The 282,631-nt window shown below is 36.5% G+C and overlaps 1 protein-coding gene and 2 pseudogenes across 4 annotated transcripts; all 3 read left to right on the top strand.

The window, feature by feature from the left end:
* Positions 1 to 50,769: 50,769 nt before the first annotated feature.
* On the top strand, positions 50,770 to 282,136 carry LOC150109845 (uncharacterized protein C12orf56-like). 4 transcript variants are annotated; one of them, XM_090415353.1, is made up of 14 exons: positions 50,770 to 51,225; positions 89,120 to 89,143; positions 97,798 to 98,471; positions 101,076 to 101,312; positions 118,498 to 118,615; positions 128,441 to 128,493; positions 129,733 to 129,877; positions 135,323 to 135,426; positions 168,523 to 168,612; positions 200,242 to 200,383; positions 203,161 to 203,235; positions 218,736 to 218,813; positions 235,203 to 235,384; positions 281,887 to 282,136. In XM_090415353.1, the coding sequence occupies exons 1-14, from the start codon at positions 50,986 to 50,988 to the stop codon at positions 282,047 to 282,049; spliced, it is 2,325 nt and encodes a 774-aa protein (XP_090271479.1). In that variant the 5' UTR covers positions 50,770 to 50,985; the 3' UTR covers positions 282,050 to 282,136. The 4 variants fall into 4 exon arrangements, with proteins under 4 accessions (XP_090271479.1, XP_090271481.1, XP_090271480.1 ...); XM_090415355.1 differs by lacking the exon at positions 281,887 to 282,136 and adding an exon at positions 236,303 to 236,366; XM_090415354.1 differs by lacking the exon at positions 89,120 to 89,143.
* Positions 187,590 to 187,707, top strand: LOC150109847 (5S ribosomal RNA; annotated as a pseudogene).
* On the top strand, positions 194,832 to 194,949 carry LOC150109846 (5S ribosomal RNA; annotated as a pseudogene).
* Positions 282,137 to 282,631: the final 495 nt, after the last annotated feature.

Genomic DNA, 282,631 nt, shown 5'->3' with positions numbered 1-282,631 from the left:
CAGAGCAAACTGTTCTTTTCACATTTGAAGCAGAAAAGAAAATATTCCTTTTGATTTTTTTTCCCAGAGTAAATTAATCTGGGGCATAGACTTTTTGTTAGAAAGAGTTGTAATTCTTGATCTGTTTGTCATCAGCATAATAGATCCAAAGGGCTAGTTTGGGATGTATAGTTAAGATTTTTTTCATCTAGTTTTTACAAATTTAATTGTTTTCTAAAATTAGGACCGAAGGGAAAGAACCTGTGGAATTTTCTGCTATTTATTGAAAGAGTTTGTTTTTCTAGGTAAAATATCGAACATATATAGTGAACCTGAACCAAGGTTATGTTGTTGAATTAAGATTTAGCAGTTCTCCTTACAACTGGGTAAGCTACATGCAAGAATCTCTTAAAAGCAGAAGTGATAAACTGATTCTCACTTTTGCATAGTATATATTTCAAAGCAAACTATTCTCTTGTTCTCAATCAGCTACAAAATTCAGAAAAAAAATTAATTAAAAATTAGCTCATAACATTCTTGATAACACAGAACTAGGAGCTGATCTTTCCTTTGCAACATTGAACTTTTACATCTTATCATATATTGAAAATGCTAGTACCTGTGCATGAAGCAATCTTAATCTAAACCAGAATATGAAACAAATTTTGTAAATTACAGAATGAGTTTCACAAAATTCATATAAACTCTATCTAATGATAAAATGGGTCATTAATCTTTCAGGTAGGCTATTAACAGAAGGAACTAACTATAGGTCATACATTTGCTATTGCTCAAAATGCTTTCCATTTCTGAATTTTCTCCATGATATGAATTGTAATAAGAATGTAATCAGTTGTCTGACAACAAAACTAATGAATTATGCTTTGAAGTTGCAAAAGTTATCTATGGTTTAAAACCACTGAATTAAATATTTCCTTTTCAAAATTGAATGTCCTGTGTTTTTAATAAAATGGCAAAAACATTATCATTAATAGAGTTGATAAAAGCAACATCATAATTTTTTGTAATCTAAAGCTTATATTGGAAAATGAATTTACTTCTATGTGATCATAATGCTTAAAATACTCATCAGCAGTAACAAAAAAGCTGGCTAAATAAACTCATTAAACTTTTAGATAATACAAATTCATTAGATTCAAAAACTTCTGTAACTTCTTGCACTAGCTTGCCCATGTTTTTATGGTCTATTGAAGCATAAAGTTAACTGTCCTATAAAATATCCAAATTCTTATCCAACTTATTCCATCCTTTCTTAAGTTATTCAAGCTAATCTGTATCAAGAATTCTGCAAAGGTTTTCTTTAAAATCAAAGTTGGTCAACTTAATCCGACTGATGTCATGTTTTATTGCTAATGGTAGAATTTTTCTCTCTCATATTTCCACTATACATCATAAATCTTTTCACATTCAAATGAGTTCTGAATGAACCTGGGAAAAAAAAAATTCTTTAAATAAATATTATCCTAGATTTTAATAAACTTTTACTTGGAAAATTAGAAGAAAAAATTTTGACTAAAAATACCAAACCATCTTCCTGAATCTGTTATGTTGGTTGATATTTTTGCATCTAAGAATATACTATAATTCTTCTTATCAGCTTGGATGACATTTCTGAATAGGAATTAAGAATCAAGATTAAGAATTATATCCTTTATGCAAAAAAGCAACTGTCTACACTCTAGAATAAAGTTTATTTTGAAAAAAAGAATCACACGAACATTCTTTCTAGATCTGCCTCAAACATGAAAAGGGAAGCTCTCTCTCTCTCCTACACACACACATTGAATCAGCTTTCACTAGATGGTACATACATCATTGTCATCATTACTCCCAAAAAACAAAAAATTATACAGGTTATAATCCAAAAATAACTAACATTTTGACTGTTTCTTTCTACACTCTAAATAAAAATGAATTTATGAATTTTAGAAAATTCTGATTCCTTATATAACAGGCACAATTTCAAACCTATCACTCAAATCTCTCAGCTACTGCTAAAGATAAACTCTCTCTTTCTCTTTTTGATATACACTACTGTCTGGTGTATATCAAGTCCCATGTTCCTGCAACTAATCTTACTTTGATCAAACAGGCAAATTAGCTGAAAATAATGTATTTCTGGACATCAGTTTCATTCGATCAATTAATACAATTAAGCCAATTATTACATTGCCCCAAACTTCAATGTCAATGATGGTTTAGCCATTCCCAAAATTTGGGAAATTGGGATCTGTATTTTAAATCTAGGATACATGTGATTGCATAAAAAATATTTCCATTGTTCATATTTCTTGTAATCTGTTCAAATTTTTGTTGTTCTTCACACTAAGGATATTTTCTGAGCACATAAAATTTTCTCAAGAAGATTATCAGGGAGATAATCTTCTTGAATAAAATTTTACCATTCATTTTATGTTTCTTTACAATGATGGTTATAATCCATATATAACAAACTGTCATGTAGGATAGGATAGAAGTCATACAGGAACATTCTAATGTGATGACACTAATAATAGCATATACACTTCTCTCCTATCTCTTTCCCATACAAATAATTTTGTCCTTATTGTTTTATGTCAGTCACTGTTACAGAAATGCAAATTAATATGTCCTATTAATTTGTTCCTTCTGCTGCTATCCTGTGGAATAGTCATGTTTCCAAGAACAAGAGACTGTTCAACCCTCATGTATAGAGCCACCAATTCTTTAAAAAATAATGTGTGTGTTCTTTTTGTGAATAGCCATAATCAATAGCTTTTTTGACAGAAGCAAAAAAAAAGTAAATCTGAAGAGCTACATGTATTAAATAGTTGAACAATCAAATCAAAATCAAGAAAATATAATTACTTTTATTGCTCAGTTTCAATTTTTGTATTTTAATATGTAGCATTTGAACATTGTTGATCATATTTCTTAGCTATTATGTACACTCTCTATAACCATAGGATTTTTTTTTAATGTATATATTTTATCTGGAAAATAAATTTCACCTCTTAACTGAAGATGTTCAATAAGTAAATCGTATCATTTTAATATTGAGAACTAGATCATATGATGCTGTTTTACTTTTTTATTAAAAAAAAAACCAATATGCTGAATGTTAGTCACTATACAGGATATTTAAGATTGTTTTCAAGATTCCAAAACACTCAAACTTGACATCAACAGAAAAGAAGGAAAAACTGATAGCAGTATCAGAAAAAAGCACCATCATAATTGGTGTTACTTGGGGATGGGAATATGTGAAATTCTTCTAAATAACAACTATATGTTCAGTCAATAATGATCAGAGAAAGAAAGGAAGAAAGCAACTATAGTATTCAATGCTAAACAGGAAGATAATCTTCTTGAATAGCAGGCAGTTTGAAGTAGAGTGACATGGACAAACATCAAAATGGGAAATTGAACATTGAGACTTATTCGTGAATTTGGTCCCACAGAAGACTCTACTAAGAAAGAGGTGGAGAAATTTCAAATTAGAGAAAGGCAACTGACTTAGAGGGGAAAAGTTGGTCCCCCATTGAATTTGTCAAAACCTGGGGTGAATAGTTGAGACTAAATAGCAGAGTACAAAATGAATATGGGCCATATACAAATGTTTGGAAAATTTGGAGAAATGAGAAAAGCTAATAATTGTATATACTGGATTTTTGATCAAGACATAAAAAAGGTTTCATTGCCTATTTATTGTTGTTGATAGCTATACCTTCAAGCTGGTGCATAATCCATGAGCATACAGAAGATTTAAAATAGGAAGCGATCACCATTTAGTTTTTAGCTGGGTAAAAACAAATATCATATCAAAAAGAAAAATATAAAAAGAATCGGAGCAGAGCAGTTTTTTGAAATATGAAGATCACCATTTACTTTTGAGCTTGATGAAAACAAATGTGATGTTGGAAAGAAAAAAGAAATATATATAAATATTATTGGATTTGAAAGGAAAGAGTTTGAAAACAAGAACCAAACTTTGGAGGCTCTTGAAGTTAATACAAGGATAGAAAAATCAGAATTCAATAATAGACTTGGGAAATTGAAGATGCAGTTATGGAGAAGATGAAACCATTAAATTCTTATCAAGTAAGCCAACATGTGCTCTGAGGTAAAACAGAAAAATGTGAGGTAGTGGGGGAAAGTGGTTAAACAAAAATCATGGAAGGATTTTCTAAGAAATAGAAGATAAATATCAAAAAGATAGCAAAATGTTATGGAGGCTATTTAAAAAAAATGAAAAATAAATAAAAAAACTTGATGGAAAAGTACTGTAAAAGCAATTAGATGATAATTCATTTTTTAGCTATGTGGCCAGTAAGAGGAGAAATGACTGTGGAAGAATGATATTGTGGGATAAAAATGGGAATAGAGTGACTGATGCAGAAAACATAGTGGAATTGTTCAATGAACACTTTATTGGAGTATTTCATCCTAGAGGAGTCAGTTTTAATGCTAGAGGGATAGGGCTGGTTCGAGGTTTAGAGGTACAGGAGATGAGTGTGTTTCAGATACTGAGTACTCTGGATGTCAGTAAAGATTTGGGACTGGATGGTATTTCACCACGAGTTTTGAGAGAATGTGCTAGGGAACTGACAGTGCCTTTGGACATTAGGTCAGAAGCCCTGGTCGGTTCTCCACGTTCCTTTAAAGGCTATGTGGAGGTCTGCTCTCAATTATACAGCTTTGATGCTTAAGCACCCCATATATATATATATTTTTTTTCTTCCTATATATATATTTTTTTTTTCCCCCCTTCCTATTTTTTCCTCCTACATATTCTTCATATATCTCTCCATATAAAACATCAGTAATGCCCTAGAATTTGAGTAAAAAGCCAATGACATTATAAAAAAGGGGTACTACTAAACAAAAATTGGCTAAATAGCCATAAAAATAATATTTTACTCTTACTGGTAATGTGGTGAAAACGATAGAATCATTGGAACATTTGAAGAAACAATTTCAAAACTAGTATTACATGTTCTGCTTTGTCTGATATTTAACCAATAAAAGACCCATCACCTTGGTCAATATGATATTTATTATTATATGACACCAACAAGGATTCATCATAGGAGGGCATACCTATCTAAAAAAAGGTACAATTACAAAGCATTCCTTTTTGATTGTTGGATAAGATTTATGTAAGCATATTTGAAGAGGATCAGAAAAATTGATACAAAGCTGGTTCAGATCAAATAAGGACAGATTTTCATTTCAAAACAAATGGTTGAGAAAACATGGAAATATAAGGATCTGTATTTAAGTTTTATTGATCTAGAATTGGCATTAACAAGATGCCAGTAGAGAAGCTGTTTGAAATAAAAAGTTATATGGTGTAAATGGCAAGTTGAGCAATACATAGTCTATATTAAGTTGTAAGTCAGCATTTAGAATTGAAGGAGATGCAAGACAGACAATACAGTATGCTATCTCTGCTCTTATTCATCAACATGGATGGTGATGTGACTCATTTAAATGATAATAGCATGATATCTAAAACCTGATATCAAAATGCTAAGCTCTTTACTTTATGCAGATGATGTTATACCCTAAATAAATCTAATACAAATATGTATGATTCCTTAAATAATTACTATAATTACTAAAACAAATTTTTCTCAAAAATAGTGACATAAAGCCAATGATGAATATTCTGTATTCGGATTTTTTTAAAATTTTTGTTGAGCCCATATACAGAGGTTATTAGATCAACCTCTAGTACATTAGTACCGTGTATGGGTTGGGAAAGAAGGTACTTGTTCACATTTGATTTGAATGACTGTATATTGTATTCCTTAGGGAACACAACAAGAGGAAGACTGTTCCATAGTATAATACAGCAGTTGCAGGGATGAAGGAGGAAGAGAAGAAACTTGTTCTATGGGTTTTGAGGTGCACTGTGTAGGAGTGTTGAGCAGCAGCTGCACGTGTTCCGAGTACTAAGTGGGGAAATTATTGATGCTATTTCAGATTAACATTTTCCAGGGAAATATTTGTAGAATACACATAGTGTGGAGACAATCATTTGTGCGAAAGTGGGTAAGAGATTAATAAGTCTGATTGCTCTCTGTATTGAGGGAGCTTTTGGGGACCCCACCCCATATGTGAAAGCAGTATTCGATGGTTGGGTGTATTTGTGATTTGTATAAGTTTAACAGCTGTTCAAGGGTGATGTAATGTCTTGAGCGAAAGAGAAATCCTAGTTTTTTAGAAGCTGAGGATGCAATGGCTATGTTTTTATGCCAGGAGAGACTCGATGTCAGGATAATTCCTAGAAGGGAAATCTCAAATTGTCTGGAAATTTGGGTGTTGTCAAAAATAATACTGGGAGAAAATGGTTCTTTTTTATGAGAAATAATACAGTACTGAGTTTTACTGGCATTGAAATTGACTAGGCTATCTGAACCCCATTAGAGGATGGCTTGGAGATCAGAATTGAGAGCATTGGTGGTTGATGTTCTGTAGGTTGAGGTGAGTTGTGCGGAGTAAGGTTTATCATAAGAAAGAGAGGAGTGCAATGTGCTGTCATCTGCAAAACTGTGTATTAGGTTGGAGGTATGCTGAAGTAGGTCATTGATATATAGTAGGAAGAGGGTTGGTGGGAGGTTTCTGCTAATATCCTGCTTTTTGCTCTTTCGAACTCTGTTTTGGAAGCATTAATTAATTAATTTTTTTTTTTTTTTTGCATTTATTTCGGTTTAGGTATAAGCTCTAAAGGAGGATGGAGTTCTTGATTTGAGCTTGGAGGTGTCTGAATTGAGGGCAGTGGTGGTTGCTGTTCTGTAGGTTGAGGTGAGTTGTGTGGAGTAAGGTTTCTCAGAAGAAGGGGAAGAGTGCAATGTGGAGTGTAAAAGAACCCAGAGAAACAATAGCTTGACTGCAACAAATCCTCAACAAACTTCATGTACAACAGCCCTCTATGGGTGCTGTTGCACAGAAGGCCTAAGAATTAGTTTCTCAAATCTTGTGAAGTTTAATGCAACCATATTTATTAAGATTAGGCTGGTTTAACAAATCTGCTGCTTATTTCAAGTTTATATTTGTTGCAGTGAAGTATAGTTTTTTTTTTTTTTTTAAATTCTGTGTGTGGGGGGGGGGGGATACTTCATATCAACAAATATAAACTTTTTTTTTTTTTTACATTTTTAATTCCCTCCCACAAAAGGGTTTTCTGTAAAGTATGGGAAAATCCTTTTCCCATCTATTGTACATCTGTACCATAGGTGTCTATTTTTTATGTTTATTATTAATTAATTAAAAATTAATTTTTATTTTATTAATCTCTATTTTATTAATGTTATATATATATATATATATATATATATATATATATATAACACATTTTCATTAGCATGAAAACTACAACGTTTTTATGCTAATTATGTATAGAGACTCTCTATGTTGTTCATAGTCTTTTAACCTTCAGTGTTTAGTGTTTTTTCTTTCTTTTATAATGTCACCTGATGAAGGCTGTTACAAGCCGAAACTAGTCGTGTTTTTATATTAAAACCTTTTTACTTAAATCTCGGTTCTAGTCATCCAATTCTTTATATATATATATATATATATATATATATATATATAGTACATTTGTACTGTGGGTGTACTAAAGATGTTTTTTCTATTTTTTTATTAATGTTATATTTTTATTGATTCTTTTACATGGTCCAGAAACTGCATATTTATTTAATCAACCTAATTTTAATAAATATGCTTATGTTAAACTTCACAAGATTTGGGAAACTTTAATTGAGTTTCCTATCTACCCATATAGGACTTGAGACTTTTTAGTCTAATTTTTTTCCCACCTATTGTTTGGAGTGTTTTTTTTTTTTTTTTTTTTTGCAATTTTGAGATTGTATCCCTGACAATGTATTTGTGATAGACAAAACACAAGATCCATTAAACTTATATTTTATTGTTCCTCTGTGCTATATTCATTCCATTAAACTTGGTAATGAGTTTAAACCAAGCAGTACTAACCAACAGGAAGACCCGGATCTAGGTGGGTTGATGCAGTTGCAAGTGCATAAGGTGACTGTGAGATATACAATTCGACAATATTGGAATTTTACAAATAACAGGCTAATTTGGAAGAAAATTTGATTTTATAATGTAAACGTTTTACATAGTGTCTGGTACACTCCTTGAAGGTACATATCATAAATTTGATAATGAAATATTACTCTTAAAGTTCACCTTTGGTAGAAGGCTTGTGGAATCTCACTATTGCTCATCTTTTATATAAGCATGGGTAAAAAAAAAACACCTGGTTAAAGACATTGGATGTTGCCATCACTGCTTGTAGAATATGTGTGTAATATTTTTTAATAACTTTGTGCTTGTAAAGGTAGGTATGGAAGACTGATTGATTATCTGGTTTATAACCTGATGAACCACACCCATGAATATTGCTAGAAGTATTAATAGATGTAATTTGGTGAAGAATAGTGAGATGTAATTGTTGATTACTGACAGATCAATTTGAGAAAAGAATGACTTAGTGATAGTAAATAACAGTAAACTTGTCTTTAGCTATTGGAAATGTAATTTTGTACATGACTTATATAGACACACAGTTGATCCAACATCAGGAAGGCAGTTTGCCATTCTGATAACTGAAGGGTTAGATTGAAGTACACAAGTTGAATTGCATGGTACAGAAGTCAAGTGACATGCAAGGGTCATTATTTTGAAGATCAGATAAATGATAGATTAGTGTGTGTATAGCATCTCAATAGTGCAACTGGAAGAACAATGGAACATTATGTCCTTTGGACATGAAGTTTGATTCTCATCATGATGAGATGAATTTTCTATATGTTTTTTTGTGTAGTTGAATTAAGTAGAAGTGGAGTAGTGTGCCCTCCTATGATGAATCCTTGTTGGTGTCATATAATAATAAATATCAAATTGACCAAGGTGATGGGTCTTTTATTGGTTAAATATCAGACAAAGCAGAACATGTAATACTAGTTTAGAAATTGTTTCTTCAAATGTTCCAATGATTCTATCGTTTTCACCACATTACCAGTAAGAGTAAAATATTATTTTTATGGCTATTTAGCCAATTTTTGTTTAGTAGTACCCCTTTTTTATAATGTCATTGGCTTTTTACTCAAATTCTAGGGCATTACTGATGTTTTATATGGAGAGATATATGAAGAATATGTAGGAGGAAAAAATAGGAAGGGAGAAAAAAATATATATATATATTTTTTTTTTTCTCCCTTCCTATTTTTTCGACCAGCCGGCAAAGGCTGGTCGATTGGCAGAGCCTCTGCTACTAATGGCTCAGTTAAGTAAGTTTGAGCGCGGTTAGTAGTTGGAAGGGGGACAATCGTTCGATGCTGTCGGCACACTCTCCCTCGATGAGTCTTTGGACTCCCTGGAGGTGTCAAAATAATAATAATAATAATAATATATATAGGAAGAAAAAAATATATATGTGGTGCTTAAGCGTCAAAGCTGTATAATTGAGAGCAGACCTCCACATAGCCTTTAAAGGAATGCGGAGAACCGACCAGGGCTTCTGACCTAATGTCCAATCCTCGCCTTCTCGTGGTGCACCCTGTTGGGTATCTACTTGGATACTGAACGAACGAGGATGGGCTGGCAATTTGGGATTTAGCCAACCAAATTGTATTCTTATTGGTTAAACCAAAATAAAAATTATGGTACGACATGACAAAATTTCATGCCGGCTGGGGCATCGCCCGGTTAAAAAGGCCCCCTTTGTTTTCGCCAGGGCAAACAGCGAAAAGTCAGCTACTGGAACAAATCTGAAAACAAACCCCAACTCAACATCACCAGAGTTAAAGATCGGTACTATCAACATAAGAAGCCTGAATGGCAAAGAAAAAGAGCTAGCTGAGGAATTAGATAAGTACCAGATCGACATAATAGGGGTGACTGAAACAAAAAAGACCAAAACTGGTGAGATCTTTCTGAGCAATAACTACGAAATGATATACACAGGCAATGACAATCAAGGAAAACGAGGGGTAGCCATAATATTCAACACTAAATACGAGGCTAATCTTTTACAATGGCAGACAGTCTCAAATAGAGTGATGTGGGCAAATATGAGAATGGGGGAACTGGACAATGAGACTCATTTATGCCTATGTTCCCACAGAAAGTTCTACTAAGGTAGAAGTGGAGGAATTTTTTGAGGCTTTAGAAAAAGCAACTGACACAATGAAAAAGGAAAAGTTGGTCCTTGTTGGGGATCTAAATAGAGTAGGAAATGATTGTGAGATATACAAAAATATTTTGGAAAAACCAAACGAGGCACCACCTCTAAAAGGCATGGTAAACTATTCCAATCACGCACGATGCTATGATGGAAAAAAATTAGGCTCGCCCCTTTCTTGATTGTATTTATTCTCAACTGCCATGATGCTCGCTCGTTCTGTTTCCCCCCCGAAAAATTTCACCTACTGGTATCATATCTATATCTGCTTACCAAAAGATGCCCTCTGCTACTTACGTCATCCTGACATGCCCATCTACAGCAGCTTTTCCCAAACTTTAACACTTTCTCATCTCACAATATATATTTATGGAGCATACTTGTAATTAATGCTCAAATGCATTTTATTTTTGAAAACTTAAAAATATAAATATAAAAATGATCAGCTGAAAATTAAAGCCGTATTCTGTATTCATATCAGAACAATACGTTTATTATTTTAAAAGGAAAAAAATTAATTGCATTTTAATGGGATTGGTGTTTATTACTAAAAGTACTTCATTTTTTAAATGATTATGATTTTTCACGGAACACAATTTTGGAAACGATGATCTACAGTATCCTCGATACGCATGCAAACTTGCATATCGTGATCAAATGGCGGAGCTGTCAATGTCCTTCTTGATGAGCATATAAAATGCATCCAGGGTCTATATTACAGCTGTTCTGGAATATGCAGACCGTGACTTAATTCAGATAACGGGGATGGGGGGACGAACCACTTTATTATACAGATGTACAAATTAAACTGGAGTGTTTTTGAGATCTACCAAAATCGCTACAATCCCATCTAGTGCTAAGGGTTGTAGGATTACGTGATTTAGTACTCTGTTGTTTACAAGCTCCAATTTGCTTGTGTACACGCGCATATTCTTATCAGTATTTCTGTTTGGTCGCCAAGGCATCTTCAGAAACATTTTTGTTTCTATTTTATAAAGCCAGTATTTCGCTTGGTGATCGAAGCGAAATACTGGCTTAATAATTAAAATAAACTTAGTGACTTATAATCCCTAGAAGTCTGTTTCTGTTATTAAACAAAACAATGATAAAGCAATTATTGTCCAAAAGAGCGTTAGAAGGAATTGCATTTTTCGAAAATAATTCATGTATTGATTATCTTTTCCGTAAATGAATTCAGTTAGAACTTAAGCAGAGATACAAATATGCTTAGATGTTTATATTCGGTTTCTCCTAGTTTTAGTGTTTATTCAGACTTGGTGCTTGGCTGAATGGACAGCATCTCCAAACACCAGGTTGCTGGTTCAAATCCTGCTGCAGTATGAATCTTTGTACATTCTTTTAGTTGGCAGATAAATTTCCTCTCCCAGTATGAGATCACCACTCTGCGTATTGAAAGCCTGAACTTACTTGAAAATGTTCCATGTTCGATCTCAAGACTAGTATCCCTAATTATCTAACCTTAACCACCCACTGCACCGCTTTACGATATGTTTAAAATCTTTCGTGGATAGGATTGACATAAAAAGGAACATAATATCTAAATTATCTCTAATGCGGGTTGAAATTAATTGTACTTGCACTTGCATATGAGTTGAGGAACGACAATGATGATCTTTTTAAAATGAAAATATAGTTTATGTACATGGTGGCCCATAAGTCAAGATAGAAATGGCCGCAACTGTGAAGCAATTGCATAAGTTTTTTAACATCAGATTTTTTTATTAGATATGAAAAAAATCGAACCACCTAAATACCTTCCATTTTCAGCTTTATAAAGGCCGACTCTTTCTACGGAATGTTCCGCGACTTATAGGCCACCCTGTATTTGTATTACATCGATATTTCTCTCTCTCTGATACAATATTTTTAAATAAAGAGTGTAGTCATGCTATTCAAAACTGTAAAATATACACATATATATAGGTTAAAAATGATAACTGTCTCAAGTACATAAACCAATTCGGTTGCTATTGCAAAACGCACTTATTATTATTATTTAAATAATTGTTTCCATCATTCTCATGCATGGGCTTTCATTGGTGAGCGCGTCGGAAACGTACAAAAAATCCGTGAAAATGCATTTCTTAGTTTTAACACGTCTCTGTAGATTTCGTGTTGGTTGAAGAGATGATATATAGTATTCGTTTCTATGGCACAGAAAGTTAGGTCAAGAACAGATTGGCTAGCTGTTTATAGCTCAGTGAGTACTTACTGTTCGTATTCAGTTGTTTAGGTCCAGCTCACCCCCACAAATTCGTGGACCGCTTTCAACCAGTGAGTAAATCATAAGACTAATTACAAGGGGGGAAAATGCACAAGAGCTTGTGAAATTGTAATTGTTTTGATTTTTTTTTTCCCGTTTTAAGAAAAATAACACCTCTTCATGCGCTGAAGCTCTAATAATACAATAAACATCCTAACACTTATTTGCAGATCTCAAAATGCGCCACCTAATTATTTCGTTCTTAAATTTAGACGGGTTTTGCAAAGTCATATACCAGATATATAGTACACCCACAGATTCGAGACCCTTCGACACTTCTGAGCATGTCAACAGAAGGAGAATCCCTTCCGATAATAGGGTAATCAATCCGTATTGCGGGATGAGTTGTTTATTATTACACGCCAGGAAATTAACTTCTCTTTTATGATCATTGTAGTTTTTAAAGTGTTAACTATGTTGCTATAGCAGTTGGAAAATTTTATCTATAAATGACGTGATTTTGCGTGTTGGCAACCAATTCGTACGTCCCTCATTTCTTTCTCCCCTTCAGCATGAATCGACTATTCTTGGCACAAAGCCGAGCGGAGCTGTCGAAAGTGTGGGCGTACTATACCTTCTGCGAGTGTTTAACCAGTGGTGTGCTGGAGCCGGTAAACTGACAATGGCTCTAAACTCTAGGGTAAGATACACCTTTCAACCAGAAAGGTGTATTTTCAACCAAAAAGGAATTATTTCAACCCACAAGTCTAGCAAGATTAGGATTAGCCTAAGACCTCATGGAATCAAACATTCATTTGGTTTCTTTGTCCTATAAACACAGCTCATCATACCTTGCTTTAAACACATTCAAATTCTCTGCAGACACCACACTCTCAAACAATGCATTCTAATCGTTCACAACTCCCCATGCAAAAAATCCTGCTTCTCATTCCCTTGCTCACATCCTTCTTATACAGCTTCCAGGGATGACCTCTTGCTCTGCCCCAATTTCCCACCATTATGAAAAACTTCTTCAATGTTAATCCTATAGGCACTCCTTACCAACTCTACGTCTCTATCATATCACCCTCTTCTTCCTGTCCACCAGACTCTGCAAGTTGCATCTTTTTAACCTTCCTTCATATTCAATTTCCTGGCGCGTAATAATAAACAACTCATCCCGCAATACGGATTGATTACCCTATTATCGGAAGGTATTCTCCTTCTGTTGACATGCGCAGAAGTGTCGAAGGGTCTCGAATCTGTGGGTGTACTATATATCTGGTATATGACTTTGTGAAAAAAAATTAGAACTCCCTGGTGGACACAGGAAGTTAAAGAGGCAGTGAAGGAAAAGAAGAAAGCATATCAAAAGTTCCTGGCAAATAAGTCAGCTTTTACTCTTACAGAATACAGAGACAAATGTAAGAAAGCTAAACAGTGTGTAAAATTAGCTAAACAAAAGTCATGGGAGGACTTTGGCAAGAATATAGAAAATAAATATCAAGAAGGTGGCAAAATATTCTGGAGGTTGAAGAAGCTTAGGAATGGAGGAAAGAGTGCTATAAAAGGAGTTAGAGATGATAAAGGTGACATGAAAACAGGAGAAAAAGATATCCTTGAAGTATGGAGTAATTACTTTGAAAGACTGCTAAATGAAACAAGCAGTGATGACAGCACAGTGATAAAAAACACTGACCAGGCATGCAGTCAGGAATACATATCCATACTTGAAGTAAAAAAAGCCATCAAAGGCTTGAAATGTGGAAAGGCAGCAGGAGTAGATGATATTCGACCAGAAATGCTGAAGTATGGTGGTATAAGAGTATTACAGTGGCTGCACTGCATAGTTCAGAAAGCCTGGACAGAGGGGCGAATTCCGATGATTGGAGTAGAGCTCTCATAGTACCCATATATAAAAAGGGAAATAAAACTGAATGTGAGAATTACAGAGGTATTTCCGTACTAAGTGTTCCTGGCAAGATCTATGCAAGTATACTTGAGAAACGGTTGAGAAGAATTGTGGAAGAAAAGCTTGGTGAAGAACAAGCTGGATTCAGGCCAAATAGAGGCTGTCAGAATCAGATCTTCACTTTACGACAAATAGTCGAGAAAGCATGGGAATATAACAAAGATCTGTATTTAAGTTTTGTCGATTTGGAAAAGGCATATGACAAGGTGCCAAGAGAGAAGCTATTCAATACGCTGCAGTTATATGGTGTCAATGGGGCATTATATCAAGCAATACTTAGTCTTTATTTGAGTTGTGAGTCAGCAGTTAGAATTGAAGGAAGTACAGGAAGATGGTTTAATATTAAATCTGGTGTGAGACAAGGATGTACATTATCCCCTCTGTTATTCATTATCTATATGGATCACATTATGAAGGAAAGTGGTATTAAACCTGATATCAAAATTGGAGATGTTAATGTCAGCTCTTTGCTTTATGCGGATGATGTTATACTTCTAAATAAATCCGCTACAAGTCTGCAAGATTCTCTGACTAAATTGAATAGCTGTTGTAATAGATATGGTATGAAGGTCAGCAATAAAAAGACAAAGACAATGAAAATAGGCAGAATCATTGAAAATGTCAACTGTGTTGTGAATGGAGAACCTGTGGAACAAGTAAAACATTTCAGCTACTTAGGCACGATTTTTACTGAAGATGGTAAATTAAATATAGAAATAGACAACAGAATCAGCAAAGCTGGTATGGTGGGAAGTCAATTGAATAAATTCATATGGAATAAGAAAGAAATTAGTCGGAACACTAAATTAGCTGTATACAAGACAGTGTTCAAACCAGTTTTAACTTATGGATCTGAGAGCTGGGTCAAAAGTAAAACACTTGACCAAAGACTAGGGACCGCAGATATGAGAGTCCTGAGAAAGATTAGAGGCGTGAACAGATGGCATCAATGGCAATATCATATTAAAAATGAGGATATTAGGTAAGAACTTGACATTGTCAGCATCCAGGAATGCGTTAGCAGAGCTAATCTCAGGTGGTATGGTCACTTAAATAGAATGGGAGAGGAAAGATTAGCAAAACAAGTGTTCTCTGCCAGGTTGGCAGGAAAATGACCCAGAGGAAGACCAAGATATAGGTGGATTGATATGGTACAAAGTGCCTTAGACGATAGAAATATAAGATCTGAAAATGTTGGAGTCTTGACAAGTAACAGACTGATTTGGAGGAAAATTGTAGATAGGAAGTTAGTAATGATGTAATTTTTTTCATGTAGTACTGTCATATCCTGTACACCCCTTGAGGGTACATGGCAGGAATTTGATAATAATGATGATGAATGATGATGATGAGAGATCAGAAACTACCTTAATCACCCCCCTCCTGTGGACTCGTTTCAACATATCTTCATCCCTTTGAAAACTAGGTAACAAAATAGGTAGTCCATATGTGGCCTGTTTAGAGCCTTATACAATGGAACTAGAATCTCCTTAATTCTACAAATCAGTGTCCTTCACATCATTGCCAGAATTCATTGTGCTGTATTCACAATTCGGCAATGGGTCCTCTAAATTTTAGATCCTTATCCACCATTACCCCTTGATCTCTTATTTCCTAGATCTCCACAATATATCTACACCAAGAGTGAATTCTACATCCCATCTTTGCTGTCCGAATTTTAAAACATTACATTTTGCAACACCGAACTGGTATTCCTACTTCCGTGCCCATTCACTTAATGTATTCAAGTCTTCTTGTAAGGCCACAACATCTTCTATACTCTTCATAGTTCGTCCCAACATTGCACCATCTGCAAACAATTGAATATCCGCTTCCAAATCTTCACCAATATTATTAACATACAGGTTAAGCAGCAATAGCCCTAAAACGGATCCCTTAGCACACCACTAGTGACTTTCCTCTTCTGGGATACTTCTTTCTTTACACAACTTGTTGATACCTATCAGACACCCAATCCCGAATCCAACGCATTAGTCTAATTTCCACTGAAAACGATCCAGTTTGACTCTCAACTTAATTATGAGGTCATATTGAAAGTTTTTGCAAAATTTAATTATAGTACTGTATGTGTATTTATTTCTCAGGCCCAACAAAGCTGTCACCTTATTGTAATAAGTAAGTAAATTACTAAAACCTGACCTTCCTTTAGCAAATCCGTGCTGCCCATCAAAGATAATAACTGTTGTAAACCCGATGCTGATTCTCACCATTCTTTCTAACACTTTAACCACAACACCTGACACACACTATATAATTTCTATAATTTCATGCTTGAGTTCTATCACCTCATTTATAAATCAGTACAATCTTGCCTTCCTCCCGCTCATTTGAAACTTCAACCAATATATGTCACTCCATGGCATAATCCTTCAAAATACGTGGTGATATATTATAAAGTCCCACAGCCTTATTAACATCAAGTGTGCTCAATTCCCTATATATCTAATACGCTGTCAGTCTCTCCCCTCTTCATCCACTGCTCTCAAACTCTCTATGATGTCACATTCACAAGGATGAATGACCTTTATGAACCGCTAATTAAATATCTCAACTCTGCAGCATACCATTTTCACTAATGTCATCCTACAATAATTTTATTTCTGGCTATATATCGAAAGAACTCCCTGGGATTTTTTTTTGGTTTCATTAGCAAACTGCTGTCATACTGCACTTTTTTTATCCTTACTAACCGAGTCACCCTTCTTGCTGTTCTTTGTACTCTTCATGAAAATGATTATTACCACTCCTCTTGTGCTGCCTTCATAATGCCCTTTTTCTCTGTATCGCATGCTTAATTTCTTTATTCATGTATTTCACACCTACCTCATTTAACCTTCTGACCCTTGGAATACATTTAGACATTTACTTCTGCTAGAGAGTTCTTAAATATCACTAAAGCAGCACTGATCGAATTTCCACCCAACGCCTCGTTACATGCTACAGCTCCAAGCTGTCTCCTCATTTATCACCTCATTTATAATAATCCTATGAAGATGATAAAATCCAAGACCCTCAATCCTCTGTTACATACTGCCTAAGGTAGTTGTCCCTCGAAAAAAAAAACAAGACACTATTTTTTTTTTTTTACTTCCAGTTGCCATCTTGTCATCCCAATCTATTATTATTATTACTATTAAGAGAGATCTCCAGGGAAGTCAGAGACCACACATACCAGCTGTCATACTTATTCTTGAATTCATTCACACTGCCTGCACTCACAACATCCAATGGTAATCCATTCCAATGACGCACTAACCTCTGAGAGAAAAATCTAGTCCTCACCCCTTTTTAGTTGCCTTCATTCTCAGCGTCCTTCTTCCACCCTCCATAAATTTTTCAATTTATGGAGGGTGGAGGAAGACCCCTGAACTTAAACTTCCTATCTGTTAACACTCAAGACCCCTAGCCTCATCAGTTTCTTCTAGCCTAATACCACCATATAATACGACACTGGATATCTAATCACGCCGTAGTGAATGACTTTACAATTGAAATCCTGTATGACCCTTTCAGAAGTTTGTAAGTCTCAGTCATACCTCCCCTCTTTCTCCTGTTTGCTAGTGTCTGCAGTCTACACATTCTCAATCTGTCTTCTAATCAGTATTCCACAATCCTGATATCATTTTTAACACTCACCTTTGTACTCTCTCCAATACATAAGAATCACAACGGAAATCAGGAGACCAGACCTGTGCACAATACTTCAAGTGAGGGCTTATCAAAGCCTTGTAAAGAGGCAAAATAACATCCTTTACATGTGAACGTTCGTTTCCGCATTGCAATTATCTTTTGAGTTGTGTTTGCAATCTTTGCCACATGACCCCTGAACTTAAACTTCCTATCTATTAACACTCCAAGACCCCTAGCCTCATCAATTTCTTCTAGCCTAATCCGACCATATAATATGACATTGGATATCTAATCACGACGTTGTGACTTTACATTTACTGAACTGATACCCATTTTCCCATATCCACAATTCCAGTCTATTCAAATCATTCTGCAAATACTGCATATCAGTAGCATTCCTGATTACCCTACCTTTCTTTGCATCATCAGGAAATAACTGTATGTTGCTCGTCAAATCCTTCCCAATATCATTAATGTATCAGATTGAATAACAGTGGACCAAGCACTGATCCTTGTGGTACACCACTTGTTACCTTAAATCTTGCAGACTCACATCCCCCTGATACCACTTTTTGATATCTGCCAGTCAGCCATCCTCTTATCCATGCTAATATTCTATAACCTAAACTCATTTTCTCCAATTTATGCAGCAGTCTGCCATGTCGTATTCTGTCAAAAGCCTTAGCAAAATCGAAAAGTATCATGGTGTATCCAATTCCCCTTGTCTAGTTCAATGGTAACATTATTATTATATAATGTGAGCAAGTTGCTAAACCCATGTTGTTCATTGCAGAGTAGAGATTCACTGTCAACCCATTTCTGAATGCGATCCCTAACCAATTTTTCCAAAATCTTCACCACCACTCCAGAGATACTAATTGGTCGATAGTTGGATACATCGATCATTGCACTACCCTTGTGGAATGGAATTACCATATATTCCTTCCATTCCTGGGGAATCGTCCCTGTTCTGAGACTTATATTAAAGAGCCTGGTCAAAGGAATGATCAATTCAGCTGAACTGAACACTCTGTTGCAATAATTACAATCACCCATTTACTTTTGTTCGGCTAATTTGCTTATACATTTCCTGATGACTACTCTCTCTACATTACCAAGTCTATAGCGACATCAAACAAAGTGTTTCATTCTATTCACCTCTATTTCACACCATACTGCCTCAAAACTATTACTACTATTTCCCACTTGCATCTCCGCCTTCTATGGACATTATTGTTTTTCTATCATTCAATAGCACTCCACCTCTCTTTATATCCTTCCTGTCTCCAAGAAACACATCCTACCCTTCTACTCTATTCCTCTCAGCATGTCATCCTCATCCAACCATGTCTCACTTGTTCCAACAATATTTGGTGAACAGACTTTTGGTCAACCATTTCATTTGCCTTGTTTCTTACACCTCTAGCATTTGTATACAAACAGCAGCTCATTCCTGGACCTATAAAAAGTTTCACTGATACCACTTATTAGACGTTACTTCTCCATGCATAACTCGAGCCATTTCTTTTTCTCCTTAACCCTCTTCAAATCCAACTGTTTTTCCTTGATCCTAGGTCATCCTCTTTCCTTTCTACACACGCATTCACATCCTCTTGGAACATCGACCTGTGTTTCCCTGTCCGCCATGAGCTCCCCATTTCCCTGTTTGTCTTGCATACTTGTTCTCTCATTCTCTATACTTACCCAATTCAATCTCTCCTTCCTTACTCTCCCGCTCTTTCACATCACTTCTTATTTGCTCCGATTTATTCTCTGCGCTCATTACTCTCTTCCAGCAGCAACAACAGTCTCTCCTAATGACTCACACCACCATTCAAATGCAGTCCATCACTCTTATGCAGTTCAATGCACCCTTCAAACTCATTCCACACAACAAACAGCACTCCTTTGCCTGTACATATTTCTGCTAATATACCATTAATTGCTCTTTGCCTCATTTCATCCCTGTCATACCTAGGCAACACGTTTGTCACACTCTTATCTTTAATCTTTTTCAACAACCTCCTGATATCCAATCGTACGTGTTCCGTGTTCCCAGCCAAGTTATTTTTCCCTATTACCACTACCAACTCTTTTGCTCCTTTAGTCCTCGTGTTCAACTCCTCAATCACTCTCAGGGGTGGCTCGTGCATAGGCACTATGGAACTGCAGCACCCCCAATTTTTCTCGATATATAAATATATTTATTTATTTATTTATATTTGCTTCTAATATTTAATTTTATCATCAATAATCCTATACAATTCTCTTATTTTGCACAAAAATAAATAAATAAATAAATAAAAATCCATCTTGTAACACTTAGGAGGGCGAAGGACGCTAGCAGCACTGTTTATCACAGTATCATATTGCTAGTATTTGCTACGCCCGCAAGCATATACACGTCATAGTGAGATGCGAGCTATTAGCGTAATGCGGCACTGTCCGTTGCGCAGTTCCACTGTTGTTTATATGCAGTTTGCGCCAGTAGTACAGTGTTCGTAGTGCTTATCGTGTTTACTCCGTCTCTTTAAATATTTGGACATTACAATTAAAGACATAACATTTGTTATAGTTTTTATTTTAGAACATTATTGGGGTTATGATAATGGATTTTATTTTTAAGTAATTTTGAATTATACCAAACTGTATAATTTTATCGATAATAAACAATATTTTTTCATGTTTAATTTTTTTTAAATGTTTACCATAATTTTGATATTTTATCCAAGCACGTATACACTGTACTTACAGTGTGTATGTATATTTCGAAAGTTGCAGCACTCCCATGATTTCAAGCCACGAGCCACCACTGATCACTCTATTCATTTTTCCTCCTGGAAAACGAACCTTGTGCATCTTCTCGTTTCACACACCTCTAATAATCGAACTGCCATACAACGCCACTAGAGGGCCTTTGGTGTTACCTTTTATATGCGAATATCATTCGTTTTCGTCTTCTCTCTTCCACACGTATCTATACTTCTCTTCATTTCACTCCTCATCTTCACCAAGTCAGCTTTCAAGTGTTGCATCATTTTTTCGTTGTTTTATCACCTGTCACACACGCTTGTTCGCCGTCAGTCCCGCTCGCCACCGCCTTACCGTTAATTGCACTGTTTCCTAACTTCCGCTACATTCTTACTACCATCGATTGTTTCGTTCAGCATTCGCTCGTTGACTTTTTCAAAACTTTTTTATTACTCTTCCGCTGCTATTTTACAGCGTCTTTCTTTGTTAGCAGACGAGCTCTAAGCCGTCTCGCTGCTATCGCCTTCAGTTACCGGCCATCAAGTCCACATTCAAATCACACTTTGCACACACACACCCTCCTTCCATCCGCCTTAAAAATCCATAATTTATCGACATAATCTAACGAATGCATATAGCGCACCTCACATTTCACGAGACTACTAAAATAAAAATTTAATTCTTGTAAAGACAAAGCCCCCGTCATCTTTTCTTCGCCGATTTCTATACTCTGTTCTACATTTAACGACTCAAACAAGCACACACTACAAAAACAGCAAGCGCACTTTCTACCGCAACTCTTACAAATAAACACACAATTGTCCGTAATTAATTAGTCAAAAAACTTATCTAAACCGGGAGCCTTATTTTCATAAACCTACAGCCAAATGCCACCTGGCAAAAATTTAAGGTAATAAACATTCCAATGCTCGACATCTGTCAAAAGTTTCACGTTTCTAAAATTATAACGCACCTAATAAAGTCACCACATAAGAAAAAGGGGCCCAGGTAAAAATCAAGCGTATGTTTGTTGATACATTTATACTTTTGGGCGGTTGTAATACTCACAGATGTGAGATGGAGGCTTTTTTTTTTTTTTTTTTTTTTTTTTTTAACGCGAGTTGGTTGTTAAAAAAATTACCAGCACAACCTTGGTTTTAATGCAAGTCGCTTGTCTTACACGAGTTATTTAAGTATTCTTCCTGGGCGAATTTGATTAAAATTTGCTATTTGGAATTTTTGAGCAATTTCCATTTTTTGTTTCAATAGCACCATTTGTTAGCGGCACAAAAAATGTAACCGCAATAACTGTGCTCTGGCTTCGTGGAATTTAGGATATACACAAGAAGACACGGTTCGGTTTTGATTTTATTTAGATTGTTGTTATTAGCAAAAGTATACGAATATTTACTCAATACGAATTAATATTAATAATTCCGCACTAGCTGGAAAGAGAAGTTTGGTATTCACTATCTTTATTAAAGTATATCAGATGTTTTAATATCAAAACAAAGGTTTCAGCACGTGTGCGAATAATGACTCGAGGCTCAGTCGTTTTCTGACAATGAATAGTGTCGTTATACAATAATGCTACTGCAATAACCTCCTTTGTTTTTGTTGTTATTTCTTCAGTGATTTTTTTTTTTTTTTTTTGATGAATTGAAGAAATTCCCAAACTGTTATGATCTTCTAGGAAACCCTGCGCATAGTAATTTGCATGAAGGCCGAGATTTTTTACTATTTCGGCTGCGTTATGCAATACATTACATTACTGAAATCTGTTTCATGGTAAATTATATCCTTTTCAATAGGTGTTAACTGAAGTCCGGATTTTAAATCAGCATCATAAGTGTCTTTTCTCTGTTGAGATGAAAGAGATATTTGTGGAATCACTTCTGAAGTTAATTTACATCTTCTTGTGTTTATTCTACTGCTTTATAAAAGTTGGTCTGTGCTACAATCTGTGCAGTTTCACTTGCAAGCTGAAGTAAGCAGCTATTTATGGGCAGTGCATGGATATCATTCGTGTGAATATTAAATAGTGTAAGAGACAAAATAGCTCCTTGTAGTAAGCCACAGCATGTTTCTATTAGTGCACCGAGTTCTCTGTCTACGCTTGTGCATTAATTTCGCCTTGACAGATGGTAATTGAATCGCTTAATAATTTGCCATTGCCTCCTGTTTGTTTTCTAATTACAATGGTGTATACTGACTGTATTAAATCTTAGTTAAGTTCATAAAGATAAGTATTACGTAATACACTTGCTAAGAGATTTTTTTTTTTCCTGCCAATTTCTCAAATAAATCAGTTGCACTTTCCCCTTTCTGGAAGCCATTTTCTCTTTCGTTCTTATAATTTAATTATTTTGAAGTTCGTCCTTTAAGATATTCTTGACGATTCTTTCCATTATTTTTTTTCCAATGCAGGGAAAGAGAGAGAGAAATTAATCGCGTCTTGCTTGCTTCCACTTTTTATAACTAGAGCGATGATAGCTGTAATTGAAGATGAATATTTTCTGTTTCAAGTCCTGGGATGGTTTGTTTTTTGAGCATCTTAGTTATTAAAACTATTTCTTCCATTCTCGCTAAAGAAAAAGCCATTCAATTGTCCTGCTGTGGAAGACAGACACAGATGAGGGATATCAAGGTTGATTCTGTTTTAGTTTTGCAATATTATTAATAAAGGTTTTGTTGAAGTTATTAATGATTTGTACGTTTGAATGTTTTGAATGAAATATGTTTAATAATATAGTGGGTTACGACGGTCCTATCGTAGTAGAAATCATTATGCTTTTCTTACTTCACTTGTTAATAAATTCCGCACTCTTTTATAATCATCTCAAGATATCGGGGGGGAGGGATTTTTGAATTTTTTTTTTCTTCTTTTTCGAAAGTGCGTCTTTCTGTTTAAAAGAAGAATTTCATTGTTCATTCATGGTGAATGTCTCATTTTTCTTTTATTTTGTGAATGGTGTGGTTAATATCTTGTGTGTGTATATATATATATATATATATATATAAAACCAAGGCTGTATTCATGGGTGTGCGAACTGTGCGGTGGCACAGGGCCCCGCAAAGCGCAAAAAATTGAAAAACGAAAATCAATTAATTTTTTTAATTATTATATAATTAATATTGTAATTATTATATGAAAAAAATTATTATATAGAAAAATATATGTATATAATTTTACAACCAACTATTGTTATTATAGTAAGCGAAATAAGATCGTAGCGCTAGAGCGGTAGTATTTGAAACTACTCTAAGATATATAACAATATCGCACAACATAGTGTTAAATAGGGAAAAGTGTATTTAAAACAGGTGCTTTTAATCATTTTAAGGAGTTTTTTGATTTCACTTTATGATTTTTATGGCAATTGTTTTATGTGACATTACTTGCAAAACATCTTAAAAAATATATTTTGTAAACTGGTTTTACATCAGAATTTTTCTTCAATAGCAGTTTTCAATCTATATTAGATTTATTTATTTTCTAATATTATTTATTTTAGATATATTTTATTTATCAGGTAAGTAATTTTGTTTTAATTTATTAACTTATTTTATAATTAAATCTATCCTATTTAATTCTAGAGTATGACTAGTCGTTAGAGAGATTATTATGGAAGAAAATACCCAAGTGGGCATGAAAAACGAAAGCGAAAACAAGAAAAAGAAGCGGCTGAGGAACGTCAAAGAAATTCACTTTTTAAATTTATGAAGTTGAACTCATATATTTGTTCAGATATACCAGTTGATAACGGGAGTTCTGAAATAACTACAAACAGTTCTTCGGCTTCAACATTAATTAATAATGAGAGTTCTGAAATACTCAGACACGTTTGGTCTAACAATGAGTATTGAAGATCCTAAAACTGAGACACCGGAGGAAGGTGAACTATTTACTATTAATGATCCAGCAACATGGCCCAAAATTTTGAACAACGCAACACTAACACAAATTGTACAACGTGGTCCACCTTCTCCTCCGACTGAAAATGATTTTCCAAAAGATGACAACAAGAAGTGTTTTTCCACAGCTCACTATGTTAGGACAATTACAAACGGAAAGAAGCAAAACAGAAGATGTCTTGTATATTCAAACTCTTCCAACTCTATTTTTTGTTTTTGTTGCAAATTATTTTCTTCTGATGATAATTTTTTATCTAATAATGGCTTTTCTGACTGGCGACATGTAAGTGAAAGATTAAAGTCGCACGAACGAAATCCAGTGCACATGAAATGCATGTATTCATGGACACAAATGGAATGGAATTTAAAAAATCACAATACAATTGATCAGGCAAATCAAAATGTCATAAAATTTGAAGGAGAACGGTTAAGAAATGTTTTAAGACGAATAGTAGCAGCAATTCTTTATTTATCCGAATATAATTTAGCTTTTAGAGGTAATTTGATACACAGCCCATAATGGTAATTTTTTTGGAATCATAGAATTAATTGCAGAATTTGATTCACTTTTAAAAGATCGTTTAATGTGATGTTTGGGGAAAAAATTATAGGTAAGAAACAAAATTCGTATCTATCACCCATTGTGCAAAATGGATTAATTGTTGATATGGGAACCAAAATTCAACAAAATATTGTAAATATGATACGACAGGCAAATACTATTCAATAATTCTCGATTGTACTCCTGGTGTTAGTCATCAGGAGCACATTTGAGTAATTTTTAGATTTTTACATATATTTGAAGCAGATATTGAAATTCGCGAACACTTTTTGACGTTTTTAACAACTAATGACACTACTGGTAAAGGTATATATGAAAATATAAAATCACTTTTGAATAAATTAAATCTTAAATTGTCAGATTGTAGAGGGTTGTATGAAAACGGAGCGAATATGAAAGGACTAAGTTTAACACACGTGAACCACAGTAGTAGGTTTTTTATTACGTAAATATTTCGTCCTAGGTATCTTAGGACATCATCAGTACAGTAAGGCAATACTAGAGAGAGAAAGGGTGCGTACGTACAAAGGAATCCAAATTGCGTGCAGTGGCGCGTTGCGGCCTGAACTTAAATTACATTAAATTGAACTCAATTACTTAAATTAAATTAAAATTAATTACAGTTAAGTTATTATTTTACACAATTTTGTATGACAATTTCCCATACTTTAGGGACGGCAAGGACATCATTGCGGTTTAGATTTGGTCTGTGGAGTAGGGCTTCAGCACTTTCTTTATATAAACGTTTATATTTATATGAAGATCTGTATAGAAGTTTTGTCTTTTTCCAATGGATCTTGTGGTTTGGGTTTTCAACTCCATGTTGGGCGAGGCCTGATTTATGCGGCTTGATGAGGCGGATATGGTCTTGATGTTCCGAAATGCGTTTAAAAACTGATCTGCCTGTCTGTCCAAAATAAGAGAGTTTAGGAGCATGGAACCTCGTATACACCAGGTAGTATACACCAGGTAGCCTTACTGTACTGATGATGTCCTAAGATACCTAGGACGAAATATTTACGTAATAAAAAACCTACTACTGTGGTTCACGTGTGTTAAACTTAGTCATGAATTCTCCACAGGTTTCTCTATATAATCAATATGAAAGGAGTATATAAGGGAGTCCGTGCTTACATTTTAAATGAAAACGAAAAGGCGTTTTATACTCCTTGCGCCTGTCATAATTTAAATTTGATTTTAGGGGATGTCGCAAAATCATCAATTATAGCACTAATTTTTTTTAATGTTATACAAAAAATATATACATTATTTGCTGTCTCAACTTCACGTTGGGACATATTAAAGAAATTTGTTAAACAATTAAACTCCAAAACCGTTATGTGATACAAGATGAGAATGTAGAATAGAATCAGTTAGAGCTGTACGTTTACAAATTCCAGAATTTTTAAATGCACTAAAAGAATTATTTAAAACTGCATCAGATAATACTATCAAAGTAGAAGTGGTTTCAATATATGAAAGAATAGATTCATTTGACTTTATACTAATGCTTGTAATTTGGTATGAGCTTTTTTTCAAAAGTTAATTTAGTAAGTAAAGTATTACGAAATGCAAAAATTCCCATAAACGTAGCAACTAAGCATATTAAAGAGTTACTGCAGTACTTTGAAGAGTAGAGAATATCAGGATTTGATAGCTGTTTTCAGATTGCTAAAGAACTGTCAAATCTATTAGAAATAGAAATTAAATTTAAAGAGAGTCGAGTACGTCGAAGAAAAGTATTTTTGATTACGAAACACCAGATGAATCACACATAGGTGATAACAAAGATAATTTTAGGATAAATTTCTTTTTTGTAATTTTAGATACTGCTCTACAATCTGTCAAAAAAAGATTTGAATTGTATGAAATTCACCAAAAATCATTTGGATTTCTTTATGATATGAAATTAATAAGAAAAATGACAGAAAATGAATTAAAATTTTGCTGCAAACAGCTGTATCAAAAATTAAATACAGATATTGATGAATCTGAATTTTACAATGAATTAATTATTTCTAGAAATGTTGTTCCAGAAGATGCACCCATTAATATTTTAAAATTCATAATTGCAAATAATTTGTCGGATATTTAACCAAATATTACTACGACATTTAAAATATTATTGACCAGTCCAGTTACGGTCGTATCAGCAGAAAGGTCATTTTCCAAACAAATTAAAATTAATAAAAACCTATTTGCGATTTTCTAATGTCTCAAGAACGTTTGTCGTCCCTGGCAATAATATCTATAGAGCATGAAATTGCAAAACATTTGAATTTTGATAGCGTTATAAATGATTTTATTGATAAGCGCATTAGGTTAAATAAAATTTAATATATTAAGATATTTTTAAAATCTTATAAGTTGTTATACATATATTTCATTCTTTATAATAAAAATCGATATGTTTTCATATTTTTATATTAATATTTATATTATTAAATAAATCATTATTCTGGCGTATTTATATGATGATGTGTACTTACATAATAAAATAACATATCATGTACATACAAACACATTTATTTTTTAACTGATTTTTTTCCCTTTACTTAAATTGATGCTAGAGAGCATACTTGTTTATTTATGTACATAAATATTTTTCATATTTGGTTTAATTAATTAATTAACAAGATATTCTTCCATTTAAAATTTCCATAAATGTTACTAAATTTCAGGGGCCCCGCTTTTCCATTTCGCACAGGGCCCCGCAAAATGTAGAAACGGGCCTGTATATAACAAACTTTCTTTGTTTCTTTACTTTAAAACCGACTTCAAACTTTCTCAAATTTATTTTGGAACTTATTTCTAATTCAACTTCTTGCTTGAAGTTTAATTCGAACTTATTATAGCTAGTTTAGTCTCACGCCTGTCAATTATTCTTACACACGAACAGCAATCCTCAGAAGGACTGTTTGCTGAAAGAGCGAACAAACTCGCTCAAGTTTAACTTTTCTTTGCTGTCAGGTGAACGTGAAGGACTCCAAACTTTTCTCATTTTCAATTTCACGCTCCTAACCCTATTTAACATCTCAGTGTCTTGGCACGGAAGCCGATTTCAATGAAAGCTACTTACCATTATCCGTTAAAAGTACAATTTCCTGGTAGAATTAAAAATCCTTCCTCGCACTCGCTGAAATGGAACGCGAGCAAAGGCCACAGTTAGTTCTTGATGATGCACGGCATTTCCGTGTTATGAGACACACCCTTTGTGGCCTTCAAGGTTACCCCGTAAACACAAGAATGTCAAAATATGACTCCATTAAGATCAGTGAGGGATGGCTTAGAGTCACGACTACATCACCTTTAAGAGACGGGTGACAGCCCAATTTCCATAGCTTTGAAATATTTAATATCTAATTTCAAGTTGAAAACTTTTTAATGGCTACAAGGAACACAAGTTTTTAAAGAACATTATGCCAATAAAATGTTCTATTGAACAGTCTTAATGTAAGTTCTCTATATCATTGTTAGAGGGCATCACAGTTTATTATTATTCTTACCTGGCATTCACAGGTTGTCATCTTTTTTTTTTTTTCCCAGAAACAACATTTATGAATATTCGCAAAAACTCCGACGATTTCAAGATTTTCTGCTTTTCCTAAGAATATCTGTCCGAAAGAGTTTCAGTTTAGCGGAAATCAGAGTCATGAAGAAGGGATATAAAGTGAAGAGTTCACTGTTTTCCATTTAAACTGGCTCAGAATTGGCATGAATTGACATGCGACAACTTATATTGTCATTCAGCACAATGGTCAGAATGGCATTTTATCATGATCCACGCGACTTCAGTTTTGATGTATGCGGATCTAGTTTTATGAACACGTTCTTGACCACTGAACCAGCCATGTACACGATAAACTTTATCTGTGAGAAATATAAATGGCAAGTAGAATGACTGATACAAATTTACACTACTTGAAAAGAAGTCAACGGATACCGTAGTGTAAGGAACAAAGCCATGACGACCGCCCTAGTAAGATGAGTAAGATGTAAGTCTTATTGCGACTATATCACATCATGCGATCCCCAAGCCCGTGTAAATAGGTGAGGTTGAGCGAAGGGCTAGCTATCCATTCTCTTAAAAAAGTGCTTTGCTATGAAAACCAGGGACCACAGAAAAATCTGACGAAAATGTAATACTAAATGAAGACAAACTGTTGAGAATCACATCTCCTAGAGGAAGCTCTTATGGAGAAACTAGGGAATTGAAGAATACAACAGAAAATTCGGACAAGACACAAAACCAAAAGAAGCATACCAATTATTTAGAGCCAAAAACAATAAGAATTGGATGTTGGAATATGAGGTCTGTGTATGAAACATCAAAAGCAGCCAATATAGCCAAAGAAATGAAAGACTACAAAATTGAAATATTGGGAATAAGCGAGACAAGATGGAATGAACGAGGATTGATCCAGTTGAGTTCAGGAGAAAGAATAATATATGCTGGAAACAAAGATGAGGATGGTACGCATGCAAAAGGAGTGGCAATAACGATGTCCAGTAAAGCAAGCGCTGCAAAGAAATGGAAAATCAGTTACAGAAAGATGCATAACAACAAGATTTAACACAAGATTCTATCAAGTGATAATTATAAATGTATATGCACCAACTAATAATGCAGAATGAAAAAAAAGGGGGGGATGAATTTTATGATATATAGCAAAAAAAAAAAAAATGACACAAATCCTAGAGATATAATTATAGTAATGGGGGATCTAAATGCTAAAATAGGAAATGATAATAGGAAAAGAAGGTATAGGAAATGAAAATTGAGAGTTACTGGATTTCTACATGGCGAGTGAATTAGTAATTGGAAGATCCATCTTTAAGCATAAAAAATACATAAAATGACGTGGATAATACCAGATGAAAAAATCATATAACCAAATTTATCATATAATGATACAAAGAAAATGGAGAGGATCTTTTGAATAAGATCAATGAGAGGAGCAGATGCTTATATAAATATTACACCATTTTTAAGTAATAGTAGAAACTAGAATAAGATTAATGACCATAATGAAACGAACTAAAAAATATGAAACTAAAAGAAAATATGCAATAGAGGTTAAAAATAGATATGAACTTATTCACACTAGACAGAACGAGCATGAAGAATTCAGAAGCATTAAAGAAATATGGAGCTGCAGGGGGAAAAAATACTTCGAGCGAATAAAAGAAAAGACAAAGAATGGATATCTTCACACACAAAACTCAAAATTGAAGAAAGAAAATAAATTAAGAAAAAATAATACAAGATATTATTTTTTTCGTCATTTCGTATTATAACGTCAGATTACAAGAGAAACATAAAGAAATACATAAAGAGATTAAGAAAAATGCAGAAAAGAGAGAGAGAGAAAAATGCAAGAAAAGAAAGATTGAGAGAGAAAGAGAACGTTTATTGAAAACCTGCTAAATGAGGCAGAAATTGCATCTAATAGAGATGATACTAAAACTTTTTATAATATACAAGAACAATGACAGGCAAGGAAAGAAGAGGAGTATTATTAAAGACAAACAAGGAAATAAAATAAACAATAAAAAAAAAGAAAATAGAAAGATGGATAGAATACTTCAAAGAGATAATGAATAGAAAAAAACCTGAAAAAGAAATTCAAATACCAGAAAGAAAAGACACCAATGAAAAAAAAAAAAAAAACACTATAAGAATGTAAAAGCAGCTGGTATAGACGGTAAACCAAATGAACGATTTTAATAGTTCATTTGGTATACCGTTAAATCTATATTAACGGTGAATATACTCGATCCATTGCTTAACCAAATATGGTTGCAGGAAGAATGGCCAGATGAATGGAATATTGGTTTAGTTACTGATCAAAATAACAAAAAATGGGATTTAACTGATTGGAGAGGAATATTATTATTTAAACACAAGTAAAATACTAACAAGAATAATGTTAGAAAGAATAAAAAAAAAAAAAAGAGAGAGAAAAAAATAGACCAAAAGCTAACAGTATTTCTTATTGTTGTAGAGTGGGTTATGAGAAATGCCATGAAAAATGCAAAAGAAATACAGTGGAATTTACGAGAACATCTACATGACCTGGATTTTGCAGATGATATATGTCTATTGGCAACTGCACAACAACATATGAAGACAAAAACAATAAAACTCAGTGAAGAAACCTTGACTGTTGGATTAAGAATAAATAAAATTTTTAAAAAATAATGAAAATAAATAATAAACAAGAAGAAGACATAGTACTAGATGATCAAATTTTAGAAACAGTGGAGGACATTAATTACCCAGGATCAATAATAAATAAACAGCGAGGAGCAGAGGAAGATATAAAATCTAAGATACAGAGAGCGCAGATAATGCGTGAGAATAATAAGAGAAATGTATAAAGAATAAACGTGTTGTTTCATTCCGAAAACAATATCAGAATGGTTTGAGATTAACTGTGTGATGATTGGTGTGAGGTTACGTAATGATAATTTTCTTAATCGTTCGGACTGAGTGGATTATTAAAACTTCCAAGAATAAGGAAGATCTTATACAATATTTTTAATTTTGCTAGTTATAAGTACTGTACACTAGAAAAATCAGAAACATTGTATAAGATAGCTGAAAAAGTTGGACATACGCTCTTAAATTGAGTAGAAAATGCAGAAAGAAATAAAATCGGTCAACACAGCAGAAAAAGTGGAGAATTTTATATACTTGGAAGCTAATGTTGATATTTAAGGTGAAACTGAAAGGGTATAACAAAGATTGACAAAATCAAATACTGCTTTCAGAAGATTGAATAATAGTAATACAGTGGTATCTCGCTAATCCGAACCTCTTTAGTCCGAACCATCCAGTAATCCGAATTGCGGTTTGAAAGAAAAAAAATTTATTTATTACGTATTATTATTTTGTGTACTATTATTTTTATTTAATAATTATTATTTTAACTATTATTTATTTTATTATTATTACAGTACAGTATAACTACGGTGATACACAAAAAGAGGACATTCAAAACGTGCATAATTTGGTTAAAAATATAAATTCAGATGTTGAAATTTCACAAACAGATGTTACGGAATGGATTACAGGTAGAACCGAAAGTGAATTCGAAATCAAATCAGATGCTGAAATTATAAATATGATACTACACAATGAATTAGAAGACGATGATGAAGAACTCGAAGAAAAAAAAGTAAAACATGAAGAGGTAGTTGACAGTTTTAATATGTGTATAGAATGTGATAAGCAGAATGATACGCCATTCCACAAAATGTTATTGCTAATGCAGCTCCGAAAAGAAGCATTCGAAAAACAGTTTAGCTTCCAAGAAGCAAAAGAAAATCAGTGACTTTTTTACAAAGAAATAAAAAAAAGTTTTTTTTTGTATTATTTTGTGAAACTTTTTTTGTGTTATCTACAAGAAAGTGATATTTTTACGCAAATTAATTTATGTACTGAAGTATGCAATTTTATTAAATCAGAATCCTAAGCAATACAGGTACATACAAACTAAATTTTTTACTAAAACAAACTTGTGTACTTTATTATTTTTTAAGTTTAACATTACAGTGAAGTAGCTTTTTTTCTATCAGTTACTTCATTTATTTACAGAATTAAATTGATGTACCATTAGAATCTGATTATTGTTGTCTCTTGGGGGGATATTCGCTAATTCGAACGAGCACGGTTTTTATAAGGTCGGATTAGCGAGATACTACTGTACTCCACTTTTACGACGATCCATACGTACGCCTTCTAATTATGACCGATGCCCGTTTATATTTTCAAACAACACTGCATTCGTTCATACAACGGTTTAGCCTGAACGGCCAGGGAATCAACCGATGAGTAGTCGTGAACCGTTTGTTTACGACGTCGTTGCGTTTTGGTGTTTCGCTATGAATTATAAATTGTTATGAATTATACAACTATTATTTTATCTTGCAAAAATTCAATATAAGGGTGCTGGTGTTCCATTGAAGAGAAGACACATACACCTGTTACATTACATACTAATATTAAAATAATTAAATTTAGGGACGATGCTGTATCGAACACTGAGTCGCAGGCTAACCTTATTCGCACTACTGTTACAGTTGTTCAAACAATGATAAAGTTCACAGTGAACTGAAAAGTGCTATACTAATTGATACTACAGTTATGAGTGGCAATTTCTGAAGTGTAAAAACTTTTAATGGTGTAGAATGATGACCAAACTGGTTGATGTGTTCCTTTGAGAGAAGTTATTCAGAATAATTGCAAATTTTTGAGAAAATTATTCTATTTTCGTTTGTATGTCTGACGTAAATAAATTTTATTACCACCATTTACGCACATATATGACTGTTAAAAAGCATTACCAAACCGCTTCATGCATCTACAAGTAAAAAATAATGATAAATAATAAAAATAAAATAAATAAAGGCAGTGATTCGCTAAACGACGAAATTCGCTATATGACAGTGGTCTGAAACCTAACGTGTAGTATGACTGGGGTATGACTGTTTATGGGATCATCCAAATATCATACTAAAAACGAAGATATCTTCAATAGCAATGTGAAGACCATATTATTATATGAATCGGAAGTCAAATTAAATAGTTTTCAAAAGCATTTGCATAAAATATTAAAAATATTTTGATTCGAAAGTATGACAAACGATGTGTTATAAAAAGGGTTGCCAATGCAGACGTGGAATGGAAAGAGAAGAAATTCCAGTGTCAATATGGATCCGGGAAGGAAAAAGGAAAAGGACGAAAACAAAGAATGACAGGAAAAGAAAGAAAGATAGTTGAAGAAAAAACTTCTCCAGTTAATCCTGTTACAAATGACAGGACCAGCTGGAGAAGATGGTCTTGTCCATAATTATGTGCCACGGAAAAGAAAAATGATAGGTAAGCAGGTAGGAAAGGAAAGAATACAAAAAAAAAAAAAAAAAAGATTCACTTGATGAGTTATAAGTCAGTTAGAAAGAAATCACAACGTGTAATAATCGTGAGATGAGATATCATAGCAATCAAAATGGAGTGATAATAGCTAAGGAGCATTATATAATTGAAAAGCGTATATCAAGATCATAACAAGATAAATCTGGTATTATTGTGCATTGCAAAATAATTGAACTTATTATGCAATATGCATTGAACAATAAGTTAATTTATAGCTCATTTCATGTAAAAGGTAGGTAAATATGAGTTAAAAATAAAATTTAAAAAATGAAAGAAAGTAGTAGTACTGAGCAACTAAAATGCGTTTCACATTTTACTCGCTTTCAAACGTTATGGTTTCAATTCGGAATGTTTTGCATTGCCTCAGAGTGGACTTTTTTGAATCGTCTTTCGAATTTGCAGTTCACTCTGTGGATGACTAATGTTTTACGGTACATAAAGAAGACTACAGATCTTCCTTATGTGCCGCAACATCAGAAATCTTTTCTCTGAATTCTTCAGAACAAGCTTCCTTCATCGGCATTTTTGATTCCCACCTACAGAAAGTGTATAACTTACATGTGTGGTTGTTTGGAATTACGAAGGAAGTAACTATGACTACAAGGCCAGTATTATGTCGGTAAAATGACTAGTCTTCTGGCTGGTTTACCTATTTCGCGGTTTGCCTTATAAAAACCCAAGTTTTCATAAGGAAAAACCTCCTTAACCTCCACATGAGAATGTAGGTTAAGGAAATAATTCAGACGAAAAAAATCATTTTAGCATCTAAAAGGTGCAACTGCTACTCACATTACTTAAGAGTTTTATGTTTCTTTTCCCTAAAATAAGTGCAACATGTGCATTACCTCATATAATAAGTGTGCAGAACTTTAAACTCGGATTTTTCATTCCTCAAAACAGTAAACCCGCCACAAGAACATACAAATTTACAGACAGTAGAATGCAGGTAGGATTAACAACTCTATGAAGGCAATAATCAGATAGCTAAGATGCTAAATTACTTGGCAGTGAATAGCCATTTGATTTGATTCGATTGTTTTGAAACGTGAAAGGAAGATTGGGTGGTAATGAGAATGAAAAGTTTCACGAGAACGGATTGGTTGTTCCATTACTTTAGTTTCCTTTAAAAGGCTGGCGTGAAAAAAAAAAAGGAGGGGGGTTCTCAGAAGCTATGAAAACGATCCGATTGAAAAATGCATTATGGACCTGGAATATATTCATTGAAAACGGTCATACACAAAGAGAGTTCCGTGCGTTATGTTTGTGTGTAGCCAGGTTACTAAGCAGAGGGTGATCAAGAAAACTTTTGTTTCTTTATTCGCCTGTTATGCAGTTAACATTTCTGTGTATTAAATCGATGTACCAGGGAGGAGCTACCATGGCAGATAAAGATTATTTTATCGCACGATCAGCATGTCATTTACCTTTTCCAGTTTTGAAATCATCAAGAACAGTGTTATTCACAATTTTCGCGATCTTTTTTTGTTGTTGTTGTGGCGATGGTGGTAGTTGTGAAAAGCCTCTTGCCGAGCAAGAGTAATTGTTTTTATTTTAGCAAATTACTCTTGCATTGATATATTAGAAAAACCACTGCCCGAATATAAATAAAAATCTACTGAAAGTTTATTTAAATTTCTTTACTAATACTCCAAACAAAACCGAAGAATACATGACAAACAAAGATTAAAAAAAAGGGTGAAAAAATCTGATTAGAATTTAAAAGTTACATTTAGATACACTGTCCCTTGACTCAGTATTCCAAACCTCCTTTTAAATATATGTACAAGAAAATAAAAGATATATATATATATGGGGGGAACGAATAAACGAGCCCTATATTTGCTAGAGAACAATAAAAAATTTTCACTACGTTACTTAAACGAATGATGACGTCATTGTTACAAACATTTATTCAGCTGGTCTTTCCAAGTGGCCTTCAAAGACCGTGTATGCTGTTCACGTATATATGCGACAAGACAGCTTTCAATTCAAGAATTCATTAGAAGTCAAGTCGTAAGAAAAAGATGAACAATACTTGTTTTGAACCACAAACTTTCTCACTAACAATGTGGTTTAAACAGGCACCAAAATGACCTTGCTGACGACTTATCTAACTTTAATTCTTTGGCCATTAATCGTGTGGTTCGTTGTCTATCTGAACGAAACAATTTGCTACCTTTTCATTATTTTCATTGATCCTGAGTGCTATTTGGTGATCACTTTATCATCACTGACGCTTTTCTAGCTTTCATTTATTTATTTATTTTACTTTATTTTTGCTCGCTAATTACGCATTACTCATAACTTGTTTTAACATTTCAAGTTGCTCACTTAGACTTCTCCAGCACAAAAGAAATTCAATGTTTATTCTTTGTTCTAAATAATAATCTTCTCTCTCTCTCTCTCTCTCTCTCTCTCTCTTATGAGCTTCTTTCAGGGAGAAGACAGAAAAACTGGTAACAACATTTAAATTCTGATTACAAGAAAAGATTCATACATGCAGCATAGGTATAATATCACGTGTCTCATCATAGCTGTACATGTACGAGGAAAGACTATTAGAATTCAAAGACGTAAGAATATATGCATAATTAATTAATTTATTTATTTAAAAATAATAAAGAAATAAAAATATTAAAACTTATAAACAATTAACAGCAGTCACTTTCTAAAACTTAGAAATCAGCATGCAGTGTTATTAAGATTAGGACAGTAGCGTCCTAATCTTAACACAATTCAAACGATTCAAAAAATAGAAGATCAAATGTGAACCAACTGTAGTGTTAGCATCTTGGTACGGTTCCAGTGAACTATGTCTAGTGTCGATGGCATGGGAAGCAAGGCCTGAACCTTCAGAATCTAAAAATCTTATAAAACTTGATGTACTTTGATTCTAACAGTAGCAGAATGGCCACTCTGTCTAAAGAAGCAAAGATGACAAGAACAGGGTATTTGATAAACACCAGTCAAGGATAAAGAGATAATGTATCTTTGACAGGTGGTAAAAAAGATGACAACTTCCTGGCCAATTTGAAGGTGTACAAATTATATCTAAGAAGGGTCCTTGCTATTTGTTCAGATGTTCCTTTAAGGTATGGTATGCTGATCCTTTCAACATCAGATTGCAATCTGGAAGAGGGACGATAATTATCAAATATTATCGGCATCAAGATCTCGCTGTATCCATTAAGTCACAGCTTTATTTTATTTAGTTCTTCTAATAAAAGAGACTCAGAGGAACAAATTGTGTGTGCTCGGTGTATAAGGCTTTTGATAATACCTGTTTTGTGAAGGATAACGATGCGAAGATGCGTGAATATATCTGCCTGTCAAGGACGGCTTCCTGTAAACAGAAAATTCAATATCACCAGCAGAGTTACGACGCATTCAAGTATCCTAAAAGGGGAGACTGTTGTATCCAGGTTCAACAGTGAACTTTATGCGAGTATATAAGGAGTTAATTTTATCCAGACTCTGAAGTAGTTCTGTTTCAGACTGCGACCAGATTACAAAGATGTCGTCCACAGAACGTAACCAAATGCGAGATCGAGGAGAAATGGTGTTAGAAATCCGAAATTAACTCCTTATATACCAATTTTTTCTGTCTTCTTCTCATGATATATTGAAAGAAATACAGTACATAAGAGTAATAACTGATATTTGTTTTTTTTTTCTTCTCGTACATGTGTGAAGACTTTATTCAAAAAATGTAGTATGCCTAACACGCATGTCTCTATTAAACAGCTCGTCTCATGCCACCCTCCGTACCAGCGAGGAATTAGTCTTGTTGGAGCTTCATTCTTGAGTAAACATTCTTTTTCTGAATTTTGAAACATTTTTCACGGTGAGTTTTTCAACTCTGATATTCAAGACACACATTCTCATCGCTCTTGGCTATCTATGGAACAAAGACTGCATTTCAATTTGCACGTTTCTTTTGTCTCTCAATTCCTGGCAACGCCACGCGTAATTTCAAAACGGGAATGTCAGGTTAATGTTGCGGAATAGTAGGTAGTAGATTTAATGCTACAGTGCAAGTGTGGGCCCGTAGTGCGCGTGCTGGTGTAGAAAAACTTGTTCACGTGTGTAACTTTTGCTTGTAAGCTTTAGTTATTTTTTCTACGATTACTTTTTTTTTTTTGTCAATTGATCAGAACATCAAAACAAAACTTTGGATGGAAAGTGTTTTCATCAAAATACTTTCCATCCCAAACGCTCATTGTTTTGGATGGAAAGTTATGTAATGCATCATCATTATATACACATATGTAAATCTATATACTATACATATTATGTATTATTATATTAATATAATAAAATTGATCATTAATTTGATTGTTAATTATGATTAAGCTATTAATATTATTAATCTTATTAGCAATCATATTATTAGCATTCTTTTCATTTCTATTACTAAGCTCTCGTTTCTAAACTAACAATACTTAGATCAATTCATTTATCTTATTCATTCTTAAAACTGCCTAAATTATCTGCATTCATACGCTTCTGCTGAAGGAGTAAAAATTACTATTTTCTATTCATTCTAACTTTTCTTTTCGCTAACTTATAATATTTTTAATATTATAATAAGTTTGGAAAGGTTTTTCATAAACCTATTATTCGTATCCTAGGAGGACTAAGGATTGTATTTTTATATTATTTATTTTTACATAGTCCAGAAACCCTGCTCTAGAGACAAAACATGGAAGTTTTTCAAGCCACTTCAGGCCGCCAGTAAGCAGGAGATGGTCTCACACCGGGTGATGAAACTGATCTCCCACCTAAAGACAATCATGAACATCCATGCCCACGGTGGGATTCGAACCCGTAGTCTATTGGTTGGAAAGCAAATACGCTAATCAACACATCCTAACACAGCCAAGAACATTGCCAACATTTAATCAGCAAACTAACTTATAAAAACTTAAAACAATGAAATCTCCTCGCAATCGTATGTTATATAAATTTAATAGATTATAAATAATTCTCCTCTCTATCATGATACAATTACCTTTTTATAGCCAGTCTTCTCGGAGTATCTTCAATTATTTTAATATTCATTAAAAAATGGATAAGTAAAGACGTGAGTTATAATCCAATATTAGCTTCACTACAGATTTATATAACGGTATCGAAACTTTTATTCTACTATGATTCAGGTTTATTTTAATTAAACTTGCAATCTTTGGACGTTCACTAATTGTAATATGATTCTGAAATCTGACGTCATTTAATACTGGAATGTCTTTCGAGATGAAATATGTATTAGCAGGTTTTCCTATTCACAGCGTAGTTTTTTTTTTTCTCCTTTGATCTTCTTGAATGTGTCATATGAATTTCCTTTTCATTTGTTGAGTCTCAAGCTTCGCTCTCTCTCAACACCCACCCACAAGGGGTTTTAATTCGATTCTATTCTCTGACAAGAAATCTGTTTTTGCGTTATTTTAATTGAGATTTTAATTTCAATGCGATATCAGTGGACAGAAAACATACTGTACTGTACAGTTCTATTGCTGAATGTTTTTTCTGCCTCTGTAGCTTCTGTGCGTATTTCTCTTCGCCCTTTTGGTTCGGTAGTATCATCACGTGACGTGATGACGCCCAAACAACCGTTTGAAGCAGACTCGTTAGTATACAAATATGGAAAAACGCAAAACGAAACTTTGTGGCATATTTTCGTGATGCACTTTCTGTGAAATCATAAAAACGGTTATTTTTGTTATCGAATTTCATCGGAAATGTTCAAAATAAATGGAGCGTAAGAGAACGGCGCGTGTTAATGATGACAGCAGAACACGACAGGGCACTTAAACGTTTCCGTTTGGAAATGACCATCGTATGGGGAAACCGTCAGTTTTCATAGCGTGAAATGTTTCTGTAAGAATACGATTCTGTGAGCAGCGTAATGGATAACAGGCTGGTCGAGATACTTAGACATTATCTTCTCCATTTTCGTTCTCCAACACTTAAATAATTTATTTGTCGAGTTAAAATTGCAGATAAGGCATGCTTTCTTTGCAGGGACTGCGCACAATGAATGTGGGTCGTTTTATCCTTGTCCTTGACCTACTTTTCAGAGTTCTTAAAAAGACATTTCTTTAAAACTTGGTTTCTGAGATTTCGTAATGATCCCCAGTATCACCCCCCCCTCTTTTCCCCCTCGGTTCTCTTCGAATATACAGCTTCCTTACATCTTTTCGACAATTGCGCAATGATTACTAGCAGAATCTATGTAAGGTTTCTAGAGAAAAGATAAAGTTTCACTGTGCTCAGTGCTTGCCTTTATCGGCATTTGGACAGCTAATTCAATATTGGTTTCTATAAATATAGAACTGAAATAGTGGCTAACGAAGGGCATTATGGGAGGAAAATCAAAGGAGATACAAAGCGTCTGTTTGTGCTAATGCATTAATTTTATTTTCGTCAAAATTCCTCACGAAAAGTGCAGAGTGGAAGAGAATACACTTTGCTGCAGGACTTGCAATTACGCAGATGTTTAAAAAAAAAAAAAAAAAAAAAAACAGTTTGCCAAAAGTTTTAGGGAGTTTCTCTTCTTCTTTTTCAATATAAATTAATCGGGATAGCTTAAAGGTCAAGGATGTGTGCTGGTTTTCTCAAGGATAGTCCAGAGAAAACCAGCACACAGTTTTAGAATGCATAGAACTGGGTGTTTTTAACAGTGTCCAATTCTCATCGGTTCTTATTAGATATTCATCTTGGATGCTGCACGGAACAAGGAGGAGCTGGCAATTCGAAACTTAACCGACCAAATTATATTTCATATAAGCAAAAACTACATAAACAAGGGTGGTCGTCAAAGTTATCGGCCTAACAATGAAACAACGAATTTATAATTTCAAAATTATTTTTATTTTTCAACATAATCTCCTTTAAGATAAATACATTTATTCCAGCGATGATCCAGCACCATTATACCGTCCCTGTAGTGGTTCTCAGTAAAATCTGCAAAATACCCCTCCACAGTACAATCACCTCTTGGTTCGATGAAAAACACTGACTAGCGAGGAAGAGTTTTAGTTTGGGGAAGAGATAGAAATCAGAGGGAGCCAAATCTGAGGAATAGGGTGGATGTTCCAACAATTCATAGTGCAGATCCCATAATTTTCCCATTGCCAAAATACGTTTGTGGGCAAGTGCATTGTCCTGATGAAAGATGATTTTTTTCTTCTGCAAACCAGGTCTTTCTCACGAATTTTTTCGTCTAGTCTGGTTAAAAGATCGGAATAACATTCCCCGGTTATTGTTTTACCCTTTTCAAGATAATTAATAAACAAATACCTTTAGTATCCCAGAACACCGACGCCATGACCAGCAGCGCACTCAGGGTTTAATCTTGGGGGGGGGGAGGGCTACCGAGTTGAGTAGACGATTTGAGAATACGACACGACACAACATGAATAAAAAAAATGAATTTTATTAATTAGGAAAAGATTTTTTGAAAATTTTCTAGAATTTTTTCATTTTTCTTTGGGAAGCAGGGCACCTTCCCCCCCCCCCCCCCCTCTGGGTGCGCCACTGGTGCTGATAGAACCAACTTTGTCTTCTTCGGCGCTGAACAACGGGCTGTTTTGACTGCTGTTTGGATTCTGGTGTGTACTGATGAATCCAAGTCTCATCCATAGTAATAAATCGACGCACAAAATCAGTTTTATTCTTGTTAAAACGGTCCAAACGCTGTTCAGAGATTTTCATGCGAGTGCGTTTTTGATCTGCTGTGAGGAAGCGAGGCACTCATCTTGTTAAAGCTTTTTCATATGCAATTCTTCATGCAAAATATATCCTACACGTTCTTTTGAAATGCCTATAGTCTCAGCAATTTCATGCACTTTAACTCGTCGGTCATCCAATACCATATCGTGCACTTGATCAATGATTTCTGGTGTTGTTACACGTTTTGGGCGTCCTTCACGTGGATCATCTTCAAGACTTGTACGGCCACGTTTAAAATAGGCAGCCCATTGCTTAATTGTCGAAAACGGAGGAGAAGAGTGCCCATAAACTTTTATGAACTTCGAGTGAATTTCTTTTGGCGTTAAACCTTCTTTTACAAAGAATTTTATAACCGCACGATACTCAGTTTTATCCATTTCAAATGATACAGACAACACTTTTGCTTCAGACAGCTGTATAAAACAAACTACTTGATAGAATGACTTGCAATTTCATGGATTCTTATGACAGATGTACCAACTTAGAAAAAAAAATCTTGTCAATAGTATTGCCATCTATGGTGTTGAGGCCGAGAACGTTTCAGACCACCTCGTTTGTTATGATGATTTTGCTCTAGCGACAATCATTTTTGAAACTTCCCTTTGACTTTCATGCATGTTTTCCAACACAAGTAGAATCTATCTCGAAGCAAATGTAGTAGCTACTTTTTGTTGGAAAGTCTTATTATTAAATAACATGTGAAAAGCAGACGTTGCCGATCTAAAGTGACATCACTCTGCCCCCTCTTTTCTTTTTTTATTTCACCGTTTGGTAATCTGATCATTTACCAAGTTTAAACATTTTATTCTGCGATATTTATATCTCTCAGAATAAAACATCACTAAGAGGATACTTCTACACTTAAGGGAAATGAAAATTTCTACAATCGTTCTGAAAAACAAATATTAGAATATCGAGATTTTTTGAAAGTGTAACGAGCAGTCTTGAGCTACTCCACCATCACAACAACAGTTTTGATGAAATCTAAGTTAAATGTTTAAGAACAGTTCCACGCCATAATAATGTCTCCAGAAATATAATTTTCATTATACCTCTACCACACTGAATTTCGAAGATCTGAAACATCAAAGAAAAAAAAAAGACAATAATAAGAAGAAAACACTTTAACTGTGGATCTTTCAGTGGTTCATACAGAATGGATGGATAGTTATACATTATACTAATCAATCATCATATCGATGTCCTGTTTTAACAAATTGATGCCACAATCCGCTGCTTTCACATTTTGCACCATGTGTGAATTATTGTAAGCTTTTTTACTTCGTCATTCGTATACTCCTGGGTACTTTACATGACAAAATAAGCTTTACCAGCTCAATCGGTAGTTATTTTTCTATATCGCTTGCTAACTAACTTCTTGGAGCGTTTCAAACAACGCCTGATAATATCTCTCCTAAACCCACCTTATGATATAGGTATGTGGATAATATCCTTGCTGCCTTGGATGGGTCCCTTATGAAACTTCAAGATTTCGTCAAGAAGATCATCAGTCTACCATCGTATCCAGTTCTCTCGATGTAAAAGAAGAAGTTCATCGCATTATCTTCCTATACCTTCTTTTTCTTCAACAAACATATGCTAGCCTTCACTTCTTCGTTTATAGGAAGAAAAACCGTTAAGATTCCAGGACATCGCTCTCATTCTTTCTGCTCCATTGAAGAGCTGCTTTCTCAAGAAATTAATTATACCAAGTCCACTTTCTTCCTAATAACGTCAACGAGTCTTATATCAGCAAAGTTTTTAATAGCTATAGAGTTTCTTTGTCATCTTCCTCCGAAGAAATGGTCCGTCGTATTATAATTTCTTTTGTTATCATTGTCTCTGAAAGAAATTGCATAGACTGGTTGGCCTACAGAGGGTCTATTCGCTCTGTTAACAATATTTGCGCATTTTTGGGCTCTGCAAAGGACAATCTTGCACTTTTTAGCGTCTATGAAATTACATGCCAGTGTGGGTTATCATATTTTGGTCAAATATGAAACCCGCAGATCAGCGGCGGTTCGTCGTGATAAACACCTGGATATATGTTACATGTGTCCGGATAGTCAGAACAAATAATCTCCACCAAACATCGAGTCCTTTTGAAGAAAATTTAAGTCCTTCACAAAAGTGGTTGTCTTGTGAATATTTACACAACGAGAGTTGTATGAACTTGCTTCACTGTAGAAATCTGAACAGAAATGATTGTCTGAATTTTCTCCCTCTTATGGAAATAGTTCTCCCTGTTTTCCGTGGTCAATAGTTTTTTAATTAATTAATTGATACTTTGTCTCTTGTTTAAATTTGTACAGTTAAGATCGGTATATTTAAACTGTGCCACTCTATATCATAAATAATAGCTCATTTTCACTGTTGGTTTTCCTGTTTTCTCTTCTGTTTCTTTAATTTGAAAGTCATACTGAACATACTTTAGATACTAGAGTGAAAATTCTATATTACATAAAGTAATAAATCCATACTTTGTCGTTATTTGTTTAGTTTCGTTTGACACGACGAATATGGCGTAATATTACCGTGGTTCCACGACAACATTTTCTGAGGTTCGGCTTGGAGTATATTTACGTCGATGAGAATCAGCTGGTAGGCGAAATATTGGAGTGGGTGAGGGATACAGAAATTGAAAACACACTGAAGCACTGTAAAATTTCGATTATTTTGAAAAAGAGAACTAGAATTAGTCTTTAATAACAAATTGCATCCGACCAGAAACATGGATACTCAGCTAAAAGTGTCCACGTTTTTGCAACCTTCCTCCATCCCCTTCATGTGCAATAATCGCCAGTAAAAATATTCAGTAGGTCTCATAGTCACACTACTAAAAAATAAATGCTCATATTCTTTGTACACGCTACGTACGTACGCATATCTGCATATTAGAGTATGCTAGAATACTGGAATCTAACTGCGAACTAAATGTATGAACTACACGGATTTATTCCTATAACTCGTGACACACCTGGAAGTTGTGACGTCACCAGATATTCACTAACAAACTCTGGTTGCCTGATGTGTACACCCAAACAACATTTGCAAGTGACGATGATGTAACCATATTCTCCTGATATTTATCTTTACAGTGACGTATTTTCTTACGTCAAACTCTAAATGCAATCTGTGCTAATGTATTATGCATTTTGCAAGTGTAGAACTGACGCAAATTCTTTATGCACACACATTACTTACTACTGGCATAAGTTCAACTACCAATATGAATAGGTGTTGACCTTCGTTTCCTGTTACTCCACCCTTACTTCTTTTGTTAATTCTTCATATTTTTGTACAATCACGCAGAGAGTAGTGTGGCGAACGTGGCGGCTTATCCAGTGAAGGTTGAGAAATGAGTTATACAATTAAGACGCCATTAGTGCAGATCGTCGGCATTTCTGTTTGGTAACCTGCATGGAACATTCACTGTTCCACGTTAGTGCAGTTGAATGGAATGTAGTTAATGAATAGTCATAAACTCGTAACTGAAACTAAATAATATCGCAAGCTTAGAACTCCTGAGAAATTACAAGGCTAGATGATAAACGAGGCTGATTTCTTTACGAATCAAGTGGAAACACTGGGATCTTGTATACTGCAAAACCGATACCCCAGAGATTATCACACGATTAAAACTAATTCTGCACATAACAGAGATTTATTTAAATCGCCTTCTTAACCAAGATCCTCCAAGTAAACTTGCGGTATTCGAGCCGCATTTTGTAATTCTACGCCATTTTCCTATTTTGCTCAGCGCTATTCGGCATTTTAGAAATATTTTTTTTTTATGTGGATCTATCCGTGAAAAAGTGGAATCTATTGCACAAGTTAGTGCAATGGGAATGCCTGGCTAGATATTCTGGACACTTTACTCTAAATAACAAAATAAAATAAAATCTGTTCAACCTATTTCAGGGACAACCTTCAACGGTGTAGTGTATATAAAATCGTTTACTACGATATTTATAAACATACACGCCTCAGTGGAATCCGAACTGAAAATGGCTGTATGCGATGATTTGTATCGACGGTATTACACCATATCCACCACACTGCTTATTAGAAGCCCGAGTGGTTTGACTATGTCTAGTCTCCAGAGCAGGATTTCTAATCCCAACCCCAACAATACTAATGTAATACAGATATCCAACCTGTTGCGCGTGAAACTGACATTTGAAAAAAGAGCAAAGATTACGAACCCTACAATTTGTAGATGATGATTTCCATAGGAAAAATATCACTTCAAAACTCGAAGATCATTTTAAGAAACTGATTCAAAGTCGAAGTCATTCCCCCTCCCCAAAAACTCCATGTTCTCTCTCTCTCTCTCTCTCTCATAATTTATCTCAACACATTTCCAGACATGACTGACCGAGCATTGTAATTGATTGAATATGAAAAAGAATGAACTTTGCTTGAATAATGCCATTTTAATTTATTTTTCCTCTCGAGCGCAAGTGCAGTTAGTTTATAGAGATCATAGTGAAGGCTGCGTTGAAAACCAGCTACCGCCTAAACACTTTCACCAATCCTATTCCACAGCTGAATTCAATCTATTAATGGACTGTTGCCAAGCAGAAACGTTATCTACTCGGCCATCCAGACTGGATGGCCGAGTACACACACACACACACACACACACACACACACACACACACACACACACACACACACACACACACACACACACACACACACAGGATGGCCCATTAGTCACGAAGGGGTTTAAAATGTGAATAACTTTATTATTTTTTTTTCTGGTATTCTAAGGAACGTTTGAGAAATTAATCATGGAAAAGATCACAACCCAAACGAACCAAAATCGTGGAAGTTTTTGAAAATCGGTATTCGATTATTTTTTTAACGCAAAAAGCGAATAATTTCGCGAAGATCTGAAGTTAATCGGCCATCACGATCTCCAGATCTAACGACTCCCAACTTCTTATGCGCATAAGCCGCAGACAATCCAACAGGCAGCTAAGGAGAACATTCGTGCAGAAACTGGGCCGCAGCATCCAGAAACACTAACAGCTGTCATGCAACATGCCGTAGAATGACCCGTCTCTGAAGCCGAAATTGTAATCATTTACATGATGTGATTTCTGTTAACTAATAAAAGAAACCCCTCCAGGTTCGGTATTTCATTATAACAAAAATAAAAAGTAATTAATAAAATAGTTATTAAATGTTTAAAACTGCAAAGAGCGTTTCGTGACTTATGGGCCACCGTGTGTGTGTGTGTGTGTGTGTGTGTGTGTGTGTGTGTGTGTGTAGATGGAGAGAGAGGAACTTTTCTATCCCTGGAAAAATGGCTTTTGCATCCACGTGATCTGGCGCCATGGCTGCAAATGCCATTTCTACAGGCCTCGGCTTTTTTTTAATTTATAGCCCTTTGGTTGGTGAGCTGATACGCCACTTGGGCTGGAATGTATCAAGTGAACTCCGTGCTAATACATGAACACCATTATGAACACAATGAAGAAAATATTGCCTTTGATTTCAAAACACCTATTCATAATTATGGAGTGAATGCGTTCTAGCTATTCTCATTGTCTGTTCAGCACACATTAGCAGGGCTGCGCCAACCCGAGGGTGCACCCGGGCGACAACATTGATATTTTATTTATTGTAGTAAATGCTACATGCAATTTCTTTTAGTTATTTTTTTAAAGGGCGGCCGATAAAAGTTTGCACCCGAGCGGCAAATACCCTTGGCACGCTCCTGCGACATTAGTATCCATTACTTCAAGTTTGGAGTTATCACGTTTCAAGATGTAAAGTAAAATTCTCACTGCTTGCTGTGATAAAAGATTTGCATCTCAGACATTCCCACCCTCCCGAAACTTTGTTTTTTTTTGCTCTCAAACAAGAAATGACAAACAACTTTAAACTTTTTCGTTAGAAACATGCTGTTTATTTATTTATTTATATTTTTTTGTGAATCCCACCACACACGAAAGGGCACAGACCTCTAATATATTAGTATTATTGTTAATATCAGTATCGTGGGCTAATGATTCCATAATCCAAAAAGTCTGGTCTAAAAACTAAACTTTTTCAAGCCATTTCAGTCCTCTGATAAACAAGGTCGGGGTGGTGGCCTCATACGAAGCGATGAAATTTATCTGCAACTTAAAATTGGTAGAATGTTAATGGCAGTGTTCACCCTTTGTTCGGTCATGCTTAATTTAGATGTATTCCACCGAATAGATCTCATACAATTTTGTGTACTATAGTTTTATACGATGAGAATACTCTACAGAATATAAACACATGCAGCGGTCATGGTAATTTTAAAAGTTGGATAAGCTATACGTATTACGTCATAACTTGTGATTCGATATGCTCCTGTTATAATTCAAATTCCATGAAATTTTGCACAGTGCATTTCTGTGTCACGGACACGCTATATACAAAATTTAGTTTGTTTGGATCAATAGTTCTACAAACACTGTATGCAAGCCGCATATATAGGCCGATGACGCCATGACAGATACAGCAGCAAACCGTAATGGTCGCTACTTGCGAATGTTGAAAATGCGTCAACTTACCAGCGATGAATGTTGAAAATGCTGAAAGCACACTCCAGAAATCTTTTTGAGAGCTATGAAGGAGCAATAAAAGAAAGATAAGATAAAGCTGAAGTCAGTTATTAGTTACAACGTCAAACACTTTTGCTAGTAGGAATGAATAATGGGATTCTTTACCAAATCTTTTTGCTGGATCTATTTTCCAGGAAGAAAGACTTTATTCCATTCTTGCTTTTGATAATATTCTGGTTTCCAGTCAAGACCAGTTCTTCCTTCTCGGGCTGACTTTTACATCGAACTTATTCCGGTATAAATATATTACACCCACAGACACTCTTTTTAATGTTTTCGGTCAAAACAATACTCTCCTCCTACTCCTCCTCAACTTCTATCACTTTATCCGATTCAATTATATAAACGACTAGAACGGTTTAAACTAAATATTACTTCTACATGTTTGCTTTCGCTGACGGTATCTTCAGGAAGATTAACGCGCTTTAAACAGCGTTATTTTACAAATTGAAAGATATCGAGCAGTCAGTTACGCGTATCATAAGACACATTACGTGCAGTCTGTACATTGTTATGTAGAAACTGTGACTGATGTCATAAAAGAGATCTTAAACGACATATATACGAATTAAAAGACTTCCAGACGTTATGAAGTATAATTCTTTAGTTTCTGTTAATGTGCCATGGAAGCGAATGATGTATTTGAAAATTCTAGCGAAAATGTTTTCCTCTAAGTAAGGCATGAGAGAGAGAGAGAGAGAGACTTCCTCTAGTCACTTTGTCACAGAAGCTCTGCTGCTGTATTATAAGTGCTTTTATGACCTACACCGAACTGGCTAACATACCTAGTCACATTCTCCTTTTCTTCCTGTATTCCATCTACCTCTTTTCTTTGGAATAGGCTTCCCCATACTGTTTTGCAGAATGAATACAATCCCATTTTTCAAGATTTCTTATTTTTTCTTAACCACTTACAACACACATGGCCACTACCGTGTTATAGGTTTTGTGACTTCTCGTATGCGATTGATATAAAAAATAAATAAAAAAAAAGATCGAAGGACGAAAGTGGAATGAATCATGTTTTTCATGTTTTCCAAATGACTTTTATATTAAATAAAGTAAACATAAAAATAATTTTGTTTCAGCTGTTGTCATTTTTGTATGGGGTTTCATTTATTCTGAATAAAATTAGTTTAGTTTCTTCCGTTACAAGCCAAGTTGGAAACGTAGATTGTGTGGATTGCGAATTATGCAAATCACTTATGGCCTTGCTCCTCGACTGTCGTATGCAGTGATAAACGACAAATATGTTGCTTTCTGAAATGGTTTTCAAAATTAGTCACATAATAAAGTTAATCGTTTTTAAATCTTTACGAAATCAGAGCTTTGTATGGAGACGAGAGAGAGAGAGAGAGAGAGAGAGAGAGAGAGAGAGAGAGAGAGAGAGAGAGAGAGAGAGAGAGAGAGGAAATGTTTATATTAACTTTATTGGTACAAACAGCGGATTTGGAGTTCTTATTGCTCATATTTGTTCACTGCTTTTATACATCAGGATTAAAATAGGTTTAATTTTATTCAAGAAAAAAGAAATTTATACTGAAGATGAGCAGAAATTTAAAATCAAGATTTGAATGGGAAATTCGAAATAAAGTAAAAAAGTGTTAATTTTTAAGAGTACCAACAGAAGTTTTAGACATTAAAAGCACCAATACCTGGGTTACTCCGATACCGAGATATGTGTTCTAATAAGCTCCAAGGTCAACTATGAAACTTAAATGTCGAATTAATTATTTGGCTATGAAATGGTCAAAGAATTATTTCATAAAAATCAATTTTTATGTGTGAGAGAGAGAGAGAGAGAGAGTACGATCATTTTAATGATGATCATGACATGTTTAAGCTCCTAATACAATCAGAGGTTACTCTTAAATTAGTGGCGACCTGATTTGTGCTCTCTTTAGCGACTAATCCGTGACTAGTCGTTTCCCCCATTCCTTGCCATGTTTCCCTGAAGGCCCTGTCGTCCGTCGGTGTCCTCCAATTAGTAAGTGTGACACTACACTTTCCTCTATTAACCTAAATCATCAGCGCGTCTTCTTCGAGTGATGTTGCTATGGTAACATCGGCCTACATAAGGACCACATGTCGAGGCTGTTCGTACCACGTGCATTACGAGGACAAGGCAACGTGTTGGATGCCTTCTGTTTTCCTGGCACGGAGCTACAAAAGCTGTAGTTGTATTGCTGGACGTGGCAGCCGAGAACACGCTGTTTTTGCTGAAATGCTCCGTCATCGTGTTTGAGCAGCGTCTGGGGGTCATTCCAGTCAGGTGTCGAGAAAATGTCACGCAAGCTCGTGCAGCTACTCTCGCTGCCAGAGGCGAATGTCGTGACCGTACGATATCGATCAGCATTACCGGTAGAGTTCGTTTTTGTTGTTCGTCGAAGGAGCAATCACTACGGTAGCAGTCGAAGCAACTGAGTTCGGGCCGTACGGCCATGGCCACGGCCCAGGGATGGATCCGAAAGAATGGGCGACTGGAAAGTTTCGTCCAGAGGCATCTGCCCGACGAATGGTGCCGGGTGTCGTGGTATGAACCGTGCATTGTAGCTTCCTCCCACGATAAACCCACCTACAAGTTTGCCGTGCTGACGGACAAACACCTCTACATCATTGACAATCCTCCACGGCAGCTGCTGGCCGTCGTTCGGCTCGGAGATGTGGTCGACGTGGAATTGGTGAGTATTTCTTTATTACAATTAACTTTCCTACAAGCGACATATTTCAGACGGAAACAGAGAGAAACAGTGGATGGAAAATCAAGCAAAGCAGCTAAGTCCGATTGTCAAAAAGTTACAAAAAATAAACCTCTTTAATCTCATCTGTCAAAACGTTGACATCCTTTGTGTGTAAATAAGAGATGGGATACGGAAATTAAAGAATGCTAGTATTTTTTATTCTAATAAATGTTATGATTATAACTCATTTTTTCAGCTGAACATTTGGCTATAATTGTAAAAACCAAATTATCACCAGGCATCGTTTTCTTTTTAATTACAGTTTTTCATACGCAATCATATAATCATTCCCTAACGTGTGAATGAGTATATGTTAGATGTTTTAATCATTGAGAGATCAGCATTACTAATGGGATGGGATGTTGAAACTGACATTCATTCACACACACATAGGTCAATCAGTCGCTAAGAGATAACTACTTTTTAGTGAGTTAAGAATTCAGTGTTAAAAATTATATAATTCTGAACATTGGGATTTTAATACTAAAAGCGACTTAAAACTAAAAACTCGTTATTATTGTTATTTAGAAGAAGGCATAGAATGACAGAGACCAGAATGTGGGAGACATCTAGAAATTCTACTTTAGAAAGTAGTAATTTTGCCGAGTGGCATACTCTACTCTCATCAAGTTGTCAGTTCAAATCCACGGATATTTATGAAAGTTTACGCAGATCATGGAATTCATCAGCTGAACATTTGATCCCAAAGTAGCTTGAAGTACCATGTTGATCTCTATTGCAGGATTTTGGGATTATGTAATCCTAGCCCGTCTACGATACTGATCTGTTTTAGGTTTCTAACCTTTCGAAAGTAAGTGTTATTCACATAAAAAAGAATGACTCTGGCTGCTTACTCGCTAAAGCTCTCTCCTTGGCTTTCAAACTTCCATCTTGAGCCATACGCAGTATCACCATAAGGATGAACGATTTTCACCATTAGAAAATCTGGGTAAGCGCTATTTAAAAAGTAGTCAAATATTTAAAAAATGCTTCCGAGAGTTTCTGAATCAGAATAAATCTGTACGTTGAGAAGAAGCATCTACTGTACACTCATCCTCTCACGGGTATCACAGCGTATGAAAATTGCAACGCGGATACAGAGCATTATTTACGCAGCATTTCAAATGGAAATGGTTAAAACCCATTTTCATTTAAGATTGAGAAATTTTGAACACGGATACTTACGTTCGCAGAAGCGTGGATATCGCTGTTTCACAAATAATAGCCTTGGTTAAGTATTAGTGAACGAGTGTTAATAATGTTCCAAGAACGGTTAATTGGCAACAGAGAAATGTCACCGGAAAACAGTTCACGTGAGACGCCACAGAAACTTTTCATTGTGGTCCACAGAGCATCTCAGTATAACTGAGGATAGTAGTACGCACCTCTGTTCGTTTGTGTTACAGCAATAGATCCTTCTCCCCCCACATACACATTCTACAGTACTTCTGTTTTGTTTTTCAATGAATCCTTTTTTCTAAAAAAAAAGGGGGGGGGGGGAAGACAAGCCTTATAAACTCAGGAAGTTATCAAGCTCGTCCAGAGCTTGTATAGCTCCTTGAGCTTTAACACACATGATGCCCAGTTGGATTCGCCCACAACTTGTTGGTTGGAGAATGGGCATGCTATCCACTCGGCCAACCAGGCACTGATGGAATGACAATTACAGTAGCGGTCTTCAGCTTATCTTCAACAAACTTACTATTTGTAAAATCCTTTATTCTGTAATGGTCCCGAATGACTGACTAATTCTAAAGATAGCAGACAAGAGTGCAACAATTTTTATCAGCATTCTGAAAAATCTAATAACCAGAATATACAAATAATCCAATAGAGAGGAAAGAGCTAGATTTAGGGGGAGGGGAAAGAGATCTATTATTCGCCCAGTCTTAACCCTATGCAGAAATAGAGAAATAGCCTAGGGAAAAGACTTTGATCTTTATTGATTTCAAACATTCTACTCTGTTAGTAGAAAAAAATATTTTATTTATTTGTTTAAAACTTCGTTTATAATAGAAATACTTAGAGTATTAACTACATATTATCAGACGCCAATGCAGTGGTAAAATATGCTAATATCAATCTACATGTATTCAGCAAGAGAGAGAGGAGTGATGCAATATTACCATTCTTATCCTTACTTTTAAACTACTTCATAAAAGATCTTATTAATAATGCGGAAAAGAGACAATTAATGATAAGCGGAAGACATATCACGCTTATAAAATATGCAGATGAGAGTGTCATATTTGCAGATACTAAACCTCGGCTACGTTATCAAATAACAATTGGAAGAAAGCTGTAAATAATATATGATGTCAGTTAACATCAACAAAACAAAAACAATGAAGATAGGATGAAAGGCAGAGAAAGTAACAATAATTTTAAGCAATCAAGTAACAGAAGAGAAATAGTTTTAACTAACACATTGATCACGTGTAATTTAAATGATAAAACAGCAATTAAAACGCAGAATCTTAATAGGAGATCGATTATGATAATTAAATTACAAAAAATATGGAAAAGTAATAAAAACATCGCCTGGGCATGGATGTTTATGACTGTCTTTAGGTGGGAGACGAATTTCATCGCCACTTCAGACCAAACACAGAGGTCTGAAGTGCTCTAGAGACCAAACATGGAAATTTTTATTTCCATGTTTGGTCTCTAGAGCAGGGTTTCCGACTGTGAAAAAATAAATAAAAATATATAAAATTAATAGAAAAATCCTTAGTCCACCCACAGCACGAATGCTATAGGTTTACAAATAAACCTTTCTTGTGCGCGAGCCACATAAAAACAAATAGAAAACATGCAATTATGGATAACATCAAACGGCAATATCGTTTGGTCACAAAGTCAAATTTTCAAGACAACTGTTCAGGTGCTTGATGGACAGTCTGTAAAGGAAGACCACAGTAAACATAGCTCTAGTTATTACAGCAAGCAAAGACTTAGTAAGCCAAAAGATGATGAGAAATCTTGTACAAAACAGGAGAAATTCCAGGAATCACCATCCATGAGAGGCACAACCTGTCCTAAGACAGAAGAGACAAGAAAAAGAGTGTGTGTGTCTGCTTTTCTTCCTGTGGCTTGAAAAACACTGCCCCAATTTGTAATGCATTGTTGATCTGTTCATTAATCTGGTCCTGCTTTTAGGAATTAAATGACTCTCTCTCTCTCTCTCTCTCTCTCTCTCTCTCTCTCTCTCTCTCTCTCTCTCTCTCTCTCTCTCCTTCTCCGATACATAAACCTGCTACCAACAAAATTGAATTATGTTGAGAATGATATTTTTAATTACATTGCCTACATATTCAGAAGTATGTGGATGTGTAAAAAAAATAATTTACTAAATTATCCAAGCTACAAAAATCCTTCTTTTGAAATATTACATTTGAAAAATATATATATTTAAAAATACATTAACCTTAACAAATTCTATTTTGATTTTTAAAAAAATTTAAAAAAATTTGAAAAAGATTATTTAGATTTAGAAAATTTAGATGCATTTGTAAATACACAAAAAAAGATGGGACAGTTCGTGAATATATACGAATGAAGTGTCTCTCATCTGTCAACAGCACACCAAGTGACCAATAGTTGATTTGCTAAGAGCAAATCAACAGCAATTCACTTTATCGATAATCACTGAATAATAAATCCAACTTGAATATTCTTTTTTTAATTTCTGTAATTGCCCGAAAAGGGTGTGAAAAATGTAGAAGCCGAAGAAGTGCTGATTATTTCTTTGCGTGGATATGCATAGGGTCAATAACTTTATTTCTCCAACAACTACTGCTAACGCATTAATAAAAATAAATAAATAAATAAATTCGGTTTGTTATTCTGTTCGGTGATCACGCTGAAACATGTCTCCGAATCATTGGCATGCGGACCCATTTGTTCGAGTGCGCACCAACTTAAAAGGTTTCATATTTCCGTCGACAACGAAGGTGGCACGTGTATATAAGTGCTCCTGGGCAGGTGCGTTGAGCCGAGAGCATTGATCGAACACAGCCGAAAGTTGTTGCCGTGGCTGTTAAAGTAAGGAATTCCGGAGGAAGTTGTACAGTATGCGCTTCCGATGTGGTCATGGCATTAAGAAAGCAGTTCCTTCGCTCCTGGAAAACGGAAAAGAAAAAAAAACCTCCAACGTAGTGAAAGAATTGAGAAAAAGTGGGTGGACAGATCTGGTAATTGCGTGATAGAGCTAATGGAACTTCCATTAATATTAGCACGGGGATTCTGCATAATGATTGCAGAAAGAGAGAGAGAGAGAGAGAGAGAGAGAATGCTTATAAAAGCAGAATTCAAGTTGCCATCTCAGTTATAAACCGCAGGGTATTCCCAAAACAACAGGAATTGATATATCAAGCAAAAAATTTGTCCGTCTGCTGGGCCGAGTGATTATAGTGATCATTTTTTTAACTTACAGGCTGATCGAATTTTGCCCGTAGGTGAATATCTTTAAGTGGTAGATGAATTTCATCGCCTAGTGCGAGGCCGCCCCTCTGCTAATTGAAGATTTATTTTGTTTTACTAACTTCCCACTGAAAACAGTGCGAAGTCACAAGAAAAGGCCCCTAACAATATCCTCTGCTATTCAACCCCAGACCTGGGAGTTAGAGAAGCCATTCTCCGGTAAATCCTCCATCCCGCCAGTGTGCCCTGTAAGGAACGCAAAGAGAGTATCTTAAAACCAGCCCGAGAGAAAATCCAAGGCTTAGCAAGTTCATATAACATTGCTGACACCACACATCTTTAAGGGATACAACTGAAGAGATAAATTTTGATACAATGTGGTGTTCTTCTTAAGTAGCTGCATCAGGTCTTGATTTTCAGTATAGTAGGCAGCGTTCTCATGACAGAGGGTAGTAAGTGGTCGCCAGCACCCACAACTTTTACGTCGACAACGACTAATTCATCTCCTGTCTTTATTACAAGGTCAGGCTTCTTCGATCCAATGTTAGTCCTATAGTGGGGACCTACTGCTCTTATTCAACCTTTGTTCTTCAGCCTATTCTCTATAACTCTCAATATTGCATGATGTTTTCTGACACGTACTCCACGTGTGCAATAACAATATTGACCGACATGAGCTAAAGTTTCTATACTCTGATAGCTCTGCATTTCTTGTCATCACCTCTTCCCCGAATGTTAGAGGGGGGGGGGGGGCTCAGTAGGCAGAGCACTGATTCTTGTCCTAATTAATTCAAACTCAGGTAGGAAGCTAATTCCATCCTTGATGAGAGACAGACAGAGAGAGAGAGAGGGGGGGGAAGGATAAAGGAGACGAGGAGGACGATTCCTAGTACAGAAGATTTCATGTAGAACTTCATGTTAATGCAATTACTGGTGGACATATGAGGAAAGCATCTAAGAAATTAATAGAAATACGAATTTTGATAATAAAAGCGAAAACGAAACCCTGTTTATACTTTCTAAATTATATTTTTTCTAAAAAACAAATTGAAATAACTGTAATCGTTGTCCTACCCAATGCTTCTATCTCTCCACCGTTTGCTCCCTTATCTGAAATTAAACTTTGCATCCTTCCATGAATAACTTAAAAATAAATATTTCATCCAAGAAAAAAAAAAGTTGTGGGGGAAAAACATTGTTATTATCTGAGGATTCCTCCCATGGGGTCTCAAACATCGACGAGATGAGTATATCCCATACAAGCCAAGCAGCATATGTCACTTGACACTGACAAATTCGTATGAGACCATTAATGATCCAATGAATGACAAAGAAATATACAGCTAAGAATAATTAATCACGATTGAATAAATGCTGGAAAATAGTCCAACTATTCCCCAAATAGCAATTAGATAAATGTTTCAAAATTTCACTTTGCAACATTTATCAGTTTTCATTTATGTCTACTATTTTCGACAGAGCACTATGCTTTACTGAATTCAAATATTTTTATGTTGACCGAACATATGAAAGGTCAGGTGACCTATAACACCACAGTGCCTTGTGTAGGAAAATGTAGCCTGTTGATATGTTTCTTAAAGAATGAGTAGGAAGTGGGAAGTGGGAAGATTGTTTCAAAGAATAGAGGAATGAAGGAAGTTGATGAGAAGTTAGTTCGATGTGTTCGAATCTGGGCAGTATATGGATGTTGGCCAGTGGCTGCTGTAGTTCTTACATGTTAGAAGAAATGGGAGGGGGGAATGGTAGCAGCCAATTCAGAGGAGCATTGCCCATGAAAGCACCTGTAGAAAAGGAATAGCGTTGAAAAAGAGCACCTATAAGAAAGTGACTGAAGGGAGTCTGTGAGAAGGGGGGGTCATCTATGAAGTGAATTGCCCTCTTCTAAGTATCATCAAGAATTCTTAGAGCGATCATGGGTGCTCCAACCAAATGTGGGAACAGTACTCCAAAGTTGGAAGGATCTGAGACTAACTTAGAGAGTGTTAGGAATAATTGAGGTAATGTTTAGAACAGAAAAGAACATCAAGCTTTTAGGGGCTAAGGAGGCTATTTAAGTGATATGTTTGTGCCAAGATAAACTGGATGTGACAGTCAACCAAAGAAGAGAAAGGTGATCTTGAGGAAACTGGAAAAATGAAAAAAAATGAGGGGCTTGAAGTTTTTTTTTTTTTTGCATTGAAATTTATTAAGCTGTCTTCATCCCATTTCAGGATGCTGAGGAAGTCAGTGTTACATTATGGAAGATCTTGAGGTATATAACATTAGGGTATTATCGAATGACGAAGAGGAATCAAGAGTACTGTCATTGGCAAAGCTGTGAATATGGTTTGAAGAGAGAGAAAGGAGGTCATTCGATATGTTTTTTAAGTTGATATAAAGGAGAAAGAGCGTGTGTTAGAGCATAGGTGGAGAGCCCTGAGGCATTCACCATTGATGGAGAAATCTGATGAGAGGAAGTCATCCACTGTGACACACACACACAACGACCAGCGAGGAAGCTGGCCATTCAATGACACTGTAAGATGGCAGCTTGTTCAAGAGGCATTGGTGTCAGACACGATCAAATGCCTTAGAAATATCGAGAGCAATAACATGAGTTTCTCAAAATCTTTCCATGGCCGAGTCCAAAGGTGGGTGAGATTAGCTAGGTTGTTTGTTTGCACACCAGAGAGCCGTCTTTCTAAAATGCACGCTGTGTAATAGGAATTTATATGTTATGGTAATTTTATATTCTTATGAGGCTTTGATTATTTAAATAAAGATGTAAATTGCGATAATGTATGACGTCATTTATGAAAATACTACTACACTGTTGTTAACTTTGTAGTTTCATAGCAGTATTAAAAAGAATGCTGATAATCAATAACACTGTGTGGCAAGCAGTTTCACTAGTATGGCCATGAGGTGTTTTTATCATGGTGGCATGTCAATATGGGAGAAGCGTAATCACAACGTTTCAACGCGCCGAATCAATGGCACAGCCCCACCATTCTTAGTCTAAATTCTGACTCATGATAGCGAAAAAATTATATAGGCGCGATGCGATATCAGCAAAGGTAGCTCAAACGTACTCAGAAACATATCCGTCACACCCACTATGAGTGTGTGTGTGTGGGGGGGGGGGAGACTCTCGTGCGTGCCACAAGGTGATAAATATCTGGAAGAGATGATATCGCTCCTCTGTGATTTTGTAATCCAAATGCCCGAAGACGTGTTTGGGCATAATCAAAACTTCACTACATTACTTTCGATTCGTGTACAACATTGCGAAGGAATAAAGAGATCAGTCTTGAAATTAATAATTAATGGTTTCAGGTTACCATCTCGTGTCAATGAATGCGTCCCTCAAATTCTCTGTGGCTCATCAGAACGCTTTTGCTAAGGAAAGAAACGCGTCAACTACATGAAAAATAAATAAATAAATACTACTTCACAGTTTACTTATATTTTGTTCATAACCTTGATTTATTTCATGATTCTCTCCTTCCCTTCCTTTCCTTCCCCATTTCTCCTTCTGTATCTCCTTTTCTCTCTCTCTCTCTCTCTGTCCTTCCATTCTTTTCTTTTTCTTTCCCCCCCCCTCTCTCTCTCTCTCTCTCGTCTTTTTCATTCCTCTTTCTCCCCCCACCCGCATTCCTTCTCTTTCTCCTTTTGTCTATTTCGTTTGATTCTTTCCTTCCCTGCTGAATTTTGGGTACTCAACTTCTTTGGCCGTGGAGAACCTTTCTGGCTTCACTCCACTGACTGTTGTATGTTCTCTGGGTCATAGTGATGAAGCCATGTTTCATCAACAGTCACAATACGAGCCAAAATATTTGCACCTGATTTGCACCCTCAAAAATGACCCAAAAGCCCCTCAGATGACAACACATGTTCTCTCTTTTGGTCGGCATTCAAATATTTGGGGGCATATTTTGCTGAGGAGCTTCTGCATTTCCAGATGTTGATGGATAATGATCCCAGCTCGTTCTCTGGATATCACCAGAGTCTTTCCAATGTTTTTGGATGGTATTCGTCTATCATCGAGGATCATGGCATGCACTGCATCGATGTTTTGATGTGATCGCTGTGGATCCTGACCTGGGGGACTCAGGACGCTCAGTTTTAAACTTGGCCACCCATCCGGCAACTGTTGGGTATGCTGAGTGCAGTCCCCTAAAGCAGGGGTCGACAACCTGCGGCCCAAACTTGCATTTTTTGGCGGTCCATAAAAGGTTGACCATACTTGCATGACATGTGGCCCGTATGTTGAAGTATTTAAATAATAAATTTTATAATAGGAATAATAAATTAAAAATAATTTTATACTTCGTGATATCACCTGTGGAACTTGGAAATACAAACAAAAGGAAACTTTTGTTGGTATTATTGAAGATTTACAAACGGAAGTTTCAACAAGATTTGTTGATTTTCATAAAAATAGCATCGAAATGCAATTATTTTTGAACCCTTTTAATGTCGACATTGATGATGTACCAAACCACTACAGATGGAAATTTTGAAATTACAGCACAAGGAAACATTAAAGAACGCATTTTCGTTAGAAAATGTCCAAAACTTTTATCGATGCTTACCAAAAAATTTGAAGGATTAATCAGATTCGCAAAGAAGATGATAGTCGCATTTGGAAGCGCATATATTTGCGAACAAGCATTTTCTGCCATGAATTTAAAAAAAAAAAAATTTCTTCTCAACTGACTGATGAACATTTGCATGCTTGGATTCGAATTTACACCTCAGGTTGCAAAGTGGATCTAGATAATTTGGCTAAGGGAAAATAATCACAAAAGTCACATTAAGCAGGGAGACACACACATATTGGGATGCATAAACTATATTACTTTGTTTTTATGTGATAATTTTTCATTGAGTTTCAGTTTCATGATTGTTTCATATCTCGTACTTAAATATTTCTGTGTTTTTTTTTAATTGATATAATAAAAATTCATAACTTAAGTATTTTTTCACTCACTATTTTCTCTTAATTAAATAGACTGCTTGATGACGGCCAGCACTTCTGTGTCTTCGAATTTCTTCAATACCTCTGACATGTATTCTTATATAATCTAAAAGATAAAGAACGAATTATTACAATTTGATGAAACATGGGGGTTCAAGGGTTTTAAAATATGTTCTTTCTTGTGGATATATCAGTTGCTTTAATGTCATTTTTGTTCTAGGTGTTTATAATAACTTTTCAGTCCCTCCCCTCGTATGAGGGACGGTACCGCAATGACTTTTTTCGCTTTTTTTATATTCATTTCTTCTTCAAGACTAAAGGAACACTTAACGTTTCTTTTCAAAGACCAGCACTCCGAACATCCTTTCTCAACTGGTGTGCATTCGTAGTCAAACGGTATTCTATTTCCTGTCGTGATATTGAAATCCGACAACGAACAAGTTTCCAAGTGCAGTAACCAGAAAAGATGACTGAAAGGGAGGATCGGGAACTCTGCTTCATAAAACTCACATGACAGTTTCCTCTAACAAGAGACAAGCACACATGCACACAGTGTATAAAGAAAAGTCAAGCGGGATAAGAAGAAGAAAAGAAAGAGAGAAAGAAAATTGTATTTAAAAATAAATATTGTTTAGTCTATGATTATTTGTGAGTTTAGAAATCAATTCAATCGTGCTGTATTTCAAATAATAATAAAAAATAAGATAAAATAACATTTCAGCATAGTGACGTAATTCATTCAAGTGAAGTACTAAAGTAGTTCACTTGAAAAACCAAATTGGAGATTATCGTAGATGATATCAAATTTCATTACAATATTCTTCCAGTACATGCATGCGTGCGTTCAGTCTCCGTAGCTCAGGCGGTATAGACCAAGCCCTTTGTTCAGGAAGCACTGGGTTCGATACCCGTCCATGACATGAGGAACCTTTATCTGGTCTCTTTCAATTAAAGGTGAGTTAGCCAGTCTCATACGGCGGTAGAGGATTTTTTTTTCACCTAGAGACTCGAGTTTTTGGTCCCTCAGAACAGGCAACCGGCCCCAGACTGATTTACAGCCATGAAACCTTACGACAATACGTGGAAGAAATAGGGTCTTCATCACATGTCGTTACGCCCGTAATCAACCATGATTCACATCATGACAATCAACCTCCTAGATAGGAGACGATACAAGAACGGGATAGGGTATGCATTCATATTATATATATATATATATATATATATATATATATATAATATGAATATATTATATATATATATATTCATTATATATATTATATTATACAGGGTGTTCGGGATAAATTTGACATATTTATAATTAATTATATTTTTCCGTAAGTTACATGTATTAACACACACTTCTCTTCATTTAAAAGTTTGGACCCTTCTTCATTCATATACAAGATGTCAGAAAGGATGGATAGCTGGAACCCACCTGAATCATGGAAGAGAATAACTTGTATCATGATGATTCGTGCCCGCCATCAAAATAAGGATATTACGACTGCTGCCCAATGCTCCCTGAATACAGTAAAAACAATCAGGCATGAACTAGAGACTTGCAATGGTGACTACGAGGATGTAGCAAGAAGAAAGATCCCTAGCAGACGATCTGATTGCGTTCGTACAGCAGAATTCCTCGCAAAGCTGCAGGAACAGGTGTTGAAGAACCCTGGCATTGGAATTCGGGCTTTGTTCGTGGAGTTGCTAACTGTAGTCAAGCCCTGGATAACAAGGGTAGCCAATGGTAGGCCGTATGTATGGCAGCAGGATTCGGCCCCTTGCCACACCTCTGGGAAAAGTCAAAAATGGTTGTCTGAAAATTTCTACGACTTCACCAGTCCAAATGTTTGGCCTCCAAACTCCCCAGACCTTAACCCCATGGATTATTTTGTATGGGGCGCAGTTGAAAAAGACACCAATCGCACTTTCAGTAATACAAAAGCCCAGTTAATGGATAAAATTAAAACAGTTTTTGCGGCCCTTCCCAGGGAGACTGTAGCATCAGCTTGTTCGAGGTTCCGAAGCAGAATTGAAGCTGTGATCGATGCTAATGGTGGTTATTTTGAGTAAATCTTGTTGATAGTATTGTAATTAACTTTGCCTGTAATGTTTTTTTGTCAATTCATTAAATTTAATAGATACAAAGAAGATTTTCTTTTTCCTTACGAAACTGTCAAATTTATCCCGAACACCCTGTATATAATGATATATTATATATATCCAGACCATATATATATATATATATATATATCAGAATTTTTATCAAGAAATATTCATTTCGAAATGCTGCTCAATATTACGCTGAAATATTCGACTGTGAAAATGTTTCGTTTCTCGAATACTTAGAACTTGATTTGTAGTCCTAATCTCCTAAATGAACCTCGCTGAGGATCCAATTAGTAAAGTTTAATTCGATTCAGGATCACTTTGTCTGACACACCCACTACGAATATAATAGTACAGAATATAATAAATTTAGTTTAATCCTTTATCCAAGTGTAAGCAAATAAAGTTTGCGTCTGAAGTATCTTCAGGACTGAGGCAACTCGTGGTAAAGGTGAACCAAGCTCTCATCACTCCTTGTCTTAGTATCTCCCATAATGCAAAGCACATCTCCTTGCGGACATGTATAATGCTATGCATTAAGGGTAAGGGCCGCTACTCAGACCGGTTTCGACCTTTATTGAGGTCTCGTCAGTGGGAGCCAGATCCAGAGGTGGTGATACCAAGGTGGAAGCAATGGAGAAGTCATCTTCTCTATTATATATATTACAATATATTGTATATTATATTATATATTGTAATATATATAATGTATAATGTATATATATATACATTATATATTATAATATAATATTATATTATATATTATAATAATATAATATATAATATTATATTATTATAATATATAATAATAAATACATAATATATAATATATAATAATATAATATATTATATATAATATATAATACCCGGATATATTATATATATCCAGACCATATATATATTATATATATATATATGGTCCGGATACCCTGCTCTAGAGACGAAACATGGAACTTTTTCAAGCCACTTTAGGCCTCTAATAAGAGGGGTGGTGGTCTCACACCGGGACATAAAATTCATCTTCCACCTAAAGACAATCTCCTGTATATATGAGTATATACAGTACAGAAAAAAAATCTTAACGAATATGATTTCGCATTCTGCGAAACACACCTAAAATGAATGAAGCGGACAATTCTAGATCAGCGCACATGAAACGATCAAATGAAGCCTTAAAAAATCAACGAGAAATTAGTGAAGATCAGAAATAAAACTAAACAAACAAAAAAACTTTAAAAAAATGACTAAGGAATATTATCATAAAATGACGGTTATGCGTTTTGTTAACAAATAAAACAAAAATCATATAGGTAAATATGACTTTTCCATTGCTTCCATTTTAGTATCACTCCCTATTCTGTGTGTGTGTGTGTGTGTGTGTGTGTGTGTGTGTGTGTGTGTGTGTGTGTGTGTGTGTGTGTGTGCGCGCGCGCGCGCGCGCGCTTCGGTCAGCATTTTTAGAGGTGTAATATTTTGCCCATTGTTTCCCTTAAGAAAGAGGCTTAAATTCAAATACACTCAGTGATAGGATTTTCAGGGTTTTTTTTACAAAAAAAAACAAAAACGAAATAATCCTTTTTTTTTTTTACAAAAAAAAAAGGGTTATTTCGTTAATATAAATAGATATTTTTCACCCCATAACAGACATAGAAAATACAGTATACATAATACATTGCTTCTTCTAGGGTAAATTACTGTAAACAACACCTTATTTCCCTTGTGTTTTTTTCCGTTTAGACCTAATTAATTTCAGCATGGGCCTAATGAATTTTTGGAATCACAACAAGATGGAGGTCCGATAATCTAAAAATATTTAAAAAAATCGTGACTTTTTTCCTTCCCATTATGAGGATAAAAATGTCCATCTTAACAGATTAGGTTTAATTTTGGATTGTATAACTCTTCTAGATTGTTGCCAGCTCTCTGAATACAAACTTTTCTGTCTTGATTAGAATGCTAGCTAGAAGGAGAAGATCGTTATACGCTAGACAACAGCAGCTCTGTTTTCCTTGACAACGTCACGTGCAGTTGGTGTGGCAATAGATACGAAACTCGTAAACATTGTCAAAATGCATATTCAGTAACCCGAAGAACGCTTCGGTAAAAGCCTCACCGTAATGCCCCCCCCCCCTTCCTTCCTCACCGTTATCGCTTGAAATCAGGAAAGTATTTTTGGCATAGGGATGCGGTCGTGGCCAATGGTAGTGTAGCAGTGCCCTTTATATCATGGGAGGTCACAGGCTGAGAACATCTGGAGTGGAACCGTTGAGCGGATTGCCGCTTTCATGTGGGTGTGTGCACGGTCGCGAGCGTGTTGCAAATCAACTTGAGAAGATATGAAGGTGAATCCAAATAGCTTAATTAGCGTTTTTGTCCGTGACTTGAGCCACAATAGCGTTTCTTCTTTGTTTTCTGATTCAGACATTCGTTCTGTTTTAGTCGGTGAACAGCTTGAATCATTCAACTTTATTTTTGACCATAGTGTCAGTGGGCTAACACGGCGATCGCCAGATGAACTTGACACAATGGCCCATTTGATTGGTAACCGACTATTTTTGTTGATGTTTGCACGTTGCTATAGTGCTGGTTGCCGCACATGCTAAGGTGCAACAGAGCCACTAGGCAGTGGCAGGGAAAATATTGATCTCGAAGGTGGGGTTATACAGGGCATTCGGATGTTGCGTGACACACCGGCGATCGGGAGGGAAACAAAATTCGAGTGAACGATACAGCCTGCTACACAAATTGTCGGAACTTCGTACTTTGCCCGGAATAATAAAAGGGCTTCGTTTGGCAACGATTCCATGCTTATTGTCTGTTTCTTTACAAGAATGAAACGGGTGAAGTTACAAAAAGCAATCCGAGCCATAAAGTTGTTTATTACATCTTTTCAAGTCCTATCTTTCTATTTTTAGTAAAGCGATAAAAGCCGTATATGCTGCTCTTTGATGACCACTCAAAATTCGGCATCTGTGGAGACCATTCAACTGGAAAACTCACGAGCTCGGTTTAATTTCTCTTCTTTCTTCCTCTTTGTTCTTTGAAACAATTCCTTTATTTTTATTTTTGAAAACTCTTTATTGTAATACCATTGGGGAAAATCTATAGCTGTTTTTTTTTTTTTTAAATTCAAAGTTCTATATCTGTTATTAATGTACCCTGGATGCTAGCAGGGTTTTGTTTTGCAACTTTTCATTTGTCGGATTTTTTAAAAAATTTAAAAATAGCCCTGCGAATGATCAAACTCTTCATTACACTAATAAACTATCATATTATTTCCAACTAGTGTATTTCTAGTGCAGTGAAAAAGTCAGACAAAAACTATTTGTAACTGTTAATTAAGAACGTGTATCATCATCAATGTCATATTCTAGCTATAACTTTTTCAATCAGCGGAAACTGAAACCACTTTTGAACATCCTAATTGCACGTAAAAGAATGAAAATATACCTAATTCTTCTCCAGCATCTCACAACGTCCCACGATCTAGATTTGCCTCGTTCTCTTCAAACTACTTTGCACAGTTACATCTGGTTCATTATGAAGGATGTGTGCATGCGTAGTGTGATGTTAACTGTCAACGTTAACTGGCCTTCTATCAATAAGTTCTTCTTGATTCATAGTATTCATTGTAAAGTGAACAATCGAATGAAGGGTGGGGAGAATCAAAAGAATAAAATCCTTTATCTTCGTGCATAAATAAAACTAACGTCCACATGCTCACGTACGTGTAACCAGACAGAAGTTTGTATAAAAACTTGCTCGCCCACTGCTTCTAAACGTTCAGTTCGAGTCCAACTTTTCAAATACCTGTACAGTGTTTTTAACCAGTGAATGATTTATAAGAATGGATGGATGAAACAGAAATTGAACAATACAGGACTTGTCTAATTTCATTCTTTTTTATTGGGAGAAAAAGGATGGGAAGGCCAGGAATTAGGCAATATTTTAGAAATGCGCCGAGGTTTTCCTACAGAATGCAGTCCAATAACAAATATTGACTGCCGTACACAGTCTTTTCTCTGACATTTGCAAACAGAGTAAAGAAAATGCAAACAATTGTTTGTATAACTCTTATTGTGTGAGCCATGAACGATGTGGTTATTTATCAGTCAATTGCTTGACCGATAAATAATTTGTCTTGTGTGAAACGAAAATCAGTTTTTTTTTCACAAAATCAAAGGGATTTTGTGAAATGTAATGCACAAATCATAGAAGTTCTTTGCTAGCAAAGCAAGTGGCAGAAACATCTTGGTACTGCACCTTGTCTGACGACGTTTTTTTTTTCTTCTTAATATTATACTAATATACAACTTTCATCATTCTGATTTTCTATTTTAAAGAAACTTAAAAAGTGGTTTTAGTACAAGTGTGTATTATAAAATTTTATGTAATAACCACTTAGATAGTTCTATATTAGCCATGCCGGCCTGGTTGGCCGAGTGGTTAACGTATCCGTTCTCCAGCCAAGAGGTTGCGGATTCGAATCCCACATAGGCATGGATGTTTGTGATTGTCTTTCACATTCATTTATCCAAGTATATAAATACTCTCCCAAGATGGACTGGGTCACCATGAGAGAAGTAGACCCAACCCTCCTGTAATGGGAGAGACCTTCACCCTAGAGTGGGTTGAAAAGACAGGCTGATCATCATCATCATATTAGCCATAGGCAAACCCGATTCCTAGCCAAACGGTGGCCTACTTACTCTTTCTGAGTGGCTTGAAAAGAGTCGTGTAAAGAAGAATTCCATTATTTTGATTTTTTTTAAAACATAAAAATGGAAGAAAGGAGTTCATTTATGTATATGTGCGTTAACAATATGTCGTTACAAGAGAAGCGTTTTTATACAAAAAAAATTAATTAAATATCCTTTTTTTATCGTACTAAGCTAGAAAATCCTGTCGTGCGATGAGGAGTAAGTTAGTACGAGCAGCACAGATCCGCGATCATTTTGTGGTGTGCACAGGGCGTGTCAAGCGATGCGTGCTCACGAGGACAGTCGTGTTTGTAGGATGATTATATGTTTGGTGCATTTCTTCCAATAATACGTGCATACATATTTACTTGCCTTTTCAAAATATTTTTATACCATAATGACATCAGTGAAAGCAAAGTGGACGATAACGGTAGATTGTTTCAAGAAAGGTGGCGCGCGGAATATTTTTTTATATAATATATTCTAGAAAGAAAACCGTATACAGTGGTACCTTGAGATACGAGTTTAATTCATTCCATGACCGAGCTCGTAAGTCAAAATGCTCGTATCTCAAATCAATTTTCCCCATTGAAATTAATTAAAATGAGATTAATTCGTACCATCCCCAAAAAAAACACTCAAATTTTTTTATAATAATGTATTTATAATGAACAAATATTGTATACAAACAAATTAAAACCAAATATTGTAAATACATATACATGTAAGAGAGAATCTAAAGAAATAAACAGATGTTGGTGAAGCCGATTAGCGTATGGTATTAATTTTTTCTTTCACTTCACTTTTGCTTAACTTAATTTTCTTCTTCACTAGTTTTTTTCTTTTTTGCCACGCATTCGTCACTTTCATCCGCAGGGCGTTTCAATAGAAACCTGTCCAAGGAGCTTTGTTTCTTCCTCCCTTTTAGAATGTTTCTGAAATGAGTTAGGCAAGTGTCATTAAATAGCGCCGCTGCAGGACCAGTTGCAACTTTTTCAGAGTGTTTCTTTTCAATAAAGTCCGAAACTTTTTCCCACATTGCCAACTTTCTTTATCTCACTTGTAGAGATAACCTCCTCTGCATCTGCGGTTGTACCAATCTCCTGCAGAATCTCCGTATGTTGCTGCGTGTGTAGTTCCGTCAACTCCTCCGTCGTCAGTTCCTCGGAATGTGCGGCGACAAGGTATTTGATGTCTCTCTCATCCACCTCCAGGCCCATGGACTTTCCGAGGGACACAATCTCCTCCAGCACTTCCTGTTCAGGTCTAAATCCTTCAAAGTCCTCCCTTTCAGCCACAGCCTCAGACCACAAATTTTTCCATGCAGAGGTCAACGTCCTTTTTGTAACACCCTGCCAGGCCATATCAATAACTTTGAGGCATATGGCAATGTTGTAGATGTCCCACTAGAACTCTCGAAAGTGAGGTTTGTGCTCTCCGTAACCCCAAAGCAGCGTCGGAACATGTGTTTGGTAAAACGTTTCTTGAAATTGGAGATCACCTGTTGGTCCATGGGCTGTAGGATAGGGGTGGTGTTGGGTGGAAAGTAGAGAACCTTTATAAAGCTGAACTCCTCGAGGATGTCGTCCACAAGGTTTGGTGGGTGTGCAGGAGCATTGTTAAGGACGAGAAGGGCTTGCAGGTGTAAGTCATTGACCCCGAGGTATTCCTTAACGGCAGGCCAAAGGCCAAGTTGATCCACTGCACAAAAAACTGCCTGGTGACCCACGCCTTTGGGTTTGCCCTCCACATAACCTGCAGATTTTCTTTTAAAACCTTATGTGGCTTGACGGCTCTGGGGTTTTCTGAGTGGTATACGAGCAGCGGCTTGATCTTGCAGGCGCTACTCGCATTTGCACACAGTGCGAGGATCAACCTATCCTTCATGGGCTTGTGACCTGGCATCTTCTTTTCTTCTACCGTTATGTAAGTTTTGCTTGGCATCTTCTTCCAGAAGAACCCTGTCTCGTCACAATTGAAAACTTGTTGGGGGATGTATACTTTGCTTCAATTAATTCAGCAAAGGTTTTTACAAATTCCTCAGCTGCCTTAGAATCAGAGCTCGCCGCCTCACCATGCCTGACAACGGAGTGAATGCCAGTCCTTTTTCGAAAATTTTCGAACCACCCACGACTGGCTTTAAACTGCTCTTGTGAAGCCTCCTGTGCTGGGGTATATGGGGTCTGTTACAGCAAATCTGCGTAAATGGCTCATGCCTTCTCCCAAATTATAGGCTCTGTCACAGTGTTTCCTGCTTCCCTGTCAACCAAAAAATCAGCAGGTTTTCCATCTTTTCATCGACAGAGTTGCGTAGCTTTGAAATAATTTTAACGCCCTTAGCTGGAGTTATAGCCTTTATCGAGTCCTTCTGCTTCAGAATAGTACATATCGTAGAAGTAGTGCGATCGTACTGCGTTGCCAAGTCTATTACTCTTATGCCTTGCTCATGTTTGTCTATTATCTCACGCTTTAATTCCATGGATATCACCTTTTTTCCTTTTCTCACCACTGTTCTTTACACTCACCTTCTTTGGACTCATAGATATACGAAAAAAAGTAGCTAAATAACTGTACATACAAAAAAAAAAAAAACACAAAATTAAAACTCAATACGACAGAAATGCTTCTGCGGTGAGGTAAACATGTGAACTGAACGACGCGCAAGACTCGGGAATCTGGGCAGAGTGGTGGTTGTGACGTCACCGAAGCAGGCTCGTATCTCAAATTCTGGCTCGTAACTCAAGGCAAAAAATCGACCTAGTGACGGCTGGTATCTCAAAAAAGTCGTATGTTGTGGCACTCGTATCTCAAGGAACCACTGTATGTCATAAATTTGGAGTAAGGTACTGTCACTAAAGTATATAATCTTCAATACCATTACCTTTCCAAGTAAATTCCAAATGTGGGAAACTTAAATCAGCCTGTAGGAGTTTGAAAAGAAGCCCATCGAATGCTTTGGCAATGTCCATGAATACCGCTCCTGTGTGCTGCTTCCAGATGAACCCTACGATGATGTTTTCCACCACTCTGAGAACTTGTTCTGTGGAATGGTTCTTCCGGAATCCAAATTGTTCCTCGGGGATGATATTTATTTCTTCCACGACTTTCTGCAGTCATTACTATTACCATCTCAGCTATTGTTCCTAGGTAAGAAAGTATGCTGATTGGGAGATGGTTTTTGGGGAAGGTGTGTAGTGTTTTTTACTGGTTTTGGAATTAAGATCGCATCTGCTACTTTTCATTGTGCAAGAAAGTAATGATCTCTTAATATTGCATTTTAATGAAAGCAACAAGGTACATAACGTAAGGCTTTATGCAGCAGACATGTCACGATGTTATTAGAAATCCCATCTGGACTAGTGCTTTCCCATTCTTAAGTTTGGTAATGGTTTTGCGTACCTCAGCAAGTGATGTCAGTTGGATGGGGCTTTATGTACTCTGTGCGCGTTTTAGCGTACCCAGGTGTGTACTTTACTGATGGAATCGAGATTCGCATGGGTGTGGTTCGGACTACACTACTTCTCTAGGCTGTCGACAAAGGCTTCAACTTTGTCTACGTCAAGATATACCAGACCGCGTTCACCATGAATTAGTGGGAGACGGGTTAAGGTCTGTGCGTAGAGCTCTGATCGTCTTCCAAAGCGTCTAGTCCTCTGTGTTTTTAAGAACTGAAATTTTTTCTTCCACTGTTGATTTCGATAGTTTGTAAGCGCATATCAAACTTTCTTTTTAGCCGTATTGAGCACTTGTCGGTGTTCTGGTGCCAATACTTGTGATATTGGCGTCTGGTTCTGTTCCTTTCACGGATCAGATTTTTAATCTCATCCAGAAGTCAGCCAGAGTTTGTGATTGGCGCATCTACGGGAGCAACTGTTAATGTAGTTGTTATCTAATTTTCTATGCTCGAAATTCATCGTCGATTTTTTTTCCTTTGAGTCGATGACTGGAACTGGGTCAGCAGATTCGTATAGATCAGTCTTTAGTTTTTTCTAGTTGACAGTTGGGATCCCATCTGGGATATTTTCATGTTGTAAAAAGCTCAGTTGGAGTAAAACTGGATTTTGGTCATAGCTGAGGTCGTCAATTGCATTTATTTGGTATAGATGCGTGATATTTTGTAGTATCGCTTTGTCGAGGACATTAGGAAGTCCTACCATATTGTAGTATGTGGGTTCAGGTGGTCCTGTGATCACTGTGTTCTTGGCAGCAGCATCAGTGAGGGTTCCGCCTTTTCGATTTATAGTTCTGTTGCAGGATATGTGCTTAATATTTAGGTCTCCTCCCACTAGCACTGCTTCCAATAACCATTTGTTTGGAGAGTTATATACGGAATATATTTTCAAGGAACCTGCATTTGTAGTCTGGACCTCCATTCCCGTGATTTCTATGTCGATAGTGGTAAGATTTAGGATTTTAATCTCAATTAAAATTACAGTTATGAAAAGATCAGATTTAAACAAAAGGAAATGCTTGTCAGTTTCCAACATTAGCAAGTCATGGTGGATCTTAATTGGATTACTGTCTGGAAATAAAAACGAATGCTATGGAGATTAATAAGAGGTTTTAAGTGTCAAATCTCAAGAAGACATGCAAGAATTCTTGCTGCATCTCTATTTGAAGTCAGTGTTGAAAATGTCTCAGAAGAGTTAAAAATGGAATTAACTGAGCTTCAATGTAACCGAGAACTTAACACGAACGATGGCTTATTGTTTGTAGCTTAATTTTTACATGCATTTGTCCAGATATATTTCCACGAATATCAAATTTTGAATGGAAAAAGGTTTATTATTTAAAAGTATATATTATAATTGTGAGCAGTTTTTTTTTTCAAAATTATCGTATACTAAATTCAAAACAAAATAATAATAATAATAATAATAAAACAGATCGAAGTTAGAGGACAAACCTCTGGAAAATGGTTTAAGACTTGACTAAAATTAACCAATAAAACTGTTTTGTTTAATAAACCTAAATATTGTTCTTCATAAGGAGTGTTTTATTTTATGGTTAGTTATTAGTCCAACCTTATTAAGTAAAGATATACACATTTTGTCTATTCAAAATATTACTGAATATTTCAAAGGTGACGAAAAGGATTACTGCTATCGAAGTTTTGTGAAAAATAAAATTATCTGGCTAGTGGATCCGAAAAGGTTGTCCTTCCCTTCTCTATATCATAGCCTATTTAAAATGTTGGAAAATAATTCTTTTTTATGTATTTTGTCGTTGCTTATCATCGATGATAAGCAACGACGAGTTATTGCGGTCTTAGTTAATAAAGAAGTTGTCTGATAACGCTTTTCATTTCTCGATGTCGTTTTTTTTTTTTTTTTTTTTCCCCGAGAGAGAGAGAGAGAAAAATAATTTAAAGATTTTAATTAGCATCTTACTATAACAAATATGGTTATGAGATTGATCAACAACATTTTAACAGTGAGTGAACCCTTGATAAGACTGCCATTAGTTTGCTACTCTGAGATGGAACTGCCAATTAAATTCTTAATTAAAATAATAATAAAAAAAACTCTGAAAGCGCGATAAAGAATTTAACGCCTTGTATTTCATTTAGGAACAGGCAGGATTTCGAAAAGGCAGAGGAACAAGAGATCAGATCAGCAATGTGAGATGGATAATAGAAAGAGCACAGGAATATCACAAGAATGTCTACCTTTGTTTCCTTGACTATAGCAAGGCTTTTGACTCTATAGAGCTTGTGAAACTGTGGAATGTGTTAAGAACAATGGGAGTAGACCATTGTTCTTAATTACCCTTCTGAGGATAATTAAGAGACCATTATCCTTCTGAGGAATCTTTATTATGAACAAGAAGCTACTGTCCGAACAGATCTTGGAGAAACTGAATATTTCACAATAGGCAAAGGGGTGCGACAAGGATGTATTTTATCTCCGTACCTGTTCATACGTAACTTGTACAGCGAATACATTTTAAGACTGGCAGCGCTGGAGGAGTCTTCAGTTGGAATTAAAATTGGTGAAAGAAATATTAATAATTTGAGGTATGCAGATGATACCACCTTGCTAGCAGAATGCAAAGAAGATTTGGAGGAACTTATTGTAAAAGTTAAAGAAGAAGTGCTAAATATGGCCTTAAACTTAACCTCAAAAAGACAAAAATTATGGCAGCATATGAACTTAATGATTTTGAAGTAGATGGGGAGAAAATGAAAGTAGTTAAAAATGTTGTGCTCCTAGGATCCCGAATTGATAAAGATAGGTATTATACTGAAGAAGTAAGAAGAAGATTATTACTCGGAAAGAAAGCGATGACAAATTTAAGCAAGATCTTTAAAGATAAAGATATTAGCCTCGCAACAAAAATCATAATCGTGAAAGCAATGGTATTCCCTGTGGTACTGTATGGATGTGAAAGTTGGACCTGAGAAAGGGTGAAAGAAGGAAGATAGATGCATTTGAATTATGTGTTTGGAGACGCTTACTAAGAATACCATGGACTGCAAAGCAAACCAATAAACCAGATTGCAATCAGATAAATAAAGCCAAATTGCTCCCTCGAAGCTATGATCATCAAGCAAAATTTGTCATACTTCGGACATATTATGCGAGCAAATGACGGTCTGTAAAATGATGATGATGCTTGCTAAAGTTGATGAAAGCAGCAGAAGAGGAAGACCAAGAATTAGACGAGTGGATGGAGTTAAAGAAGCAACTGGAATACCGCTGGAAATTCTGAAAGATATGGCCAGGGACAGATCTGAATTGAGAGAGTAGAATTACCAGGAGTCGAAAACGACTCGATGGAACATAACAGCAACAAATTCCATTTATGAAGTACACTTTGATATTTCTTTCTGCGTTCAGTTCAGACTTTGATTTATGCCAGATTTTGACACCAAAATAAATTGGATTAACTGAAAGTATCTCACCTCGTGTGACTTCATTTTATTTGTTCATCATTGCGTAATAACCTCTTGTAACAGTTATTTGGGGATACTTTTGTTAGTAAGCGTGAAAGTTTCGACTTTATGACTTTGCCGGATTATAAGCTTGACTGGGAAAAAAAATCGGTTAACACAACAGTGGAATAAAATCACGATTATCAGATATAAAATGCAATTTGCTTAACAGTAAAAGCTGATTTTAAATTTAGCAGTATTATTTTATTTATATAACATATCCAAATAATACATATAACAAAATATTAATTATTTATTATGTCAAGAGGGATAATAATTCGTTTTTATTAAACAGCTTTATAAAACAGCAGTTTTTATTAAACATTTTATTGAACGCACTACGCACTAGTTGAATGCTAATGAATACCATATATGAATCGTGATAATTAGATGTCATGCGCTTGATTTTATTATATTTCCAAATGCAATACGCAAATGCAAACTTATGTTAAACTTAAGTTTAACATGAGTTAAATATAAGTCTGTACAACCGTTTAAGTTCGAGCGGTTTAAGAATTTTCAAGGAGTCCTAGAACGCGCTGAAGACGATATTAGAAATATTAGAATAGCATGCATATGTCTGTGCATTCATACTGAAGATATTAATCACACAAAAAAAAAAAAATGAAATCTCACCAAGAATTTTTTTTTTAATTTAAATAAAATGCAAGTGTTCGCTTTCTTCCTTTACATCTCCCATTTTTCAAATAAATTCAGATTTGGACTTTTTAATAATCTCGTCATCAAAAACCTATCTCTCGGGTCAAAACGACCGAATTGCCCTTGTAAATGCGTCTTCCCTTCATCATGCAGAAGTGGTGAAAGGAAACAGCTGTGTACGTCATACCTCGCTTGAATGATAGATGGGAGTAGAAAAATACCACGAACATCTTAATAAAACACACCTCTCATGAAAATACTTGCAAAGATGATATAACATTCTTCTTAATGGACCTTCTGATAATGACGTAGTTATGTAAGGTTAGCAAAATAATGTTTCTTATCTGTCAAATGCTGAGGGCAAAAGAATGACGTAGCGAAAGAGAAATGCACTTAAAAAACTCTGGTGAGCGCGGAACGATGGAGTTAGATAAGGGGTGTAATGAGTTTTTCCAGTGAGAGATAAGTTTAAGAAATAAAAGGAAATTATGGACGATAACAGGAGGGAAATAAGGGAAGTTACCCACTTTCGGTATACAAGAAGTTAAATCAGATTATTACATCCAAGTCAAGAATGAAACTTTACGTTTGATTTGTTGAAATACGCGATCTTAAGTTAGATTAAAATTCAATGCCAGAGATGTGTCGCTCGCGCAGTATGCAGCTGACATTAACTTCTGGACTAATATTAGCTTAGAATTTATTCCGTGTTGGTCGTGTAAATGCATGCACCGCTGCTAACGAGTGGGCATGTGGAGATTGTAAAACCAAAGCACATTAATAACACAGCAGGTAGAAGATAGATCTAATTTTGAACAATGGAAAACACTGGTCTTTTGCTTTTAATGGAAATGTAGGATTTTGCGATTCGGTGGTATTAAAATTTACAGCAACTAAAACAAAAGCACATCTCAGTCTCAGTGCTAAGGTGCATTGTTATTTACGCAGACAACTGTTTGCGTAAATAACTTGCTGTTCCTTATATGCAAGTTCCCAGATGATACAAGTCTATGCTAAACACTTCAATGTTTCTCGCAACAGTAACACATCCAAAAGAAAATTAATTTTGTTAATTTACTCCAATTAGTACTGCTTCCGGAGAGGGAAATGCTGCTAGAGAGTGATTGTATATATACATTGTATTGTATATATACATGATTGTATGTATAGAGAGAGATATACAGCTCCCCAGCCAGAAAAAATATATCTCATGATAAACAAAACTTTCTTTGCCTTTCATTCTTTCTTCTTACCTATGCAAATTGTAACGAAGCCTTTCAGGAGAAAGATTACGGCAGACAGCTCGATATTTTTATATGCTGGGTTTTAAAAACCCAAGTTTAAGGGAAGGGAGGAACTTTGCTGGTATGTGCCCAAGTTCGATTAGTGATTAGCTGAGGAGCTGGCTTATTAGTTATTGGTTTAATCACAGATTAATCAATCTCTGGTTCACTTGATTGTGGCCTTTTTTATTTATTTATTTTTAATTTCATCATTGAATTAGTTGGTTTCAGACTGCGCTTTATATGCTGCAATCGCTTCCCTGAAAGTAAAGTTGATTTATTGATAGCCGTAAACTAAACTAAATCTGTCAATGACTGCTGAAGGATAGAGACTGGCTGCCTAGTGATCTTCAAAACGTTAAGGCTAAAGAAGCTCCACCTACTTCCTCTGCGAATAAAAGCATTAGTGGGGTTATTTATTTATGTTAATCTGTAAGTACCTAAAAACGAATAAACATGTATTGTTTTTGGCAGATACTTTGACTACCAAACGTGATATGTATTTAGAAAACTGGAATAAAAATACTCTTTCTCAAAAATGAGGTTGATGGGAGAAAAACGGTAATTTTCATCATTAGTTTTCAACTCTAATATAGTTGTTTGTGCAGCGTTTATCACTTTTACAGTTAAGAAATAGTATTTAATTTTCCTCCAGGTGCTCTGGTTTATCTTCGTAACATAAAACCAACTTTAAACTCATTTGATGGTAGTCGTATGTAAATCCCGCTATAAATATGAATTTGGATAATTCATATTTATAGCAAGAGTTCATGCCGTTCCACTCTACACTGACTTTTGTTTCTGATAGAAGTCTAAAAATATTAGTAAATGTTAGTTAATTAATATATAATCATCATCATCATCATCATCAAATTCCTGCCATGTACCCTCAAGGGGTGTACAGGATATGATAGTACTACATGAAAAAAAAAATTACATCATTATTAATTTCCTATCTACAATTTTCCTCCAAATCAGCCTGTTACTTGTCATCACTCCAACATTATCAGATCTTATATTTCTATCGTCTCAGGCACTTTGTACCGTATCAATCCACCTATATCTTGGTCTTCCTCTGGGTCGTTTTGCTGCCAACCTGGCAGAGAACACTTGTTTTGCTAATCTTTCCTCGCCCATTCTGTTTAAGTGACCATACCACCTGAGATTAGCTCTGCTAACGCATTCCTGGATGCTGACAATGCCAAGTTCTTTCCTAATATCCTCGTTTTTAATATGATACTGCCATTGATGCCATCTGTTCACGCCTATAATCTTTCTCAGGACTCTCATATCTGTGGTCTCTAGTCTTTGGTCAAGTGTTTTACTTCTGACCCAGCTCTCGGATCCATAAGTTAAAACTGGTTTGAACACTGTCTTGTATACAGCTAATTTAGTGTTCCGACTAATTTCTCTCTTATTCCATATGAATTTATTCAATTGACTTCCCACCATACCAGCTTTGCTGATTCTGTTGTCTATTTCTATATTTAATTTACCATCTTCACTAAAAATCGTGCCTAAATAGCTGAAATGTTTTACTTGTTCCAAAGGTTCTCCATTCACAACACAGTTGACATTTTCAATGATTCTGCCTATTTTCATTGTCTTTGTCTTTTTATTGCTGACCTTCATACCATATCTATTACAACAGCTGTTCAATTTAGTCAGAGAAATTCTTCGCCATTAAAAGATTTTAATGGCGAAGCTATTTTAAACTTTCAACTAATTTTTGATAATAACCATCTGTAAGAGAAATTTATTCAGGATAATGAAGATTAACGTAAACAAATCAAACTTAGTTAATTTAAGACTAACTTTAAAATATTCAAATCATTTACCAAAAAGTGAACTCACACGGGAATAGACTAAAAACTCTTTTATTTTTCAAATAGCTAATGATTGTTCTCGCATGCAAAATAGTTTATTGCAGTGATTGATAAACAGAAACAGTACGCTTGTTTATCGGTCATATGCACTATGAAATGTGTGAGCAGTCAGGACATCATTCAGGCGGGGAAGGGAAGTTATGGTTGAAATAACGAGCTTGTGACAGACTTGTCCTTCTGAGAAGTATCAGTGCATGTAGCTGACAAATTGTGCAAGATCTAATTTTTTTTTCTCTCTATGTGAATTTCAATCAGGAAAGGATGAAAATCTATCCTACATTACTATTCTTGTGAATGAGCTAATCTTGCTTTAGAGATCAAGCGTGGAAGTTTTCTACACCACTACAAACTTCCAATAAGCAGAATGGTGGTTTCATCAATGATAACATTTAACTACCGCCTAAGCACAGACTGGTTGGAGAAAGATAGACATACGCTAACTACTCGACCAAATAGGCTGGTATTTCTTTCTTTCTTGATTGTTTAGTGGCCCTTCTACCAATCATTTTATCGAATAAAGTAAAGCTACTCGCCTAATTTGCAACTGGGACGGGAAAAATATGATTTAAGAAGTCGATTTTGTCGTTTGCTTTATTATTATTTTGAATAACATAATGAATAGCATTAAATAAGCAAGGATTTCGCCACATGTATGTGGCAGGAAAAAGATGTTTGCAACATCCATCATGAGTAACATAGATTTAATTCTGTTATTCAGTTACTTTAGAATTCGATGCTGAATTTTTTTAATTCGCTTCCCCTTTCAAACATGCTCAGGAAAACTAGGGCATAAAGATTTACAAAAATCTTCTTCTTCTATGCGTTATTCCCGCTTCCTATGCAGGGTCCGCGTCTTATTTAGATGCGACTTCTTGTTAGTACTACTCCCAACCGACCCGTCGCCTGGCCTGCCGCTGGAATGAATATATTTTTGACTGTAGAGGCGTATGTTCACGGGGCCGGTTTGTCTGTTTGCGGGATGAAAAACGCCAGATAAACTAGCGGAAAAAACCCTACTGACCGCGCCCAAGACCAGCTAACTTGGCTATGCCTGAGGAAGATCCTCAAATTCCTCACGTCTACAACGGGAATCGAACCTGGGACACTCCTTCCCCAGGCATATGGTTGCGAAGCGCAAAGCCACTAGGCTAACCGCGCGGAATAAAGATTTACAAAAATAAATAAAATATATGTTTTACTTGTTTAACTAATCCCATTTCTGGTAATCCATATTTTTGTATTATGATGTTTACTAAAACCTTAATAATAAGCCCATAGAACTGACAAGCATCCATGGAGAACATACATTTCACAAACACCAAACATCGATGTCATGTAACCAGCCTACTGTGACAACACAGCAACCCTTTGTCATCTGCTAAGTTGCTAAATTTTTTGCAGTGTGTTTTGGTAATGAAAACTTTCTTGTATTTTGATTAACAGAGAATTAAGTACGTACAGTTCTGCGGAATACAGATGGCATAGTAGCGTAGTCACAAGGACGATGTGACATCTTCCTCTTGTGTAAGCCACGAAAAACCATTATAAGAAATTTTCACGTGAAAGCGAGTTAGTCAATAGCGAGGTACTAGAATTTTTACTCTTACAAAACAGGCAAACAAGAGAGAAAACACACACAATTGACAGTTGAAGATTCCCATAATTCCAACTAACACACCGCAACTTCGTAAGGCATCAAAAGCTATCACACATAGACTAAACTTAAAAAAAAGTTCGTCTGAATTTTAGAAAAGTCTCCAAATTTAATTGAAATTTGGAATTCTTTCTAACTGATATTGTTATGCTCGTAGTCTACAATGAAAAGAGACTGAAAGATACATTTGAAACATACGAAACATTAAAAACACATTGAAGGAATGATAAACAAAAAAGGAAGAAAATGTATTAGCAAACAGGCCCGTTTCTACATTTTGGGGCCCTGTGCGAAATGGAAAAGTGGGGCCCCTGAAAGTTAGTAACCTGTATGGAAATTTTAAATGAAAGAATATCTTGTTAATTAATTAATTAAATCAAATATGAAAAATATTTATGCCCATAAATAAACAAGTATGCTCTCTTGCATCAATTTAAGTAAAGGGAAAAAATTAGTTAAAAAATAAATGTGTTTGTATGTACATGACATGTTATTTTATTATGTAAGTATACATTATCATATAAATACGCCAGAACAATGATTTATTTAATAATATAAATAATAATATAAAAATATTTTAAAAAATCCGTTTTTACTATAAAGAATGAAATATATAAGGTTTAAAAAAAAATCTTAATATATTAAATTTTATTTAACCTAATGCGCTTATCAATAAAATCATTTATAACGCTATCAAAATTCAATTTTTTTGCAATTTCATGCTCTATAGATATTATTGCCAGGGATGACAAACGTTCTTGAGACATAGAAGATCGCAAATAGGTTTTTATTAATTTTAATTTGTTTGGAAAATGACCTTTCTGCTGATGCGACCGTAACTGGACTGGTCAATAATATTTTAAATGTCGTAGTAATATTTTGATAAATATCCGACAAATTATTTGCAATTATGAATTTAAAATATTAATGGGTGCATCTTCTGGAACAATATTTCTAAAAATAATTAATTCATTATAAAATTCAAATTCATCAATATCTGTATTTAATTTTTGATGCAGCTATGTGCAGCAAAATTTTAATTCAGTTTCTGTCCTTTTTCTTATTAATTTCATATCATAAACAAATCTAAATGATTTTTCGTGTATTTCATACAATTCAAATATTTTTTGACAGATTGTAGAGCAGTATCTAAAATTACAAAAAAGAAATTTATCCTAAAATTAGCTTCCTTATCATCTATATGTGATTCAACAGGCGTTTCATAATCAAAAAATACTTTTCTTCGACGTACTCGACTTTCTTTAAATTTAATTTCTATTTCTAATAGATTTGACAGTTCTTTAGCAATCTCAAAACAGCTATCAAATCCTGATATTCTCTGCTCTTCAAAGTACTGCACTAACTCTTTAATATGCTTAGTTGCTACGTCTATGGGAATTTTTGCATTTTGTAATACTTACTAAATTAACTTTCGACAAAACCTCATACCAAATTACAAGGCTTAGTATAAACTCAAATGAATCTATTTGTTCATATATTGAAACCACTTCTACTATGATAGTATTATCTGGTTCAGTTTTAAATAATTCTTTCAGTGCATTTAAAAATGTTATACGATATTGTTATATATCTTAGAGCAGTTTCAAATACTACCACTCTAGCGCTACGATCTTAAAATTTATTCCCTATACCAATTACTGTTTATCCTAATGTTATTTCATCGAACAATAGAACGGCCCCGCGCCGTTCATCGAACGGCGCGGGGCCCTGTGCCACCGCACAGTTCGCACACCCATGAATACGGCTCTGTTAGCAAATGTTGAAAAATTCTGATATAAGATTTTTTTTCTTAGGCAATATAATATAACTCCTACAATCTTTGGAGCTACTCAGGAGAATGCGATTGTTATTTTCAGCTCTGCTGAAGGTTATATATTGTTATTTTTAGAGTACGTCCACCAGAAATAGAAATTCTAGAAGTCCTAAATTATTAGAATCTGAGTTGGATTATTGCCAAGTTATTGGTCAAGTGCCCGTTCTCTGGGAAGAGCGGATTCTAGCTAATATTTCAAGAACGAAGCTATGCAACTAGAGCCAGGAGGAAAGTCTCATTTCCTACTAGCTTTATACTTAAATTTTATACAGTATTTAGCAATCCTTTATAAAGTTTCTTAAACTTTATAAAGGATTGTCACCTACAGTTGACAATTCCATATAGAGATTCACCTCCCAAATAGGATTCAAATCCAGGTATTTCGCCAGCCGAAGGACACGGTCGTTCCTCGTTAAGGAGGCAGCACAGGGAAAAGTTTCCAGAAGGAAAACACCCCTTGTCATTCTTCCACCTGAAACTAGCTACAAAATTTCAATGCTAAGAAGGTTATGATGCAAATTGCATGACTTTCTGGTTTTCTTCTTTTAGTTATAAGTTTTTATTGAGCAAGCTCCATTTTTCATTCCATAAATCGGAGCGGTGTAGCATATTTCTCTCTTAGAGGCGTATAAAACGCGAACCTCGTAACCTTGGTTACGGCAGATTATCCATCGTTGTCAGACATATTGAGCAGTGAATAATGGGAATCAATGGGAGTGACTGACTACCGAACAATGGCAATTTCTTTTCTTTCCTTTTCGGTTGTCAGATATTAGTCCCTTAACACGGTCTCTGAACGCGAATTTAGAAATTCGCAGTTCTCTTCAAATGCCAGCAATGCGGAATTCACAATTGTGCGGAGCAGCCACATGATTTTACTTGAAATTTATGGCCTTTAGAACCTTATATTTAGTTATAATGTTAGGCTAATTCACAGAAAGGTCAATCAAAAAACGTCCATAGATTAATATTATTTTATTTTACTTCCATGATAATGATTAATGTTTGAATTTCAACCGTGGCGCTGATTTACCGGTCTGACATAATGCGGAAGTTGAAGTTTGATATTTCTGTGACTCAATAACTGTTCTATTCCGGCAGTGCAGTGAGCAATCGTTTTTAGTCAAGAAATAGTAGTAACAACAACAACAACAACAACAACAACAATAATAATAATAATAATAATAATAATAATAAAGGCCTGTGTAGCTCAGTGGAAGTGGCTTATGCTTGTTCGTCAAAAATCAAGCAGATCGTACAAGACTGGAGACCTTCCTTCCGTAAAATACAAATATTTCTGTAATCGTGAAAGACTGACAAATATTTCTGTTCTTTCATGACTGCAAAAAAGCTTTAAAGAGCTTTAAAAATTTCTTTAGATAACTTGCAAAAATTCTGTTATCGTAACGATATTTGTATAGAATTAAATTACAATTACAGAGGTTTGGGGAATATATTTTTTACTTCCAGTGCTATGCAGTTCATATAAAGGAATTATATTCTGTACTGTTGGAAGTTTATTTTGCACTTGGTTAGGCAATAATAAATTTAGTTTAATCCTTTATCCAAGTGCAGCAAACAAAGTTTGCGCCTGAAGTATCTTCAGGACTGAGGCAACTCGTGGTAAAGGTGGACCAAGCTCTCATCACTCCTTGTCTTACTACCTCCCATAATTCAAAGCACATCTCCTTGCGGACATGTATAATGCTATGCATTAAGGAGAAGGGCCACTACTCAGACCGGTTTCGACCTTTATTGAGGTCTCATCAGTGGGAGCCAGATCCAGAGGTGGTGATACCAAGGCGGAAGCAATGGAGAAGTCATCTTTACCTAGTAATGAAATCTTAATTTGTTCATTCACCTGGGAATATTGTAACTCACCCACCCTGGTTACGGCAGATTATCCATCGTTGTCAGACATATTGAGCAGTGAGTAATGGAAATCAATGGGAGTGACTGGCTGAGTAGTAACCAAAAAAAAAAAAAAAAAAAAATAATAATAATAATATTTCCAACATTTTTCTCTAAATCCAGAGTAATTTAATAATAAGGTGAGACACTTTTGGCAACTCGTGTAGGTAAATATGACTTCTCCATTACTTCCACCACCTCTGGGTCTGGCTCCCACCGACCTCAATAAAGATCGAAACTGGTCTGGGTAGTGGCCCTTCCCTTAATGCATAGCATTAAACATATTCTCAAGGAGATGTTCATTGAATTATGGGAGATACTAAGACAAGGAGTGATGAGAGCTTGGTCCACCTTTATCACGAGTTGCCTCAGTCCTGAAGATACTTCAGGCACAAACTTTATTTGCTTACACTTGGATAAAGGATTAAACTAAATTTATTATATTCTGTACTATTATATTCGTAGTGGGTGTGCCAGACAAAGTGATCCTGAATCGAATTAAACTTTACTAATTGGGTCCTCAATGAGGTTCATTTAGGAGATTAGAACTACAAATCAAGTTCTAAGTATTAGAGAAACGAAACATTTTCACAGTCGAATATTTCAGCGTAATATTGAGCAGCATTTCGAAATGAATATTGCTTGATAAACATTCTGCGAAATGGTCATGTTTATCGCCTGAAAGCGATTAGGTAGATGATTTCTTTTATGGTCAAGGTGTTGTCATTATCTTTACTATGATGGATGGATGCATGCAGTCATACTGAGTGAAGATGAATGCCTTGATGAACGACGCGAACACTGACGACGAAACTGAAAAAGTTACACATTTTTACCAAATTTGAGACAATGTTCAAGACAACGACATTTGTAATGGGTACGTATGTGTACGAAGCTGTATTCGCTGGCAGGACAAAATAAAAGGGGAGTGGGAGGGAGAGGTTGGCGAGCATCAGCATAAAGTGGGAAATATGGAATTTTTCCCTCTTTATGCTGATGGAAGAGTAAAAATATGGAATTTCGCAAAAGTAAATACTGCAATATGACGCTTCCAGTTTGAATAACAATTGGTTATTATGATCTATTTTCAGCTGGAAAAGTTCTATCCTCGTCTCGTCGTGATGCAAGGAATTGTTTTCAGTTGAAAAAGGCCCACTTTATATCACCACTACATGCAATGATATGTAGTATATAATAACCTCCAGAGATGAGTCCTGAGACTCCATGGATATCATAAAATAATGTAAAGTTGAGAAATACAAATTAACAAATACGTGAAATTTTAGTCATAAGTTTCTCTTGAGTTGCAACTATCACAAAATATCACTTTATTCTCTGAGAAGAGATTAGTAAAGCAAAATCTCATTATGAGGGTTTTTTTAAGCCTCTTCATTGCAGTTCTCAGTCGTGCATGAAAAGATAGTCCCTGTTCGTCTTATTAATCTACACTGACGAATTTCAAAATATTTCAGCAATAATGCTATATTCAAAATATTCCAATTTTTATTAGACGTTTTGCAATGGTGCGTTAACTACATATTATTATGCGCACAGCAGCGCACTATTGAAGTTTAGGATACGGTGAAATCTGAGAAGGTTTGTTAAAAGTTTGTTGAGACATTTTAATTTAGCTTCAGCGCGTGGTACTTAATTTAGGTAAAATAATAAAATAACTGAGCTTTAAGAGTTTAGTTAATACTTTATATAAGTACTGCACAATGGCTACTAAATTGGATTGTTATTCGCTGAATGGTAACCACATTAACCCAAAGATTTCTCTGTATTTCTGAGAGGTAAACTCCATTAAATTTGCAATCACCGGATAATGTTGAAATTCGGTAGGAATGAATCTCATTGAAACTATCCCTCCTCTTATTAGAGGCCTGAAATGGCTTGTAAAATGTTTGGTCTCTAGAGCTGGGTTTCCGGACTATGTAAAAATAAAATAAATAAATATATATATATATATATATATAATATCAATAAAAATAGGAAAATTTCTTAGTCCACTCATGGTACTAATGAACTACTGTAAATTTACAACCTTTTGTGGAGTGAGAGAGAAATAAAAAAAAAAATGTATCAGCAACGATCTTTGACCAAAATATCTTAGATTATGTGATGCGTAATTCAGGACTTTTTAAAATCTTACAGTTTTTGGATAAATTCGTTCTTCATGGATAAAATCTTTGCTTTTCGTCTTTGAATATTTCTTGTATTTAAAAAATGATCGTCTTTCCTCAAGTGCGTACTTTTTTTGGACGTCAGTTAATCGTTCTTGTTTTTCTTTCCCCCACCATTATTCTTTGTTAATGCCATAATGTGTGGTGTGTTCTGCTATGTTGTCTTGCTTAATGGACGATCATTCACGTGTAATACATTGTCTTTTCCGTGATAGAAGACCCATTTTTGGAACAGGAAATCGATCTTCGATGTCTGGTGAGCGAGTGGATGTTCTTTATGATTAATCATGCAAACGTTTGCCAACAGCAATTATCACTAATTTTGAAAACGATCAAGTTGCTCTCTTTGAATGTTTATAATTATTTGGTTTATTAAAAATAAATAAATTAATAAAATATTTTTGTTATTTTTTTGTGTATTAAATGATAAAAAAATAAGACTCATCAAATGTTAGGAGATGTCTTTTTCTTTTTCTTTTTTTTTTTTTTCAAGCGAAAGTTTTTCGTCTAAGAACGCATAAACTGCTGATTTCGAACTGACTTAGCACATTTGAAATTTTTATATTAAACTCAAAGCATTTAAAAAACAAAATAGGAAAGCAATATGTCTCAATATATCATTTTAAATTAACTGTTTTCAAATGGATTTAATTAACTTAAATTGATTTAAAAATTTGTATTAATTATTGATGTTTTATTATACATATGGACATAAAACAATAACTGTCTGTCAAATAATAGGGTGGTGCGTGATTGGAATGGATTGCAATTGGATGTTGTGAGTGTAGACAGTGAATGAATACAAGAATAAGTCATTGCTTGTGCGTGTAGTATGTGGCCTCCCTTGATGAGTCCCTGACTCCCTGGAGGTCTCTCTTAATAATAATAATAATAATGATAATAAATCAATCAATAAATAAAACTGATAAAAAATGGTCTGCGACCAAAAATGGAACACCCACGATTGAAGGTTTATCGGTTGATTTTACTCCATGTGGATCGTTAAAACACAAAAGCAAACTGAAGACAAGATATCAAATCATTTTGCCTAAAAACTATTAAAAACATTATTGTTTTTAATAGTTTTAATTTCAGAGTTTTGACAACTCTGAACTGCAAAAAAAGTCAGTGGAGAAGTGATACAAAATTAAGTCGGGAAAAACATTGTGAACCAAAATTGCAGAACTTTCTTTAACCCTGGAAAATTATTGCACACTCGAATAAGGGACAGGCAGAATAGTTGGAATAATTTATTTAGAATTGCATTCAAGTTTTCAGAACTGCACAGAAGCAATCAGAGTTCCGAAGAAGTTGGAAAGGAGGAAGTGCATGGCACTGAGCGTCATTGCTAAGGTGATAATATTTTATCATCTTAGCGATGATTGGAAGTGTCATGAACACTACACCGAAGTTAATATTGCGCATGTTCTGTGATCGGGTAAAGGAACGCTAAAATGAAAACTAAGCTCCAGAACTGAGTGCTGCATAAAAGAAGTCGAAAGAGAGAGAGAGACTCCCTTCTTAGACTTCACGGCCGAATTCAACTTCTGTTTGTTCACAAAAGAAGTAATCACGTTGTGTAGCAGCAATAATACTCATTCCGTGTTTGCTACTACACATTTAGCCAGCGCTTTCAAGACATAACATACATCGCTTAAGCATGTTGCAAACATGAAAAACAATTCAAAGAAACAACATGCAAACAAATTTGGAGGAAGATGACTAATGTACTAGTTTGTCTAATTAAATTTGTCTAATTAAGTACTAATTAAATTAAATTATGTCATAATTTAGTTTAATAATCCAATATAATACAAGTAAAGTATATCTTTTTCGAATACATGTACAGTATATATAAAATCAGTGTCCAGCATGTCTTCTCCACTTCTCAGTAATTCAATTCGATCGATCCCACGGATTAAACCGCACATGGAGGTCATTCGAGGTTATGCTAAATTCGCATGCATTCCATTTCCAAAAACATGAAACAATTTGACAGCCCCGAGTCATTAGAATGTAATGACTCGGGCTGTCAAATATCCGTTTAAACTGTGTTGCTTCAGTGTTAATAGAACTGCTCTGTCCGCCAAGCGCACGAACAACTCATGCATAGTGCATTAACCTAGTTAGATGTTGACTTTTCTATTCAAGTCTCCCCAGAGCCATTTGAATGACCTATGGTAGAGTCCGGCTATTAATCGAAAGTGCAACAGTGGAGTAATTCATTTTTCGTTCGCTGCAAGCGAGAAATATATTATGAGAATTTGTACGCCTGACACATAAATATCCCGTAGTTTGAGGGAATTCTGAAGAAATATGTTCATACGATTTAAATAACAAACAGCGAAGAACAACTCTTATTTTAATGAAAAACATTCTCTATAAAGCTCATCATGCTGGTTGTAATATGAAAAGCGTACTTGGTAGAATAGGCAAGGGGTGGGAGACAACTTATGATGTGCGAATCTAACTAATGTAAGAAGAATTGAATTCTGCTCTGGAGGTCAGGTCATGAGGAACACGATCGTGATCATTACCTCTAAAGTGTACAACACCGTTAAATCTTGGACGGTTGCCTACAATAGCATCCACCGAGGGCTTTAGACTTACAGTCTACTAGTCCAGCGCTTCCCAAACTGTAGGACGCGGCCCACTTGGGGGCCGTAGGTTTTGTTGAGGGGGGCCGTGAAATAATGAAAACAAATTTAAAATGTTTTAAGACTAAGTAGATTTTTTTTTTATCTTAAGAGAAACGTATTTCATTTTCATTATTTATTAAAATCGCACATTGGTGCTGGTTCACAAATTTTGCTTCCTGTGTATTTCGGCGTTTAATGAATATTTGTAAATATATGCTTATTCATATAAGTTTCATTTCAAATCAGAAATAATTGCTGTTTCAAATATTTCACCTGATATTGACTTCTTGTGTAACAGTATTGAAACACATCCATCACATTAAATTGTCATTAAACTTCTTTTATGTTTTTAATTCTTTCTTTATTACTAATCGTTTTATGTTTCATGTGCTTGTACTACAAATGTACAATAACAATATTTCTATTGTATCTATATAAAAATACGAGATAATGTGCCATGTCAAATGTGTATGTAAGATGCTAAAAATGTAATATTTGCATTTGATTTCTGCAATATTCGCTGTGTATGTTTTGTATTGAATATAAATACAATAAATATTATAATAATATACTGTATGTCTATATTACGATTTTTATTTCGAGGGGGACCGTGAAATAATTTAATTTTTCCAAAGGGGGCCCTGGAATCCAGAAGTTTGGTAAGCACTGTACTAGTATACTATCTTCCACTTATTTATGAGTGTGTTTGTGTTTTCCTCCCAATAGTAATCCTATCAGAGGTAATTTATTTCCTGCATGCTCCATTGCATACAATGCATATATTACGTGTAGCTTACAAGTACTAATTAACATTTCTATTTATATTTTTGTATCAATATTCATATTTACATTTATATTTTTACATCGATATGTACATATTCCTACCTTTACATCCCTATTTATACTGTATTTTTATATATACATATATTTACACTATATAATTCATATAATATCCGTAATTTATGTTACATTACAACGACTGGAAGTCGATCTTATTGGCAAATTCTGAGTAATACTTTTGGATAAGTCTCTGTTTTAACACTGTGCACTTGTCTCTAGAAGTGATGACGTGTTGCATTAAGGGCATCCGGATGGAGTCCAGTAGCTGGCAGTCGTCAAGTTTGTGGTCAACAATCTGTTGAAGGTGCGGAAAACAAATGCATGATGGGGATTCCAGGATATGGAATCTGCGCAGGTAGTGTCTTAGTTTTCCCTGTCCCGTTAGTAGCGTAGTAAAACCTGGAGAGTAGGTGTGTTTAATCAGTCGGAGTTTGCTTCTGCAATAATTCTTTTGTTGTTGATCCGTTTTTTGATGTTGTGTGTGTGTTCTCAAGGGGACAAAGAAAAATTCCCGTTAAAAATACTGTTCTACCTAACTTAGCTTTCTCTTGTAAAGGATCTAAAAAAGTTCTTCGATCACAGACAGGATTTGAACTAAATTCTTTCTTCAAATGACACAGCTGAGTCAGCTACTCGGCCAAGGAAACGTCAATAATCTTCATAAAATGTTTCGAGGAACCAGTCTTATTTTTCCTTTCTTTCTTTCTTTTAAAGAATTGATATTGAAACATGAGTATTATATTTACTAACATGACTCTAATAGCGAATGTAATATCACTAACAAAAAGAATTCTCCCCCTCTCACAGGTAAGTATCCAAGGAATGCTATCCTAATTTACCGTGTGGGTATTCGGAACCGAAATCCTACGGTTCCGAATACACGCTTCTACATAGGATACCTCCTTATTCCTGGAGGTATCCTATGTAGAAGCGTGTGTTCACGGGGCCGGTTTGCTTGTTCTGGAGTATGAAAAACCCGAGTTTCCGGGTAAAAAAAAATCCCCTATCTCCGTATGAAACTGCCTAACTTACCTTTAGTCGAAAGAGAGCAGATAAAGCTTCCTCACGTCACTGACGGGAATCGACCCCACCAAGTCTTTCCGATCAAAGGACTTTGTCTATACTGACTGAGCTACGGAGGCTCATCCAAGCAGTAGTCTATATTAATGACTAATACATTGCAACGTTGTTATCTAGTTTAAGTATTTTCTGTCAATAAACTTGAATTTCCGTTACGCATACGCATACCTTCCGCAACGTTTCTGAGTATCATTCATTGCTAATATGACCAAGGCGGTTGAGGACAAACTAATGTCAGCATAAAGAAAGTTAGTCATCAACATCTTCCACTTTTGATGCTATACCAGCAGTTTAGATTGCTGTCCTCTTATTTCAGTTATAGCCTTTCAAGATATTCCATGCAACACATTGAAGTTCATCATGAATATTATGGTTCTTAGATTCTCTGATATGTGATCATCATAAATACTCTACCCACCTCCTTTTTTCTTTTTTGACATCTCTAATGTTCTTGTAACTTTTGTTCACACTCTCTTCATGACTTTTCAGGTTGCAGAATATTTTCCACACAATGCAGAATAAAATCAATCTTACATATGATGGACTATTTGGAAAGCTAAGGAAAGTCTAACCCTTCATGATAAGTGGGAAGAGGTATATCTGAATCAATTCGATACAAAGGCGAAGCATTTTGCCAATCCCAAATATATTAAAAAGGTGAAAATAATTTAGCAAGCTATGTAAAGTTCTTAAAATAATTAAAAATATTAAAAACTAATTAACAGAAATAGAATCTGCTGGTTTATCGTTTGATTGGATAACGACTCCAGCCAACAAGCTGTGGGTTTTACGGGATTATCATTTTAACTTTTTATAATAAACAGGGCTTGAAGTGACTTGAAAAAATTCGTGTTTAACCTGCAGGACAGAATTTCCAGATTATCTAACCCTTACAGGAGGATGAAAAGAGGGGGGGGAGAGATCCGAAGTTTTATGACAGAAGGGAGAGAAGTTAAAATAATTCCCAACAAGTGTAACATCGTATTCAGACGACCCTTACGATATCATATAAAATGATTTGTTTCTGATATGCTTTCTTCTATTAGAATACACACTGTTTGGAAAGAAGTCAAATGACACCATAATGTGAGGAACAAACTGCCGTGGCTTCCACCTTAATAAGATTCAGGACCTCCTTTCATTGCGATGCCTACAGCAATCCTACGGGGCATACTTTCTACAAAAGTTCGATGAGGTCCTGAACTGTTGGGGAACGGATGTCCTTTGACCTCACACGACGTCCAGTTCTTCCCACAGATGTTCAATAAGGTTAATATCAAGGCTCTGTGGGGGGGCCAGTCAAGTATGGTGACGTTCAGTAAAAGTTCAGTAATTGTATTGCTGAAAGAGACAACAGTCAGTTCCGTAAAATCGCCACAAAGTAGGAAGCACTGATTGTCCAGAATGTTCAGATGCTACTCACTGCACTTCCATCTGAGTGTGGTATCACAGAGCAGTGGGGGACTGACCAGGGTGTCAGCTAGCCCGATGGCAAGTGAGCCCCTTAAACATTAGACAATATGTTTAAAATGTTAATGACCTTTTAGTAGCTTGAAAATATAATAGAAGTTCCAATATTATTACTGTATGCAACTAAAATTTACGTTGTATTACTATTTTAATAAAAAAATAATAATAAAATCATTTTTCGAGGATTCTTTATATTTAAGAATATAATAAATAACACTGGAAAAAAAAATGCTGATTCGAGTTATGTAAGGCCGATGCATACGTTATATAGGCTCGGATCTTTAATATTGCGACTGCGCAATGAAGCTTAGCTGGGAATCCCAGCCTGGGATCGTGACGTGCAACCGGAGTCAATTTTGTACCGAGCATGCATTGCAAAGACAGCAAATATTTTTCAATGCGTCGGCTTCAGTTTGAGTGTGTTTCGTCAGCTCTTCACCTCGTGCTTGCTGTGTTTTATAAAAGGTATATACTTAATTAATCATTTTTATATACTGTGGCCCTAAGCTCTTTAATTTAAATATAATGTATTTTCTTTCATTGTATAAAATCAGTATAAAAATACTAGATAGTAAATATATTTAAACTGTAGTCTCAAATAATAATAATATATATGCATAATGCAAGTTCAATAAATAATACCTTTTATTTACTCTACAGTTAAAATTACTCTGATTATTAAAATTGTTGTTAATAGTAGATGCATCTATAAAGCATATTTCCATTGATGTGTTCTTGCGGCGTAATTGTAATTGTAGATGTTAATTTTTCCCAATTAAGATTATTTTTAATTAAGTTTTAATTTCAGGAATATTACCCCTACCAGCATGGAAAAGAAAACGCATAAATATTGATCACTGAAATGCAAAGAGCAACAAGAAGCAGAAAGGCAGGAATCAGTCAAGCGATGCCGGTCTATTACAGATTTTATAATACCACAACCACCATCCACATCAATATACAGTTCTGCAACAAATAATCAAGAAGCAAGAAAGAATACTCATGGTGATGATGCAATGACTTATGAGTTACAAGAACAGGAAAGAGATATTTTTAATGTAGAGACAAATACAATAGCATTTACTCAACAACCAAGGCCCAGTACTTATTCTGTCTTCATTGTTCCGGTATCCTTACTACCTGTAGTTGCAACATCTGACTACGTAGCTTCAACTAGTTACAGGGAATCAGATACACCTTAAGGCATAAATGACTTGGTTTCTGAAGCACATCCTATAAATAAACCTACACAAGAAAATGAAAGATCAACTGCTGTAATCTTTTAATATCCATCACGAGAATCTGAAAGTGTTTTGCTGAACATCTATTTCAGCCACTTGACGATCTGCCATTTGATGCTCTTTTCGTTTGTATGAGAGGAAAATTATGAATGACTCAGTCCCAAGAAAATGGCTAACATATAACAAAGAAAATAGGTGCTTATATTGTTCATACTGCTTGGCCTTTGAGTCTACCAACACTTGTAACCCATCACCCTTTGTACGTGCTTTAGTGACTACAGGCGTATTAGCCAGATCTTGGTTTTACACGAATTGACAACAACACATGTCAAAAATTACTATTATTATTATTATTATTAGACACCTCCAGGCAGTCCAAAAACTCATCGAGGGAGGGCACATGTTCAACAACTCTGTCTCAGCCACTCAATCCACCAACTGACCGCATCTAACCAACGCCATCTACTGCCGACTACCACCACCACTAGTATTTCCAAAGACAACCACAAACATCCATGCCCACGGCGGGATTCGAACCCGCAGCCTTTTGGCTGGAGAGCGGATATGCTAACTACTTGGCCAGCCTGGCTGGCCGAGTTCAGCTGAAAATGTTCAGCAATTTATCAGTGTGGTTAGTGATGGCACCTTAGATAATTTTTTGCATCTTCACTAATTAAAAAAAAGAATTGTTGAAGCAGAAGAGTATTGTCATGAGGATTATAGACATCATAAAGATGTTAGGCAGCAAGCAATTCCTTTTCGAGGTCACAGAAATGAATCTGCTTACACTCTGGATAATGAGGTTCTGAATCATGGCAATTTTTTAGCTACAGTGCAGTTGATGGCAAAAAATGACCCCATTATGGCAACTCACATTTCTGCAGAACAAAACAAGTCTACACAAAGAATCAAACGATTAGAACAAGGAAAGGCTCAACGTAAAGGCCGTGGTAGACTTGTTAGATACTTGAGTAAAACAACTATTAACATGTTAATCCAAATTATGGAGAATATGATAATAGAAAGAACTAGTCATGAAGTTTCTCACGCAAAATATTATTCTATTCAAGTTGATTCAACACAAGGCAATTCATCCATCAATCAGTTTAGCAATATTATTCGGTATGTACTTAAAGGTGTTATCTGTGAGCGACTACTTTCAGTTGTGCCAAGTAATGATGGTACAGGACAGGGAGTTTTTGATCTATTGATTGAAACATTACAGCATCTTAAAATTGATCCCAAAAAATGTTCATCTGATAGTACAGATGGAGCTGCAAGCTACCATGGCCAGTATAATGATTTACAAATAAAATTACTGATGTGGCTGATCAACATGTTTTGGGATCAACATGTTTTTTTAGTTTGCTCCAAGATTTAGCAACTTTTGTGAAACATCATATAGGGGAATGGCTGTTTGGATAGAACTTGTTGGAAAACATCTAGAACAAGAAAAAATGAAATGATTAAAGCTAATTGGTGAGACAAGATGATCAGGAAACTCCAATGCAGTAACAACTATATTTGGACATTTTGATGATGTCGCTGTCAGTACTTTTGCAAATCTATTGACATGCTTATCAATGATACAAAATTCAGACAAGTTTCATGCAAAAACAAAACAAGAAGCAAATGTTTTACTTCAAAGTCTTCTAAAGTTTGAAACAATATTGACAGCATTTACTTATTTGTATATATTTGAAACTATAGCCCCGTTATCAATTTATTTACAGACAAGTCGTTTAGATATATTTACTGCATGGAGTTTAATAGATTCCATGCAGTAAACATATCTAAACCACTTGTCTATAAATAAATTGATAACGGGACTGCAACAAAGTGAAGGAACAGACAAAAACATTTGATAACGTTCACAGCAAGGCATTGGAATTTGTAAATAAATCCAGTAACAAGATTTCACAGTTGAATATGGATGAAAATCAAACATTGGAAATTGACTCTTTGGAAACAGCATTGTCAGTTGAGAGGCAGAGGAAGAAGAAAAGAATGGCAGATGAGCTTATATATAGATGATGAAGGACATTCCTCAGATTCTCTAGCTGATTTTCGAATAAATGTGTTTAATTTCGAGTAAATGGACCCGCATTATTCTAATAATGGACCGCATTGTCAAGTCACTAGATTCACACTTTGTACAACATAAAAAGTTGTATAAATATTTATCCTGCTTGGACCCAGCAAAGTTAAACTTTGCTGAGAAGGGCCTTGAACATGAAGCATTGGAAGACATTATTAAGCTGTCTCCACAAATCAGCAATGATCAAGTAACATTGGAATTGTTTTCTTTTGCTTCGAACTTTGATGTATTAAAGCTATTGCTTAATGATGGTGAGAATATGGATTCCAGTTGTCACAGGTGTGAAATTTGTAGCCATCGTGTGTACTAAAAATTCTTGCATCCAACAGACTTCATGAAAAGGCATATGATAACCTTTATAACCTCATCTGCACATTATCAGTTACTCAAGTCCAATGTGAGAGGACATTTCCAAAGCTAAAGATCATAAAGACAAGGCTAAGACATTCACTGTCTGAGGAGAACTTGGAATCATGCATGTTGCTATCCACTGAAAAGGAATTGTTAGATGAATTGGATGCAGAAGCAATTATTGACAGATTCGTACAATCATCTAGTGAATTCAAATGACTGCTCTTAATATAGTGGACTGCATGAAATATGCTTCTGAACTACCTGTTAATGTGTAAAATGTTCACTACAAGCAAATTATTTAAAAATATCCACCATTTATTTAAAATTTTAAAAAAATCAAAATACAATCTGTATTTACATTTAGTATCTACTGTATACTGCCAGTAATATGTACAATATGTGTACACTGTAATTACTAAAAAATATACATTTATTTCGCAAAAATTTTAATTGTACCTTTTTTTCCACATGTGTATTTTTTGAAAATTTTATTTATTTTTTATAAAAATTAAATGATAGCCTTATAGTTGTAGGCGGGCCCACATTGTCTCCTGGCAACCAATATTTTTAGACCTAGTGCGCCCCTCTATCACAGAATATTGACCTGGGATGGCCCAATTTGTCGACAATTACGGCATCCTATTACAACGCCTCTTTCAAACTCCGTCATATCCCTTCTCGCAGCCATTTCATCCGGAGATAGTTGCAATGACTTGGGAGCATCATATTCCTCCAATTTATACCGATTACAAACGCCTGACTCGTTACACGGCACGTTGCCCATAGGGATGTCTTTTTTTTCCCCAAGCAGTGTGCATAGAAGCCATGTATATTCGGAAACGGTACTACAGAAACCAAATATGAAACTTTTTCAAAAAAACTGTGAGTTCTAATAAGCAGAATGTCAGACTTGGTGACAAACCTGTTCACCACTTAAACACAGATCCAATCGTCCATTGATACTTTACAACCTTTCGTGGATGGGATTCACATTAAAAAAATCCTTACTCGCGACGATGAACTCGGTCCAGGTCGTTCAAGTATGAAATCGATGATATGGGGATGTTTTCTACAAACTGTATGGATAGTAAAAAAAAGTCCAATTTCTACAAGATGGAAAGAAAGTGTTTCAAATGTAACCATGCCGACAGGGATTAAGGATTAATTTATATTGGTAATAAAAAAATTGTAACAATATCATTTGATTAGTTTAATCACCTACACCGTTATGAAGCACTACTGATATTCATAATTTCAAACAATGATGTCGCAATCGCTACAAACTTCGAAAACTTTATTACTGTGGGCAAATGAATGAGTAAATAAACCCAATAGCAATTTTTCTCAAATTTACGTCACACGAAATCTTGTAGATACACATCTCTTTAGAGTAATAAAACTTGCTAAACACAGTAATATGGTACGTTAAGGATTTCTGAAATATCAGCATTTCGTTTAAATCTGTTGACTTCACGAGTGACACTAAAGTAGCTCTGTTGCATTAGTTCGCTACCTTGTAAGGTATCACAGGAAGTCTTTTAATATCGTTTACTGGCGTGACCTTGAGCTACGACATCGTAGTTGACCGTTAGTAGAAATAATGTAATGGACTTGAGAATCGCACTGTGTAGTACTGACATAGAGGTTATTATATCGTCCTCCTTGCTGGGAACTCCTTCGTCTCTGGTGATCGTCACATGTAGGAGCAATTTGCTAAAAATAAAGTTCCATATGCCATCACAGCAGTTCTTTATGCGGAAAGAAAGCAGTGCACGGTTCTAAGCCAACCTTTGCTCTTTCGGGCGAAAGCTTGTTGTTGTTCGATTTTTATGACTTCTACTTTTATATGGCTTCTTAGGAACCCTGCAGCAATTGTATCAGACGTGCGATGGGTTACCATGGTGCTGTAAGACTTCTGATGTTCATAATAACAAACATTTGTCAAAATGAAGGGTAAAAAAATAAAATAATAAAAAAATGACATCGATTTTATCCATTGGTGTGTGTGGTGTGTATATTACATCTAAGTCATTCCTGTTTAGGAATGACTTAGATGGCAAGCACCCACAGAAATCCTGTATTATTATTATTATTATTATTATTATTATTATTTGCATGCTAAATGTTTGTTTGATTATTCTTTTCTTGATGCTCAGAAATAGTTGGTAAACAATTTGTCCTTTTACGTATTATATAATACACATTTTTTACGACTTTCTTTCTTTTTAAGGTCAATGAATACCCAATGTTTCTGAAGAGTCCGGAGAGGGAGAACACGCAGCACATCAAAGTGTGCCACAGGGGATGCATTCGTAAAGGTGACCGAAGACGAAACCGTCCATTTTCGCCGCTGGACGAAGTTTCATCCATGATCAGCGAGAGGTCGGAGTCAAGGGCTACTTCCTTCCCTGAGTCATGCGCATCCGCTACTTTTTCGGAGGCAGTGTCGATATGTTCCGATCCTGGAATAGCGGAGAATGCCGAACCAGAAACGAAACAACGAAACTGGAGGAAGTTTTTGCCTTCTTTACCTTGGCCGAGGAACAAAAATGTCCGTTGTCCATTAACAAGTTTCAATTCAGAAACAGAAGTGTCTGACGGGATGAGGAGATCGATATCCGCGGAAGATGGAGCTTTACCGAATGGCTTTGTTCGCACATCGTTCTGCAGTCCGCTACCCGAAGACGATGACTGCGAGCAGGGAAAGCCGACAAGGAAACAGTATTTCTCCAAATTGTGGCCCTTCAATCGACACAAAGTGGTGAAGATAGGAAGAGTTTTAACTCCTGATCCAGTCATTTGCAGATCGCCTTCGGTTGAGCCGGTGTCGCCTTCGCAAGGAAGATCTAGTCCGGTATCGTTTCTCACAGTAGACAGTACGATGTCATGGTTGTCTTTCTCTAGGTAAGAATAGGAAGATAATTTCTCCCGCTCTGTGTGTGTGTGTGTGTGTGTGTGTGTGTGTGTGTGTGTGTGTGTGTGTGTGTGTGTGTGTGTGTGTGTGTGTGTGTGTGTGTGTGTGTGTGTGTGTGTGTGTGTGTGTGTGTGTGTGTGTGTGTGTGTGTTAAGAATTGTATTATGATGACACCGTCAACTTGGAAATCAAGATCACAGAGGGTGCCAATTAAAACTGTAGGACAGGAAAGCTCAATTTAGTAATCAGTCTATTGTTTTTCTTTCCTTTTGCTCCTTACTGCACACATGACCATTCTTATTTTAAGGTTATCGAGATGCCTTGTTGACCAAAGTAAATAACTAAAAATTCGGTTAATTTTATTTAGTCAGTTCTCCTTCCTCTCCTTCTACTAGGAATCGAAATTAAGCTACACACGTACTTTACAATTCCATTTCGTGTACCTTTACGATTTGAATTTACATTTCATTATCCTCCAAGTTCGGAAGGTTGAGTTCTCTATATGGGAATTAGCTAAATACAACTTTCCTTTCCTCAGTATCAAGAAATGTCTATCAGTTTCGAGTGCTCCCTGTCTAGCCTTCAAGTTATGAGGGATAAAAAAAAATCAGTTTCTGGAGACAAAATCTTTGCACCATTGTGTTTAAGGGCGGCTTATACGTTCTTTTCAACGAGCTTTCTAGCTAAAGAATATCGCTTCTATCAATTGAACTTATTCATTTGTATTTAATTAGCAGGAAAAATCTTTGTTCTCATCCCCTACTCATTGGGATTTCTTTATCTGCAATACAGTAACATTAATATGTTTCGAATTATAAGTTGAAAATTTTTAATTCATTTATTTTCATGGCAGAATTACATTTGTGATAATGATTTCAATTCATTGACTGCTACTGTGGGGCGAACCTACATAAGGGCTTTTCATCTAAAGATGAATTAGCCAAATTTATATGGAGCTTTTCCTTCTGTAAAATAGAAATTTTACAGTAAAATATAGAAAATCAATGATCACGCTCAATTAAGATAGCTGACCACAGAGCTAAATTTAGTTACTTAGGAATCGGCCAAGGCAAAAGGCAAATTTGATCATTTCATTTTTTAAAAAAAATTCTGATTATGCAAGTAATCGCTTTCTTTTCTTTTCTTTTTTTTTCTTTCTTTCTTTTTTTTTTTTTTTTTTTTTTGTCATTTAATTTATTTTCCCAACAGCAACTTTACATAATGGCTAATCTTTTTTGTCATATATTTTCACTAACTCGATATGGGAAGACAAAAAAACATTCAACTATCTCATTAAGATATATGCGTAAAATGAGGTGTGAATCACGCGATATGAAAAGTTAATTAACTTTCACGCAAGCATATATTTCATTAAGCATTACTAACTGTTGAATCTACTCCGTTAAGCAAGAAATTCTAAAATTCTGCATATGCAAAATGAAAGGAAATAAACCAGTTTTTTTTCCCCAGCAAATAGGTACTTGCTTCTTGTCCTTTCTCTCATTCATTTTAATGCGTGTTCCGAAATAAGATTTTTGATGATTTATGTGCGGTTAGCCTAGTGGCTGTGCGCTTCACAACCATATGCCTAGGGAAGGAGTGTCCTAGGTTCGATTCCCGTCGGTGACGTGAGGAGATGAAGGATCTTCCTCAGCCATTGCCAAGTTAGCCGATCTTGGGCGTGGATAGTAGGGTTTTTTCCCCCTCAGTTAATCCTGGGGTTTTTCATCCCCCAAAACAGGCAAACCGACCTTGAGAATTCAACACTACGGACATAGGATACATCGGGGCATAGGACTGACCACCTTATCCTGTGAATGGTTTGAGGTCCGATGATTAATAAACCCTCGACACCGCAAGGTAAAAGAGGGTATAAAGAAAATGAGATGAGATGAGAGAGATGATTTATGTTATAGGTTGCAGATAAAGCATCATATTCACGTTAGTCGAATAAAATTATTTTATATTAGTATATTATTTATGTCGATTTAATGAGGAATTCTTTTTTTTTTTTTTTTTGCACTTATCAAGATGGTAAAATCAAGTGTATGTTTCTGATATCGGCAACAGAATATCGTTAGTAAATGATGTTACCTCTATATATAAACTGAACATTTTGTTCAGGCTTTCATAGATAAAAAACAAATGTTTCATTTGGGAACATATTTCGACATCACAGTGACAATTTATCTGAGAGCTCATTATTATCAAAATTAACAAAATCTTCAGCACGTTTGTTATAGCTCCACTAGCTTTTTCTTCAATGAGTGATTGATCTGGAGAAATAGATGATCAATGACCATGAGAAAGATTGAATGTGACTACATGTGTTTCAACCTATATATAATTATGATGACTGATGAGGTATGCTCTTCCACAGGAGGAAAGAAATAGAGACGGATATCCTCTGTATCTGTAAAAATCCTTGTAAAAATACCAAATCTCCTGGAATTATTGTATGAAATTGAATAAAGTGAACGCCTGAAACAAGCTACTCAGTGAATGAATTTTTAACTTAAGTCGTCTTTACAGATTGCTAGAAGAGATGATGTAAACATTTTCTCATTCATATTTGTTGTTCTGTGCACTTCCAGGCGACCCTGCATCACTCCGGATGCATATCTGAAAGCTAGACCAGAGACCGCGCCACCGTTGGACAAATCTCTCCTTAGTGACGATGATGTCATTGCTGGTTTACTGCAACTTTCCTCTCCACAGCAAGATGTGGACAATCTCCATCCTCGATCTCACACTGTGCTAGGTAACTATGGAGACCGAAAATTACTGAAGAGGGCTGATTATTTCAGGAGCATCTCAGATGGACTGGATAGGTGAGTAACGAGTTTTATCTTAAGAAAGAAAAAAAAACTGTATAATTTCTTACATATTTTAATTTAAGCTAGGAAGAAATGCATAAATAAAAAGAGATGGACAACTCAGTGTAGAATCCTGAATGGAAGCCATTCTATTACTGAGGCCCTCCCAGCTCAGTCGGTATCAACGATACCCAATGTTCGAATCCCGGCTAGGAAGCATTACTCAGCATTCGACATCATTTCTACATAATTTCACGTTGCATTTCCGATTCATTTGTCAAATCTCAGTCATTCATTTCTCTCTCTCTCTCTCTCTCCTTTCTTTCTGCTCAGTATCTTCAACCATCATCGCTACATTCCATCATGCTCACATAACGTCACCAATATATATTCAAGTCTGTACCAAAATTTGTACCTTGCGTGCATATGTTACAAAGATAGCCTCCATAGCTCAGTCGGTATAGACGAAGTCCTTTGGTCGGAAAGGCCTGGGCTCGATTCCCGTTCATGACGTGAGGAACTTTTATCTGGTCTCTTTCCACTAAAGGTGAGTTAGCCACCGGTATACGGTGGTGGAGAGTTTGTTCCAGAAAACTCGAGTTTTTCGTCACTCAGAACAGGCAAACCGACTCCGTGAACACACACACACACACACGCTTCTTCTACAGACACTAATACCTCTCCCCCCTAACGTCAGGCTTCGCGACAAGTCGGTTGGGTCGCGTAAAGTCGCATCATGTAAGAAGGCTTACCCAAATAGATGGGATCAAGCACAAGAGGAAGAAGTGCATATATTACTAAGACTGAATCGCGGTACTATAAATAAACTGAACATAAGTGGAAGCGACCAGTACTAATGTTTATATGATGCTAACTTCCACTACTACACTAAATATATGGAAAGCTTGGTCTTGAATTTATGTTGCTGGTTAAGAAGAAATAAAATAATTAATGCCTTGAGTTAAATCAAGTTTGGGTAGGTCCTTAATATTTAATCTACAGGGTGATCAAAATTAAAGTATCGTTGTTTAAGGCATTGTGGAGCGCCATCCAGTGATTTAAATGCTGCGAAACTGTGCATCATGCGAAAGCGATATCTGAGGGAAAAAAAAAAAAAAAAGTTGCTCCAAAATTCACCTACGGGAGGGGGGGGGTAAACACCAAATGTATGGAATTTGCATATCACTCAACTCAGCAGGTTCCAGGAGGGCTTAAAAGATGGACACGGGATTTTTCCTTTTATTCTGGTTGTTACTACCATCCGCAGCGATGGCACTAGCCTTGCCCATACTGAAAGCTGATTACTGGATTGGAGTTTGGAGTGAAACCATTTCCCCCATTTAATGGAAGTTAGATATTTCGTCGATGAGGGAGGGGGGGAATAATAATCTGGCGATTCACGCATTCTGCTGTTATTCAGTAAGTTCAAGTTCATCATCACAGACAGTGCCGCGCCGTGGGTAGGAGGCGCCCTTGTGCAAAACTTTTTCAGCGTCCCCGGTTGAAATAAGTTTCCACGAAAAATTTTTGCGAAAAATTTTACTTTGTTAAAAGTACAAAACAGTTTATAATCATACACAATAGTAGAACATTGTAATCACTAAAATTCATTAATAAGAAATTTTTAATAATAAAAATTTTCAATATATATATATATATCGGTCTTTCGCCAAAGCAATTGGCCGTAATTTCTGCCAAACACTATTCCCACCCCTATCACACCCCGACGGCTCTACTACATCATCATCCACAAAAAAAGCCAATCTTCTGGCCTCATACTTTGCTTCAAATGCATGCATAACTGGCAATGATAAATGTCCCCCAACCATTCCAGACACCCAACATACAATGCCCCCCATATCCTTTTGCCAGGATGAGATCAGAAAAATACTGTTCAAATTAGACACAAAAAAGTATCCTGGCCCCGATGGCATTCCCCCAATTGTTCTGAAAGTTTGCGCTGCAGAACTAACCCCTATCCTATCTCACCTATATATAATCTCCTACTCCACTGGAATCTATCCCACAAACTGGAAATTGGCCTATGTTCAGCCCATCCCCAAGAAGGGTGACAAGTCACTGCCATCCAATTACCGTCCTATTTCGCTTACCTCAGTCCTGTCGAAGGTAATGGAAAAAATCATCAATTCCCAACTGCTACACAATTTTGAAGACACTCACCAAATAAATGACTACCAGTATGGATTCCGCCACTGCCGATCAACAGGAGATCTACTCAAATACGTCACTCATCTCTGGACGAAGGCTATGGAGAGGTTTGGCGAATCTCAAGTGGTTGCACTAGATATCTCCAAAGCCTTTGACCGGGTCTGGCACAAAGGCCTACTAGGCAAACTACCATCATTCCGTCTGACTCAGGGCTTCTGTAGGTGGATCGCCAGTTTTCTGTCTGGACGCACACTCTGTGTGATGGTGGACAGCTTCCTATCCTCTCACCACTCAATTAATGCTGGGGTCCCACAAGGTTCTGTCCTCTTACCAACCCTCTTCCTGCTATATATAAATGACCTACTGCAATTGACCTCCAACTCAATACACAGTTTTACAGACGACAGCACACTACACTCTTCTCTTGCATTTGATAAGCCTTATCCTACACAACTCACCTCAACCTACAGAACATCAACCACCGCGACCCTCAACTCCGATCTCCAAGCCATCCTCCAATGGGATTCAGATAACCTCATAAATTTCAATGCCAATAAAACCCATTTCTGTACTATTTCTCATAAAAAATAACCATTTTTTCCCAATATCCTTTTTAATGATACCCAACTCTCCAGACAGTTTGAGATCTCACTCCTTGGAATCACCCTCACATCAAACCTCTCCTGGCATAAACATATCTCAAACACTGTATCCTCGGCCTCAAAAATAACTAGGATTTCTCTTTCACACAGAAAGAGAAATCCTATGGTCTCTGCAGTATGTATATTCTACAAATATTTCCATGGGAAATGCTCATCGGAAATATCACCAGTAATTCCTCCGCTCAGTACTAAACTCATTGGAACACGTACAGCTGCTGCACAACATCCCTTCACAGCTCACCTAGAAACAAACAGAACAGTTTCTTTTCCTCTTCCTTCATCCCTGCAACTGCTGCACTGTGGAACAGTCTCCCAACTGCTGTGTTTCCCAAGGAATACAATTTAAAGTCATTCAAATCAAATGTAAACAAATTCCTCCTCTCCCAACCCACCACTCATACGCGGTACTAATGTATTATAATACTATAGTACACCCAACCTCCTGTCTATGAGCTCAACATAATATATATATATATATATATATATATATATTAGGATAACCAAGCAATTTTATATGCTTGGTTATTTTAGCTCCTAATCCCAAGTATGCAAACAATTAAGTTTGCGCCTGAAACAAAGTTCAAGTCTAAAGATGGTACAACACCAGGGCAGCTCATTGTAAAGGTGGTTAAAGCTTTGATCACTATTCTTAGTATTTTCCCATAATGTAAAGCACATCTCACTAGAAGATGTATACTGCAATGCATTATGGGTGGGGTCACTACCCAGACCGGTTTCGACCTTTTTTGAGGTCTCCTCAGTGAGTAGCTAGACCCTAAATACCAAGGTTTTAGTAATACAAAGCCTTATCAACTTTACCTATATAAGTTGCAACAAGGTGTATTAAGTTTTAATAAAAATCTCTGGAGGAGATATTGATGGGAATAAATTTTTAACTTGGGTATATTGTATATTAGGATAACCAAGCAATTTTATATGCTTGGTTATTTTAGCTCCTAATCCCAAGTATACAAACAATTAAGTTTGCGCCTGAAACAAAGTTCAAGTCTAAAGATGGTACAACACCAGGGCAGCTCATTGTAAAGGTGGTTAAAGCTTTGATCACTATTCTTAGTATTTTCCCATAATGTAAAGCACATCTCACTAGAAGATGTATACTGCAATGCATTATGGGTGGGGTCACTACCCAGACCGGTTTCGACCTTTTTTGAGGTCTCCTCAGTGAGTAGCTAGACCCTAAATACCAAGGTTTTAGTAATACAAAGCCTTATCAACTTTACCTATATAAGTTGCAACAAGGTGTATTAAGTTTTAATAAAAATCTCTGGAGGAGATATTGATGGGAATAAATTTTTAACTTGGGTATATTGTATATTAGGATAACCAAGCAATTTTATATGCTTGGTTATTTTAGCTCCTAATCCCAAGTATGCAAACAATTAAGTTTGCACCTGAAACAAAGTTCAAGTCTAAAGATGGTACAACACCAGGGCAGCTCATTGTAAAGGTGGTTAAAGCTTTGATCACTATTCTTAGTATTTTCCCATAATGTAAAGCACATCTCACTAGAAGATGTATACTGCAATGCATTATGGGTGGTTCACTACCCAGACCGGTTTCGACCTTTTTTGAGGTCTCCTCAGTGAGTAGCTAGACCCTAAATACCAAGGTTTTAGTAATACAAAGCCTTATCAACTTTACCTATATAAGTTGCAACAAGGTGTATTAAGTTTTAATAAAAATCTCTGGAGGAGATATTGATGGGAATAAATTTTTAACTTGGGTATATTGTATATTAGGATAACCAAGCAATTTTATATGCTTGGTTATTTTAGCTCCTAATCCCAAGTATGCAAACAATTAAGTTTGCGCCTGAAACAAAGTTCAAGTCTAAAGATGGTACAACACCAGGGCAGCTCATTGTAAAGGTGGTTAAAGCTTTGATCACTATTCTTAGTATTTTCCCATAATGTAAAGCACATCTCACTAGAAGATGTATACTGCAATGCATTATGGGTGGGGTCACTACCCAGACCGGTTTCGACCTTTTTTGAGGTCTCCTCAGTGAGTAGCTAGACCCTAAATACCAAGGTTTTAGTAATACAAAGCCTTATCAACTTTACCTATATAAGTTGCAACAAGGTGTATTAAGTTTTAATAAAAATCTCTGGAGGAGATATTGATGGGAATAAATTTTTAACTTGGGTATATTGTATATTAGGATAACCAAGCAATTTTATATGCTTGGTTATTTTAGCTCCTAATCCCAAGTATGCAAACAATTAAGTTTGCGCCTGAAACAAAGTTCAAGTCTAAAGATGGTACAACACCAGGGCAGCTCATTGTAAAGGTGGTTAAAGCTTTGATCACTATTCTTAGTATTTTCCCATAATGTAAAGCACATCTCACTAGAAGATGTATACTGCAATGCATTATGGGTGGGGTCACTACCCAGACCGGTTTCGACCTTTTTTGAGGTCTCCTCAGTGAGTAGCTAGACCCTAAATACCAATACCAAGGTTTTAGTAATACAAAGCCTTATCAACTTTACCTATATAAGTTGCAACAAGGTGTATTAAGTTTTAATAAAAATCTCTGGAGGAGATATTGATGGGAATAAATTTTTAACTTGGGTATATTGTATATTAGGATAACCAAGCAATTTTATATGCTTGGTTATTTTAGCTCCTAATCCCAAGTATGCAAACAATTAAGTTTGCGCCTGAAACAAAGTTCAAGTCTAAAGATGGTACAACACCAGGGCAGCTCATTGTAAAGGTGGTTAAAGCTTTGATCACTATTCTTAGTATTTTCCCATAATGTAAAGCACATCTCACTAGAAGATGTATACTGCAATGCATTATGGGTGGGGTCACTACCCAGACCGGTTTCGACCTTTTTTGAGGTCTCCTCAGTGAGTAGCTAGACCCTAAATACCAAGGTTTTAGTAATACAAAGCCTTATCAACTTTACCTATACAAGTTGCAACAAGGTGTATTAAGTTTTAATAAAAATCTCTGGAGGAGATATTGATGGGAATAAATTTTTAACTTGGGTATATTGTATATTAGGATAACCAAGCAATTTTATATGCTTGGTTATTTTAGCTCCTAATCCCAAGTATGCAAACAATTAAGTTTGCGCCTGAAACAAAGTTCAAGTCTAAAGATGGTACAACACCAGGGCAGCTCATTGTAAAGGTGGTTAAAGCTTTGATCACTATTCTTAGTATTTTCCCATAATTTAAAGCACATCTCACTAGAAGATGTATACTGCAATGCATTATGGGTGGGGTCACTACCCAGACCGGTTTCGACCTTTTTTGAGGTCTCCTCAGTGAGTAGCTAGACCCTAAATACCAAGGTTTTAGTAATACAAAGCCTTATCAACTTTACCTATATAAGTTGCAACAAGGTGTATTAAGTTTTAATAAAAATCTCTGGAGGAGATATTGATGGGAATAAATTTTTAATTTTTAACCTTTACAATGAGCTGCCCTGGTGTTGTACCATCTTTAGACTTGAACTTTGTTTCAGGCGCAAACTTAATTGTTTGCATACTTGGGATTAGGAGCTAAAATAACCAAGCATATAAAATTGCTTGGTTATCCTAATATACAATATACCCAAGTTAAAAATTTATTCCCATCAATATCTCCTCCAGAGATTTTTATTAAAACTTAATACACCTTGTTGCAACTTATATAGGTAAAGTTGATAAGGCTTTGTATTACTAAAACCTTGGTATATTTAGGGTCTAGCTACTCACTGAGGAGACCTCAAAAAAGGTCGAAACCGGTCTGGGTAGTGACCCCACCCATAATGCATTGCAGTATACATCTTCTAGTGAGATGTGCTTTACATTATGGGAAAATACTAAGAATAGTGATCAAAGCTTTAACCACCTTTACAATGAGCTGCCCTGGTGTTGTACCATCTTTAGACTTGAACTTTGTTTCAGGCGCAAACTTAATTGTTTGCATACTTGGGATTAGGAGCTAAAATAACCAAGCATATAAAATTGCTTGGTTATCCTAATATACAATATACCCAAGTTAAAAATTTATTCCCATCAATATCTCCTCCAGAGATTTTTATTAAAACTTAATACACCTTGTTGCAACTTATATAGGTAAAGTTGATAAGGCTTTGTATTACTAAAACCTTGGTATTTAGGGTCTAGCTACTCACTGAGGAGACCTCAAAAAAGGTCGAAACCGGTCTGGGTAGTGACCCCACCCATAATGCATTGCAGTATACATCTTCTAGTGAGATGTGCTTTACATTATGGGAAAATACTAAGAATAGTGATCAAAGCTTTAACCACCTTTACAATGAGCTGCCCTGGTGTTGTACCATCTTTAGACTTGAGCTTTGTTTCAGGCGCAAACTTAATTGTTTGCATACTTGGGATTAGGAGCTAAAATAACCAAGCATATAAAATTGCTTGGTTATCCTAATATACAATATACCCAAGTTAAAAATTTATTCCCATCAATATCTCCTCCAGAGATTTTTATTAAAACTTAATACACCTTGTTGCAACTTATATAGGTAAAGTTGATAAGGCTTTGTATTACTAAAACCTTGGTATTTAGGGTCTAGCTACTCACTGAGGAGACCTCAAAAAAGGTCGAAACCGGTCTGGGTAGTGAACCACCCATAATGCATTGCAGTATACATCTTCTAGTGAGATGTGCTTTACATTATGGGAAAATACTAAGAATAGTGATCAAAGCTTTAACCACCTTTACAATGAGCTGCCCTGGTGTTGTACCATCTTTAGACTTGAACTTTGTTTCAGGTGCAAACTTAATTGTTTGCATACTTGGGATTAGGAGCTAAAATAACCAAGCATATAAAATTGCTTGGTTATCCTAATATACAATATACCCAAGTTAAAAATTTATTCCCATCAATATCTCCTCCAGAGATTTTTATTAAAACTTAATACACCTTGTTGCAACTTATATAGGTAAAGTTGATAAGGCTTTGTATTACTAAAACCTTGGTATTTAGGGTCTAGCTACTCACTGAGGAGACCTCAAAAAAGGTCGAAACCGGTCTGGGTAGTGACCCCACCCATAATGCATTGCAGTATACATCTTCTAGTGAGATGTGCTTTACATTATGGGAAAATACTAAGAATAGTGATCAAAGCTTTAACCACCTTTACAATGAGCTGCCCTGGTGTTGTACCATCTTTAGACTTGAACTTTGTTTCAGGCGCAAACTTAATTGTTTGCATACTTGGGATTAGGAGCTAAAATAACCAAGCATATAAAATTGCTTGGTTATCCTAATATACAATATACCCAAGTTAAAAATTTATTCCCATCAATATCTCCTCCAGAGATTTTTATTAAAACTTAATACACCTTGTTGCAACTTATATAGGTAAAGTTGATAAGGCTTTGTATTACTAAAACCTTGGTATTTAGGGTCTAGCTACTCACTGAGGAGACCTCAAAAAAGGTCGAAACCGGTCTGGGTAGTGACCCCACCCATAATGCATTGCAGTATACATCTTCTAGTGAGATGTGCTTTACATTATGGGAAAATACTAAGAATAGTGATCAAAGCTTTAACCACCTTTACAATGAGCTGCCCTGGTGTTGTACCATCTTTAGACTTGAACTTTGTTTCAGGCGCAAACTTAATTGTTTGCATACTTGGGATTAGGAGCTAAAATAACCAAGCATATAAAATTGCTTGGTTATCCTAATATACAATATACCCAAGTTAAAAATTTATTCCCATCAATATCTCCTCCAGAGATTTTTATTAAAACTTAATACACCTTGTTGCAACTTATATAGGTAAAGTTGATAAGGCTTTGTATTACTAAAACCTTGGTATTTAGGGTCTAGCTACTCACTGAGGAGACCTCAAAAAAGGTCGAAACCGGTCTGGGTAGTGACCCCACCCATAATGCATTGCAGTATACATCTTCTAGTGAGATGTGCTTTACATTATGGGAAAATACTAAGAATAGTGATCAAAGCTTTAACCACCTTTACAATGAGCTGCCCTGGTGTTGTACCATCTTTAGACTTGAACTTTGTTTCAGGCGCAAACTTAATTGTTTGCATACTTGGGATTAGGAGCTAAAATAACCAAGCATATAAAATTGCTTGGTTATCCTAATATACAATATACCCAAGTTAAAAATTTATTCCCATCAATATCTCCTCCAGAGATTTTTATTAAAACTTAATACACCTTGTTGCAACTTATATAGGTAAAGTTGATAAGGCTTTGTATTACTAAAACCTTGGTATTTAGGGTCTAGCTACTCACTGAGGAGACCTCAAAAAAGGTCGAAACCGGTCTGGGTAGTGACCCCACCCATAATGCATTGCAGTATACATCTTCTAGTGAGATGTGCTTTACATTATGGGAAAATACTAAGAATAGTGATCAAAGCTTTAACCACCTTTACAATGAGCTGCCCTGGTGTTGTACCATCTTTAGACTTGAACTTTGTTTCAGGCGCAAACTTAATTGTTTGCATACTTGGGATTAGGAGCTAAAATAACCAAGCATATAAAATTGCTTGGTTATCCTAATATACAATATACCCAAGTTAAAAATTTATTCCCATCAATATCTCCTCCAGAGATTTTTATTAAAACTTAATACACCTTGTTGCAACTTATATAGGTAAAGTTGATAAGGCTTTGTATTACTAAAACCTTGGTATTTAGGGTCTAGCTACTCACTGAGGAGACCTCAAAAAAGGTCGAAACCGGTCTGGGTAGTGACCCCACCCATAATGCATTGCAGTATACATCTTCTAGTGAGATGTGCTTTACATTATGGGAAAATACTAAGAATAGTGATCAAAGCTTTAACCACCTTTACAATGAGCTGCCCTGGTGTTGTACCATCTTTAGACTTGAACTTTGTTTCAGGCGCAAACTTAATTGTTTGCATACTTGGGATTAGGAGCTAAAATAACCAAGCATATAAAATTGCTTGGTTATCCTAATATACAATATACCCAAGTTAAAAATTTATTCCCATCAATATCTCCTCCAGAGATTTTTATTAAAACTTAATACACCTTGTTGCAACTTATATAGGTAAAGTTGATAAGGCTTTGTATTACTAAAACCTTGGTATTTAGGGTCTAGCTACTCACTGAGGAGACCTCAAAAAAGGTCGAAACCGGTCTGGGTAGTGACCCCACCCATAATGCATTGCAGTATACATCTTCTAGTGAGATGTGCTTTACATTATGGGAAAATACTAAGAATAGTGATCAAAGCTTTAACCACCTTTACAATGAGCTGCCCTGGTGTTGTACCATCTTTAGACTTGAACTTTGTTTCAGGCGCAAACTTAATTGTTTGCATACTTGGGATTAGGAGCTAAAATAACCAAGCATATAAAATTGCTTGGTTATCCTAATATACAATATACCCAAGTTAAAAATTTATTCCCATCAATATCTCCTCCAGAGATTTTTATTAAAACTTAATACACCTTGTTGCAACTTATATAGGTAAAGTTGATAAGGCTTTGTATTACTAAAACCTTGGTATTTAGGGTCTAGCTACTCACTGAGGAGACCTCAAAAAAGGTCGAAACCGGTCTGGGTAGTGACCCCACCCATAATGCATTGCAGTATACATCTTCTAGTGAGATGTGCTTTACATTATGGGAAAATACTAAGAATAGTGATCAAAGCTTTAACCACCTTTACAATGAGCTGCCCTGGTGTTGTACCATCTTTAGACTTGAACTTTGTTTCAGGCGCAAACTTAATTGTTTGCATACTTGGGATTAGGAGCTAAAATAACCAAGCATATAAAATTGCTTGGTTATCCTAATATACAATATACCCAAGTTAAAAATTTATTCCCATCAATATCTCCTCCAGAGATTTTTATTAAAACTTAATACACCTTGTTGCAACTTATATAGGTAAAGTTGATAAGGCTTTGTATTACTAAAACCTTGGTATTTAGGGTCTAGCTACTCACTGAGGAGACCTCAAAAAAGGTCGAAACCGGTCTGGGTAGTGACCCCACCCATAATGCATTGCAGTATACATCTTCTAGTGAGATGTGCTTTACATTATGGGAAAATACTAAGAATAGTGATCAAAGCTTTAACCACCTTTACAATGAGCTGCCCTGGTGTTGTACCATCTTTAGACTTGAACTTTGTTTCAGGCGCAAACTTAATTGTTTGCATACTTGGGATTAGGAGCTAAAATAACCAAGCATATAAAATTGCTTGGTTATCCTAATATACAATATACCCAAGTTAAAAATTTATTCCCATCAATATCTCCTCCAGAGATTTTTATTAAAACTTAATACACCTTGTTGCAACTTATATAGGTAAAGTTGATAAGGCTTTGTATTACTAAAACCTTGGTATTTAGGGTCTAGCTACTCACTGAGGAGACCTCAAAAAAGGTCGAAACCGGTCTGGGTAGTGACCCCACCCATAATGCATTGCAGTATACATCTTCTAGTGAGATGTGCTTTACATTATGGGAAAATACTAAGAATAGTGATCAAAGCTTTAACCACCTTTACAATGAGCTGCCCTGGTGTTGTACCATCTTTAGACTTGAACTTTGTTTCAGGCGCAAACTTAATTGTTTGCATACTTGGGATTAGGAGCTAAAATAACCAAGCATATAAAATTGCTTGGTTATCCTAATATACAATATACCCAAGTTAAAAATTTATTCCCATCAATATCTCCTCCAGAGATTTTTATTAAAACTTAATACACCTTGTTGCAACTTATATAGGTAAAGTTGATAAGGCTTTGTATTACTAAAACCTTGGTATTTAGGGTCTAGCTACTCACTGAGGAGACCTCAAAAAAGGTCGAAACCGGTCTGGGTAGTGACCCCACCCATAATGCATTGCAGTATACATCTTCTAGTGAGATGTGCTTTACATTATGGGAAAATACTAAGAATAGTGATCAAAGCTTTAACCACCTTTACAATGAGCTGCCCTGGTGTTGTACCATCTTTAGACTTGAACTTTGTTTCAGGCGCAAACTTAATTGTTTGCATACTTGGGATTAGGAGCTAAAATAACCAAGCATATAAAATTGCTTGGTTATCCTAATATACAATATACCCAAGTTAAAAATTTATTCCCATCAATATCTCCTCCAGAGATTTTTATTAAAACTTAATACACCTTGTTGCAACTTATATAGGTAAAGTTGATAAGGCTTTGTATTACTAAAACCTTGGTATTTAGGGTCTAGCTACTCACTGAGGAGACCTCAAAAAAGGTCGAAACCGGTCTGGGTAGTGACCCCACCCATAATGCATTGCAGTATACATCTTCTAGTGAGATGTGCTTTACATTATGGGAAAATACTAAGAATAGTGATCAAAGCTTTAACCACCTTTACAATGAGCTGCCCTGGTGTTGTACCATCTTTAGACTTGAACTTTGTTTCAGGCGCAAACTTAATTGTTTGCATACTTGGGATTAGGAGCTAAAATAACCAAGCATATAAAATTGCTTGGTTATCCTAATATACAATATACCCAAGTTAAAAATTTATTCCCATATATATATATATATATATATTAGGATAAATGTAGATTTATTTTACATATTTATCTGTCTTGCTTTAGCCGCCACAAAATTTTTAATAATATTTTTAATGTCTAATGAATCCATAATATTATTTTTAATTGATATAATTGATAAATCCATTAGATGCTCTCCAGACATTGTTGATCGCAAATAATTTTTTATTAGTTTCAGTTTCGAAAAACTTCTTTCCCATGATGCTACGGATATTTGTAATGTTAAATAAATACGCATTACAATCGCAGTATTCGGAAACGTGTCGGTTAATTTATTTTCGTATATATAATTTAAACATCCTGAGGAGTCGACTCTTTTTTAATAAAACATCGCAAAGTTTTTAATTCCTCAAATAAAGTCACACCATCAATATCACGATTGTCACTCAGTTTTATGTGCAAATCTTTACGATGTTTCATTAAATCTTCATCGCTCCAATCTTTTAATTTGCTAATGTCTCTTATAACTTTAAAGTCCTCACTATGTTGTGTTAAGGGTATGAATCTTTCCGTGATTGAAGTTATTGTCGTGACTAAAATCGCTAAGAAAAAAATTATTTTAAAATTTTGTTTAGGATCATGCGTTGTCTCCTTTGATGCTTCGTAACCGAACATTTTCTTTTTATTTTGCGAATGTCTCGAAAAATAGGATTAGTATTAAGATCGTTTGCTACTTATTTTGCAGTTCTAATAATATTTTCAAAATATTGGTCTGTTCGGCGAGTATTTAATTCTTGTATAACATAATCAAGATTTTCTGTAATTTTTCCTATATGAAATGTCGGATTCTGCATTATTTTGCTTGCAACATTTAAGAGACTTAAGATCTTAAGAATAAGAAATAAGCCCTAAAATTTGTCGAGCAATGTCACTGTTCAGTCACAATCACACATCCACAAAGGGCAAAGCACACCTAAAGAATGAATTCACTGTCTTAAACTAATAATTTCCACTAAAAATATAATAAACAATCGAGAATATGTATATAATTTTCGCTGAGTCGATGCTTACTCTGTGAAATAAAATCTCTGGTAATATTGATAACGTTTCACTTCAAACAAATTATAATAAAACCGGTGATGTACTAAGTTAAAATTATTGTTAGATTAAGAATTCATAATAATTTGACTGATTTTAATTTTTTTTTATTGCATTAACTATAATTTGTAATTGTATAATTTATATAGTACGATATGATTCGAGAATAAGAAAATTTATATATATATTTTTTATTATTTCCCGTGGTGAAATGGCGCCCCTCATCTTCAAGCGCCCTTGTGCGGGGCACAATCTGCACAACCGCACGGCGCGGCCCTGATCACAGATCTGTCCATCATCGCTGTTTTGACGTCATTGTCGATGAAGGGAATCTCTCTCAAATGTTACTTCACTTTTGAAAAGAGATTGAAGTTAGACTGGAGTCAATTAAGTGTGCCTAAATTTACACCACCTAGCAAACGACTTCGCTTTACAAGAAACAGGATTAACTTATAGAAATCATAAATCGCTTTTTTTTCCCCCGGTAAACAATGAAAGTGTCCTCTCAACAGAGGAAGATCTAGACTGGCTTTAAGAGGAATGAAAGAAAATTCATTTTTTACTAATAACATTCATCTCATTTTTTATTATTATTATCAACATCAATTCCTGATATGTACATTCGAGGAATGTACAGGTTACACTGACAGTACTACATGATAAAGTTTACATTATTACTAATCAGCAATTTTCCTTCAAATTAATATATTACTTGTCAGCTTTCCAATATTGTCGCATCTAACATCTCGGTCTTCTAAAAACTTCTGATTGAATAAATCTAAATCAAAGCCATCTTCACATGAAACACCTGTTTTGCTAGACCTTTTTTCTCCCATTTTGATTAAGTGATCATAATCTCTTAGATTAAGATTCTGGGACTGATGCTATCCGTTCAGGCCCATAATTTCTCAGTACCCTCATATCCAGTGGCGTAGCTAGGGGGTGGGGGGAGCGGTCAGTCCCGGGCGGCACTTTTCAAGTGAGACACAATTTTATTTTTTCGACGATTCTTTTATTTATGTTAACTTAGTAATTTTTATTACTTAATTAATGATTAGTTTTTAACAACTATACTTACAACTAAAATAAACATAAACATAGTGTTTTAGTTTATTTCCCTATACGTCGTTTTGACTTTTTGTAGTACGAGGGTAGTCTGAAAAGTTCTTGGCCTAACAATGAAAAAACGAATTTATAATTTCAAAATTATTTTTATTTTTCAACATAATCGCCCTTAAGACTAATACATTTATTCCAGCGATGCTCCAGCACCATTATCCCGTCCCTGTAGTGGTTCTCAGTAAGATCTGCAAAATACCCCTCTGTAGCTGCAATCACTTCTTGATTCGAAGAAAAACGCTGACCAGTAGAAGAGTTTTAGTTATGGGAAGAGATAGAAGTCAGAGGGAGCCAAATCTGGGGAATAGGGTGGATGTTCCAACGTTTCATAGTGTAGATCCCTTAATTTTCCCATTACCAAAATACCTTTGTGGGCAGGTGCATTGTCCGATGACAGATAATTTTTTTCCTTCTGCAAACCAGGTCTTTTCTCACGAATTTTTTCGTCTAGTGTGGTTAAAAGATCGAAATAATATTCCTCTGTTATTGTTTTACCCTTTTCAAGATAATTAATAAACAAAATGCCTTTAACATTCCAAAACACAGATGCCATGACCTTTCCTGCCGATGGAACCGACTTTGTCTTCTTTGGCGCTGAGCAACCGGCTTCTCTCCACTGTTTTGACTGCTGTTTGGATTCTAGTGGGTAATGGTGAATCCAACTCTCATCCATAGTAATAAATCGACGCACAAAATCAGTTTCATTCTTGTTAAAACGCTCCAAGCACTGTTCAGAAATTTTCATGCAAGTGCGTTTTTGATTTGCTGTGAGCAAGCGCAGCATCCATCTTGCTCAATGCTTTTCATTTGCTATTCTTCATGCAAAATATATCCTACACGTTCTTTAAATGCCTATTGTCTTAGCAATTTTACGCACTTTGACTCGACGGTCATTCAATACCTTGTCGTGCGCTCTATCAATGATTTCTGGTGTTGTTACACTTTTTGGACGTCCTTCACATGGATCATCTTCAAGGTTGGTACGACAACGTTTAAACTCGGCAGCCCATTTCTTAATTGTCGAAAACGAAGAAGAGTGCCCATAAACGTTTATGAACTTCGAGTGAATTTCTTTTGGCGTTAAACCTTCTTTTACAAAGAATTTTATATCGCACGCTACTCAATTTTATCCATTTCAAGGGATACAGACAACACTTTTGTTTCAGATGACTGTATAAAACAAACTATTTGATAGAATGACATGCAATTTCACATAGATGCTTATGACAGATGCACCAACTTAGAAAAAATCTCTTGCCGATAGTGTTGCCATCTATGGTCGAGGCTGGGAACTTTTCAGACCACCTTCGTATTTTTAGTGTGTATTGAGAGGGGCGGCAAACTGAGGAATCACCCCAGGTGGCAAAAGCTCTAGCTACGCCACTGCTCATATCTGTGGTGTTCTCGGCTTTGATCGAGTGTTTTCTTTCTAGCCCGGCTCTTAGGTCCATAAGTTAAAACTGGTTTGAACACTGCCTTCTATAAAGCTAGTTTGGTGTTTTAGTTAGTTTTTTCTTTTATTCCACATAAATTTATTCAAACTTTATTCAAAATTTATCCACATAAGTTTATTCAAATTTGTTCAAACTCATTCATACTAGCTTTGCTGGTATGAATGAGTTTGAACAAATTTGTCATCATCACTAAAAACTATATATATATATATATATATATATATATATATATAGTGTGTGTGTGTGTGTGTGTGTGTGTGTGTGTGTGTGTGTGTGTGTGTGTGTGTTACATATTAATTTATTTGTATCAATATTTTAAGTTGTATTATAATTTTTTTTTAAAAAAAAGTATATAAATAGGCTTATGCCTAACGATAAAAAATATTCAGTAAACAAATGAATATGACTGATTCACAGAATGCTTATTACGGAGAGGGTGTTAACTTTTGATCTTCACTCCTCGGTAGCTAAATATTTACTAAACAGAGCTCACGTCATTCCTGCAGAGAGTCGATTTCATAATATGTAAGGGATATCTGTGGAGAAACCATTTCCATTATTGATTAATCAAAGTGTATTACAGAGTGCGAATTACAGTTAGTTAATCGTCCATTTTCGTTCCACAACAAAATAAATTCTTGGAATTATATAATTGAAACTAATTATTAAATAATGGAAAATTCTTGTAGCAACTAATATTGGCAAGGCAAATGTTACGAGCTACGGTAGTGCTCTAGACATTTCCTGAAAGAAGTGGCTGAACTCTTTATTGTATGAATAACGCTTAAATGAGATCAAAACTCCGTTTCCATAGCGACAAGTGACAGCCTTTACAGTTTAACCCAATTAACACGCGTCAGTTACTTTCACAAGGAAATGACCCTTAAAAGAATATAGTGTGGCGTTAAATGCTTGCACTGGTCTACCACAGTAATGTCCTTCAAAGAACACTATATACCATAACACGTGGTTGTCAAGGAATTATTTATGGATGACCCTTCTTAGGCGGGCATGCAGTCTGTTAACGGCGATTCGTGCGCGCGCGCGCGCACACACACACACACACACACACACACACACACACACAATCGGAAATCTGCTAATTATTATTATGAGCTAAATTCAGTTCTTCCTTTAAGTTAGCTTATTAGTAAAATTTGTTGTATGTTTTCTTGCATTGTAAGATTACTAAACTATTTTGATACTTTTCTCTTTTAGTGATATGGGAGGAGGAAAACGAAAGTCAAAGAGCGATCGTGAACTTCATTTGTACATTCTGACTCTACATTCTCCTTTCTTCAGATATCTGCGATGTGCCTGGATTAGTTACCTTACGGTAAGTGACACAAATTACCTTGACGTGAATCATCTCAGTTAGAAATTTGCTAATTATTATTATTATTACGTGCACCTCCAATGCCTTCATCGAGGGAAGGCACTCCACTATACAATTCTCCGTCTCCATCGCTTAATCCATCAACTACACAGAATGCTACTACCGTCATGTAGACAATGCCATCTTCTGCCCACCACTACCACTGGTATTTTTTTGGCTGTAAATTACGTATTTTCTCATGGCCGATTTGTCTGTATGAGGAATGAAAAACCCGAGTTTCCGAAGGGGGGAAAACCTGCTACCTCTGTATGAGATCGGATTACTCACTATTAATTGAAATATATATATATATATATATATATATATAGAAATTATTATTCATCCCAGGTTATCTAGTTGGACATAATATTCATATTAAACTTCCTAGGAAATGAAATAATAAAATTGTACAGGTGCTTACGAGCCACGCCTCATCCACGAAGGGATGTAAATCTAATAGTATATCAGCGTTAGTATGAATGGACTAACGCAGCATTTCTCAAACTTTTTAGACAACCAACACTTTTCATCTCACAAATATTTTCGAAATACTGATAGTTATAAAAAAAAATTAAAAAAAGAAAGTGAGTATGTTATAAAGGGTGTCCCAAAATTCCACCAAGATTTAAATTTAGCGCCATTGTTGCCAACGAGGAAAAAAAAAAAAAGACAGCGTGACAGCTGACAGTTCAGGGTTATTAAAAATGGAGCGCTACACGAAAGAACAACGCATTTTCATTGTTGAGCAATATTTTAAAAATAATGAAGGTTTGGCAGCTACAGTTCGCAATTTTCGTACAAAATATGGTCGGAATAGTGATTTAACTTCAACCGTGAAACGATTAATTAAAAAAATTCAAGGAAACTGGATCAATTAGTGATCTTATACACTCTGGCCGTCCTTCAACAAGTCGTTCAACAGAAAACATCGAAGCAGTTCGTGAGAGTGTTTCTGAGAGTCCAGGAATATCAATTCGGCACCGTGGTCTTGAATTGGGCATTTCGAGAAGCTCTCTACAGCGTATTCTCACGAAAGATTTGCATCTTTATGTTTACAAAGTTCAACTGACTCAAGAACTGAAGCCTACTGACCACACACAGCGAAGAAAGTTCGTTGAATGGATTATGGAACAACAACAAGTGGATGCTTATTTTTCGAACAAAATCATCTTCAACGATGAGGCTCATTTTCATCTTGATGGCTTCGTTAATCGACAAAATTGTCGCATTTGGGGGTTCAGAAAATCCACGAGTGATTGTTGAGAAACAAATGCATCCACAACGTGTCCCTGTTTGGTGCGGATTTTGGGCTGGAGGCATCATCGGTCCATTCTTCTTCGAAAATGCGGCTGGTAAGGCAATAACAGTTAATGGTGCTCGCTATCGCGACATGATAATCCAGTTTTCTGTGCCTAAATTGAAAGATATGGATGTGGACGACATGTGGTTTCAACAAGACGGTGCCACATGCCATACAGCCCGAGAAACAATTCAATTACTGCATGAGTCATTTCCTGGTCGTATAATTTCCCGTTTTGGTGATCAGAATTGGCCGCCCGGATCATGTGACTTAACGCCGTTGGACATTTTTCTTTGGGGTTTTTTGAAGTCGTTTATGCCAACAAGCCCACGACCACCCACGCCTTGAAGGAGGAAATTGAGCGCTGTATCAACGAAATTCAGCCACATTTATGCAAAACGGTCATGGAAAATTTCGACAAAAGAGTGCGTATGTGCCAGCAAAGCCGTGGAGGCCATTTACCCGATATACTATTCCATGCATAACCCTATACTGTATACTTTATGAATCAATAAGAAATTACAATTTTTAATTAAAAACCTGTGTTTTCTATCAAAATTACTTCTTGCGTGAAGTTTGGGACACCCTGTACATTATGCTTAATAGTTTTGCACTACTACAGAACTAATATTGTAATTGCCAAGAAGTCCATACCACAGGGTTGCTGGAGATGCTATGGCCTAATTAATAAGTAAAATTAGCCGTAATTAATTAATAATTAAACTAATTAATAAGTAAAAAAATAAAATTCCTAAATTATATATAAAATACTGCAAAACAAGATAACAAATTAAAATTTACTGAAATGTAACAAAATAACTCACCTCAGACAATCCTGTACATACATAACTATTACAAGAAAATAGTTATGTGCTTTGATGTGGAGTAGCTTCAGTAACAGTTCTAGTGTCATGGTATAAACTACATCTGATTTGAAATTATTCAGCATACTATTTGTAACAATGAAATCCTTGCGGCATATTGAATTTTCGAGGAGATGTGAAGTTGCATTCTCTTTATTGGTTATGTTTTCACAACAGATACGAGAGAAAAAAAAGTTTCAACAACAGAATTACTGTCTGGTGTGACTGGACAATTAAGTGCATGCGCTGCCAACTGCTTAAAATTCTGATGTCCATTGACACCTAGTCATTGTTTTTCAAACATAGTATCTATTCTCCAATCAGTTAATTTTCCGATATTTTTGTTCAATTTCGTCTAAACTACTATTTTTAGCTACATGCAATATAGGCAGATCTGAAAAATTACTCATTGCTGTTTGCTTTAATATGATGTCAGGATTAAGCAATGAGAAATGTTTGAATCATCTCTATTCATGAGCTGCATCACACAATTTGGAATTCACTTCGTCAATAGCCTCAATAATGAACATTCGGTATCATCTTTTTACCCCAAGAACTTTACTTTTTTCTTTACTAACATATAGTATCTTCATGAATCATTTAGATGAGTACTAACTTAAATATTTCAGTTCCATCAGGATTGTAAATTCTGTTGCAAAGAGCTTTTCTGATTAAATCTAATTTATTAGAGATTTTATAGGAATCTTTGTCACTGCACTGAAAAAGTGCATTAACAACGTCAAAATCTCTTAAAATTGGTGTCCTAAACACAAAACAGAGATGATTCATTTTATCATAAAGCATTTCTTTCAATATTCTGGCTTTGTCTTTTGGATCTGTTGAACTAGAATTTTTCGATGCAAAATAACTTTCAGGTCTTGCCAGTTTAGTAGATATTAAGCATTACGTTACCTTTGTTAAGCCATCTAGTCTTAGAGGCCTTCTGAAATGCAAAGTGTTAGATAATCACTTTCAGATTCAGTTTGAATACAGATTTGTATATTTTTCTACTTAAATAACTGTTTGGGAACCAAAGTAGAATTTCATGATAAGGAATCTACGAGTAGTCAGAAGTTTTCCAAAAAACGTATTGAATGGATAATGCCAAAGAATGAAAAACACGCTTCATATGCACTCGATTGGGTGCTACGTCCTTTATTCGCGTCCACACTGAATAGTTACTTCCGAAGCAGTACCATCACTTGCAAAACCAAGGCAATTTTCAAAGTTCGTATAATATTTTTTTAATGCTGCGCAAATGAGCTTTCTTTCTTCTTCTTCTTCTTTCACTATGCGTTATTCCTGCTTCCTATGTAGGGTCCGCGTGTTACATGAGCAATACAAACTTATTAACTTTAACATATTCCTTCAAATCTGTCTGTAATGTTACACTAACTACCTTTTTAATTATCTACATGCACTTAGCCCGGTGCAATATTATACCTTCAAGAAAACTCCCCTTTCTATGATCCTTTATTACATCACTCAAATAATCAATAGTTAGTTGTCATTGCACAATGATAACTAACTGCAACTACTAACATAATTTCAGCTTGTTTAATGTTTTCTCGAGATAACATTACGAGTGTTTTTAGACACAAAAGCATAACTCGTACATAAGCACTGTGACACTGCAGCACCCCCAAGGAAAAAATGAAAAATTTAAATTCTGTTTGTGTTTATAAATAATAACAATGCTTACAACATTATATAAATGCAATACAACATGTTAAAGGTTACAGCTTATGTTTCGACAGTGACTGAATAGTTAATAATTGGAATAGTTCGATTAACGCTTTAGATTACGAAACAAATACACTGCGATCTAACGCAGTGTTGATATTATCACGTTCAACCAATCGCAGTCAGACTCGCCGATATTCGTTTGCGCTTGTGATTGCACGGTACAAGTCATTTCGACACTGCTTGGTTGGGCAGTTTGTGAGATACGAAACTTTTATTAGTGGTGCGTTTCGTGGTGAGGGTGAACTATTTTTTGCAAATCTTATTTTAGTTTGTTAAAATAACATATACCCATTTATTATAGATACAAGGCTGAATTATGACGAGTGTCACTGTGGAAAATATGAAAAGAATTATATTTTTCAATTATCGTTACACAAAACAAATACACTGCGATCTAACGCACTGTTAGAATTATCGCGTTTGGGTCAATGCAGCCATCTCGCCGATATTCGTTTGCGCTTGTGATTGCACGTTACAAGCCATTCCGACACTGTTAGAGTCTTAGACACTGCCTGTTTGGACAGTGTATGTTATGCTTGCGCGTTATTTTTGTGAGATACGAAACTTTTATTATTGGTGTTTGTTCGTGGTGAGGGTGAAATATTTTTAAGAAAGCAATTTTTTAATATGTAAATTTATTTATTAATAAATTGGTTACTGATTAGGAAAAAAATAATTTTTTAATTTTAATTTTTTTTTTTTATTTTGTATATGCAGCACCCCCACTTAAAATTTTCACCGGTCGCTACTGCACAAAAGACAAGCGATTCACACCAACAGTTTTAGATTTATGCTCAGAAGGAGCTTCGTATTGAGTAAAATTATATGATTTGCTTTTCACTGCAATGACAGAATTTACAGAAAATATCCTCCTCACTATTATCGGGTTTTTTTTTTTTTTTTTTTTTTTTGTGGTCACTATCTTAACAGGGCACTGAGAAATTTTAATCAGGGAATATTGAATTTCGTAATCGAATAGCGATTATGAAAAAGATTAACAGATTTGGCCATTAAAAAAAAAACCTAATATGGCAACCTTGTCGAACCACCAGCAGTAGCAAGCAGTATGTAAGCATAGATTTTGTTTTATCCCTCCGAACGATGCATGATATCGGTTCGTGCCACCCCCTTCAACCCGTGTACTCCATGGTAAATTGCATACGAATGATATATTATATCACTACGTTGCTACTTTTTTGTAGATATCATTACTTCTACGAATACTTCTCTATGCAAAAACTCCTAAAACAATACTTCTTCGGTTTATCGGGTAATTAGTCGATCCCAGTATATTAATAACCGAAAAAAAATATTGAAAATTATGATGATGCAAAAGTAATGCGGGATACAAATATGTGAAATTTATTTTATCTTGTTTTTATTTTTTTTAATTATTAATTACCATTTTTTACGGAACACCAGTTCATATCTCACGGAATACTAGTTTTTCGCAGAATATAGTTTCTAAAATGCTTCGCTAAGGATCAGATAATCCGGTTCTACTGCTCTGGTGCCCCAGAGTAGGAGAACAGGATTATCTAATCAAACGTCGAACTTTCCAAGCCACTTCTACCGCTTTGAGATATTCACAAACATCCATGCGTAAAGCAGGATTCAAATACATGGCTTGTTGACTGGAAAGCAGAAACCAGGCTGGTGAGGTCGTATTTGCATATTTTTGGTATTAATATTTCACAATAACTTCGATGTTGAAAGAAGGTAAGATGATGTCAAATTAGAAGGGCCTGATTACGGGTTAACTGGCATCTGCTGGCAGCAGCAGAGATTTTAGAGGTGTGTGTGTGTGTCCTTCATAGCTCAGTTAGTTTCGACGGTTCCCTTTTGTTGCAAAGACCTGAGTTCGAAATTCTGTGTACAGGACGCGAAGAAAGGCTCATACGGAAGCATCAGGTGTGTTTTTTAAAATCTCAATCAGGCAAATCAGCTATTAGAATACATGCAATATACAGACATAGGACACTACGGAAATAAAGCTTAATCACCATATTTCGTCGGCTTGATTTCGAAAGCCTGCATGGTATGGTGGGATTTACGCTTATGCGTAAAACAGGATATATATATAAGCGCAGTGTAAATATATATATATATATATATATATATATATATATATATATATATATATATATATATATATATATATATATATATATATATTTCGTTTTATTTCATTTCCCAAGTAAGCAAACAGACAAATAAGTCAAGTTTCACCTGCATGTATTGTGTTAGATCCTGAATGGAGAGCTTTACAAGTAAATTCTTTATTCAGGATTTAACATGATAACTACTACTAATTAAGGAGATATCTGCACATCAGCTAATAATTATGGAGTATTATTTTATGTTATGTAATAATGTGTAGTCCATGTGTGCCATATAGTGAGAGTTATTGTTAGGTTATTTGTAATTCCCAAGTAAGCTGTCTAGTACATTGCGAAATTCTGAGAAAAATTATAAGTAGTAATCCGGAATAATCGCGTATAATCTGTACGAGTCGAGCGTAGCGATGGAGGCTATACCTACGCTGAAAAATGACGTCAGAGCAGCTACCTAGAATAATGTAACTTGACAGGTTAGGGAGAGTGTAGGATCACCCAAGGAGCATGAACGATGGGGTTCGTGGGTGAAAACCACATCGAATAGAGGGCGCCCGAATAGGGCGAATAAAAGACGAAGCACGCCGTTTTAGGGGCTTTTTGACCTTTTTATCTTCGGGTGCCGGATTCGGGTTTTAGGGGGAGTTGGTCGGAGGATTCGTGAGAGAGCGGTGGGTCGACTACGGTAATGACGGACGGCAGGTTCTTTCCTTGAGAATGTTTGAAGATTTTCAAGCGGAGCTGATCGCGATACGACGGCCTATGTGGAATTGAGCCTTAGCAGAATGTCCCATTGGAGAAAGTTTCCTGCGGAGCGGTAGACAGCACGCAACAGTCGGAAACGAATAGAAGAAAAAAGCGTAGTACATCGCCAGGCTCAAAGACGGCCGAAGAATATGCTAATCTAGGTAATCTAGACCTACATGAGATGGCGGCATGAAATCTGAAAAGATCCGATAATGTAAGAGTTTTCGTTCTATGTTAAAATTCGTTTAGAAGAACAAGAAATTTGTGTGCATTGTAACTAAAGGACACTAGTAGAGAACTTTTAGTGAGAATTTGACTGAATTAATTAGACCCTTGTGGAACAAAGAAGAGTTGTTAATAAGCAGTAATTTGTGAATGGCTAGGCTCGCTTAAACGAAATTTAGAATTAAGATAATTATTGAATTGAAAAGAGTATTAATGAAAGTGTCCAATGCGTGTTCTGTGAATAACTTGTGAAAGGGATTATATAGTAGTAGCATTATGCTTAAACCTAATCTTATCCTTTCATAATTGAAGGATTTAACTTACTCAGATTCATTGTGATTTAGTATAACCCTTAACTTAGAGTGAATTTTGATTCATTGAGTATTTTAACTTACATAACTGTAAATGTTTTATGTTTTCCAATAAACATGTTTTGTACCTTATACCTGAGTTTATGCCTGATTACGAATTCAAACCACCACTTATGAAATAGAACCTTTTTGGCGGGAAGGAATTTAGATATAATTGCTTAAGTGAGATTCGGTCTACGACTGCTAACTGAATCTGCACAGCGCTAGCGTGAGATAAAATATTGTGTGTATCCTTTTGAATTTTGAATTATTTCCCTGAACAAGAGTCTCTTCTGTTATAGGATATTGGCTGGCGCAGCAAAATATAAATTTTGCCAATATCCGAAGAGGAAATAAATCTGAATTAATATTTTAGGGGCACGACAGTAGATTAGAAGGAGAGTTATTATAGAGGTAGAACAAGATATAATATAGAGAAAGCAGCGACATAACAATAGAGCAGCCGGTAGGATTTTGATAGAAGAAGGTTTAAGTAAGCAAAAGGATAGATTCAAGAAACAGTAAATTAATGTATAATAAGATTAAACTGACTATTTAACAATAGACATTACTATAACCATAGAAATTACTAATTAGCAATTGCAAGTCTAGGTGACTTGCAATACATGCAAGTCAAGTAGTACAATAAAGTAGTACAAGTCTAGGCAACTCGTGGTAAAGGTGGAATAAGCTCTGATCATTATTCTTAATATTTACCCTTAATGCAAAGCCCATCTCCTTGAGGAGATGTATGATGCTATGCATTAAAGGCAAGGGACCACTACCCAGACCGGTTTCGACCTTTATTGAGGTCTCATCAGTGGGAGCTAGGCTTAGAAATACCAAGGTTAAGTAATACAGAGCTGATAAGTATTTTACCAAAACAAGTTACCATAAAGTGCTTTGACCTTATTAAATAAAATCTTAGGATGAGAGATAGATGTAGAAAGTTTTTTACCTTGGGTATAATAATGCATTAAGGGTAAATATTAAGAATAGTGATCAGACTTGTACTACTTTACGAGTCACCTAGACTTGCAATACATGCAGGCGCAAACTTGACTTATTTGTCTGTTTGCTTACTTGGGAAATGGAATAAAACCAAGTTTAAAATAGCTTGGCATCTTTAACATATATTATACCCAGGGTAAAAAACTTTCTACATCTATCTCTCATCCTGAGATTTTTATTTAATAAGGTCAAAGCACCTTATGGTAACTTGTTTTGGTAAAATACTTATAAGCTCTGTATTACTTAACCTTGGTATTTCTAGGCCTGGCTCCCATTGATGAGACCTCAATAAAGGTCGAAACCAGTCTGGGCAGTGGCCCCTTGCCTTTAATGCATAGCATCATACATCTCCTCAAGGAGATGGGCTTTGCATTAAAGGTAAATATTAAGAATAGTGATCAGAGCTTATTCCACCTTTACCACGAGTTGCCTAGACTTGTACTACTTTACGGGTCACTTAGACTTGCAATACATGCAGGCGCAAACTTGACTTATTTGTCTGTTTGCTTACTTGCGAAATGGAGTAAAATCAGGTTTAAAATAGCTTGGCATCTTTAACATGTTTAATATAAAATAGCTTGGCATCTTTAACATGTTTAATATATATATATATATATATATATATATATATATATATATATATATATATATATATATTAAACATTTCTCCAGGTTTAACCACGCTACTAACGGGACACGGAAAACTAAGACACTATCTACACAGATTCCATATCTTGGAATCACCATCATGCATCTGCAGTCCACACCTTCAGATTGTTGACCACATACTTTACGACTGTCAGCTATTGGACTCCATCCCGATGCCCCTAAACAACACGTCATCACTTCCGGAGACAAGTGGCCAGTGTCAAAACAGAGACTTATCGAAAAGTATTACATAGAATTAATTAAATTTGCTAATAAAATCAACTTCCAGTCCTTGTGATCTAACATAAATACTAATATTGTGTGAATTATACTGTATAGTGTTAATATATGTATATATAAAAATATAAATGTAAATATGAAAATTGATACAAAAATATAAATAGAAATGTTAATCAGTACTTATAAGCTACCTGTAATAGAAGCATTGTAATGCAATGGAGCATGTAGGAATAAATTACTTCTGGTAGGTTTACTATTGGGAGGAAAACGCAAGCAAACAAACAAACACACATACACACACACACACACACGGTTGTAGACCATCAAGGAGGGGAGCTTTTTATCACCTTGATGCTTGCTCGTAATTTGTTGATTGCTGAATAATACAGAAATAGCCTTCTTGTATTAATAATCTGAAATGCATGAACTATATAGAAATTAAGATTTTTAACATGCCAATCAAATTCCTAAATATCATTTTATACTATTTGTACATTTTATATATGGTAGATTTTCAATATTTCATTTCTTCATTTGTTTAGCGTCTTACTCTTCAACTGGAAGACAGAAACAAGAACTTAGGAAAGGAGACAAGGTGAATATTGTGCGATAGTCAATATGGCCTTCTGTATGGATTAATAAAAAAAAAATCAGATCAGTTATGGTACTGTTTCAGCATAGATTTTAAACGATTTATCTAAAATATTTTAAGGTTTTCCATAAATCTAAGATAAGAAAAGCAGAACTTGAGGCTGTTGGTATGATTAACTTGAATGACAACACATACTTAATATAGACAGAAAGCTGAACAGTAGATAGAGTAATGCCACATTTCGTTTTCATACTACCTAAGCTTAATATCTATTATTACTATTATTATGTGATACTTATATGGACTAAAAGGACTCATCCTGGGGGGGGGGGGGCGCACCACTCCACTCCACTACAATCACACTTACCATCCATTACCAACTATAGCATTTTTCACTTGTAAATCGTTTATGTTCTCTTGGCTGATTTGCCTGTATGTGGGATGATTGAAAATTTATAGCCGAAAATCATCTCTAGAAGTATCAACATCAGTTAGAAGTACTTTTAGTGATCTAGTGCTTCTAACCATTCAGAAACTAACAAATAAAATAAAATAAAAACAAAACACGCACGCACGCACGCACGCGCGCACACACACACACACACACACACACACACACACAAAAAGAGATGCTACATATCCTGTAACGCCTCTGGACTGGTGGGGCTGCTCTTGATAATTAACTTATCAAGGACAGCTCAGTGGAAAAGTGAACTCAGTTTAAAAACACGACTTTAAAATTCAGTCCAATTAATAATATTCTAGTACTTCTAATGTCACTCACAAAAACCGGCAACCGATAAAAACAAATACTTCTTTAGCTTTTTTCCTTTTCAACCAAAAATAACATATGATTCGAATCAGTAGCGTGCGTATTTTTTTTTTTTTTTTAGTCTTCTTCAGACTGCCCCCCCCCCCCCCCCTTGATGAATGCTCCAATGTAGCAACTTTCCTACGCTACTGATCTGTGGATATTCTGACAAATTAACTAAACATCACCCAATCATTAAACTAGCACAATTCAATAATGAGATTACTTCCAATTTCACGGGAAGAAAACACCATTTAAGACATGAATAACAAACCAAATCAATTTTATGTTACGTTATACACATTCATAAGGGGGGGGGGGAACTAGTAAATTATTACCATAAAAGTCAGTAAAGTGAATCCTTTATCTTCTGTTTTTGTGTTAGTGATAATAAAGTGCGAATGCTTACTCTGAATATAATTCTTCTGCAGGGAACTCAACGAACAAACATTATTACAACTCCACCGATATTTAGTGACTGCAACAGACGATAGTTTTGTAGAGTTACGCCGTCTAGTGGACACATTTCAACAAGCACTTTTAGCTTCACCGATAACTAAGAAATTATTTTGGAAAGTAAGTAAAACTGTGTGTAGAACGCTTACAAATCTTTTTTTAAGTTTTTAACAATTCGCCATTCATGACAAATTAAGGTAAATGAATTTGATATACAATTTGCTTTTTATTTGATATGCTGACAAAATATTACCTGACTTCTAAACGTATCAGGTACTCTTTCGTCCCAACAATCTGCTACATAAATAATGTAAATCAATGAAAGTATATGACTTATTCATAAATATAAATAGCAGTTCATCAACTGGAAAACTGAATATTGAGATTATTATTATTATTATTATTGTTATATTATACACCTAAACTCAGATAAGACAAAATTAATTATATTCAGAAATCCACTGACTCAACCAGTTGATAATATATACATATAACCATCCAACATCCAGTCTTCAACATAAACACACAGAACAGGTTGAAACAATACGATACCTTGGAATTTACTTCGATGCAGATATGAACTGGAATAGCCATATAAATCATCTACAAAACAAACTCTGAACTGGCAAATTCCACAGGTTAAAGACATAGTTCACACACTCCTAAAAACACTAATATACAAAACACTATGCCAAAACTAAGATAACAACATATGCATTCTGTGCACACTACAAGCTAAATAGATTAATGTCATTACAGTAAAAAATGAAAAAACCGATCTTTTGGGAACAAAAAGACACTACCGCTCTATACACACAACAATGTCAGAATACAAAATACTAACAGCAAAACACTTATGCCACTATGCTAAAACATTATTTCGATGCCAACTACAGGACAGCCAGAAATACATTCCGTATAACAAGACCACAGACAACTAATTATGTCATATAAATATAATAATCAGTATGGAAAGGTCACTCAAGCTTTTACATCCCAGATATACTAAATAAACTACCTTTTGAATACAGGAACCTTACAAAGTAAATAGCCTGAAAAGAGCCTTAAGGCTATGAACAAGAAAAATGCACCCAACACACCTTACAAACTTAATGAAACACAATATATTAGTTCAGGCTTTCCAGTTCAGCGACGCGTTATGACATTCCAAATTATCGTGTGTGTGTGTGTGTGTGTGTGTGTGTGTGTGTGTGTGTGTGTGTGTGTGTGTGTGTGTGTGTGTGTGTGTGTGTGTGTGCGTGCGTGCGAATGAATTTCTCATTCTACGGCTGTAGTGAATATCAGACCTATCAAACATCAGCCTACTTACAACACAGCAATCAAACCAATAAATAATAACTAACTGGTGTCGTCCTCAGATAAGCTGAATAAAAAAAGCTTCGAAGATGCAAGCTGAGACATTACATCTCAACCAGATCAACAAAAAAGGGGAAAAAAATCCATAAATTATATTTAAGTCTGTAGTTACAGCGCTTAAATACATTAAAACAAAAACTGTAAATATATATAACTTATTGTTATTGTATAAATGCTGTAAAAATGTTATTCAATTGCAACTATAAATTATATATTTAGTTTAATCATTTATCCAAGTGTAAGCAAACAAAGTTTGCGCCTGAAGTATCTTCAGGACTAGGACACCCCATGGCAAAGGTGGACTAAGTTCTGATTACTTTCCTTAGTAACCCATAATGCACAACACATCTCCTTGCGGATATGTATAATGCTATGCATTATAGGAAGGGTCACTACCCAGACCGGTTTCGACCTTTATTGAGGTCTCTTCAGTGGGAGCCACTTTTGCCATGAGTTGTCCTAGTCCTGAAGATACTTCAGGCGCAAACTTTGTTTGCTTACACTTGGATAAAGGATTAAACTAAGTGTATAATTTACAGTAACTATTATTATTATATTATGAAAAAAAGGAAAATTTGTATGAATTTCATTATTACAAAAAAAAACCATATGTGTTGCAAACTCATAATATATAATCATAATTTTAATAATAAAAAAGGACTGAATTTTTTTCTAGAAATTTTTATAGAAATCTGATGTGGAAGATGAACCATAATCTGCAGCACTTAGTTGCTGTACTTTGTAAAATAACATGATGAAATGTCACTTAAGACGATTATTGTACATATGAAAATATTTTTGAGATCAATAAAAAAATATTATAATAAAAATATTATTATTACGCGATACCTCTACGAAATCCAAAGATTCGTCTTATGAGGGCATACTACTTTACTACAATCACCTTACTTAATCCTCCAACTACAACACTACCACGATCAACACACAACGCCAATCGCCGCCCACCATCACCAATAGATAGTTTATTTTGTCTGTTAAAGTGTGTGTGTGTGTTTGTGTTTGTGTTCTCATGGCCAATTTGCCTGTATACGGGAAGAAAAATCCGAGTTTCCTGGAGGAAAAAAAAACCCTGCTTCCTCTGTATCAGATCTGCTAACAAAGCTTCAAGTGAAAAAGATATAGAAGAATTAGTAGAATTCCATTAAATCTCCTTATGAATAATACACTGTTCTCACAGTATTTAGACTAATCCAGCATAAAATATATTGTTTTGCTATTGTCTTATGTAGATGGTTTGAAGAGAGAGAGAGAGAGAGAGAGAGAGAGAGCGGAACAATCCAAACAAGAAAACAAGACAAGCTGTAGAAAAAAAGTTAATCTCTTTCTGAAAGATGTTAGATTAAGACGCCATACTGTGATGCCTGTTCCCTAAATTATAGTATACAGAGTTGACATGTATGTCTCTCAACTGCTGTAAATATCATGTACCAGTAGAGAAGGAAAATAACAATATTTCTCTTCTTTTTTCTTAATCTTTCCCTCTTTTACCTTTGCGGTGTCGAGGGTTTCTATTCCTTATAACCGCAACCGTTATACGAGGATAAGGTGGTTAGCCTTATTCCTCCCGATGTATGCTACGTCTGTAGAAGAGTTGAGTTCTCAAGGCCTGCAGGAATTTTCTCCCCAGATAAACTGGGGAGAAAAATCCCGCAGTCCACGCACAAGACCGGCTAACAGAAGGACAAAATAACAATATTAGGTATGTAAAGTCTTGTTCAGTTTCCCTCACGAAAATCTTTTATAATACTAAATGCTATGCAGTTCATAAACACACACGACAATACAAGCTTACAAAAATCGATCAGCATAACTTTACGTTCCCCAAGTTGAGGTACAGTTTGGTTAATCTCTAGGCAGTGTCTGCAATAAGTCCTACTTACTTTTTCCTGGAGTGGATATGAACATTAATCAAAGATCTGCACTTTATCATGTAATTCATTATTATTATTATTATTATTTTATTCACATAATTGATAAACAGTCAAAACAAGATATCATATAAATAAAAATTTGACTGGTGATTGAGAACAATTCGGATTCTGCCCAAGAATCTAAGAATAGTCCGTCAGGTAGCGTCGTAAAATATGGACTGTTCCAAGTAATGCTGTTTTTTGTAGGTCATATGGGGTCACTTCATTGATTTTTAATTGCTGTAAATAGTTGGACAGCTTCTTTGAAGTTGCACCAAGTGCACCGATAAGCACAGTCTGCCAACTTTGATTGCCAGATCTCGATATTTAGTAATTTTTTCCAGTTCTTTGTGGTTGATGTTGTTATCACTGGGTGCTGCAATATCAATAATCCAAACCTGTCGATGTTCGACAATTTTGATGTCAGGTCTATTGTGTTCCAAATGCCGATCAGTTTGTATTCTAAAGTCCCAGAGAATTTTTGCTGTTTCGTTTTCCAATACGGTCTCGATTTTATGCTGCCACCAGTTATCAGAAGTAGGAGAGCCATATTTTTTGCATACATGCCAATGAACTAATTTGGCCACTTGATCATGGTGGCGGTATTTATAGTCAGTTTGAGCTATTTTGCTGCAGGCACCGATTAGATGTTCTACAGTCTCATCTTTCTGATCGCATAATCTGAATTTGCTGTTATTATTGATGTTGACAATTTTTGCTTTGATTGCATTAGTTTGTGATGCCTGTTCTTGAGCTGCTAGAATAAATCCTTCTGTTTCTTTTTTAATGTATCCATGTTTTAGCCATTGCTATGTCTTGTTCACGTCAATTTTGTCCTCAGTATCTCGAAGAAATTGGCCATGCAAGGGTTTATTTTTCCAGCGCACATATCGGATATTTTGTTGTTCCTTTTTGTGATCGGATTTGTTTCCCGTTGCTTTTAGAAGGCCCTCTTGTGTAATTGCTTGAAGCATTGCCTGGGAGCTATTGTCGATGTAATTTCTTAAACCAATTTCTTCTTCTTCCACAGTCTGTCTCACTTGCAGCAGACCCCGTCCACCTATTCTCCTCGGTAGGTACAACCGGTCAACATCACTTCGTGGATGTAATGCATGATCATTAGTTTTCTAGTTTTGCGGTCTAGTTTGTCCAGGTCTTCTGTTGTCCAATTTATTATGCCAGCTGTGTATCGGATCACTGGTATAGCCCAAGAATTCATTGCTCTAATTGTGTTTAATCCATTTAGTTTTGTTTTCAGAATATTTCTAACTCTTTTGTTGTATTTTGATGCTGCCTGTTGTTTAACTTTCCAGTGGAGAATATCATTGGCTTCTAATATTCCTAGGTATTTATAGTGTTCGTCAGCTGAAATTGCTTTTATATATTTCTCTTGATCAAAATTAAAATTGCTAGTGTCATTAATTTTTCCTCGTTTAATAGATAAAATTGCGCATTTATCTAAACCAAATTCCATTTTGATGTCCTGACTGAAAATACGAACTATGTTCAATAAAGAATCTATTTGCTGGGCCGATTTTCCATATAGCTTCAAGCATTATTATTATTATTATTATTATTATTATTTTGCCCATCTTACCCACAAAAAATTGTAAGCCCATAGCACTTTAGTATTAGTCCCATGGATGGGACAAAGGTTTAATAATACCCATAGCCTGCTAGTTTGTAAACAGTGATGCTATAGTCTCTGCCAAATTATTTGCTCCTCTTTAATGGCCCTTGGTAATAAGAAACCATTAATGATTTCTATTATAATAAGCTAACAGCTAATGAAATTTGTTAATGGAAGTATTGACTGATGTAGCATCGTATCATAGAAACTTGGATAGGCTATAACCAAGAAATCATTAAAAATTTACTGACGATAGTAGGCAAATTAATGGACGGCTTGTTAACTGTCTTGCATATTTGATTTGTTAATGATTAAAATGAAATAAAAAAAAAGATTTAAAAAGGTAAACGGTTTTGCCTGTAATGCTCTTCTAATTGAAGAGATTTCACGTTTATTATTTAAAATGCTAGTTGTCTTAAAAATTGTGATGTGAGTTAAAGTACTGGAAGACAGAAAAGTTGAAGGGAAATGAAATTTTACTTACTGTGTGTGTGTGTGTGTTTTGTGTGTATTACTTTCATGTGGCTTGTGTGGAATGGGAATTCTGTTGGATTAATGTTATGATTTATTATTTCATTATTTGAAAGGAAAAAAAAACGTTTTTGATATGAAAAAATTTATCTACAGGATCCAAATTTATTTCCCCTGGTGGTCACAAAGTTTCGTTATCTGCTGGCAGCACCAGAAGACACGGAAAGCCAAACAGTGGGCGTTACAATGGATAAATTAAAGTGAGTATTTGTATTACAGTTTCCTCCATGAAGTATTTTGTAATAACAGCCGAAATGTCCCCCCCCCTGAGCAACTGATTCTCTCAATAATCTGCACTTATTGTTACACTTAATTTTATGATTCTTCTTGGTAACCCCAGAAACTGCTTATAACATGAATTATAATTTTATATACATCTGTCTGAAAATGTTTCAATTTCCTGCTCACAGAACTAAAATATCAAGGCCTAGAAGGAGAAGAAGAAGAAGAAGAACGAATAGTGTAATGAATAAGAAGTCTTCTCTTTACCCAGTTTAAAGGCTACCCTTCCCCCACTCCAAGTTCTGGGTGGGTGAAATACTGAATGCACATTACAAACTTTCTCCATATGTGCATTCATAAGCATATATGCACGACGTCCTGCAAATAGGCTAGCTAAAATGATTATATTAAAATATGTAATCTCACTAGATCTATTGAAGAGGAGGTTGGAATGTGAGAATTTCATAGATTCTGCAGTAGAAATTATCTTGACAGCATTAGTATCTTGGGAACTATGTAGTTGTTGTGTTAGTGTGTGTGTCTGTGACATATTTATTACAGAAACGAACGATAAATATCCAAAGGAACAGAGAATCAATATGAATGTTTTATTGAAAAAGAAAAATAGAACCGAAATGCTGAATTAAACTGTGTCTATAGAGAGATGATAGACGGCAATCCCATTTTGAAAATTTTGAAATAAAACCTAATATTAGTAGTTAAATGCTTATACTTTTTGCTTACTCTCAGGCATCTCACCTGAAACGTCTCACTTAAATGTCACCTGAGACATCATGAAATTCATTTTGACTAAAAATTTAGCATGAAAAAAACCATTGAAAAATGTTTCTAACGTTTCACCGAACAGCAAAAGTCGAAGAGTTTTTGTTTGTTTGGAAAAAAATTAAATAAAGAAGGAAAAATATTCGGGGTGCTTGTGTGTCCATGTGGAAATGGTGTCGAGTTCCATACAGTTAGATTGTTAGAAGAAAGACTGTTATAGGTTTGATTGTAGCCTCGTACTAGAAGAAAATTCAGGTTTTTAATCTAGAACCGAAGAAAATTGATAATAAAACTCATTATTTGACAATAATGTATATTATCAAACATATATACCACAAGCAGTTGTCTGCCACACTTTTCTACCTGCGCATTTTCAGCGCAAGATATAACAGGGAATTGTTTTCAGAAAATAAACACTGTGATGGCTAATAGGTAGGAATAATTATCCTAAGTTCTTTATTTATTTTATTTTATTTTTTCTCTTCTCTATCTTCCTCGATATTTTTGATTTCGTAATTATACGAAATTTTTATTTTGAACTCTACTTTATACTCAAATATATAGTTTTGAGTTTTTTTTTTAAAAAAAAAAAAACTCTATGAAAGAGAAACTCTTTGTGATTATCCATTTACAACCCAAGAAAGGTTAGGATGTCTTTTTCTATTTTTGATAATTAATTAATTCATTTTTATCTTTATTTTATTTTATTTACATAGTTCTGAAACCTTGATTTGGAGACCACACATAAAACTTTTTCAGGCCACTTCGGTCCTGCAATAAGTGGGATGCTGTCTCACATCAAGATGAAATAATCCCCCCCCCCCCTAAAGACAATCACGAATATCCATGTTCACGACAAGATTCGAGCCAGCCAGGAGTGGATACTCTGACCAACCAGGCTGGAGCCTGGTTGGTCAGAGTATCTGCTTATCTAGAGATCAACACCCTTCTAATCCAAAGATCAACAACAATCCAGGGTCATATTATTTATTTGTTACTTATGTTATGTGTGTCAATAAATGGATCTCCCACGATGAGTCATCTGACTCAATGGCGATTCCTGTATAATAATAATAATAATAATAAATAAATAAATCAGCTAATGCCTTTTATTCCCTTATATAGGGAGTAGGCGAGGCCTTTATACCCTATCTAGCTTTTGGAGACTGAGTGGGCAGTTTAATCTCCACCGCTAGCCAATCAGAGATAGCTGGCCCATGTCTATCACTAATTATAGCAGCCACCGATGAAGAGGCTGGCAAACAAGTGCTGCCAGCTCTTGGTACCTAACCCTAACAAGATATGTCACTGTCTGAAATAATGTGGGGCCTTTATACCCTATCTAGCTTTTTGAGTACTACGTGTGAGTACTATGGTCGATTTTCTTGAGTTAACGGATCATAAATCCGAGTTTCCAGGAGGAAAATCCCATTTTCCCGTACCAGAGATCGACTAACTCAGGAACCGGTCGAAGAAAGGCTTAGAAAACGTTCCTCCAGTCAGCGACTAGACTTGAACTTAAGTCAAACTTCGAACGACCAAGCGCAGAGGACGCAAGCGCCACTTCCACTGAACTACACAGGCCTTTTAATAATAATAATAATAATAATAATAATAATAATAATAATAATAATAATAATAATAATAATAATAATAAACCTATCACGGAATTTATAAAAAGTTATAATGTTATCTACAGCATTCTGAGCTCAGCTTTACAATAATTTTCTTACACGTGGGCTTATGCACCACATTCACATAATTTTGTTACTTAATTTTGATTATACGTATACATATGGTCAGATTAAATTAAAACTGAAACCATTTGGTAAATTTTAATAGCGATCTCAGATACCAAATTTCATCAAAACATCAGTTCGAATCATTTTGCAAATAAGAATGGTTCGACTGAAACGCGGAATTCATCTACATAGATATCATGTGTACATCCTATATGCCAAAGTTTATTGTTTCCATCCAGTTTGGGTTACGAATTGAAATTAAACGTTGAGTTGGAATTACGGCACAGAAATTGAAGGTGTGAAGCCAGTGCCATTTAACTACGTGCATTCTTTGGCCTTTTGGATGAAAAATGCCAATTCTCTAAAAGAAAAATTCTGCACGAGAACAGCTAAGTTACTCGGACACTCACGGGGAACGCGAGCGCACGATTAGTACGCAGTTAGTGTTTTCGTTCTTCAGCTTTCGAGGTTGTGTCGCTGCTGCTCACCAAATTACTAGATATTCATTGTGATATATATATATATTTTTAATGCGGTCCTCGGATTACCTAAGGTTGGATAGCCCTGACTTATATACTTCAGCACATAATTAACACTTTCATTGCCAACCTGAAAATTGGAATTTCGTGTGGTGGGCAATTTTTTTTATATTTTTTTATTTAGTTAGCGACGTCCACGCGATAACGCGTGATCGGCCGTTGGTGAGAACTTGCATCGCGTGATATCGTTCATTGCCAAGCTGAAAATTGGAATTTCGTGTGGTGGCCAACTTTTTTTAATTTTGTTATTTAGTTAACGACGTCCACGCGATAACGCGTGATCGGCCATTTGGTGAGGGCTCGCATCGCGCGATATCGCGTGATTAGCAATGAACGTGTTAAACACGATTCGCATATCATCAATTCTGGAACTAAGCCACTCGAAACGTGATTTTTATCCTTCGAATGAAGACTGCCAATGTAAAAATAAAATAAAATAAAAAAAAGAGTATGAGTAAAGTGACATAAATCCGCTAGCGCCTTTTATTCCTATAGGGAACGTGCGAGGTCGTAACGAATCATGTTTCTTTTTCAACAATTGTAGTGCATTCCAGCCATTATATGGAAGACTGAAAACGTGGTCAGCACTTTCGACAGCAATCACCTTCTAAAGATAATTTCTAAGATGGTTGACAAGGTGGTTGAAGTTAAACCTAAGTTATGTAGAGTCAGCCCTGGACTGATGACACATGCGACTGACGACGGCGATTCCATTAACACATGGTTCTGAATACCACCTCACTTCTGTAACCCATAGACCAAGGTGCTATTTACTACTTTCAAGATGATTAGCTAAGAAACTCTTTTGCTCAAGATACTGCTGCTGCTGAAGGCAAGAAAACTCACTTAAATTTTTAGATGGAATATAATATCGTACATTTTAAAAAAATAATGTAGATGCAGCATGGGGTGAGGTGACAACCAAGTGTATGAATAATGTTTCGAAGAAGCTGAGAATACATGGTCATACATTCATAGGATTCAACAAAAACAAAACCTTACAAGAGATTGGTGGCAAGGTAATGCTACTAGCCGAAGCAGGGATGAGCCGGTAATATGTGCAATATGTGCGACGCACACAGGCGCCAGGATAAAGGCACCAAAGATTTCAGGAGAGGAAGAAATATTTTTAAAAAAAATTATTCATTAATTATATCAAAATAAATTACATTTTTGTTTAAATTTTAATTATAAAAAAAAATCATCTAACGCCTTTTTATTCCCGTATACGGGGAGTAGGCGAGGCCATTTAGCCCTATCTAACTTTTGGAGACTGAGTGGGCAGTTCAATCTCCACTGGTACCAATCACAGATAGATGGCCCAAGGCTATCACTAATTAAGCGGTACGCAGTGAAGAGAGACGGCTCAAATGTGCCGCCATCTCGTGGTCCCTAACCCTAACACAATATATTTAATGTCTGAAATAATGTGGGTTCTACGGTCGATTTTCTTGAGTTTACGGGACGAAAAACCCGAGTTTCCGGGAGGAAAAACCCGCTTGCCCGTGCCAGAGATCGACTAACTCGGGATCCGGTCGAAAAAAGGCTTAGAAAAATTTCCTCTAGTCGCCGACTAGACTCGAAACCAAGTCTTCCTTCGTGCGGCCAAGCGCCGTGGTATGTAAACGCCATATTTAATTATATTTTATAGATTTGTCTTAAACAAATTATTTATAATCACTTATTTGTTATTATTCCTTAAGTTCTTAATTCATTCTGATCCTAGTTCTAACAAGTAGTTTAGCGTAAACAAGTAAAAACTTGAACTAGCGTGAGTTTACTGTTTAGAGGATGACGCGCGTTTGAATTTGTTTAATCTTGTTCACATTCGCATTTGCTCTAAATACATATAAGAAAATCTGTTGCAGTTTTTAACTTTATTATATATTCTGCTGTTATCAGCAGGAATATAGGCAGTTTTAGATAATGAAAGGAATCGTTGGTATGAAGTTATAAAAATAATAATTTTTGTAGTACAGTTTTTAGGCAAACAAAATCTAGCTGTTCTTGGTAAAAGTAATAAACTTTACGATCACAACAATGGCAATTTTTTAAAATGCATTGAGATGTTAGAAAAGTTTGATCCTTTTATATCGGAACACACGCGACGTGTAGCTAATGATCCTGACTTTAAAAATATGCCCTCCTATTTAGGAGATAAAATTCAAAATGAAATACTCACTTTATTGGCATCAAATATTAAAAATAACGTTTTTATAAAGTGTTTTTTTATTGGGAGGAGGGGTATAGCGGCGCCAACTAAAGTTTTGCACACAGGCGCCGGACACTACTGGCCCACCTCTGAGAAGAATATTTGAAGTTGGAGATGGAAAATTAAGAAAAAATTAAGCAGCTAACGGAAGAAGTGGACAAAAACCTCTCAGCTGAAGACCTTATAGAAGTAGAAGCAGAGAAAGCATAAGAAGAGAAAAAAAAAAGAAGTAAAAACAGAAGGCAATCCACCCAACGCTTCCAAAAAAGTTTATGGGGGAGACTAGCAAAGTTCTCTGTGTTAAGTTAATAAGACATTTCGATTTTTGGAGGAAATGGATCAGAAATTGGAAAGATTTAGCAAAGTGGCCAGAATGATGCATGCTGCAATTACTTGCTACGAGGAAATTTATGCAGAAAAGAAAAGAAAAACCAAAGTGTTCGTAACTAATTTAGACTAACGCACATATTTTTAAATAAGGCCATTCTGCTGTCATCTCACTCCTGAAGATTAGCCTAAAACTTCCATAAGTTAGGAATATTATTATTATTGTAATGCATCCTAGGAATACAATGACTCATCGCGGGAGGGCACTCTACTCCACTCCACTACAAACATGAAACCTCTCCCTACTAATTGTTCCATTAAACATACTATCATCAACGCCATCTATCGCCAATCATCAACATTATTATTTTCTGTCTGTAAATATGGCAAACCATAATCGGTATTCATTGTTGCAGTCTCTGGAATGGAAGAATTTGTCGTTTGTTAGCATTCCCCTGCCTCTTCTTTGTACAATTAATAAGCAGTAGTCTTGCAGAATTACTCTTGCTCCACATGTAATTAATTTAACTGTAAGCGTACATAAGAAGTGTGATAGTAATGTTTCATTATTTATTACGTTACACTACTCTATATAGTAATTTTATGTTATAATTTGTAAATGGTGTTTATATCACTGTCAACAAAGGATGGAATTAGTTAAAAATATAACAAAAGCGACCTATGGTGATTTCAAACTTACGACCTGATCGTCGGAACGGAGCCCCATCGTAAGGCGTGGAATGAGATAAGTTGACCTTGTACGGGCTACCCATTGTTAATACAATTTGGAACCAAAGTATAAAAATCTAAAATTAAAATAAGATTCAGTATTTGAAAAGAAATCACTTTTCACAGATAAAGAAAGAAAAAGGTCGACAGGAAACTGTTCGAGTTGTTCAAGGGACATATTGCAAAAATAATAAAAACAGCACAAAGAAATGCCAGTATTCTAAGAAGAACACTGACAAGTAGAGATAAGGATGTGGTCATTCCATTGTACAAGGCTTTGATTAGACCACATCTGGACTATTGTGCATCGATTTGGTCACCTGCGTTCCTAGGTGAGAAGCAAGTGTGGAAAAAGTTCAGAGGCGAATAACAAAAGCAATATCGGGATTGTGAAATACTGACTATGAAGACAGGTTGAGAGAATGTAGATTATAGATGCTAGTTAGTAGGCGAAAGAGGGGTGATATGATTGAGACATATAAATTGCTAAGGGATGCTTCTCAAATAGATACCGAGAATAGTTTTCAAAGGATTGTAGGAGGGAAGGGGATAGAGACAGGAGGTCATTCTTGGAAGTTATATAACAGTGTGGTACGTAAGAGAGTGCGGCATGACTTTTTTACATGGAGAGCGGTTGGTGAGTGGAATTTATTGTCAAATGAGATGATAAGTGCGCAAACATTGAACCAATTTAAGATAAGGTATGATAAACATTATCTCTGCATCTTACTATAGCCTCCCTTGATGAGTCTTGACTTCAGGAGGTGTTTTTATAATAATAATAATAATAATATTAATTATTATTATTATTATTATTATTATTATTATTACACTTACACATAATGTAAAGTTCGTACAATATGTTTGTATTGCGGAAATATCCAGGGAAGGTTGTTGAGTTGACTCTGAGAGACTATATGGTGCTCACTATATATATCACAGTTAAAAGTTTCATCAATCATTGTCAGTATCAATATGTATAACTAATTTTGAACTAAATGTGCTGCATTTTCTTGCAAGATCCATCAGCCCAGCTTGTAGTATTTCTTTTGTTGTGCTTTGTTTGTTTTGTCCTTGAAGTCGTGGGATCCAAATATTAAAATTCTTCGTAACGATTACCTATTTTAAATACTATTGATTAAGAAAATGAAGTAACTCTATCCATTGTACATTATACACATTTATAAGTTTTGAATCTCCGTAGCCCAGTCGGTATGGACGAAGCCCTTTGAAGAGATCTGGGTTCAAATCTCTTCTGGGATGCAAAGATCTTTGATTAGTGATTTTCAACTGAAGGCGAGTTGATCGGTTTCATACAGAAGTAGCAGTTTTTCTTCCTGGAAAGTAGAGTTTATTTTCATCCTATAAAACAAGCAAATCAACCAGAACACACTCAGTTAACAGGATACATTAGTCGTAGTTGCTTGGCCGTGAATCCAAAACAGGCAGCCCTCATAACTTTCTTTTGGATTTCAGTTTCACCGTTTGTGATTGGAACTGGAATCAGTTTCCCCAGAATCTTTTTAACGAATTCTAGCCAGTTTTATTTTTAAAATCTATTTCAACAAATCATATTGACATTTCTCATTTTTAAGACTTTATTTGCATGTTACAATTTTTTTGAAATTTCCGACAATTCCCCACATGTACTTAGAATCATCTGATATGATTTTATAATACATGCTGAATTCGACTGCAAATATTTAGATAATGGAAATGAGTGGCCAAATAACTACAAAAATACATTATGAAAGTTATTGATACAACTACTGTGTTAGTTGCATCCGTGCGGTACCACTAATACGGTAGTTGTATCCATAACTTTCATAATGTATTCTGATCACCGTGTGAGCATGAAAGAAAGGAAACTGCAAAAATAGTTTGGTAGTGACAATTAATTCACAACGGGTGAGGGAATCCAAAATAGTTATTTTTTTCTGACCCGCATGTTTGTTAAATTTATCAAATTCTGATATTTCATAAAATGTTTGTCGCATTTCATAATAAAAATGCAACATCTGCAGTGTGAAATGAAAAAAATTTGCAATTAAAGCTTTTCTCCAATCAACAAGTTTCTCCCAGAAAATCAGTGAGTTTCTCTAAGAAAAACGAATAATTCTTCTAAAAAGAGAAATAGCTTTTACTTTATTGCTAAGGTGTCCAAGATAGTTCATAGGATTAGTTTAGGGTGACCAGCTCTTCCATATTTCCCGAGAACTCCCGTATTTTAGCTATTTATTTATTTATTTTTTTTTTTTTGATCATCCCGACTCCCGTATTGATCTTCAAATACTGTACTCGTGTATTTTTCATAATCAATCATTGTCGTTAATTTTTCAATGTATAGTATAACCGGCAAATCAATTTGACACTAATATCAATAGTTTGGAAAATTCTAATCGATACAATTCTGTTCCGGCCAACGAATATACATGGGTGTTCCGGCAAAGATATTATATCGTTGCGTTGATCTTGTAACCTTTGGCGCTAGTTTAATAATCGATATCCATTCGGAATAATCAAATCGTTAGTAGCGATTTTCGATATACACTTCCGGATTTTATTTGTCTGTTTCCTATCTTGCGTTTTTACCATCATTCATTCTCAAAGTATTTTCAGTATCCTTGAACATCGAGTGCTGTAGTATATTTTCGTGATGGATAGTGACGGTGAAACGGAAAGTAATAATGTAAAAACGCCACCAAAAAAGAAATGTAAATATTTGTATGTTTATCTGAAGAAATGGGAAGAACAGTACCCGTGGCTAAAACCCGTGAAATCCGCCGTTCACAAAGTTAATTGTATAGTATGTAAACTTGACTTCAGTCATTTATAAAAAGTACTAGTGGTGACCACCACTAGTACTTTTTATAAATTTTTAGTGTTCTAGTACGCAGGGCCGATCCGAGAGTATCTGATACCCCTTAGCAAATAAAATTTAGGCGCCCCTATACATTCTCTCTCTATATATATTTTGTCATACTCACACAAGCACACGTACACCTATCTACACATATGGATATTTATAAAAATAATATCATTATGAAAGTAAAAAAATATTAATCAAAACCAATACATTTGTATACATATATGATTACTCCTAATATCTGTATAGCAAGAAAATTATTACATCTTAAATACAAAAATTATGAAAAATTAATCTTTCGGGCTTTTGCTTGGACAAAGCACCCCTAGGCGATTGCCTAGATTCGCATAATGATAAAACCGGCCCTGCTAATACGTTCATCAAGAGATCTAGTACTCTCTTCCTTCCGAATAATAATAACAACAACATGAGAGTTAGACGTATGACTTTAATATTTTTCTCTTCTCCCACCTCCCCATATGTCACATTCAGTGACACAAGTATTTTTTTCTTTTTTTCCTCCCCACTCTCACGGTTCTCTAACCTTCCCCTCCCCCCTGATCCCATACTCACGGAATCCGACTGGCATTAGCCAATGAAAAAATATTTCTCGCAATTCAAACACTTCTCGCGCGTTATAAGATCATTATAAGAAGAATTAAAACAAATGGAAAAATTAAATATTTTAATATGAGTAAACATCTTTTATTGATGCACAGCATAATTTGGACTCCATTGAAAAGATAAATCTAGCCGACAATGGTCAGTTTTTAGACATAGAAAATGTATAACTAGGGACGTTATGAAGAGCTTGATAGAGTACGGCAACTATTGAAGACTGTAGAAGCATTGAAAAAAGGTCAAGAATTTATGGGTTTTTTTTTTTTTTGAATAAAGTTTTTGAAATGAAAAATGCTGTAGAGAACAAATGAATGTTTCCTAATTTAACAACATCATTTAAAGCTGTACTGTGCTTCCCTCATTCATCAGCAGCAACTGAAAGAATATTTTCAGCAGTGACAATAAATAAGAATAAAATAAGAAATCAACTACTACTCCCTTGATGAATGGACTCCTTTTGACAAAAGAAAAATTGAAACATTTATTAGCTACAGATGTTACTATTTTTGATGAGTTAATTAATTTAAGAAAATCTGCTAAAAATAATGAATAAATACTTCCATTGTTTTTCTTGCGAGAGGGAACCCCTGTCTATATGTAAATAGCATATTAAATAACTGAAAATTTAATGCTACATTATTTTAAACACTAAAATAAGACTAAAAATTATATGGTAAATTAATATACATGTTAAGTGCTAGAGTTACAATTGGGACTTCTCTTATGATGATTGATAACTGCAGCTCTTGGACTCATAGATGACTACAGTGAAGTGTGTTTTGACTTTTTTCTTTTCATATTTGGCATACATGTGTTGATTTAGCGGTTTTAAATTGAGTTAATTTATAATAATAATAAGGTAGTAGTAGTATCGTAAAATGCTTTAAATAGAGTGAAACGAAAGCAAATAAAAATCTAGTACTTTTTTTCGGATGATCTAATACCTTTTTCCTGCATAAGTTGGTAGTACAAAATATTTTTGCTGGGTGGTCACCCTGCTTCAGTATCGCTCATGGGGGTAGTAATGACCGCAAGCAACATTCTAGCACTGAAGGACGTAAACGGAGAGAGAAAGATGAAGACTTCTTCGCATTTGAACCTCTTTTTCGGTAACACAAGTAAGAACTTAAACAACACTGCAGGTGAACTAGCGTTAGTGTTTCACACTGGAAAACACAGTAATAGAAGCATGGACTCCGCAAATAAGCTATCAAGGGACATTTTCTATGACTCGAATTTGGCCACGATTTCATGTGGTCGAACAAAGGCAGAAGCAATTGTGAAAAAACGTTCTGCTCCAAGAAGTGTGCAGGACTTTATCGATGTTTTAAAATATCCTTCAAAAACCAGCAACATTTTTTCAATTGCAACTGATGCCTCAAACCATAAAAATAGAAAGATATTTCCTCTAGTTGTGAGATATTTTGATCCTCTAAGTGGCATTAAAAAACAGGCTCCTGGACTCCAATGAGCAAGCTGATAAGACAGCTAACTCCATAGCATGATAAAGTCTTCCCTTGATGAGCACAATTTAGATATAAAAAAATTTACTTCATATTGTGCAGATAATGCACACGTGAATTACGGGAAACATAGTTCTCTAGTGAAGCTGCTCACAGAAGACAATGAAAACATGGTTAAAGCAAACTGCTGCAATCATATTTTGCATAATGCAACCAAACATGCCTTTGATGGGTTGGATATTGATATTGAAATGATAGTTTTAAAAATTTATGGACACTTTGCAGTATCTGCAAAAAGAGAAGAGAAGAATTAAAATCATTCTTTGATTTTCTTGAAGCAGAATGATCTGAAATTCTTTGTCATGTTCCTACTCGGTAGCTTTCTTTGACATCAGCTGTAGATAGGTTAATAAAGAACTGGTTATCTATTAAGAGTTATTTTAAAAGTGTCAATGACTGTCCAAAAAAAATCTTCAAAATTCAGTGATGAGGATCCAGAAAAGGAGTGTGTTGTTGAAGTATACCTTAATTTTTTCCCCAACATTGGTGCTATACTTGTTCAAGCTGTCAAATCCCTTGAAACTGCAGATCTTAGTATCATTGAATGCTGCAGTATAATGCAATGTTTAGGTAGTAAAAATTCAGCAGAGGATAAAGGACAGTTTTTTAGTAATGCCACTGAAAAGATTTTAAACTGTATGACCCTAGCCCTACAAAAAAAAATTAAAGATCATTTTGTTAGTATTTACTGTCCATTATACAAGTACATTTCCAAGAATTTTGATTTATCTGATGCAAATTCCATCCATTGTCTTGTGCTCCTAAATTTGGACAGTGAACTTTCTTTCACCAGGGAACCGTTGTTTTCGCCAGGGAACCAGGGCGAACAGCGAAAAGTCAGCTACTGGAACAAATCTGAAAATAAACCCCAACTCAACATCACCAGAGTTAAAGATCGGTAGGAGCTAGCTGAGGAATTAGATAAGTACCAGATCGACATAATACGGGTGACTGAAACAAAAAAGACCAAAACTGGTGAGATCTTTCTGAGCAATAAATACAAAATGTTATATTCAAGCAATGATAAATCAAGGATAAGAAGGAGTAGCCATAGTATTCAACACAAAATACGAGACTAATCTTCTTGAATGGCAGTCAGTCTCAAGTAGAGTAATGTGGGCAAATATGAGAATGGGGAACTGGACAATGAGACTTATTTGTGCCTATGGTCCCACAGAAGGTTCTACTAAGGTAGAAGTGGAGGAATTTTTTGAGGCTTTAGAAAAAGCAACTGACACAATGAAAAAGGAAAAGTTGGTCCTTGTTGGGGATCTGAATAGTAGAGTAGGAAATGATTGTGAGACATACAAAAATATTTTGGGAAAATTTGGACCAACTTTTCCTTTTTGGCAAATATCTGTTGGATTTCTGCTCAGGACATGGACTGGTTATTACTAACACCATGTTCCAACATAAAAATGTGCACAAATTCACATGGAGAGAAGAGGCTAGGAATAAGAAAAGTCTCATTGATTATGTTATTGTTGATAGTGATGTTTTCTCCCTGGTGCAGGACACCAGAGTGTACAGAGGATTTGAAATTGGAAGTGATCACTATTTAGTCTTGAGCAGGATAAAATTGAAATTCATATTGAAAAGAATAACATGTAAGAAAGTTTTAAAGCAAATAAAAGTTGAGCAGCTCTCAGATGTGAGCTGTAGACTAAAATACACAAAGATTATTGAAGGAAAAATGAAAGAGTTTGAGAACAGGAATCAAAACCTTGGAGATTCAGTGGCAAACTCTGAAGAAAACATTGATTGATTCTGCCAGAGAGGCATGTGGTGAGGTTGTGTGCAAGGATAAAAAAATCAGAACTCCCTGGTGGACACAGGAAGTTAAAGAGGCAGTGAAGAAAAAGAAGAAAGCATATCAAAAGTTCCTGGCAAATAAGTCAGCTTTTACTCTTACAGAATACAGAGACAAATGTAAGAAAGCTAAACAGTGTGTAAAACTAGCTAAACAAAAGTCATGGGAGGACTTTGGCAAGAATATAGAAAATAAATATGAAGAAGGTGGCAAAATATTCTGGAGGTTGTTGAAGAAGCTTAGGAATGGAGGAAAGTGCTGTAAAAGGAATTAGAGATGATAAAGGTGAAATGAAAACAGGAGAAAAAGATATCCTTGAAGTATGGAGTAATTACTTTGAAAAACTGCTAAATGAAACAAGCAGTGATGACAGCACAGTGATAAAAAACACTGACCAGGCATGCAGTCAGGAATACATATCTATACTTGAAGTAGAAAAAGCCATCAAAGGCTTGAAATGTGGAAAGGCAGCAGGAGTAGATGATATTCGACCAGAAATGCTGAAGTATGGTGGTATAAGAGTCTTACAGCGGCTGCACTGCATAGTTTAGAAAGCGTGGAGAGAGGGACGAATTCCCGATGATTGGAGTAGAGCTCTCATAGTACCCATATATAAAAAGGGAAATAAAACTGAATGTGAGAATTACAGAGGTATTTCCCTACTGAGTGTTCCTGGCAAGATCTATGCAAGTATACTTGAGAAACGGTTGAGAAGAATTGTGGAAGAAAAGCTTGGTGAAGAACAAGCTGGATTCAGGCCAAATAGAGGCTGTCAGGATCAGATCTTCACTTTACGACAAATAGTCGAGAAAGCATGGGAATATAACAAAGATCTGTATTTAAGTTTTGTCGATTTGGAAAAGGCATATGACAAGGTGCCAAGAGAGAAGCTATTCAATACGCTGCAGTTATATGGTGTCAATGGGGCATTATATCAAGCAATACTTAGTCTTTATTTGAGTTGTGAGTCAGCAGTTAGAATTAAAGGAAGTACAGGAAGATGGTTTAATGTTAAATCTGGTGTGAGACAAGGATGTACATTATCCCCTCTGTTATTCATTATCTATATGGATCACATTATGAAGGAATGTGGTATTACACCTGATATCAAAATTGGAGATGTTAATGTCAGCTCTTTGCTTTATGCGGATGATGTTATACTTCTAAATAAATCCGCTACAAGTCTGCAAGATTCTCTGACTAAATTGAATAGCTGTTGTAATAGATATGGTATGAAGGTCAGCAATAAAAAGACAAAGACAATGAAAATAGGCAGAATCATTGAAAATGTCAACTGTGTTGTGAATGGAGAACCTGTGGAACAAGTAAAACATTTCAGCTACTTAGGCACAATTTTTACTGAAGATGGTAAACTAAATATAGAAATAGACAACAGAATCAGCAAAGCTGGTATTGTGGGAAGTCAATTGAATAAATTTATATGGAATAAAAAAGAAATTAGTCGGAACACTAAATTAGCTGTATACAAGACTGTGTTCAAACCAATTTTAACTTATGGATCTGAGGGCTGGGTTAGAAGTAAAACACTTGACCAAAGACTAGAGACCGCAGATATGAGAGTCCTGAGAAAGATTAGAGGCGTGAACAGATGGCATCAATGGCAATATCATATTAAAAATGAGGATATTAGCAAAGAACTTGACATTGTCAGCATCCAGGAATGCGTTAGCAGAGCTAATCTCAGATGGTATGGTCACTTAAATAGAATGGGAGAGGAAAGATTAGCAAAACAAGTGTTCTCTGCCAGGTTGGCAGGAAAACGACCCAGAGGAAGACCAAGATATAGGTGGATTGATACGGTGCAAAGTGCCTTAGACGATAGAAATATAAGATCTGATAATGTTGGAGTCTTGACAAATAACAGACTGATTTGGAGGAAAATTGTAGATAGGAAGTTAGTAATGATGTAATTTTTTCATGTAGTTCTGTCATATCCTGTACACCCCTTGAGGGTACATGGCAGGAATTTGATGATGATGATGATGAACTTTCTTTCAGGCATTTGCAAGCTATTGTTCAACAATTTCATATTGATATTGTAAATAGAGACAATCTGTTTGAAGAATTTTGAAAAAAGTAGTGCAGTGAATATGGTAAAATCTGGAAGTATTGAACAAAAGTGGATGAATATATTTACTGAATTAAATAACAAGAAAATCAGTATTCCAAATCTTGGTAAAATTTTAGACGTTATGTTAAGTATTCCAGGCTCAAATACCCACACTGAGAGAATGTTCTCAATGATGAACAAAAATGGACAGATCAGAGAAATCAAAGTAGCTTAGAATTAATTAAATTAGAACTAATGGTAGTGATCAATTTTGATTATGATTGTAGAGTTTTTGCAGTTTGCACAAGGAGACAAGAAAATCAAAGCTGCTGCAGCATCTGTTGATAAACATAAATAAGTTTAATCTAAGAAGTATGGATATTTTAATTGTAAGTATAAATGTTTAAAATTATATTAAATATTTTGATGTGCTGTAATTTAAATTGCTATTTGTATATTTTATAAATAAATCATTCTATCAATTAATGTAAGATTCACGTCCCAAAAATTTCGCTAAAAGTTGTCGTGACCCAGTCTCCCTTATTTTCATGTTCAAAAGTTGGTCATCCTAGATTGCTTGGTTATTGAAGAATACACTAACATGCAGAGATAAAGAAGTTGTTATTCCTCTTTATAAGCCGTTGATATGTCCACATCTGGATTACTATGCTCAGGTCTGGTCATCTGGATCCTTGGAGATGAGGAAGCAGTAGAAAGGATTCAGAAGCAAGTGACCAAGATGGTGAGTGGTGTAAAGAAACTCTCAATCTATCAATGTTCCCTACATTGATAGATTGAGAGTTTGTGGGTTACAAAGGCTGGTTGATAGGCAGAGAAGAGGGGATATGATAGAAACATTTAAGTTACTAAATGGATTTTATGAGATTGATGCAGGAGAAATATTTCAGCAGTGGGATAGTGATGGAAGAACAAGAGGTCATCCCTGGAAATTAAGTATGAGTGTGGTTAACAAGAGTGTGAGGACTAGATTTTTTGTTTAGAGAGTGGCAAATGAATGGAATGCATTGTCCGACTCAGCTGTGAGTGCTTCAGTATGATACTGTTGTGTGGATAGTTTTGGTCTCCTGTGATGAGTCTACTGACTCCATGGAGATGCCTGTATAATAATAATACTAATATTAATATTGTATTAATATTAATAATATTAATTAATACTACTACTACTAATAATAATACTAATATGCCACACTATCAAACCGCCCAGAAAACCTATTATATTTATCTTGCATACTGAAGGCTACACCAGTGCATTTTTTGGCATTGATACTTAGATTATTTAGATTTTTTTTTTAAACGCTGAAAACTAAACTGCACAGTGCATTTCCAGTTTTTAGTATATAGTTAATTACTGCCACTAAATGCTTGTGGATAGTACTGTTTGTCAATATAGAGATACTTAGGATATCACAGAATCTCAATGCAAATACCACCATAAGTTTGGAATTATGTGCAAAGGAATTATCAACATCTTACACTAAGCTGTTTAAGTCTCAGCTTTTGGTAAGGTACAAGGAAGTGGAAGGATGGTTAAATAGTTCCATTGCATAAAGGAAACTCCAAGACTGTAGTAGAAAATTATAGAACAGTCACTATCTTGGGAATGGTTGTAAAAGTACTGGTCTAAAACAGAATTTGGGAATGGGTTAATAATAATATGATGCTCTATGAGAGACAGCATAGCTTTGTTAAAAGTTGGTCTTTCCTTAGTAATTTATTAACTTTTTATAATAGAGTGACAGCTGAGTTGGATAATTGTTAATTACATAATGATACTGAGTAAGTCAACGAAAGTTGCCTTTAATCGAATTACTGTAAACATTTAGAAATTTTATTAATCCATCCATCTATCTACTCATTGGGCATCATCAGATCCATATACCAGTGGTGTTCAACCTTTTTTACTATGCGAGCTACTTTTCTATAAAAAGTTATTCGGCGATCTATTCTCTTATATACCGGGTGATTATGAAATAACGTCAAGTGTTCAGAGCCCTTTAGCGAATAATGTATTGGACGAAACACACCAATATTCAGTAGACGTACACAGTGGAACATGGCGATTCGATTTAACGAAAAAAAAAGTACCAAAAGTCACCAACAGGGGAAATTTTGGCGCTCCAAATTAATTTTAGTAGGTGTGACTAAAGGAAGTCACACCTACTAATGAATGACTAAATGGCAAATGAGAGACAGCACACATCAATTTCATGACATTTATTGTTAATTACAAATGAGGTTCAATATGACCACCATTCCGATGTTCCAGGAACTGCATACGGTGCACGACATTTTCCACAGTGGCTCGCAACATATCGGAATTGATTTGTCTCACGTGTAACGTTATTCGATCCTTCAAAGTTGGAATATCGGGTACATGTCCTTGATACACAATGCTTTTAAGAAATCCCACAGCCAAAAGTCACAAGGATTGAGATCAGGTGATCTCGGTGGCCATGGCATAGGAAATGCATGACTAATAATTCTTCTGTCAGAGAAATGTTGTCACAAAACACGCTGTACCTGAAGTCCGATGTGGGGTGGTGCACCATTCTGCATGAAGATGGTTGAATCGAGACATCCTCTTTGCTGCAGTTGTGGAACCACAAAGTTCTGTAGCATATTGGCATACCTGTTAGCATTGACAGAACAGGTGACTGGTCCATTTTGGCAATTTTCCTCGTAAAAGTATGGACTGATGATAAAAGATGCCATAAATCCGCACCACACTGTGACTTTGGGCGAATGGATAGGCATCTGCAGACACATGTGCGTATTAGTTGCAGCCCAAATGCGATGCGACAGTTGCATGTGTTAATATCGCCGTTTAAATAAAAGTGCGCTTTGTCACTCCATAAAAAAAGCTGCCATGTCCATGCATCATTCACTTCCATGTGTGCTAAGAATCTCAAAGATAAGTCAATTTGTGTGGTCGCATCACCAGGGTGCAATTCTTGAACATGACTGATTTTATAGGGGTAAAACTTCAACATCTGATGTAGGATTTTCCACACCGTTGTGTATGCGATATCCGTTTGCTGGGATATTGCTCGTGCACTGCTGGTACCCTGCACATTTGTCATCTCCTGTTCCACAATAGCAGTTGCAACTTGTTTAACTTGTTGGTGATTTGATTGGTTTGCATCCCCTGCCTACCTGCACTGCTAGAGTTCCAGTAGTTTCAAATCGCCGAATCAGTTTTCATAAGTTTGTTACACTAATCGATCCTTTTCGTAAATTTTTCATATGCTGAAAATCATGAAGACAAGCACTGGCATTATTGTTCCGCTGATAATAGAGTTTGACTAACAAAGTATGCTCACGTAAAGTAAGAGGCATCGAAAAGTAGTTTGTCTACGAATGATAAGAAATCTCACAGGCTTTCCTTTTATTGCATGATCGCTCACAAGAAACGCGATAATGCAAATTAATGCACTGTACTTGCTAAACAGTGCCAAAATTCCCAAAATTGTTGACGACTTTTGGTACTTTTTTTTTTTTTCGTTAAATCGAATCCTCATGTTCCACTGTGTACATCTACCGAATATTGGTGTGTTTCGTCCAACACATTACTCGCTAGAGGGCTCTGAACAGGTGACATTATTTTATAATCACCTGGTAGATCATGTTCCCCCAACCTGATATCTGATTACACACAAATACACAACTAAAAACTTTGCGTATTTAAAAATTTATTTATCACTTTTAATTATTTTAATACAACAAATATTTTAATACAACAAAAAACAAAACAAATATATTGGAATAAATTATTTATTTCTCTATTTTGGAAAACCAAAGTTAGAAAAAACAACAGATTGATTATAAACTCGCAAGTTACAGGAAATGCTGGTTGATTAAAAAAAAAGTTAATGTGAAATTTGGCATTGTTTGGACCTCGCAATATTTTCATAGTCAAGTTGATATGAAGAAGTGGCCAATCGCAGACAATCATCCAAATGATCATTTGTAATTTGGTTTCTTAATTGATTTTTTATGACGTTCACATTTGTAAAAGCGGATTCTGACAAGTATGTCGATCCGAAACACGACAGAATTTTCCGCACAATATCAGTTAATATTGAGAATTTTTCATGTGCAGACTTCCAAATGACTTCATTGTTTATTGATTTTAAATGTTAACTATTCTGAATGTTTATTATCTGAAGTTCTGCTTCAGCTTGGTTTATAACAAACAGCCCACTAATTTTATTTGAAATTTCTGTGATGTTCAAGTTTTCTTAAAATGGATTATTGATAAAAGATACAATCATTTCAGTTTTATTAAAATCTTTAAATCTTGAATTTATTTCTTCCTCAATTAATTCTATTTCACAAATAAATTCTTTTAAATCATAGCGAAGCATTTCTTGATTTTGTTCAAAAAATTTTAATAAATATGGGAGATGTCTAAATTCGTGGTCATTTATAGTTTTCTTTAATAAAAGTAAGTATTATTGGAAAGTTTTTATTGAACTTATAACATGCCAATTAAATTTTTATCTCTACCTTGTAACTCTAAATTTAAATTGCTTAATTTAGTACAGAAATCTACTAAAAACGATAAGTGTAACAACCATCTTTTATCACTCAATTGCGGATAAATATCTCCTTTTTCATCAAGAAAAATTTTTATATCGTTAATTAATACAAGAAATCTTTCTTAAAATTGACTTCTGCTGAGCCAGCAAACATTATTGTACAACAGAAGTTCCCATCATCATCTGCCTGTAATTTAAATAACCACCATTGCAGGGCTTTTCCTCGAACCGAAATTACAATTTTAAATGCAATATCCAAAATACCTTTTGTGTTTAATCTTTTACTACACAGTACTTGTTGGTGAATGATACAGTGGTACGTTAACAAAACTGGATATTTGCCATCGTTTTTACATAATAAAATGAAGCCTGATTTATTACCTATCATTGCAGGAACACCATCAGTAGTAATTAGACACAAGTTTAAAAAGCGGAAGTTTGTGTTGTTTCACAAATTCATCAAATTCCAAAAATATGTCTTCTCCTTTCCAATAATGGTATAATTTTCAAAAGTTCTTCTGTACTTGAATAATCTTGAAATGCCATGCGAATAAATATCATTAACTGAGCAATATCAATGAAGTCGTTTGATTCATCAAATTGTAATGAAAACGCAACACACTGGTGAATGTCTGACATTAACTGAGTATTCGGATCGGCACTTAAAATTTCAGCTCTTCTCATAACCGTTGTTCTGGAAAGTTGTAAATCTTTAATATTCGAAATGATTTCCTTTTTATTTTTAAAATCAGAAAATAAAGATTCTGCTGTTGCAAGAAACGATTCTTTTATTAACTCTCCATCAGTAAAAGGCTTTTTTGCTTTTACTAATAAATGGCACACTTTCAAAGATGCAATAGTGACTGATATTGGTTTATTTATTACTTTCGAAATCATATTTTGTTGTCCAGAAAGTCCTGCCTTTAAATTTATAATTTTGATTTACGTATTTCGGAATTTTTGGGAAAATCTTCATCATATTTTGCATGTAGCGATCGAAAATGTCTCTAAATATTACCTATTTTTTTTGGAATTGCTACAGATGAATTACAAATCAAACAACAACACTTTCCATTTACCCTTGTAAAGAAAAAATCCATTTCCCATGCCTTTGAAAATTATACGATTTCGATTTCTTTGATACACTCATGATTATCCTCAAATTAAACGAAACGCATATGATGTGCTTTTGTTATATGTCTACTTTTGCTATCCAGTCGTTACTGCGCCATTGTACACTTTTATTATTATTTAACTTTGTATACTTGTAATTTCTATTAATCACTTATGATGTCATTTACTCTATACTTTATTCTCCGTTATTCTAATTTGCTGTGCGCGCTTTCTCTCTCTCAGAATCTCTCTTGTTTATCTTATTATGTGCTATGTTTATCTACCTTTCGCATTACGAGTCTTACGCTTAAGATATTAGAAAATTTATTTAAAATGAGACTGTGCCACTAATATCTTTGATTAGCAAAAAGAACTCAAATATACGGCTGGTAGATTTCTCTCTCTCTTTTTCTAATGCAAATTCCTACATTAAAACTTTCACAAACAGTCGTCGTCTATTCTTTTACTTAATTTCGCGCTTTGACCAACTCACTTAGATTCCCGCTTGACAAGTCCGATTTATTTTAGAAACAGTGCAGTTGTAAATAAACAAACAGGCAGCACTCTTTTAACAAGAAAGTCAAATGACAGTTATTTACATTACTATGAAATATATACACAATTTTAATTAGGGAGATTGCTTTCTCTATCCATCTATAAAAACTCTTTAGCAAAAATTAGAACCTTCTTTCTTCAACATTAAATACTTTCTTTAACACATAAGGTTACCTACTCTCAGTTTACCAATTTTTACTTATTAATCTCTAAGCTTACTCATAAAGAGGTTACCTAAATCTGTGTTATCTTTTCACATTTGATATCAACCTCTAACATGCCAATTGATTCTCTTATGGACATTTCTTAACACTATTAAACATATATCTTAAAAGTCTTTCCTGTATCAACTATAACAGGAATTATATAAAAGTTTTGAACTTACAAAGGCTCTGTATCTCACATTCAGTCAAAAGTCTTTCACTAAAAGTTCTATGGCAATTCTTTAGTCTCAGATCTTCTTCAGGAAATTTTGGCTGGCTGCATCTCATCGGGAACGTAGCAGGCTGTGGGCTCATTCAGCTCTGGCAAAAGGTTACTCTCCCTCGGCGAAAAGAAAAACTTACAAGTGAAGGTGCTTCGGGAAATTTGCCTTGCCTTTTCTCCTCTGCTTGGGCTCGCTGAAAATGCCTGGACGACTGCCTTCTTTTTCTGCCATTTCATCAGCTAGAACTGCCGCCAACTGTTAACTGGATCCCTCTCTGGCCTGGAAACTTTTCTCCAGCAATTGGAATTCTTTCTTTCAGCAATTTAAAACCTTGTCTGTGGCCTAGAAGTAGTCTCTCTCTCTCTAGCGACATCTCGACCCGAGAAGCTCCTTTCTGGAAGAGGGAAACTCCTCTCTCAAGCAACATGGATCCGGGCAGCCTCTCTGATGGCGACTCTGGACCGGGCGGTCTCCTTTCTGACACAATTCTGGAACCAGGACCCCTTCTGCTTGCTTCAGTCCCTATTTATTAGGCCTCCTATGAGATCTCACATGAAGTTTGACAACCCCTCAAAGAATCATTATGAGTCTTTCACCTTAAGTTTCAAGTTCGGCATGCCTTTGGTTTTCCTCTGCTTTCTTTTGATTGTAAGTTGTCGGCCATCGGAAAGTTGTTTGAACTCTTTCTGACTGACTTCAGAGATGTTTACACTTAGAGTCTGCAAGCCTTTCTCATACATATACAAGTTTCAATAACAATCTTTCTAATGCTGCCATGTACAGCTTCGGTGACAAAAACATTGCCTTTGTTTTTAACACTCTAACATGTTCTTGTTAAAGCAGTATATACAGTTATCTTCAAAAGAGTTATTTACAAAAACATCTAATACAAATTATACCGAGACAAACAAAGTTTATTTTTTTACATTATTCACATGGGACTTAACGTAAGTAAAAAAGCGATGTAATGTGCTTTAGAATATTTAGTATTTAAGCTACCATCGAGTTTTAACACTTTGCTTATAATCATATTCACTCGGCTCGCTGTTTGACTTCCACTAATCCAAATTAATTCATTAACCCGGATTTATAAGAAAATTACTGATTTGATAATTTTAACAAAAAATAAATAAACAATAGCAATACACTTAAAGCGAATTAAAAATAATACAAAATAATGATAAATAAAAGATTGTTTTCAGTTTTAATTAAATTTGTAAGTAAGGAGGAATACACAAGTGATCGACCAAAAATCGCTCTGCAATCAACTGGTTGAACACCCCTGCCATATACTCACTCCTTTCCTTGGTGATGTTCCACACCAGTCCTCACCAGGTGGTTCTGTTATAGGCTTTTCTGGAGGCTTCAAATCTCTGAAGATCAGTTACTCCAGACACACTTCCATCCATCTCATTGAAGGTCTACCCCTTCTTCTTTTTTTTTCGGAATTTTACCTTCTATTACTGTTTAGAGAAGTCTTCCTTCCATCCTTTCAATGCATCCAAAGTATTTCAACTTTCTTCTGTCAATATATTTAAGGAGCCTTAAGTTCTGCTGATCTTTTCTAGCACCCATCCATTTCATCACCTTTCAGAATAGGATATCCTTGACATTCTTACATCGCATCTCAAAAGCAACTATCCCTTCCTATTAGACATCTTTAGGTTCAGAGTCTCACATCCATCAGTTGCTATTAGAAAAACAGTATCCAGAATTCTCAACTTTGTTCTTGTGGAGACAAATCCATCCTTCCAGATTTGAGACAAGTTTCTGACTTGTTTTAGCCATTCCTAATCTTCTTCTGATGTCTTCTGAAGAGCAATTCTTCACATTAGAGAGGAAATTTGACATTGTTAGCATTGAAAGAATGTGTGAGCAGAGCAGAATTTCTAAGGTGATATGGCCACTTTAGATTAGCTTTACATTAGAAAGGGACCCAGAGGAATACCAAGGTCTAGGTGGATCGATTTAGTTTAAAGTGCCTTAGATATGACAATATTGGAGTATTGACAAGTGATAAACTAAATTAGAGGAAAATCATTAGAAGACTAATAATAATGTAAACTTATTCATGTAGCACTGTCATACAGCCTGAACACCCTCATATGGGTGGGTACATATGAGAAAATTGATAATGATTAAGTGTAAGGTTATGCACTTGAAGAGGAAAAGATTGCAAGCTGTGATGTAATCCACAAAACTGTGCTGTAGGAAATAGATAAAGCTGGTGATGGTAGACAAAGAGTTGAACTTTAGAGGACATATTGTAAAAGTGAGCAAAACGGTTTATGGCAGTGGTGGCGAACCATTTTATGTGCGTGTGCCAAAAGTTTACAAATTGAGTTGCTGTTGTGCCAGCGCATGCCAAAAATTTACAAATCAAGTTGCTGACGTGCCGGGAAGTTTTTAGTAGGGGAAAATTAATAGAAAATTAATTAATTTATTTATTTATATTATATAATATTTTATAAATAATTATAATTTCAGCAAAAAAAAAATCAGCTAATGCCTTTTTATTCCTGTATAGGGAGTAGGTGAGGCCTTTAGCCCTATCTAATTTTTGGAGACTGAGTGGACAGTTCAATCTCTACTGGTACCCAATCAGAGATAGATGGCCCAAGGCTATCATTAATTAAGCAGCACACAGTGAAGAGAGACGGCTCAACATGTGCAGCCATCTCGTAGTCCCTAACCCTAACACAATATATTTAATGTCTGAAATAATGTGGATACTACGGTCGATTTTCTTCAGTTTATGGGACAAAAAAACCAGAGTTTCCGGGAGAAAAAACCTTCTTGCTCATGTCAGAGATTGACTAACTCGGGAACCGGTCGAAAAAAGCTAAGAAAAATTTCCTCTAGGCGCCGACTAGATTCAAAAGCAAGTCTTCCTTCGTGTGGTCAAGCACTGTGTTGTGCAAACGGCACATCCACTGAGCTACACAGGCTGCCTATAATTATAATTTTATAAATAATATTTTATTTTATTTATAATATTTATATATAAATTTAAAATATTATTCAGTATAAAATTGATTATTGTATTATTAAATTGATTTTAATGATGTTGGTTTGAAAAAAAAAAAACAATAGTGAGAAAAATGTTCATGCATTTTAACTCACCATAGAAGTCAGCTGAGCAGGGAAGCAGCAGAAGAATGTCAATTTGTCGGCGAAATGCTGACCGTATTTACTCGAATATAACATGCCCTTGCGTATAACTCGCACCCCTGATTTTAATTTACGAAAAAAGACAAAAAAAGTTTGCATATTACGTCAAACACGAAAAATGTTTAAACGTATTCACATCGAGGCGATAGTAACTTGCTCCCCACGGTAACAATGTGCCCTCCCCAACAGCCATTATACTACAGATACAAGAAAAACAAGTGTAGTTTTATTGTATCCCTGAATAAGGTACAGAGGCTTTTGCAGTCTGTGTAATATATAGGGAGGTCATAAAATAACTTTCTCACTTTGGAGGCACCTGTAGCTAAAACCAGCCAGCGATAGGTCAGCACATTGAAAATCGTGTATGTGGTCCAGGGGACCCTGATTCTTATGAATAAAACATTATTTCCTGTGAGGTCAATCACAACATTAATTTTATCTCTCGCAAGTTGTACTTTAAGTTTAATTATTATTATTCTTATTATCATTGTAACGTGACACATATCCAGCTGGAATGAGTGACGCTGATGTCGCTTACACTGTCAAAATGTTATTATTCCATTTTATCTGCCTTTAATGTAATTATCCGCTGTTTTCGACACTACCAGTGCCAAAATTTCCCCTATCGGCGACTTTTCGTACTAAATCTTTTTTTCTCGGAAATCATCTCCCCATGCCTTCAAAAGTCTCAATATAAAATTAGTCTCATTCCGTTTATTAGTTTTAGCAACAGATGCCCTCCAAAGAGGGAAAGTTATTTTATGGCCACTCTTTATTTCTCAACAAATAGTGTGATTCATTAGTTAGATTAGTTTTTATTCCAGCTGTCTCTAATTGCACTATTATTGTCCCCTCCCACAGAAACTATGCTGTAGAGACTCAAGAAAACCATACGATGCACTGAAACACAGTATCTAAGTAAAATCTATTGTCCAATTTTTCAATTACATGAAATAAGTGTTTTTTTATTGCATTTGAAATTCTCTATGTCATTATGACAGACCACAAAGGCTAACTTCAAAAAAATTCTACCACAAATTGAAACAATGCCATATAATTACAGTGACCATACGTCCTTTATTTAAGAGGACAGTCCTTTATTTCACTGCTCATTCCTTTAGATTATTTTTTCTAAAATGTCCATTTTGTCCTTTATTTTGTGAATTGAAATAGTAAATTGAATATTGATGCCAAACATATTTAAAGATGCAATTCATAAATTTTACCAAACCTGCATTGACTATTTAAATAACTGGGACAGCTCTTTCGTGGAAATGGAAGTATTTGCATGGGTCCTACTATAAGAAATCCCTCTGTGGGTGAAGATTGAGGAGAGTGTTTTGTTTACTTCCAGTCACTGGAACTTAAACATTATTATAAATGACAGAGAACTATTTGATGAAGTTTCGTGTATTAAAAGTTATGTCACCAGTGTAAAGATCGAAGAATAGCGACAAAATGACGAGTCTTGCGAACGTAGATGGGTTGAAAATTTTAAATATGCACACATAAACACATGTCTTATAAAAACATTTTAAAAATCGTTGAATTTTGCTTATGTCTCCCTGGATCTAATGCTCCCAATGAACGAGAATTTTCATTAGTGAATAATATGTGAAAAAAAAACAATTAAAAATCCAAACATTGAAAGCATGTGCTTATTCCAAATGGAACTTTGACATGAACTGTATATAGTTTCATGAATTTTTAAAACACGAACCTGATTTATTAAAAAAGTTCATTCTTGTGAAAAGTATCAAAATTAATTTTTTTAAGTAATAATACGATTCTTTAAAATGCTGTTTATATGCTTATATTTTACAATAAACGTTATAAAGTTTTTAGTTTTAGTGAAACAAATAAACGCAACCTGTTTTCATTTATTCATTTATTTGTTATGAAACAATTTCTGATTTTTCCTTTATTTTCTCAAAAAAAATGTGGTCACTATACATATAATGCATGTGCGAGTTTGCCTGCCAGCTCAAAAGCAAACAAGCAGGAATAAAATTCAATCAAGGGTTGAAACTTTGTGTGAGTTGAGCCCGCCAGTAATGAGAAGTTCTGTCGGAACGATAAACGACAAAACACGTCATGATTGTGTTAAAAATAAGCAATATATAGCAATGTTGTTATGACAGTTTCAAATGTTATGGAATTTGATTGAAGAGAATTAGCATTTCAACTCGACATTTGTCGGTTGCCTTTGTCTTTGGGTCGTGTGATTTTTTGTTAATACAGCACCAATCACATGCACGTGCTCATAGCTGCTTTCTCGTGTAAAACAAAATTTAACTTGTACATATTGTAATGATTTTGAAAATAGTTTGCGAGTGCACATTTGAAAGAGAAGGATGGTGAGAATGACAGGAAAAAAAATGTTAAAAAATCAGGAAAAAAGAAAAAGAGCGATTTGAAAACCATAACAGATGTTAAAAGGGATGAAAGTGAGATGAGAGTGGCAGAAAGAAACAAAATTGAGAGAACGAATGAAAGTAGAAATGGCGTGACGCAGAAATCGCAAGTTAAAAAAATCGAAAGAATAAATGATAGCGAAAAAAGAATGAATGATGGCGAAAGTTGGACGCATATTGGACTGAAAGTATGGAAACAAAGAAGGATGAATGAGAGGGAAAGTGAAAAGAGGGGTCGAGAGTTAGAAAGTTAGAGAGATTTAATGATAGAGGGAATGTGTCGCGAGATTCGGAAAGTGAATTGGATTGGATGAGGCAAGAATTGAAATGGATGCGGAATGAAATTAAGAGAATTCAGGTCAAAACTATTAAAATAAATCATGATGGCATGAAAGAGTTAACGAAAATGAGCGAGCGGTGTTGTATGGTGACTCCATTATTAAAGGTGTACTAGAGGATAAAATGCACAAGGTATGTTTTCCAGGTGGTAAAATGAGTAGAGTGATTGAGCATTGAATATGAGGTGGGAGCGAGCAAAAGAGTTAATTGCATTAATTGGTACAAATGATTTGAGAGAGAACAAAGAGCATGTCAGAATGAATGTCAGGAGGCTGCTTGGAAAGATAAAAAAGAATAGTGTGACAGGAAGGGTAGTCGGTATGTTGCCTAGGTATGATTGTGGTGAAATGAGGCAGAGAGCAAGGATTATGAATAATATTCTGGCTAATATGTGTGAGGAGATGGAAGTACAGTTTGTTAGAGTGTGGAATGAGTTTGAGGGACCAAGTGAGCTGTATGGGAGCGATGGACTGCATTTGAGTGGTTATGGTGTGAGTCGCTTGGAGAGACTGCTGCTGGAGGGTAGAGAAGTGAATAGAGAGAATGAATCAGATAGAGAGGGGGTTGATGTAGAAGAGCAGGAGAGTAAGACAGGAGAGATTGAAGAAGTGGAAATGAATGGGGAAGTGAGTGGTATGAGTATAGAAAATGAGAGAATGGGTGTGCAAGAGGAGCAGGGAAACGGGGAGGTGAGAGCATGTGTAGGCAGGAAAGAAATGGGATGACCAGGGATCAAGATGAAACAGATGAAATTGAAAAGGGTTCTAAAATGAAGAAGCAGAAAGGGAAATGACCCCAGTCCAGCATGGAGAGATCACATTGAGTGAGTGGTATCAGTGGAACTAGCTGTAGATACAGAAATCAGCTGTCGTGTTTGTATACCAATGCTAGAAGTATAAGAAACAAGGCGGATGAAATGGTTGCACTAATTGCGTCTGTTCACACAAAAATTGTTGGAATAAGTGAGACATGGTTAGATGAGGACGACATCCTGACAGGAATAGAGATGGAAGGATATGATATGTTTCTTGAAGATAGAAGGGGTAAAAAGGGAGGGGGAGTGCTATTGATGATAGAGAAAGAGTTATGTCCTTACAAGGTAGAGATGCAAGAGGGAAATAGGGCCAGTGGTTTTGAGACAGTATGGTGTGACATAGAGGTGAATAGAATCAAATACTTGGTGGGATGTTGTTAGAGACCTGGTAATGTGGATGGTGGTGATAGTGAAATGTATAGTCAAATGAGCCAAGCAAATAAGAAAAGGGTGATCATTATGGGTGATTTTAATTATGGCAATATAGACTGGAATGAAGAGATAGCAACTGGAAGTAAAGAAAATGAGTTTCTTGAGTTTTTGAGGGATAACTACCTTAGATAGTATGTAACAGAGGGCACACAAGGATTAAGGGGCTTGGATTTGGTCATCTCATCAGAGGATGTAATTATAAATGAGGTGTCAAATCATCCACCAATTGGTGAAAGTGACCATGAGGTGATTACTTGGGTGGTTGCCAGCAGTGCAAGGACCCCTGTGAAAAAAGGGTATATGTGGAACTACAAGGGGGGATGGGATTATGAACAGCTCAAGAGACAGCTTGCAGGTGTAGCATGGAATGATGAGTTAGCTGGAAAAGAGATCAATGCAGCTTGGGGGATTTTCAAAAACTATTTAGTAGATGCAATGTCTAAATGTATTGCAAGGGTGAGAAGGTTAAATAAGGTAGGTGTGAGATGGATGAATAAAGAGATTAAGCATGCGATAGAGAGAAAAAGGGCATTGTGGAGGCAGCATAAGAGAAGTGGAAGTAACCAATTTCATGAGGTCTACAAAGACCAGGCAAGGAGGGTGACTTGGTTAGTGAGAGTAGCTAAAGAGAGGTATGAACAGCAGTTAGCTAATGAAGCCGAAAAGAATCCTATGGAGTTCTTTCAATATGTAGCCAGCAAAAGAAAGAATGATTAAGGAAGGATGACATTGATTGGAGAAAATGGTATAAAGACAGCTGTTGCAGAATGTGTGGTAGAGATACTTAATGAGAAGTTCATAAAGATCTTTCAATCTTGTGAATATGACTTCATGGAGAGATTGAGAGAAGTTGATGATGGGGAGGAGAGACTGACTGTAAGTGAGCAAGAGGTGTTTGGGGAGTTGAGGAAACTAGATGTAAATAAGGCTGTGGGACTTGATAATACAGGGTGTTCGGGATAAATTTGACATATTTATAATTAATTATACTTTTCCGTAAGTTACATGTATTAACACACACTTCTCTTCATTTAAAAGTTTGGACCCTTCTTCATTCATATACAAGATGTCAGAAAGGATGGATAGCTGGAACCCACCTGAATCATGGAAGAGAATAACTTGTATCATGATGATTCGTGCCCGCCATCAAAATAAGGGTATTACGACTGCTGCCCAATGCTCCCTGAATATAGTAAAAACAATCAGGCATGAACTAGAGACTTGCAATGGTGACTACGAGGATGTAGCAAGAAGAAAGATCCCTAGCAGACGATCTGATTGCGTTCGTACAGCAGAATTCCTCGCAAATCTGCAGGAACAGGTGTTGAAGAACCCTGGCATTGGAATTCGGGCTTTGTTCGTGGAGTTGCTAACTGTAGTCAAGCCCTGGATAACAAGGGTAGCCAATGGTAGGCCGTATGTATGGCAGCAGGATTCTGCCCCTTGCCACACCTCTGGGAAAAGTCAAAAATGGTTGTCTGAAAATTTCTACGACTTCACCAGTCCAAATGTTTGGCCTCCAAACTCCCCAGACCTTAACCCCATGGATTATTTTGTATGGGGCGCAGTTGAAAAAGACACCAATCGCACTTCCAGTAATACAAAAGCCCAGTTAATGGATAAAATTAAAACAGTTTTTGCGGCCCTTCCCAGGGAGACTGTAGCATCAGCTTGTTCGAGGTTCCGAAGCAGAATTGAAGCTGTGATCGATGCTAATGGTGGTTATTTTGAGTAAATCTTGTTGATAGTATTGTAATTAACTCTGCCTGTAATGTTTTTTTGTCAATTCATTAAATTTAATAGATACAAAGAAGATTTTCTTTTTCCTTACGAAACTGTCAAATTTATCCCGAACACCCTGTATATCACCATGTATTCTGAAGGAATGTGCCAGAGAGTTGACACCTGCCTTCAAATATTTTTTTAATACGAGTCTTGCACTTAGTCAAGTTCCTAAAGAGTGGAAGGAGGGCTAAGATTGTGCCACTTCATAAAGGAGGTGATCGAACTCAAGCATCAAACTATAGGCCTATCTCTGTGTCAGGTGTTGTGGTTAAGTTGTTGGAGAAGCTTGTGAGGAATTCAGAGTTGGGTTGACAACAATGGTATAATCTTTGATGGACAGCATGGATTTGCTAAAGGGAGGTCATGTTTTAGTAATCTACTTACTTATTACAATAAAGTGACTGCTTGCTTGGACAGAGGAGAAGGATACACAGTAATATACTTGGATTTTGCAAAGGCTTTTGATAGAGTACCTCATGATAAGTTGACAGTCAGACTAGAGCAATGGATATTAGATTAGTGCATTGGATTGGAGACTGGCTATCTGATAGGTATCAACAAGTTGTGTATGGGGGATGCGATATCCAGGAAAAGGAAAGTCACTAGTGGAGTGCCTCAGGTGTCTGTTTTAGGGCCATTACTATTTAACTTGTATATTAATGATATTGGCAAAGATTAGGATGGAGATATTCAGTTTTTTGCAGATGATGCAAAGTTGGGACGAACCATAAAGAGTAGTGAAGATGTTATGGCCTTGCAAGAAGACTTTAATAAATTGAGTGATTGGGCAAGCAAATGGGGATGTGAATTCAATGTTGCAAAATGTAAGGTTTTAAAATTTGGAAAACAAAGATGGGATGCAGAATTTATGCTTGGTGAGAATATATTGTTGGAGGTAGAGAAAATAAGAGATCTGGGGGGTGATAGTGGATAAGGATCTAAAATTTAGGGTACACATTGCCAAAATTGTGAAGACAACAAAAAGACTTCTGGGAATGATGCGGAGGACACTGACGTGTAGAAGTAGGGAGATTCTTGTTCCATTGTATAAGGCTTTGATTAGGCCACACATGGACTATTGTGCCCAGATTTGGTCACCGGGTTTTCAGAAGGTTGAAGAGATGTTGGAAAGGGTCCAAAGGCGACTGACTAAGGTAGTTTCTGACCTCTGGAATGTTGAGTATGAGGAAAGATTGAGAAGATGTAATTTGCAGAGTCTGGTGGAGAGAAGAAAGAGGGGAGATATGATAGAGACCTACAAGTTGGTAAGGGGTTGTTATAAGATCAATGGTGGAGAAATTCTACAGAGAATAGTGGGAGATCAGGGGAGAACCAGAGGTCATCCCTGGAAACTGTATAAAGAGGGTGTGAGTAGGGGAGTGAGATGCAGGTTTTTTTCGTGCAGAGTTGTGAATGATTGGAATGCCTTGCCTGAGAGTGTGGTGTCTGCAAGGAGTTTGAGTGTGTTTAAGACACGGTATGATAAGATGTGTGTGTGATAAATGGACCTCTCAGATGAGTCTTTGAACTCCATGAGGTCTTGGGAAATAATAATAATAATAATAATAATAATAAGCGTATAAAAGGATATCACCTGTAAATCGTTGACGTGCCAGCAAAATTCTCGGATGTTCCACCTCTGGCACGCGTGCCATAGGTTGACCATCTGTGGTTTATGGGATCACTTGTTTGTTGAAGAAACACTGGCACTAACAGGAGTAAGTGACCAAGACAGTGACAAGTGTATAGAATGTCCCTATTGAGGAAATATTAAAGATTTGTGGTTCACAGAAATTGGTTGCTAGCAGAAAAGAGAGGATATGTAGAAACAATAAAGTTACTGAAGGGGTTTTATACCATTGACGTAGAACTCTGAAATGCATAACAAAAAAAGGAAGAGAATAAAGGGCCACTACTTGGAAACTGTGTTAAGAATGTGGATTAGCAAGATTATGAGGTATAGTTGTATGTTTTTTGCTTCTACCACAATAAATGAGCAGAATGGATTGCCAGAATTAGTTGAGTGCTTTTACGTAAGTTACATTACGTGTATAGATATTTGTGTGAATAATGATTGCAGTGAGTCTACTGCAATATGTCTTCAGGCTCCATGGATTTGTGCCTATGCAATAATAAAATTAATAAAAAAATTATGTTAACAGATTTTCAATAAGTAACTTTTACTAAATGATTCTGGTTCATAAAACTGATTTTTCGTTTTTTAATTTATGTTTTGTTTCAGGTTAGGTACTGCAGTTGTCACAACACTTTCAGAACTGCTTCATGACACTGATACATTCTATGGGAGATCACGACACCTAACAGCCAAAAAGTAAGCATTCTGTTATTCTGTTACTATAATAATAAGAATGTGCTAACTGAATATCTGAAAAAAGTATTAGTTTATAGGCAGCAATACTTCTCATCACAAAATTTTAAGAAAGATGTCATAAAACATATATATTGTATGATAATGAAAATACAGAAATAAATGTTTCTATTGAACTAGAAGTGTTAGAAATAAAAATTTAAATCTAGATCTGATATCTATGTAATGCCAAGTATTTTCACATGTCAATTTTTATTATTGTAGCATGCATATGGAGTATTTCTATAATTGTAACTGTAACATCATATTTCTTTAAACAATTAGCCTATTTAGTTTATTAGGTGATAGAATCAGCAAGCTGTATATGGGAGAGTAGTATTCCAAAAGAGGAAGGTAGGCCACTAGCATAGTGCAGTGCCCTGTTTTGGAACTGTTATTGTTTAACTTGTATGTTAATGATATTGGGACAGACTTAACTAGAGATATTGAGCTATATGCCAATGATGCAAAGTTGGGAAGAACTATGAGGAGGTAGAGCAGATGGGCTTCTCAGGGGGGGGAGGGTAGAACTGTCACTTTAATGTTACAAAATGTAAGATGTTGAAAGTTGGTAAGCAAGGTTGGGAAGAAGAATGTTGAATTAATGGGGAAATTTTGAAGGAAGTGGAGAGCCAAGAGATCTGAGATAAATGGTGGACAGAGACTTGAAGTTTAGGGATCACATTGCTAAAATTGTAAAAACATCACAATGGATTATGGTAGTGATGAAAAAGACTCTGACATGTGGAGCAGAGCAGTTTTGGTCCTCTTGTATAAGGCCTTGATCAGGCTGCATATGGACTATTATATGCAGATTTGGTCACCTGCTTTGCAAGGAATGATGATATCTTAGAAGGTTCACTAAGTTGGTGTCAGGGTCTGTGGTATCACAGTGATGGTTTGCAGAATAAAACAGACATCTAAAGCTAATAATTAACTAACTAAATTTATTTAGTTAATTAAATTAATTAATCGAATGAGTGGTATCAGTGGCACTAGCTGTAGATCCAGAAATGAGCTGTCGTGTTTGTATACCAATGCTAGAAGTATAAGAAACAAGGTGGATGAAATGGTTGCACTGATTGCGTCTGTTCGCCTAAAGATTGTCAGAATAAGTGAGACATGGTTAGATGAGGACGACATCCTGACAGGAATAGAGATGGAAGGGTATGATATGTTTCGTGAGGATAGAAGGAGTAAAAAGGGAGGGGGAGTGCTATTGATGATAGAGAAAGAGTTATGTCCATACAAGGTAGAGATGCAAGAGGGAAATAGAGCCAGTGGTTTTGAGGTGGTATGGTGTGAGATAGAAGTGAATAAAATCAAATACTTGTTGGGATGTTGTTATAGACCTGGTAATGTGAATAGTGGTGATAGTGAAATGTATAGTCAAATAAGCCAAGCAAATAAGAAAAGGGTGATCATTATGGGTGATTTTAATTATGGCAATATAGACTGGAATGAAGAGATAGCAACTGGAAGTAAAGAAAATGAGTTTCTTGAGTTTTTGAGGGATAACTACCTCAGACAGTATGTAACAGAGGGCACACGAGGATTAAGGGTCTTGGATTTGGTCATCTCATCAGAGGATGTAATTATAAATGAGGTGTCAAATCATCCACCAATTGGTGAAAGTGACCATGAGGTGATTACTTGGGTGGTTGCCAGCAGTGCAAGGACCCCTGTGAAAAAAGGGTATATGTGTGGAACTACAAGGGGGGGGGGGGGATTATGAACAGCTCAAGAGACAGCTTGCAGGTGTAGCATGGAATGATGAGTTAGCTGGAAAAGAGATCAATGCAGCTTGGGGGATTTTCAAAAACTATTTAGTAGATGCAATGTCTAAATGTATTGCAAGGGTGAGAAGGTTAAATAAGGTAGGTGTGAGATGGATGAATAAAGAGATTAAGCATACGATAGAGAGAAAAAGGGCATTGTGGAGGCAGCATAAGAGAAGTGGAAGTAACCAATTTCATGAGGTCTACAAAGACCAGGCAAGGAGTTTGACTTGGTTGGTGAGAGTAGCTAAAGAGAGGTATGAATAGCAGTTAGCTAATGAAGACGAAAAGAATCCTAGGGAGTTCTTTCGATATGTAGCCAGCAAAAGAAAGAATGATTATGGAAGGATGACACTGATTGGAGGAAATGGTATAAAGACAGCTGTTGCAGAATGCGTGGTAGAGATACTTAATGAGCAGTTCATAAAGATCTTTCAATCTTGTGAATGTGACTTCATGGAGAGATTGAGAGCAGTTGATGATGGGGAGGAGAGACTGACTGTAAGTGAGCAAGAGGTGTTTGGGGAGTTGAGGAAACTAGATGTAAATAAGGCTGTGGGACTTGATAATATATCACCGTGTATTCTGAAGGAATGTGCCAGAGAGTTGACACCTGCCTTCACATATTTTTTTAATACGAGTCTTGCACTTGGTCAAGTTCCTAAAGAGTAGAAGGAGGGCAAGATTGTGCCACTTCATAAAGGAGGTGATCGAACTCAAGCATCAAACTATAGGCCTATCTCTGTGTCAGGTGTTGTGGTTAAGTTGTTGGAGAAGCTTATGAGGGATCCAGAGTTGGGTTGACAACAATGGTATAATCTTTGATGAACAGCATGGATTTGCTAAAGGGAGGTCATGTTTTTAGTAATCTACTTACTTATTACAATAAAGTGACTGCTTCCTTGGACAGAGGAGAAGGATACACAGTAATATATGTAATATATATACTTGGATTTCACAAAGGCTTTTGATTGAGTACCTCGTGATAAGTTGACAGTCAAACTAGAGCATGTCAGACATGAGTCTTTGGACTCCTTGGAGGTGTCACGAATAATAATAATAATAATAATAACAATGCAGCCAAATTTGTTTATGTTTGAGGAATGCTGTAGTACTGTGGTGTATTCCAGAAAATAAATAAGCCTATAGAACATGTGGTAATTAACAAGTTGTTTGTTTTTTCAGCTCCAGAAAGAGTCTTTCAAAGCGCTCAGTCTTGGCAATAATTATGCTGCAACTCCAAAAGCATGCAAATTATGGCAAAAATAGAATGTAGCTTCTACAGCCTCTTGCCCCATATTGTCAGCATTATATGTGGATAGATGTAGCCAACATTTTAAAGTCGTCAAAGCCTCCAAAAAGAAACTTATCCTATGTGGAATTCACTGCACTTACTCAAGAATGAATATCATCATCACCAAAGCATATAAGGGACAATGCTACTGTAATACGTGATCACTCTGAATATGTTAAAAAAATGTCAATCTTACTCAGAGATCGATCATCAAAAAGTGCTCTCCTAGCCTCCTGAAACTATAAAAAACTTATAATTAGGTCTCCTCAAATTTGTGGGGTTGCTAAAAACACAAATGGAATATACCCTTGAGATCCATAGTAGACAGTATTTGTTTCTCTATTTATAAAGTGACCAAACAATTAGCCAAAAAGCTCTCTCTCTCTCTCTCTCTCTCTCTCTCTCTCTCTCTCTCTCTCTCTCTCTCTCTCTCTCCCTCCTTACTGGCCATACTTCTTCCCATGTAAAAAACTCTGTGCACTTCAAATCTTGTTTGTTGGATATGATCGTCAGAGACACTAATATCATGGTCAGTTTTGATGTAACCTCCCTATTTACTAATGTACCCCCCTAAAAAGAAACCTCAGAAATCATTCATAAATATATTCTGGAGAAGATAGAGAGTCTCTCTTTCCCAGACATATCAGCCTTATTCACCTTTACCATGCATTCTGGCTATTTTACTTTGCAAGGAAAACCTACAAGCAGATTGAAGGCACAGGTATTGGTCTCCCTCTTTTCCTTCCTTGGAAATATTTACTTTTTTTTATGTGATTCCCACTCACAAAAGGTTATAGGTCTATGATAGTATATTCGTACTTGGTTTAAGGATTTTTTTTCCATTGCATTAATTTTACAATTTTTAATACTTTTTTTTATTGATTTTTTTTCCTTTTTTTTTTTTTTACACAGGAAACTCTGCTCTACAGATCAAACGTAGAACCTTTCAAGCCACTTGAGGCCTTCAGTGAGCATGGTGGTGGTCTTGCACTGGGCAATAAATTTCATCTTCCATCTAAACATGGAACATTCTAAAAACAAGACCCTAAACTCTATTCCTTCTCAAACACACAATATTATTATTATTGTTTTCATTATTCTATCTATCTCTTCCTTCCATCTGATTTCAGATGGGTTGGGTCTCTTCCTAATGAGGAGTCATGGTAAAATAATGCATCCGGCATGCCACTCCTCTGCTGCATCCCTAATGGAGGTATTCATGACTGTAGTTTGTGTGTGTGTTCATGGGGCCTGTTTGCGGGATGAAAAACCCCCAGCTAAACTGGGGAAAACCCTACTGCCCACGCAAAAGACTGGCTAACTTGGCTATGGCTGAGGAAGATCCTTGAGTTACTCGCATCTCTGATGGGAATCAAACCTAGGACACTCCTTCCCCACACATATGGTTGAGAATTGCACAGCTGCTAGGCTAATTGAACAGACGTTTTCATTATTAGAACTCCAGAAAATCAGGGACTCATCAAGGGAGGCCAGGAAACCAAATTGTGTGTCCAAGTGTAGTCATATCAAGGCCTTGTAAAGAGACAAAATGACTTCCATATCCTTACATGCCAATGTTTGCTTCAATATCGCAATTGTCTTCCAAATTGTATTGCATTCTATGCTTTGTAACTCTTGAACTTCAAATTCCTGTCCACCCATAACTCCAAGATCTCTGCCTTCATCAGTTTTTCCAAGCATGGTCATCATGATGATGAGAATATATACTGGACAGGGTCCAGAGAAGACTTATTAAGATGGTAACTGGTCTATGGGATGTCTGATATGAAGACAGATTAAGGGAATGCAGTTTGTAAAGCCTTGTGAATAGGAGAAAGAAAGAGAGACGATATGATTGAGACATTTAAGTTGGTAAAAGATTGTTACTGGATTAATGCAGAAGAAAGTTTTCATGAAATGGGAGAAGGGAGTAGAACAAAGAGATTGAAAAATGTATGAGGAGGGCGTGAGTAGAGGCATAAGGAGCAGGTGAGTGAAATGCATTGTCTGACATTGTAGTGAATGCAGATACATTGAATGAGTTTAAAGCACAGTTTGATGGGTTTTGTATGTAACAGTGTGTACCTCCCATGATGAGTCTTTTGACTCCATGGTGGTCTGGTGTTAATAATAATAATAATCCCACCAATATAATATGATATTGGATCATCATGCCAAATAGCATATCTGATTGTCCTGCCTATCTTTGCATCATCAGCAAACAATTGGAGATCTGTCAGGCCCTTTCAAATATATAATTGATATATACATAAAAAAAACAATGGTCCCAGGAATCCTTGGGGTGCATTATTGGTCACCTTAAATCTTCCAGCTTCACCCCTGTATACCACTTTCTGATACCTGTTCATCAGCTACCCACTTATCCAAGCTGATAGTTTACATTCCATTTCCATATTTTCCAGTTTACACAATGCCCTTTATGTGATATCCTATCAAATACCTTAGCAAAGTCCAACAGCATCATAGAGTATTTATTCCTATTACTTAACTCAGCTGTAACATTATTATAAAATATGAGCATATTGCTCATATTTTATATCCCTTTAGTAAACCCATGCTGTTCCTTGCAAAGAATAGCTTCTTTGTTCATCCATTTCTGTATGCAAGTTTTACTAACTTTTTTAAAATCACAACCACTCAAGAGATAAACTGATACATTTATAGTTTAAAATCCCCATCAGTTTTTGCAGCACCCTTGTGCAATGGGACTATCATACATTCTTTCCTGAAATAAGACTCAAATTTTATAAACATGTCAAGGCCTAGCCAGTTCGGTTGTGCCTTCCTTTAGCATACACACTGATATCCTGTCTGTCCATATTGCTAAATTTTTATCTAGGTTATGCAATGCAAAATAGATTAGGCATAACCTGACACTTTGGTTATCTGGCTACCAGATCCTTATCCTTTTCAATATAAAGAAAACGTACTCATACTGGTAGGTACATCAACCTATCACTCGTATGGTGCTATCAAAACCTTAGCAAACAGAGCTAGAAAACCATCTGCTTACATCATAACAGCCTCTGCATGGAAATCATCAGATGCAGGAAACATTTTTATTCAATGTCTTTCCCCTTAACAAAATCAACAGAGTTCTCTGCCCATCCATCCCAACCAACTTTTCTCCCCTCCCCCAAAAAGGGCATAACATAAATATGTCCTTCAGACTTAACCAAAAACTAGCTACATAAAGATCTTCTCCACCATCTGGACCATTCTAGAGTCTATAGTATCTTTTGTTCTTGCAAGTTTAAATGCTTTGGACAAACAGGAAGAACTGCCAACAGCCATTTGGAAGAACACAGAAAATATGTCCCTCCTCTACACCACTCATTCCATGGTAACAGACCATGGATCACCCAATCCAATGAAAGAAAGTTTGCAGAAACAGATAACTGATAGCCAGAGAGACTCTGGAATTTGACAGCACCATAACATTCCCCAAATGTAAATGCATTTTGCTGCATCACACTACCAAAAATCTGAGAGATCATCATTTTGAGACCTTCAACAAGAACATATCGCTGCACCCACAATACTGTAGGAGCTCACCATTACAATCAGTGTGTGCATGTGCTTATTATATTTCTTTGTGCTCATGAAGATGTCTTGGTGTATTCCATGAAACATCAACATCCGGGCATCCATACTAGGTTTATGATAGGTGGATAGATTGAGGGAATGCACCTTGTAGAGCCTTGTGAATAGAAGGAGAAGAATATTATGATTGAGATGTATGAGTTGGTGATGTCTCTTAATGTGAAGGTGATATTTCATAATGCAGAGGAAGATAGGGGTAGAACAACATAGGGGCAGATTGAGATGTATTGGTGAGGTCTTATACCAGATTAATGTGGAGGCGATTTTCATAGTGTAGAGCAGTGTTTCCCAAATTTTTCCTGATGAAACACTTCACAAATCCTGAGATTTTCATGGAACACCTTGGTTATTTTGTAATGTATTAATAATTAATTATGGCATGATCATAAAGAGTATTAGTACACTTATGCAGGCCCAGCTGGTGGCGTGTGTGAAGTGTGCAATATACACAGGTGCCACAGAAGAAAAGGCGCCCAAAAGATGTAAAAAAATATGAGATAAGAAGTTAAACAAACAATGAATGGTACATATAATTATGAATGTATGTCATCTTCCGTTCGGGCCCCTTCAGATCTTCCCGGAAATGAACAAATAAATTCTGAAATTGTATCCTGGACCCGATTATATCACTATGATTTTTGATTAATATTTACGAAAATATACCTAAAATAGTTCTTTATTTTTTGATGTATCATCTGGAAGTGTCTAATTATAGACCAGTTTGTGTGTCACCAGTAGTTAGTAAGATCTTGGAGAAAGTAGTGAAGGACCATATACAGCATTGGGCAGATGAGGGTAATGTTATATGTGAGAGTCAACATGGATTTGTGAAGGGGTGCTCTTGTTTTAGCAATATGCTAGCCTTTTATGAAAGCATATGGGAGGAGTTATACTGGAGAAAGTAGGGGAGACAAGAGATCTAGGGTTGATGACTGATAGAAACCTGAAATTTAGGGGACATATTGCAAAGGTGGCAAAGGAAACACAGAGGATTGCTGCAATAATGAGTTACAAGAGCATTAGATAAGGGAAAAGCATATACTGAAAGCATTTATGAAAGCATATGGGAGGAGTTATACTGGAGAAAGTAGGGGAGACAAGAGATCTAGGGTTGATGACTGATAGAAACCTGAAATTTAGGGGACATATTGCAAAGGTGGCAAAGGAAACACAGAGGATTGCTGCAATAATGAGTTACAAGAGCATTAGATAAGGGAAAAGCATATACTGCCATTTTCTTAGATTTAGCGAAGGCATTTGACAGGGTGCCACATGATAAGCTGATATTTAAGTTGCAGCACATGGGTCTGGATGTCAGATTGGTCAACTGGATTCAGGATTGGCTGTCTGATAGGTATCAGAGAGTTGTGTATGGTGGGGCAGTTTCAAGGAAGCAGAAGGTTACAAGTGGAGGTCCCACAGGGCTCAGTACTGGCACCTATATTGTTTAACCTTTATATCAATGACATTGTCAGTGGATTGCAAGGGGATATTCAGTTGATTGCAGATGATGCGAAGCAGGGAAGGATTATTAGTAATAGTGCAGATGCAGCAGCCCTGCAAGAGGATTTGAATAAGCTAGATAGATGGGCAAATGAATGGTGGGTATCAGTTTAATGCAGCAAAATGTAAAGTCTTGAGGTTTAGGAAACATCGATGGGACACTGCATACTCTATGGGAGGAGTTATACTGGAGGAAGTAGGGGAGACAAGAGATCTAGGGTTGATGATTGATAGAAACCTGAAATTTAGGGGACATATTGCAAAGGTGGCAAAGGAAACACAGAGGATTGCTGCAATAATTATTATTATTATTATTATTATTATTATTATTATTCAGGCCTCCAAGGAGTCAAAAGACTCATCGAGGGAGGTCATTCCTAAGACATAAAGTTTGTCAAGACTCATCGAGGGGAGGTCCCCCCCTGAGAAACACAAAGTTTATCATACCACTCTTTAAAGTCACTGACCGTTCTCGCTCCCACCACTCCATCAGGCAATGCATTCCACGGCTCAACCACCCTCCACACAAAGAAACCACTCCTTACCCTCTTGCTCACAGTTTCCTTTCGTAACTTCCAGGGATGGCCTCTTGTCATCACTCCTTCCCGCTGATCAACCAAGCGAAAGAACTCCCCAGTGTCAACCCTGTAACCACCTCTCAACAGTTTAAAAGTCTCAATCATATCACCTCTCTTTCTTCTATCCGCCAAACTCTGCAGTCCACATTCTCTCAGCCGATCCTCATAACTATCATTGTACAGTCCTGAAACCATCTTTGTCATCCGTCTTTGTATCCTTTCCACAGTTAATTTATCCCCTTCAAATCCTGGGGACCAAATCTGAGAACAATAGTCCAAGTGTGGTCTGATCAGAGACTTATACAACGGAATGATAACCCTCTTATCTCTGCAGGTCAGTGTCCTTCTCATAATAGCAGCAATCCTCTGTGTTACCTTCACCACCTTTGCAATATGTCCCCTAAACTTCAGGTTTCTATCAATCATCAACCCCAGATCTCTTGTCTCCCCTACTTCCTCCAGTATAACTCCTCCCATAGAGTATGCAGCATCCCATCGATGTTTCCCAAACCTAAAGACCTTACATTTTGCTGCATTAAACCGACACCCCCATTCATTTGCCCATCTATCTAGCTTATTTAAATCCTCTTGCAGGGCTACCACATCTGCGCTATTACTAATAATCCTTCCCAGCTTCGCATCATCCGCAAACAACTGAATATCCCCCTGCAATCCACTGGCTATGTCATTGATATAAAGGTTAAACAATATAGGTCCTAGTACTGAGCCCTGTGGGACCCCACTTGTAACCCTCTGCCTCCTGGAAACTGCTCCACCATACACAACTCTCTGATACCTATCAGACAGCCAATCCTGAATCCAGTTGACCAATCTGACATCCAGACCCATGTGCTGCAACTTAAATATCAGCTTATCATGTGGCACCCTGTCAAATGCCTTCGCCAAGTCTAAGAAAATTGCAGTATATGCCTTTCCCTCATCTAATGCTCTTGTAACTTTATTATAAAAGGCTAGCATATTGCTAAAACAAGAGCGTCCTTTCACAAATCCATGTTGATTCTCACAGATAACGTTACCCTCATCTGCCCAATGCTGTACACGGTCCCTCACTACTTTCTCCAAGATCTTAACAACTACTGATGACACACAGACTGGCCTATAATTAGACACTTCCAGTCTGTTACCACCCTTATGCAATGGCACTATCTTACCTTCCTTCCATTCCCTGGGCACCTTTGCCAAAGCCAGACTTTCATTGTAAAGCCACGTTAAAGGTATTGTCAATTCGCTAGCACATTCTCTCAAAACTCGTGGCGAAATACCATCCAGTCCCACAGCTTTACTGACATCCAGAGTACTCAGTATCTGAAACACACTCTCCTCCTGTACCTCCAGACCTCGTACCAGTCCTATCCCTCTAGCATTAAAACTGACTCCTATAGGATGAAATACTCCAATAAAGTGTTCATTGAACAATTCCACTATGTCCTCTGCATCAGTCACTCTATTCCCATTTTTATCCCACAATATCATTCTTCCACAGTCATTTCTCCTCCTACTGGCCACATAGCTAAAAAATTCCCTAGGATTTTCTTTGGATCTTAGGGCCAATCTCCTCTCATATTCCAGTTTCGCTTTCCTTACCACACGAGTCACTCTTCTGGCCTGTGTCTTATATTCTTCACCCATCCTCTCTTCACCTGTCTCCTTATATCTCTTCCATAGCCTCTTTTTCGCATGCAATTCCTGTTTAATGTTGTTTGTCATCCACTTTACTCCAAATTGCGCCCTCTTCTTCACTCGTGGTATACAACTTACCATTGCTGATAACAAATATTCTTTCACAATTTCCCACGCACTGGTGATATCCCGGCCGTCCAATTTCTCCCTCCATGAAACTTCCCGAAGTTGACATCTAAGACTATCATAATCACCTGCCTTATAATTCCACATAAGTTCCCGTCTCTTTGATACTCCTGCATGTCTATTCATTTTCCATGTCAACACCATATGGTCACTCTCTCCAACTGGTGGGAGAGACGTCAACTCAGTTATTATCAACTCTTCTGATGCTATAACCAAATCCAAAATTTTTGAACCTCTTGTTCCCTCTGTTACATGTTGCCTAAGACATTTGTCCCTCAAGAATTCTAGAAATTCCATTCCCCTATTGTTACATGCATGTTCCTCTCTCCAATTTATACTACTGAAGTTAAAATCTCCCATAACAATCATTCTTCTTGCACTTGCTAAACTTAGCTGTCTAAACATCTCCTGGTCCCCATCCTCTGTGCTCCTGGGTCTGTAGCAACACCCCACTAAATATCCTATCTTGCCTACCTCTAGCTCACACCATACGCTCTCAAAATCATTTGTCTCACTTCCTTCCAAATTCTCCACTCTTAGAGGACATAGGTCATCACTTATCATAAGCAGCACCCCACCACCACGCTTTCCCCTCCTATCCTGACGAAAAATGCTATACCTAGCGACTTCTATTCCTGTTTTTATATCCTCTTCTGTCAACCACGTCTCAGTGATCGCAATAATTTTTGGCCAGGCTGATGCTATCTGCGCCACCAATTCCTCTCCCTTATTCCGGATACTCCTGGCATTAGTATACAGCATATAAATGCCATTGTTTCTATACCCAGCCTTATCCCTTCTAGACTCCACTGGGCTCAGTGTTACCTGACATTGTCTCCCTTCTCCCAAGTATCCATTCCCACAAGAGGCCACCCCTGCTATCATCCTCCCTGGGACACACTGACTCGTTCAGAACAGCAATCTCTCCAGATGCCTACGCCCTTCCTCATTCAAATGTAAACGGTCTCTCGCATACAACTCCTCTCTTTCCTCAAACGCACTCCAAGCATCCACATATACCAGTCCTCTCTTGTCACACATTCTCGCTATTATGCCATTCAATATCACCGCTCTTCTGCTCAGCTCATCATTATCATACCTAGGCAACACGCACACTATTTTTCCTCTCTCTGTCTTCTTCCGTACAGTCTCAAGCAAAAATCTCATATCTCTCGCTGCCCGACTTACATTACCACTCAAGTCATTCGTTCCTACCATCACAATCATCTCATCCACCCTTTCACCTCTCTTAATTGCCATAGCCACCCTTTCTATTGTTCCTCCTGGCAAACACTCCTCACGCATCCTATCTTGAACACCACGGATCATTGAGTCGCCATACATTATACCTCTTACCATTCCCTCGCTCCTATTGTTTCCATTCTCTCCTCTTCTTTCATTCCCATACCTCTCTCTTCTACTGTTTCCATTTTCTCCTCTTCTAGCACTCCCATACATCTCTCTCATTCCCTCTCACCTACTGTTTCCATTTTCTCCACTTCTAACACTTCCATATCCCTCTCTCATTCTGTCTCTCCTACTACTGTTTCCATCCGCTCGTCTTCTAGCATTCCCATACCTCTCTCTCATTCCATCTCTCCTACCGTTTCCATTCTCTCCTCTTCTAGCACTTCCATATCTCTCTCTCATTCCGTCTCTCCTATTGTTTCCATCCTCTCGTCTGCTAGCATTCCCATACCTCTCTCTCATTCCCTCTCTTCTACTGTTTCCATTCTCTCCTCTTCTAGCACCCCCATACCTCTCACTCATACTCCTTAAATTCTCTCTCTCTCCTACTCTGATTTGCCTTGCATTTATCTCTTCCATTCTCCTAATCTTATCTTTCATACTTCTGCTCTCATTCACTAGACATTCCACCTCCTCTTTCAACTCATCTATCTCCCTCTGCAGGTCAGTCACTCTTAATCTAAATTCACTCTCCCATATAAAACCATCTCCTAAACTTCCACAGTCACTCACACCTTCCACACTATCAACTATTATTTTCTCATTTGCTCCTATCATACTACTTGTCTTCCTATTCTCCGTTCCTGGAGCAACAAAGTCGGATATCGATATATCTAATGTATTTATTTCCTCCAACTGCCTGCATTTGGCGCACATACGTTCTCCACTCTCTTTAACAAGCCACATATGTAATTCCCGAGCAGCATACATGCCGCAAGTACTGCATGCCACAAAGTCCCTTATGATATTGCTAATAATTGAGTTCTTAAATGGCGGAGGACTTGGCGTTACGCCACTTGCGACTGCTGCTGAATCCACCATCATTCCTTACTGCCGAGTAGCGTAATCTTTAATAATTATTCAATTAATAAATAAGAGGGGAAAAAAGTACAAACATCAGAACATTTAAAGTACTAAATATAATTAAATAAACGAAATATAACTAAATACAGTAACTTAGCTTCGTTTTGTCTTCCACCGTTACGCGTTCGATTCCGACGGTACCAACATATATTGTATCGCGACAGCAACTAACTTCCAAAAAAAACAACCACTGAAGTACACTCGTATTCAGAGAAACAATTTAGCACTCAAAAACGTAGAAAAACGGGGGAAAAAGCGGACTATTCACCGATTAAAAATCACTTTCTTCTGCACAGCTCAAATTCACCGCCACGTGCTACAGCGACGCTAGCGCCACTCAAACATGTGATGATGTGGATGAATAATGAGAAGGACACTGACCTGCAGAGATAAAACAGTTATCATTCCATTAAATAAGACCCTGATCAGACCACTCTTAGACTATTGTTCTCAGATTTGGTCCCCAGGATTTGAAGGGGATAAATTAACTATGGAAAGAGTACAAAGGCAGATAACAAAGATGGTTTCAGGACTGTACAATGATAGTTATGAGGATCGGCTGAGGGAATGTGGACTGCAGAGATTGGTGGATAGAAGGAGGAGAGGTGATATGATTAAGACTTTTAAACTGTTGAGAGATGGTTACAGGGTTGACACTGGGGAGTTCTTTCTCTTGGTTGAACAGCAGGAAGGAGTGATGACAAGAGGCCATCCCTGGAAGTTACAAAAGGAAACTGTGAGCAAGAGGGTGAGGAGTGGTTTCTTTGCATGGAGGGTGGTTGAACCATGGAATGCATTGCGTGATGGAGTGGTGAGAGTGAGAATGGTCAATGAGTTCAAGGAGTGGTATGATAGACTTTGTGTTTCTTGGGGGGGGGGACCTCCCCTCGATGAGTCTTGATAGACTTTGTGTTTCTTAGGAAGGACCTCCCATGATGAGTCTTTTGACTCCATGGAGGTCTGAATAATGATAATAATAATAATAATAAATCAACTTATGATTAATTGTTGAGTTCCGTGTAATGGCCGTATACTTTTATAATTTTAATCGATTATAATTTTAATCAGATCAGATGCATGTGGTTCAGCCCTAAAAGTCGGTTTACTACTATAAATAAAAAAATATAATAAATCTCTTAACTTTATATTACTGTTTTATATTATTTTGAAAATTTATATAACTTGAAAAAATTTGTATAAGCGGGACCTAATCCGTAGGTAACATTATACTGTAAAGCGGTTTTTATTTGCTTTTCATTTCCTGCTTATTTTATTCACACTTTATTCAAAAATACCTTTTTTGGAAAGGTGTGGAACATTAATCGCACACACAAGAAAAATACTGTATGCCGGTACTGCACTTATGTATACAGTGTGACATCTTGAAAAATATAAAATTACATTTAAATCAGTTATCAATCACTGGACTAATGAAATCTTGTAGCATATTGTAATTTCCTCAGGCCAACATCATTAAATTAATTTGTGCTGATTTTCATTGACATATCCCATTCTGATCACCAAAATATTATTATAAGTACCTGCAAGTGAATGTGCTTAAGTACTTACGAGTGAATAAGTACTTTTTCTCCTATGTGCTGGTAGTTGTCCTCTCCTTTTGTACATCCTGGAGATCGCTTTGTAGGCTGGAGGTGGATGAATCACTATCTGTTGCATCACAAACACCTTCAATAAGAGATTTCTTAACACCAAAATTAAACATGTCCCTTGTCTCTTATTTATGCTAAAATTTAAATCTATAGACCTATTTTAAAAAATCATGGCACTATGGCTTCAAAACAAGCACTTTCACCCTACAATACGAACTTGCGAATAAAGCGTTCAGTATGACTAGATTTGAGAACCGGATACAGAGTACCTTGATCTTCAATTTCAGCAGAAAATTTTTTTCTGCTGAAATTGAAGTTTTTCATTCAGTTTTGAGAACAGAGGATATGCTGCCCATTGTTGTAATTTGCTTGCAGGCAATTTCTATTACTGGTCATAAACAGCAGTATTCTCTTTCCCGAATTACTTCCATGTTTAAAAATACACAGCTTGGTCACTGGCATCACGGAACACTTATTCACTTTCAGCGGAACACAATTTGGGAAACCCTGGTGTAGAGAAAGATAGAGGTAGAACAAGAGGTCATCCATGGAAACTGTATAAGGAGGGTATGAATAAGGGAGTGAGAGCAGGTTTTTTGCATAGACAGTAGTGTAGGTGAATGGAACATTTCCTGAAAGTATGGGTGAGTGCAGAAACTGTGAATGAGTTTAAGGCATGGCTCTATGATCTTTTTGCATGAGAATGTGTGGACATTCTCTTGACTCCACAAAGGCCTAATGTTAATAATAATAATAATAATAATAATAATAATGGGATATTAAAGAACTACTGTCATTACTTTTTTGATCTGGTTTGATATGTCTTATCATGTTGGCAAGGATTCAAAAATTAGTGTAAAGAAAGTGTGATTGATCCATTGGACAAGGGTAATGCAAACAGGTAACTGAACTGCAGAGGTATTTGGATTTCTAGATTGGTAATTAAAGTGTGAGAAACCTTTTAAAAATAGAATTCAGGAATGGATAGAGAGAGAGAAATGAAACTGTAGGAAAGAGCATGGTTTCCTAAGGAGATATTATATCTTGTCTCAGTAATCTATTTGCATTTTAGTTGAAGTACACATAGATGATAATGCTAGATTTCATAATGACATTGATGGAATATCACATGACAGGTTATTATATAAATTGAATCTGATGAGGGAGAATAATAAGACTGATGACTCATATAGGAAGATGATTGCCTGACAGGTAGCAGAGGAAGTTACTACAATATTACATAAGTCAATATTTACCCTCAAGTTGGAAAGACCTTGGTTTGAATCCTGTTGATGGCAAAACAAGCATCTTTTATAATGATTTTTTAGCTGATGATGAGTTAGCTGGTTCACACAGAGATGGCAAATTTTTATTACCAGAGGTGATAATCAGCAGCAGACTAGTGAACAAAATAGGCCCTGGAAATTACTTGGGACTTGGGAATAGTCCATTAACCCATTATTTTATATATATATATATATATATATTTATTTATTTTTATTTTATGTTATTTATTTTTATTTTTTTTTTTGGAAAAAAAATTTGACGTTAGTTTGTTAGGAACATGCTTATTACTTATTTTATTAATTCTTTGTTGTATGATGTTAATATGACTAATATGATGTTGGAAGTTGTTTTTTAACTTGGTTACACTATAATAAATTTAGTTTAATCCTTTATCCAAGTGTAAGTAAACAAAGTTTGCGCTTGAAGTATCTTCAGGACTGAGGCAACTTGTGGTAAAGGTGGACCAAGTTCTCATCACTACTTGTCTTAGTATCTCCCATAATGCAAAGCACATCTCCTTGTGGACATGTATAATGCTATGCATTAAGGGAAGGGCCACTACCCAGATCGGTTTCGACTTTTATTGAATGTTCAAGTACAGGTCAAACTCCAGAAACTCAAGCGTTGTTCCCCTCAGTAACAGGCTCACCCTGCCATTGAGAAGAACTCTCAGTGTTGGCTCTAACCCATGGCAGGCTCACCCCACCACCGAGCAGAGCTGCTCATTTGCTCATATGTCATCTGAGGGATAACAGCAACAGCCGTGCCTCACTTAACTTCATGGGCTACAGCATTGCCATTCATTACCCACCCATCCACCCAGGACCTGGGTGACAGCAACAGCCAAGCCTCAGTTAAAACATAATGGGCATTGCCATCCATCACCCAAGCTTCCAACCAGTTTCGACTTTTATTGAAGTCTTGTCAGTGGAAGCCAGACCCAGAAGTGGTGATGCTAAGGTGGAAGTAATGGAGAAGTCATATTTATCTATACGAGTTGCCAAAAGGTGTCTCACCTTATTATTAAATTACTCTGGATTTAGAGAAAGATGTTGGAAATTTTTTTCCACTTGGTTAGACTATAATAAATTTAGTTTAATCCTTTATCAAAGTGTAAGCAAACAAAGTTTGTGCATGAAGTATCTTCAGGACTGAGGCAACTCGTGATAAAGGTGGACCAAGCTCTGCACATCTCCTTGCGGACATGTATAATGCTATGCATTAAGGGAAGGGCCACCCAGACCAGTTTCAACCTTTACTGAGGTCTCGTCAGTGGGAGCCAGACCCAGAGGTGGCGATACTCAGGTGGAAGTAATGGAAAAGTCATATTTACCTATACCACGAGATGCCTCAGTCCTAAAGATATTTCAGGCACAAACGTTGTTTGCTTACACTTGGATAAAGGATAAACTAAATTTATTATAGTCTAGCTAAGTGGAAAAAACTTCTAACATCTTTCTCTAAATCCAGAGTAATTTAATAATAAGGTGAGACACTTTTTGGCAACTCGTATAGGTAAATATGACTTCTTTATTACTTCCACCTTAGTATCACCACCTCTGGATCTGGCTCCCAATGATGAGACCTCAATAAAGGTTGAAACCGGTTGGAAGCTTGGGTGATGAATGGCAATCCTGTAGCCCATGAAGTTTTAACTGAGGCTTGGCTGTTGCTGTCACCCAGGTCCTGGGGGGGGGTAATAAATGGCAATGCTGTAGTCCATGAAGTTAATTGAGGCATGGCTGTTGCTTATTCAAATCATCTTGCATTGCTACCACAGCTGCACTATTACTAATAACCCTTCCCAGCTTCATATCATCCGCAAACAACTGAATATCCCCCTGCAATTCACTGATAATGTCATTGATATAAAGGTTAAACAATATAGGTCCCAGTATTGAGCCCTGTGGGACCCCACTTGTAACCCTCTGCCTCTTTGAAACTGCCCCACCATATACAACTCTCTGATTCCTATCGGACAGCCAATCCTGAATCCAGTTGACCAACCTGACATCCAGATGCATGTGCTGCAACTTAAATATCAGCTTATCATGTGGCACCTTGTCAAATGCCTTTGCTAATTCCAAGAAAATGGCAGTATATGCCTTTCCCTCATCTTCTGCTCCTGTAACTTTATTATAAAAAGCTAGCATATTGCTAAAACAAGAGTGCCCATTCACAAATCTATGTTGACTCTCACAGAGAACATTACCCCATCTGCGCAGTGCTGTTTACGGTCCCTCACTAATTTCTCCAAAATCTTAACAACTACTGATGATACACAAACTGGCCTATAATTAGACACTTCCAGTCTGCTACTGCCCTTATGCAATGACAGTATCTTACCTTCCTTCCATTCCCTGGGCAACTTTCCCACAGTCAGACTTTAATTGAAAAGCCAGGTCAAAGGCGCTGTCAGTTCTTTAGCACATTCTCTCAAAACTCGTGGTGAAATACCATCCAGTCCCACAGCTTTACTGACACCCAGAGTTATTTGGAACACACTCTCCTCCTGCACCTCTAAACCTCGAACCTGCCTTATCCCTCTAGTATTAAAATTTACTCCTCCTGGATGAAATACTCCAATAAATTGTTCATTGAACAATTCCACTATGTCTTCTGCATTAGGCACTCTATTCCCATTTTTATCCCACATTGTCATTCTTCCACAGTTATTTCTCCTCCCTGGCCACATAGCTAAAAAATTCCCTCGGATTTTCTTTGGATCTTAGAACCAATCTCTTCTCATATTCCAGTTTTGTCTTCCTTACCGTACTAGTCACTCTCCTGGCCTGTGTCTTATATTCTTCATGCATCTTCTCTTTACCTGTCTCCTTATATCTCTTCCATAGCCTCTTTTTCGCATGCAGTTCCTGTTTAATATCGTTTGCCGTCCACTTTTCTCCAAATTGTGTTCTCTTCTTTACTCATGGAATACAGCTTACTATTGCTGCTAACAAATATTGCTTCACAATTTCCCAAGCACTAATGATATCCTGTCTTTCCAATTCTTCCCTCCATGAAACTTCCCCAAGTTGACATCTGAGACTATTATAATCACCTGCCTTATAATTCCACATACGTTCCCATCTCTTTGATACTTCTGCATGTCAACAGTCAGCTGGCGCTGAACGCACCGGTTCTCGTCCGATCACCGAAGTTAAGCAGCGTTGAGCTTGGTTAGTACTTCGGAGGGTTCCACTTGGGAATACCAAGTACTGTTGGCAGTTTCTTCTTTTGGGCGGTGAATTTGAGCTGTGCAGAAGAAAGTGATTTTTAATCGGTGAATAGTCCGTTTTTGAGTGCTAAGTTGTTTCTCTGAATACGAGTGTACTTCAGTGGTTGTTTTTTGGAAGTTAATTGCTGTCGCGATATAATATATTTTGGTACCGTTGGAATCGAACGCATAATGGTGGAAGACAAAACGAAGCTAAGTTACTGTATTTAGTTATATTTCATTTTATTTAATTATGTTTAGTACTTAAATGTTCTGATGTTTGTACTTTTTTTTCCCTCTTATTCATTAATTGAATAATTATTAAAGATTACGCTACTCGGCAGTAAGGAATGATGGTGGATTCAGCAGCAGTCGCAAGTGGTGTAACGCCAAGTCCTCCGCCATTTAAGAACTCAATTATTAGCAATATCATAAGGGACTTTGTGGCATGCAGTACTTGCGGCATGTATACGTCTCGGGAATTACATATGTGGCTTGTTAAAGAGAGTGGAGAGCGTATGTGCGCAAAATGCAGGCAGTTGGAGGAAATAAGTACATTAGATATATCGATATCCGACTTTGTTGCTCCAGGAACGGGGAATGAATGTAGGAAGACAAGTAGTGTGATAGGAGAGAATGAGAAAATAATGGTTGATAGTGTGGAAGGTGTGAGTGACTGTGAAAGTTTAGGAGATGGTTTTGTTTGGGAGAGTGAATTTAGATTAAGAGTGACTGACCTGCAGAGGAAGATAGATGAGTTGAAAGAGGAGGTGGAATGTCTTGTGAATGAGAGCAGAAGTATGAAAGATAAGATTAGGAGAATGGAAGAGATAAATGCAAGGCGAATCAGAGTAGGAGAGAGAGAGAATTTAGGGAGTATGAGTGAGAGGTATGGGGGGGGGTGCTAGAAGAGGAGAGAATGGAAACAGTAGAAGAGAGGGAATGAGAGAGAGGTATGGGAATGCTAGCAGATGAGAGGATGGAAACAGTAGGAGAGACGGAATGAGAGAGAGAGATATGGAAGTGCTAGAAGAGGAGAGAATGGAAACGGTAGGAGAGATGGAATGAGAGAGAGGTATGGAAATGCTAGAAGACGAGAGGATTGAAACAGTAGTAGGAGAGACAGAATGAGAGAGGGATATGGAAGTGCTAGAAGTGGAGAAAATAGAAACAGTAGGAGAGAGGGAATGAGAGAGATGTATGGGAGTGCTAGAAGAGGAGAGAATGGAAACAGTAGAAGAGAGAGGTATGGGAATGAAAGAAGAGGAGAAAATGGAAACAATAGGAGCGAGGGAATGGTAAGAGGTATAATGTATGGCGACTCAATGATCCGTGATGTTCAAGATAGGATGCGTGAGGAGTGTTTGCCAGGAGGAACAATAGAAAGGGTGGCTATGGCAATTAAGAGAGGTGAAAGGGTGGATGAGATGATTGTGATGGTAGGAACGAATGACTTGAGTGGTAATGTAAGTCGGGCAGCGAGAGATATGAGATTTTTGCTTGAGACTGTACGGAAGAAGACAGAGAGAGGAAAAATAGTGTGCGTGTTGCCTAGGTATGATAATGATGAGCTGAGCAGAAGAGCGGTGATATTGAATGGCATAATAGCGAGAATGTGTGACACGAGAGGACGGGTATATGTGGATGCTTGGAGTGCGTTTGAGGAAAGAGAGGAATTGTATGTGAGAGACCGTTTACATTTGAATGAGGAAGGACGTAGGCATCTGGAGAGATTGCTGTTCTGAACGAGTCAGTGTGTCCCAGGGAAGATGATAGCAGGGGTGGCCTCTTGTGGGAATGGATACTTGGGAGAAGTGGGGGGGGGGGGGGTGGGGGGGGGGGGGGGTGGGGGGGGGGGGGGGTGGGGGGGGGGGGGGGTGGGGGGGGGGGGGGGTGGGGGGGGGGGGGGGTGGGGGGGGGGGGGGGTGGGGGGGGGGGGGGGTGGGGGGGGGGGGGGGTGGGGGGGGGGGGGGGTGGGGGGGGGGGGGGGTGGGGGGGGGGGGGGGTGGGGGGGGGGGGGGGTGGGGGGGGGGGGGGGTGGGGGGGGGGGGGGGTGGGGGGGGGGGGGGGTGGGGGGGGGGGGGGGTGGGGGGGGGGGGGGGTGGGGGGGGGGGGGGGTGGGGGGGGGGGGGGGTGGGGGGGGGGGGGGGTGGGGGGGGGGGGGGGTGGGGGGGGGGGGGGGTGGGGGGGGGGGGGGGTGGGGGGGGGGGGGGGTGGGGGGGGGGGGGGGTGGGGGGGGGGGGGGGTGGGGGGGGGGGGGGGTGGGGGGGGGGGGGGGTGGGGGGGGGGGGGGGTGGGGGGGGGGGGGGGTGGGGACCTAATCCGTAGGGTAACATTATACTGTAAAGCGGTTTTTATTTGCTTTTCATTTCCTGCTTATTTTATTCACACTTTATTCAAAAATACCTTTTTTGGAAAGGTGTGGAACATTAATCGCACACACACAAGAAAAATACTGGTATGCCGGTACTGCACTTATGTATACAGTGTGACTCTCTTGAAAAATATAAAATTACATTTTAAATCAGTTATCAAATCACTGGACTAATGAAATCTTGTAAGCATATTGTAATTTCCTCAGGCCACACATCATTAAATTAATTTGTGCTGATTTTCATTGACATATCCCATTCTGATCACCAAAATTATTATTATAAGTACCTGCAAGTGAATGTGCTTAAGTACTTACGAGTGAATAAGTACTTTTTCTCCTATGTGCTGGTAGTTGTCCTCGTCCTTTTGTACATCCTGGAGATCGCTTTGTAGGCTGGAGGTGGATGAATCACTATCTGTTGCATCACAAAACTACCTTCAATAAGAGTTTTCTTAACACCAAAATTAAACATGTCCCTTGTCTCTTATTTATGCTAAAATTTAAATCTATAGACCTATTTTAAAAAATCATGGCACTATGGCTTCAAAACAAGCACTTTCACCCTACAATACGAACTTGCGAATAAAGCGTTCAGTATGACTAGATTTGAGAACCGGATACAGAGTTACCTTGATCTTCAATTTCAGCAGAAAATTTTTTTCTGCTGAAATTGAAGTTTTTCATTCAGTTTTGAGAACAGAGGATATGCTTGCCCATTGTTGTAATTTGCTTGCAGGCAATTTCTATTACTGGTCATAAACAGCAGTATTCTCTTTCCCCGAATTACTTCCATGTTTAAAAATACACAGCTTGGTCACTGGCATCACGGAACACTTATTCACTTTCAGCGGAACACAATTTGGGAAACCCTGGTGTAGAGAAAGATAGAGGTAGAACAAGAGGTCATCCATGGAAACTGTATAAGGAGGGTATGAATAAGGGAGTGAGAGCAGGTTTTTTGCATAGACAGTAGTGTAGGTGAATGGAACATTTCCTGAAAGTATGGGTGAGTGCAGAAACTGTGAATGAGTTTAAGGCATGGCTCTATGATCTTTTTGCATGAGAATGTGTGGACATTCTCTTGACTCCACAAAGGCCTAATGTTAATAATAATAATAATAATAATAATAATAATGGGATATTAAAGAACTACTGTCATTACTTTTTTGATCTGGTTTGATATGTCTTATCATGTTGGCAAGGATTCAAAAATTAGTGTAAAGAAAGTGTGATTGATCCATTGGACAAGGGTAATGCAAACAGGTAACTGAACTGCAGAGGTATTTGGATTTCTAGATTGGTAATTAAAGTGTGAGAAACCTTTTAAAAATAGAATTCAGGAATGGATAGAGAGAGAGAAATGAAACTGTAGGAAAGAGCATGGTTTCCTAAGGAGATATTATATCTTGTCTCAGTAATCTATTTGCATTTTAGTTGAAGTACACATAGATGATAATGCTAGATTTCATAATGACATTGATGGAATATCACATGACAGGTTATTATATAAATTGAATCTGATGAGGGGAGAATAATAAGACTGATGACTCATATAGGAAGATGATTGCCTGACAGGTAGCAGAGGAAGTTACTACAATATTACATAAGTCAATATTTACCCTCAAGTTGGAAAGACCTTGGTTTGAATCCTGTTGATGGGCAAAACAAGCATCTTTTATAATGATTTTTTAGCTGATGATGAGTTAGCTGGTTCACACAGAGATGGCAAATTTTTATTACCAGAGGTGATAATCAGCAGCAGACTAGTGAACAAAATAGGCCCTGGAAATTACTTGGGACTTGGGAATAGTCCATTAACCCATTATTTTATATATATATATATATATATATTTATTTATTTTTATTTTATGTTATTTATTTTTATTTTTTTTTTTGGAAAAAAAATTTGACGTTAGTTTGTTAGGAACATGCTTATTACTTATTTTATTAATTCTTTGTTGTATGATGTTAATATGACTAATATGATGTTGGAAGTTGTTTTTTAACTTGGTTACACTATAATAAATTTAGTTTAATCCTTTATCCAAGTGTAAGTAAACAAAGTTTGCGCTTGAAGTATCTTCAGGACTGAGGCAACTTGTGGTAAAGGTGGACCAAGTTCTCATCACTACTTGTCTTAGTATCTCCCATAATGCAAAGCACATCTCCTTGTGGACATGTATAATGCTATGCATTAAGGGAAGGGCCACTACCCAGATCGGTTTCGACTTTTATTGAATGTTCAAGTACAGGTCAAACTCCAGAAACTCAAGCGTTGTTCCCCTCAGTAACAGGCTCACCCTGCCATTGAGAAGAACTCTCAGTGTTGGCTCTAACCCATGGCAGGCTCACCCCACCACCGAGCAGAGCTGCTCATTTGCTCATATGTCATCTGAGGGATAACAGCAACAGCCGTGCCTCACTTAACTTCATGGGCTACAGCATTGCCATTCATTACCCACCCATCCACCCAGGACCTGGGTGACAGCAACAGCCAAGCCTCAGTTAAAACATAATGGGCATTGCCATCCATCACCCAAGCTTCCAACCAGTTTCGACTTTTATTGAAGTCTTGTCAGTGGAAGCCAGACCCAGAAGTGGTGATGCTAAGGTGGAAGTAATGGAGAAGTCATATTTATCTATACGAGTTGCCAAAAGGTGTCTCACCTTATTATTAAATTACTCTGGATTTAGAGAAAGATGTTGGAAATTTTTTTCCACTTGGTTAGACTATAATAAATTTAGTTTAATCCTTTATCAAAGTGTAAGCAAACAAAGTTTGTGCATGAAGTATCTTCAGGACTGAGGCAACTCGTGATAAAGGTGGACCAAGCTCTGCACATCTCCTTGCGGACATGTATAATGCTATGCATTAAGGGAAGGGCCACCCAGACCAGTTTCAACCTTTACTGAGGTCTCGTCAGTGGGAGCCAGACCCAGAGGTGGCGATACTCAGGTGGAAGTAATGGAAAAGTCATATTTACCTATACCACGAGATGCCTCAGTCCTAAAGATATTTCAGGCACAAACGTTGTTTGCTTACACTTGGATAAAGGATAAACTAAATTTATTATAGTCTAGCTAAGTGGAAAAAACTTCTAACATCTTTCTCTAAATCCAGAGTAATTTAATAATAAGGTGAGACACTTTTTGGCAACTCGTATAGGTAAATATGACTTCTTTATTACTTCCACCTTAGTATCACCACCTCTGGATCTGGCTCCCAATGATGAGACCTCAATAAAGGTTGAAACCGGTTGGAAGCTTGGGTGATGAATGGCAATCCTGTAGCCCATGAAGTTTTAACTGAGGCTTGGCTGTTGCTGTCACCCAGGTCCTGGGGGGGGGTAATAAATGGCAATGCTGTAGTCCATGAAGTTAATTGAGGCATGGCTGTTGCTTATTCAAATCATCTTGCATTGCTACCACAGCTGCACTATTACTAATAACCCTTCCCAGCTTCATATCATCCGCAAACAACTGAATATCCCCCTGCAATTCACTGATAATGTCATTGATATAAAGGTTAAACAATATAGGTCCCAGTATTGAGCCCTGTGGGACCCCACTTGTAACCCTCTGCCTCTTTGAAACTGCCCCACCATATACAACTCTCTGATTCCTATCGGACAGCCAATCCTGAATCCAGTTGACCAACCTGACATCCAGATGCATGTGCTGCAACTTAAATATCAGCTTATCATGTGGCACCTTGTCAAATGCCTTTGCTAATTCCAAGAAAATGGCAGTATATGCCTTTCCCTCATCTTCTGCTCCTGTAACTTTATTATAAAAAGCTAGCATATTGCTAAAACAAGAGTGCCCATTCACAAATCTATGTTGACTCTCACAGAGAACATTACCCCATCTGCGCAGTGCTGTTTACGGTCCCTCACTAATTTCTCCAAAATCTTAACAACTACTGATGATACACAAACTGGCCTATAATTAGACACTTCCAGTCTGCTACTGCCCTTATGCAATGACAGTATCTTACCTTCCTTCCATTCCCTGGGCAACTTTCCCACAGTCAGACTTTAATTGAAAAGCCAGGTCAAAGGCGCTGTCAGTTCTTTAGCACATTCTCTCAAAACTCGTGGTGAAATACCATCCAGTCCCACAGCTTTACTGACACCCAGAGTTATTTGGAACACACTCTCCTCCTGCACCTCTAAACCTCGAACCTGCCTTATCCCTCTAGTATTAAAATTTACTCCTCCTGGATGAAATACTCCAATAAATTGTTCATTGAACAATTCCACTATGTCTTCTGCATTAGGCACTCTATTCCCATTTTTATCCCACATTGTCATTCTTCCACAGTTATTTCTCCTCCCTGGCCACATAGCTAAAAAATTCCCTCGGATTTTCTTTGGATCTTAGAACCAATCTCTTCTCATATTCCAGTTTTGTCTTCCTTACCGTACTAGTCACTCTCCTGGCCTGTGTCTTATATTCTTCATGCATCTTCTCTTTACCTGTCTCCTTATATCTCTTCCATAGCCTCTTTTTCGCATGCAGTTCCTGTTTAATATCGTTTGCCGTCCACTTTTCTCCAAATTGTGTTCTCTTCTTTACTCATGGAATACAGCTTACTATTGCTGCTAACAAATATTGCTTCACAATTTCCCAAGCACTAATGATATCCTGTCTTTCCAATTCTTCCCTCCATGAAACTTCCCCAAGTTGACATCTGAGACTATTATAATCACCTGCCTTATAATTCCACATACGTTCCCATCTCTTTGATACTTCTGCATGTCAACAGTCAGCTGGCGCTGAACGCACCGGTTCTCGTCCGATCACCGAAGTTAAGCAGCGTTGAGCTTGGTTAGTACTTCGGAGGGTTCCACTTGGGAATACCAAGTACTGTTGGCAGTTTCTTCTTTTGGGCGGTGAATTTGAGCTGTGCAGAAGAAAGTGATTTTTAATCGGTGAATAGTCCGTTTTTGAGTGCTAAGTTGTTTCTCTGAATACGAGTGTACTTCAGTGGTTGTTTTTTGGAAGTTAATTGCTGTCGCGATATAATATATTTTGGTACCGTTGGAATCGAACGCATAATGGTGGAAGACAAAACGAAGCTAAGTTACTGTATTTAGTTATATTTCATTTTATTTAATTATGTTTAGTACTTAAATGTTCTGATGTTTGTACTTTTTTTTCCCTCTTATTCATTAATTGAATAATTATTAAAGATTACGCTACTCGGCAGTAAGGAATGATGGTGGATTCAGCAGCAGTCGCAAGTGGTGTAACGCCAAGTCCTCCGCCATTTAAGAACTCAATTATTAGCAATATCATAAGGGACTTTGTGGCATGCAGTACTTGCGGCATGTATACGTCTCGGGAATTACATATGTGGCTTGTTAAAGAGAGTGGAGAGCGTATGTGCGCAAAATGCAGGCAGTTGGAGGAAATAAGTACATTAGATATATCGATATCCGACTTTGTTGCTCCAGGAACGGGGAATGAATGTAGGAAGACAAGTAGTGTGATAGGAGAGAATGAGAAAATAATGGTTGATAGTGTGGAAGGTGTGAGTGACTGTGAAAGTTTAGGAGATGGTTTTGTTTGGGAGAGTGAATTTAGATTAAGAGTGACTGACCTGCAGAGGAAGATAGATGAGTTGAAAGAGGAGGTGGAATGTCTTGTGAATGAGAGCAGAAGTATGAAAGATAAGATTAGGAGAATGGAAGAGATAAATGCAAGGCGAATCAGAGTAGGAGAGAGAGAGAATTTAGGGAGTATGAGTGAGAGGTATGGGGGGGGGTGCTAGAAGAGGAGAGAATGGAAACAGTAGAAGAGAGGGAATGAGAGAGAGGTATGGGAATGCTAGCAGATGAGAGGATGGAAACAGTAGGAGAGACGGAATGAGAGAGAGAGATATGGAAGTGCTAGAAGAGGAGAGAATGGAAACGGTAGGAGAGATGGAATGAGAGAGAGGTATGGAAATGCTAGAAGACGAGAGGATTGAAACAGTAGTAGGAGAGACAGAATGAGAGAGGGATATGGAAGTGCTAGAAGTGGAGAAAATAGAAACAGTAGGAGAGAGGGAATGAGAGAGATGTATGGGAGTGCTAGAAGAGGAGAGAATGGAAACAGTAGAAGAGAGAGGTATGGGAATGAAAGAAGAGGAGAAAATGGAAACAATAGGAGCGAGGGAATGGTAAGAGGTATAATGTATGGCGACTCAATGATCCGTGATGTTCAAGATAGGATGCGTGAGGAGTGTTTGCCAGGAGGAACAATAGAAAGGGTGGCTATGGCAATTAAGAGAGGTGAAAGGGTGGATGAGATGATTGTGATGGTAGGAACGAATGACTTGAGTGGTAATGTAAGTCGGGCAGCGAGAGATATGAGATTTTTGCTTGAGACTGTACGGAAGAAGACAGAGAGAGGAAAAATAGTGTGCGTGTTGCCTAGGTATGATAATGATGAGCTGAGCAGAAGAGCGGTGATATTGAATGGCATAATAGCGAGAATGTGTGACACGAGAGGACGGGTATATGTGGATGCTTGGAGTGCGTTTGAGGAAAGAGAGGAATTGTATGTGAGAGACCGTTTACATTTGAATGAGGAAGGACGTAGGCATCTGGAGAGATTGCTGTTCTGAACGAGTCAGTGTGTCCCAGGGAAGATGATAGCAGGGGTGGCCTCTTGTGGGAATGGATACTTGGGAGAAGGGAGACAATGTCAGGTAACACTGAGCCCAGTGGAGTCTAGAAGGGATAATGCTGGGTATAGAAACAATGGCATTTATATGCTTTATACTAATGCCAGGAGTATCCGGAATAAGGGAGAGGAATTGGTGGCGCAGATAGCATCAGCCTGGCCAAAAATTATTGCGATCACTGAGATGTGGTTGACAGAAGGGGATATAACAACAGGAATAGAAGTCGCTGGGTATAGCATTTTTCGTCAGGATAGGAGGGGAAAGCGTGGTGGTGGGGTACTGCTTATGATAAGTGATGACCTATGTCCTCTAAGAGTGGAGAATTTGGAAGAAAGTGAGACAAATGATTTTGAGAGTGTATGGTGTGAGGTAGAGGTAGACAAGACAGGATATTTAGTGGGGTGTTGCTACAGACCCAGGAGCACAGAGGATGGGGACCAGGAGATGTTTAGACAGCTAAGTTTGGCAAGTGCAAGAAACATGATTGTTATGGGAGATTTTAACTTCAGTAGTATAAATTGGAGAGAGGAAGATGCATGTAGCAATAGGGGAATGGAATTTCTAGAATTCTTGAGGGACAAATGTCTTAGGCAACATGTAACAGAGGGAACAAGAGGTTCAAAAGTTTTGGATTTGGTTATAGCATCAGAAGAGTTGATAATAACTGAGTTGACGTCTCTCCCACCAGTTGGAGAGAGTGACCATATGGTGTTGACTTGGAAAATGAATAGACATGCAGGAGTATCAAAGAGACGGGAACTTATGTGGAATTATAAGGCAGGTGATTATAATAGTCTTAGACGTCAACTTCGGGAAGTTTCATGGAGGGAGGAATTGGAAGGCCGGGATATCATTAGTGCGTGGGAAATTGTGAAAGAATATTTGTTATCAGCAATGGTAAGCTGTATACCACGAGTGAAGAAGAGGACGCAATTTGGAGTAAAGTGGATGACAAACAATATTAAACAGGAATTGCATGCGAAAAAGAGGCTATGGAAGAGATATAAGGAGACAGGTGAAGAGATGCATGAGGATTATAAGACACAGGCCAGAAGAGTGACTAGTGTGGTAAGGAAAGCGAAACTGGAATATGAGAGGAGATTGGCCCTAAGATCCAAAGAAAATCCTAGGAAATTTTTTAGCTATGTGGCCAGTAGGAGGAGAAATGACTGTGGAAGAATGATATTGTGGGATAAAAATGGGAATAGAGTGACTGATGCAGAGGACATAGTGGAATTGTTCAATGAACACTTTATTGGAGTATTTCATCCTAGAGGAGTCAGTTTTAATGTTAGAGGGATAGGACTGGTTCGAGGTCTGGAGGTACAGGAGGAGAGTGTGTTTCAGATACTGAGTACTCTGGATGTCAGTAAAGCTGTGGGACTGGATGGTATTTCACCACAAGTTTTGAGAGAATGTGCTAGGGAATTGACAGTGCCTTTAACGTGGCTTTTCAATGAAAGTCTGGCTTTGGCAAAGGTGCCCAGGGAATGGAAGGAAGGCAAGATAGTGCCATTGCATAAGGGTGGTAACAGACTGGAAGTGTCTAATTATAGGCCAGTCTGTGTGTCATCAGTAGTTGTTAAGATCTTGGAGAAAGTAGTGAAGGACCGTATACAGCATTGGGCAGATGAGGGTAATGTTATCTGTGAGAATCAACATGGATTTGTGAAAGGACGCTCTTGTTTTAGCAATATGCTAGCCTTTTATAATAAAGTTACAAGAACATTAGATGAGGGAAAGGCATATACTGCAATTTTCTTAGACTTGGCGAAGGCATTTGACAGGGTGCCACATGATAAGCTGATATTTAAGTTGCAGCACATGGGTCTGGATGTCAGATTGGTCAACTGGATTCAGGATTGGCTGTCTGATAGGTATCAGAGAATTGTGTATGGTGGAGCAGTTTCCAGGAGGCAGAGGGTTACAAGTGGGGTCCCACAGGGCTCAGTACTAGGACCTATATTGTTTAACCTTTATATCAATGACATAGCCAGTGAATTGCAGGGGGATATTCAGTTGTTTGCGGATGATGCGAAGCTGGGAAGGATTATTAGTAATAGTGCAGATGTGGTAGCCCTGCAAGAGGATTTAAATATGCTAGATAGATGGGCAAATGAATGGTGGGTTTCAGTTTAATGCAGCAAAATGTAAGGTCTTGAGGTTTGGGAAACATCAGTGGGATGCTGCATACTCTATGGGAGGAATTATACTGGAGGAAGTAGGGGAGACAAGAGATTTGGGGTTGATGATTGATAGAAACCTGAAGTTTAGGGGACATATTGCAAAGGTGGTAAAGGTAACACAGAGGATTGCTGCAGTTATGAAAAGGACACTGACTTGCAGAGATAAGAGGGTTATCATTCCGTTGTATAAGTCTCTGATCAGACCACACTTAGACTATTGTTCTCAGATTTTGTCCCCAGGATTTGAAGGGGATAAATTAACTGTGGAAAGGATACAAAGACGGATGACAAAGATGGTTTCAGGACTTGTCAAGAATAGTTATGAGGATCGGCTGAGAGAATGTGGACTGCAGAGTTTGGTGGATAAAAGAAGGAGAGGTGATATGATTAAGACTTTTAAACTGTTGAGAGGTGGTTACAGGGTTGACACTGGGGAGTTCTTTCGCTTGGTTGAACAGCGGGAAGGAGTGATGACAAGAGGCCATCCCTGGAAGTTACGAAAGGAAACTGTGAGCAAGAGGGTAAGGAGTGGTTTCTTTGTGTGGAGGGTGGTTGAGCCGTGGAATGCATTGCTTGATGGAGTGGTGGGAGCGAGAACGGTCAGTGAGTTTAAAGAGTGGTATGATAGACTTTGTGTTTCTCAGGGGGGGGGACCTCCCCTCGATGAGTCTTTTGACTCCTTGGAGGCCTGAATAATAATAATAATAATAATAATAATAATAATAATAATAATGTCTATTCATCTTCCAAGTCAAAACCATATGGTCACTCTCTCCAACTGGTGGGAGAGATGTCATTTCAGTTATTATCAACTCTTCTATTATATCTATTGTATAGTTAATATGTTAAATTATGATAACATTATCCATCAATTTGCAGATTTAAAAGCACAAAAGATAACATTGTAAGTTGTAATACTAACTAGATAAATTAAATAAATAATTATAAAAAAAGAAAAAACTTATTATTATTTAAGGATTTTATTGTCTTTTTAATATAAAAAAAAAACTTTTACATAAAGTGCCTTATAACAAAATTGCACCTAGGATCTCAAAGGAACATAATCTGCTACTGTGTCTCCATGGAGGTCAGAAAAAAAAATAATATAGAGGTGGATAAAGGTAATACATTGCCAATGAGCAGTTAGCACACAGCCACTAAAATGTGTTCAAAGAAAGGTAAAAGGTATTGTGCTCTGGCATGAAGATTTCCACAAGGAATCTTATTGCATGCAGGATAAATATACTTTTTCTATCAACAAATTTATTATTATTTATATATATATATATATATATATTATTTATTTTTCAGTGGTCAGAAGACAAGAGAACTACTTCTTCTGCTAGTAAGCACACCTTGGGTTCCATTGCCATATCGGGATGTTACAATCCATACAGTGACATCACACGAGCAATATGTATCTCAAGACTGGGAAACTTATCGAGAAGCACCAGTGAGCAATGTTTGGTTATATAATAAACAGAAATTTATCAACTGATTTTTTAAAATATGTTTTCATTTTTCTTCTGAGATGTTTTTCCACTGTTTGCAAGATATTATTATTATTATTACCCAAGACCCCATGTAGTCAAAGACTCATCTGGGAGGTCCTTTTATCATACTGTGTCTTAAACACACTCAAACTCCTTGAAGACACCACACTCTTAAGCAAGGCATTCCAATCATTCACAACTCTGCATGAAAAAAACCTGCTTCTCACTTCCTACTCACACCTTCTTTATACAGTTTCCAGGGATGACCTCTGGTTCTCCCCTGATCTCCCACTATTTTCTGCAGAACTTCTCTAGCATTGATCCTATAAAAACCTTTGACTAACTTGTAGGTCTCTATCATATCTCCTTCTTCCTCCTGTTCATTAGACTCTGCATATTGCATCTTCTCAATCTTTCTTCATACTCGACATTCCAGAGGTTAGAAACTACCTTAGTCAGTTGCCTCTGGACCCTTTCCAACATCCCTTCATCCTTCTGAAAACCAGGTGACCAAATCTGGGCACAATAGTTCATGTGTGGCCTAATCAAAGCCTTATATTGCACAATGGAACAAGAATCTCCCTACTTCTACAAGTCAGTGTCCTGTGCATCATTCCCAGAAGCCTTTGTGTTGTCTTCACAATTTGCCTATGTGTCCCCTAAATTTCAGATCCTTATCCACTATCACCCCCAGATCTCTTATTTTCTCCTCCTCTGACAATATGTCCTCACCAAGCATAAATTCTGCATCCCATCTTTGTTTCCCAAATTTTAAAACTTTACATTTTGCAACATTGAACTCATATCCCCATTTGCTTGCCCAATCACTCAATTTATTCAAGTCTTCCTGTAAGGCCACAAAATCTTCTCTACTTCATGGTTTGTCCCAACTTTGCATCATCTGCAAACAACTGAATATTTCCATCCAAATCTTCACCAATATGTATTAATATCTCTAATGAACACTTAAAAAGAACTGCATAACACACACACACACACACACACACACACACACACACACACACACACACACACACACACACACACACACACACACACACACACACACACACACACACACACAAAAAGAGGTATAGTTCAGTAGACTTCAGCAAAAATTCAAAATGGCACAAAATAAAAATGGAATTTCATTTTATACACTTTGGACTAGAAAATTATTGTACATCTACAAATGGGCAGCTCAGAAGAAAACTAGTAATATGTTATATATATAATAATAATATATATAATATAATATACAGGTAATGGGCAAAAAAATGGAAACAGTGATGCATTTTGATTAATATGGTTGTTGGTCCACTGTGGGTACAGCCTGTATTCTTCAAAGTAGAGACTCTGTCAGCGCTTGGAACTCAAAAAGAGGAATTTTAGACCATTTCTCTGACAGAAACCAGATCAATTTACCTTTGTTTTTTGGAGGTGAGAAACGATGCCTGAGAGCTTGCTTCAAAATCTCCTATAAATGTTCTATAGGATTTAAGTTTGGTAATTGGGATGGGCATGGCAGACAGGACACCTCACTGACATGTTCTGCAAACTACTGGGTGACCAATTTGCTTGATGAATGACAGCATTATCCTGTTGAAACGTGGCTGGCTGCACAGGAGAAAAGCATGTCAACATGGGAAGAAGATAAGCACTTATGATTGAAAGATAATGTGCAGCACTACTTTGCCTTCCAGTACAATAAGTGGACCATGCCATGAGAATGGACCCAAACCATTACAGAACCACCAAAACCTTTCACAGTTGGAAACAAGCACTCTAGCTGGTAAACTTCCTTCAGCTGACGCCACACATGTATTCATCTGTTTGCAGCAAAAAATATGAATGTGGATTCATTGGACCATATCACATCCATCAACTGTTGTGTAGTCCACTGCCTGTGATCTTTGCACCATTGGACGCTATGATGTGCTTTGATGGGTGTGATCAAAGTCTTGTGTGATGCAGCCCAACCATTCATTCCAACTCTGTGTAGTTCGCAGCACAGAGATTTTTTGAAATGGGTTTCTCACAACCAGTATTGAATTTTTCGCACAATTGTTCAGCAGCAGTAGTTCGCCTATTTTTCGTGGTACAGTGCACTTATGCCTCTCTTGCAGTAAGCAATTTTGGCAACTGTCATGCTGACATAACCTTAGAGACTGTTCCACTACTAAGATGTGCAATTTCAGCTCTTCTAGTCACACATGCACCTGCCAGCCTGGCTCTAATAATCACGCCCCTTCCAAAATCACTAAGGTCCTCTCTGGATTCCATTCTAACATGCAATAAATGTCAGCATGTTTCCATTTGCCCTTATATACACTCCTTCCTAGGAATGTCAGGAGTATATTTGCATATCAACTGCATCTGTGTTTGGTGCATCATAGATGCTGTATTACAACTACCGATAATGCCACCTGATAGCTCAGGGTTTTTTTTTGTTTTTTTTTTGTCCATTACCTGTATATAATAATATATATGTTCTGATGTTTTTTTAAGGAATAGAAAGTTTGGGGAGATTGAGAATGATAATGAATGAGAATAGCTGATTATTTAGTAACTAATTAAGTGAGTGTGTGCATAGAATGAAAAGTGTAGAAACACATATATAGAGATTACTGAGCAATGTACAAAAAGATGTAAAAAATTCATGTTTTGGGGGTGATGGTTGATGGTGTGTGAATGTATTTTTATCAATATGCTAATGAAACATGGATTTTTTTTGCAGCTTATCCGGTCAGTAGCAGAACTTACCAATGCTTGTACTACTGTTGTTTACCATTTTGTGCAGCTTGCCTACCAGGTATCTTTGGATTTTTATTTTTTTATCATTAGATCTTTATTCATATAATTGAAACAGAGCCAGAACAAGATATCATTCACAACAGTTTGACTGCTGATGCAGTACAATTTAAATTCTGCCATGAATCTAAGAATAGTCTATCAGATAGCATTGTTGTTATTATGGAATCATTATGAGATCTTCATGGTTATGAAACTCAATGAAGGTCCTCTAGTCAGTGCAAAGTTTGTTATACTGCTCCATAAACTTATTTATTGCATTCACTTTCACTATCTTTTCAAAATGTAGTGCTTTCACATACGTTATTATTATTACGTGACACCTCCAGGGAGTCCAAAGACTCATAGAGGGAGGGCACCTGCTCTACAACTCTGTCTCTACCACTCAATCCACCACCTACCAGGAACCGCAATTACACCAATGCCATCTACTGCCCGCCACCACCAGTAGTATTTTCACAGACAAACAGAAACATCCATGGCCACAGCGGGATTCAAACCCTCATCCTTACATCACTCTCTGTGGGGGGGGGACTCATTTCCCACAAACTCTTGGGAAGGCTTCTTTTTTTCTTCTTCCCTAAAAATATCCTCTTGATGCATCTGTTACATATACATCTCAACACCTTAAATGTCTATTATATCATTGCTCCCCTTTATTTTCTATCTACCAAATACCAAACAGATTACACAATCTATTCTCATAACCTGGATTCTATAAATATACTCATCTACTCACTTAGTGAGTAGATGAAGACAACAAAATCAAAATATTTTTTTCTTTATTTAATAAAAAACAACTTTATTTATACATAGTTTTAACTCAGAAGAAGCAATAAGTATCAATGGCTTTGGGTTTTTTTTTTGGCTTTGAAAACTAGTTGGTTTCATTATATTTATATATTTACAACCAAATAAAACCCAGTTTATTTTAATCAATAATCATACTTATTGGTCAAAAGTCTTCATATCCAAAAAAAATAGCTTTCTTAACAATTTTTTTTTTTTTACTTTAAGAAATCAAAAAATAATATGGCAACATAAAGGGCCATTTTAGTAACAAAAATTAATCCATCAAATTATTATTATTATTATTATTATTATTTGGTAATCTCCATGGAGTCAACAGATTCATCATGGGAGATCCACTCAACCAGTAACATGTCTCTCATAATGAACTTTGAAGTTATTTGCACTCACTCAGGCAATGCATTCCACTCACTAACAACTCTCCATGTAAAAAATCTACTCCTCACACCCTTCTTCACCACATCTTTATACAACTTCCAGGGTTGTCCTCTCTTTCTTCCCATCTTAATATCCACTCTTTTTATTTCCTCTATATTAATCTGATAAAATCCCTTAACCAACTTGGAGGTCTTTATTATATTTCCCCTTTACCTCCTATCCACTATTTTATAATTATATTTTCCAAAAAAAAAAAATATTTTTACTGTTCTTCCTATTCATATTATGGCATATTTATAGCTAATATAAGTTAATATAAGTTAATATAAGGTAGGGTTGGGGGTAATGGGGGTCTTAAATTCATGTACACTAATGCTAGGAGTATTAGGAACAAGAAGGAAGAGTTTTTGGCCATGGTTGGCACTTCCAGACCACAGGTTATTGGTATTAGTGAAACATGGCTGACTGTAGATGATATAGCTAGTGGGATTGAATGTGATGGGTATAGTGTGTTCAGGAATAACAGGGAGAATAAAATGGGGGGAGGAGTATTGTTGATGATAGCTGATGAGCTGCAGCCAAGGAGAATAGAAGTTGAATTGCAGGATAGAGAAAAGAGCACATTTGAGGCCATTTGGTGTGAGATTGTGGCTAGCAGAACTAAATATACAATTGGGTGCTGCTATAGACCAGGTGATGGAAAAGATGGTGGTGACAGTATGCACAAGCAAATAGAAGAAATGAGTGGAAGGAGGGTGATTATTATGGAAGATTTCAACTATGGTCGCATTGATTGGAGTGAGGAGAGGACACACGGGAGGAAGGAATTGGATTTTATGCGGTTATTAAGGGATAACTATCTGCGACAGCATGTAATGGAAAATACTAGGGGTCAGAGAGTGCTTGATCTAGTAATTACATCTGAGGATTTGGCTGTAACAAATATTACCACATTGCCACCAATTGGTGAGAGTGATCATAGGGTCTTGACTTGGGAGGTGGCTAAAGGTGTAGAATTTTCAATTAAGACAGGGTACATGTGGAATTATCGGGCTGGAAAGTATGACAAGCTTAGGAGTTTGATTGGTTCAGTGCCATGGCATGTACAACTGCAAGGACTAGAAGTCAATAATGCATGGGAGGTAGTTAAGAAGTGTTTGCATGAAGCAATGGCTGACTGTATACCTAGAGTCCGAATAATAAATCAACTAGGGGTTAAATGGATGAATAACACCATTAAGCTTGAGCTGCAAAAAAAGAAACAACTATGGAGGGAATTTAAGGAGAAAGGTGACCGGCAGGCACACGAACGGTATAAAGCACAGGCCAGAAGGGTAATGAGTGTGGTAAGAAAAGCAAAACAGGATTACGAAAGAACATTGGCCATGCAGGCTAAAGAGAATCCTAAACAGTTTTTTAGATATGTAGCAAGTAAAAGGAAAAATGTACATGGCAGAATGATTTTAAAGAATGCTGATCGTAGGGAGATAACTGAATCAGTTGATATAGTTGAGTTACTGAGTGAGCACTTTGCAAGTATATATCAACCAGGTGGTGACATTGCAGAAACGAATAAACCAGTAGATTATACGGGAATTGTGGTGAATGAAGTGGAGGTGAGTAGTCTATTGCATAACCTCAATGTCAATACATCCGTGGGATTGGATGGTATACCAGCTCATGTCGTACGAGAAGCAGCTAAAGAATTGTCAGTACCCTTGACCATTTTGTTTAATTTGAGTCTCGGGTCTGGGTTAGTCCCTAGGGGGTGGAAAGAGGGGAAAATAGTTCCACTGCATAAAGGTGGTTCCAAGGCTGCTGTTGTAAATTACCGACCAATTAGCATATCAGGAATCATTGTCAAGGTCTTAGAGAAATTAGTCAAGAAAAGAATACAGGATTGGATAGATGAAAATGGGATATTGTATGGGGGACAACATGGTTTTGTGAAGGGTAGATCATGCCTCGGTAACTTGCTCACGTTTTATAACACAGTGACGGCTGAACTGGATAGGGGTAGTGGGTTTACAGTGATACTACTGGACCTTGCCAAAGCTTTTGACAGGATACCACATAGAACCCTAATCAGTAAACTGGAGCAGATGGGGATAGATATAGGGTTGGTGAGATGGATAGGAGGGTGGTTGAAGGAGAGATACCAGAGAGTGGTTTATTCAGGAGTGGAGTCTAAAAGACGGCTTGTGAATAGTGGAGTGCCACAGGGCTCTGTTCTTGAACCACTGCTTTTCAATTTGTTCATCAATGATATAGGAAAGGATTTGAGAGGAAGTGTTCACTTGTTTGCTGATGATGCAAAGTTGGGTACAGCAATTATGAGTGCACAGGATGTCAAAATTTTACAGGATGATTTCGATAGTTTGGAGGACTGGGCTAGGAAAAATGGATGTCAATTTAATGTGGCAAAGTGTAAGGTTATGCACTTTGGGGTGAAAAGAATAGCAGCAGTATATTGCATTGGTGGAACCGTACTCCAGGAGATTGATGAGGCCAGGGATTTGGGAGTGTTGGTGGATAGGGAATTGAAGTTTAGGGGGCACATTGCAAAAGTGGCTAAATCAGCTCATCAAATCACTTGGCTTCTGAAAAATACTTTAGCATGCAGAGACAAAGAAGTTGTTGTTCCTCTGTATCAAGCCTTGATAAGACCCCATCTGGGCTACTGTGCCCAGTTATGGGCACCAGGGTTTCTTCGTGATGGGGAGGAAGTATAGAGGATCCAGAGACAAGTGACCAAGATGATAGCAGGTCTGTGGAATGAACCTTATGAGAATAGGTTGAAGATTTGTGGGTTGCAGAAATTGGTCGATAGGCGAAGGAGGGGTGATATGATTGAGACATTCAAATTACTGAAGGGTTTCTATAAGATTGATCCAGAAGATATTTTTGAAAATATGACTGGTGGTGGGAGGACTAGGGGCCATGAATGGAAGCTGGGCAAGAGCGTGGTTGACAAGGGTGTTAGAGCTAGGTTTTTTACTTGGAGAGTGGTGAATGAGTGGAATAAGCTTCCAGAGTCTGTTGTGGGTGCTACGACCGTGAATGAGTTCAAGGCAAGGTATGATAGATACTGTGTGAATGTCTAATAGTTGTTCTTGACATGATGTTAGGGCCTCCCTCGATGAGTCTATCGACTCCTTGGAGTTGCCCGGAACAATAATAATAATGATAATAATAATAATTTATCTTTGCCTAAAGTCCATATGAATTACAGACTCATATCTGTGAAATTCAAATTGCTAGAAAAACAACTGGCTTAAAGATAAACCTAAAGCAGACTAAGTTACATTCAATAGCTATCTACAATCAGAAATAACAAAAATCAATGAAAATGAGCTTGAACAAGTGGATCATTGCATGTACTTAGGACAATGGATATCAGTTGTTCAACTATGGAAGAAGTCAAAAGGTGAACAGTGTTTGGTGGAAAGCATTTGGAAATTTCCTATACCACTATGCCTGAAAAGCAAAGATTTCCCCCCATATTAACATATGGTTGTGAAACATGGACATTAAATGCAAAAGAAACTCAAAAGCTGAATTTTAATAGAAAAAAATAGAAATTTGTAGAACAACGCAATTAAGTCTGGAAAGATATAGCTTTGCATCACAAGACTAGATTGCAATAGGAATACTTGGATAAGAGCTCAGACCAAAGTCTCTGACATTATAGAAAGAATGAAACATCTGAAGTGGCAAATGGCTGGACATATTGCCCTAAGAAAAGACCAATGATGGACAAAAGAAACACTGATTGGTTTCTAAGAGAGGAAAAATAATCACAGTGCAGTCTAAAATTGCAATGGATTGATGAAATCATGAGATTGGGAAGAAATGTCATTGACAGACAGTCTTGCAAAGTCCTTCATCCAGCAGTGGATTAAAAATAACTGATGATGATGATGACAGCAATGATCAATGATATTGTCAGTGGATTGTGGAAGGGAGGCATTCAGTTGTTTGCAGATGATGTGAAGCTGGGAAGGGTTATTTCATTGCTGATGTAGTACCCCCTTTAGAAGGTTTGAATAATTAAAATTAAAAGCCAAAAGGCTAATTTTCTGGCAATTTAATAGTTATTAAATGGATAAGAATCCTATTTTTTTATATAGCCAGTAAGTGAAACTCAAGATCGAGAACTCCGATAATGAGTTTCAAAAAAGGTTGAAACCGGTCTGGGTAGTGACCTCTCCTCATAATGTAAAACAATAATACATCTCCTAGGAGCTGTGTTTTACATTATGAGAGAATATCAAGAATAGTGAGGGAGCTTGCTCCACCTTTGCTTTGAATTGCCTTCGCCGATAGTTTTTCGGCATTGAAACTCTTAGATCGGAGTTCTCGATCTTGAGTTTCACTTACTGGCTATATAAAAAAATAGGATTCTTATCCATTTAATAAGGTTTGAATAAGTTGAACAGATGGGTGTTTCAGTTCAATACAATTAAATACAACTGAAGTTTGAGATTCATTGATTGGAAATTGGATGTAGTATACTCTGTTATAAGAACTGTACTCGAGGAAGTGGAGAAAGCAAGGGACCTTGGGTTGATGATCGAATAGAAACTTGAAGTTTAGGGAACATATTGCAAAAGTGGTGACAGTAACCAGAGAATTCTTGCAATACTCAGAAGGATGCTGGCTAGCAGAGATAGAAGAGTGGTGATTCCATTGTATAAACCCCCTGATCAGACTATGTCTGGATTATTATGCTCATATTTGGTCAGAAAGATTTGAAGAATAAATTAATCTTGGAGGGAGTGCAAATACAGATAACAAAAATGATATCAAGGTTAGCTATGAGGATAGACTGAGAGCATTCTGACTAAAGAGTTTGGTAGCGATGAAGAAGAGGTGACATGATTGAGACATGTAAACTGTTGAGAAGAAGTTACAGGGTTGACACTGAGGGGGAAGCTCTTTTATATGACAGAACAAGGGAGGGGGAGCCAGGACAAGGAACCATTACTGGAAGTCGCAAATGGAAATTATGAGAAGGAGCTTTTTTTTTTGCACGAAGGGTGGTTGGACCATGTAATGCATTGCCTGCATTACATGGTCCAACACTTGGGTAGTGAGAGCACAAACAGTGAATGAGCTTAACAAATGGATTAAAAATAAATGGATTGTCTCAGGAAAGGGTAATGCATCATCAGTGGGTTAGTTTAAGTAGAGATATGATGAGTGTTGTTGAATAGAGGAGTATCCTGCAATGAATCCTTGGGCTCCATGAAGATTCTTGAATAATGATAATACTGTAGTAAAAATTTTATAACACATATGGTAATAAAGGATAAAGGAACTTATTTCTGGAGTTTTTGAAGGATAGTTATCTTAGGCAGTATGTGATAGAGGAAAACAAGGAAATCAAGAATTTTGGGTTTGATCATTGCGTTTGACAACTGCATGGAATAAATCAACATGGACCAGTCTTGAGAAGAAAAGAGTTTATTTAGAATTAAAGGCATGTGATTACAGCAGACTTAAAAGCCAGCTTGAGGAAGTATCCTGACTGAAGAATTTGAAGGAGAAGAGGTAAATATCATATGGGAACCAGCTAATAGATGTGTTTGGGTAGATTCGATTTTTTTAATATAAATCTTTTTTTTTTTTTAATGCAGATTCATTGGATTAGAAGTCTGTAGTACATTAGTATTAGTTCTGTGAGTGAAAAGGCTAAGTTAAATATCCAGAAACTTTGCTCTAAAGCCAAACATGGAACTTTTTTCAAGCCACTTCATACCTCCAGTAAGCAAGGTAGTAGTCTCACACAGGGAAGACTGGTGATCTATATATTAGGGCATTTTATTATGGTGAAACAGGTTATATTCCAAGTGGTTGGGTGGGTGTGTTGAGAGTGAGAGGAATGAAACAGTATTCAAATTATACCTAAGTTCTTGCAGTGTGAAGGAGGATCAGCCACTCATAACCTGTCAAATTACCACCACTCATGGTAGTAAATGGCAACATCAAAAGATTAACATCTGCAGAAGAAATACAAAGTAGTTTTACTAGTATTTCTTCTGTGGATGTTAAGCTATTTAGAAAAATTAGTAAGGGCTACTTTACAGATGAACAGCTGATGGTGACATTATTTTTGGAGGTCGGCATGGGTTTTGTGAAGGATGCCCTTTCAGTAATCTGGTCACATTTTATAATAGCCTAAAAATAGTAGTTGACAAGGGAATGTGTATACTGTCATTAAAAAAAATATTCTTTCTACAGATTGTTGCATGAAAATTGATATTCAGGTTGCATTGAGTGGGTTGTTTAGATACTAGGTTTGCTGTCTGAGATATCAGAGTCTGCAGTTGCAGTATCAAGGAGAGCAAGGTTAACAAGAGATGCTACAGAGCTCAGTACTGGGGCCATTATTATTCAATCTCAATGTCAATAGAATGCAGTCTAAGATTCAGTTGTTTGTTGATGTTTTAAGCTGAGGAGAATTATAGATACGGTGACCATACATCCTTTATTTAAGAGGACAGTCCTTTATTTCACTGCTCTGTCCTTTAGATTTATTTTTCTTCTAAACTGACCATTTTATCCTTTATTTTGTGAATTGAAATAGTAAATTGAATATTGGGGCACAGCACACAGCCCATAGAAACATGAAACTGTCATTTCACCGGCACTTGCTAGCGGTGTGGCATATATGGCTGCGTCGTTCATGTGCGTGTGTACATGTGGTATACTTGACTGTGTGTGTGTAGTGTAGAAGCCGCTTTAGGAGTGAGTGGACATCTTGAAGTTTTTCTTATGTCTTCCTGGATCTAATGCCCCCGCTGAATGAGTATTTTCATTAGTGAACAATATGTGAACCAGTGAAAAACCCAATTAAAAATCGAAACATTGAAAGCATGCATTTATACTAAATGGAACTTGGACATGATTGTATACAGTTTTATGAATTTTTAAAACACAAACCTGATTTATTAAAAAAAAAAGTTCATTCTTGTGAAAAGTATCAAAATTAATTTTTTTTAAGTAATAATATGATTGTTTAAAATGTATATGTATATGTTTATATTTTATAATAAATGTTATAAAACTTTTAGTTTTAGTGAAACAAATAAACACAACCTGCTTTTTTTTATTATAGAACAATTTCTGATTTGTTCTTTATTTTCCCCAAAAAAATATGGTCACTGTAGTTATAGGGTAAGAGTGCTGATGTAGGAGCCCTTCAAGGGGATTTGAAGTGTCTGGAAATTTGGACAGTTGAGTGAAAATTTCCATTGATTCCACTAATACAATTTTGCACTTTGGAAGACAGAAGACAGAATATTCATTTGGTGGAACTAAACTTTAGGAAGTAAGAGATCTTGAGTTAATGGTGGATAGACATTTGAAGTTCATGAAGATGACAAAGACAGCTGAGAGAATCACAATCATAAAGACATAATCAAACAACATCTGGACTACTGATATATGGTTTCCTGGATATGAAGAAACTTCAGAGAGTAACTGAGGGCATGTAATTTTTATAGTTTTGTGTGATTGATATGATTGATAGTATGATTGATAGATATGTTTTTGAAATATTATTTACCAGATGGAAACTGAAGGGATTTTTCATTGGATAAAACAAGGATAAAGGAGATATTCCTGGTTGGGCAAAAATTAGTTGAAGTGAGAAGTAGCGTTTTCATGGAGAGTTGTGGATGATGCATCCACCTCTCTCCATGCATACCTGAGAGGATGGTAAGAGTGTGGGTAGTGGATGAGTTCAAGGAGTGTTATTGTGTTGTGGCTCCTAAAGTGGACCTCTTATGATGCATCTCACAATAAATCGATCGCAGTTAGGTGGAATATTGTGTGTGTGGAGTTGATGTATTGTAGTTTTTGTTTTAAATGGGCACGTGTGATTGACAGAACTATTTAGTTGGTAAGTAAAACTTGTATTTTTTATTTTATTTTATTTTTATTTTTTTTTGTTTTAATATGATTTGTCGGTATGGTAGAACAATGGCGACAAAGACCACGTTGTCAGGTGATTTGATCCTGGATTTTGTTCAGTGCAGTGTGTGTGTGTGAAATGTATTCATTGAGAAAATTAAAGGATATGTGGAAAGAAATTAAAACTGGAGAGAGAGAGAGAGAGAGAGAGTGTATGTGTGTGTATTAAATGTTTCAAAAGTGAGTACCTATTAAATGATGAGAACACAGCAAATGTTAGTAGAGTGGACAGTACCGATGGTAAGATGGAAAATGATATTATTGTTGAATGGGCAGCCAGTTAAATAGAGGACAATAAAATGACATTAATAAAGAAATAGCATGATTTTATGTTATCCATCACAGGAAAAAGTGCAGAATTGAAAAATTGCAGAAGCAGCAAGAGCTTAACAGAGAGAAAGAAGCAGTCTGAAGTAATAATAAAGACAAACAAACAAAAGAGAAAAAATAAGTTAAGAAGAAAATTATTTACGGAGACTCAATGATCAGGGAAGTACTTAATGAAAGTGTGACGAAATCGTGTTTCCCTCATGTAAAAATTAAAGATATTAGTCATGCCATCCAGATGCAAAAAGGTAAGTCGAAGAAACTGATTATCTTGGTTGGCACAAATCATTTGAGAGGCGAGAAGTATTCTTTAAGGGAGGATGTAAAGGAGTTATTAGAAGAGACAAAACTGAAGAGTGAGAAGGTGAAGATTGTAAGTCTCTTACCATGCTATGATATTGTGGATCTGTGGTCTTTCTTTAAAGAAATAAAAAAATTTGTACAATGTTGATTTTTCACTGAGCATGCTGAAGCACAAATTCAGGAAATCTTAAGCAACTAGGGTGGAAGCAGGTGAGGTTTGTGTGAAGGCACCCATGAGGCAAGTGAGTGTGAGAATGACCAAGTGCAGAATCTAGTCTCTCAAGCAAGCATATTGAATAGGGTAATCTGGCATTAGCTTGCAGGTAGCATGGAATGAGGAGTTAGATGGAAAAGAGATCAATGCAGCTTAGGAGATTTTCAAAAACTATCTAGTAGATGCAATGTCTAAATGTGTTTCAAGGGTGAGATAGTTAAATAAGGCAGGTGTGAGATGGATGAATAAAGAGATTCAGCATACGATACAGAGAAAAAGGGTATTGTGGAGGCACCATAAGAGAAGTGGAAATAACCAATTCCACGAGGTCTACAAAGATCAGGCAAGGAGGGTGACTCAGTTGGTGAGTTAAAGAGAGGTATGAACAGCAGTTAGCTAATGAAGCCGAAAAGAATCCTAAGGAGTTCTTTCAATAGTAGCCAGCAAAAGAAAGAATGATTATGGAAGGATGACATTGATTGGAGAAAATGGTATAAAGACAGCTGTTGTGGAATGTGTGGTGGAGATACTTAATGAGAAGTTCATAAAGATTTTTCAGTCTTGTGAATGTGACATCATGGAGAGATTGAAAGCAGTTGATGATGGGGAGGAGAGATTGACTGTAAGTGAACAAGAGGTGTTTGGGGAATTGAGTAAACTAGATGTTAATAAGGCTATGGGACTTGATAATATATCACTACGTATTCTGAAGGAATGTGCCAGGGAGTTGACACCTGCCTTGACATATTTTTTTAATACGAATCTTGCACTCAGTCAAGTTCCTAAGGAGTGGAAGGAGGGTAAGATTGTGCCACTTCACAAAAGAGGTGATCGAACTCAAGCATCAAACTATAGGCCTATCTGTGTGTCAGGTGTTGTGGTTAAGTTGTTGGAGAAGCTTGTGAGGAATTCAGAGTTGGGTTGACAACAATGGTATAATCTTTGATGGACAGCATGGATTTGCTAAAGGGAGGTCATGTTTTAGTAATCTACTTACTTATTACAATAAAGTGACTGCTTGCTTGGACAGAGGAGAAGGATACACAGTAATATACTTGGATTTTGCAAAGGCTTTTGATAGAGTACCTCATGATATGTTGACAGTCAGATTAGAGCAATGGATATTAGATTAGTGCATTGGATTGGAGACTGGCTATCTGATAGGTATGAACAAGTTGTGTATGGGGGATGCGATATCCAGGAAAAGGAAAGTCACTAGTGGAGTGCCTCAGGTGTCTGTTTTAGGGCCATTACTATTTAACTTGTATATTAATGATATTGGCAAAGATTTGGATGGAGATATTCAGTTGTTTGCAGATGATGCAAAGTTGGGACAAACCATAAAGAGTAGTGAAGATGTTGTGGCCTTGCAAGAAGACTTGAATAAATCGAGTGATTGTGCACGGAAATGGGGATGTGAGTTCAATGTTGCAAAATGTAAGGTTTTAAAATTTGGAAAACAAAGATGGGATGCAGAATTTATGCTTGGTGAGAATATACTGTTGGAGGTAGAGGAAATAATTGATCTGGGGGTGATAGTGGATAAGGATCTAAAATTTAGGGGACACATCGCCAAACTTGTGAAGACAACACAAAGGCTTCTGGGAATGATGCAGAGGACACTGACGTGTAGAAGTAGGGAGATTCTTGTTCCGATCTTACCCTCCTTCCACTCCTGTAATGCTTTGATTAGGCCACATAATGACTATTGTGTTCCAGATTTGGTCACCTGGTTTTCAGAAGGATGAAGGGATGTTGGAAAGGGTCCAAAGGTAGTTTCTGACCTCTGGAATGTCGAGTATGAGGAAAGATTGAGAAGATGTAATTTGCAGAGTCTGGTGGACAGGAGGAAGAGGGGAAATATGATAGAGACCTGCAAGTTGGTAAGGGGTTGTTATAAGATCAATGGTGGAGAAGTTCTACAGAGAATAGTGGAAGATCAGGGGAGAACCAGAGGTCATCCCTGGAAACTGTATAAAGAGGGTGTGAGAAACAGGTTTTTTTTGTGCAGAGGTGTGAATGATTGGAATGCCTTGCCTGAGAGTGTGGTGTCTGCAAGGTGTTTGGGTGTGTTTAAGACATGTTTAATGAGCTGTGGGTGTCTGATAAAAGGACCTCCCAGATGAGTCTTTGACTCCATGAGATCTTGGAGTAATAATAATAATATTAGTAGAAACAAGCGGAAGGAGTTTTGGCATTGGTTAGTGTAACCTCACCAAAAGTTATAGCCATTAGTGAGACTTAGATAACAGTAGACGATGTACTTACATGGATAGAATGTGAAGAGTAAAGTATTTTCAAGGAAGATAGAGAAAACAGGATGATGGGGAGAAAGATCATATGGCAGGAAGGAAATGTATTTATATTTATACACCTACTGACAGATAGTTTCTTGAGGCAGCATATGAGGAAGGGCACTAGGAATATGAGAGTATTTGACCTGGTCATAGGATCAGAAGAGCTATCCATAACCAAGGTGGTCACATTGCCTGCGATTGGTGAAAGTGACCATGTGGTCTTGACTTGGGATATTGTACAACATGAGGAATATTATTATTATTCAGGCCACCATGGAGTCAAGAGACTCATCGTGGAAAGACCTTCCTAGGAAACACAAAGTCTATCATACCACTCCTTGAGCTTATTGACCATTCTTGCTTTCACCACTCTATCAGGTAATGCATTCCATGATTCAACCATCCTCCCTACAAAGAAACCACTCCTCACCCTCTTGCTCACAGCTTCCTTTTGTAACTTCCAGGGATGGCCCCTTGTTATCGCTCCTTCCCACTGTTCCACCAAGTGAAAGAACTCCCCAGTGTCAACCCTGTAACTACCTCTCAACAGTTTAAAAGTCTCGATCATATCACCTCTCCTTCTTCTATCTACCAAATTCTGCAGTCCATATTCCCTCAGCCAATCCTCATAACTAACATTGTACAGTCCTGAAACCATCTTTGTTATCTGCCTCTGTACCCTTTCCACAGTTAATTTATCCCCTTCAAACGATAGGGACTAAATTTGAGAATAATAGTCTAAGTGTGGTCTGATCAGAGTCTTATACAATGGAATGATAACTTTTTTATCTCTGCAGGTCAGCATCCTTCTCAGTATTGCAGCAATCCTCTGGGTTACCTTCACCACGTTTGCAATATGCTCCCTGAATTTCAGTTTTCTATCAATCTTTACCGTGGAACTACAAGGCAGATGATTATGACAAGCTTAGGAAGAAGCTTAAATCTGTGCCATGGCATAAAATACTGCAGAGTAAGTAAGGATGGGAGATAGTTAAGGGTCATCTGGAGGAAACAATATTAAATTGTATACCTAAGATAAGAAGGGTTAATCAGGTAGGAGTCAGATGGATGACTAATATCGTTAAGCACAAGCTGTAGAAGAAGAAACTGCTGTGAAGAGTATATAAAGAGAAAGGTGACTAGCAAACTCATGAACAGTACAATGCTCAGGTAAGAAAGGTGACCAGCACAGCAAGGAAGGAAAAATCACATTATGAGAAGAATCTAGTCGAGCGGGCCAAAGGAAATCCTAAAGAGTTTTTTCATTATGTGACAAGTAAGAGAAATAATGACTGGAATATTAACCTTAATGAGTGATGATTGTCACAAGGTGACAGAAGCAGATAAAATAGTCAAGTTACTGAGTGACCACTTTGCAAGGGTATATCATCATTGTGAGGTTACTGCTACTTTAATATATATATGACAGAAGTTGAATAAAGGTGTGGGTAGTAGGGGTTTGGGGACTAGATTTTTTTTGCTTGGAGAGCTGTGAATGAGTGGAGTGGGTTGCAAGAGTAAGTTGTGAGTGCTTTGTATGTTAATGGTTTCAATATGATAGGTTGCATGGATTTGGGTCTCCTGCAATGAGTCTTTGAACTCCATGGAGGTGCCTGTACAATAATAATAATATTAATATACTAATAAATTGTCTTGGATAATAAAAATAAAATATAGGTTTTCATTCATTTGTGAATCTATTTTCGTGCTTAGTTTACTAAAGACAAAATGCAGTATCAGGATGATTTATTGTAAGATAAGTTTAGTATGCTTAGCCACGCATTAGCTGAGTATAATTTCATAATTAAAATTTTTAAAGGCTTCTTTTAAGCACAAAATTCTCAGATAATTTATTCCCAACAACAACAACAACAACCACACTCTTTTACAAACGTCTGTAGATAATTTTTGTACTTTTTGGATTTGAAAATTCTTCACTTGCATCCTTTTAGATTTAAAATACCTGGAATATGTGGAAACAGTAGTAGCGTGAGAGATGAAGAGAGAAAGGGAATGGAAAAGGAACAGGGAAATGGGGGAAGCCCCATGGACAAGGAGACATAGTGTGGAGAGTGGGTGTTGAAAGTAGTGGTGACTGTGTATAGAGATGGAGTATATTGCAATGTGGGTGGGTAAGTTGAGACTGCATGGATATATATATGGTAAGTGGTGATAAAGGTGATTGGGCAATTGTGGTGAGGAAATCACAACCAACAAGTGGCTTGGATAGGACTAGCTATAGACCTAAAAATAAACTGCTGCGTTTGTTTACAATGAGAAATAAGGGAGATGAAATGGTTTCACTGATTGAGTTTATTCGCTCCAAAATCATTGGGGGCAAATAAACTAATGGGAAATGGGAATAGAAATGGAAGGATGCAGTATTTTTTGTGAGGACAAGAAGGGAGGAGGAGTACTGCTGATGATAGCATGGGAATTATGTTGCAAAATTAAAGGTTTTCAAATTTGGTAAGCAGCAATGGGATGCAAAGTATATGCTTGGTGGGGAAACTTTAAAGCAGGTAGAGGACATGAGAGATCTGGGAGCAAGGTGGATAAGGACCTGAAATTCAGGGCCACATTGCACAAGTTGTGAAGATGTCACATCGGATAATGGCAATGATGTGGAGAACCTTGACATGCAGAAACAAAGAGGTTATGATGCTATTGTATAAGGCCTTGATCAGGCCTCATATAGATTATTGTGCATAGATTTGGTCGCCGGGTTTTCATGGTGATGAGGATGTGTTAGAAAGGATCCAGAGAAGGTTCACAAAAGTAGTCAGTGGTGTTTGAAATGTAGAGTATGAGGACAGATTGAGAGAATGTAAATTGCAAAGCCTCGTGAATAGGAGAAGGGGGATGGGGATATGATTCAGACATATAAGCTAGTCAGGGATTGTTATCAGGTTGATATAAAGATTTTTTCACAGAACGGGAGAGGGGTGTACAACAAGAGGCCAGCCATGGAAACAGTATAAGAACGGTGTGGAGCAGAGGAGCAAAGAGCAGGTTCTTTGCATGGTTGGTGAGTAGAATGCATTGCCTGAGTGTATTATGAATGTAGGCACATTGAATCAGTTTAAGGCATGGCTGGATGAGCATTATGTGTGATAGTGTGTAGCTTCATGATGTCTCTGACTCCATGGAGTTAAGATGTTAATAATAATAATAATAATATTTACAATTTTTCAGGGTAGAGAAATGGCAACAAACCAAAAGGCATATGGTGTGTCATGGGTAGTAAGGACATTATCTGAGGCAAAGTCTCTGGTAAGTAATTATTTACTTCTTATTTCCAAACCTGCATTTTTAAAATTATGATTGTTATTATTATTATTATTATTATTATTATTATCTGAGACCTCCTGGGAGTCAAAGACTCATCAAAGGAGGCTATAAATCACCCAAACCAGCTGTCATACCTTCCTTTAAATTCATTCACATTATATGCACTCACTATCCTTAAAGGTAAACTATTCCACTCGCTCATTCACTGCTTTCTGGGAGAAATACTTAGCTCTTACCACTTTCTTGACTGTGAACAAACTTAACTTCCATGGATGCTCCCGTATTCTTTCCTCACCTTCCGGATAATGAAAAATTTCATCAGATGATATCCTATAACACCCATTCAAAAGTTTATAGACCTCTATCATATCATCCCTTTTTCTCCTGTTAAGAGTCTGCACTCCACATACTCACAATCTGTCCTCATAATCAAAATCCCATAACCCAGATATAATCTTTCCAACTCTTCTTTGCATCCTTTCCACACCCCACCATATATTTCATTCTGTTAACCTCCACTTCACACTAGATAAACTTAAACTCGCTACTACATGGGACATTATTACCATCATTGTTTCCTTGTATTTCTACTCCAACTGGACTCGATCCCACTTGCATATCTGATTCTGATAGCCAGGTTTCACTAATGCCAACAATCTTAGGCCACATTGTATTCAATAAAGCAACGAACTCAACTCCTTTGTTTATGATGCTCTGGCATTTGTGTATAGACATAATAAATTACCACCTAGCCTATTCTTATAATTAGATATGCAGTCTATTTGGTCTTGTTCTAGAATTTTCTCTTTTCCCTTCCCAAACATACTTAAAAGGTCCGAACCCAAAGCATATTTTTCTGTCCCTTGCCACATACATAACCATGTTTGAAGACATTTGTATCTTTATCACATTTGCATACCATAGCTGAACTTTCAAACACATTTTTCCAATTCCTCCCATTTATCATTTGTTAAAGTTTATTTCTTAGTTCAATACCATTTTAATATATAATGGTGACTATAGAATGGTTCAGTTAATGATAGGTTCTTTAAAGAGTTGATATAATTAATTCTTTAAAGAACCTATAATATCTAGTTAAATCAAGTTCAAAATGTTGCAGTTAGCAGGGCATGTTTTTCATATGGAAAATGATAGCATTGTTAAGAAGACCATAAGTAGTAAAAGTTTTGGTAAAAACTTTTACTACTTATGACTAATGGTATCTATTCATTTGGATGAATAGATACCATTAGTCATGATAGCAACATCATATTGCAATATAGAAAAAGATGCTCACAAATTATATTCTTGGCTTAATCCTTTATCCAAGTGTAAGCAAACAAAGTTTGCACATGAAATATCTCCACTGATGGGACCTCAATAAAGGTTGAAACCAGTCTGGATAGTCGCCCTTCCCATAATGCATTGCATTATATACATCATGTATAAGGGCATGCTTTATGCTAAGGTAATTGATGTGAAGTCATTGGTCCTATATACAAGTAGTCCAGTTGTGAAAATATTTCACACACAAACTTTGTTTGCTTACACTTGGATAAAGGACTAAACCAATAATATAATTCCTTGGCATCTTTAATTTATAGATATAAACAAGCATACACATTATTATTATTACACAACACCTCCAGGGAGTTCAAGGATTCATCGAGGGAGGGCATCTACTTTACAACTCTCCATTTCCACCACTCCACCAACCGCAACTACCTTCATCATCTACACCAATGACATCTACCACCAACCATCACTACTAGTGTTTTCACAGACAATCACAAAGATCCATGCCCATGGTGAACCCGCAGTCTATTGGCTGGAGAGCATATATGCTAACCACTTGGCCAACCTGACCAGGTTGGCCAAGATACACATGTGCTGATTATAACAGCCATTACATACAGAGCCGGCGCTAGGGTCTTTGCCGCCTGCATGCAATGTCTATCTAAGCGCCCCTGTAACGATACAGGCGTGTGTGGTTCTTTTACGATAAGAAAAATTTAAATAATTTGAAATTTCTTAAATAAATTTTGACAGAACAGCCACACGTTGGTTGGCTAAATGTAATGAACCAGGGGTGTTGACTAGGCAGGATAATCATTAAAAAAAACCCGAATATTGAAAAAATTCTCAAAAGATATTATCAAAAGTTAAAGCAAATTTTGATAAAGCCACTTCACTTTAATCATCGAATATAATGATACAGGGATTATAGCCTTGTCACTGACCCGAATGGCTAACAAAATTAAAATGAATTTTAATTAAAGTTAAAATTTATTTGAACTAAAGTTTAAAACATTCTTGCAGTTTACTAAATTCTTAGTAAGTTGTAAAAAATTTTTACTAATTTTTATAAGTGGAACTATCTTTTAGGAAAATAAAAGAAACTCAAGATAGATGAGAAAATAAGAAAAGAATTCAGAAATAATAATTAGAACATTTTATTAATATTAATATAAGTATTCAAAAAATAAAATCTTTATAGAATAACAGAAAATAAATTAAATTACATAAATATACTTGAAATTTTTTTATTAAAATTTTAGGGTTCTTGATTTCATATTCACCAAATTAGAAATAATGGTCTTAACATCTAATTCCACACATACATCATTTTCAATAGCTATTAACGCCAAACTAACAAGGCTTTTTTGTGACATACTTGTTCTTAAGTAGGTTTTAATCAATTTCAACTTGGAAAAGGAACGTTCACCACTCGCTACACTAACAGGTAAGATTAATAGTATTCTTAAAGCAATTGAAAAGTTAGGGAAAGATAAATTATTGGACACAATAAAATTAAGAATATCGAAAGGGTTTTGAATATTTAAATTATCCTTTCGAAAAATATCCCAAAAAGTACATAACTCATCATGTAGTTCTATTGCATTTAAGTCTTTATTGTCGCCGTCCATCAAGAGAATCTCTAAATCGTCACAGTTTTTTCGTAAATCTTCGTTATTAATTTGTAGTAATCTATACAAAAAATTGAAATTATCATAATATGTTTTTAGTTGTTCAAAACGTTCTATTAACAAACACATTGCAATGTCTAGAAGTGTATAAAACACATTCACTCTAAATTTATCTTCTGGTGATTGTGGCGTTTCGTCATGATGCTCGTAGTCAAATTGTTGTATCTATCTTCTTTCATTGTCGAACTTCCATACCAGTTTTAAATTCTTGTTCTCCATCCACCTCTTCACTCAGTTCTTTTGTCGTTTTTAGAACTTCTTTAAAATTTGTATCTGATCGATACTCTTGTAAGAATATTTTTAAGTTTTCTATAGATTCTAAAGCAAGTGTAATGTTCATATTTTTGTCTTGAAGCATTTTATTCAGAGGCTTTATTCTGTTAAGTAAATCATGCGAAATTATAAGAGAACAAATAAATTTGTAGTCCTTCATTTTAGCACATAATGTTTGTGCTTCATGCTGAGTTTCTTTATTAAAATTTTCATTATTTAAAATTTCAAAAAGTGCATCGTAAATTTCTCCTAAGTGATATCGTAGAGGGCAGATTGCATTAATTTTACTTTCCCATCGTGTTTCTGATGGCTGTTTCAATGTTAAATTTTTTACGAACTTTAAAAGGATTGCCCAATGTTTGTAAGAGAATGAAAAGAAATTGTATATTTCTTGAATAATTGCAAAGAAACTAATTGTATCTGCATTCACTTTGGATTTAATTCAAAGTGAATGCTGTTCAGACTCTAAATTTAATCATCGTTAATGATTAAATTTAGAGTCTGAACAGCACATGGCACGTATAAAACTCGAGGATTTTTGTTCAAAAGCAAATTTTGGAGCCCACATTTTTTCCCTTTCATATTTGCCCCATTGTCATACCCTTAACCTCACATGTCTTCAATGGGAATATTCCATTTTTCCGGTTGTTCCACTATTGTTGCACATAAACCACATCCTGTAGAATCTGATATATCTGCAAAACCTAAAACGTTTTCCCTGATCTTGACAATTCCATTGTCACAGGAAACAAAGCGAATAATAATGGTCATTTGTTCTGTTTTACTTGCATCAGGTGTTCAGTCTAAAATTATGGAATAATATTTAGATTTTCGAATTGATAATAAAATTGTATCCCTGAATGCATTACTTAAAGTTTCCAATATTTCATTTTGATTGTCTCTACTCAATAGTGTACTCTATTGTTTCCTTGTAGGGCCCTTTTTACATGATTTTCTATAACGGGGGATCAAACTTAGCAAACAGTTCGACTAATTTTAAAAAATTGCCATTATTCCTTTATCAGATGATCAGCGAAAAGCTAAATTTTGGCTACCAAGGAATTTTATAATTTCAATCAAGCATTCTAAAACACTCGTTCAATGTTTCTTTTCCATTTCATACATGCTTTGAGTCTGGCAATCAATAGTAGTTTTGTTTTATAAATTTGTATCAAGTTCCTTCCATTTTAAGAAATTTTTCATGTGAGCTAAACTAGTCTCATGTCTATGCAAAGTTGTACTTACATTTCTGCAACGTCTGGGACCGGGCAGCTTTAGCAATGTCTGGAACCGAGCTGCCTCCTCTTTGACAGCGTCTGGAACCGGGCAGCCTCTCCTGTCTCTCTGTGAACGTCTCTGGAACCGGGCCCCCTCTACTTCTGCAGCAATCTCTGGATCCGTGCAGCCCCTTCTGTTTTCTTCAGTCCCTTTTTATTATACCTCCTCTGAGACTTTGCATGAAGTTTGGCAACCCCCAAAGAATCAGTATGATTCTTTCATCTTAACTTTCAAGTTCGGCACACCTTTTGTTCTCCTCAGCTTTCTTTTAATTGTAAGTTGCCGGCCATTGGAAAGTTGTTTGAACCTTTCTGACTGACTTAGCAGAATGTTTACACTTAGAACCTGCAAGCCTTTCTCATACAAACAAATTTTAATAACAATCTTTCTAATGCCGCCATGTAGATCTATTACATGCAGCTTCGGCAATATAAACATTGCCTTTGTTTTTAACACTCTAACATATTCTTATTAAAGCAGTATATACAGTTAACTTCCATAGTGTTATTTACAATAACATCTAAAACAAACTATACAGAGACAAACAAAGTTTATTTTTACAATATTCACATGGTACTTAACCTAAGTAAACAATCGAATGTCATGTGCTTTGGAATATTTAAGCTACAATCGAGTTTTTACAGTACCATATGACTGGTTACGTAGCAACAAATGTTTTGTATGAAAATTCGTTTCTGCACATAAAAACCGTTCACCGTTTCACTTTAGATTCTGGAGGCAAGCATTTAGCCTGCTCTCGCTGCAAAATTGTAAACAGCTGGCAATATACAATTTTTTAAAAATTTTTATTCGGTGTATCAGGCCTTATTTATTTTAATATTGATCATTCTAAGAATTTTTTGTTTTTATGATAAAAGTTTTGTTTCTTAAAAATGAACTTATGATCCGTGCTCCGGCGCCCCCTTTGTAGCGGTGCCCGCATGCCGCTTCCGCCCGCCCTGATTACATAATTGTACCCTCTCCCCAATTCCCATGGTAACTCCTCCTGCTTCCCATTTGACAATTACTATTCTCCTCTCATGCTGATAATTGGTAACTTTTCTGACTGCAAATTCATCTGATATTTAATTCTAAAATGTGCATCTTATTATTATTATTATTCAGGCCTCCATAGAGTCAAAATACTCATCATGGGAGGTCCTTCTTAAGAAACACAAAGTCTATCAAGACTCATCGAGGGGAGGTCCCCCCCAAGAAACACAAAGTCTATCATACCACTCATTGACCGTTCTCACTCTCACCACTCCATCAGGCAATGCATTCCATGGTTCAACCACCCTCCATGCCAAGAAACCACTCCTCACCCTCTTGCTCACAGTTTCCTTTCGTAACTTCCAGGGATGGCCTCTTGTCATCACTCCTTCCCGCTGTTCAACCAAGCAAAAGAACTCCCCAGTGTCAATCCTGTAACCACCTCTCAACAGTTTAAAAGTCTCAATCATATCACCTCTCCTTCTTCTATTCACCAAACTCTGTAGTCCACATTCCCTCAGCCGATCCTCATAACTATCATTGTACAGTCCTGAAACCATCTTTGTTATCTGCCTTTGTACCCTTTCCACAGTTAATTTATCCCCTTCAAATCCTGGGGACCAAATCTGAGAAAAATAGTCCAAGTGTGGTCTGATCAGGGTCTTATACAATGGAATGATAAGTGTTTTATCTCTGCAGGTCAGTGTCCTTCTCATTATTGCAGCAATCCTCTGTGTTACATTCGCCACCTTTGCAATATGTCCCCTAGATTTCATGTTTCTATCAATCATCAACCCCAGATCTCTTGTCTCCCCCTACTTCCTCCAGTATAACTCCTCCCATAGAGTATCAGTGTCCCATCGATGTTTCCCAAACCTCAAGACTTTAGATTTTGCTGCATTAAACTGATACTCCCATTCATTTGCCCATCTATCTAGCTTATTCAAATCCTCTTGCAGGGCTGCCACATCTGCACTATTACTAATAATCCTTCCCAGCTTCACATCATCTGCAAACAACTGAATATCCCCTTGCAATCCACTGACAATGTCATTGATATAAAGGTTAAACAATATAGGTGCCAGTACTGAGCCCTGTGGGACCCCAATTGTAACCCTCTGCTTCCTTGAAACTGCCCCACCATACACAACTCTCTGATACCTATCAGACAGCCAATCCTGAATCCAGTTGACCAATCTGACATCCAGACCCATGTGCTGTAACTTAAATATCAGCTTATCATGTGGCACCCTGTCAAATGCCTTCGCTAAGTCTAAGAAAATGGCAGTATATGCCCTTCCCTCATCTAATGTTCTTGTAACTTTATCATAAAAGGCTAGCATATTGCTAAAACAAGAGCACCCCTTCACAAATCCTCATTACCCTCATCTGCCCAATGCTGTATACGGCCCTTCACTACTTTCTCCAAGATCTTACTAACTACTGATGACACACAAACTGATCTATAATTAGACACTTCCAGTCTGCTACCCCCCCCCTTATGCAGTGCAACTATCTTACCTTCCTTCCATACCATGGGCACCTTTCCAGCAGCCAGACTTTCATTGAAAAGCCAGGTCAAAGGCACTGTCAGTTTCCTAGCACATTCTCTCAAAACACGTGGTGAAATACCATCCAGTCCCACAGCTTTACTGACATCCAGAGTACTCAGTATTTGAAACACACTCTCCTCCTGTACCTCTAAACCTTGAACCTGCCCTATCCCTCTAGCATTAAAACTGACTCCTCTAGGATGAAATACTCCAATAAAGTGTTCATTGAACAATTCTACTATGTCCGCTGCATCAGTCACTCTATTCCCATTTTTATCCTACAATATCATTCTTCCACAGTCATTTCTCCTCCTACTGGCCACATATCTAAAAAATTCCCTAGGATTTTTTTTTTGGATCTTAGGGCTAATCTCCTCTCATATTCCAGTTTCGTCTTCCTTACCATACTAGTCACGCTTCTGATCTTAGAATTAAAACAATATAATTTTACTCTTTGTTCATTGTGAAATAATATAATATATAGATTATAGCATAAAATTGCAGTATATACTACTGTACTGTAATAAATAATGAAACATGAATACACAGTGCTTCCATGCACTCACCAGTAAAATAATCATAACAGTATTTCATTTTTCACTCAGGTTGTTATTTTGATCAATGCAGAAGTGCTAGTAAATGTTACAAAAATGGTGGCAGTTGCAGTAAAGAGGCTTACACTAGCTATATGGAAGTTCTCAACTCGGAGATCAAGTTTTTCCCTGGGCTTTGCAGTGGATATGGTGACAATTGTGACAACAGATGATTCAGTTGCTCTATATGGTGATGACTCAATCATTAAAATGTGGTAAAAAATAAGCTGCATAAGACATGTTTTATGACAATAAAACCAAAACCAATATCAGATGCTTTGTAGAAGGAAGGAAAAGACATTAGAATTAGTGGTAGTGACAGGCACAAATGACTTGGATAGTGAGACAAAGAATGTGGAAAGGGATTTGAAGAAATTGTTGCAGGAAGTAAAGGATAATAGTGTTACTGGTTAAGTGGTTAGTTAGTTGTCCGGATATGACAGTAGTGAACTGAGAAGGAGAGCAATCATACTGAATGACAAGATACCTGAATTGTTCAGTTTATGAATGTATGGAATGAATTCAAAGGAAAGTTGGAATGGTTCAAAGCTGATGGAATGCATTTGAATGGGTTTGGTGTTGGTCATTTAGAGCAACTGTCGTTTACTGAGTACACAAGATTTATGTGAAATTAGTACCATTAAGAGTCAGAGAGATGTTGAGAAACAGGTTGTGGAAGGACAGATAGAGGATAGATAAAAAGGTGAAGAAGTGATAATAGCAGGGCAAAGTGATGCAGTGCAAAATGGTAGGAATGATAAGAATATGAATGAAAATCAGAGTCAGGATCAGGGAAATGGGAATGGTCAGAACAAACAGGAAGAGATGTACTATAGCAGAGAGAGAGAGCAAAGAGTTAATGTGTTGATGGGATGGCCTCAAATAGTGGAGAATTGTTATGCTTGTATACTAATGTACAGAGTATCAGAAATAAAAGGGCTGAGTTTGTAGCATTCATTTAATCAGTATGCCCAAAGATAATTGGCATAAGTGAAACTTGATTGATTGAGAATGATATACTGTCAGTATTTGAAATTTAGGATATAGAATTTTGCAAAAAGATATGGAGCATGAAGTGAGGAGGAGGAGGGAGTATTGCTAATGGTAGCAGAGGAATTGTGTTCCTCATGAGTGGAAGTGGAAAATAGTACTACATGTGAAGATTTTGATGCTGTTTGGTGTGAAGTTAAGATCAATAGAATAGTATTATATATCTAACAGGATGCTGTTATAAACTAGGGAATGTGGAGAGTACTGATTGTGAAGTGTTTAGAAAAATCAGTTGGGCATATTAGATTAGTGCATTGGATTGGAGACTGGCTATCTCATAGGTATCAACAAGTTGTGTATGGGGGTGCGATATCCAGGAAAAGGAAAGTCACTAGTGGAGTGCCTCAGGTGTCTGTTTTGGGGCCATTAATGTTTAACTTCTATATTAACGATATAGCTGAGGATTTCGATGGAGATATTCAGTTGTTTGCAGATGATGCAAAGTTGGGATGAACCATGAGGAGTAGTGAAGATGTTGTGGCTTTACAGGAAGACTTCAATAAATTGAGTGATTGGGCACGGAAATGAGGATGTGAGTTCACTGTTGCAAAATATAAGATTTTAAAATTTGGAAAACAAAGATGGGATACAGAATTTATGCTTGGTGAGGATATATTGTTGGAGGTGGAAGAAATAAGAGATCTGGGATGATAGTGGATAAGGATCTGAAATTTAGGGGACACATAGCCAAAATTATGAAGACAACACAAAGGCTTCTAGGAATGATGCGGAGAACACTGAAGTGTAGAAGTAAGGAGATTCTTGTTCCATTGTATAAGGCTTTGATTAGGCCACACATGGATATTGTTTCAGGTTTGGTCACCTGGTTTTCAGAAGGATGAAGAGATCTTGGAAAGGGTCCAAAGGCGATTGACTAAGGTAGTTTCTGACCTCTAGAATGTCAAGTATGAGGAAAGATTGAGAAGATATAATTTGCAGAGTCTGGTTGACAGGAGGAAGAGAGGAAATATGATAGAGACCTACAGGTTAGTTAGGGGGTTGTTATAGGATCAATGCTGGAGAAGTTCTACAGAAAATATTGGGAAATTGGGGGGGGGGGAGAACCAGAGGTCATCCCTGGAAACTGTATAAAGAGGGTGTGAGTAGGGGATTGAGAGGCAGGTTTTTTCATGCAGAGCTGTAAATGATTGGAATGCCTTGTCTGAGAGTGTGGTGTCAGCAAGGAGTTTGAATGTATTCAAGGCATGGTATGATGGGCTGTGTGTGTGTGATAAAAGGACCTCCCAGATGAGTCTTTGACTCCATTAGGTCTTGGATAATAATAATAATAATAATAATAATAATAATAATAATAAATAAAAGGAAGGTAATCTTAATGAGAGATTTTAATTATAGGAATGTGGATTGGAAAGAAGAGATAGTGTATAGTAACAAGGAGAATGAATTCGTTGAGTTTCTGCAAGATAATTATCTAAAGTAGCATGTGATGGAAGCAACACAAGGTTCATCATTGTTAGATTTGGTGATTTCTTGAGAGGATGTAGTTGTGAATGAGGTATCAACTCTGCTACCTGTTGCTGAAAGTGAACATGAAGTACTTGTATTGAAGGAAGTCAAACAAGAAAAAGTTATTATTATTATTACTACCCCAAGACTTCATGGAGTCAAAGACTCATCTGGGAGGTCCCTTTATCACACACACATCTCATCATACTGTGTCTTAAACACGCCCAAACTCCTTGAAGACACCACACTCTCAGGCAAGGCATTCCAATCATTCACAACTCTGCACGAAAAAACCTGCCTCTCACTCCCCTACTCACACCCTCTTTATACAGTTTCCAGGGATGACCTCTGGTTCTCCCCTGATCTCCCACTATTCTCTGTAGAACTTCTCCACCATTGATCTTATAACAACCCCTTACCAACTTATAGGTCTCTATCATATCTCCCCTCTTCCTCCTGTCCACCAGACTCTGCAAATTACATCTTCTCAATCTTTCCTCATACTCGACATTCCAGAGGTCAGAAACTACCTTAGTCATTCGCCTTTGGACGATTTCCAACATCTCTTCATCCTTCTGAAAACCTGGTGACCAAATCTGGGCACAATGGTCCATATGTGGCCTAATCAAAGCCTTATACAACGGAACAAGAATCTCCCTACTTCTACACGTCAGTGTCCTCCGCATCATTCCCAGAAGCCTTTGTGTTGTCTTCACAATTTTGGCTATGTGTCCCCTAAATTTTAGATCCTTATCCACTATCACCCCCAGATCTCTTATTTTCTCTACTTCCAACAATATATTCTCACCAAGCATAAATTCTGCATCCCATCTTTGTTTTCCAAATTTTAAAACCTTACATTTTGCAACATTGAACTCACATCCCCATTTGCTTGCCTAATCACTCAATTTATTCAAGTCTTCTTGCAAGGCTACAACATCTTCACTACTCTTTATGGTTCGTCCCAACTTTGCATCATCTGCAAACAACTGAATATCTCCATCCAAATCTTTGCCAATATCATTAATATACAAGTTAAACAGTAATGGCCCTAAAACAGACCCCTGAAGCACTCCACTAGTGACGTTCCTTTTCCTGGATATCGCACCCCCATTCACAACTTGTTGATACCTATCAGATAGCCAGTCTCCAATACAATGCACTAATCTAATATCCAACCCCATCTGCTGTAGTTTGTCTGTCGACTTATCATAAGGTACTCTATCAAAAGCCTTTGCAAAATCCACGTATATTACTGTGTATCCTTCTCCTTTGTCCAAGGAAGCAGTCACTTTATTGTAATAAATAAGTAGATTACTAAAACATGACCTCCCTTTGTGGATCTATAAGGTAGGGTGATTATGAGAAGTTCTAAAGTCAACTAGCTTCAATACATAGAGTTGATGAATTGTGTTAACAGTTCATCAGAAATGATAAGCAGTATCTAACACAAGCAAGGCATAACTGCATTCAAGAGTTAAGCAGAATAAATGGAGTGGGAGTGAGATGGATGAATGGATGGATAGTGAAATCAAGCAAACAGTGTTACAAAAGAAGTTGTTCTGAAGTAAGTACAAGACAGTTTGCAGTGAACAGATGCATGAAGAATATAAAATACTGGTCAGAAAAGTGACAAGCGTGGTAAAAAAAGAAAAAGTAGAATATGAGAGGAGATTTGCCATTCAGGTCATAGGTAATCCAAAATGATTTTTCTGCTATGTGGCAAGCAAGAGAAAAATTAATTATGGCAGGTTGACGCTGGTGAATAGTTATGGTAGCAGAGTTACCATTGCAAATGATATAGTGGAATAATTTAATGAGACTCCATCAGTGTATGTTATAGTTTATGTGAATGATGCTGCGCAATATGTAGAAGGGAGATGAAGATAAGTATAATTAAATGTTGAAAGTTTATTTTTCACTTGGTTAGACTGTAATAAATTTAGTTTAATCCTTTATCCAAGTGCGAGCAAACAAAGTTTGTGCCTGAAAATATCTTTAGGACTGGGGTAAAGTAGTACAACACTGGGAAACTTGTAGCAAGGGTGGACCAAGCTAACATCACTCCTATCTCAGTATCTTCCATAATGCAAAACACCTCCTTGTGGATATGTATAATGTTATGCATTAAGGGAAGGGCCACTACCCAGACTAGTTTCGACCTTTATTGAGGTCTCCTCAATGGGAGCCAGGTCCAGAAGTGGAGATACCAGGCAGAAGCAATGGCAAGGTGATCTTTACCTATACTTTGTACCTCCAGTCTCATTTCATTCAGCAACACTTTTTTCTAACTTTGAACACCAAATCCATTCAAATGTAACCCATCCAACTTGTATAATCCCTTCATCTATCAAAGTCACTCCTTACATCCACAAACTCCACATCATTCCTCCTGCATAACCTGCACATTGATTCGTTCACTATCATGACCCCCTCCTTCTCAACTCACCTCTGTCATACTATTACAGCAGACTCACTATCTTGATTCTCTCTCTCTCTCTTTTCTTTTGCCACTTTCAGTAAGGTTTTTATATCCTCCCTGATAACAAACTTGTCTCTTTTTAAATCATTCATTTCTGCCAAAACAATTAACTCTCACTATGTCTTTCTGTATTCTAATACCCTCGCTAACATCATTAATCTTTGCACCTGGGAAGTACGATATTTTGTCACTCTCCCATCAAGCACACCTCTTATAACAGAATCATATACACAGCTCCTTACTTTTCCTTTCTCACTTAATTGAGTTCCTTTCTCTTTTTACACCCTCTTTCTTTCTGTTCTTAACTGAACTGCCAGCAAGATGTTTCTGTATTCACTAAAGCTCATACTTCATCTTGTGAAGGACTCTGTATAAGCATGCCATCTCCCTTATTACAGCCAACTCTTCATAAGCATGCCATCTCCCTTATTACAGCCAACTCTTCATTCTTCATATCTTTCATGCTACTATTCTTTTGATCGTGACTTTTTCTCTCAATCCTATCTTCTGCTACTCCATCACACACACACACACACACACACCCTTCCATGTACATTCCCTGTAACATGTTCTGATTTTCTCTCTCCCTCTCTCTCTCTCTTTCAAATCAACCTGCATTTCTGACATTCACTTTCATAACATTTTTGGCATAATCTCTCACCACTCTCCCTTTTAAACCAAAGTCCATTCACTTTCAGTAACAATACATTTTGCAGACATTGACTGCATGAGTCCTTCATGTTTAATTCCTTGAACAAAGATGTTTATGTTTTGAGTGGCATTGTTTCACTTCGCATTGGTGCTATATGCCATGCTGCATAACTTACCAAAAAAATAACTTATATTAAAGGACAAAATTAAGCTAATTCTAATTACCATCACAATAATCCACTTCTAATTCAATTTCTAATTAATATCCCTGTTTTTTTTCCAAACAACTTAGCATTTGGGAACATTCCAGCTACCAGTATCACCATGTGTCTTAAGGGAATGTTCCAGGGAGTTAGTGTCATCCTTAACGTACCTGTTTAACAACCATCTTGCAAATAAGTCCCAAAGTAACAGAGGGAAGGTAAAATTATTACACTCCACAAAGGGCGGAGATAAGGCTGAGGCTACAAATTCTAGGGCAATCTGTATATTTGGAGTTATAATTAAGGTATTGGAGAGGTTGATGAGAACTAAGATACAATAGCAGCAATATTCTCTGTGATTGTCAGCATGAGTTTGTTAAAGCGAGGTGACAGTTTACAAATTTACTTATGTACTGCACCAAGGTGTGAATGCATTTCACAAGGAAAATGTATTTACTTGTACAGTGATATACTTTGATTTTGCCGAGTCTTTTGATAGATTGCAACATAACAATTTAATAGCTAGATTAGAACAGAAGAGATTAGATATTAGATTACTGAGTTGGATAGTAGTGACTGGCTATCAGCACATTATGTATGGGGGGGGGTATCCCAAAAGAGGAAAGTCACCAGTGGTGTGTTACAGGAGTATGGGCCTCCATAGCTCTGGTGATTTCAATGACGCTCATTTTTTGGAAAGATCCAGGTTTGAATCCTGTCTAGGACACAAAGAACCATTCTAAGGGTTTTTCAATTGAAGGTGAGCTAGCCAGTCTCATATGAAGGTGGCAGGACTTTTCCTCCTGAAAATTTTGATTTTTCATCCTGCAAAGCAGGAACTGGCTATTAAAACAAGCACAATTAATAGACATAATAAGCTGGCCTCACAGAATGAGTTACTTCAGAAGTAAATCCTAATAAACCAAACAAGAGTTTGGGACCATTTTTGTTTGACTTGTCTGTTGATGAAATTGGGACAGGTTTAACTGGAGATATGAAACTGTTTACAGATGATGCAAAATTTAAGGGAACAATGAGAAGTCAAGCAGATGTTGTGGCCTTATAGGATGACTTGAATAGATTGAATGAGTAGACAAGTGAATGGAACTATCAGTTCAATGTTGCAGAGTATAAGGTACTGAAATTTGGTAGGCAACAGTGGAATGCAAAGTATATAATTGTGGGTAAATTGAAGATAGAGGGAGTACTAATGAATTATGTCGCACAAGTTGTAAAATTATCATATTGGATTTTTGCAATAACACAGAGGGCCTTGACAGACCTCATATGGATTATTATTGTGCACAGATTTGGTCATCTAGTTTTCATGATGATGATACATTGAAAAGGATCCAGAGAAGCTTGACTAAGGTAGTAACTAGTCTTTGGGATGTAATGTTGGTTATGAAGATAGACTGAGGAGTGCAACTTGCAAAGTTTTGTGATTAGGAGGAGGAGAGTGGATATGATGAGACATAAGTGGATAATAGGTTGTTAGTAGATTAATGTAGAAAAAAATTTTTCATAGAATAGGAGAAAGGGGAAGTAAAACAGGAGGTGGCAAGTGGAATGCATTGCCTGAGAGTGTGTTGAATGACAAGATCCAGCAAGAACTAAGATAGTAATAGATAACAAGATCTTAGAACATGTGAATTCATTTAACTACCTAGGATGTATGATCACATATGAAAATGATAAAGATATAAATGTAAAAATTGTAAAATATTTAAAAATAACAGGTGTAATTAACTCTATATTTAAACTAAATCTAGTTCAAAAACAAACCAGACTAAAATATTAAATACAATACATTAGCCCTACCAGTCTTATTGTATGGAAGTGAAATCAGGACAATAAAACAAAAAGACAAATGAAGATTAATAACAGCAGAAATGAAGTTTATGAGAAAAAATGCAAAGCATACTCTATTTAATCACAAAAGAAACAAATAAATTATGAAAGAATTAAACCAAGAATCAGTAATAGAAAAAATTAAAAAATATAAACATAAATGGATGGAACACATTCGAAGAATGAAAATATAAAGATTACCAAAACAAGCCTTAAAGTACAAACCATTATCATTATTATTATTATTATTATTCATGACGCCTTATTATTATTCATGTCCTCTCACGATGAGTCTTCGGACTCCTTGGAGTCCGAAGACTCATCGTGGGAGGACACCTACAACTGTCTCCATCAGTACACCGAACCTCTACTACCAATCAACACCATCTACCACCCACCACCACAACTAGTATTTTTTTTGTCTGTAAATTGCGTGTGTTTTGAAGGGCCAATTTGTCTGTATGTGGGATGAAAAATCCAAGTTTCCAGGAGAAAAAAAGAAAACCAGGATATCCTCTTAAAAGATTCAATAGTGACTTCTAAGGCCGGAACAGGCCACACTAGTCCTAAATCCTTGATACTCATGATGATGATGATGATGATGTGTGTCATGGTGTGTACCTTTCATGATGAATCTTTTGACTCTAGAGTCTCAAGTTAATAATAATAATTTTTTTTTTTTATGGGCAAAACAGGAACAGTATATAGAGTATTGCCTCAGATTGGCACTACCACGAGTTGCCTCAGACTTGTACTACGTGCAGGTGCAAACGTGACTTACTTGTCTGTTTGCTTACTTGGGAAATAGGATTAAAAACCAAGTTTATATAAAATTACTTGGTATCTTGAATACATAAAGTATATACAGTATTTTATTGTCAAGTATAATATAATATAATATAGAATTGAATATTTCTTTCGTTTTGATATACTGTGCTCTTGGTAAATTTTCATTCACAGGTTTATTTATCTTATTTAACTTGATTATAGGAAAACTTCATATCAAGAGTAATGTGCCAGATATTAGTTATTTCAACAAAATCTCACTTAGCACCACTCAGTCCCAGCCAAGCAGTATTGCTCTATCAGCAATTTTCTGTAATACATACCTTAGTCACTCAGTCACCTGCAGTTGCTTTACACATGAGATACACATTTGCTGAAGAGTTTAGGTAAATATATTTAGGCATTATTATTTCATTGGAATTTTCAAAGCATAATTATTATAAATGTGCATGTTTTAGATCATTTTTTTTAAATATCAAATACAAAAGGTCATAAAATCTGTAATACAATAGTTTTCTTTTACCATAGAGAATTTCTAGGGTCCACTGTTTAGTAATTTGTTATAGTGAGTTTGCTTTTTTGTTTTTTTGTTTTTAGTTAATGGAATTTGCTTTAGTACCATGGATGGATATAAAATTGAGAAGGATGTGAGAATGTATTTATTTTTATGAGTATTTGGAAATACAAAGAGAAGGCTATTGCAAAGGGTAGAGAAAATGAATACATTATTGAATATGCTTTCTTTTACATTAGACAATTTAAGGCAAATGATTTCATTATATGATCGTAGAGTAGCAATACTTTTCTAAGCAACTAATTATACCATTTAAAATACAATAAAACATCTATGAACAACAAAATTACATGATAACCAAAGTAATAAATTTTAATGAAAGCATAGCTATTTCATACTGAAATTATCAGTACATCATTAGTGTGTAAAAACAAGCAAATCAAAGAACAGGAATACAAGGTACATACAACAATCAGTTTACCTATTAAAAACAGTTACCACAAGCTAGAAATTAATATTAATAAATAATATTAAAACTATTTTCAATGTTTACATAAAATAAGAATCTCCCAAACTTTTAGGAGAGAAAGAGAACTGTTCCGATTTAGATTATGCCTATGCAAACAGGCTTCACAACTTTCTTTTCTTTGAAAAGGCATTCATATTTAAAACTGCTTTTTATCCCACTGGATACCATGTTCAGTGTCAATACTATGCTGTGCCATACCAGACTTTTGAAGTTTTACATATTCAATCTAGTACTGATGTTCATTAATTCTTTTTTCCACAGAATGGCCTGTCTGTCCAAAGTATGTCAAGTTACATTCACGAGGAAGCTGTAAACACCAGCTAAAGATAAAGGTGACAGGTTATCTTTTGTAGATGGTAGCAGATGAGAAATTTTGATGATAATAAAATATGCGAAAATTATGTACTTCTTCTTAAAAATTTCACCAATAGGTTCAGAAATATAAGGGATTGGAACCCTGTGACTTGTTGAAGAATCCTTAGGTGTTGGACCATAGGAATCAATTATCTGTTGGATTTGATGAAGGTTGTAACCATTTAATTCCATTAAAGTTTTGATAGTGAAAAGTTCTTGTTGTAAGCTTGAAGGAGAGGAGCACACATTATAGGCTCTGTTAATTAAAGACTTGATAGCATCAATCGAGAGGTGTGATGAGCCACTAAAGATAGGTTTTTGATTAAAACTGGTTGACAAAGTGCTGGAGGCTATGTGAATAAGAAAGATGTCCAAGAATGGTAAGCTACCAGCATTTTCTTTTTCCATGGTGAATTGAATGCATGGGTGATGACTATTTCATTAAAGTTTATTACTGTGGTGGTTATTGTGTAATTTTGTTGTTTATAGTTATGCCACAGATACTTTTAAAGATTAGAATAAAACGACTAATATACTTGTGTAAAGATTTGATCACCTGGTTTCCTAGGGAATAACGATATGTATATATTTTGAAAAGATCCAGAGAAGGTTCACTAAGTTTGTGTCAGGTCTATGGAATGTTTGATATGAGGAGAAATTGAGGAAATGCAATATTTCAGAGAGCCTTGTGAATAGAAGAAGGGATACAATTGAGACACATAAGTTGGTAATGGGTTGTTATCAGATTAATGCAGAGGAGATTTTTCACAAGCATAGAGAGAGAGAGACATGAGCAGAACAAGAGGCAATCCATGGGATCTGCATAAAAAGGGTGTGAGAAGTAGGGTTTTTGCATGAAGTGGTTGATGAGTAGAATGCACTGCTGAAAATGTGGTTAGTGCAATAATTCGAATAGGTTTAAGGTTTAGCTGACCTCTTCCAATGGTGTTTTGACTTCATGAAGGTGTGATGTTAATAATAATAGTAATAGTATTAGAAGACAAAAACCCTCTATTCATCATAAGTGAATTTTCTTTAGATACATAATCAAATAATAAATAATAAGTATATACAGTATTATACAGTATTCTTTTTTGAGATTCATTTGCTCCATCATACACAACCTGCTGGTATCATTTGGTTTATGCCAAATTGAAGCCAGAAGACTTCAATTTGGCATAAACAATATATTTCTGAATTCAGTATCATAGGAAACATACTATGTGTTTGCTATGGTACTGAGAAGATCAAATCTGGTTTCTGATGAGAAACAATAGTTCAAAACAGCTTTCAGGTCAGCAAAACTGAAACCTAATCTAAGCACTAACTGAAGGTTGCATTCCCCTTAGCTCTCTGGTAAATTTCAAAGCTTTTAATATTTTTTATTTTATTTTCTATATTTGCTATAAAATATGGTGAATCCATTATAATATCCTCACATCTAATGTCTTATTTATGCAGTATTGAAGCCTTTCAGCTCTATAAGTATCTTGAGACTCTGAATAACTAAATGACAAAAAGCAGTTAATCATGTTCCTATTCAGGAATGCAAAAACTTGCTGACACCACAATATTATTATTATTATTATTACACCTCCATGGAGTCAACAGACTCATCGTGGGAGGTTCATTTAACTGACAACATGTTTATCATATAGAATCTTAAAATTCTTAAAACTCCTTGCAATAACAACACATTCTGGTAATGCATTCCATTCACTGACAATTCTCCATGTAAAAAATCTACTCCTCATACAATTCTTCACCATACTTTTACATAATTCTGGGAATGACCTCTGGATCTCCACCTCATGTCCTATTCTTATTATAATCCCTTCTGGATTAATCTGATAAAATCCTCTCAGTAACTTAAATATCTCTATCATATCACTCTCTTCCTCCTATCCACCAACCTCTGCAATCTACATTTCTTCAACCTCTCTCCTTAGCCAACACTCAAACTCCTAATATTGTCTTTCATACCTGGACCCTCTCCAATGTCTCCACATCACATTGAAAACAAGGTGACCAGATTTGAGCACAATAGTCCAAGTGTGGTCTGACCAGTGCCCTATACTGTGGCACTTCCTTATCCCTCCATGTTAGAGTACTTCTTATCTTAGCAGCACTATGATGTGCACCCTTTGCAACCCCTAGCAATATGCTCTCTAAACGTCAGATATTGCCAGTAGACTACTGTCTTAGTCTACTGTCAATCATCACTCCCAAATCTCTATCATCCACTTCCTGCAGTATGGCACCATCGACATAGTACACATCCTTATATTTCTGCACTTCAATATGCAACATCTTGCACTCATTGATATTAAAACTACAACCCCACTCTTTTGTCCAAGCAAAAAGTCTATGCAGATTCAACTGAAGAGATTCAACATCAGCAGTGCTACTTATAGTTCTTCCCAACTTTGCATCATCAGCAAACAACTGAAGATCCCCACTCAGTCTACATAGTATGTCATTTAAACAGCAGTTAAAGTTAAACAGCAGGGGCCCAAGAACAGAACCCTGGGGCATGCCACTGGTTGCCCTTCTTTTTTGAGACACTGCTCCATCATACACAACCTGCTGGTATCATTCAGAGAGCCAATCTCTGATTCATCTACCAATATATTATCTATTCCCATCCGCTGTAGCTTGTACACCAATTTATCATTATTATTATTATTATTATTTCGGGCAACTCCAAGGAGTCGACAGACTCATCAAGGGAGGCCCTAACATCATGTCAAGAACAACTATTCGATATTCACACAGTCTCTATCATACCTCGCCTTGAACTCATTCATGGTCATAGCACCCACAACAGACTCTGCCAGCTTATTCCACTCATTCACCACTCTCCAAGTAAAAAACCTAGCTCTAACACCCCTGCTAACCACATTCTTGCCCAGCTTCCATGTATGGCCCTAGTCCTCCCACCACCAGTCCTATTCTCAAAAATATCTTCTGGATTAATCCTATAGAAACCCTTCAGTAATTTGAATGTCTCAATCATATCACAACTTTTCCACCTATCAACCAATTTTTGCAACCCACAAATCTTCAACCTGTTCTCATAAGGTTCATTTCACAGCCCTGCTATCATCTTGGTCATTCTTCTCTGGATCCACTCCACCTCCTCCACATCAAGAAGAAACCCTGGCACCCATATCAGGGCACAATAGTCTAGATGGGGTCTTATCAAGGCTCGATACAGAGGAACAATAACTTGTTTGTCTCTGCTTGTTAAAGTATTTTTCAGAAGCCAAGTGATTTGAGGAGCTGATTTAGCCACTTTTGCGATGTGCCCCCTAAACTTCAACTTCCTATCCACCAACACTCCCAAATCCCTGGCCTCATCAATCTCCTGGAGTTCGGTTCCACCAGTGTGATATGCTGCTGCTAATCTTTTCACCCCAAAATGCATAACCTTACACTTTGCCACATTAAAAAATATATGCACTCCCAGGCAAGCCTCCCGAAATCTAATCATGTGGTAATCTATCAAACGCTTTTGCAAAGTCTAAGAATATCACTATATATGATTCTCCCTTATCTAACATACTTGTCACCTTATCATAAAATGCAAGTAAATTACTAAAACAGGACCTACCTTTACATGCTGACCATCATAAAGAATGCAATGTCCATCAATGCAATTCTGTATTTTATTCATTACCAATCTCTCCAACACTTTGATCACAACTGCAGTTATACAGACTGGCCTATAGTTGGAGACTTCTGTCTTAGAACCATGCTTGTGGAGTGGTACTATTTTGCCTTCATTCCACTCCTTATATGAACCCTACCCAATGCAAGACTTTCATTAAATAACCAGGTCACGGGCATAACCAACTGTGGTGCACATTCCTTAAGAATACATGGTGATATGTCATCCATTCCCACAGCCTTATTCACATCTAACCCAACCAATATCTGATACACCTGTATTTCTTCCACTTTCAGTTCTCCTAATACTTGCCTCTCTTCTATATACTGTACCAGATCATTTATACCAGTATTATATACGCTGATATAGTGCTCGTTCAATAATTCCACTATATCCTTTGCAGCTGTTAGTCTGCTGCCATGACTATCCACCAATGTTAGTCTGCCATAATTATTCTTCCTCTTGCTTGCCATGTAGTAGGAAAATTCCCTTGAGTTAAACTTGGCCTGACCAGCCAATCTCCTCTCATACTGCAGCTTTTCTTACTTTACGATGCTTGTCACCTTTCTAGCCTGCACCTTATACTCTTCGTGGATCTGATCACCACCAACTGTCTTGTACCTTCTCCATAACATTTTCTTTTCCAGCACAGCTTGCTTGATTTCACTCTTCATCCATTTCACTCCCACTCTATTTACTCGCTTAACCCTCAGTATGTAGTCATACATTGTTTTGTCAGATACTGCATTGTGAGTTTCCATGCATTGTCAACATCTTTTCCGCTCAGTTCATCTACCCAACGTACTGATGCTAACTGACTACAGAGCTTCCTATAATCACCTGCTTTATACTTCCACATATATCCATTTTTTCAGTGACCTTTTCTTGTTTCATCACTTCCCAAACAAGAATCTCATGATCACTCTCATCAACCGGTGGCAGTGTGAACAATTCGTTAACAACTACATCTTGTGAAGTTATCACCAAATCCATAACATTAAAACCTCTAGTTGCTTCAATCACATGCTGCTTAAGATTCTTATCTCTCAGAAAAGGAGACTCAGAAATGAGTCTCCTTGTTCCCATACACTATCTCCTCCTTCCAGTCTATATTCCTGTAAATAAAGTCTCCCACCAGGATCGCCTTCTTTTTACATGCCCAACTAATTTTCCTAAACATTTCACAATCAGTATTCTCTGCATTCCCCAGCCTATAACAGCATCCTATCAGATATACTAACCTGTTTATTTCAACTTTGCACCACACAGATTCAAAATCTCTGCATGCACCATCAACTTCCACACTTTGTGGGCACAATTCCTCTGCAATCATTAGCAGCACTCCTGCTCCTCTTTTCACATCTCTATCCTTCCAGAAAATTATATATCCTTCTAATTCTGTTCCCAACATCACATCCTCCTCAGACAACCAAGTTTTCACTTATTTCAATTACTTTTCGATATACCTTCTCAATCAATGCCACAAAATCAGCTCTCTTGTTTTGAATACTCCTTAAATTTGTGTATAAACATAATAATCGCTGCTTGTTTGAGGCCATTCTACCAGCACCAACGTTCTCTATTCTAGCTGCCATACTATACCTACCTCTCTCTTCAGTTTGACCACTCTCGTTTCCCTGATCCTGACTGTCATTTCCATTCCTGCCTGTCTCATCCTCACCTTTATGCATTCCATCACCTTGTGCTGCTGCAACCATATCTTCAACCTCATATCCATCTTCCTCCTGCTGTAGAATCTGCTGATTTGTGCTATCCTGTTTCACAGGTAGATTCTGATAATTTGCTACATTAATTTCTTGACTCTGTGCCTTCTCAGAAAACAATAGCCTATCTAGATGCCCAATACCAAACTCATTCAAATGTAATCCATCAGCTTTATACCATTTGAACTTCCCTTCAAATTCACTCCACAGATTTACAAATTGAACCACCTTTGTCTTACACAACTCAGTCATCTTACTATTCATTATCTATGCTCTCCTTCTCAATTCAACTGTTATCATCTGGGCAACATGCTTACAACTTTCCCAACAGCACTATTCTTCTTTACCTGCTGCAACAATTTCCTCAAGTTTCTATCTACATTCTTCTTCTTCTTCTCCTCCCCAACTAAGTTATTTTTGTCCACGACTACCACTAATTTTGACACCCGGTATTTCCTTTTCTGCAATTCATCAGTTATTTGCTTCATTGTTCCATCAGGAAAGCATGTTTTGTGCACTTTATTAGTAATCACACCTCTAATGATTGAGTCTCGTACACTGATATATGACTATCATATGATTCTTTTTTTACAAGATTAACTTCCTCTTTCTCCTTATCATCGCCAATCTCTCTCTCTCTCTCTCTCTTCTATAGCTGTTTAATATAACAACTTTTTTTATAGGTAACAAATCTTGAGAGATTTGCAGCTGCTGTAAAATTCTCAGAGATTGCTTAATGGGGAAGAACCTTTCACATAGCTTTTAAGGAATGTGGAGAACCGACTGGCAGTTCTGACTTAATGTCCCATCCTCAATGACATGTGGTACGCCCTATTAGCAGACAACCACTGGATATTAAACGAATGAGGATGGAGTCATATTTGAGGTTTAGCTGTCTAAAGTGTATACTGACTTAAACCAGAAACAAGCATGATGGTACAACATGATGAAACGTCATGCTAGCCGGAGTGTCACCAAGTTAAAGAAGACCCCTGCTGTTTGCATAATCAGGAAACCAAAGCAAACAGCAGCTACTGGAACAAACAAAAGGTTAGAAAAAAACTGAAGATGGCACCATAGCATAAGGAGTATCAACAGAAAAATAACTGAACTGGCAGACAAAGTAAGTGACACTCAGTAATTGTTATTACTGAGATAAAAAAGACTAAAACTATGATAATTATAGGATGTTATATTTAGGAAATAATGATCAAGGATGCTTGCATAGCTAGCTGAATGGTTAGTATATATCTGAACTCTCCAACCAACAGGCTGAGGGTTTGAATTTCACTACTTCATCATCATAATCAAATTCCTGACATGTACTCTCAAGGGCTGTACAGGATATGATAGTATTACATGAAAAATTTACATCATCACTAACTGCCTCTCCACAATTTTCCTCCCAATCAATCTGTTCCCTGTCAAGACTCCAACATTGTCAGATAATCTAAGGCACTTTTTACCATATCAATCCACCTATATCTTGGTCTTCTTCTGAGGCTTTTTCCTGCCAACCTGACAGAGAACACTTGTTTTGCCAATCTTTCCTCTCCCATTCTGTTTAAGTGACCATACCACCTGAGATTAACTCTGCTAACACATTCCTGGATGATAACAATGTCAAGTTCTTTCTTAATATCCTCATTTTTAATATGATATTGCCATTGATGCCATCTGTTCACGACCCTAATCTTTTTCAGGATTCTCATACTTGTGGTCTCTAGTTTTTTTGGTCAAGTGTTTTATTTCTAACCTACCTCTCAGATCCATAAGTAAAAATTGGTTTGAACACTGTTTTGTACAGAGCTAATTTAGTGTTTTGAGTAATTTTTCTGTTATTTCATATTTAGTTGACTTCCTACCATGCCAGCTTTGTTAATTCTATTGTCTATTTCCATATTTAATTTACCATCTTCACTAAAAATTGTGCCTAAGTAGCTGAAATGTTGTACTTGTTCTATAGGTTATCCATTCAAAATGCAGTTGATATTTTCAATGCTTCTGCCTATTTTCATTGTCTTTGCCTTGTTATTGTTGATCTTCATAATATATCTATTACAGCAGTTGTTCAATTTAGTCAGGGAATCTTGCAGACTTGTAGAGGATTTATTTAGAAGTATAATATTATCCACATAAAGCAAAGAGCTGAGATTGACATCTCCAATTTTGATATCAGGTTTGATACCACTTTCCTTCATAATGTGATCCATATAGATAATGAATAACAGAGGGGATAATGTATACATCCTTGTCTTACACCAGATTTAACATTAAATCATCTTCCTGTACTTCTTTCAATTCTAACTGCTGACTTACAACTCAAACAAAGACTAAGTATTGCTTGATATAATGCCCCACTAACACAATACAACTGTGGTGTTTTGAATAGCTTCACTCTTGGCACCTTGTCATATGTTTTTTCCAGATCTGCAAAACTCAAGTACAGATATCTGTTATATTATCATGAGTTCTCAACTATCTGTCATAAAGTGAAAATCTGATCCCAACAGCCTCTATTTGACCTGAATCCAGCTTGTTCTTCACCAAGCTTCTCTTCGACAATTCTTCTTTTACACAGTGTTTAGCTTCTCAACCGTTTCTCAACTATACTTGCATAAACCTTACCAGAACACTCAGTAGAGAAAGCCTCTGTAATTCTCAAATTCAGTTTTATTTCCCTTTTTAATCTGGAATTCATCCCTCTGTCCAGGCCTTCTGAACTATGCAGTGCAACCACTGTAAGACTTTTATATCTCAATACTTGAGCATTTCTGGTCGAATATTATTTACCTCATGCTGCCTTTCCATATTTCAGGCTTTTGATGGCTTTTTCTACTTCACATATGGATATATATTCCTGATTGCCCACCTGAGGGTTTTTTACCACTTGATCACTGATTGTTTCATTTAGCAATTTTTTTAAGTAATTACTCCATACTTTAAGGATATCTTTTTCTCCTGTTTTCATGTCACCTTTATCATCTCTAATTCCTTTTACAGCACTCTTTTCTCCATTTCTGAGCTTCTTCAACAGCCTCCAGAATATCTTGCTACCTTCTTGATATTTATTTTCTATGTTCTTACCAAAGTCTTCCCATGACTTTTGTTTAACTAGTTTTACACAGTGTTTTTCAATCTCTTACATCATCATCATCATCATCATCAAATTCCTGCCATGTACCCTCAAGGGGTGTACAGGATATGATAGTACTACATGAAAAAAATTACATCATTATTAATTTCCTATCCACAATTTTCCTCCAAATCAGTCTGTTACTTGTCAAGACTCCAACACTATCAGATCTTATACGTCTATCGTCTAAAGCACTTTGTACTGTATCAATCCACCTATATCTTGGTCTTCCTCTGGATTGTTTTGCTGCCAACCTGGCAGAGAACACTTGTTTTGCTAATCTTTCCTCGCCCATTCTGTTTAAGTGACCATACCACCTGAGATTAGCTCTGCTAATACATTCCTGGATGCTGACAATGTCAAGTTCTTTCCTAATATCCTCGTGTTTAATATAATATTGCCATTGATGCCATCTGTTCACGCCTATAATCTTTCTCAGGACTCTCATATCTGTGGTCTCTAGTCTTTGGTCAAGTGTTTTACTTCTGACCCAGCTCTCAGATCCATAAGTTAAAACTGGTTTGAACACTGTCTTGTATAAAGCTAATTTAGTGTTCAGACAAATTTCTCTCTTATTCCATATGAATTTATTCAATTGACTTCCCACCATGCTTCATGCCGGCTGGGGCGTCGCCCGGTTAAACAAGGCGCCCGTTGTTTTCGCCAGGGAACCAGGGCGAACAGCGAAAAGTCAGCTACTGGAACAAATCTGAAAACAAACCCCAACTCAACATCACCAGAGTTAAAGATCGGTACTATCAACGTAAGAAGCCTGAATGGCAAAGAAATGGAGCTAGCTGAGGAATTAGATAAGTACCAGATCGACATAATAGGGGTGACTGAAACAAAAAAGACCAAAACTGGTGAGATCTTTCTGAGCAATAAATACAAAATGTTATATTCAGGCAATGACAATCAAGGAAAAGAATGAGTAGCCATAGTATTCAACACAAAATACGAGGCTAATCTTCTTGAATGGCAGTCAGTCTCAAGTAGAGTAATGTGGGCAAATATGAGAATGGGGAACTGGACAATGAGACTTATTTGTGCCTATGGTCCCACAGAAGGTTCTACTAAGGTAGAAGTGGAGGAATTTTTTGACGCTTTAGAAAAAGCAACTGACACAATGAAAAATGAAAAGTTGGTCCTTGTTGGGGATCTAAATAACAGAGTAGGAAATGATTGTGAGACATACAAAAAATTTTGGGAAAATTTGGAGAAAAGAGCAAAGCTAATAATAATGGCAAATATCTGTTGGATTTCTGCTCAGGACATGGACTGGTTATTACTAACACCATGTTCCAACATAAATATGTGCACAAATTCACATGGAGAGAAGAGGCTAGGAATAAGAAAAGTCTCATTGACTATGTTATTGTTGATAGTGATGTTTTCTCCCTGGTGTAGGACACCAGAGTGTACAGAGGATTTGAAATTGGAAGTGATCACTATTTAGTCTTGAGCAGGATAAAATTGAATTTCATATTGAAAAGAATAACATGTAAGAAAGTTTTAAAGCGAATAAAAGTTGAGCAGCTCTCAGATGTGAACTGTAGACTAAAATACAGAAATATTATTGAAAAGAAATGAAAGAGTTTAAGAACAGAAATCAAATCTTGGAGATTCAGTGGCAAACTCTGAAGGAAACATTGATTGATTCTGCCAGAGAGGCATGTGGTGAGGTTGTGTGCAAGGATAAAAAAATCAGAACTCCCTGGTGGACACAGGAAGTTAAAGAGGCAGTGAAGGAAAAGAAGAAAGCATATCAAAAGTTCCTGGCAAATAAGTCAGCTTTTACTCTTACAGAATACAGAGACAAATGTAAGAAAGCTAAACAGTGTGTAAAACTAGCTAAACAAAAGTCATGGGAGGACTTTGGCAAAAATATAGAAAATAAATATCAAGAAGGTGGCAAAATATTCTGGAGGTTGTTGAAGAAGCTTAAGAATGGAGGAAAGAGTGCTGTAAAAGGAATTAGAGATGATAAAGGTGAAATGAAAACAGGAGAAAAAGATATCCTTGAAGTATGGAGTAATTACTTTGAAAAACTGCTAAATGAAACAAGCAGTGATGACAGCACAGTGATAAAAAACACTGACTAGGCATGCAGTCAGGAATACATATCCATACTTGAAGTAGAAAAAGCCATCAAAGGCTTGAAATGTGGAAAGGCAGCAGGAGTAGATGATATTCGACCAGAAATGCTGAAGTATGGTGGTATAAGAGTCTTACAGTGGCTGCACTGCATAGTTCAGAAAGCCTGGACAGAGGGACGAATTCCCGATGATTGGAGTAGAGCTCTCATAGTACCCATATATAAAAAGGGAAATAAAACTGAATGTGAGAATTACAGAGGTATTTCCCTACTGAGTGTTCCTGGCAAGATCTATGCAAGTATACTTGAGAAACGGTTAAGAAGAATTGTGGAAGAAAAGCTTGGTGAAGTACAAGCTGGATTCAGGCCAAATAGAGGCTGTCAGGATCAGATCTTCACTTTATGACAAATAGTCGAGAAAGCATGGGAATATAACAAAGATCTGTATTTAAGTTTTGTCGATTTGGAAAAGGCATATGACAAAGTGCCAAGAGAGAAGCTATTCAATGTGCTGCAGTTATATGGTGTCAATGGGGCATTATATCAAGCAATACTTAGTCTTTATTTGAGTTGCGAGTCAGCAGTTAGAATTGAAGGAAGTACAGGAAGATGGTTTAATGTTAAATCTGGTGTGAAACAAGGATGTACATTATCCCCTCTGTTATTCATTATCTATATGGATCACATTATGAAGGAAAGTGGTATTACACCTGATATCAAAATTGGAGATGTTAATGTCAGCTCTTTGCTTTATGCGGATGATGTTATACTTCTAAATAAATCCGCTACAAGTCTGCAAGATTCTCTGACTAAATTGAATAGCTGTTGTAATAGACATGGTATGAAGGTCAGCAATAAAAAGACAAAGACAATGAAAATAGGCAGAATCATTGAAAATGTCAACTGTGTTGTGAATGGAGAACCTGTGGAACAAGTAAAACATTTCAGCTACTTAGGCACAATTTTTACTGAAGATGGTAAACTAAATATAGAAATAGACAACAGAATCAGCAAAGCTGGTATTGTGGGAAGTCAATTGAATAAATTCATATGGAATAAGAAAGAAATTAGTCGGAACACTAAATTAGCTGTATACAAGACTGTGTTCAAACCAATTTTAACTTATGGATCTGAGAGCTGGGTCAGAAGTAAAACACTTGACCAAAGACTAGAGACCGCAGATATGAGAGTCCTGAGAAAGATTAGAGGCGTGAACAGATGGCATCAATGGCAATATGATATTAAAAATGAGGATATTAGGAAAGAACTTGACATTGTCAGCATCCAGGAATGCGTTAGCAGAGCTAATCTCAGATGGTATGGTCACTTAAATAGAATGGGAGAGGAAAGATTAGCAAAACAAGTGTTCTCTGCCAGGTTGGCAGGAAAACGACCCAGAGGAAGACCAAGATATAGGTGGATTGATACGGTACAAAGTGCCTTAGATGATAGAAATATAAGATCTGATAATGTTGGAGTCTTGACAAGTAACAGACTGATTTGGAGGAAAATTGTAGATAGGAAGTTAGTAATGATGTAAATTTTTCATGTAGTACTGTCATATCCTGTACACCCCTTTAGGGTACATGGCAGGAATTTGATGATGATGATGACTTCCCACCATACCAGCTTTGCTGATTCTGTTGTCTATTTCTATATTTAATTTACCGTCTTCAGTAAAAATCGTGCCTAAATAGCTGAAATGTTTTACTTGTTCCACAGGTTCTCCATTCACAACACAGTTGACATTTTCAATGATTCTGCCTATTTTCATTGTCTTTGTCTTTTTATTGCTGACCTTCATACCATATCTATTACAACAGCTATTCAATTTAGTCAGAGAATCTTGCAGACATGTAGCGGATTTATTTAGAAGTATAACATCATCCGCATAAAGCAAAGAGCTGACATTAACATCTCCAATTTCGATATCATGTTTAATACCACGTTCCTTCATAATGCGATCCATATAGATAATGAATAACAGAGGGGATAATGTACATCCTTGTCTCACACCAGATTTAACATTAAACCATCTTCCTGTACTTCCTTCAATTCTAACTGCTGACTTACAACTCAAATAAAGACAAAGTATTGCTTGATATAATGCCCCATTGACACCATATAACTGCAGCACATTGAATAGCTTCTCTCTTGGCACCTTGTCATATGCCTTTCCAGATCGACAAAACTTAAATACAGATCTTTGTTATATTCCCATGCTTTCTCGACTATTTGTCGTAAAGTGAAGATCTGATCCTGACAGCCTCTATTTGGCCTGAATCCAGCTTGTTCTTCACCAAGCTTTTCTTCCACAATTCTTCACAACCGTTTCTCAAGTATACTTGCATAGATCTTGCCAGGAACACTCAGTAGGGAAATACCTCTGTAATTCTCACATGCAGTTTTATTTCCCTTTTTATATATGGGTACTATGAGAGCTCTACTCCAATCATCGGGAATTCGTCCCTCTGTCCAGGCTTTCTGAACTATGCAGTGCAGCCACTGTAAGACTCTTATACCACCATACTTCAGCATTTCTGGTCGAATATCATCTACTCCTGCTGCCTTTCCACATTTCAAGCCTTTGATGTCTTTTTCTACTTCTAGTATGGATATGTATTCCTGACTGCATGCCTGGTCAGTGTTTTTTTACCCCTGTGCTGTCATTACTGCATGTTTCATTTAGCAGTTTTTCAAAGTAATTACTCCATACTTCAAGGATATCTTTTTCTCCCGTTTTCATGTCACCTTTATCATCTCTAATTCCTTTTACAGCACTCTTTCCTCTATTCTTAAGCTTCTTCAACAACCTCCAGAATATTTTGCCACCTTCTTGATATTTATTTTCTATATTCTTGCCAAAGTCTTCCCATGACTTTTGTTTAGCTAGTTTTACACAGTGTTTAGCATTCTTGCATTTGTCTCTATATTCTCTAAGAGCACAAGCTGACTTTTTTGACAGGAACTTTTGGTATGCTTTCTTCTTTTCCTTCACTGCCTCTTTAACTTCCTGTGTCCACCAGGGAGTTCTGATTTTTTTATCCTTACAGATAACCTCACCACATGCCTCTCTGGCAGAATCAATCAATGTTTTCTTCAGAGTTTGCCACTGAATCTCCAAGGTTTGATTCCTGTTCTCAAACTCTTTCATTTTTGATTCAATAATCTTTGTGTATTTTAGCCTACAGTTCACATCTGAGAGCTGCTCAACTTTTATTCGCTTTAAAACTTTCTTACATGTTATTCTTTTCAATATGAAATTCAATTTTATCCTGCTCAAGACTAAATAGTGATCACTTCCAATTTCAAATCCTCTGTACACTCTGGTGTCCTACACCAGGGAGAAAACATCACTATCAACAATAACATAGTCAATGAGACTTTTCTTATTCCTAGCCTCTTCTCTCCATGTGAATTTGTGCACATATTTATGTTGGAACATGGTGTTAGTAATAACCAGTCCATGTCCTGAGCAGAAATCCAACAGATATTTGCCATTATTATTAGCTTTGCTCTTTTCTCCAAATTTTCCCAAAATTTTTTGTATGTCTCACAATCATTTCCTACTCTGTTATTTAGATCCCCAACAAGGACCAACTTTTCATTTTTCATTGTGTCAGTTGCTTTTTCTAAAGCGTCAAAAAATTCCTCCACTTCTACCTTAGTAGAACCTTCTGTGGGACCATAGGCACAAATAAGTCTCATTGTCCAGTTCCCCATTCTCATATTTGCCCACATTACTCTACTTGAGACTGACTGCCATTCAAGAAGATTAGCCTCGTATTTTGTGTTGAATACTATGGCTACTCCTTCTTATCCTTGATTATCATTGCCTGAATATAACATTTTGTATTTATTGCTCAGAAAGATCTCACCAGTTTTGATCTTTTTTGTTTCAGTCACCCCTATTATGTCGATCTGGTACTTATCTAATTCCTCAGCTAGCTCCATTTCTTTGCCATTCAGGCTTCTTACGTTGATAGTACCGATCTTTAACTCTGGTGATGTTGAGTTGGGGTTTATTTTCAGATTTGTTCCAGTAGCTGACTTTTCGCTGTTCGCCCTGGTTCCCTGGCGAAAACATTTCTTACATTTGTCTCTGTATTCTCTAAGAGCACAAGCTGACTTATTTGCCAGGAACTTTTGATATGCTTTCTTCTTTTCCTTCTCTGCATCTTTAACTTCCTGCATCCACCATGGAGTTCTGATATTTCTATTCTTGCAGACAACCTCACCACATGCTTCTCTGGCTGAATCAATCAATGTTTTCTTCAGGGCTTGCCACTTAATCTCCAAGGTTTGGTTCCTGTTCACAAACCCTTTCATTTTGTCTTGAATAATGTTTGTGTATTTTAGTCTACAGTTGACATCTGAGAGCTGCTCAACTTTTATTTGCTTTAAAACTTTCTTATATGTTCTTCTTTTCAATATGAAATTCAGTTTTATTCTGCTCAAGACTAAGTGGTGATCACTTCCAATTTCAAATCCTCTGTACAATTTAGTTTCCTGCACCAGAGAGAAAACATCACTATCGACAATAACATAGTCAACGAGACTCATTTCTTATTCCCTACCTCTTCTCTCCATGAATTTGTGCATATTTTTATGTTGGAACATGGTGTTAGTAATAACCATTCCATGTCATGAGCAGAAATCCAACAGGCATTTGCCCTTATTATTAGATTTACTCTTTTCTCCAAAATTTTCCCAAAACATTTTTGTATGTCTGACAATCATTCCCTACTCGGCTCTTTAGATCCTTAACAAGTACCAACTTTTAATTTTTCATTGTGTCAGTTTCTTTCTCTAAAGCCTCAAAATCTTCCTCCACTTCCACCTTAGTAAAACCTTCTGTGGGACCATAAGCACAAATAAGTCTCATTGTCCAGTTCCCCATTCTGATATTTGCCCACTTCACTCTACTTGAAATTGCCTGCCATTCAAGAAGATTAGCGTCATATTTAATGTTGAATACTATTGCTACTCCTTCTTTTCCTTGATTGTCATTGCCTGAATATAACATTTTGTATTTATATCTCAGAAAGATCTCACCAGTTTTTTGTCTTTTTTGTTTCAGTCACCTCATTACGTTGGTCTGGTATTTATCCAGGCTTCTTATGTTGATAGTACCAATCTTGAACTCTGATGGTATTGTGTGTTTTAGGATTTGTTCCAGTAGCTGTTGTTTCGTGTTTGTCCTGGTTCCCTGGCAAAACAGCAGGGGCCCTTGTTTCACTGGGTGATGCTCCAGCTTGCAGAAATTCTGTAATTTTGTTCCATCATTTTATTTATCGTTCAAGCCAATAAGAATACAGTTTGGTTGGCTAAATCCCAAATTGCCATCCAACCCTCGTTTGTTCAGTATCCAGGTAGATACCTTACAGGGTGCACCACAAGAAGGTGAGGATTGGACATTAGGTCAGAAGCCCTGGTTGGTTCTCTGCATTCCTTTAAAGTTTCTATTTCATACAGATTGTCTTTAGGTGGGAAATGAATTTCATCAGCTGGTGAAACTAAAGCCCGCTTAGTGGAGACCTGAAGTGACTTGAAAACGTTCTACTTTTGGTCTAGATTAGGGTTTCTGGACTATGTAAAAAAAATATTAAAAAATACAAAAAATAGAAAAGTTAATTAAAATAGAAAAAAAAATTCTTCCCACCTACAGTGCAAATGTGCTATAAGTTAATGGAAACTTTTGTGAGTGAGAGCCACATTGAAAAAAAAATAATAAAAATACTCCTTCAAAATGAGGAATTGGTAATGAAACATTTGTTCCGATGTCCTGACAAAATATGCTTCGAAGGAACAGGGGAAGGAATTTTTTTTAATCATTCTGAATGGTTGGATGCCCTGTCAAATAGTATAACACTGAAGTGAAAGAAGTGGGGGAGGGGGGCAGATGGGAGAGAAAGCAGATTATGGAAGAAAAAGAATTTTGTATGGTGATTTATTGATGCTTGTGGAGTGTGCGTGCGTGCGTGCGTGTGTGTGTGTGTGTGATGAAATCACGTTTCCCTTGAGCCATGACTAACATCCTTAATCTGGCTCAAGGGAAGCATGACTTCATGATGATGTAAGAATGCAAAAGTGGAAGGTGAAAGATACGTTTGTTGGCTATGAATGATCTAATGATCTAGAAAGTGACAAGTGTGGCACATGCGAAGATGTGAAAGAGTTGCTAATATAAATAAAAAAGAGTGACAAAATAAAAGTTGTGAGTTCACTACCATGCCAGTGAGTTCACTGGCATGGTATGATATAGAGGTGTGCTGAGATGAAAAGCTATAATCATAAATGAGTCAGTGCATGGATTGTCTGAGAGGAATGAGAATTCAAAAGTGCACAGTTAAGAAAAGGAAATGTTTTTCTTTTGTTAATGTTAATGATATTGGGGAAGATTTCAATGGATATATTCAGTTGTTTGCAGATGATGCAAAGGTTCTGATGTACTATGAGGAGTCAAGCAGATGTGGCCTTACAAGAAGACTTGAATAGACTGAGTGTGAATGGGTATGGGAGTAGGAATACCAGCTCAATGTTACAAAATGTAAGGCTTTAAATTTGGAAAACAAAGTTGGGATGTAGAATTTACTCTTTGTGGAGATATATTGTTGGAGGTGGAGGAAATAAGATATCTTGGGGTGATGGTGGATAAGGATCTGAAATTTACAGGATGTATTGCCAAAATTGTGAGACAATACAACAAATTCCAGGAATGATGCAGAGGACACAGACTTGTAGAAGTAAGATTTTGGTTCCATTTTATAAGGTTCTGATTAGGCCATATTGCATACAGATTTGGTCACCTAATTTTCAAAAGGACGAAGAAATGTTGGAGAGTGTCCAGAGTTGAGTGATTGATCAAAATATTTCTGATCTCTGGAATGTTGAATATGATGAAAGTTTGAGATGATGTAATTTGCAGTCTAGTGGATGAGAAGAAGAGGAGCAATATGATAGAGACATACAAGTTAGTAAGGAGTTATTATAGGATTAACATTGAAGAGGTTTTTCATAAAATGGTGGGAGATTGGGGAAGAATAAGAGATCATCCCTGGAAGTTAGTTATATAAAGAGGATGTGAGGGGGAGTGAGAAGCAGGTTTTTTGCATCAGTGTTTTGAATGATTGGAATGCATTGCCTGAGAGCATGGTGTCTGCAGAGTATTTGAATGTGTTTAAGCTGCTGAACTGTATGACAAAAGGGACCTCCTAGATGAGTTTGTGTCTCCATTGGATCTTGGGATAACAATAATAATAATCTTGTTTTCTCCAATCTGTTTTTATCTTAAGTGAGTCCGAAGGGGTTTGCTTGTAACACACTTCCCACATAGATTTTACCCTACCATACAGTTAATTCTGACTAGAGCAAACACCATTATTACAGATTTACTCACTATAAGAAACTAGAAAAATCACAAATAATGTGTGAGTCGAAAAAAAATTCACTATAACAACTTATCACTGTAGTCCCAATAAGTGAAAGTTAACTGTACTACTCTTTGAAATATGTCCATCAGCTATCCTGTTATCCATCTCAATTTGTTCAGTAGAGTTCCATGTAATATTCTGTCAAATATCTTGAAGAGTCTGGCAGTATGCACTTTATTATAAAAAGTGAAATAAAATTAATAAGGCAGAAAAAAAAACCTATCTTTCACAAAGTTATGCTTTCCACATCACAGCATAGTATATCACATTCCTGAATTCTACTCTTAACCTACTTTTCCAATGCTGTAATTGTTCACTCATGAGATACTCTTCAGTCTATAATTTCCTTTCTCAATCAAGTCTATTATACTAGAGTATTGCTAATTATCTATCATATTTTTATAACATAATCCGATATCTCTTCCAATTCTATGAATATTCACAATGAAGTTTTGTTGTATTCCTAAGCACTTCCAGTTTATTATTATTATGGTAATCTCCATGGAATCAGGAGGCTCGTCATGGGAGACTCGCTCAACAATTGACATGTCTATCATATTGAGCCTTGAAATAATTTACACTCTCTGCATCCATAATGCACTCCAGCAATGTGTTCCAATTACCAGCCACTCTCCATTTAAAAAATCTACTCTTCACACTCTTCTTCACCATATTTTTATACAACTTCCAAGGATGGCCTCTCATTCTTCCCATCAATTCTTTTAATAATTCCTTCTTTATTAATCTGGTAAAATATCTTAACTAACTTGAAGGTCTCTGTCATATTACCTCTTTTCCTTCTGTCCACCAAACAGTGCAATCTATATTTCTTCAACCACTCTACATTATCAACACTCCACAGTCCTCAATATCACTTTGGTCATTTCCCTTTGGATCCTCTTTAGAGTTTCTACATCATAATGAGAACTATGCAACCAAATCTGAGCACAATAGTCCATGTGTGATCTATCCAATACTTTATTACAGAGGCACCACCACTTCTTATCTCAATGTGTCAGTGTACTTCTTACCATAGCAGCAATGCGATATGCAGTCTTTGCAAAACTTACAATATGTCCTCAGAACTTTAGTCCACTATCTACCATCACCACAAGATTCCAAATCTCATTCACTTCCTAAAATACAGCTTCATCAATACAGTATATAGTCTTATATCTCTGTACCCCAGAGTATAATACCTTCATTTATTAGTATTAGAATAAAACTCTACTCATCTGTCCAAGTTAAAAGACTATTCAAACTTTTCTGTAGAGAATTAACATCAGCAATACTCCTGATAATTCTACTTAACTTAGATCCCCAGTCAATCCACATGAAATACTATTAACAAATAAGTTAAATAGAAGGGACAAAAGAATAGAACCTGAGGCATGCCTCCAATTCTTTCACCTCTAATATTTGCCTCCCTTCTGCACATTGCACAGCATCATTTACATTAGCATGATATATATCGATGATATATATGAATTCACTTGCTCATTAAATAACTCCACAATATCCTTTGCTATGGTCACTTTTTTTTATCATAACTATCTACTAGTGTTACCCTTCCATAATTATTCCTACTGTCCCTTGCCACAGAATAGTAGAAAAATTCCCTTGGATAATCTTTGACCTGACTGACCAATCTCTTCTCATATTCTACTTTTCCTTTTTTTTTTTTTAACCATGCCTGTTACCTTTCTGGCCTGGTGTGTATATTCATACATCTGATCACTACAAACTGTCTTGTATCTCCTCCATAACATCTTCTCTGCTACTGCTTGCTTGATTTCATTGTTCATCCATCACATCCTATGCTGTTTGTTATCTTAACTCTTGGTATACAATTATTATTATTATTATTATTACTTGACACCTGCAGGGAGTCCAAAGACTCATCGAGGGAGGGCACCTACTCTGCAACTCTCTGTCTCCACCACTCATTTCACTACAACAAACTACAACTACACTAACGCCATCTACTGCCAACCACCACCACTAGCCCTTCCGTGTGGGGCACCTGTTCGTGGTGGAGGGGACCTCCCACTGATGGTACTGGCCCTTTTCATTCTTCCTCTTTTTCTTTGCTTTTCTTCCCATATTCTTTGCTCTACTTCTCCTGAGTCTTTTTCCAGACCACCATCACTGGGATCCAACGCCCTGCCGCCATGTTTGCCATGTGATGCGACCCGTGGACATCCAGAAAGGGGGATCCTGGTGGTCTTGCACTACTTTGGCCCCTGCTTCGGCAAGAGGTGGTCCTGGATGGCCCAGCCAGGATAGCAGGATCCTAGACCTGCTACAGTGCCGGTATAGCATCCAGGGTAGCCCTGCCATTCCACTCCTGAGCGCAGTCTTTGCTTGCCGAGTAGTGGGCATCCATGTGTAGCTCCGTGGTGGGTGGGGAGCTCTGGTGCGAATTAAAAATTCCTTAAATATGAATTCTTCATCCTCAAATGTTTCAGGGACCATAACAAAGTCCCAGCCCAAGCACTGATAATATAGACACAGCATATGGAAACAGAAGTAAGAAACAAAAGATATCGGATACTAACATAAATGTACCAACCTTTTTAATCATTCATGCAACAAGTGAAAAACCCATTGGGAAAATGTCACCCTTCTTTATTCAAAAAGGTTTAGAAGGACTGGCAGGACCTCCCAAAACTGTCAAGAAATTGCGTTCTGGTGATATCCTCGTGGAAACAATGTGCAAACAACATTCTGAGAAACTATTGAGAGCAGTGACAATGGGTGGAATACAAATTGCAGTAACACCTCACAGATCACTAATTCAAGTAGAGGAGTGATATCAGAATGGGATCTCCTTGATGTTCCTGATGAGGAGATATGTTCAGAGCTTAAAGATCAAGGAGTGACGGGTGTGAGGCGCATCCTGATATGCAGGGATGGTCACCTGGTCTCAACCAAGAACATCATCCTTACTTTTGATACACCTAGGCCTCCAACATCTGTAAAAGCAGGATATCTCAGCTGTCCTGTTAGAATATACATCTCTAACCTGCTGAGATGCTTTAAATGTCAAAGATATGGACATGCCCAAACTGCCTGTCATGGTTCTACTACCTGTGCCCAATGTGGTAGTAAAGAACATGAAAATAAATCTTGCTGTGAAAAAAAAGCTAAATGTGTCAACTGTCAGGGAGATCATCCAACATAGTCTCGTGCATGTCAGAAATGGAAAGATGAAAAAGAAATACAAAAAATTAAAACAAAACAAAATATAACATATCAGGATGCAAAAAAGAAAGCTAGCCACCATTACACCTGTTCTACGATCCTCTTATGCTGAAAAAGTAACAATTAAAAAAGTGCCTACAGCAACTCAAACATGTATGTCTATTCCACCATTTGATAATTTCACCATATCTGAACTTTACGATTGCAAGTGCTTCTCTGTTGAGTGCATTAATCACAAGACCTATGGCCTTACTCCAGAGACAACTTCAAAAATGGTCCCATTCAATGAAAACTCATATGTCAAAAAAATTATGGTGGAGACTTCACTCAAAGGTAAACCACCAGACACTTGCACAGAAAAAATGGATACCTCGATACCCACTGAAAGCAAACTAAGTATACCAACTGACCCTAACGCATTTGATGTTTTGAACACTCTACCACAGGAAGAGTTGGACACTGGCTGTCCATACTTCCCTAAAACAATGGATAAATATAAATCTGACAAAGGTAAGCCTTCAACCTCTCAAAAACCAGACAAGTCAATAAAATCAAAACAATAGGAAAATTTTTACAATGGAACCGTCATGGGATCCGCCAGAATATTGACGATATCAAGATGTTGTTGCAGAAAGACAAACCTTTCTGTTTCTGTCTACGGGAACCATACTTAGACCCTAAGAGGACCGTACCTTTAGGAATTTCACTATTGTATGTAAGGACAGAACTGGAAGTGGTCCTGCTCATGGAGAAGTAGCTATCCTAGTGGGCAGTCATATTCCTTTCCATCAGGTCCAACTTAATACTTCACTGGAAGTAGTAGTGATTCGCTTCTCTGTGGGATTTCTTATTAGAGTATGTTCAATTTATTTACCATCAAATGCCGAGTTAAATGAAATTGATCTTGATAACCTTATCTCGCAACTGCCTGAACCCATACTTTTGATGGGTGACCATAATGGTCAAAATACTCTATGGGGTAGTGCCAACACCAATAGACTAGGTCAAATCATTAAAAAAATTCCTGATAATAATAACCTTTCCCTTCTACATAATAAACTCAATACTTTCTTCCATATGCTTACCTGCTCATATTCTGCAATTGATCTTACAATCTGTTCCCCTTCCATTCTTCCACTGCTCATGTGAGACTTTGAAGAGAACATATATGGAAGTGATCACTTTCCTGTTCTTTGTCCAATGTCTTCACAGGAACCATGTTCACCCACATGGATACCTATATGGAAAATGGACCAGACTGTCTGGAACATTTTCTCTCATCTTGCAAAATTTAATGCTAATGCCATCAGTCAAACACCTATCAATGAAGCTGTAAAATATATAACAGAATGCATTGTCCAGGCAGCAGCAGCAGCAAACCTCCATCCCAAAAACATCATCTCGATTTCCAGTCTATCCAAAGCCTTGGTGGAACTGACAATGTCAGGCAGCCAAAAAAAGATCAACACAGAGCATCGAGCATATTTCGTGAATACCCCGCCACATCAAATTTAATAACTTTCAAGCATGCTTGCTTGAGCCAAAGCACATTTTGTAAGACATCAGAGTCAAAAATAATCATGAATCCAATTTACTACATCAATTAATCAAATGACCAATCCAAAAATTGTATGGGATAAAATCCGAAAAATGAAAGGCAGATATATTACACATTGTTTGTCCACCTTAGACTATAATGGAAGTGTTCTTGCTGATTCCAAAGCTATTGCAGATACTTTGGGAGAAACTTTTGCTAAAATCTCAGCAACAGCTTCATATTCTCCAGAATTTTTAATACTGAAAGAGCAGCAAGAGAAACAAAGGCTTAATTTTTCCCAACATTCTTCAGCCATATAATCAGCCATTTGTCAAGGAGGAACTAAAAAGAGCACTCCTAGTCTCACCCTAGAGCAGTAGGACCTGATGACATCCATTATGAAATGATAAAACATCTACCATCATATTCTATGGATCTTCTTCTCTTATTATACAATAGAATACTTGCAGAGGAAGAGTTTCCAAATTCTTGGCATAAGCCAATTGTCATTGCTATCCCAAAACCAGGAAAAGATCCAACACAAGCAAATAATTATCGACCCATTGCTCTGACCAGCTGTCTTTGTAAGATACTAGAGAAAATGGTTAATGCCAGACTTCTCTGGTATTTAGAAAGCAACAGTCTTCTTTCCAATACAATGTGGCTTACGTAGACATCGATCAACTTTAGACCATTTAGTTCGGTTAGAAACTTGTATAAGAGATGCATTTCTGAAGCGAGAACATCTTGTCTCGGTTTTTTTTTTTACATGGAGAAAGCTTATGACACAACCTGGAAATATGTCATATTAAAAGACCTCTATAACCTAGGTCTAAAAAAACACCTCCCTATATTTATTAAAAACTTTCTGTCCAGGCGAACTTTCCAAGTCAGAGTGGGAAGTACGCTATCTCGACCATATCTTCAAGAACAAGGTGTTCCCCAAGGCTCTGTCTTAAGTATAACCCTTTTTGCTATTAAAATCAACTCAATTATTGAACAGCTTCCTCCCACTGTAGACAATGCTCTATATGTTGATGACTTCCCAATTTACTGTCACTCACATAACATGAGGGTAATTGAAAGACAACTTCAGCAAGCAAATGATCATGTCTCTCTGTGGGCTCTTAATAATGAGTTTCGGTTTTTGACAGAAAAAATTGTCTGAGTACACTTCTGTTGAAAATGCACTCATAACCCAGATCCTGAACTAAGAATGGGACCTACTGTTATTCCAGTAACTACAGAAACCAAGTTCTTGGGACTCATTTTTGACCGAAAACTCACATTTCTAGCACACATTCATCAACTAAGAGAAAAGTGCAAAAGAACTTTGAACCTCCTCCACACTCTATCCTCTACTGGGTGGGGTGCTGATCGAGCTTCATTGCTCCATCGTTATCATGCACTTATACGTTCAAAGCTGGATTATGGGTCCTAAGTCTATGGTTTGTCAAGACAGAGTAACCTACGATGGTTGGATTCCATCCATCATCAGGGTATACAGATATACAGATTCCATCCATCATCAGGGTATACTGGTGCCTTTCGCACCTCACCCACTCGAAGTCGCTATGTAGAAGCAAATGAACCGGCTCTATCACTTCGACGGAAACAGTTGTCTCTTAATTACGCCCTAAAAATAAAATCTCTCCCAGATCACCGTACATGGAATAGTATCTTCTTCTCTGCATTGGGAAGCTCAATATCACACACATCAAACTGCTATACATCCTTTTGGTATGTGTATTAAAGAAACTGTGCAAACTGTTAGTATAAATGTTGACAACATTAGCTACACTAAACATAACAACATTCCTCCATGGCAGGTTTGCACACCATCCCAAAACCTCTCACTTTGTCAGTTACAGAAATCTTATACCCCATCATCCATTTACTACAATTGTTTAATGAACACAGAGAAGCACATGCTGATTTCTTACCCATCTATACTGATGATTCAAGAACTAACACCTCTGTTGGCTGTGCTGCTGTGTTCCCTGACATTATTATCTCAAATCAGATCCCACCAGATTGCAGTAATTATACAGCAGAGTTACATGCCATTCAGCTTGCACTTGTGCATATAAAAGAAAACTGCTACCAAAAGTGTATAATTTATACAGACTCATTGAGCTCTTTACAGGCTATCTCTTCTCCTATGTATAATCCTCATCCAGTACTTTATGAAGTGCTACACCTGCTTCACAAAATGAAAATCCTAAATTTCGATGTTCAGTTCTGCTGGATTCCCAGCTACATCGGAATCAAAGGAAATGAGGCTGCTGCTGCTAAATCAGCCCATACCTTCTCCACATACTATTTGACAGTTCCATATACAGACTACGGACAACAGATCAAAGCTAATTGCTCAGTGGGAGTTAACATGGCAAGAAACATCAACAAACAAATTATATAACATTAAACCTGGAATTAAACACTGGCATTCTAGTCAACGTACAAAGAGAAGGGAGGAGGTTATCCTTGCTGGGCTCCGCATAGTTCACAGTCACCTTACGCATTCTCATTTACTGAGAGCTGATGACCCTCCCATATGTGAAAAATGCAACACACATCTCACTATTAATCATATTCTGGTAGATTGTCAAAAAATTACACAAGAGAGGAATGAAATTTTCACCTATCTAACCAAGCCATACACACTCAGGGAAATGCTTGCAGACTCAGGCAAATTGCACGGTGTTTTTAATTTTTTAGTAAGAATTCATTTGTACAAACACATTTGACCATAAATTTGTTTATATGTAAATACTTTTTTTTTGCTTAACTTAACTTTTATACATATATATTATTCATTAGGTTAAATCTGACCAATTATGTATTACCATGGGCCTTGATCTTGTATATTTGTATCACCCCGCTGTAATTTTGTTAATATGTAAATACCATAATGCTAAACTTAAATTTTATGCATCAATGCTGTATAATAATTCCTTTCACTCTTTTATGTATTAGTATAACAATGTTTGTTGTATTATGTTAAAGATACCAAGCAATTTTAAACCTGGTTTTACTCCATTTTTCCCAAGTAAGCAAACAGACAAAATGTCAAGTTTGCGCCTGCAATTGATGCAAGACTAGCTGATCCTACAGGTAGGGCAAGACCAAGGCAACTCGTGGTAAAGGTGGAGCAAGATCTGATCACTACTTAATATTTACCCTTAATGCCAAAACACATCTCCAAGAAGGGGATGTATGATGTTTTGTATTAAAGGCAAGGGGCCTGGCCCCTTGCCTTTAATACAAAACAAATACTTACGGCAAGGAAGGCAACGGGAAACCACCAAAAATTAACTATTTTTGCACTACTGTAATAACCTCTGACCACCTTGTGTGTTGCTGGGCCCTCTGCAGCAGTTCTGTTTACCTAGAGATGCTGCTTTGTGAAACTAGATTCTCTTGTACAGACATTTTTTAAACTGTCTTTAAATGTCTTTAAACGGACTTGTTTTTAAATTTTCTGTAAATGCTAATGATGTAACCTTTAGTATGGCACAGTATGACAAAAACTACAAAGGTCATACTGTGCCAATGATCTTTGTAGTTTTTGTGCCAAATAAACTATAAACCAACCAACCAACCAACCACCACTAGTGTTTTCACAGACAATCACAAAATATATGCCCATGGCGGGATTTGAACCCATAACTGTTTGGCTGGAGAGCGGGTATGCTAACCACTCAGCCAACCAGGCTGGCTATGTATTTATGTATTGCTTGTGTCAGATACTGCCTTATCATTTCCAATACACTGTCAATCTTGATGCTAGTTGACTATGGAGCTTCTCGTAATCGCCCATCTTATGGTTCCACACACATATGGCTTCTCAATAATGACCGTTTCCTGTTTGACTATCTTCCAAATCAGTACTTTATGGTGACTTCTCCTACAGATAGCAGTGTTGATACCTTGTTTACAACCACATTCTGTGATGATCTTACCAAATCCAACACCTGCAAACCTTGTGCTGCTTCGCTGCTTAAGACAGTTATTATTGTTATTATTGTACAGGTGCCTCCATGAAGTCCGAAGACTCATTGCAGGAGACCCAAACTATCCACACAATCTATCATACCTCTCCTTCAATCCATTTCAGACAAAACACTCACAAATGACTCAAAAAAATTCAATTTTTGTAGTTACGATTCCCCAAAGTTAAGCCAACAGATTTGCTTGCCATTGGTTACTGGAAGCAAAAGGGTGCTATGCTGATTCCTCGAAAATAAGTTGGTCCATTATGGGAGGCCCACCTAAATAAAGCTGCTTAGAAGGAGTTAAGCTGTTTGCTAAACAATCATTTCTTGTTTACAATTCAAAATGGTTACATGTCTTGTGTTTTGTTCATGAAAGTTTTGTTTGTGCAATAGAGTTTGTATCTAAGACCATGGGCAGGGAAATGAAAGATGTGGATTTTGACACATTACCAGTGCACTGAAAGGCAAACAAAAAAGGTTGGGTTAGAAAAGAAATTTTAATGAATGGTTCAATGTTTTGTTCCAAAGTTAAACGCTATTTGATGGGGGAAAAAATCTGGACTAATGTTTTATTCATTATAGACAATGCACTTGGCCAACCTGTTTTACAACACCCAAATGTGGAATTTTGTTTTCTGCCACCTAATACAACATCCTTAATACAACCACTAGACCAGGGTGTGATCGCTATCTTCAAAACTTACTAAATAAGAAGATTCCATTTCAATATATTTTGGATAATGAGAGTTTATTTTTCACTTGGTTAGACTATAATAAGTTTAGTTTAATCCTTTATCCAAGTGTGAGTAAACAAAGTTTGCACCTGAAAGTATCTTCAGGACTGGGGTAAGGTAGTACAACACTAGGCAACTCATTGCAAAGGTGGAGAAAGTTCTCATCACTCCCTACTACCTTACCCCAGTCCTGAAGATACTTTTAGGCACAAACTTTGTTTGCTCACACTTGGATAAAGGATTAAACTAAACTTATTACATTTTGGATAAAAATAACCTACTGACAGTTATTGATGTGTGGAAGAAATTTTCTGTTTTGGATTGCATCAAACTTGCTAAGTTGTCATTATCAGAATTGAAACCATCAATTTTAAATGCATGCTGGAAAGCTGCTTGGCCAAAATGTGTGAAAAAGAAAAAAGTGATGATGATGAAGAGAATTCCGCTCACTGCAAGATTAATTAAAGAAGGACTTCAAATGGCTAGTAAATTGTGAAGTCATTTTCTTACATATGATCCAAATACTGAACGAGCTGAACAGTTTAAATATGAACTGAAGTCATGTATGGTGCGACATGAAGAATTATACAAAGATCTCGTTAAAACAGGATATCAACGATTAATTACAGAGTTCGTGGTAAAAAAAATCGACCTTCAGAATTATTAAAAATTAGTGCTAATTTAGTTCCTTTTACTGAAGAAAATATTTCACCATTACAGTATTATTATTATTATTATTTCCCAAGACCTCATGGAGTCAAAGACTCATCTGGGAGGTCCTTTTATCACACACACATCTCATCATACCGTGTCTTAAACACACTCAAACTCCTTGCAGACACCACACTCTCAGGCAAGGCATTCCAATCATTCACAACTTTGCATGAAAAAACCTGCCTCTCACTCCCCTACTCACACCCTCTTTATACAGTTTCCAGGGATGACCTCTGGTTCTCCTCTGATCTCCCACTATTCTCTGTAGAACTTCTCCACCATTGATCTTATAACAACCCCTTACCAACTTATAGGTCTCTATCATATCTCCCCTCTTCCTCCTCTTCACCAGACTCTGCAAATTACATCTTCTGAATCTTTCCTCATACTCAACATTCCAGAGGTCAGAAACTACCTTAGTCAGTCGCCTTAGGACCCTTTCCAACATTCTCTTCATCCTTCTGAAAACCCAGTGACCAAATCTGGGCACAATAGTCCATGTGTGTGGCCTAATCAAAGTCTTATACAATGGAACAAGAATCTCCCTACTTCTACATGTCAGCATCCTCCGCATCATTCCCAGAAGTCTTTGTGTTGTCTTCACAATTTTGGATGTGTCCCCTAAATTTTAGATCCTTATCCACTATCACCCCTAGATCTCTTATTTCCTCTACCTCCAACAATATATTCTAACCAAGCATAAATTCTGCATCCCATCTTTGTTTTCCAAATTTTAAAACCTTACATTTTGCAACATTGAACTCACATCCCCATTTGCTTGCCCAATCACTCAATTTATTGAAGTCTTCTTGCAAAGCCACAATATCTTCACTACTCTTTATGGTTCGTTCCACCTTTGCATCATCTGCAAACAACTGAATATCTCCATCCAAATCTTCGCCAATATCATTAATATACAAGTTAAATAGTAATGGCCCTAAAACAGACCCCTGAGGCACTCCACTAGTGACTTTCCTTTTCCTGGATATCGCACCCCATACACAACTTGTTGATACCTATCAGATAGCCAGTCTCCAATCCAATGTCAACTTATCATGAGGTACTCTATCAAAAGCCTTTGCAAAATCCAAGTGTATTACTATGTATCCTTCTCCTCTGTCCAAAGAAGCAGTCATTTTATCGTAATAAGTAAGTAGATTACTAAAACATGACCTCCCTTTAGCAAATCCATGCTGTCCACCAAAGATTATACCATTGTTGTCAACCCAACTCTGGATCCTAGTTCTCACAAGCTTCTCCAACAACTTAACCACAACATCTGAAACAGAGATAGGCCTATAGTTTGATGCTTGAGTTCGATCACCTCCTTTATGAAGTGGCACAATCTTGCTCTCCTTCCACTCTTTAGGAACTTGACCAAGTGCAAGACTCGTATTAAAAAAATATGTCAAGGCAGATGTCAACTCTCGGCACATTCCTTCAGAATACGCGGTGATACATTATGAAGTCCCACAGCCTTATTATCCTGTTCATACAGAACGGCCTGTATGAACAGGATAGCCAAAGTGTTTCAAGTGATGGAAGTGATTCCATTCCAGTCTCACACAAAAGAATGCGGCTACTATCAGAAAGTGATGGGGAATAAAATTTAATAATTAATAACCATATGCATGGGTGTATTTGGGTCTTTTTGAATTTCTGTTTTATTAGTGACACACTATTTTCTTTAAGAAAGATACATATATACATTAAGTAAGTATTTAAAATAAAAAATATTCCATTAAAATTAAATAGTATTTTATTCAATGATTTTCATATGTTTTGTTTGAAAATAACTTATTGTTTGTATAGGGTTTTCACATTTGGAATCATTCTTCTATTTTACTATATGCACTGTATTCTTTTTTACATGATTTTCATTTACACGGATATTTCTGGAACCAATCTACCGTGTAAATAAAGAATTGGGTGTACTGCCATTTTTTTGGGATTTTGCAAAGGCATTTGACAGGGTGCCACATGATAAGCTGATATTTAAGTTGCAGCATGTGATTTTAGATGTCGGGTTAGTCAACTGGATTCAGGATTGACTCTCTGATAGGTATCAGAGAGTTGTGTATGGTGGGGCAGTATCAAGGAGGCAGAAGGCTACAAGTGGGGTCGCACAGGGCTCAGTACTGGGACCTGTATTGTTTAATCTTTATATCGATGAGATTGTCAATGGATTGCAGGGGGATATTCAGTTGTTTGCAGATGATGTGAAGCTGAGAAGGGTTATTAGTAATAGAGCAGATGTGGCAGTCCTGCAAGAGGATTTGAATAAACTAGACATGGGCAAATGAATGGGGGTTTCGGTTTAATGCAGCAAAATGTAAAGTACTGAAGTTTGGGATACTTGATTGGAGGAAGTAGGGGAGACAAGAGATCTTGGGGTGATGATGTACAAAAGTAGTGAAGGTAACTCAGAGGATTGCTGCAATACTGAGAAGGAAGCTGACGTAAAGAGATAAAAGAGTTATCATTCCATTGTATAGGACACTGATCAGACCACATTTAGACTATTGTTCTCAAATTTGGTCCCCAGGATTTAAAGGGGATAAATTAACTGGTTTCAGGATTATACAATGTTAATTATAAAGAATGACTGAGGGAATGTGGACCTCAGAATTTGGTAGATAGAAGAAGGAGGGGTGATATGATTGAGACTTTTAAATTGTTGAGAGATAGTTACAGGGTTGATACTGGGGAGTTCTTTCACTTGGTGGAACAGTGGGAAGGAGCGATGGCAAGGGGCCATCCCTGGAAGTTGCAAAAGGTAGCTGTGAACAAGAGGGTCAAGAGTGGTTTCTTTGCATGGAGGGTGGTTGAACTGTGGAATGCATTGGCTGATAGAATGCTGAGAGCAAGAACGGTCAATGAGTTCAAGGAGTGGTATGATAGACTTTGTGTTTCTAGGAAGGACCGCCTATGATGAGTCTTTTGATTCCATGGAAGCCTCAATAATAATAATCTGATTTTGTCTTCCTTGCCATACTGGTCACCTTTCTTGCCTGAGCCTTGTATCATACTGTTCATGAGTGTTCTGGTCATCTTTCTCTTTACATACCCTCCATCAATGCTGTAACGAGGCCATGGCGAAAGAGGCGTCCGCCATGGGTGCAACTAGGTTTGGGGCACAAAACGTAAAAAATGTAAAAAATAAAAATAAATAAATAGATATAAAAGTCCGCTATTTTATATTGTATTTTTAAATTTCGGCAATACGCCACTTTAGACATACAAACGGACACACTGCAACTCATTTTGATGGGGGGTTAATAGTAAGTATTTAACATATTGCTTATGACAAAATTGTTGTCATTTTTGGGTTGGGGGGGTGCAAGTTAGACACTTGCCACAGGCGCTTCATACCCTCCTTACTGTACTGCCCTCCATAGCATTTTCTTTTTCTGCAACTCATGCTTAATGATATTATTCATCCATCTAACTCCCACCTGATTAATCTTCCTTTCTTTAGGTATACAATTTAATACTGCTTACTCTAGATGACCCTTAACTATCTTCCATGCACTAATAACATCCTTACTTTGCAGTGTTTCATGTCAAGGCACAGATTTAAGCTTCTTCCTAAGTTTGTGATAATCATCTGCTCTGTACCACATATACTGCTTCTTGACAGAATATTCCTCATGTTTTACAATCTCACAAGTCAAGACTACATGGTCACTTTTGTCAATCAGAGACAATGTATCCACCTTGGTTATGGATAGCCCTTCTGATCCTATGACCAGGTTTAATATTCTCACTCACCTAATCCCCTTCATCACATGCTGCCACAAGTAATTATCTCCCAGTAAGTGTATAAATTCCATTTCTTTCCTGCCTTATGATCTTTCTTCCTTCCAGGCTGTATCTTCATAGTTGAAGTCTCCCATAATAATCACTCGACCTATACTCATTGTACTAATTTGGCTATGCATGTCTTCCAGATCATTCATAGAACTCTCTGGCCTATAGCAACTACCAACTGTATATTATGTCTTACTGGCCTTGATCTCACAGCAGATGGCTTTAAATGAACAGCCATCCTCCTGCTTTTTTTGGCTGCAATTCATCTGCTGTCATGAACGGTGTTCCCCCCCCCCCCCCATCCTATCTTCTCTATCTTCCTTGAAAATACTAAATCCTTCACATTCTATCCTTATAACCTCATCATCCACTGTTAGCTAAATCTCACTAATGCTTATAACTTCTGGCAAGGTTGCACTAACCAATGCCAAAAATTCCTCCCTCTTGTTCCTGGTACTTTTGGCATTAGTATACAGAAACTGCAGCATCCCTTTAAGCCTCCACCTACCTTTACTTCCTGAATTGACAACCTATTATTTTTGCTTGGGAGACTAGATTCTGCACTTGGTCATTCTTACACTCACTTGCCTCATGAGTGCTTTCACACAAACTCACCTGCTTCCACCCTAATTCTTAAGTTTTCTTGAATTTGCACTTCAACATGCTTGGTGAATGAAGCTCTCTAGACACCTAATACAAAACCCATTTAGATGCAGTCCATCAGCATTATACAAATCCTTCTTTCCATCAAACGCAGACCACAGATCCACAAATCATACATCATTCCTCTTCTGCACAACCTACGTATTGATTTATTGGTTATCAGTACCCTTCTCCTCAGTTAGGCTCTGTTATAGCATGGCAGGAGACTTACAATCTTCACCTTCTCATTCTTCAGTTTTGCATTTTCTAACAACTCCTTTGCATCCTTCCTCATAGAAAACTTCTCTAGTTATCGCAGAAACTCAACCAATTCACTCTCCCTGTTACCATACACTATCTCTTCTTTCCAGTTCACATTCCTATAATTACAATCTCCCATTGGGCTCATCTCACTTTTATTTTCCCAACTAATTTGTTTAAATATTTAATAATCAGTGCTCTCCATATTCTCTGGCCTATAACAGCATGCTATTAGATATACTATTCTATTGATCTCAGCTTCACACCAAAGAGTTTCAGAATCATCATATGTACTACTATTTTTCAGTTCCATTCTTAAAGGACACATTTCCTCTGTTATCATTAACAGCACTCTCTACCCCACTCTCTCCAGCTTTCTGTGCTTTCAGAAAATTCAGTATCCTACCATTTCTAGTCCAACAAGTATATCATCCTCAGATAACCAAGTTTCACTTACACCAATTATCTTTAGCATACCGATGATCAGTATTACAAACTCAGCTCCTTTATTTCATATATTCACAAATGTAACAATTCCCCAATTCTCCACTCTTTGAGGCAATCCCACCAACTCTATCGCTCTGCTGTTATAATACACCTCGCTTTGATCGGACCATCACCATTTCCCTGATCCTGAGTCTGATTTACATTCCTAACTTGATCTCCACCTTTTTGCACTACATCACCCTGTGCTGCACTGTCATAATCATTTTTGTATTCATCTTCTTTCTGTCCTTCAATAACCTGTTTCTCTCTCTCTCTCTCTCTCTCTCTATGGCACTTACCCATGCAAATTTCATATGGACACTGTGTACTGTTAGCAAAACAGTCACTCCAAATGTCCAACAACAAATCCATTCAAATGCAATTCTTTAAAGCTGATGCTTTAAATCATTCTAACTTCACTTCAAATTCACTCCATACATTCACAAATTGAAAACCCTTTGTATGACACAAATACAACTATCTTGTTATTCATTGCTTTCCTTTTCAATTCACTGTTATGTTTAGACAACATATTAACCACAATACTCAATGACAATATTATCATTCTCCTCCTGTAACTACTTCAAATCCCATTTGACATTCCTTTCACACAAAGATATTCATTTCAACTTGCCACTGAAACATACCTATTATCTTCAGACATTTGCTTCTTCCTATTAATCTCCTTCTCATTCACATCAGTGAATCCTTCAGACATTCATTTCTTCCTCTTTATCAACTTGCTCACATTCTATAATAATGTTATCCTTGAACTAGATAAGGGAATGGATACACCATGAGACTTTTGAATTTCGCTAAGGCTTTTGATAGAATACAACACGGAAGACTGTTGCATAAATTGGAGAATAATGGTTTGGATTATAAAATCATCATAATCATCATCTCATCTGCTTGATAATGGGTTGAGTCCACTAAGAAGAAAGGTTCTCCACTTATTGCAGTCTTTAGCCATCTCAGTTGTGACTCTATAGCCAGGCAGATGGGAATGTTCTTTCAGCAACTTTATCCAAGTACGTTTTGGTCTGCCTCTAGGTCTTTTACTTCCTATATATCCATTCAGAGCTAAATATGGCAGTCTATGAGGGGGGAGGGGGGGCATTCTCTGGATGTGACCAAACCATCTCAGGTGATGCTTAATGATTGTACCTATTATGTCATCTGGGAAGTTTAATTCTATTCTGACTTGATCATTAGTCTTGTGTTGCATCCAGTGGGTGTTATTAATTTTTCTGAGGCATTTCATTTCAAATGCTTGAAGTTTCTTGATTGGTTGTTGAGTTAATCTCCAGGCTTCTGAAGCATAAGTAGCTGAGGGGATGATAATTGTTTTATATAATTTTAATTTTAGACTTTTTAGGGTATTTTTTTATTTTTCCATATTTTGTTTAGTTTATTAATGCTGGTCCATCCTAGGTTTAGCATTTGTTTTACTGTTTCCATATTGTTGAGGTTACTAGAAATGAGACTACCAAGATAAACATATTTATTAACTTGTTCCAATGGGTGATTTTCGAGATTTATGGAAATATTTTCTTCTTCTCTACCTATCTTCATTATTTTTGTTTTATGAAGATTTATTTTCATACCATAAGTTTTACAGGAGTCATTTAGAATATTAATAGTTTTTTCTAACTGTAATTTAGAATCTGCTAAGATAATGATGTCATTAGCGTATTTAATGTGATTAATGTTGGTACCATTGATTTTTATGCCTGGTTCATCAGTTATGGTTTTACAGACCATAAGTTTTTATGGTCTGTAAAACCATATTTATGGTCTCACTTCAACTCTTTATCATCTAGGAAGATGATAAAGAGTTGAAGTGAGAGAGGGCAACCCTGCATTATTACACCTTTCTAAACTCTGAAATCCTCGGGTTTAATGTTGTTCGTTTTTAACAAAAGCTTTGGTGTCTCCACAATAATATGTAATAAATGTTGAAATATCCGAATCCATTTTTACGTTTTTTAAGATAGTGATCAATTTGTTTCTATTAACTGAATCAAAGGCTTGCTTGAAATCTATAAAACAACAGTATATGGGCAGGTTGTATTCCCGATATTTTTGTTATATTATTAATGGTGACGATGTGGTCTATAGTGGATCTATGTGGCCTGAATCCTGCTTGGTTTTCCTCTATGATTTTTTCTGTAAGCACCTGTGTTCTCTTTTGTATAATTCGGATGAATAGTTTATAACTGACTTAAGAGTGTTATGGGTCTATAATTTTCACATATTCTTCTGTCTCCTTTTTTGTGAATTGGTATAATAACTCCTGTTTTCCAGTCAGTTGGAATTACTCCAGTATAAAGAATTTGATTAAATAATTTCATGAAGAAGTTAATGGCTTCCTTGCCACCATATTTCCAGAGTTCTATAGATATTTCATCTTTGCCAGTAGCTTTCGAAAGTTTCATTTGGTTTATTGCATTTATAATTTCTGCTGTGGTTATGGGTGTTGCCTTTTCATATATCATCTCTTCTGTTATAATTTCCTCCTCATATTCTTTTTGAAATAATGTTTGATGGTAGTCCTTCCAAATTGTTTTAATATTTTGTATTGATTCTGTTTCTAGATTGTTTTTATTTTTCATTGTTAGTGGTTTATCTTTATAGATCTTAGTTAATTCTTCTATAATTTTATATGCAGTTTTATTGTCATTTCTTTTATTAGCTTCTTCACACAGTTTTGCTTTTTCCTCCAACCAATTATTTTTAGCAGATATACACATTTTATCAATTTTGTTTTTAAGATTCTTATAATGTTGTTTATTTTCTTCTGTATTTTTTATATTTAATACATGCTTTGCTGCTCTTTTCTTCTAAAGTATTTAAAATTTCAGGGGTTATCATTCATGATTTAGCTTTGATGTTGTACCAAGTATGTTTCTTGCAGTACTTGTAACAATTTTTTTACCTTGATTCCATGTATTTTCTATATTATCATAGGTCTAAGCTCATCTAAGCTCATTTCCTATTAGTGTTTGATAGTTGTCTTGCATGAATTTCTCTTTCAGTTTTGACAGGTCCATTTTGTTGATAAGAGCTTGATTTACAGTACTTGAATTTTAGTTTAATTTTTGCCACAAGCAGTTCATGGTCAATGTCAAAATCTGGAGTTTTTAAAGTTCTAACATTTTGTACTGATGATTTCCAATTGGATTTGATTAAAATGTAATCAACACAGTTTTTTTGTATCATCTGGTGAGGTCCATGTGTATTTGTGGGAAGGTCCATGGAAAAAAGGGTATTACAGACATATAGATTATTTGCTTTACAAAATTCTAATAATCTTTGTCCTCTTTCATTTCTGTTATCAACTCCAAACCTGCCCATCACATCTTCCATGCCTGGGGTGAACTTCCCAATTTTGGCATTAAAATCTCCCATCATGTTTAATATAGGATTAATGAGGATTATAAAATATTAGTGTGGATAAGAAGATGACTGACTGGCAGATATCAAAAAGTGGTATACAGGGATGTGAGGCCGCAAGATTTAAGGTGACTGACTGGCCTGCTACGCTATTCCTCCCTTCCAGGAGCCTTGTTAGGGTTAAGTTTTATGCTTGCAATAACTCATCAGATGAAAGCTCCGACTCATATAGGCCGGAGCCAGGAAACTCATCGAGTGTGAATCCAGATGTCTGTTTCTTGTTTGGATGTAATCCTGCCACCCGTCCCAGCAGCATCCTCAGGAAGAAAGTTAAAAGAAAGCTTTGCAAGGACTGTCATCAACCCATTTATTCAAGTTCTCATCATGCTTGTTCCATATCTTTGGGAACTCCTGGTCAAGGAGTTCCCAATCTCAGACACTTCATATGTCAGGTCTGCGATCGTGCATTCTCCACCGTAGTCTGCCTTGGCGTGCATTGCACCTCAAAACATCCAGCCGAAGCCAACACTACAATAAGAACGGAGCGCATCAAAGCACATTGGACTGCTAAAGAAGAAAAGATCCTCACCACTCATGAGATCAAGTTGATGGCTCGAGGGATAAAGAAACTTAATGAGGCTTTATTTAAGGTGTTCCCGTTAAGATCCTTGGATGCCATCAAGTGTCACAGATGGAATGCCAGTTACAAAGCCTTAGTTCAAGAATTGGCAGCCCATCCACCACAGGTAGGGACAGGTCATATCTTCGTATCTCCTGTCCCTGCCTCTCCATCTTCCAGCCACCATCTTGCTGTCGAAGAAGCAGCTTTGATTCTCAGACTGACATCATCTCTAAATGATCCTCCTCTTCTGGAATATAACCATCAAATTCTTAAATCTCTCATCCAGACTCACCTTCTGGGAATGGATATCACAGATCAGTTGAATGACTACCTCCATGCTGAATTCTCCAAACACTTCATGCCTCATCAACATTGGCCTACATCTCGTTCTACAATGACTTTGTCAAATAGGAAGCAGAGGAGGAGGGCCTATGCAGCTATGCAGGCCCTCTATAAAAAGAATAGAGGGCAATGTGCCAAAACCATCCTTGATAGTGCTTCCTCTCCGCCTCTAGCAGACGTACATGATGATTTTGTTAAATTCTGGAGTACAGTCTTTTCTGCTCCACCTCCACACTTCCCTGATTATATGACCAACCTATGATATTGAGGTCCATTCTTGCCCTTCAAATATATACCAGCCTGTCTCCATCCAGGAGATTAAAGCAGCTTTTCCATCTAATTTCTCTGCCTCTGGACCTGATGGCTTTCCTGCGTCTAGGCTCCGAAGGTGCCGTTGAAGATTCTTCAAGACTTAGTGGACATTCTCCTTTCCAGTAAAGCAATATCACCATACACTATCTTCATTCTGAAGAAAGAAACTTTAAGCTGTGCATCAGACTTTAGACCTATTACCATCTCCCCTGTATACTTAGACTCTGTCATAAAATCTTAGTTAAATGACTTCAGCAACATATACAGCGTGATTATAGACAGAGAGCTTTTGTCCCTTCGGACAGCTGTGCCGAGAATATATATCTTCTTTCTTCTCCTCTCTGATTCCCGATGCCACCTTAAGCCTCTATATAATTGCCTCCATAGCGCAATTGGAAGAACAACAATACGTTGTGCCCTTCGATTGGAATAGGCCTAAGTTCGATTCTTGTCGCAACGGGAGGAATCTTTATCCGGACGATTTTCAATCGAAGGTTTAGCCGATCTCATACAGAGGTAGCAGGGTTTTTTCTCCTGGAAACTTGGGTTTTTCATCCCGTATACAGACAAATCGGCCCTTCAGAACACACGCAATTTACAGACATAGAATACCAGTTGTGGTGGAGATGGATGATAGATGGCGTTGATGGAGATGATTCATAGTAGAGGTTCGGTGTAGTGGAGACAGTTGTATCAGTTGAGACAACTTGTAGGTGTCCTCCTGCGATGAGTCTTCATACTCCTTGGAGGTGTCAGGAATAATAATAATATTGTGTAGCTAGACCTCCAAAAGGCCTTTGATAGCGTCTCCCTTCCTGCTCTCCTTCAAGCGCTGTCTATTGCTGGATGTCCATAACCCTTTCTTTCCTATGTTATGGAGCTATACTTGGGTAGCTTCATCACTATCACTACAGGGTCCCATGCAACTTCTATTCCCGCAGTGCAGGGTGTTCGCCAGGGTGATCCTCTATCTCCCCTTTTCTTTAACTGCATCATAGATGAGTTTCTTTACTCTCTCCTCCTAGCCATATAGGTTACTCTCCAGGCGCTTCTTCCTTTAATGCTATGACCTTTGCAGATGATCTTATTCTTGTAGCCTCTACTAAGATAGGTTTGCAGGAACTCCTTGACCGGGCAATTGACTTCTCTATTCGAGGCCTTTCTATTAATATAGAGAATTCCTGCTCTTTAGCTCTTGTCCCCTCTGGTCGTGACAAGAAGCTTAAGGTCGAGACTATAGAGTTTTCCCAGTATGGGAGGCCGTTGCATGCTTTGACCATCCTGGAAGAGTGGAGATACCTCGGTATCATGTTCACCCCAAAGGGAAGGTCTTCTGTCCCTTCTATCCTAGCTGGGATCGCTTCTTTGAGGAAAGCTCCTCGCAAGCCCCAGCAAAGACTGTTTCTCCTTTCTCACTATCTCCTACCTTGCTTTTACTACAAGTTGGTGCTTGGTAGGACATATATCTCGGTACTGTCCCGAATGGACAGGGCTATCCGTTCAGCCATGAGATCATGGCTCCGACTGCCGCCTGACACCCCTACTACATATTTCCATGCGAGAGTGAAGGACGGTGGGCTCAGGGTTCCATCACTTAGATGATTGATCCCACTCCTGTGGCTTTCAAGAATCGCGAAGTTAGAACTATCTTCTTTCCCTATCTGCAGAGAGGTTTTCTATAGCCCATTAATACAAGAAGACTTTAGGTGGGCTAAAGGCTGGTCCCATTATCAAGGTACCTTAATTGAGTCAGTACCTGCAGAACACAAGAGGTGGGCCTCTGTTGCACTGTTCTGTAGATAGTGCTCCTTTAAAAGAATCATATCTGGTGTCTCCCCAGCATGATTGGGTAAGGGATGGCACTAAACTCCTCCCTGGGTTCAAGTATATTGACCTTATCAGGACGAGGATCAATGCCCTGCCTACTCAAGCCCACACAGCTCAATGGGGTTGTGACGACTCAAACTGTAGAGCTGGCTGCCACTACAGTGAAACATTGTCTCATATAGCCCAGTGTTGCTTCCGCACCCATGGAGTCCACGTGCAGAGGCATGACACCGTGGTCTCCTTTCTGAACAACCACTTTAAGAACAAAGGTTGGGAGACCATGGTGGAACCACATTATAGGGCTTCCGCTGGTTTGCATAAGCCAGACTTAGTGATTAAAAGAGATGGTGATGTTTGGGAGTTGATGCCCAGGTAGTGAAAACAGGGCACCCACTAGCCTATAGCCATAATAATAAGGTAAACTATTACAAGAATAACCAAGATCGAGTTAGTAAGATACGGGAGGAGCATGAGGCAACTCCGAGGTTTACCAGCACCACCATGTTTACACATATCTTTACATGGCGTATGGAGCGCAGATAGCTATAAGGACTTAAAACAGCTTGGGCTTATGCAGAAGGATATAAAAGTTCTTTCCTTGAGGGCCCTACAGGGCACACTGGTGGCATGGCATTGCCGCCAGAGAATGACTACAATGATAACTAGAACAGGCATAGGGTAAAACACTTGTAAAGGCTTAGGTCTACATCAAGTCTGGATGTGATGTAAGGGTAGTACTGCCCATAACCAGTACAAAGATTATTAAAAAAAAAAAAAAAACTATTGGTGTACCACAAGGATCACTCCTTGGTCCACTGTTATTCAATCTGTACATTAATGATATTGGGAAGGATTTGACAGGTGACATACTGCTATTTGCTGATGATGCAAAGAGAAGTATCTTAATCAGGAATGCTGTGATATGCAGTATTTGCAGAATGATTGAATACTGGAATTGTGGACATGTGAAAATAGTTATCAGTTCAATGTTAATACATGTATGGTCATGCACTTTGGTGTGATTAGATATCCAATGTTGTATTATATTGATGGGATTATGCTTGAAGAAACTGATCAGGCTAGGGAACTTGGAGTTTTGGTAGACAGGAAGTTGAAATTCAAGAGTCACAGAAAAAATTGTAAATACAATTCAGAGAATAATTGCATTCTGAAACGAACCTTAACATGTAAAGATAAGGAAGCCATTTTGCCTATTTACAAGGCCTTGATAAGACCTCACTTGGACAAGTATGCGTCCAAGTTTCCATTGTGATATTGATATATAGTGGAGAGAGTGCAAAGGAGAGTGTAAAAAAATGATATCAGAATTGTGAAATACTGATTATGAAGACAGATTAAGAATTTGTAGACTGAAAACATTAGCAAACAGGAGAAAGATTGGTGATATGATTGAGACATACAAACTTCTGAAAGGGTCATACAGGATTTCAGTTGATGGAAGTTTTCATTTTATTGAGGGTTGGGAAAAGACAAGAGTGCATCCTTGGAAGCTGAGAATGAATGCTGAAAAATCAAGCCTTCACCCCAAGAAGGGGTAAGGGCTTGATTTTTCTCTCATTGGATGGTGCATGATTGGAATGGATTGCCATTGGATGTTGTGTGTGAGAGCAGTGTGAATGAATTCAAGAATAAGTATGATAGCTGGTGCATGTACTGTGTGGCCTTCCTGATGACTGAGTCCCTGTAGGTCTATCTTAATGATATGATAATAATAATATATTTAACCCCAGACTTTATTTTCATCTACCCTTGCCTAAGGACTTCATTTCTGTTACTATCACTACTAGCACTTCCATCCATTTACTGATTACTTCTGGTGATGGACTAGAGCATTTTGGAATGCTCTAGTCCATCACTTCTCCATCTTTTTTTTACCCTGGTGGAACCCTTGAAATAATTTTCAGGTGTCAAGGAATCCCCCATTTATATATTATTCAGTATACATTATATATTATCATTATTGTATTTATATGTACATTTATTTTATTTTTCAATCACAAACTATCACCATATCTCTATAGTGACCTCTTGAGGAACAATAGGATTCCAGAGAATCCCAGTTGGGAAACTTGCTCTGGCATGTTATTGTATTACACAATGTAATGTGTTCCTTCTTCTCATTTAATCTAATAGTCCATAAATATTTTGTTTGGGGGTATATACACTTAAACAATATTTGCAGTGGATACACTGCAAATATTGTTAAGTTCTCAGAGTTGAAACCTTCCACACTGTTGGTATGTGCTTTACCACCAATTATTTAATGTTAACTAGCATATTAACCCAAACATTGACAACCAAAGCAAACAATTCTGATATCACAATACAACAGTACAACACTTATATTCACTGAAATTTGACTCCATGATAGGAAATGAAAGAGAAATTTCAGGAAAATGAATATTCAGGGAAATGAAACTGCAGATGAAGTAGTATTCTGCAACATCAAGTGATTGCACAGATTTTGAGCTTTTTAAAACTACTCAAAAAGAAAATGTAAAAAGAATGATTCTCCAGGACACGACTTACCACTGGTATATAGCAGAAAAACCAGGAGCTACCATCAATCCCAATTTTAATTGCTGTGCCACTACCATGATCTCCTAGCTTCAAGACTGTACACATAAGACCAGTCAAGTTTAGCAATGGCAAAAAAATGTTCCCTATCTGTAACATCAAGGAAGCATCGCCAGTGCATTTACTAACTTGCATCTAAATGTTAAATTTATAATAACCCAGAAAAAGTGCTGTATAAAATACATGAATTTGACCTCTATGATCTGGTGTAATAACACCATGGGATAATAAAAAAAAAATGTTTTTTTTTTTTTATCTATCGTTCAAAAGCACCATTACAAAATCTATATTCTGTAGTATAGCAGCTAGAATAGAGAATGTTGGTGCTGGTAGGATGGCCTCAAACACACAGTGATTATTATTATGTTTATATACAAATTTAAGGAGTATTCGAAACAAGAGAGCTGAGTTTGTGGCATTGATTGAGACGGTATGTCCAAAAGTAATTGGAATAAGTGAAACTTGGTTATCTGAGGAGGATGTGATGTCGAGAATAGAATTAGAAGGATATATAATTTTCTGGAAGGATAGAGATGCAAAAAGAGGAGGGGAGGTGCTGTTAATGATTGCAGAGGAATTGTGTTTGCAATGTGGAAGTTGATAGTGCATGCAGAGATTTTGAATCTGTGTGGTGCAAAGTTGAAATAAACAGGTTAGTATACTTACTTAAGTATATCTGATAAGATGCTGTTATAGGATATAGTGGCATTATTGAACGAGCCATTTATCAGCACTATATCATACTGGTATAAATCATCCAGTGCAATATATAGAAGAGAGGCAAGTATTAGGAGAATTGAAAGTGAAAGAAACAGAGGTATATTAGGTGTTGGTTGGGTTAGATATGAATAAGGGTGTGGTAATGGATGACATATCACCAAGTATGCTTAAGGAATGTGCACCGCAGTTGATTATGCCCTTGACCTGGTAATTTTATTAAAGTCTTGCAGTGGGTAGGGTTCCTAAGGAGTGAAAAGAAAGCAAAATAGTACCACTCCACAAACATAGTTCTAAGACAGAAGTCTCCAGCTAAACGCCAGTCTGTATAACTGCAGTTGTGGTGAAGGTGTTGGAGAGAATGGTAAGGAATAGAATACTGTATTGGGTTGATGGACACGGCATTCTTTATGATGGGCAGCATGGATTTGTAAAGGGTGGGTCCTGGGAGAATCACATACGGTGATATTCTTAGACTTTGCAAAAGCGTGATAGATAACCACATGATAAATGTGGTAATCTATCAAGCTACAGAGGATGGGAATAGACAGTATATTGGCTAGATGAATCAGGGATTGGCTCTCTGAATGATACAGCAGGTTTTGTATGATGGAGCAGTGTCTCAAAAAAGAAGGGCAACCAGTGGCATGCCCCAGGGCCCCTGTTCTTGTCCTGTTCTGTTCTTGGGCCCCAGCCGTTTAACTTGTTTGTAAACAATATATCATGTGGGCTGACTGGATATCTTCAGTTATTTGCTGATGATGATGCAAAGTTGGGAAGAATTATAAGTAGCACTGCTGATGCTGAATCCCCTCACAAAGATTTAAATAGACTTTTTACTTGGACAAAAGAGTGAGGTTGTAGGTTTTAATATCAATAAGTGCAAGGTGTTGCATTTTGGAGTGCAGAAATGTAAGGGTGTGTATTATATCAATGGCGCCATACTGCAGGAAGTGGATGATATTAAAAATTTCTGAGTGATGGCTGACAGTAGACTAAGTCAGTAGTTTACTGGCAATATCCAAAGTTTAGAGGACATATTGCTAGAGGTTGCACATCATAGTGCTGCTATGATAAGAAGTACTCTAACATAGAAGGATAAGGAAGTGCCACTGTATAGGGCACTGGTCAGACCACACTTGGACTGTTGTGCTCAGATCTGGTCTCCTTGTTTTCAATGTAATGTGGAGACATTGGAGAGGGTCCAGAGACGAGTGACGACAATATCAGGAGTTTGGAATGCTGACTATGGAGAGAGGTTGAAGAGGTGAATTGCAGAGTTTAGTGGATTGGAGGAAGAGCGGTGATATGATAGAGACATTTAAGTTAGTGAGAGGATTTTATCAGATTAATCTAGCAGCAATTATAAAAAAAAGTAGCAGGTGAGAGGAGAAGAAACAGAGGTCATTCCAGGAAGTTATGTAAAAGTGTCGTGAAGAAGGGTGTGAGGAGTAGATTTTTTACATGGAGAATTGTCAGTGAATGGAATGCATTGCCAGAATGTGTTATTAATGCAAGGAGTGTTAAGGACTTTAAGATTCTATATGATAAATATGTTGTCAGTTGAATGAACCTCCTATGATCAGTCTTTCGACTCCATGGAGGGTGTAATAATAATAATATACAACATAATTTAAGAAAACACGTTTTTTTTTTTAACACAGTATAAACACTACTTCTCCTCACTCGCCATGTGAGGAGAAATAGTGTTTATACTTCTCCTCACATGGCGAGTGACATCTGTCTATTTCATATCATCCCTGTCACTACAATATCTCCACCTGGCTGATATATCCTTGCAAACTGACCATTGGGTAATTCAACTATTTCTTTTGTTTTTCTCATTCCCTACCATCAGCATTCATTAAAGTTATCCTTCATAGTCATTTCTTCTTTATACTCACAGTGTAGTGAAAGAACTCCTGCAACTTCCTTTGGCCTGCCTCATTAGCTTCTTTCATAAACTGATTTTGCCTCCTTCTGTGAAATTCTATAAATCTCTTTTCATAACAGTCAAATGATTGAAAAAATTGATTTCATTTATTTAAATAATTTTTTATGATTTTTAGGATGAGTTTAAGGAGTGGTATGATAGACTTTAAAGCAGACTTGTGATTGTGACTCCATGGAGGTAATGAAAATAATAATAATAATAAACATTGAATTTCAGCTTAGTCTCTTTATGAATTAGAACGTTTTTTTTTATTTTTTACTTCATTTTTTTCCCCCATCATAGGTATTATATCTTGAATCATGTTATAAGTGAAAATGTGCCAATAGATTATCCAATCAGAAACAGCTTATTGCAACTTGTGGACAATTTAAGGTATGAAGTGCTGGAGAAAAAGTCATCCATTGTTGATAACTCTAACTATTTTAATACCCATTATGCTGGGTGATTATAACAGTTTGGATTTAAGAAAAAAGTTTTGTATAATAAAGATTAAGTACTCAAGAATAAACTGACAATGTTTCATGTTATTAAATGCCAATAATAGATGTAATGAAGAATAAATCCTATTCCTGTTATGAATACTTGTGATTCTTCTGTGATAATGGTTTGAGAGATAGCATACTGAATTATAATAAACTTTTTTTTTGTGGTTTACATATATATATATATATATATATATATATATATGCCACATTTTATATTACTAGATGGTTTAAAGAAACATGGTATAGTAGAATGGTTGACATATATGTAGCAAAATAGAATTTATTAATGCTTATATATTTCTTTCTTGTTACAAGGTCATCATCAGGGAGAGAGATCGGTTAACAACATTCAAAACATGAGTCATGTTTTCATTATTGTCAACTAGCATGTTTACTTGCTAGTATCAGTCACGGCTGAGTAAAGTAAACTGGAAAATACACTATTAGAGTTCAAAGAAAAAGAGTAGTTAGCTTTTGTAATTCAAATACAAGATTACATAACTTATTCATTATTAAAAAAAAAAATAATAATAAATAAAATT

This window comes from Typopeltis vanoorti, chromosome 1 (assembly GCF_054136105.1).
Source record: "Typopeltis vanoorti isolate ZY-2024b chromosome 1, IOZ_Tvanoo_1.0, whole genome shotgun sequence".
In the NCBI taxonomy this organism is placed as follows: Eukaryota; Metazoa; Arthropoda; class Arachnida; order Uropygi; family Thelyphonidae; genus Typopeltis; species Typopeltis vanoorti.
This window is presented reverse-complemented; position numbering and strand designations above follow the sequence as displayed.

Coding starts and splice junctions, on each gene's coding strand:
- LOC150109845 (XM_090415353.1), top strand. CDS start 50,986: ATGGCCACGGCCCAGGGATGGATCCGAAAGAATGGGCGACTGGAAAGT. Junction 89,144..97,797: donor CCCTGGAATCCAGAAGTTTG/GTAAGCACTGTA, acceptor TTTCTTTTTAAG/GTCAATGAATACCCAATGTT. Junction 118,616..128,440: donor CCTGGATTAGTTACCTTACG/GTAAGTGACACA, acceptor TCATTTGTTTAG/CGTCTTACTCTTCAACTGGA.